Source organism: Podarcis raffonei, chromosome 8 (genome assembly GCF_027172205.1).
Source record: "Podarcis raffonei isolate rPodRaf1 chromosome 8, rPodRaf1.pri, whole genome shotgun sequence".
Classification (NCBI taxonomy): domain Eukaryota; kingdom Metazoa; phylum Chordata; class Lepidosauria; order Squamata; family Lacertidae; genus Podarcis; species Podarcis raffonei.
In genome coordinates, this window is record NC_070609.1 from 70,230,788 (window position 1) to 70,489,470 (window position 258,683).

Sequence of the window (258,683 nt, forward strand, 5' to 3'; positions counted from 1 at the left end):
ACGTGAAGCACCACTTTAGCTAATGGGGACTCCCGCTGCTGCCGCGCTGCCGGAGCACAATTTCTGTTCTCATCCTGAAGCAAAGTTCTTAACCTGAAGCACTATTTCTGGGTTAGTGGAGTCTGTAACCTGAAGCGTATGTAACCTGAAGCGTATGTAACCCGAGGTACCACTGTATTAGGGAAAATTGCATACAAAAAATGTGTGTTGTAGGGATAAAGGTAAAGGTACCCTTGACCGTTAGGTCCTTTCGCGGACGACTCTGGGGTTGCGCGCTCATCTCGCTCTATAGATAATGCACATAAAAACGCTGCTGAATTTTCATGAGACTGCAAACTGATGTGGAAATGTGAAGAACTGGCCTGAATACTATGGAGTGGGAAAACTGAGAGAAACTGAAATGGACAGATTTGTTCATCTCTACACATGGTTCTAATAAGAGAAAAGAATGCTAATTGAAGGGAAATGAAATTGATCACAAGGCATTGGAGTGAAAATGCACCTTCCACTCTCTCCTTCTGACAAAAGGTGCTTTCTGCAGCTGTAAGAGAAGCAGAAAGTCAACAGGTGCAGGGGGAAAGAAGGCTGTATCTCTGCGTTGTATCTGTTGAATTTCTTCCCTGCCATGCACCTTTTATAGCACCTCTGCTGAGTGTGGTAGTACGAAGATGATGAGTGACCCAAGCTTGAGATGTTGGTATGTCAGACTCACTGGCCTCCCTTACATTGTGCAGGGTACAACTGTTAGTTGTCTTCCGTGTTACTGAGGTCCGGTTGGGCATTTAGTGTCACCACGAATTCTGTACTATGCAACACTCTTTCGCCAGAGATTCAGCAGGTATCATTCCTTTTGACTTTGGAGACAGTTTGTTTTCTATTCCAATAGGCTTAAGAAGTTGTTAACGATTTTCCTGAGAAGCCAGTCATTTTAATGATTGCTCTGTATAGCTTTTATTTTATTTTTTAAATGATAGTGTACATTGACCTGATGTTTTGTGAGAGGGCGGTATATAAATACATTTATAAGCAAACAGACATCTGGAGGACCACAGGTTCTAGGGCTGCCTTATGTCCAGATTTTCCCAGACATTACCGGGATTTCAGTGGCAGATTGAATTGACCGGGTGCCCTGGTTTTTACTTTTTGAAATATGGCAACCCTACAGCTTCCATGTTCCTGACATAGCGCAAACCTGTTAGGTTCCAAGAAGGAGATTCCAGCCCCTTTGCTCCTCTCCTGCTCCTCTTAGCTCAGCACAGTAGCTAAGACAAGGGTTATCTTAGTCCAACTTACTTGCCCGCTGCTCCTCTTGCTTGCTCATTTCAAATCCCAACCCCTGATCACCATTCTTGCTTGCCCTGCCACCACAAACCCCAGCTTGCTCACCTACCACCCCATCATCCACCTGCCTGTTTTAGATTCTCCCCTCACCCTGGAGCATGTACAGGCCATCACCAGTGTGACAATAAAGGTAAAGGGACCCCTGACCATTAGGTCCAGTCATGGCCGACTCTGGGGTTGCGGCGCTCATCTCGCTTTATTGGCTGAGGGAGCCGGCGTACAGCTTCTGAGTCATGTGGCCAGCATGACTAAGCAGCTTCTGGTGTACCAGAGCAGCGCACGGAAACGCCATTTACCTTCCCGCTGGAGTGGTACCTATTTATCTACTTGCACTTTGACATGCTTTTGAACTGCTAGGTTGGCAGGAGCAGAGACCGAGCAACGGGAGCTCGCCACGTTGCAGGGATTCGAACCGCCAACCTTCTGATGGGCAAGTCCTAGGCTCTGTGGTTTAACCCACAGTGCCACCCACGTCAGTGTGACAATGGACTAGTGTAAATAGATATCACACATACACACACTTCTATATGTACATAGGAAGATGCTGCCCTTATCAAGTTAGATCATTGCTCCATGTAACTCAGTATTTATTATCCACACTGATTGACAGAAGCTCTCCAGGGTTTCAGACAGGGGACAATTCCCAGTTTTATATGCAGGTGCTGAGAGCTGAACCTGGAACCTTGAGCCACTGAGGTGCTGTACCCCTAACCTATGGTCCTTTCCCGTGCACATTTATAAGGCACACCTAGAATTAATTTTGAACGCACACTTAACATCCACACTTAGAAAAAATTACTGTAACATAAATTTAAATAGAAACACAGTACATCTCAACGTGTACCCATTTTCGAGATGGGGCATGTAATCCCAAAACCTGAGAGATGAGAACATGCACAGCCTTGCTCCCTTTGCTGAATAGCAAATGCCACATGTAAAATGCAAAGCCGTGCCATTCTGCCTTTATTCTCTGCAATGAAATGTATGGTTTTTGCCATTTAAAACGCCATTTAAAACACACACAAACCGACAACTCCGTTCTTTGCCAAGGAAAAAGAGAAGGCAGCTGTCCCCATGATAAACTGTGGTACTCCTGCAAGTACAGTACATCTGCAGCAAAACAAAACAAGAAATGTTTGCTTTGCCAATTTATTTCCAGAGTTAGGAAGTTTTGCTGCTTAACTGTTTCTTTCCCACCACGGACCCCAAGAAGCCTTGCTACTAAAGGCACAGCGCAGGAGGTGGGCCAATGCCTTGAGTACCAGCAGATGAAACCCAAAGCCCCTTTTGCCCCGCCTCTGCTTTCCCTGCACCCCCAGGGGATATTCCAGGCAGCCAGGAAGGAAGGGAGTGTATGTTCCAAAGAGGCAGCAGAGTGCAAAGTGGTTTGCAACTGACTGCCGAAGAGAGACTGTGCCAGAGCCTTTCGCCGGCTGGGCTTCTCCTTGGCTGCGGCCCAGTTGGGAACATGGAGCTGAGAGAGCTCCAAGGCCAGGGACAAGTTCATCTTCCCACAGTCCCTGTCGCTTTCAAAGGTCAAGGCTCTGTGCATTGAAATAGGCATTAGTGGCTGATTGTTTTCCCCCTACTTCCTTTGCAATTTTGTTTGCCTGTTCCTCTGAGGGTCTGTTTCCTCCTTAGGGCAGAAGAACATTAGCACAGTGTGGCGGTCAGAGAGTTGGAATCCAGGGTTCTAATCTCCACTCAGCCATAAAGTCCAGTCACCAGCTCTCATTTTATCCTACCTCAACAGTGTTGTTGTGATATTAATATGCAGATGTCTGTTTATATCAGACAGAACCAAAGACAGGCACAACCAACTACTTCTAGTCTTGTCTCCATCCTCCTCCCTACTGTGCTCTACAGAGACAACACTGGGACTAAGACAGTTCCACCACCCCAGTACAGGTTGCAAGTAAATATGTAGGTTGGTGGGGATTGGCTAGGAGCACACTGAGCTTTGTGAGGCAGTGCCCCATTTGCTCCAATGGCCCAGCCTCCACTGAAGGGCCATGGCTCAGTAGTCTGCTTTGCTATGGAGAACTGCTGCCAGTCAGTGCATGTAGTACTGAACTAGATGGATCAATGGTCCTATTCAGTACAAGGCAGCTTCCTTTGACACCACATTGAGCTCTGTGGAGAATAAAGGGTTCTTGTTGTTTTTTAATGTTATGCTCACCACATGGCTGATGCTGCAAATGGCACCCATACATCCAGTAATGGTAAAATAACCACACACACACACACACACACACACACACACACACACACTGCATGTGGAGAGCCAGTGTGGTGTAGTGCTTAAGAGCAGTGGACTCGTAATCTGGCGAACCGGGTTCAATTCCCTGCTCCTCCACATGCAGCTGCTGGGTGACTTTGGGCTCGTCACACGTCTCTGAAGTCTCTCAGCCTCACTCACCTCACAGAGTGTTTCTTGTGGGGGAGGAAGGGAAAGGAGATTGGCCGCTTTGAGACTCCTAAGGGGAGTGAAAGGCGGGATATCAAGTCCAAACTCCTCCTCTTCTTATGTGTAACAGGAAGGAGCCCAAACCAGTTCCAAGTTGGGGGGGGCAGGCCAAGCATTTCTCTGTGCCTCCTCCTCCATTGGTGGGAAGCACAACTCAGAGCAACACTAAGCATGTGAGTCCAGCTGCCATTTTTATTTCCCATAATGCCTGCAGTGTGCTGTTGCTCAGGAGCATTGTGGGAAATAAAAATGGCATCTGAACTATTTCGTTGTGTAGTGTCATTGCTAGGCACATTCAGGCCACATTTCTTCTGAAGGGAGCAGCAGCTGGGCTGCTGAGCAAAGCCAAGCTACCACTTAGCTTCTTTTCTTTACTTTTTAAAGAAAAAACCTCAATTACTCTGTTGAAATGTAAGTACACTCCCACCTAAAAGTGCTATGACACACACATACTCCATCTATCTATCTATCATCTATCTATCATCTATCTATCTATCTATATCTATATCTATCTATCTATCTATCATCTATTTATCTATCATCTATCTATCATCTATCTATCATCTATCTATCTATCTATCTATCTATCTATCATCTATCTATCATCTATCTTTAGGTGGAGTTTTTACACACTGCTCTCCCCAAAGTGTCAAGAAAAGTTGAGTTTAATCATTTGATCCAACACTTGTTGAATGTGCTTCGGTTATCACAGGCTGAGTCCCAGTAAGGCAGGTGTGGGGAGTCTCTAGCCCAGGGGCCAGATATGGCCCTAGAAGCCTCTCCCAGTAAAAGCACAAAATGCTCACCAGCCCTGCCTCAAGTGCTTTTACCTGGACAGAATCTATCCTTCCACTGTGATGATAATTCTTGCTTGCTTTAACTAAAATTAAAATCGAACTGAATGAAAAATCACCCAAATTCTCGCTGCAGAAGGAACTTAATTCACATTCAGTTCACCTGGAAATTACAGGAGCTACATTCAGGTATAACCCAGATATTTTTTAATTAATCCTGTGGATTAGTTAAAATCTTAATTAGTTCATTCCGAGCACTGAAAGAAAGGAATAATGGATGCTCAATTGATTCGCAAAGGAAGCTTAGGACTGAGAGGCTCAGATGAGAGGAATCTGTATTCCAAACGGAGTCTTTGCCTGGGAAGGAATGGGGTGATAGTTGTAGGTGATCCATGAAAAGACCTACTCTGCTCAAGGCAGTAGCAAAAATCTATCTCCATCACACCACCTTACCTCCTTTCCCACTACCATTAGTTGAAAAGCAGACTGTTGAATTGGTGTGAGTCGTGCGACGATGCAGGAATGTTGGTGCATGTCTGTGAGTCCATGACACTGGCTAACTTGAGAGATAAGTTGAGCAAGCAAGCTATTTATTTTTTTTTAGCTAGGGGTTTCCTTTGCACTCCAAATATCTCTCCTTCCGATTTTATCCCACCACCTGTTCTGGTGACACTTGCATTTTGTCATCTGCACGGACCTAGGAAGGCTCAGAATCCGAGCCAGATGGCTTGGGATCAAATATGCATGGAAACTCTTCCTGGTCCTGCTTTATGCCTGGAAGCAGAGCGTTTATCTGTGTCCGCTTCATGATACTAATTAAATACACAGATATCCTACACAGACCCTCCCTCTCACTTCCTAAAATATTGGAGGAAGGGAGAACCAAATATAGGACCCTATATTTTGTCTCTGCATCTAAATAAGTCAATGGATGTCCCAATTGTTCAATTACCCCTCCCTTTCCTTAGACATCCAGCAATCTTTCAGGTGGAAGGTGGTCCTGGCAATGGCTGCGTGGATTGTGTGCAGTGGCGCTGAGCACTTGCAAGCCAAGCAGCAATTCTGCCGTCCCCCAAGCCCAGGGCCAAGAGGGCAAATGAGAGATTAGCAAGTGCTAGCATGCAAATTCATTTCCTATCTATAGGGATGGGTGGTTCTCATTTCTACAATCTTAAATTCAGTTCTCCACATTTCCACAACAGTTTGCGATTTGTTTATTTTTAAAAAGTCCATGTTCATCAGCATATTAGTGCGAACTTCTCCTAAAATATGCATCTTTTGTGTGTGATATTTTGCCAAATATAAACATTTTTGCACATTTTTTTCAGAAATATGTACGGTTTTATGAACACTATACCTAGTTTGTGCAGTTTTGTATGAATTTCTTGGCTGTAGAAATGTACTGCAAAATTTTGAGAAGTGCAAATTTTGAAGGATAGCTGTGTTTCAGGTCACATATTGTTTCGGAAACGATATGAATTAGGTTGGTTCACCTTTAAATGTGAACTGAATCAACACCCCACCCCCACATACAAACACATCCCTACATATATGTATAGGCCACCCTATAACAAAAGTTATCAGTACTGGCTACAGAATAAAAAGGAGCAAGGTAAACACCCACTATGGAAAGGTTAATACTAATAAGTACATTGATAGGGGGTTTGGCTAGATGATTGTGATGTCATTCACAATTCTCCATGGTTCTACTATTCTAACATGTCCAAGAATATGTGCATCTGGGACTTTAAATTCCTTCTGCCCCAATGGACATAAAAGCATTCAGGATAACACATAACGCCTATGTTTGCAGAAGTACAACATTAGGACTCAAAATCAACCCTACTGGGTTTTCCCAAACACTTAAATTTCTTTTATGTATAATGGTGACTAGTGATTTTAATTCCCTAATCAATAAGCTTTCTAAAAAAGCTGCTACATCATCTTTTCCTTAAACTCTTATGCCCACCCACACTTCTGTGTTCTGGGTGCCATCCTTTTTTATTGATGGAACAGACAGTTTGGATTTTTACGAGACCATGAGGCATCAGATGGCTTGAGGACTAAAGTGTGGCAAGTGTGGTGGTTAGAGCTGGGGGGGGGGCTTTTCAGCCCAGGGGCCACATGCTGTTCTGTGCCACCTTCTGTGGGCCACATGCCAGTGGTGGGCAAGGAAAAAAGAGGGCAAAACAAGGAAAGCAAATGTTATCTTTCTTCAGTAGGCCAATTTCTATACACATTCACACTCCCCATCTGTATCCTCCATCCAGGCAAGCAAGAGCCATTATCAGAGTTCAAGGACTCATTCCAGCCAGGCAAAACTACTTAAGGAGGGTGCAAACCAGAGTCAATGAGGAGTATGACCTGGAGAGAAGGTGTGGGCTTGAGGGCCAGCCTGACGAGAGCTATTTGGTGATGGGCCCAAGGTTCTCTAGCCCTGTGCTAGTGGTTAAGAGCGGTAGATTCATAATCTGGGGAACCGGGTTCGTGTCTCCGCTCCTCCACATGCAGCTGCTGGGTGACCTTGGGCTAGTCACACTTCTCTGAAGTCTCTCAGCCCCACTCACCTCACAGAGTGTTTGTTGTGGGGGAGGAAGGGAAAGGAGAATGTTAGCCGCTTTGAGACTCCTTCGAGTAGTGATAAAGCGGGATATCAAATCCAAACAAATAGGAGCCTGCTGGGTCAAGCCAATGGCCCATCTAGTCCAGGAAAGCGTTTCTGAGGTGATAGCAAGAGCAAACACCATTTCTGAACGCTTGTTGTTCCTTCTTGCAATTTTAACTGTGAGTCACGGGAAGGTGCAAGTCATGGGATATTAGGAAAATCCTTGCTTGATCTCCCATAGTGGGTTTTAAGTAAGCTCCCAAGGAGATAGCAAGGTTTGTGAGGGTAGCATGTGGCTCTAGAAGACAGATGTCAAAGACTTTCCATCCCAACGGCCAGAGTTGCTTCTGAGGCTTTGTGACTGAAGTCACTTCCCCTTCCCCTATGAAATATACTCAGAGTCGCAAAGTGATTTCATGCTCTTTATTCAGCTCATAGTGGTGAGGAGGAATGAATGAATGTCCCCTCAAAGTATCTGCTTTATATACATTATTTACACAATGGGCTGCACATGATTGGCTAATTCCGGAATTCTACTGTAAGCCAATCAGCTTGTGGATTCACTTCAATCTGGAGCATGATTGGGTGGTTCCTTCCAACCAATCATACTGCTGCATTGTTCTAGGACCAATCAGACTGCTGCATTCTGAATCCTATTGTTCTAGGACTAATCAGACTGCTGCCTTTTGGATCCTATTGTTCTAGGACCAATCAGACTGCTGCAGTTTGGAGCCTATTCAACTCAGTACATAACACCCCTCCCCTCTAAGTTCCCGTCCTGCCCGGGAGGTCGCATTCATAGTCCTCGAGGTACGCTGGCGGCCTACGTGTGCGTTGCGGCCTGGGGTGTTCCCTGGTCCGGGGTTCAGGTTCTGGCTCGTGTTCCAAGGATGCTGGCTGTGATGGGGCTGTCTGGTCTGGCGCAACCGGCTCGCTCAGTCGTGGTTCTGGTTCCGGTGTCCTTTCGGCCTCGCAGGTCCTCTCTGTATTTACTGATTCTGCCTCTCCTGCTGGCCCCTCGTGCTCTATGGGCCTCACTGCCCCTCTGTTCCCTTGGGACTCCTCTGACCTTTCCTCCTCCTGGTTTTCTCCCGGGAATCGTCGCCGTATCTGGTCGCAGTGGCGGCGCCAGCATTGCCCCCCATCTGTTAGCACCTCGTACGACACGGGGCCAGTGACCCTGGTGACTGTGGCGGGTACCCATGCTGGGCCTGCCCCAAAATTCTTTGCGTACACTGGGTCCTGGGCCTCGAAGGTCCGGGGGTTCCTGCCTTCCCCCACCACTACCTCATCCTGAGCTCTATCGGGGTGAAGGCGGTCCAATCTGATTGCAAGGCGCCGACCCATTAGTAGTTCAGCGGGGCTCCGGCCAGTTGTTGAGCTGGGGGTGCTGTGCTGTGCTAGAAGGAATGTGGCAAGGCGGTACTCCCAATCCCCTTGCGTCATGCGGCGAAGGGTGTCCTTGGTGGTCCGCACCATGCGTTCTGCTTGGCCATTGGTGGCAGGATGGAATGGCGCCGAACAGATGTGGCGGATGGCGTTTTGCGCTGTGAAGGTTTGGAATTCTCCTGACGTAAATGCAGTCCCGTTGTCTGAGACGAGAGTGTCAGGGAGCCCGTGGGTTGCAAACAGCCTGCGTAGTACCCGGATGGCTGCGGACGTAGAAGTGGACGGTACCAGTGCGACTTCCAGCCATTTGGTGTAGGAGTCCACCACTATGAAGAATGTTTTCCCCTGAAAGGGGCCAGCGAAGTCCACATGCAGGCGTGACCATGGTGCTCGGGCGGACTCCCAGGACTGGACTGGGGCCCTTGGGGGATCTGGGCGGGATTCTTGGCAGGCCTGGCAGTGTTTGACCCAGGCCTCTATCTCTCCGTCGATCCCCGGCCACCACACATAACTCCTGGCAAGGGCCTTCATTCTTACTACCCCTGGGTGTGTCTCGTGTAGGGCTGTGAGGACCCTTTTGCGGAGGGGCTGGGGAACCACGACCCTGCTTCCCCATAACAGGCACCCCTTGTGGGCCGACAGTTCGTGTTTGCGGGTTGTGTAGCCGGCGAATTCTGGCCCGGGGCTGCTGCTGGGCCATCCCCTCCACACCCAGTCCAGGACCCGGGAGATGACCCTATCTTTCTTGGAATGGTGTGCAACTTCTTGTGCCTGAATGGGGCGGTCGGGAAGCAGCTCCAGGCTCATAACCTCTTGTGCAGGTGCTGGGTCGGGGCCTGTTTCCGGTAGTGGTAGCCTGCTGAGGGCATCCGCATGGCCCATCGCCTTCCCCGGACGGTGAATCAGTGCATACTGGTAGCTGGCAAGGAAAATTGACCACCTGAGGACGCGAGGAGACAGCACTTGGGGGGTCTGCTTTTCAGGGGCAAATAAGCCAAGCAACGGCTTGTGGTCAGTCACCACGGTGAAGGGCCGCCCGTACAAGAAATCATGGAATTTTTTTACTCCCTTCACGATTGCCAGACCCTCCTTGTCGATTTGCGAGTAGTTCCGCTCGGTTGCGTTGAGTGTCTGGGAAAAGTATGCCACCGGTACCTCTCTTCCATCCGGGAGTTGGTGTCCCAGGACAGCGCCAATTCCATAGGGCGAGGCATCGCATGCTAGCACCACCGGCAGCCTCTCGTCGAAGTGTGCCAAGACCGAGTTTGAGACAAGCAAGTCCTTGACTGCCTGGAATGCGGCCTCCTGGCGCTGGCCCCACACCCAAGGGGCCCGCTTGTCCAGGAGTCTGTGTAGGGGCTCTGCTACCGCCGCCTTGTGGGGAAGGAAGGAATGGTAAAAGTTCAATAGTCCCAAGAAGGCCTGAAGTTCAGTCTTGTTCTTGGGCGCTGGGGCATCACAAATGGCCCGTACCTTGTCCCCAGTCGGGTGGACCCCTTCTGCGTCCACCATAAATCCCAGAAAGTCCACCTGAGGCACTCCTAGTAGACATTTTTCCCGCTTCACCTTGAGACCCGCCGTCTGGAAACGGTGCAGAACGGTGCGGAGGCGGTCCTCAAACTCCTCTGGTGTGGGCCCGGCAATCAACACATCATCGAAGAAGGGGGTGACGCCAGGAATCCCTTTAAGTAGAGAGTCCATTAGATTCTGGAATATGCCTGGTGCCACGCTGACACCGAATTGCAGCCGCTTTACCCTGAATGCTCCTCTGTGCGTCACAATCGTCTGTGCCTCTGCTGTGGCCTCATCTACTGGCAGCTGTTGATATGCTTGGGCCAAGTCCAGCTTGCCAAAAATTTTCGACCCAGCCAGGGTGGCAAGAACATGGCTGACCACTGGCACTGGGTATGCATGGGCCGTGAGGGCCTTGTTTATGGTACATTTGTAGTCTGCGCAGATGCGGACTGAACCATTAGGCTTGACGGGCGTGACGATTGGGGTTTCCCAGGGGGCATTAGGCACCGGCTCCAGCACTCCTTGCTCCACGAGCCGGTCCAATTCCTCGTCTATACGGGGTTTCAGGGCGAACGGGACCCGGCGGGCCTTGAGCCTGACCGGTCGTACTGCGGGGTCAAGCTGTAGAGCAATGGGGGGGCCCGTATACTGTCCCAATTTCCCATCGAAAACCCCCGGAAATTCCTTGCATATGGCGTCCACGTCCACTTGTAAGCTAGTGTGGTTCACCCCGGTGACGGCTAGCCCCAGTGGTCCAAACCATGCCAATCCCAGTAAGCTAATGTAGGGGCCCTTGACCACAAGCAAGTCCAGTTGCCGCGTCCGCCCTCGGTATTGCACCCTGAAGGTCCCCACCCCCATTGTGGGGACCTTACGTTTTTGGAAGTCCCGGAGGGTGAATGGGGCCGGCCTGAGTTTGGGACCCCCAGTAGGACACAGTTTCCTTAAGGTCCTTGCCGAGATTATGGATAGAGTTGAACCCGTGTCAAGCTCCATGCGGCATGGGGCCCCCTCTATCTGTACGTCAACATAAATTTTCTCTACGTTGGGGTGGGGCAACTGGTATACCTGGAAGTCCGTGAGCTCTGTCGAGTTGCCTTGGTGCGTTGGGCCCCGGGACCTGGGGCTCTTGGATTGGTCATCTGATGCCTGGCGTCGGGTGGGCCGAGCCCGACACACCCGGGCGATGTGTCCCAATTTTCTGCACTGCCTGCACTCTGCGTTGCGGAAACGGCAGGTCCTCCTCTCGTGACTTTCTCCACAGCTTGCGCAGCTCCCTCCTTCTCGTCGAGGCAGCTGTGGTATGTGGGCTGCTTGAGTGCGCTGCTGTACTCGGTGCACCTCCTCCCTGTCGGATCCTGAGTCGTCGGTGAGGTCTTCGTGGTGGACCCTCGGTTGGGACAGCTGGCTCGGCCGTGCCTCTTGCGTCGACCTCTCGGCAGCTTCCGTTGCCAGGGCCTCCTCCAGAGCGACCTGGAACGTTAGGTCCTTCTTAGCGTAGAGGCGTCGTTGCAGCTTCTCATCCTTCAGGCCACCGACGAGGCGGTCACGAAGCATGTTCTCCAGCTCTGAGAAGTTGCAGAACCGGGCGGCTTGGCGGAGAGAGGTCACAAACCCAGTTATGGTTTCCCCAGGGGCTTGCCGCTTTGCGTAGAAGGCATTTCGACGAGCCACCACTGAGGGCTGTGGCGAAAAGTGCCCCTTCAGCTGTTCCATTATTGTTTTGTATGGAACAGTAGCGACGTCTTCAGGCGCAAGGAGGGCCCGGGCGATTTCAAACGTCTCCTCTCCGCAGACGCTGAAGAATATCGCCCTCTTCTTGGCGTCTTCTTCGTCGGTGACCCCTTTGGCTTCTAGGAGGAAGGTGAAACGGGAGGCGTACGCTTCCCAGTCTCCCGATGCTGGGTTGAACGGCGAGAAGCTGTTGTCGGTTGCCATTCTGAGTTCCTTGTGTCCCGGAGCTGAAGCCTGGATACACGGTGCGAGGCAGCGGTGCGGCAGGTGGCGGTGCTGCGGTGCTGTGTGTGGCAGTCAGCTCAGCGGGATCCCACCTTCGTCGCCAGTGAAATATACTCAGAGTCGCAAAGTGATTTCATGCTCTTTATTCAGCTCATAGTGGTGAGGAGGAATGAATGAATGTCCCCTCAAAGTATCTGCTTTATATACATTATTTACACAATGGGCTGCACATGATTGGCTAATTCCGGAATTCTACTGTAAGCCAATCAGCTTGTGGATTCACTTCAATCTGGAGCATGATTGGGTGGTTCCTTCCAACCAATCATACTGCTGCATTGTTCTAGGACCAATCAGACTGCTGCAGTTTGGAGCCTATTCAACTCAGTACATAACACCCTACATCAGTTCTGCCTCTCATTTTATAACTTTGGTCTGCAAGTGGTTAGGGCTGCTTTGAACCACCCATAGCCTTTCATATTCATTGTGGGGCCCATTTTTTATTGTGCGTTCATGAAGATTTGTGCTCATGATGGTATTGGGGCAGTTCTGTGTACTTCTGCTTTCAGAGGTGCATTTAGGGCAGGGCAGCCTGTTCCCCTGAGAAGTGTAGTTTGTTAAGGGAGCTTGGAATTACCACTCTGTGAGAGGTAAACTATGGTTCCCAGGATTCTTCGGCAGGGTGGAAAGAACGTGCTTTAAATGTGTGTTGTGTACGCAACCTTTGACAGTTGGTGTCACCCAGGACTTGATTCCCCATTGTATAGCAATTTTCAAATCACTTTACTTCCTGCTCACATTACAGTGTTCTCTGTGCTCACCGCTGTCAGGGATTGAACTTGGGACCTTTCTGCCAGTTTCCACATGGGCTGTACCACTGAGCAATGTCTCCTCTCCATACCACATGCACCCTGTCAAATCAGTGGTCCATTCCATCCAGAACTGTTTATTATGATTGGTAGAGGCTTTCCAGTATGTCTGAGGCAGGGGCGCTCTCTACTGTAGTCTCTTTAGCTGGAGATGTCAAGTATTGGTCCTGGGACCTTTTGGGTGCAGAACACGTGCTTTGCTACCAAGCTATGGAAATAGAAATGAGGTTACACTATAAAATCAGAATTCAGTTCAAAATGCTTGCTGGATTATTATTATTATTATTATTTTTAATTTCAGTAGGCAATGGAAGTTCAAAAGACCTCAATCTAAGCTGTTAAGGGCCTTGCAAATTAATACAAGAACCGTGAACCTGGGTAGGATATGGGTTTCACCATCCTTTCCACAAACTTTCCAGGAGCTTCTTATTGAAATTATATAAAATTAACTCCTGTTTCTCCAGCTCTCTGTTGGCACCCAGGAAGGAAATGGCAGTAACAAATCAGATACATCGGCAGCACATTCCGAGCTGCCTCCCCTGCAAAACTCGTGTCTGCCTCCTTTTTAAATCCTAAAAGCAAAATGCACCAATCTTTAGAGGGACAGCAGAAGGGAGAGGGAGGAGTTGGTCGGTTGAAAGGAGAAATACATTTAATCCCTTTAATATTTTAAAATTTAATTATTTCCAAATTAGGTTAGCGAGTCCGACAAGAATCCTGCATCTAAAGTACGGAGCCCAGGGGCAGCTTTGGAAAATGAGACGAGAAATTAATATAAAAAAAGGAACCCTTTCGCTTCAAGGCAGCAGACTGGAACACTGGCATTCCATTACTCTGTCTGTCTGCTGAATTCATTTAGCATCTGTGGCTTAAATAGAATAGCTCTAAAGAGGCATGCTGCAGGCTGCGCTTGGCTTGCTGAGGCATTTCCCTCTGGAGGAATCAAACCGCATCAGAAAGAGGGTTGCAATTAAAATAATTCGGTTTCCTGATAAGATAGCAAGAGGGTCAGACCAAAGGCCTGTCTAGTCCAGCGTTCCTCTGTCCCAAGCAGTAGACATCCAGATGTCCCTGAGAAATCCACCAGCAGGATATAGCAATCAGTTTATTTGTTGCTCTTTTTTTGTGTGCCCTTCTAAGGAGCTCAGGATAGTGTACAACATGCTCTTCCTCCTCCCCATTTTATCCTCAGAACAGCAACCCTGTGAGGTAGATTAATCTGAGAGACCATGGTTGGCCCAACATCATGCCGTGAGTTTCATGATTGTGGATGGATTTGAACTCAGGTCTCCTCTGTCCACATCCAACACTCCCACCAATACTCCACTGGGAAACAGCCATCTGTTCCTGTTTGCTCAGAAAGGCATCCCACCCCTGAACACAAAATCTGGCCATTGATGGATATGACCTCCATTATTTATTGGGAGGGCTGCAACAAAATGTTGCAATTTGTCCATCTCTAAGTTGGGGGGGAAGTATTTGATGGTCAAAAGCAGCACTTTAAAATTCAGTGCAGAAATTGATTGGAAGTCAGAGATAGAACAGCATGGCTATAATGTGACCATAATGCCCAGTCCCAGTTAGTACTGTATTTTTCGCTCTATAAGATGCACATTTTCCCCTTCAAAAATTAAGGGGAAATGTGTGTGTGTCGTATGGAGCGAATGCAGGCTCCTTGGCTTCAGCGATAGCAACGCGAAGCCTCCGAAGCGCAGTGGAAGCGCTCCCGCCGCGCTCTGGAGGCTTCGCGTTGCTTTCGCTGAAGGGTAGGTGCCCCTTCAGCTAAGGCACAGCACCCCTTCAGCTAAGCAGGAGGAGAAATGGAAGGGGCTCCGTTTCTCCTGCCGCTTCGCTGAAGGGGCGCTGAGCAGAGAGGGGGAGAATTTTTTTTCTTGTTCTCCCCCTCTAAAACAAGGTGCGTCCTATGGTCCGGTGTGTCCTATAGAGTGAAAAATACGGTTTAGTATTGGCATTCTGCACTAAATGCAGTTTCCAAACAGTCTTCAAAGGAAGCCCCGCCTACAGTGAATTACAGTAGTCTAACTTGGAGTTTGCCATGGCATAGATATTTTAGCCCAGCCTATCTCTTGTCCAGATAGGGTTGCAGCTGGCAGACCAAGCAAAGCTTGGAAACAGCCACTGTGCTGTGGAACTGTGTCACTGTTATATAATCCAGTTAAAAGCAAGCATTCCAACACAGAAGAAGGCTGGGGGGTGTGTGCAACTGTAGGAAGGTTAAAGCAGAGGCAGCATTAATTTTGCAACAACAAGCAAATTTGCCTTGATTGCAGCACCCCACTGCTTTTTAGTCTGTGTTGGAGATTATCTTAAAATGTTACTCCTCTTCAGCCTGGCATAGGTTTTTGGGTGATTCTGGGCCATCAAAGCTTTACAGCAGTTTCGGTTGTGATTATTACATAGACTCTTATTCCTGCTACTTGATGCTAGACAGCCAGCTGGAAGGAAAGGCAGGGGGCGGGGAGGAGAAAGATTCATATTTAATTACAAATGTTTCACTTCTGGGCATTTTCAGCAACATCTGGAGAGCAGGAGGATGAAAGATAACCAGCAGCACCTCCCACCAAGATCAGTTGTGTCAAGCTTCCTGTTCTAATCTGGCTGCTATCCCAAGATTTATCAACAGATACTAGAAAAATACTGTGCGAGTGTAAGGTAGCGTAGGGAGCAGAGTTGTGATTTGCAATGGAGAATGGTGTTGATCTGAACATACCATTTTGCCTGTATTTTGAAATTAAGCAAATTCTCCACGTTTGAAATCCACGATTCAAAATTTCTAAACAGAAATCATGTGCATGTATAAGTTTGCAGCGTTAATTGATTTAAATCTATTATCTATCTATATGTCCATATCCCAGCCATAAAGTCCAATGTTTCAATATGATCAGCAATGTAAATACAACTTGGTGAGAGCGCTGGATTTCCCTACCAAGAAAGCAAAATCCACCACTGAGGGCGCATCAAAATGTATATTAATTTATGCCATTGTGGAAGCACACTTGCTGCATCATGTATAGATGTACCTACTCATCTCTAGGGTTTAGCTCAATAAAAATGTCTCTATCGCTTTGTAGCAGAAGCTGGATGCCCACAACACTGATTGGCTAGTGTCTGTTATGTCACTTGTCCTTTCTGTTGAGCCTAGCATGGGTGGGTAAGCAAGGGCATTTGGGCAGCACCAGTGATAATAGATTTGTCCTCTGTGTTTCTAATACGTTTACAGTATGTATTTTTATTGCTGTATTTTCTTCCTTGGCATAAATCTTAGTCTGGAGTAAGTCCTATTGAACAATGGTGTGACTTACTACTGAGTCAACATACAGAGAGTTGGCCTGTTAGTCAATTAATCACACAAGTTCGCCTATTTATTAGTCACTTAAGTTTGCATGTAAGAAAAAAGTGAGAGTTTTAAAAATAAAATAAAGCATACTTTGTTTTTGAGTTATGATGCACATATATGTCACCCTAAGCATCACCTTAGAAGTAGAGATTTCATTTTCTCACACTTTCTCATGAAAATTCATCAGTAGTTTAGTGGGCATTTTTCCTAATATGTATATTTTTGCTAGCAATTTCCCCTAAAATAATGCATTTCTGGTATTTTCATTTGTAAGTACAGTCATACTTCATGTTACGTTTGCTTCATGTTACGTTTTTTCAGGTTGCATCCCACGGCGACCCAGAAGTACCAGAAAGGGTTACTGCTGGGTTTCGCCGCTCTTGCATGGGCACAAGCGCCAAATTGCACCGTGCACCTGCGCAGATACAGCGCTTCAGGTTGCGGGCTTTTCATGTTGCGAACGGGCCTCTGGAATGGATCCCATTCGCAACCAAAGGTACCACTGTACACGTTCCCTTAATAAGGACATTTTGTACTCTTTTTCTCTTTCTTTTGCTTGAGGAACTGCATTGCAATAATTCAGAGAAGTGCAACTTTTGAAAGGTAGCTGTGTTTCATTTCTGCAGATTATTCTGAAAGAAGTGCGAAATAGATAGGATTGCACTAAAATGAGAACCGAATCAAATTTCTCCCCTTAACTCCAGAAAGCTTTTTTTCTTTTTTCTTTTCTAGAAAAAAGCAAAAAGAGATATCTGAACCTCTGGACAACACTTATTGGAAACCGCAGGTGGGGAGAGTTGTGCTTGTGGACTTCCCATAATGGGCATATGATTAGCAACCATGAGAATGTTTGCTTATTTATTATATTTGTTTGGCACCGTTTGCAAGATGTGTCAAAGTGACTTGCAAAATATTAAAATATAGAACTTACCCAGCATTCATTTAAAAGGCATAACCCAGAGTAAAACAGAGGAATAATAAAAGTGTTCATCTATCAACTATATTATTGTCTGCTAGCCACAAAAGGCTATCAATGGCTACTAGCCATGATTGCTATCCTCTACCTCCAGTTGCTGGAAGCCACAGGAGGGAAGGGTGCTCTTGTGCCTGGTTCCTGCTTGCGAGTTTTCCCCAGGCATCTGATTGGACACTGTGAGGACAGGAGGCTGGACTAGACAGGCCGCTGGCCTGATCCAACAGCCAAGCTTTACTTTCCTTTGCTTCCCTGAAATGCTGTCTTCACCATTAATGAACCTCTTCTTATAAAGCACCTCAAAGCAATTTCACATTGCAACATATATAAAACAATTGCAGGTATGAAAACAATTAAAACAACTGCCGGTACAAAAGCAGTTTCCATTTCAGCTGCGGATAGTAAATCTCTTAGAACGATTACCGAAAGAGGAAAGTCCTTCCTGGCCATGTCTACCTCATTGAACATCTGCTAGTGAGCATGTCTGGTTCTGTGTACAGGGCCTCACCACTGTAGGCACTTAATAAATGCACAATATAGTTTATATTACAGTTACTAGTTGCTGGGCATGATTCTTCCCTCTCGACAGACACCTTTTGTCCCCCGTGCTTGGTGGGCAGCTAAGCTGGAATTGATCCAATGCCTGTCCTGTCACACTCTTCTCCCCCCCCCACCTCAAACCCTGTTTTATTTCAAGATTCTCCGCTCTTTACACGAGGTTAGCTCACCTGTTCCGTGGCAGTCACAGATTCAGCAAGCAAGCGTGGGTGTGCCTATGAGGAAAATTAATGGGAACCAGTTAGGTTTAGCAGGGAACCAGAACAATTAGGAGGTGACCTCCAGGAGCAGAAAATTGTCTTCCTATCAGGTAAACAAGCTCAGTCTTTGTTGTAAGGAAAGTAAAACCATTGAAAAGGTGGGAGACCAGGAGAGCCTCCTGAGGCAATGGCAGCAATACCACAGATGATTTTTTTCTCTTAGAATGATAGCACGAACGGCCCCTTTCGTACCTCTAGCACCCTGGTTATGCCGGAGAACAGGTTTGGTTTACAATTTTACCTGAAGAACTATTTTAACATAGGTATTATAAGTGCAGGGAAGAAGGTGTTTTAAAAAATGGTGCCAGTATTCATATATTGGTGAAAGTGCTGTGGGTGCCAGCTCAAAATGTCTGCCATGGGCAGCAGAAATGGAGGTTCCAATTAATCAGTACCAGGAAATATTGTCCCCCCAAAATCCCTGGATACTGTATCCCTTTTACTAGAAAGGGGAAAAATAGATTACCGTATTTTTTCGTCCATAAGACGCCCACATGTATAAGATGCCCCCTATTTTGGGGGACTCCAGTTTAAGAAAATGGGGGAAGATCTATCCATGTATAAGACACCCCCAAATTTTGGACATTATTTTTTTGGGCGGGGACCTAGCCTTATACACGGAAAAATACGGTATATTAATCCAAGTTATAGTGTCTATTGGTCCTACTTTCCACAGGACTGTGCTCTTTTTGATGGGCTAATATTCCTCTTTTTGGTGGACAAACAATTAACTCTTGGAAGCTGTCGTCTACATAAGGGCACAACAGTACTCTTCCTAATTCACATCACCAGGAACTTGTATTCACAGGTTGACTGGCTCTGATACTGGAGAAAGAACAACGCCATTGTGGCTGGCAACCTCTGATAGCCTTACCTCCCACCTGCCCCGCCCCATGATTTTTTTTCTAATCCTCTTTTAATGCCACCCAAGTTGGTGGCAATCGCTAACTCTTTGCAGTGTGAATGCCATAGTTTAACTATGTGCTGTGTAAAGAATGACTTCATGTTTGGGAAAAAACAAAACAGGGAGAGTTGCAGGGTTCTTGAAATTGCCCATCAACAGTTAGCACCTGGGTAGCAGATTGAAAAGATGCAGTTAGCCTCGTTTCAGTAAACCATAGTTTAGATTAACCACATATGGGTAAACTCTGGTTAGTCAAAAAATAGAAATGAAAGCTTCCAATCTTATGGCCATGGTGGAGGAGAGGGTTGGGTGGAAGCACACAGTCCCATGGCTCATTCATGCAATGTTATTCTATAGATTTAGTTTTATGTTTGAACAAGACCTTATTAAGATATAACCATAAGAAAGCTGGGGAGGACTTGGCATAAAATTCTTAGGGTTCACCTTTGAAAGAAGCATTTGAAATTAGGTCAACCTAAAACCTGCCCTAGCAACTTTTTATCTTGTTATAACTGTCAAAGGAGTGGAGAACTTGTCTACTGATCTGATTCAGTCTAGCAGACCATGTTTTGCAAGAACAATTTTAATCAGCTTGAGATTTCTTGCAAAGCGTTTTGCCTTTGAGTTCAGTTCTCAGACCACTGCCTTAACTTCTAGTCGTGTGCAAGAAGAAAGGGGAGCACAGGGGAAGAAGAAGAAGAAGAAGAAGAAGAAGAAGAAGAAGAAGAAGAAGAAGAAGAAGAAGAAAGGGGAGACAAAACCGGGAGGTCAGATTTCAGAGAGAGTAAGGAGGAGTAAATTAAAATTGTGTGTCTCCATGTTCAAAGTTGAGGAGCTGGCATGACTTGTGAAGTGCCACTCTGAGGCACACTTGTTGTGCATGCAAAACTATGCATAGACATGCTGCGAAGCACCACATGTAAGCCGACACAGTTTTGGAAGGATCAGAAAGCTTTTCTTTCGCAGCTGTACATTTCATGGATCCAAGTGTTTCCCTATCTTGTTGTCATCTAACGAACCACAGGTGGTGGCAGACACTGGAAAAAACCGAAAATCCTTGCGCAGATGGTGGGAAAGGAAAGGAGGGAAACTGCAGACATTGTTTCCAGACTCTGAAAGGCAGGGGTGGAGACTCTGGCAGCTGCAGCCCATAACGTCAGAGGCTGTGCTGGATAGCTCAGGAAATGCTTAATTCTGCCTGAAGCCCAGAAACGTCTTTAGCTGGGGACAGCTTTAAAATGAAGCAGAGGCACGTCAGGAAGCAGGCCTAAGGCTGAGAGACAGCCAGCAGTTAAAATGCCTGCCAGCAAGCAGTGGAGTGCAAGTGGGGCACTGCCCCGCTGATCTCAGTCTAGTGACGGTGGGAGAAATTTTATTCGTTTTGTATTTAAAGGCAAGCCTACCTATTTTGCACTTTCCAGAACCAATATGAAATTTATTTACAAAATAAATAAACCTTTTGAAATTAATACCTCTCCAAATTTTGCAATGCAGTTCTTAGAAACACATGCAAAAGTGAATACACTGGGGCAGAGTGTGCATATAAATGCATTCATTAGTGAAGGTGACATACAGGAATGCTTTATATTGGGTGAAATTGTTTTGCAGAAGTGTGTCTATCGGGCAAAAATAGCATACAAAAAAAAGGCTACATTGAGATAAATTTGCCCCAAAATGCCAATGAATTTTTCTGACTTTTAAGGTGAGGAGCTGGTGTCAAAACAGAGAACTGAACTTAAGACCAGGGAAAATTAGAAGCGGAGATAAACAAAAATCAACAGATTTGCCTATCCCATCTTATGAGTAGCCCTGGCTGCCAGCCTCCACATCCATAGTCTCAGTGTTGCCCTTGTAGAACTCAGTGAGGAGGTGGGAGAGGAAACTAGAATTAGTTGGCTTTGTCTGTCGTTGGGTCTGGTGCCACCTACTGTTGGTCTTCCTGCCCCTTCCTGTCCCACAAGTTCTGGTGGGCACTGGGCACTAATTCTAGCAAGTGTTCCTCCCAACTGCCCAGAAGGGAATGTTCCCCACCCCTTGATTTTGCCTATATACTTATAAATTAGCACTTGCACATTTTTATGCAAACCTGCATCCTCTTCTGTCCTGGGGGGGGGGTATGTTCTTCCTTGATTTTCTTCTTTTTCAATGCTTAATCCAGAGTGGAGTCCCAAAGATGTTTGGATGGCATCTTGTACACCTCCGCCCAGCAACCAAGCTGGTCCCAAATGTATTGCTCTGCTTTTCTTTTTTGGACCACATCAGTGATGCCAAGATCCGAGAGTCTTGTCATCTGGGCAGCACAGGACCTCCACACACACTGCCCAGGCTTGCGCCCCAGAGAGGTCACTCCAGTGCTGCTAATGCACTAAAAACAATGCAGGAGGCAGCAGTTCTGAGTTACTAGTCTCTGCAGCCACAGCCGTTTGACTTCATCCGTAGAGGCACACTCCATTGTCTCTCAAGGCAGACGAATGCCAACAACGTTTCTCCTTTTTGTTGGTTTTTTTATATTTGTGCAAATCGCCTTGAACTTTTCTTCTAATGCAAAGGTAGTTAAGAATATATTCTTAACTACCTTTGCATTAGAATTTATATCTGTGATGTAAATAAGTACCACCACTGCAATCTGTATGGGTTTCTGTTTGCAACCTAGGAGACCTCTGAATTCCACCCTCTTCCAGACTGCAATCCCAGATGCGCTACAAGACCCCCAGCGGGTATCTCTGCTTCTGAAATATGGCACTCGGGAGACTCCGTAGCCCACAGTTCCTTCTCCTCAGCTTCACTCCAGTCATGCTATAACCTGAGTAAGTAGCTCTGCAGATGCTTACCAGATGCTAACGTCTCACTACACTTCAGCAGGTTCCCCGATAACAATACTAGGGTGTTACTATGGTGATAACAGATTCACTAGAGGGCTGAATTAATCGAGCAGCTTTGCCTATTAGGATCTGTATAGTTACCATAGTGTTCATTCAAACAAACGTTCCATCACACTCAGGTTGTCGTGTGTTTTTTTTATGACCAAACTGATCGTTTTACCACCGGGTTCCCCATCTCTTTGCGGACGGTTATTTTGCTGTCTAAGCAGGTCCTAATCAAATTAACCGATCTCTTCCTTTTCATTCTCCTGGGGTGGGGGGGTATAGCAGGGGAGGACTTTTCTGCTTTCCCCAGCCCCCAGTAATGATAGAAAACGTGATGGCTTTGCCATTGCAATGTTAAAATGGAAATGGGGAAAAAACAACTCATTCCACAATCCCCACCCCCAGTCTCCATCTGCTTTTTAGCTGAGTTGATTCAGTGGTTGGTTGTGACCCGCTGAAATTGGTAAAGGACATTGGGAGTTTCATGGGATTTGGAACTGCATGGGCTGAGGCTGGAACCTAGCCTGGCCAGCTAGGATTGTTTTGTTCCTAGGGATGGGCCATAACTAAGTGACAGAGTGCTTGCTTTGCATGCAGAAGGTCTCAGGCACTAGCAGAGGGTGTGGGAGGGCAGAGCCATGGTAAGTGGAGGTTGGTTCATCAGGGCAGAAGGGGCACTCCAGTCTGCCTTCAGCCAGATGCCAGCTCCATTGCCTTCTAACTTATAACCAATCTAGGAGGGTGGCAATGCCTGCCAGCTTCCTCCTCTTCAGAGCCAGTGTTACTGAGCAAAGAAGAGGATGAGGACAAAACTAACATTTGTCACTCTCTCTGTCCTTGCCTCTGATGCCAATGACAGTAGAGCTCCCTGCATCCCACCCTACCAATCTCAATGGCACAAGCTGCCACTGGCCATGGAAATGCCCTACCAACATCCCTGCAATGAGGCAGCAGGGTAGTGGTGGGACCACTTGCCACACAGACACAAAGTAGAGGTTTGAGCAAAGCAGAGATGTAGAAAAATTGAGAGGGGGAAAGTGGTTATTTTAAACAGTGGCAGAGGTTTGAGTAGACCTAGCAAGGGATAACATTGAGGGGGGAAATGTCAGCTTGAAACATGGTTTGAGCACAGTGAGAAGGGTGTTTCGAAAGGCTCTGCTTCGTTAGCTTCTGTGTTGTGCCCATCTCTGCTATTTCTTCTTGTTAAAATTGATTTTTTCTTAAAAGATGACCCCTCGGTGTACCTACTTTAATCAAAGCTCTGCTGTTGTTTAATAACACTATTTTCCTATCAGTGTTCCTCCACCCCCTCTTGACTCAAAGTTCTGCCATTGTTTAAAACAGCCACTTTTTTCTTTTCAGTGCATCTCCTTTCTCACTGTTCTCAAACTTCTCTCTCTTCCATTTCCTCAGCTGCTTCATGTGAAAAAGATAAAGAATGTGGGGTTCTCAAACATTCCATAGTACACTTCACACAATGCATTTCACTCCTGGTACCATGTGCTGTCTTCAACATGAAGTTCCAGATTCAGTAATTTAGTGTAGGTACTTTACTATGGTAACTTCGCTTCTCGCAGTGAGGGAACCGCCAGAAGGCCTTCGGCGCTGGACCTCAGTGTCTGGGCAGAATGATGCAGGTGGAGATGCTCCTTCAGGTATACTCGGCCGATGCCATTTAGGGCTTTAAAGGTCAGCACCAACACTTTGAATTGTGCAAAGGTCAACAACTTTGGTCGGCCCTCACGGCCCTTCATTTAATCAAATCTGGCCCTCTTTGGAAAAAAGTTTGGACACCATGGGTTAATGTGGGATGAGAGTGACTGGTGAGTGGAGGGAGAAGGGGTACAGCCCCTATTACTGCATATTTATTCATGCATATGAGATGTTTCCGCTTTGCCTATTGTTTATGTGTTTTGTAATTAAATAACCCCTTGGAAGTATGGTTTATAGTACCATGGGAAAGCAGCATACAAATAAATGGTGATGATGAAGAAAGCACCTTTAGCCATTATTCTTGTGAGGGCTTTGAGAGAAGGTCATCTTGCATATCCCCAAAAAAAAGCAATGTGTGCAGCAATATCTCATTTCCTTGCCAGTGCTTTCAGGAATGCTCACTGGTATGGTTGTCCATGAGGTTGTTGCATCAGCAAGCAACTGCTTGGGGTCAGCAGTGAAACTTTTTCTAAGCCCATCCACTTCACCAGAAAGCAGCAGATGATGGCCTATCAGCATTGGGGCTGTCATGGGCTTGCTAGGGCCCCCTGGGGCTGATGCCAGTCAGCACATCATCTTCTAATTTCTTCTTTTTTTATATAATGGGGTTGACTGTGTTTTACTCAGAGTAGGCTTGCTGAAATTAATGGGCCTAACTTAGTCATGTCCATTAATTTCAATGGGCTTACTCTGAGTAGGATTAACACTGGAAACAACCCATTAAAATTAATGGTTAGCTTAAGCCCATCAATTTCACTGGGTTTACGCTCAGTAGAACTTCTTTGGAGCTAACCCTTGTTATTCTTTTCTACAACACAACAGTAGCCATTCCCAGGTAAATGGGTTTACCATCAGAAGCAGAAACAGGTCCCGTTTGTATTCCTGCAGTGATGGTTGTGGTTTTATTTAAGTGAGTAAAATGCAGAACCGCACATGGTCAAAAGTATTCTTCATTTTTTTAATCAGGGCAAACTATTTCTTGCTCTAATGCTTCAGGAATGTGGAAGCAGTTGTAAAGCTAGGAACTGGCGTGCGTGAGTATGATGAGAAAATATTAATTGTGTGCTTCGCAACCGAAGTAATACACACAGCGTCTAAAGGGGGCTCCTGTAAGATCATGAAGCCCAGGGTCCAAAATTAACTGCTTAGGAAGGAGGCTCCATTATTGCTGCACAAATCCAGTGCTGCATGCTGTGAAGATGGCCTAACTTTTTATTTTTTAGGCAGGCACAGGAGTGTGAAATACTGAGGATCAGGGTGCCAATTTAACTGAATTACATGCCTTGCATGTAGACAAGACCTCTTGAATCTTGCAGTGTGGGAGCCTATTGAGTCTGATGGTGATGAGCTGTCGCTAGAACCTTAGGCTTCAGGTTTTATGATTCCACACACCCCCTGCTCTCCCTCCCTCCCCCCACCTCCCCAAACCCTCCCACCCCCTTCTGCAATAACCATAATCGTCCCCTAGCCGGATGTGTGTGATTCATTTCACCATACCCAGTCAGTGCTCGCTGGCAGACGCTTCATTGGTATTCAGAGCAGCGGCCCGTCTGTCGCTCCTCCATGTGCTCCAGGTCTGGGATCCTCAGGGAGCCATGCAGCTGTCAAATTGACTTCCATCATTCCCTCCCTGAGCCGAGAGACAAATTATCCAGCCAGCTGTCAGACGAGACTCTGTGATCGAACCTGCAATTTCTAAGTGATAAAAAAACCTAAAAAACCCACCCGAACACTCCACGTCCCCAAAACTAAGCCAGCAAGCACTTTGCGGGAGGGTGGTGGCACAAGGAGGAGGGAGGGAGGGAGGGAGGGTTCGGCAGGTGGCAGGAAGGAGGAGGGTGTTTTTATCCCAGTTTCTTATTCTTCAGAGGTTATTAGCTGGGGCTGTGTGATGTCTTTGCAAAAGAGGCGAACATAATGGTTTGGCAGGAGCCCCAGTTGACTCACAATTGCACGCTGGCAAGGAACTGCGGCTTCCTCAAGAGACACAGTGGCATTTCAACACTGCCCAACTGAGGCAGGAGTTTTAACAGTGCTCAACTGTGCTCGCAGGAAGGGAACCTTTTGGCCCCTCTAGATGGGTGGAGTTTTCGTTTTTGTGAGTTGTGGAGGCAATAGTAGCGCATTTGCGGCAGATTGATACTGGGCTGCCCTCCCTCTATTCTGCTGTATTAACTATCCTGCGGTGCTTTGCTGGTGTTATTGCACTATTGCAGCGTGGAGGGCACTACGAAAGCAGGTCAGCAACAAGCATACGGAAACCTCAGGTACGGGTTTTCAGGAGGACATTACAGTATGTTCACGGACTGGAGACTAATAGCAGCATGGCTAACCCCCAAACTTTTGGTAATTGCTAAAAGCATTGAAACCGGGATTGTGTATAACTCTCCCAATACCATAATGAGCACAAATCATGAATGAAAAATAAGAAGGATTTCTGGTGGAGGGGCCCTTATACCTTTATACCACTGATCCAAGTATGTCCTCTACATGATACGCATATTGGCGACACCTCGGCCCCACATGCACACTGTGCTTGAAAGAGCTCAATTATAAGCCCTGCAGAGCCATCGTGGCACGTGTCAGTGTGTCCATTTTAAAATACCAGCTGAAGCGAGGAGGCTGAGGAAGTGGGGAGGTTGGAGATTAGTCACAGGCTATTACACTCCAAGAGGCGATAAGGGCAGAGGAGGAATTACTGGACAGTCGTTCTCCACTTGAGGCGGCCTCCTGATGCACGTATCATTCCTCAGATCGTGTCTGCCTCTCTCCCCCCCCCCCCGCCTGCTTCTGTCCGGCCTTGTGTTTTGAGGCATTTGCTGTTATCTTAGCCATACAAAGTGATTGTTAGGGAAGCAGACATGAGTGGGATGTGTCCCAAACGCAGCAACAGCATTTCAACAGCCTTTTAAAAGCGAAGGAGCCATTTCTGTCTGGCACCTTCTGCGTACAAAGTTCTCATCCTACCTTGCAACTGCCCTTGAGACTGAGGGAACCGAGGCTGGCTGATGAAGAGCTGCTCAAGGCCATGATAATAAGGAAATATTTGCACCCACACCTTCTGGTTCAGATCCAACTAGATCACATCCACACTGTCCATATAAAACACATGGCTTCCATACGAGAACTCTGGGAACTGTAGTTTACTGCTCACAGTGCTACAATTCCCTGCACCCCTAAAATTATAGTTCCCAGGTTTCTTTTGAGGAAAGCCATGCGCTCCAAATTTGTGGTAGGGATTAGTTCTATGTCTCATAGAAATCTCTATGAAGTGAATTTGGTGGCAAGGGGTGGGGGAGAGATCATTCTAAAGTCAAGTCAAGTCAGTGTTGGTGTCACAAAGCCTGAGTTCAAATCCCTGCTCAGTTGTTGAAGTTCATTGAGCAACCTTCATAGAATCATAGAGTTGGAAGAGACCACAAGGGCCATCGAGTCCAACCCCCTGCCAAGCAGGAAACACCATCAGAGCACTCCTGACATATGGTTGTCAAGCCTCTGCTTAAAGACCTCCAAAGAAGGAGACTCCACCACACTCCTTGGCAGCAAATTCCACTGTCAAACAGCTCTTACTGTCAGGAAGTTCTTCCTAATGTTTAGGTGGAATCTTCTTTCTTATAGTTTGGATCTTGTAGTTTGGGCCAGGCAGTATGACCTACCCTACAGGGTTGTTGTGAGAGCAAAAGTATGGGAAGAAAGAAGCCAAGTATGCTGTCTTGAGCTCCATGGAGGAAAGGCAGGATATAGACATCTAAAATAAACAAATTTCAGGTGGTTTTTTTCTGCCTTTGCAAAACTTTTCTGAATGGCAGGAAGTAATTTCTGTACTTGGGAGGCGGGCTTGGAGTGTGGCAGAGAAGCTCTTTGCAGAGAAAAGGGCAAAGGAGATCTTGCAGGCAACCATATAGGCTGTTTCCCTAGAGACTGAACAAAAAGATGTGAAAGGCTGGATTATGTTTGAACCCCCGGCGTTCCCTTCTCACTCAGGTTTCCAAGGTCATTGGTAATGTTTCCAGGGTGCAGACTTCCACGTCTCCCATGAGAAGGAGAAAAGGGATCATCAGCTGGAACACTGGCGGCTGGCAACATTTTGATTTGGTAAGGTAATTTTTAACCTTGCTGTTTTCACCACAATAGGACATGGGCAGCACCTATTTAGGAAAGTGTGCCATTGCACATATTCAGAGTGCCATTGCCTCATCACTAAAAATATATACAGTTGTACCTCATTTTATTGCGCATTGTTTTATTGCGGTTCATAGGAAAAGGAAACCTGCCATGCCTCTGCTAGCCACGGGAGGGGAGCTAGCTAGAGCTGGACCTGGGTTTTTCCACTCCTGCCCCTGCAGGTCTGGCTTAATAGACTACAGTATAGTGTATAGATAACTTTTACATGCACTGGGAAACCAAAAGATGTGTGTGACTCGGTTTATTGCAATATTCGAAATGGTCTGGAACCGAATCCACAGTATCTACAAGGTATGCCTGTATGTATGTATGTATGTATGTATGTTGTGTGTGTGTGTTTATTATTCCCTACACACCTATGGATGAGGGAAGAGTTTCCATGCAAAAGGGCCGAAGTGCAATTTTCAGACAAGATTAACTCCATACCTCTTATTTAGAAATTAAGCCGTACCACAGGATGTCAGTTCTTGGATTCATGTAGTGTTTACACCTGCGTGCTTAGAACCAAAGTATGATTGCAATGTAGTTTAATGCTACCACATGGAGCTGTTCTTAATGCCTGAATCCTTCCATATTGGCTATAATGGCTTGACAAGATAGGCCTCGTAACAACAGATGGAGCAAGAGTCTTCCTACTTCAGGCTGACTTTCAGGCAGTCCGATCAGTCACGTGGTTTTCCTGCTAAGAGATACATGGGCAGTACCTCCTTACCATTGCTATTCTTTTGGATTAGGATTGGCTGAGTGGTGCATAGAGGAGATTAACAGAAACGCCTCTATAAATTCAAGGTAGTATAAAATGTGTGTGTTGCAGGAAAGAGTGTGTGGCTCTGATGTTTCGAGGATGTTGTTGTTCTTGTTTAATTGCTTGACAATTCCAATGTAAGGGTTGTGCCCCAGTAGCTCCAATGAACCAGCCTCCCTTGAGCTGGAGCCTTCATATGCACAAACTCACCCAAACAACTATGCTTGAAGCCTTAAATAGGGTTAGGTAAAGGTAAAGGGACCCCTAACCATTAGGTCCAGTCGTGGCCGACTCTGGGGTTGCAGCACTCATCTCGCTTTACTGGCTGAGGGAGCCGGCATACAGCTTCCGGGTCATGTGGCCAGCAGGACTAAGCCGCTTCTGGTGAACCAGAGCAGCACACGGAAACACCGTTTACCTTCCCGCTGGAGCAGTACCTATTTATCTACTTGCACTTTGACGTTCTTTCGAACTGCTAGGTTGGCAGGAGCAGGGACCGAACAGCGGGAGCTCACCCCGTCGCGGGGATTCGAACCGCCGACCTTCTGATCGGCAAGTCCTAGGCTCTGTGGTTTAACCCACAGCGCCACCCGCGTCCCCTTAAATAGGGCTACCCGCTGCTGAATATGAGCAGGGTACTGACCTTGGCTGTGCATGCAGACCTAATCCGTCCACTCTGCTTGAAGTGCCTCCAAACGGGCCTGAAAAGATTGCTAAGATTTTCCTGTGATTTACACTCACAGCCCTTGCACTTGGCAACCGGATGGAAATCGAGATATCACACCCTACATCCTTCCGTTTTCAAGATCGGGCATGAACTAGGTCATTGCTGCAGCTTTGAATTTTGCAGCCTACGAGCACAAGCGACTTCCCAGAAATGACCCACGACTGGGAGCAGTAGGCTGGAGTAGCAACAATTTCCTCTCAGCATGAACCTGCCAGACCTAGCCTCCTCCCCCACTGCCACCACCGCCACCAAGCTTTCTCTAGCTCTTTTTATGAAAACTAGGTCAGGGCTTTGAACTGCAAAAGTCTCAGGGCTCCCTGTTTGTTTTATCACTGTCACCACCCAGCATAGCGGAACAACCTACCCGCCAGCCGCTTCCTCGTGGCTAGACAGAGCACACATGCCTTCGCTGCACACCTTAGAGATATAAATTAGAAACAGCTTTGCACAGAAAACAGCTCTCCTGTTTGGAGATTGTGTGAAGCAAGGGAGAATCTAATGACCCAGTGATGCTGCAGCAAAGCTCTTCTGCCCATGGAGAGTTTCTTGAAAGCAATGAGGGGATAACAGGCTATGTGAGATATAGCTATATCTATACAAGGGCGCCAGCTTCTGGGGGCCGGGCCCTTTTGGGCCCCGTGAATATTTTGGGGGTGGGGGCTAGGGCCCCCCATGTCCAAAGAGTGTGGAGGTGAAGCACAGAGCTGAGTGTGGTGAGAAACTCAAGTGGACGACTCCTTCTTTTCCTCTTCCTGCCACAGAGGGGAAGGAGGATTGAAGCAGCCTCCCACCATTGAAGCCACACACTCGTGTTCAGCCCCATCCCCAGTTCCTCCTGACATCATGCATGCGCCAGTTGGCCACCCTCACAGATGGGCACGACTGGCCGAAGGTCACTCAGTGAGCTTCATGTCCAAATGGGGATTTGAACCCTGGTCCTCAAGATCCCAGTCCAACAATCTAACCACTACACCACACTGGCTCTCAGCAATGGTGGTTGTGATTATTATGGTTGTGGTGATTTAGTGGCAATTTTATGCTAGGTAGGGCTCCAAGCGGTGCAGGGATAGAACTGCTAGCACATTTGCAAAGCTAAGCAGGGTCCGGTACGGTTTCAAATTGGATGGGGGACTGTGTGTTGAGATCCCTGCATTGCAGGTGGTTGGATTAGATGACCCTCAGGGCCCCTTCCAACTCTACAATTCTACAATTCTAAGGGCTGGACTTTTGGTGTGGTGCTTTGCCTTTCCATTCTTTACTCTGCTGGACTATAGATTTATATGTCTTTTATGCTTTTAACACTAGATGCTTTTTAGTAGGCTTGGCATGGAGGGGTCCCTGCTGGACCAAAAGAGGGAGATATTAAAGGTTGCAAACAATATAAAGGTACATGCAGCAGGGCTGGGGAATCTTTTCATGGAGGATAAAGTTGTCAATGGCTACTAGCCATGTTGACTATGTCCTACCTTCACTGTCAGAGGCCGTATGCTCCTGAATGACCAGTTGATGGAAACCACAGGAGGGGAGAGTCCTCTTGTGCTCAGGCCCTGCTTCCCATTGGGACATCTAGTTGATCACTGTGAGAGCAGGATGTTGGACTAGGTGGGCCATTGGCCTGATCCAGCAATCTGTTCTTATGTTCTTATTTACTTGGGAGGAGTTGTTGTTGGCATTTGTCTGTCTTGGGAGACAATGGAGGAGTGTGACTTTCGGGGGTGAAATCAAACCACTGAAGAGTTACAGCGCCTGCTGTGGCTGTAGAGACTGATACGGGACAGACACGTTTTGCTGAAGTTGGGGCAAATGAAGATGTCCAATTTTGCTGCTACTGGTGAACCATGGTGTTTCTTCTCTCTGCGCGCCTCCTAGCAGTCATTCCTCCTCTGGCCACTGCTATGGATACACAACCTGACAGTCTCCAGGCACTGCGGTCATCTGCAAGAGATTGATGTTGCCAGCCTTCATGTCTCGTTTGCAGACATCTTTGTAATGCAGAGTTGGGCTGCCAATGGGCCTGGTGCTTGAAGCCAGCTCCCCATAGAGTACGTCTTTGGGCAACCTGCCATATTCCATTCTGTGGACATGACCAAACCAGGGTAGATGTTGCTGAGACAGGACTACAAACATGCTGGGAATGTGGACTTGGAAGAGCACATTTTGTTCGAGACTCTGCCCCGCGATGTACAAGGGGCGCCTCTGCTCTCAGCATTCTTCCTGCAGCTGACACAGTGCAAAAATTATGTCGACTGTTGACCTCTCAGCTCTAAAGCCACATTGTGTCAGCAGGTGAATGTAATCTGTTGAGAACTACACGGCCAAAGGCTTTCCACAGAATACTGAGCAGGGAAATTCCACGGTAGCTGTTATAATCATGATGGTCACCTTTGTTCTCATAGAGGGTCACAATGTTGGGGTCTTACATGTCTTGTGGTGTTGATCCTTTTTCCAACACTGCAAGAGAAGGCCATGGAGGTGCATCTTGAGAGAGGAATTGAAGCCAGCTTTCCGTACTCCTGTTGAAGTTCTGTCCTGTCCTGGGGCTTTACCACATGCCTGAGAGTAGATGGCGTTTTTCAGCCCATCAAGGGAGGGAGGGACGTTCAGCTCTTCCAAGACAGGCAGAGTCTGGATGCTGTCAATCGCTGTGCCAGAGACCATGTTCTCCCACGAGTACAGTGGTGTGCCCATCATCTGCTTGCTGCAGTCTGTGATGATCTCTCCTGACAAGGTTTTCAACAGTGTCGTTTTCCTGACTGTTGGTCCAAAGGCCTCCTTCATGCCTTTGTACATTTTCTGAATGTTGCCACTGTCAGCAGTGAGTTGAATGCTCCAACACAGATTTAGCCAGTAGTCACTGGAGCATCACCTGCTGGGCATCACCCCTTGCCTTTGTCAGTGCAGCAAGCGTCTTTTCACAGAGCACGCGCTTGTAGTTCACAAGAGCCTCGCACTTTGCAGCGATAACAAGCTCCACGTCCTTTATGCCAGCATCCAACTAGTTGGGGATCTGTTGCTCTCTTTTGCCATAGGAGGACATAGCTGTGATATGGTTTCAGCTTGATTCAGTGCAGGGCAGTTCAGTAGAGTTTGTTTGACGGAATCAGAGAACTGTCCACAAAGTTCAGGTATGACTGTTGAGGCAGTGTTAATTTCAAGCCACACATTCTGTTTTGTGCTGTGAGCCCTCTGTGGATGGAGATGGATCTTGCTCACCTTCAGGGAATGATCCATGTTGAAGTTGGCACTGTGCCGGTCGCCTGCTGATAGTCAAGGCCAGTTGGTACCAGTGGCCTGACCTTGTGAGTAAGCCACTGAACTCAGTGGACTTCTGTTCTGAATCATCCTGGCCTGTGATTTATCTGTTATTGTTCTCCAATTGAAAACCCATTCACGCAATTGCAAACTGTTTGAATAGCATCACATTTAGTTTTGACCTGAGGTTAAGATCTTATGAAACAGCAACAGATAAACCTGCACGGTATCTTCTAGGGCCAATTCATAGTCCCAGAACACTTTGTCAGACTTAAATGTTTTTAAAACAATGCCTGCGATGCAGCAAATTGTAGAGTCTGCTCTGCAGAGCTGCTATGGACATGAGTAAATTAAGACTTCCGTAAGCTTGAGTCAATAGCCATTCAATACCTACCTATCAAGTTATAAACTGGTTTATTACTCATTGATTTTCCTCCCCCACCCCTCTCCCAAGTGTGAATTATACCACTTTTAGGCCAAGAATTAATTAAGGGAGCTCGTTTTTTCTTAGAACGATGTTACTGAAACAAATGTATTGGAAGAGGCAGAGAGAATGTGTGATAAACACATTGCAAAGGTCTACATTTTATGAGCTGCTTTGCCTAAAATAGATGTAGATTTTTAGAAATAACTATTTCTAGATAGATAGATTGATAGATAGCACTCACTTTTTAAGAGGGGCAAAAGCTATTACTTAGCTTGAATCACGGCATGATTAGATTTCACCAAGGGTCATGACCTTTGGTGGGATCATGAACAGGATTCAGTGGGTCACAGCCCATTTTGCTAAATGAGAGAGGGGAGTTAAAAATTAACTGAGAAACATTTTGAAGAGGATGTATTGCATCCAGAATTTTGGGGGGCTGTAAGATGGAAACACTTTGCCATTTCCACACAGATAGGTTCCCCTCCTCTATCTATAGATACTACAGGTGTGCCATGGATCACACAAATATTTTTCTAGAAAAAGAAGTGCAGGAACTCACCATGAGAGCCTCCCTTGTTCTCTTATAATGGCCATGGCGCCCACCTGAGAGGTGCTGAAACTGAGTTCCAGTGGGGGGGGGAGCCCTGGTTCTCACCCTCCCAGTTTTAACCCCCACAACAACCCTGTGAAGTAGGTTAGGCTGAGAGTCATTGACTGACTCAAGGTCACTCAGTCACCTTAATGGCCATGGGGATTTGAACCCTGGTCTTCCAGGTCCTAGTCTAGGCATAGGCAAACTCAGCCCTCCAGATGTTTGGGGACTACAACTCCCATGATCCCTAGCTAACAGGACCAGTGGTCAGGGATGATGGGAGTTGTAGTCCCAAAACATCTGGAGGGCTGAGTTTGCCTATGCCTGTCCTAGTCCAACACTCTAACCACTACACCACAATGGCTCTCAATGACAGTGGTTGTAATGATTACTGTTGCAGTGATTTAATGGCTGTATAATGCTTGGTAAGAGCTGCAGCTATACTTTTGGTGTGGTGCTCTGTCTTTCCATTCTATATGCTGCTGGATTGTAGATATGTATGCATGTGTTTTTTATGTTACAGTGGTACCTCGGGTTACATACGCTTCAGGTGAAATACGCTTCAGGTTACAGACTCCGCTAACCCAGAAATAGTGCTTCAGGTTAAGAACTTTGCTTCATGATTAGAACAGAAATCGTGCTCCAGCGGCGCGGCAGCAGCAGGAGGCCCCATTAGTGGTGCTTCAGGTTAAGAACAGTTTCAGGTTAAGAACGAACCTCTGGAACGAATTAAGTACTTAACCCAAGGTACCACTGTAATAAGCATGTTTAGTAAGCTGGCGTGGGGGTCCCTGTTGGATCAAAAGTAGGATATATTGAAAGTTGCAAACCAAATAAAGGTATTTGCATCAGGGCTGGGGAATCTTTTTCATGGGGAATAAGGCTACTAATCCTGATGGCTGTGTCCTACCTCCACTGTCGGAGGCAGGTTGCTCCTGAGTATCAGTTTCTAGAAACCACAAGAGGGGAGAATGACTGTTGCACTCAGAGCTAGCTTGTGAGTTTTCCAGAGGCACCTGAGATGCTAGGCTACATGGGCCCTTGGCCAGTCCAGCAGGACTCCTCTCATGGTATCTGTGGCCTTCCTGATGTTGTTAGACTCCAAGTTCCATCAGCCTCAACCAGTGTGATTAGTGGTCAGGGATACTGGGAACTACAGTCCAGCACTATCTGGGTTAACACACCCCTGTGTTCTGCTCTCTTGGTATCTCTCTTAAACCACCCCCCCCTTTTAATAGTGTGTTTAGCATTTAGAAGGATCAAAATGCCTCTCTTTACATAACGCTGCAGCTGCATTACGTAAAACAATTTGATGTCATCGCTTCCATAGCCAAACAGAATAATCATCTTCCTAAGAAAATGCCAGAGAACATTGGTCTCTCTCCCTTTCCTTTCTGTTTCCTTGATCCTCCATGGCTTGGCTAGCATCGAATATTATTCCTTCTCTTCCCACACTCTCTTAACTTGCTACCATACAGCTCTTTGCACAGACCCCTTTTGGAGCTGCACCTTATGCCTGGAATCTATTCATTCTTTCCTGGCAACGACTGCTTGGCAGAGAGTGCCATTCATTACAACTTGGGTTTGTCTGCGGTTGAGCTTTTTTTCCAAACTTGTTTGAAAAAGCAGACTTGTTTGGTGGCCTTTGGTCCTTCTGAGTGACAGGGAAGGAACTGAGGTGGCGGGATCAAAATGACCCTAAGCTAGGTCTGAATGCACACATGGGGGGAAACTGTAACCCAGTGGTAGAGCATCTGTCTTGAATGCACAAGGTCTTAGGTTAACACAGGGCAGGGAATGTCCCTTGCCTGATACGCCGTGTCTGGAACCTGGAAAGTCACTGCCAATCAGAGTAGTTCAGTTGTATTCAGCCTTTTCAAACCCGGGCCCACCTTTAACCCAAACATGCATTTGGGGACCCACTTCGTGGTTTTCTACCATGTATTTGTACCATGGTAATGGTGCTGTCAGGGACGTGGGTGGTGCTGTGGGTTAAACCACAGAGCCTAGGACTTGCCGATCAGAAGGTTGGCGGTTCGAATCCCCACGACAGGGTGAGCTCCCGTTGCTCAGTCCCTGCTCCCGCCAACCTAGCAATTCGAAAGCACGTCAAAGTGCAAGTAGATAAATAGGTACCGCTCCGGCGGGAAGGTAAACGACGTTTCCATGCGCTGCTCTGGTTCGCCAGAAGTGGCTTAGTCATGCTGGCCACATGACCCGGAAGCTGTACGCCGGCTCCCTCAGCCAATAAAGCGAGATGAGCGCCGCAACCCCGGAGTCGATCACGACTGGACCTAATGGTCAGGGGTCCCTTTACCTTAATGGTGCTGTCATGACCCACCTTGGGTTAGGCTAAGACACAGTAGTGGGTCCTGACCCACCTATTGAAGAACAGTGAAGAATATATTATATTATGCTTACTCCCAGCATCTGCACCTAAGGTGGTTGACCCACTTTGCCTAATGGTAGGGCCCAACCATGGAGGATTGATGGAAAGATGCCAAGTATTATCTGACTATCACTGTGCAGATAAGCCAGGTGTAATCAGTGTGCTTGACAGCCGTGTAGAGATGACTGAGGCAAAGCAGAAACTGAAGCACATTGCATTGCTAAAAGAGTGACTGCTGATCCTGAAGTCATAGCTGTCTGCATGCTGCTGGCTGATCAGCTGCTGGGCTGGAGGAGAACCTGAAGGCATTCACACAGACCTGACCAGCTTTGCCCTGGCAGCTGAATGCGTTGTGACTTTTAGGAGACAGGATATGACCCACCTGGGGGAGTGCAGAGTGGAGCGGAAACAGCGAGAAGCAAAACAGTACTACCAGAGTGAAGAAAGCGAAAGCTCCCTTGATTTTATTTTAAATTTATTATTATTTTTTATTGTTTTTTTATTTTAAAAAAACAGCTAGGGCGGCAATGGAAGATGGGAGCGAGCTTGCTTTCCGTTGCACTGGACAGTTTCAAATTGCAAGAAAGGAGTTCCAACTAAGCATAAGGAAGAAATCTCTGGTGGGAAGAGCTGTTTGACAGTGGAATGGACTAGGTCAGAAGCTGGTGGACTCTCCTTCCTTGGAGGTTTTTAAGCAGAGGTTAGATGGCCATATGTTAGGGTTTCCTTAGCTGTGGTTCCTGGATTGCAGGGGTTTGGACTAAATGACTCTTTGGAGTCCCTTCCAACTGTACAATTCTATGATAAAATCTGTAGGACAGCATTTAGAATGAGCTAAAACTATTTGGATAACAGTAAAAATCAATAGGAGCACAACACTTTTTAAAAAGAGAGAAAGAGAGAGACCTTAAATAAGCAAGTCTTTTCTACCTACTGTAAGGCCCCAAAAGTTGGGGACACATCTGCACGTCACCCTGCCCCAGGAGAGAATTGCCTTTATTTGAATTGGCTTTAAAAGGCAGGCAGGCAGCAACTCTGTGTACAAGACAGAAGTTGAAAGAGACGGGGAAGGAGACAGAGAGGGAACAAGAATGCTGAATTAATGACAGGGCTTACAGCTGGTTCAGTTTCCCCCTTTCTCAACTGGAGTTTCTTCAGGCAAACACGAGGCCTCTCGCTGAGGAATATTTGGCAGAAATCAAGCTATACTCATGCCAGCTCCCCCCCCCTTTTATTTTCAAGGAAACTTCCTTCTCTTGCTCTCCTTTAATTCCTCACCACCAACCATCCACAGGACTTTGCAAGTGGCAGTGTTTAAAACAGAAAGATTTGCAAGGAGCTATCAATCATGGTGCTCTCAGGATATATCTCCTGGCGAAATTTTGCTGGGGCTTTCATAAATCAACATAGCTGGAATATTTGTGGCTGTCCCTGTGAGATTTATGCAGGTGGGAGATTAGAACCAGTCTGTTGTGTGTGTGTGTGTGTGTGTGTGTGTGTTGTTGTTGTTGTTGTTGTTGGTTGCTGAGGAAGTGGGGTGAGCATGAAGAGAAGTCTAGCGATAGAGGTGGGTGCAAGGCTGGTGTGCAGAAAGGGAAAGGATTTATAATAATATCAAAGGGTATTTAGAGATTTCAGAGAAGAGTAATTAGAGGGGAAAGTGTGTGCTTGTTCGCCTCTTTAATTTGGAGTCAGAGACTCTCATTTAGATGTGTCATTTGCAAATGAGTTTGCTGAGAAAGAAGCCTTGAAAGCATTTATCAAAGCTGTTGCTTATGCTGGGTTTCCCCTCCACTAATGAGTCCCTCTTTTCAAATTACCTCTACAGGTACAATGAAATTTATACAGGGTGCATTAAAACTCACGTTGGCTGTAATTTCCATGGACTTAATGCACAAAAACCCCAGTGGATGGAGGTGACTTGATGCCCATACACCCATGATTCGATGGGCTGTATCCAACTAAGCTTAACTCACAGTAGACCCATTGAAATTAATGGCCCTAACTTTGCTGTGGGCATTATCCAGTATGGGCTTATCCACTCTTCCTCTTGTCCCACTTCTCCCTGCACCTCCCCCTGGGGAAACTGCTCTTTAGCTCTCAGTCAGGCAATTTGGGTTTTTGCTGGGTTGACATTTCCTCTGATTTAGAGCTAAAGAGGGGCAACAGCCACTCTCCCCACTTGTGCTTCCCAGCAGCTGATACTCAGAGTCTCCAACAATGGAGATAGAACACAGTCGTCGTGAGTTGCAGCCACTGGCAGCCCTATCCTCTATGAAATGAATTTCCATGACTGGTGCATGCAGAAAAACTGGATCCGAATGAGCCGTTTGTAAAAAATAAAGCCCCCTAGAAGGGGCAATGCTGCTGCAGAGCACCTCATATATATGGGAAATGTTTATTCACAGAACCCTAATTAATAGTAGCCCTAAAGCGAGCAAGGGAGGCATTTGCTTTTTCAGTATAGCCATCCCTGTAATACGATTGCAACTCGTTTCTCCTTGCACAGTTAACAGCCGAGGCAGACCTGTGAGCCTCTGTGCTGCTAAGCTTTTACAGCCCAAGGCAAAAGCCACGGCTAAGCCACATGGAGGTCACTGCAGCAGCTGCCCTCCTGCCTCCTTATTAATGAGATCAACGCTGCTCCTGAGCTCAACCTGGGGTTGGTAGGTATCTGGGGAGCCTGTAAATTTCTGGCAGCCAATAAAATGCAGTTTGGTATGCTCACAACTTTAGATGAGGGGAGGAGAAAGGGGAACCTCCAAACTCGCCCAGCAAAGCCATCCAAGCCACAGGTTGCGGCTCAGTTCCTCTTTTGTTTGCAAGTTCAGGGAGGAACTGAAATTATAAATTATTTGGGGAGGGGGTGTTTCTCCCAAGGTTCAGGGCAGACCTTCGCAACCCCACATTTGTTAAGGAAATGCAACTGCAGGGGCTGGTGGTGGGGCATCTGTAGAAACATAGATAGCTGCCTCACACCTAGTCGGACTTGCTTGTCCATCTAGCTCAGTATTGTCTACACTGACTGGCAGTGACTCTCCAGGGTTTTAGATGGGGATGTCTCCTACCTGGAGATGCTGGGGATTGAACTTGGGACCTTTTGCATGGAAAGCAAGTGCTCTGAGCTATGCTATCTCCCTGTAAAGGTAAAGGGACCCCTGGCCATTAGGTCCAGTCGTGGATAACTCTGGGGTTGCGGCGCTCATCTCGCTTGATTGGCCGAGGGAGCCGGCGTACAGCTTCCAGGTCATGTGGCCAGCATGACTAAACTGCTTCTGGTGAACCAGAGCAGTGCACGGAAATGCCGTTTACCTTCCCACTGGAGCGGTACCTATTTATCTACTTGCACTTTGATGTGCTTTCGAACTGCTAGGTTGGCAGGAGCAGTGACCGAGCAACAAGAGCTCACCCCGTTGTGGGGATTCAAACCGCCAACCTTCTGATCGGCAAGCCCTAGGCTCTGTGGTTTAACCCACAGCGCTACCCGCATCCCATGTCTCCCCATAAGGAAGCATAAAGGTGCTTAACCTTTTTCATGCGACTACTTTCCTGGTTTTTGGCTGCCTCTTGAGATATTGTCACCAAACTTGGTATGAGGCTTCTCAATGCATGGGCAGTGGCCCTTGTTGCCATTTGAACACTGGGCACCATTTTGAATCTTAAGTGGTAGACCAGAGTGTGACTTGGCCTGCTTTTTGGTGTGACAGAGCCAAACTTGCAAATTATACTACCCATTTAAAAATCACAATATTTCTAAAAATTCCTGGGCCCTCCCTCCCAATAAGCTTTAATTCATTGCTATGTAAAAGCAAGGCCAGTTTGGGTTGAGGCACCAAGATGTGGTCCTTTTTCGCATTAGAATCTGATCTGAATGGAGAAGGGGAAGCTTTCAAGCCATCAAAGGAGAACATGAATCACAAGCTATACCCCTAATGATAAGGGATAGTTTGACAGTCCCTACAGAGAGCTAGAAACAGAGGGCGGAAATAAAGAAAGGAGAAAAACCGTACTTGATCTACACCAGCAAATATTGAATCCTTTGTTGTAACGATTCAGAGTAGGTTGTCACCTGTTATCAGAGCTGCTTCGTGAAAAGTATATCCACTGTAGTCCAAAGAGGCTAATGCAAAGTGGCAACGACACTCTTGGTTAGGTCAAGCTTTCATACACAATTACATTTTCGATTCCTCTTTGCCGGGTCCATAAAGTTGGTTTGGAGGGAGGCATTATTTGCTGAAAAGGAGAGTGGACGCCCCACCCCTACTTCATTTTGCCTTTCAGTTCTTTTCTGTTCAGCAGCTATGACTCTGGAGCTCATAGATATTAGGGTTAGTTTAAGAAATGGTATTGGAGGCCCTTGCACTTGAATCGCACCTGTGGCAAGAGCAGGTGTGGACATGGGGTCTTAGCAACAGAGCAGAGGGATGTGCCCATGAGTCTAGACAGCTCAGTAGTATCTACTGAGTGGCAGCAGCTCTCTAGGATCTCAAGAGAGTTTCCTAAATCTATCTGGAGATGCTCTGATACTGAAACACGGATCTTCTCAATAGGAATACAGGAAGCTGCCTTATACCAAATCACACAATCAGTCCATTTAGCCCAGTGCTGTCTACACTGACTGGCAGTGGCTTTCCAAGACAGGAATCTTTCCAAGTTTTGTATAGAGTTGCCAACTGCACCTTCAGAATGCAAGACAGATGCTTTCCACTGAGCTGACAGAGCAAAATTAAGCTTTTCTCGCATTCCGATATCTTCACATACATTATCTCTGTAATCCTGACAACAAACTTATAGGGGATGCCATCTTTATCACCACCCCCATAATTGGTGTGTGTCAAGGGCTGGTGGCTTACCAGTGGCCAAGACATGGTTTGAACAGAGCTCTTTCTGGCTTACAGTTTATTATCAGAACTATCTCACAGTACTAGTCTCAGTTACTACTATTACAGTGTTTGTGAGATTACAGTAGTATACTATAGTTTACCATAGTATAGCATAGCATAGATTAGCATAGTTAATGGCCCTGAATGGTTGGTAGTTCCATGGAAGCTAATGATTAGGAGATGGTCTCTTGATCACTGGGGATCTCTCAGGGTTTCAGAATGAGATGCCCAGCAGAGCTTTAAGATAGTAATACATGGAGGGGGCAGAGAGACAGGACAAGGAGCAGTTGGCATCTGGGACATTAACAAGACAAGAAACATAAAAACCAAATTGCTCTGAAAACACAGAAGAAAAATTAAACACACACACATACAAATAACCACAAAAGCAATCATCTTCTTTCTGAGAATGAATTCTATTCTGTACATCTCTACCCCGAAGCAAGCCCTATTAAGTTCTCCCAAGTAAATGTGGATAGGATTGCAGCTGAGTTAGAAATCGTTGTTGGATCCAGTAGAGTTCTTTTTAAAAAATTGATCAATCATATTTTAACTGAACAATCAACCATATTTAAGTTTCCAGATTGCCCCAGATCACTTTTTGCTCTTTTAACGAAAGCATTGAACTTAAAAATTTAGCCAACAATTTGGCTGCCTCTCACTGCAGAAAAAAAAGACTGAAGAAATGACTCAGAGATTTCTTCTTCCATTCCTGATTACAGTAATATACCAAAAGGAAGAGCAAGCAAGCACTGCCCTCAGATTTCATCCTCAGTGATTAAAAATTGCCACCACTAATTAAAATTGGCCCCAACCGTCAAGGAAAGCTTTAGTTGATTAATCTACCGGTTAAAACTTGCAGCTCTCTAAATCGCACAATTAAAAAGAAAAGAAAAAAGAAATTCTTTTATATATATATATATAAAAGCAAGCGGTACAGCCAAGCAGGCATCTTTATTACCATTTGCAATGCTTTTATTTCACCTTATTTTATTAGGAACTTCTGCCATTGCAATGGCTTCTCTCCCCTCATGGGCTTGCACCTAAGCTCAAGCCCAGCCTGATCACTCTCCATAAACCTGAAATAAACCGTGAAAGGAGGGAAGCAGCAAAACGTATTAACTCCTGACCCTTAACAAGAAGACTTGTCAATTGTATAGCAACATGGGGCTTGTCGCGGCCAGTCAGGGAGCACGGATAGGCTGCCTGATTAATTGGCTGGTCTCAGACGGGTGGATGTGTCCCCTGGCAATTAGCAGGTAGGCTGGATAAACTCCAGGAGAACAGTGTCCTGTGACAAGTATTTTTTAAAAGAAAGAAACCCCCGCCCAGAAAAATAAAAATAAAGCATGAGGATCTGAACCCTCTGAAAACAGCCTCAGTTTTACCTTTTGTAGTTCTCTCCTCAATCATTGCAGCAAATTTGTGTCTGTACAAAACTTACTCAGAGAGTCTGAGCCAATCTGCACATTAAGAAAAAGCATATGGTACTGCCCTCTTGGGAGTGTACCACTTTTGAATGCTGATGGGGGGAGCTCACATTTAAACACTGCCCCGCTTAAAGAAAACCTTCCTGGTACAATGGGAGGGTGGGACGCGGGTGGCGCTGTGGGTTAAACCACAGAGCCTGGGACTTGCCGATCAGAAGGTTGGCGGTTCGAATCTCTGCAATGGGGTGAGCTCCCGTTGCTCGGTCCCTGCTCCTGCCAACCTAGCAGTTCGAAAGCACGTCAAAGTGCAAGTAGATAAATAGCGGTATACAATGCTATACCGCTCCAGCAGGAAGGTAAATGGCATTTTCGTGCGCTGCTCTGGTTCACCAGAAGCAGCTTAGTCATGCTGGCCACATGACCTGGAAGCTGTACGCCGGATCCCTTGGCCAATAAAGCGAGATGAGCACCGCAACCCCAGAGTCATCCGCGACTGGACCTAATGGTCAGGGGTCCCTTTACGTTTACCTTACCATGGGGGGGGGGAGTTCAGTCTGGCAGAGAGAAAACTAGACTCCAGTCCTTTTGCCCAGTGAAGGAACAGGGTGTTGTCAAAGGAAGGATTTGTTCAATTATACAATGCACCACATTTGTTTTTCAAAATGCTAGAGTCCCAAGAAGACTGCACCACATCCCCCCTCCTCCAAATATGTAGGTCTGCTTTGAGATGCACTCCCTGAGCTTATCATGTTTCCACATGCCCAGGGGCTGTGGACATGCATTTTCAAGAGTTCTGAAACACCTCTGAATTCCTTGTCTGGGCAAATGGCCTTGGCTAAGGTAGCAAACCTGTGATTGTTTAAACAAATCCTTACTAGGTGTTACAGAGCATCACCAGTCCAAAGCGCATGCCATGAAACTCTTGCCAGTGTAGAAATAGTGCAACTGCAATCAGTTTGCTATTCTCACGGGAACTGATAATAAATAGTTCAGTGGTAGAGTATCTGCTTTTCCCAGTTCCATTCCCTGACATCTCCAGGAAGGACTGAACTAGACCACTGTCTTAAGACCCTAGAGAATCACTACAAGTCATTGTAAACAGTATTGAACCACATGGATTAATCTTGCGTGTAAAGCATCTTCTTCTGTTCTAGCAAAAAAATAAAAATAGGCACATGAGCAGTTAATTCCATCCTTACTGCAAAGCACACCTGGACTTCAAAACAGATGATTGGATGCTTTTGTGTGCCCACCTTACCCTTTTGGCAGGAAGCAAAGAATGAAAGAATATTAGCAGAATGCTTTGTTTTAAATACGCAAGACAATAACCCTTAATCGCCTTGCCATAGTTTGGGGTTTTGAATTTTGCGAAAAGTACAGCACTTTTTTACATATATTTTAAAAAAAGCCACACCACCCCCAGTTATTACTTTCTGTTTGAAATGATATTTTGATTCTTACAAAATAGGCATTCCAAAATAACCTGCTGTCTTGATGGAGGGGTGGAGAAATCACAAATGCCCCAGTGACATAATACCTTTATTAGTCACAGTTTCCTGAGCAAGCTTTGGAGTTCTTCAGAAGACTTCCTCAGGCAAAATTTGAACAAAGCCAAAGAATGTAAGTGTGTGTGTGTGTGTGTGTGTGTGTGTGTGAGAGAGAGAGAGAGAGAGAGAGAGAGAGCGCTCATGCTAGTGGAAAGGGAATGGTGTTTGCAGTTCTTGAGGTAGTGTGTAGGAGGAGTCCTACAGACATAGAATTAAATTAGGTCGCTTCTAGATCCGGAGATGGCGGGGGAATTGGATTCAGTTCACAGTTAAAGGCAAATCTACCTGAATCACACTTTCTGGAACAATATGTGAACAGCAAAACAGCCATATTTCAAAATGCCAATTTCCCCGAATTTTGCAATGCAGTTCTCTAGCTGAGTCATGCATACACAAACGCATATACTAGGGTCAAGTGTGCATTTAAAAAATACGTATATTAATGAAAATGATGCATTATATTAGGGAATATTGCTCTGCAAAAATGTGTATAAGCAAAATTGCATAAAAACGGGCACTAAAAAGCTGGTGAATGTTTTAAGTAGGGCTGCCGTACACCCAGAATTTCCCAGACACAGCTGGGATTCATCTGCCAAAAATAGCATCCAGGTGGAATTTTCAAAAAGCAGCCAAAATGTCTGGGGAAATACAGGTGTATGGCAACCCATGTTAAAAGTGTAGTTCGGATTCTCTTGTGCCCAGATTTTCACTTTATGAAATATGGCAACCCTATGTGTAAGTGGACTTTTAAATAATAATAAAAATTGCAAGCTGATGTAGAAATGTGAGTTTAAGATTGTGGGGGAATGGGAAACAGAGAGAAACTGAAATTGACTTATTTGCCCATTCCTAGCTGTATGTGACAGCGGCTACTGTAGGGTGCATTTGTGTCCCATTTTGCAGAGGACCATCCTCTATTTGCAGTCATCCTCACTTTGAAAGGCTGATCTGGGTGGAATGTAAAGGTGACTGGGGAGGAGTCAATGTTAATGGTCCCCTGTGACTTGGATGCACGACTCATATCCACCAGGAGTCGTGTGTTCAGTATTTTATGAAACTCCCTTCCAGTTAAGGACAGACAAGCTCCCTGCCTGTTGAACTTCCACCACCTACTAAAGACTTTTTTCCCTAATTCCAGCAGGGTTCAAAATTTAATTTTACGTGTATAGCTATAACTCATTTTTAATTTAATTGCATCAAGTCTCCTGCACACTGTTGAGGCTGCATTCAAACAGCACTTCATTCCGTTTCCACTATGTTTCCCGAACTGTTAATTTCCCCATTATATTTGAGCTTTCACTGGATGTAAAAAGCCACTTCTGGAAGTACAGCGGAATATAGAGCACTCGTTTCCATATAATCTGCAAATTGATTTTTTTCCCCCTGGAAGCCAATGACACAGAAATGATTGCTAAACTTGCTCTATAGAAGAGGCTTTTCACATCATGTGGAAGCTCAAATACAACGAGTTAGGAAAAAGTCATAAAAACAGAATAATACGGCCATGTGAATGCAGCATTAGACTAATTGCAACCACGTGGTCTACAAATCCTCAAAATAAATGAATGAAACCATACTTTCCTGCTGGATCTTGTATTTTGTTCAGGTCAAGGAGGAGAGAGCAAGCCTTCCGGCATCCAGGATGCAGCTTTGAAAACGTGTTAGTCAGGAGCCCCTGGATTCCAGCAAGGCATCACCACCAGGGCTTCTGCCTGTGAAGAAAGACAAGCCAAGGGCCCAGAGCAACTTCTTCAATTGCAGGAAGCTGATTGTGTGAGATACACCACCCTCCTCCGATCTGGATCATGTCAGTTGATTCTTGTTTGGAGCTAGAGGAGCCAGCAGTGAAGCTGTTCGAGAGAGATGTGGAGAGCCCCCAAGGGAATACTTTTGAAAAGAACTGGGGAAATAGTTTCCCCAGCCACCAGACTGTGCCTTTTTTGGGGGGACATATCTATGAATAGAGACTGTCACAAAATCGGGCAGATCCACACGATGCATTTAAAGCAGATTCAACACACTTTTAAAGCACATGACTCCCCCCCCCCAAAGAAACTTAGGAGCTGTCGTTTGTTCAGGGTGCTGAGAATGGTAGCTCTGTGAGGCCTAAACTGCAGTTCCTCTGATTCTTTGATGGGAGTACAGTGGTACCTCGGGTTAAGTACTTAATTCGTTCCAGAGGTCCGTTCTTAACCTGAAACTGTTCTTAACCTGAAGCACCACTTTAGCTAATGGGGCCTCCTGCTGCTGCCGCTGTGCCGCTGGAGCACGATTTCTGTTCTCATCCTGAAGCAAAGTTCTTAACCTGAAGCACTATTTCTGGGTTAGCGGAGTCTGTAACCTGAAACGTATGTAACCCAAGGTACCACTGTAATGTGCTTTAAAAGTGTGTTGAATCTGCTTTAAATGCATAGTGTGGAAGTCTGCCAGTGAATTTAGGGAGATAACGTCCAGCATCCTCATGGAACTACACACCCAAGCATTGGGAATATAGGGAGCTGTCTTATAGCAAGTCAGACTATTGGTCCATCCGGCTCAGTATTGTCTACACTGGCTGGCAGCAACTCTCCAGGATTTTGGATCACTCCCTGCCCTACTTGGTACTTTTACAAGGTAATCCTGAAAATCAGGTTATCCTGAATATATGAAATTTATGGCCTAGATATTAAAACTAGTGTTTATCTGCTTATACAATCAAGTTGAAATTATATGTTCTTTTATTTGCATTTTTTTTAAAAAAATGTTATTTTAAAGGCACTAGTTCACCAAAAAATGCCTTCAAAGCAGTGTGTAAAACATAAATGAGATATAATCTCCATATGCCAGCCTCAGGCCCTCTGGATGTTTTGAGCTACAACTCCCATGTGCTGGCTAGGGCTGATGAGAGCTATAGTCGAAAACATATGGAGGGCACCATGTTGGAAAAGCCTGCAGTATAGAAATAAAAATGTGGCAGAGGGAAGGGAACCCAGAACATCTATCTATCCAAGGCAGAACCTCTATCTATCCAAGAACAACAGCAATAAATTTTTCAGGGAAGTATACTGAATATTCACATATATATTCAGCTGTCTTTGAAGGCAGGTCTATCAAACTGGGGGGAAAGTTTCCTTTACGCTGTGTCCAGGGTCACCCCCCCCCCCCGTCCTCACTTGTTGCCAAATGCCACTTCAAAGAAGATAAGCCACAACAAGATATTCAATCATTTCAAAAGAAAAAAAGATCTCAATCTCACACACACATACACATACTTTAAAGAAACTCTTAAGACTCTCAAATTCTCCTCAAAGCCAACAACTGCAGGCACACCATACATTTAAAGTGTGTGCATGCACACAAAGCACCAAATCCTGGGAATTGCAGTTTACCACTTCACGTGGTTACATTTCCCTGCACCCTTAGCAAACTACAGTTCCCAGAGTTCTTCAGCAGGGAAGACGTGCTTTAAATGAGCTTTATGCATATGGTGTGTGTGCAAGACAAAACCAGCTTTTCTCCTTAGATGTTTGTGCTGGTGCTGTTCTGAAAGACCCACCCTCCTTTCCCCTGCTCCCCCCTCAAAAATACACTTTTATCTCTGAAGCCCCATGTCCCTTTTCTCCACGGACAAATTGCTGCTTGTTGCCGCTCAGATAACCAGCATCCATTCCCTGACGCCCTTCTCCTGCGAGTCGTCCAAGTCGCTGATAATTGGCATGGAAGTCCGGGCAGGCGGCGTGGCCTCCGGACTTCAGCTCCCTTGACCTAAGTCAAGTGGCTGTTATTTAGTTCAGCAGCAGCAAACCTGTTTGGAAAGCGTGGCACTACAGAAAACCCAAGAGCGTACGAGAGAGCACTCATGGTCGTTGAGAGTTTGTCTGCTGAGTTAAGAGAGCTATGTGGCAAGCACCACTTAGGAAAAGCCGGTTGAGTATGATGTGTATATAGCTTTAAGAGGCCCAGCAAGTGTTACTTACTTACTTATTTATTCAGGTGATTTATATCCCACTTCAAGCTTCAAATAAGTCTCTAAGCTAGGAACCGGGAACCTTTGGAAAATGAAACCCCAACCCGCCCAAGATGTTGCTGAGCTACATCTCCCATCAACCCCACCTAGCATGGCTAAGGATGATGGGAGTTGTAGTCCGACAACATCCTGGAGGGTCAAAGGTTCTCAATACCTGCACGAAGTGGTTTACAACACCCTAAACACACACACACACACACACAGAGAGAGAGAGAGAGAGAGAGAGAGAGAGAGAGAGAGAGAGACCGCTATAATAAAAATTCCACATTTCAGAATGGCCTAGAACAAACAGCAGACAAACCATCTGACTGAGCTGGCCCCAGGTGCAACCACTTTCCCTAATTCCCTCTCCACTGCCTCAAGCAAAATGCAGCAGAAAAGAATGTTCTGGTTGACCCAGGTGAAATCACTCACCTCAAATTTCCTTTTGCTCGCAGGCTTGGACCAAGGCCTCTTCCTCTCTCTTTCGGCAGAGGCCTTGGGACTGGTGGTACGGTGTCATGCCGCTCCTCAGAAGCAAGTGTCTCCTCAGGGGATTCTGTTGTGCAGTGACCTGGATCTCCTCTGACTCGCCTGAAGAGCAGAATGCCAGGCTGGACTGTGAAGCTGAATAGGTAAGCTTAACCCACCTTGCTGAAGGGACACTTGTAGGAAGGGGATAGGACTGGTTCCATATTCCCCAACATCTCACGGGTGAAAATAGGGGCACTTGAGGAGTTGTTCTAACTAACACCCCTCTGCTCACATTGGTGGTCTATGCCCAGAGCCCATGCACACTCCAAGGTTATACAGTGGTACCTCCAGTTGCGGATAGGATCAGTTCCGGAGCTCCGGTTGGATCCCAAGTTTTCCGCAACCGGAGGGACTGCTTCTGTACATGTGCACATGGCGAAACCCAGAAAAATACTTCCGGGTTTGCCTCGTACATATCCTGAACAATACGTAACCGGAGGTGAACATAAGTAGAGGTACCACTGTACCACTGTACAGTGGTACCTCGGGTTAAGTACTTAATTCATTCTGGAGGTCCGTTCTTAACCTGAAACTGTTCTTAACCTGAAGCACCACTTTATCTAATGGGGGCTCCTGCTGCCGCCATGCCGCCGCCACACGATTTCTGTTCTCATCCTGAAGCAAAGTTCTTAACCTGAAGCACTATTTCTGGGTTAGCGGAGTCTGTAACCTGAAGTGTATGTAACCTGAAGCTTATGTAACCTGAGGTACCACTGTATGTTGTTGAAGGACCTCCATTAGCTGTTGGTATTCATTTACCCTGACTTTCACCATTTCCACTCTATTTATATATCCTTTGTGTCCACATGTTTTTATTTTAGATGAATTCCTTTCTCCTTCCCCTTTATAGGGGAAGTTTTCAGACTTGCATAAGGGGAGCTCTGCTGGATTAGGCCAATGGCCCGTCCACTGCAGCATCCTGTTCTCATGGTCCACCAGAAGCCTCTGAGAAGCCCTGCAAGCAGGACACGGGTGCAGCTGCACTCTCCCTGCTTGTGATGCTCAACAGCTGGGCATACAGAGGCATACTGCCTCTGACAGCGGAGGGAGAACGTAGCCATCGTGGCTAGTAGCCACTTTACCTCCATGCATTTGTCCCTTTTGCAGCCATCCAAGTTGGTAGCCCTCACTGCCTCTTGTGGGAACAAATTTCATGGTTTAACTATAGCGCTGAGTGAGGAAGTAAAGGTAAAGGGACCCCTGACCTAATGGTCCAGTTGTGGCCGACTCTGGGGCTGCGGCACTCATCTCGCTTTATTGGCCAAGGGAGCCAGTGTACAGCTTCCGGGTCATGTGGCCAGCATGACTAAGCCGCTTCTGGTGAACCAGAGCAGCGCATGGAAATGCCGTTTACCTTCCCGCTGGAGCGGTACCTATTTATCTACTTGCACTTTTACGTGCTTTCAAACTGCTAGGTTGGCAGGAGCAGTGGCGTAGCGTGGGGGGTGCAGCGGGGGCCGGCCGCACCAGGCGCAACATCTGGGGGTTAGGGTTAGGGGGTGCAAATCCACGGGTTAGGGGGCGCAAATCCACGGGTTAGGGGGCGCAAATTACTTGCCTTGCCCCGGGTGCTGACAACCCACGCTACGCCACTGGGCAGGAGCAGGGACTGAGCAACGGGAGCTCACCCCATCACGGGGATTCGAACCGCCGACCTTCTGATCGGCAAGTCCTAGGCTCTGTGGTTTAACCCACAGCGCCACACGCGTTCCATGAGGAAGTACTTTATTGTATATGTCCTGAACCTTCCAGCAGTTTGCTTCTTTGGGTACCCCTGGGGCCTGGTATTCTGAGCAGGGAAAAGCTTATCCCTATCCACTTTCCCCACACTCTGCATAAATTTATAAGCCTCTGCTGTGTCCCTTCCAGACTTGCCTTTTTTCCAAAACCAGTAAGCTCCAAATGTTGTAACCTTTCCTCGTTGGGGTGTTGCTCCAGCCCCCTGTTTGTTCTCCTTGCCCTTTTCTGAACCTTTTCCACCTGCAGTTTCTTTGCTGATGTGCCCTGAGCCTGCAACTTACACACTTCTAATTTGTGTGCATTCTGCTTTATGTGCTGGGGGAGGGGAATTAAAAAGGGGGCTTTAAGGGGCAGGTTTCCAGGGGGAAAGACTTTAGCAATCCCACCTGCCATACGTGATTTTAGGCAAGATCCATGGAACGTAACACCCATGTAAATTGCAGGCAAAAAATATTCTGAACAATTCTTAGCACCCCTAACAAGCTTGCAGTTCATAGGTTTCCTGGGGGAAGTTGTGTACTTTAGCTGCGCATTATATGTACTTTAAATGTCCAGTGTAGATCCACCCACAGTGACCAGAATTGGAATGCTCTTAGGCCCCATGTTAGACAGGTACCTGGGATAATATTGCAGTCCTAGGAGCAGCAAAACGTGTGTTGTTTGAGGGAGGGGGAACTTGCCTTCTCCCCCAAATTTATTTCCCTAATGCCAGACAAGACCAAGTTAGCTATGGAATGGAGAGAAAAAAATTACCAAACCGGCAACTCGCAAACCAGCTTTCCTAGCCCCACATCAATTTTCCTTTCTTGCACCTCTCCCATTTATACAAGGCATATTTATGTTTCGCTTTGGCTTTGGGTCTTTAGAGGGCCTGGAGTTGACCCTTGTGCTCACTGCAGACATCCCTGTGTCACGCTGCCAATTAACACCAAAGGAATCCTTTTAGCACAAACAGGAGGTCACCTCTTCCCTTTTCTGGCAGCCCCTCCTGATTGACATGTGTCTAGCAGGGCCTCCTATAACAAGTCTTCCAACCTGCCTTCCCACCAAGGTGACAGACGTTTTGACCTCCCTGATTTAAGGAAGAGATGCTGGGGGAAGCGAAAGAGTTTATAGTGGGCTTTCTCTCTTCTAACAACTAGTTGAAGGAGATGAAGGCTACTGGATCAGGCTGAGCTTTGCTGCTAGGTCAGGCCAAAGGCCCATCTGGTCCAGCATTCTGCTCTCACAGTGACCAACCAAATGCCCATGGGAAACCTTCAATCAAGACGTCAGCACAACAGCACTTTCTCCACCTGCAATTCCCAACAACTAGTATACAAAGGCATACAGTGGTACCTCGGGTTACAGATGCTTGAGGTTACAGACTCCGCTAACCCAGAAATAGTACCTCGGGTTAAGAACTTTACCTCAGGATGAGAACAGAAATCACGCGGGGCAGCGCAGCAGCAGCGGCAGGCCCCATTAGCTAAAGTGGTGCTTCAGGTTAAGAATAGTTTCAGGTTAAGAACGGACCTCCGGAACGAATTAAGTTCTTAACCCGAGGTACCACTGTACTGCCTCCCAACAGTGGAAGTGGAACGTGGCCAGAGTAGCTTGTGGCCACAGATAGCTTTATCTTCCATGATCTAAATCTTTTAAAGCCATCCATGTTGTTGGCCAGCACTACATCATGTAGGAGCAAATTCTATAGTTTATGCGCTGTGTGAAGAGCTTTCATTTGCCTGTCTGACATTCAGCTTCGCTGAGTTCAAGTCTTACGAGATGGGGTGGAAAAACTTTTCTCTCTCTGCTTTCTCCACATCACGCATAATTTCGTACACCTCCACCACCCCTCCCCCTTACTTGCCTCCCCCCACCCAATCTAAAAAGCCCCAAATATTGTAACTTCTTCTCATAGGGAAGTTGCTCCATCCCCCCCTAACCATGACCCCACCCATACTATTAGAAGTAATCTTATGGGCTGGGACAATGCCACAGAAAAACTGGGAGGCCAGATAAGGAGTCCACCAGGGGCCCTTGACACTATATAGAAATTTCGCTATCCTTTTGGTAATGATAAAGGAGAAAACAGCGAAGCAAGTGGGTCTATTTTGGGAAGTCACTGCTTGTCTCCTTGGCGAGGTTTCTTTGTTTGGCTCGTTAATAATATCTCAAGGTTGCCTTTTTGAAACAGAAACGTTCACGAGGTATTTTGCAAAATAAAAACACAAACCAACCCCTAAATATGTTATCACTATAAAATTAGAGCTGAGGATTAGAGGCAGTGGTTTGCATAAGGCAGTCATCATCAACCTGGTGCCCTCCAGACGTTTTGGACTACAGTTCCCATCAGCCCCAGACAGCACAGAACAGCACCTTCTCTCCCAAGTCTGCATTAGCTTGTCCTTGGCCCATTACAACATCTGCACAATTCCCAAATAGGGAGCCAAGCCTAATGACTACAGCAGCACCGGTGGCGTTGAGGGGCCCAAGTGGTGTTGGGAAGGGCTGTCTGCACTGAGGGCCATCTTCCTGGGGTCTGTCTGCATTGTCTAGGATGTTGGGCAAGGGTCTTTTCCAGCACTACCTGAAGCTGTTGGAGGTCGAACCTTGGCCTTACTTCCTACAAAGTATGTGCTATATCCCTGAGCAGTGCCTGTTCACAAAGCTAGGTTGTGGGGACAGTCTGTTTGGTGATGAAATGCAGCACTTTGTACATGCTCAGGGAGCAGCCTTCTGCGTTACCCAAATAATACTTCTGTACTAAAGGGGTGTGTTTAAATTAGGATGGCTGGCGCTATCCGTGCGAGAGATAGGCCTTTTTTTTGCATTCCCGCAACTCACCTGAATTTTCATCCACTTCTGAGACATGGGCAAAGCTGAAAGCCTTGCAGGGACTGTGTAAAGGGGGGAGAGACGCAAAATTCACTGCCGCATGCTGTTCATTTCTACAGAGGCACTTTCCCGCAAGCTAGTGTGTACCTAAGTGGTGACTCATAACGACAAAGTTGGAAGAAATGTGGATTTCAGTGGGAAGAGCATCTCTGGTAAGCTGCCATTGAAGCATACAGAGCCTGTGCCCACTTGGCGGGGGTCACTGTATCCCAAGCCGTTGCTTTGTTTTGAAGATCCGGAGAGCTGGACTCACTCTTCCTTCCTTTCCTCCCAGCAACACGCATGACAAATTGCAAGTCTCCTTTGCGCAGAGGAGAAAAGCTCTTTCCGACTGATTCACCTCTCCCGCTGTGCAGAGTCCAAGGCAAAGGATTCTGTTGGTTTTATTAAAAATGGCGGGGGAGGAAGAGTCAATTTGGCATCTGGGATCTGTGCTATCAAACCTTGTGCTGAGCTTGTTAAGCATGGGGGAGAGAGAGAAGACGGAGAAGGGATCGGAGAGCCATATTTTCAAATAACTGAAGGGCTGCCACATGGAAGATGGAGCAAGCTTGTTTTCTGCTCCTCCAGAGGGTAGGACCCAAGCCAAGGAATTCATATTGCAAGGAAGGAGATTCTGAATAAACATAAGGAAGAACTTCTCAATGGGAGGAACCGTTTGACAGTGGAACAAGATATCTTGGAATGTGGTGGACTCTCCTCCATTGGAGGTTTTTAAACAGCACTGGATGGCTGTCAGGGATTCTTTAGCCGTAATTCCTGCATCAGACAGTGTCTACTAGATGTCCCTTGGGGGTCCCTTCCAACTATACAATTCTATGCTCTTGGGGCCCCAGTCTAGATATCCTTTATGTTATGCCTTCATGATGATTTGTGCTGATGGTGGTATTGGGTTGGTTGTACAGAACCCCCTCTTTCAAAGCTTTTTGCACCTGCAAAAGGTTTGGGGTGGACGTACTTCTTCATTTCCAGTCTGATGAAATCTTGTAACTGATTACGCCACAAATGTTCTGGTGGTGATTGTCCCATTTTTGCTGCGCTATAGGCAATCACTTAAAATGCCTATTTTACAGGTGTGGAAGACTGAGGTCAAGAGATAAACAAACAGCAGGAGCTAATTTATTTTACTTGCCATTGTTATACCTTTGGGAGTAGGAAACTCTCAACATTCTTTTGCAAATCACCTACCACGGACCTACCAGGAATTTAAGCGGGAGGTGTTTGGAAGAATACTGGGTGACTGGATCCTTTCATCTCAAGGGCTCAGGGGAGTCTTTTGCATAGTACCCAGCCTGCTGCAGTGAAACTGCTGGGATGATTTAAGTGCCGTTGCTTTTATTGGCCAGTTTACAATTTGATAAATTCCTGGATCATCGGCAGAGCTGGGGGAGCCGGTAGTTTAGTTTTCTTGGCAGGGTTCTGCCTCCCATGTGTTTTGGTTCGCACCTATGCAAGATTTACCATTATTTCTCTCTAAATCTTAGCATGTTTGCTGGAGGAGCCAGTGTGTCATAAAGGTGTCTGCTAAACAGATGTTAGGTTCTCTGGAACTGCTAGGGAAGCCGTCTTTTATCCCGAGAAAATAGCTGAGATAAACAGGACTATCTGTAGGCAGCTTCAGCAAGTGCAGAAGTGGAGTCTAGGGTTGGAAGGCACAACCCCCCACTTCCCCACCACCACCCCAAACAACTGGCCGATCAAATATTGTAAGTGAACCACAGTGTGGTGCAGCAGTTGGAGTGTTTGACTAGGACCTGGGAGACGGGGGTTCAAATCCCACCCTCGACAATGAAGCTTCCCAGGTGACTTTGGGTAGGTCGCTATCTCTTACACCAGTGATGGCTAAACTTGGCCCTCCAGCTGTTTTGGGACTACAACTCCTGTCATCCCTAGCTAACAGGACCAGTGGTCAGGGATGATGGGAATTGTAGTCCCAAAACTGCTGGAGGGCCGAGTTTGGCCATCACTGTCTTACACTAACCTGACTCACAGGCTTGTTGAAATGATAGAATTGGGGGGATAGAATTTGCTCCAATTGGACGCTAAAGAGCAGGCCCTCCCCCGAGGGGTAGCAATGGGACAAAAGGAAATCCATGTTAACCAAGTAGACCCATTGAAATTCATGGCTGTTGGTGCCATTGGGTCTTCTCTGAGTAGAACTCATTGGGCCACAACCAACAATACTTGAACCATGTGAATATGTAAGATACTTACCATGTTGGAAGCACAGAGACTGCATTACAGCATATTTAGGTGCCTCTGTTAAACATTTATGAAATTCCTTTCTTGCAGAGAATTTAGCCTCCAAACATAAATGTGATCATCATCAGCACAGTGGCAGTGACTTCTGGGGAGGTGGGCAGCGGTGGGCAGAGTTCAGTGCTTTCAATCCTTTGTCCTGCGGCAACCCATCTACCATCTACCCCATAGCACTGTGTTGAGGACATTGTAAATCTTTCCTGGCCCCAAATAATGTCTCCTGATCTTTCACCTACAGTAGATTAAAAATAGCCCGAGAGTGACAGCTTTGGGTAATTTTATTTTACTTTTTAATCCATCAAATATTGCAGATAATCAACCATACAGGGAAGGTGTGTGGAGAGGGGAGGAGGAAAAGAGAGGAGAGGAAGGAAATGAAAAGGGAGGAAAGCATACAAGAGAAAGACCCAAAATTGAATGGTGTTTTGATGCTAATTTAGCTTTTCCCTGGAGTGTGCCCACTTTCTTGGGGAGAACATAAGAAAAGCCTTGCTCCATCAGGTCGAGGCAGGATCTGAGTGCAATGGCAATTCTCCCCAATTGTGACTCCTAGCAGAGGCAGTTTTAGGGAACCGTGACCCATTTGGTCGCCCTGGGCGCAGAGCCTTGGAGGCTCCGCAAGGGGATGCCACAACTATTATTTAGAATGGGGTGCAAGAGGTGGGGGTGCCAAATTTTGGCATCGCTACAATTCAAGACCGTGAGGTCCACCACTGCTCCCAGCAACTGATGTTCAGAGTCATACGTATGGTGGAGGTAGAATGAAGGCATCATGGCTAGAAGCCATTAAAAGCTTTATCCTCCATTAATTTTGTCTAATCTCACTTTTAAAGCCATAGAAGTTGGTGGTTGCCATGACCTCTTCTGGGAGGCTAATTTCATAGTGTTGACAATGCACTATGTTGAAGAAAAGAGATTCTGACTAAACTTCAGGAAGAACTTTCTGACAGTGAGAGCTGTTTGACAGTAGAACGGAACTCCCTCGGGAGATGGCCTGCTCTCCATCACTGGAGGTTTTTAAAACAGAAGCTGGCTGGCCGTCTGTCATATAGGATCTAGTTGAGATTCTTGCTTTGCAGGGGGTTGGTCTAGATGGCCCTTAGGGTCCCCCCAGCTCTACAGTTCTGCGAATCTGTCCAACATTCAGCTTCATCCAATGTCCATGGGTTCTAATATTATGAGAGAGGGGCAAAAACTTCTACTTCTCCCACACCAGGCACCTTCTGAAACCCACCACTCAGCCATGAAGCTCACTGGTTGACCTTGTGCCAGTCACTGTCCTTCAGCCTAACCTACCTCACAGGGTTGTGGGGGGGGGAGAGCAGTGTTTGTCTCCTCCTACATAAAGGTAAGAGGACCCCTGACCATTAGGTCCAGTCATGGCCGACTCTGGGGTTGCAGCGCTCATCTCGCTTTATTGGCTGAGGGAGCCGGCGTACAGCTTCCAAGTCATGTGGCCAGCATAACTAAGCCACTTCTGGCGAACCAGAGTAGCACACGGAAATGCCGTTTACCTTCCTGCCGGAGTGGTACCTATTTATCTATTTGCACTTCGACATGCTTTTGAACTGCTGGGTTGGCAGGAGCAGAGACGGAACAACGGGAGCTCACCCCGTCGCAGGGATTCGAACCGCCAACCTTCTGACTGGCAAGTCCTAGGCTCTGTGGTTTAACCCACAGCGCCACCTGCGTCCCTTTCCTCCTACTTAAAGGTAAAGGGACCCCTGACCATTAGGTCCAGTCGTGGCCGACTCTGGGGTTGCGGCGCTCATCTCTATAGGCCGAGGGAGTCGGCGTACAACTTCTGGGTCATGTGGCCAGCATGACTAAGCCGCTTATGGCGAACCAGAGCAGCGCACGGAAACACCGTTTACCTTCCCGCCGGAGCGGTACCTATTTATCTACTTGCACTTTGACGTGCTTTCGAACTGCTAGGTAGCTCATGCTGCAACTGTAGGAGAATTGCTCCATCCCTTTCATCGTTTTGGTTTCCCTTCTCTGAACCTTTTCCCAGGTCTATAATATCTTTTTTTGAGGTGAGAATGAAAAGCAGCGTCCCACAAAATTTACTAGTCTGCCCCCCCCCAAATGCTGACCTCAGAGGAAGTGCCAAACACTTGGATGGGGAATCCTCAAGTCCCCTTCCCAGGCCACACTCAACACTGGCCCTACTTCACATCCTGAGTCTTTTTGTCTGGCTAGAGCACCTCCTTGAACTCTGACCATGCTTCTTGCTTGCCCTGGATGGACAAGGCAGAGCCTCAATGGAGCATAAAGAGCTGTGCGTGAAACTAGGAGGTTGCTCAGAAGGCAATTCAGCCCTCAGGATTAAAAAATGTTCCCCGCCCTGTCCCTACCATTCTGCTCTGACTGTTATCACATCATTATCACATTATCATTATCGTATTTTTTTTATTTTGTATTCTGAGCCAGCCTCAATGCTGTGAATCAGTTGATTGGGCTGCCGAGGGGGAGTGTGTTAAACAAACCAAGGCTGAGGTGGCGAAATCCAGCTGATAGGTCTTGGTGACTACGTGTATTTATGGCCCACTTAGGGGAATTGCTGTCTATAAAACAGGACGCTCCCTGGCTTGATCCCGGTGTCAACAGTACTAAAGGCCACAATCTTGTGTGCCAGTCACCTCCTTCCGGTAGTCGGGAACACCTCGGGAGAGAGAGGCGTGCAGAGCACAGCCAGTCTCTGTAAACGGCAGGCAACTGGGCTGTAATTCAAGGAGCCGGCAAACAGGGAGGTGTCAGATGGTTTAAGGCACTGGCTTAATGGTGCCGTTTGTGCCCCACCTTGTCAACATAACCTCTTAACAGGTGTGGTGCAAAATTCCCAGCTCCTGAAAGACACCATACAGGGCTTATCTAGCTAATGGGGGAACTCTGCAGCAACGTCCGATTAAAATCTACCTTTTTTTTTTGCTCATATGAAATCTCCTGAAAAGCCTGCCTCTTCCCAAGTGCAAGTCATTGAGAATTAGCATGACAGTCAGGTAATCTTATAGTATGCCTAAGCCAATCCCATAAAGATTCCACTGGGGTGTACGTCATCCAGATGGGCTTTATTATATCTGTCCTCCCCACCCCTTCACATTGACAGTGCCTTTAGAACTAGATTATTCACATTAACTATGACAGCCCTTGATTTTTATTTTACTTTTACTGGGGTGGGGGGTGTTGGTACGCCTTCCTATCACCTTCAGCAAGTTTTATCTCTTTGCTGCAGATGTTCTCAGATGAATTTTGCTTAATATTCAGGGAAGTTGGGGGGGGAGCAGATGGTTCGCTGGAGTTAGAAAGACGCATATGTACCACTGAGGTGGTGGTATCTGGGTTTAAGCAAATAAATAAATAAATAAAAATTAAAGAGTAGTGGTGGTGGTGGGATTTAAATGAGCAAGTATATTCAAAACAAAGAGGGAAATCTCCAAGCACAAATCATTTGTAGACTCATAGAACTGCAGAGTTGGAAGGGGCCACAATGATCTTCTAGTCCAACCCCATGCAATGCAGGAATCTTTTGCCCAACGTGAGACTCAAACCCACAACCCTGAGATTAAGATGTATGTGTGTTTGATTGAATCCAACCAAGGCCTACTCACAGCAGACCCTCTGAAATTAATGGACCTCATTTTGATTTGCCTATTCACTTCAATAGGTTTACTCTAAGTAGACCTACACTGGACACAATCCTTTGATTATTTTTTTCCTGAGCTTTGGCTGTGGCAGAGTCATGAACCAGTTTGTTTCTCCAATGGACTTACGTTGCAAGTGTGGGTTTCCCTTCCATCTACCTTCACAAGAGCAACCATGGACCAAGCTCATCCAATGAGCTGGGAAACAGAGCACCTAAAAAGTATGAGGGCCTAAGGATAATGGCCTAATGGTTAATCCAGCCCTGTGTTTCTGCTCAGGTTGTACGTACACTGATTTCCCAGTTACTTCTGTAAATATTTCCAACATATTGGGGACGGTTGCCCACATAATCAGATGACGTTTTCAAAAATGGACTCACACTATTTTACATCCTAACACAGCTCTGCACTAATTTAGGGGTGATCTGGTCTAATCTCTTGCTCAATGCAGACCTGGCCCAACTGTGTATTGAAAAAAAACATAGTCTTTATTGTGCATTGTTTCTTACTCAAAAGTGCAGACTTCTCTACTACAGTCTTCTATTCAGAAACTATCCAATATTAGTTCTACTCAGGGAATGCCCATTGAAATGAATGGGCATGACCAACTTGGATCCACTATTTTGAATGGATCTACTTTGCATATAACTTAGCTAGCTATAACTCCTTATGCTCTGTGCAGGACAACTGGGGAATATGTAATTTGCCTGTTGGGAACTGAAAATCATGCATACCCACAGCCGGGTTAATTTTTGCAAGTCATATGCCACACATCTGTGCCCCTTTAATATCCTGCTCCTGAGTCAAATCCAAAAGAGAGCAGTCTCCTACATTTCCAGAAGGGTGCTGAGCCACTCAGCTGCAAACATGATGAGCACCCAAGTTACTTGTACATGTATTTTAAATATTTCCACATGGCCTTTTCACTAGAACATTGTCAGAGCTGCTTGTGACCAAATTTTAGACATAGGTTTAAAATATCAGATTAAGAAGAAACCAATTAAGAATGTGCAGGGAAAAGACAGGTGAGAACGTAAGAATAGCCAAAGGCCCATCTAGTCCAGCATCCCTTTCTCACTGTGGCCAGCCATGGAAAGCTCTCCAGCATCACCTGAGTGCGACAGCAGTCTGCCCACCTGTGATTCCTAGCAACTGCCTTTTAGAGGCTTCCTTCCTCTAGCAATGGAGGGCAAATGCAGCCATCATGGTTAGTAAAGGTAAAGGGACCCCTGACCATTAGGTCCAGTCGTGACCGACTCTGGGGTTGCGGTGCTCATCTCGCTTTATTGGCTGAGGGAGCCGGCGTTTGTCCGCAGACAGCTTCCGGGTCATGTGGCCAGCATGACTAAGCCGCTTCTGGCGAACCAGAGCAGTGCACGGAAACACCGTTTACCTTCCCACCGGAGCGGTACCTATTTATCTACTTGCACTTTGATGTGCTTTCGAACTGCTAGGTTGGCAGGAGCAGGGACCAAGCAACGGGAGCTCACCCCGTTGCGGGGATTCGAACCGCTGATCTTCTGATCAGCAAGTCCTAGGCTCTGTGGTTTAACCCACAGCGCCACCCTTATCATGGTTAGTAAGCAATGATAATAGCCTTATCCTCCATGAATTAGCGCTATGCTTTTTTAAAGACATCCAAGTTGGTGGCCATGTACTACAAACCTGTTTATACTCAGGAGTCTTTTTTTGGCTTGGGCATTGCTACTGAAAAGGGAAATGTTCCATATTCACAGATTTGACAAAAGCAGCAGCCTTTCCTTCCAGCAATTCATGGTAGCTTGAAATGTAATAAACAAAAGCTGTCTTGTGCTCAGGAGAAACCAGCAACTTTCCTTCAAGAATCTGGGGGGTGGGGTGGCGCAGAAAAATGTACTGAAATTGACATGCAATCCTTAACATATGAGTGAATAATTGACAGGAAGTCAGGCAGTTGTTAACCAATTAAAGAATCTTAATTGATTGACAGGCCTAATATTTTCCCTTGTCGATGATGCAGAAGAGTGGAGCCTTTTCTGCTATTTTCACAACCACTGCTTTCATGAGTTAAGGTGTGAGAGTGGAGAGACGACATTTATCCTCTTTGGAGCCCTAGAACCAGGCATGCAGTGGGGGGAACCTGTCCCCTTTCAAAATGCATTGACGAACACAAACTCCCTTCACCCCCAGTCAGCATGGCCAATAGCAACGATGGGTGTTGTAGTCCAACATCTGGAGGCCCACAGACTCCTACCTCTGCCCTGGAGGGTGTGATGTATCTGGTGGACATAGGAACCCATTCAAAAACCTTTTGGAGCCTCAATCCTGGGCTGGAACATTTTGTGCCAGTAGTGGAAGGCTGGTTTTGCCTTCATTGCCCAAACTGAAGATGTGCTGGCTTGGACGGATGGAGGTTGTGATTCAGGGTATCAGTGGAGGGTGCCAGCTTTGGGGATGCTGACCTTTTTGGTCCAGTGAAAACACTGGGGATTTTGAGGGGTGCATGGGCACCCATCGCAAAATGGCGAATGCTGTGGGTTGTGCACCATGCCACAGAATGGCTGTCACGTATCAAGGAACTTAAAAAGAGAAGGGGGTGCAAAATGGCACAAGCATGCCCCCCTGGCGCCCCACAATCAATAGAAATGCTTGATCATCTGACTTCTACCATGCTCACCCATAGAGAGAAGAGTTTTGGAACCCTCTTCTGTTCAGAATGGAAGGGAGTTGGGTGTCCATTTCTGGTATCCAATGAAATGCATGTCTGTTTAAGGGGTAGGAGAGGCCAAGCCAGTGCAAACAGCAACTGAGCAGGAAGAGCAAACAGTTACCTTGTGAACTGGGGTGGGTTGGGGTTTGATGGGATATTTACAAACTCCCTTAGTGGGCATCATAGGAGGTAATGGTAGGTGCACTGGCAGCTTTGGGTGCTGGGTTTGCAACCCTCTGGCGTACAGTGGTACCTCTGGTTAAAAACTTAATTTGTTCTGGAGGTCCGTTCTTAACCTGAGGTACCACTTTAGCTAATGGGGCCTCCCGCTGCCACCGCGTGATTTCTGTTCTCATCCTGGGGCAAAGTTCTTAACCCGAGCTACTGTTTCTGGGTTAGCGGAGTGTGTAACCTGAAGTGTCTGTAACCCGAGATGTTTATAACCCAAGGTACCACTGTATATAGAATTAATGTGGATATAGCATTCCCAGCATCTTAAACAGGCATACAATATTGTGAGGTGGCAATTGTATTGTGCACACTGTCTCCCTGTCTCTTTTCCTCTTTCACAAGAATCGCTTTTACGCTTCACCACTATTCATGGTAGCCACAGTCACTGCTAAAGAAGTTCCATTTTAACTACGGAAGCAGGATCGCATTTTTAACTTACATTTTGTCCTGGGATGTTTTTTCTTTCTTTTAGGTTGCACTTTTAATCTTATTTTTAGTGACCATTTTGTCACCTTGTGGACTTTTGTGGACAGGTGGGATATAATCATGATTATAGTCCTTTATTTCCTCCATAAGAATAAATGAAACCTATTCATTTCTGTGGGCGATGGTGAACCCAACATAACAAATTTTCAGGGGTGTCCTGGATTGCACCCCTGGATTTGCTGTGTTGGCCACATCACTTTGCCCCTGGTTTTGTTATAAGGAGCATATTCCGAGCTGCCTTATACCAGATCGGATAACTGGTCTCCATGACGCAATTCTGTCCAAATCTGCTCAGAAGTTAGTCCCATTAAGTTCAATAGGGCTTACTCCCAGATCCGCGCATGTACTAGAGGTTTGCTTACCTCATTAAGGCAGCACCTTCAGAGTTTCACGCAGGTCTGCTTTTGAGCCCTGCTGAGTTCTTTTACCTGGGGATGCCAAGTACTGAACTTCAGGCAAAACCTGGGCTCTATGGTCCCCCCTTGTTGGATTTCATAGATCTATAGTTCTATCTACAAGAAAGATCTAGATAGGTGCTAAAAATCCATTTCACAGATCTGTGGGTCAAGGCATTGCATCTTGGCTAACTTAAAATGGTGAGAGCTAAGCTTGGCTTCCACTTGGGTACCACTTCTTGCTCCTGAAAAGTATCTGGGGCTCCTGTGGGGAGGACAGTGAAAGGTGGCGTAACTGGATTGGGCTGGTAAAGCCCCTCAAGACCCTCAGCTTGTGCCTCACTTTGCCAGCTGCTGGTGCTGAGCCTGTTCACTGTACAGCACGAGATTGTGGTGGAATCTTTGACTTTTAAGATCCTGACAGGGAGACTGATGGGTCTGTTTAAACAGTATAATCAGAAGCCCATCATTGGGCTAAAAGCAGCCAGGGTTTGTTGAGAGAGGCAGCAGCTGAAGTTGGGGACTTCCAGTGCGGCCCTTCAGCTTTGTTTCTGCCCAATTAATAAGGGAGATACTACTGTATGCTCTTGTTCATTGATTTTTATTCTTATTTAATGATGATTTTGCTGCGTTTTTGTCCGCTAACTGCTAGTAACAATGTGATTGGTGGGACCACTTTTGAATGGAGGCTAAGCTCAGCTCCCGCCCATGAAGACTTCCTACTATTTTAAGCCAACCAAAACGTAATGCTCCAGCCCATAGATATAGATCTATATTCTAGGCATGACTCTAGATCCAGGCGGTAGGACATTGTTCAGGAGTCTTTGGTGAAGAAATTAGGTGTGCTATAGTAGCATTTTGGACTGATGCTACAGAGCCCAGAAAGAGATATGGAAGAGAACTAGAGAGAAATGGCTCTACCCAGGAAGATCAGGAATAGTCCAGCATGAATATTGTCATACTGTACACCAGGGATGGGGAAGCTGTGGCCCTCCAGATGTTGTGGGACTCCAGCTCCCATCATCCCCAGCAAGCATGGCAGCAGCTTCCTGAGCCATGTTTTGCTCTTTGGAAAGGGTGGCAGGCTGCAAACAGCGGCTTCATGAGTTTGCTGTGAATGTTTACTCAGAAGTATGTCCCATAGGAGCTGCGGGCGGGTAATTGCGGCCAAGTAAGCATGCATTGGCATGCAGCATGAGTTGCTGCTTTTACTCTCTTAAAGAAAAGCAGGCACCTTCATGAAAGGATCATTCTGGTGCTAAGGATGAGAAACCTTTCTTCACCACCGGTAAGGGCCATGGCTTGGTGGTAGAGTATCTGCTTTGCATACAGAAGATCCCAGGCAGATATGGAAAAGACTCCCTGCCTGAAACCCTGGTGAGCTGCTTCCAATCAGTGTGGACAATACTGAGCTTAGATGGACCTATGTAGATGGACTCAGTAAATGGCAGCTTCGTATGTTCTTCCTGTCTTGCAAGCAAGAAATTTAGATCTTGATGGCAGCTGGGTTGCTTCCAAGTTTCTAATTTCACCTTCATCTCAGCATAGAAAAGAAGGGGGAGAGTAAGAAAAGAAACAGGCTGAACTCAGTAAGCATCTGCCATTTAACATCAAGTTTCCACTTTGCTTTCGAAAGATATAACTTGATGGGTAGGGGGAAGCAAAAGAGAGACAGCATTCGTGGCATTGTACATGAGCATGATTGTCAGCTGAATAAAAACTACAAAGTAGTAAACAATGGCTGGAAAGACCTGCCAGAGGAAGGGTTTGGTCCTTGGTCATGAAAGTTGAAGCATGCACTAATGTGGTTGTGTTGAGCAAGGTGCTGGAATCTGGGAGGGTAAGAATCAGTTCCAGTGAAAGTAAGAATCAGTTCCAGTGAAATGCTGGTTTCCCTTTCTGCAGGATATACTCCACGCAAAAAGCAGCAGGCCATCCAGGCAGACCACATCTGATTTTTTAAAATGTGTAAGCTATTATGTATTGTGCAAAGTGGCTTCACTTGCATGGCTTGCTTAAATTATTTTATCGTAGTTCTTAAGGTTGGGCTCCACAATGGAGGAGAAGAGAGATTTTCATCTGTTGCTGTCCTACAATGTATAAAAGCAGCTGATGGCTAGTTTAGGTCCAACCTGCCCCAGCCCCTCTGTAATATTTATAGAAGAGATCTAGTGGTAGATCACACACTTTGTATGCAGAAGGTTTTGGGGTTAATCCCCAGCATCTCTAGGTTGGCTGAGAATGACCCCATCTATCATAGGAGTGTACAGTTAGAAGGGACCATGAGGATAATGTCGTCCAACTCCCTGCTATGCAGGAATCTTTTGCTCATCATGGGGATTGAACCCATGACCCTCATGGTCTACCAACAGCTATCAAAACCTGAAAGAACCATTACCAGTTAATCAGTGTAGACAGTCCTAAGCTAGATGGACTCAAGGGTCTGACTCTGTATAAGCAGCTTTTTGAGAGGTCTGTAACTCAAGGCAGAGCATGCGCTAAGAGATATTGGGACTGAAGTGATAGAGAACCCGAGGCAAAGAAAGTTGACTAATGTTCAGCTGCAGCCTTAATGGTTTAATTTTTTTTCTATAGAAAAACCTGTATTTTCCATGGTACTGATGGGTCATTACTTTTTTAATCTTCTGAGATATATTTGGCTCAGTCACTGTTACTGAAATGGGAACCATTCCATATTCCGAGGCTCGGTGGCACTCACAGCCTTTCCTTGCAACAGCTCATGGCAACTTAGAACGTAATAAACAAAAGCTGTCTCCTGCTTAGGAGAAACTGTCAGCTTTCCTTCAAAGATCCTTAAAAAAAACAAAAAACCATTGACACCATGCAAATCCATACTTGTGACTGAGTATTTTACAAAGTCAGGTAGCTATCTTGGAGAATGTCTGCTAGTCAAATACTGGACTAGATGGGTAAATAGTCTGACTCTGTAATAGAGACACTCCTATGTACTTACTTACATTAGAGTTGATGCCCTTAAAAGAGGAATAATTCATGGAGGATAAGACAGTCAATAGGGACGTGGGTGGCGCTGTGGGTTAAACCACAGAGCCTAGGGCTTGCCAATTAGAAGGTCGGTGGTTCGAATCCCCGTGACGGGGTGAGCTCCCGTTGCTCAATCCCTGCTCCTGCCAACCTAGCAGTTTGAAAGCACGTCAAAGTGCAAGTAGATAAATAGGTACCACTCTGGCAGGAAGGTAAACGACATTTCCGTGCGCTGCTCTGGTTCGCCAGAAGCGGCTTAGTCATGCTGGCCACATGACCTGGAAGCTGTACGCCGGCTCCCTCGGCCAATAAAGCCAGATGAGCACCGCAACCCCAGAGTCATCCGCAACTGGACCTAATGGTCAGGGGTCCCTTTACCTTTAAGACAGTCAATGGCTACAATGGCTCTGTTCTGCCTCCACAATCAGAGGCAGTGCTACCAGTTGCTTGAAACCACAAGTGAGGAGAGAGGCTGTGGCATTTGGGTCCTGCTTTTGGGGCTTCCCAAGGCATCTGACTGGCCACTCTTGAGAACAGGGTGCTGGACTAATTGGGCTTTTGGCATTACTCAGCAGACTCTTACGTTCTTCTGAGTGTTGTGGTAGCATGCTGGGGGACAAACCTGGGGGGACTGATCAAACCCATTGGTGGGCCACCAGAGATGGTGGTGGTTTTTGTCGCTGGGCATAGGTTTCACAGGTCTGTTAGCGGACTCCCCCCACCATTCCTCAGCAACCCGTGAGGTTTGTCACACCACCAAATGGCTGAAACATATGTTTCTATGCTCTTCCTTTCTAGCTGCAATTCCCTTTTTAATCTCTCAAATATTAGGAAAGGTGTGGGGTTGTTTTTAGCAGTAGCTATTTCTGGCAAACGGTACAGATTTTTCCCCCAAGCATTTAATAACATAATCGGCCCACCTTCTTTAAAACTGTAAATTGGCATACAGTTGCTTCCAACATTCGGTTTCTTAAAAGGATGAAAGGATATGTCCCGCTGGAGGAGACGAGTGCTAAGTTATTAGATTTATACCTTGCACCATCTTCCAGAGGAGCCCAGGTCCCAGGAAGGCATGTCCATGGTTAGAGGATAGGGCTAGAATGTAAATTAGGAGATAAGACCATATCAGGGCTGGTAACATTAGTGTGCACCATTGTCAATTCCTCGAATCTCTTGGCCCAACTCCTCATTACTGTCTTTTCACCTGCCCGAGTGAGCCAGCAGTGAAAGAAGCAAGGAATGGTGATAACAGCTGCTTAGGAATGCTAATGATTAATTGGTATATAAATACCTTAAGCAAGTAACTTCCATCCCTTGACTTTTACTTCTGGGAGGTGTGGACTGTGCTCAAAGAGAGAAGCAAGTGAATCGGCACAAGGAAGAGTGTAAGGAGAGGTCATGCCCCAGTGCTGGTGCCCATTGGGAAGGGGGGTAGAGAAGGAGAGATAAAACAGTAGGTGGAGACAGAGCCAGCTAACTCTAGTTTTGTCCCCAATCTTTTTCCCTGCTGAGCTCTGCAAGGGGTACACTTGACACTAAGGAGAAGGGTTGATATGCTGTGCCGCCCCCTAGAAAGCAGGCAGAGGGGACTGGTTGAGGTTGGTGGGTCAGTGCGCAAGGTGCCCAAGGTGCTCAAGACCTGGAACCAGCAGAGGAACCAACTCAATGGCAGAGCACATTCTGTGTGTGCAGAACACCCCATTTGTTACTTAAGCTCATGTGATTTTAGAGCTGTTGCTTTGAACCATAGTTTCGGAAGCAACAGTTCTTCATTGGTTCTTCTTCTTGTCCTCTTCGAGTATTGTGTCCAGTTCTGGGATCTGCACTTTAAAGGACATGCACAGACTGAAAAAGGGGTTTGGTTGAGCATGAGAAACGTCTTGGCTGCAATTGCTGTTTGATCATGGAAGTTTTTGGGGGTTTTTTGCACATTTCCAGAAAAATGTGCATTTAAAAATGGCACCATGTTTAATCCCTGGCCTTTTTAGTTGAGTCTCAGGTAGCAGGGCCAAGAAGTAAGCACAAGTGTATACCCTGGAGGAAACAGTTTCTCGAGGGATACTCTTCCACTCATGAAGAATGCTTAGGACTTTAGGACTGGGACTGGTTGGATTATCTCTTAGTGCAAGGCAACCTTTGGTCAACCTGGTAACCCCCCGCCAATGTTTTGAACTACAACTCCCACCAGCCTCATCCAGCCCAGGGAAGTGGGCAAAAATATCTGAAAGGTGCTAGGATGGGGAAGGCTAGAACACAGCCACCTCTGCAGTGTCAACTGCTCTTTGGTGGAAATATGTTGCATTCTGGGCCTTTTGCTATTAAAGATGCCTTCCGTGGACAACACTTGCATTCCCTGTCTCCTTACCCTCCCCACCCAAAGCCATGATGATGGGTGGGAGTGGATGCCCAACATCTGGACGGCAGCCTGTTGAACCACCCTGCTTTACTTTACCAGAAAAATCACATGATGAATCCCATCTCCTGGAGGGTACCACTTAAGAAGGCACACACATCTGTATACAGGAGTGAGTGGAAGGTGTGGGGACTCTTTTTTAAAAAGGAGGTGCGGGTGTGGGCCTGCAATACCCAGTCCAATTGGAGCAGTTGAGGTCAGGGGTGCTTATCTCATGAAGAGCTATTCATAGTCTCATAAAACAATTTTATAAAACAGTTTTAATTTTTTTCTGCAGTATTGCACCAATTAATTGGGGCATGTTTGTTCATGCTACTCAGGAGTAGTAAAAGAACATATCTTTAGTGTGTGTGGACTTATTTTTTTCTGCACAAACAATTTTATTTTTGATAATGCGCCTATACACTGTACATTCAGTCACTGTGGTATATATAAGCATAGCTATTTTCATACATAATCTGATAAAGTCCTTTATTTTACAATATTATCTGTTTCCAGGTTGGAAAAGGGTTGGAGGGGGAGGGGGGATTTGAAAAGGACTATCAAGTTACACAGAGAAATAGATAAATACCCCACGCTTTTTTTTCCTTTTTGTAAATCAGGCATTTATAAACAAGAAAGCATATTTAATTACATAAAATAGTTCTAGAATAGGAGAGTAAGTCATAAAATAGTTAGCAGCAGCAGCAGCTGGGGGACAGGGAAGTAACAAAAAAATGCTGTAAAGATTTCGTCTGTTAATAAACTTGCGCCATTATCCCCTCAAAAACTTGCTCCTTAGTACTCTTCCTTGCTTTAAAAGACCTCTCTATAACACAGAGACTGCTTGGGGATGTAAGGGGAAGAAATGTCAATTTTCTTTGCTTTTACTAATAAAACAGTTCACAATGAATGACAAAAATATGCAAATAATGGGAAGGAAGTTGAACTGACACTGATTTTTTTTTTATAAGAAAAAAAAGTTTCTTTCTTTATGGTTGTTTTTTCCCCTAACAAATTTCCTTGGTTTTAAAAACACAACTCTTAAAACAAGACAACTAAGTAAGAAAAAGATTTTGAAAAAGTAAACACCACCATATACACGTATTATACAACTGCAAAATGAAAAAAAAAGTATTTACAAATTAAATTTTTTTTTTACATTGGCTAGTTCTGTTGGAAAAAAGCAAGATTATTATTCTGTTAGCCTGTTTCATAGATATAAATGTCTTATTGCTGTTGGTATTCTTCACCTGCCCTCCCCCCCTTCGTTAAAGTCTTATTTGAATATCTTTTATAAAAAAGTGAATTAAACTGAATATACAATTACCTAGATTATATATATCTATATATCTATATATATTTGATGTATTTGGAGAACTGACAGCCGATGTAATAAAACACTTCTTCTCCCCTTTTTGGAGAAAACATCTTAAAGGAAACGGAATTACAATTTGCGAATTCTGTTCCAGTAAAAGGATCATAGCTATAACTAGCTTAAGTTAGCAAAACAAGAGCATTATATTCTACAGAATTGATAATGCAGTTTCTCTTTCCTGACCAGCCCCTCTGCACACTTTGGAGTAGGGGGTCTGCTGTGAACAAAAAAATGTTGCATAGGCAGCTGTTTTCCCATTCACTTCAATGGGTTGTGCCCAACTTTCCATTTGGAAGAACCCATTAAAATTGATGGACCTCTGTTCTGATGTAACACTGGATATAAACCAATGTCAGAGACATGCATGTTCCATGCATACATTGGTTATCATGGGTCCGGGGTAGGGGGGAGCCCAGAACTCTCATGCGTTGATTGGGAGCCTCTAGTTTGGATTGCTTTTTGTTTTAATTACCTTAACTTTGTGTTTTCTACATCTAGCTCTCCTCAAACCTTGGCTACTGATCTGGAATACTAGTGACCATGCTGCAGTGTTCAGAATATATATTTATACACAGTGGGCTAGGAACTTCTCCAAGGTAAGCCCCATTTGTTGCAATGAAGCTTGAGCAGAAATTATTCTTGGTAGGTTGTATTTGTTAACTGATGGCAAGAGCTTGAGGTGGGAAACGTCCCAAACAGCTGTGAAATGGCTGAATTTTCTGTTACCCCTTTATTGTCTGACTTGGAAATCCCTTAAACAGGACTTTAGACACATGGCTGAAAAGATTAAGAGCAAAGATGCTATCGAATCCCCATGGATGCACATGCTTCCTTCAGATGTTGGATACAGACTTGAGCTATAATCCAACTAACCTAGGGTTAAGTCCTACTGAACTTAATAGGACTCACTTCTGAGTAGACATGCACAGGATTGCACCATATTTAGTGAACTAAGTCCCAACTGAAATCCAAATGACGTGTGTCATGGCTTAAATCTGGATCTGACAAAGGTGTCTTTAAAAAATGATTCTTCACTCACCTAATGAGATTTTGTTGTTTTGCCTCTATCTGCCTTATGTCACAAAGATTCTCCCCCCCGCCCCGTTTCAACACTTACTAGACAGTCTAATCTTAAAACACTAGCAGATAGATGTTTCAAGACTGATCGGTATGTGGGCACAGCTGTACAAATTGCAATTATTTCATCAAGGGTTTCAGGAAAAATCAGACCAGGATCAAGGTGTTAGAAACACAGCATTTGTTGGTATTAATACTTGACACCTTTATACTAAAACAGGCATACACTTAAGTAGTTTTATGTGCATACCTACATAAGATAAAGTGTGAATGTAAGAAACACAATTTTAAAGCTGCTTATAGTGTTATAAGCATACATTTCACAGGGAGTTATGGATGGTTGCAGCTTCTTGTGGAGTATATAATTCGGCAGCAAAGTTGAGCTTCGCTTTGCATAGTATGTGGAACGTCCCTTAAATCAGCAGGATTGCAGGCCCCATGCCCTGTTACAGAGAAGGATGCAAGAGTGAAATTCTGGTGGACAGATGCAGTTTAAATCACGGGACCTTTCCTTCCTTCTGTTTTAAGCTATTGCAGAAGACTACACATAGTTCCGTGTGGTTGGTGCTGATTATCTTTTTCCTCTTTGATAAATTCAGCTCCTTTTCACTTGGTGGGCTGGGAGTAAAAAGACAAGCTTGCACTGAAGTTGTATGCCCATATAAAAAAGATGAGACATGATGCAAACTTCAGCATTTTGCATTTGGTTTAGTACTACGATTGGAAGTGGTAGCAGAGACTTCTGAAGAATGAGCACGTGCCCAGGCTGTGGGTTCCCAGTGCCTTTGCTGTTGGTTTTGACAGGGAGAGCTGCTGTAGCCTAGCCTCAAGGTTTGGAACATTTACACTCATGAAGAGGGAAAGGGGGCAATGGCTGTGCTGTGGCGCAGTGGGCTTCTCTGAATCTGTGCAAATGTTTCAATGAATCTGGCAATGGTTTTTAGGGTTTGTACCTTTCACGCTGACCTGCTGGTCAACGCACCAATTTCACTTCCTAGAGGATTATAGGGAATGTCCTAGAATGTGCCCCTAAGTTTGCTAGCAAGACCAGCTGCGCCTCTGTCAGTAAGTGTGTGTCATAAAACATGGGTTGTGGCTGTCGTGGTTTAAGGCCCCTCTGTTTGTCCTTGGGACTACAGCTCCCATCATCCCTGGCCATAGGCCATGCAGGCTGGAGTCAATGGCAGCTGAAGTACAACAGCTGGAGGGCCTCATGTTCCCCATCCCTGGCATAGAGGAAGATCAGTATTGGAAGGCAAGCTGCTTTCACAGAAACTGGTTTGTCATTATCATCTTGTAGAATGACCCCTGTATTCCCAGAATTAGGGTTTGTAACACCTCTCCCTGCTGAAAGGAGGGGTGGCTGGCCAGGTGGGTAGAGGGACAAGCAGTGAGCAGCAGCTTGTCCCAAGAGTGAAGCTGAATCGCCAAGTGTAGGTTTGAGCCACTGAAGACAGCTGTGCATCAAAACTACGCAATTTTGTTGCCTCTTGAAGGAAATAACTGCAAACTTAACAAAAAAGCATTATAGATCTTGGAAATTTATACGACTGAGAACAAAACGAAACAAAAAAAAAAGTTATGCACCTTTACGTTAAGACAATGATAATGCCCGTTAATTAATATATATGTATGGCAAAGATTTTAATTCCATGCATATGGTTTTTTTTAATAACTGCAGAAAAAACATACAAAGCAAAAAAATTATTTTTAAATCCCCATATTAAAAAAATAACTGCATAAACACAATCAATATTCCGTTTGCATTGCACTTTAAGATGGGAGAGCAGATTCCACTCATTGGATACGAGGATGGGCAAGACCTCAAACGCAGACAACTTCGTATCATGCAAATTAGTCCGTATATATCTGTTACTTTCTTGCTCCCCATATTTCAATTCTAAGTCACCTGATTTTTCTAATATAGCTTCCTTTTAAATTTTTTTCCTGTAGCAACCCCTACCCCCACCCCCACTAAAATGTACTTTACTTCCTCCTTTTTCAATGTTCATGCTTACAATGGCTATTAGAATGGATAATAACAGCTTTATTTTTAATACAACTTTTATTCCCCCCCTAGTGTACTGTAAAGTCAATACTTTAATTTTAGGACAGACAGCCGCATTTTGGTTACAGGAAAAGGATTGAATTCCAGAGTTCCCTTCAGTATTTCAGAACGCAAATTGGAGGAGAGAGAATCTGTGAATTTGGGATGGCTTTTCCCCCCAGTTAAGGATTTTAGTAAACTGTCGCCCTTAGTAAACGGTTTGCTCACCATTCCTGTGAAATGATTGTAAAAATAAAATAAAACGAATACGAAAGACTTTGAATCAATACCTCTGTATTGGCAGGGAAGAACGAATCAAAATATTGCTCACTCCTGCACTGGGGCGGTTTAGCCAGGACCAGCCGCCATAGCCCTGTCGCTGATAGGATGGCATCCCTGAAATCCATGTTGGAATGCTTGTGTGACACGGATCTCAAGCAACCATGAATCAAGAAACACGTGACCTGCTTGATTGCCAGAGAGCAAAGGTAGGGAATCTGAGCCTATGCTGCTTATATTGACACCGAGCTCTAAGAATTGCAGTTCCGTAACATTTCCTACCTGCCTTATTCTCAAAAGAGAGGGGGTAGGTCCTGGAGAAGTGTAGAGTTATAAACTGTTCCTTGCAGATTTGATTGCTAACACAGTGGACAGTTGGTTAAATCATAAGGGGAGCAATAAAGGTGGAGGAAATAATAACGAAAACTGTAGTTCTTAAAAAAATAATGCTTTTCAAGAGGAAAACAAAATCCAGTGGGTACTAAGTGTTGGCCCCAAATCAGGTAGAAGAAGCAAAACTCCCACTGGGGATAGGATTTTTGCCCTGAGTGTGTTTACTTGCTGCATATTTCAATATTCAGTGGGAAGGGAAGGAATTGCGGCACAGATCCCAATATTAAAGTATTTGTCACATTAAAAACAAAAGACCAAAAAACCCCTAAAGAATAAGAAATGTAGGCTTATTCACAGCAGCAAAAGTCCTCTTTTTTGTCTCTTTAATACAATGTTGAGCACTCTCTGTGGGCCACACTGAAATCCTTACACGTGATCCTGGGCAAGTCAATAAAATACTGAAATTTCTGGGGTGATGATAAAATGGGGACGAGTTCTCTGGGAAAACGGAAGGGTTTCCAAGCAGACATGCCACTCTCTGTTTTTTCCCACTTATCTTTCACAAGCAACTTCATGTTTCAGCCGACTTTTGTCTTGTGTTTTCTCTGTGTTTCTTGCTCTCTTTATATATTCTTCTATCCGTTTCTCATAATTGAAGTGCTCTGGCGTTGAAGTGAGTCTTTAAAACACATCAGTTAATAACAGACATATATTTATATATAAAAAAAGTTATGGCGTGATTTACAAACACTGAATTTTAATAAGGCTGGGTTCGTTTAGGATATAGTTCCACTCCTACACCCCACTGAAACATACAAACTACCCCCCTTCCCCTCCACTGACTTTCCTCTTCTTGGTTCAAGCATGGGGAAAACAAAGATTTTAAACTAGGAAAAAAAACCTAAATTTGAAATTCACATAGAAATCCCCTGGATTGAAACGGTCATGGCTTATTATTGGGCTTTTTCTGACAAGCTTCTCTAAGGAAGAACCCAACATCTGTAACAATTTGTCATTACAAATCAGGCATTGAAAGTATTTTCTCCCCTCCCTGTTTATATATATATATATATATTTTAAAAAATCTTGTTAATGGTTATAATACCATGTCTTCATGACTCAATTGTTTTGTGTTCTTAAATAGCTTATAACAAAAGGGTTTTGTTTTTTTCTTGATTCCAAAGTGTTCCCAGAAAGCAGCCCTCGTTGCTTGTCTTTGATTTCACATGGATGCTGCTCGCCAGACGGTATAATTTTTTTAATAATTTTTTTTTGCTGCGGACTCAAAAAGTAGTTTAGGTTATAAACACTCTTCATGTTATAGGCACAGGAAGATGTTGTGCTATATGGATTGAAAAAAGAGGTGGAATTCAGTGCTTCTGTTATAAAGAGTAACATTTGCCCTCCAATGAATAACAAAGTCCATGTTTACCAGCACACGCCAGGGCGCGGACCCTCGCCCCTGCGCCTCTCCCACACACTCTCTCCCTCACTGTGCATATTATTTTATTTTATTGTCAGTCTGGCCTACAAATTAGACCCCATGTCATTACGTTCTTCAGCGCTGGCCTAGTTGTCCATATCTTTCATTGTGTGTTCACTGCCGGGCAGATCACTCTGTTTAGGCCACAGTTGCTCCTGAAGTTCCTTGACAACCTTTTCCAAGTGTTCCCGTGCTTCCCTCTCACGCAACAGATCAGCACGCAGCTGTTCTCTGTCCGCCTCTGCATGCTGGAGCTTCACCTGCAGGTCTTCAATCTAGAATGAATGAATGGATAGTAAACTAGAGATACCTGGCTCAGTTCAAGGCATTAGAACTGACATAAGCAGTGGTACCCCGGGTTAAGAACTTAATTCATTCTGGAGGTCTGTTCTTAACCTGAAGAGGTACCACTTTAGCTAATGGGGCCTCCCGCTGCCACCGTGCGATTTCTGTTCTCATCCTGAAACAAGTTCTTAACCCGAAGTACTATTTCTGGGTTAGCGGAGTCTTTTAACCTGAAGCGCCTGTAACCCGAGGTACCACTGTAGAACCTTTGGTGGCTCGGGACCAAAGTCCCTAAAACCAACTATCTTGGACCCTAAAAGCCACATGCCAGTAGATATGTGGGGTCAGCGGCAAGCATGGTGTAAAAGTAGGGCTGCTGAAGGGAATTGGGTTCCAAGAGACCAGATTGGGAGGTCTGCAATCAGTCCAAACCTGGAGATCCCCACTCTTGAGTTACAGATAATACAGCAACACAGTCCAAGAGCTGCAACCTATCCGTTTTTAGATCAAATGCTAAACTATGTACATAATCTATACAGGAAGGAAAAGGAGGTCACTGAATGCTTGTCCCACCATGTTTCCAGGATAGCCAACACAGTGTCCTCCAGATGCTGCTAAGCCAGCTGCACTGTGGCAAGAGACCTGAACCTTTCTCTCTGCTTACCATCTCTGCATCTTCCCCCACCACTCAAAACAACACTTCTGCAGTCTTGGGCCTCTTCCAAGTCATTCAGCTCTGGCCACCTCCCCTCTAATACTTCAAAGGATGAGCAAAAACGTGGCAACGTGATTACTTCAGAAATGAATATGCCAGACCTAAATCCTGACAAATGAGGGGGGGGGGGAGTTGCAGGGAAATGGCAAGGATGTAGCTGTGCACTAATTCCTTTTGACTGCTTTGAAAAATCACAGGTCTTCATTCCTTCCTTCCTCCCACCTACCTCCAACCTAATCTAGACTTGAACATCCCTGATGCTATTTCTTAAGACTGAGACGATGAGCAGAATTAGAAGCCGGGGAGACAGAAGGCAAGCACGTCTAACACAGACATCCCACGTCAACATGGCGAATGGGAGGTAAGACAGAAAAGGCTTCTGGCAAGATTATTAACAGAAAAAACCCCAAAATTCACCCACACAAACTTCAATCCTTTCCTCCCTTGAGAGAGAGAAAAAATCCAGATGTCAAGAAGCAAAAGCAACCCTCTGGAGCAGAGCAAGTTGGAACAAACGGGTGAACCTTCAAAGCCTAATTAGATGAATGTGGGTTTTTTTTTTTTAAAAAAAAAGGCTTCAAACTTTGTGGAGCCCCACCCACCCCCACAACACTTCAGCTAAAGTGGAAGTTGACACCCAGCACATGAAGCTCTGAATCAGATTATGTTTAGTCTGGGCATCGCTTATCAGCGAGACGTCCCGTGATGCGAGGAGAAGGAAATTTGCATCATTTCCTGCTTCTCTGCCCTTGTAAATTTGGCAAGCCTCACAAAAGGGACCGCTCCCCTTCCTGTTAATGAGAGGAGGAGGAAAAGTAACATTTAACAGGGCTTTTGTTCAGAAGTTGGCTTCTTTTTTTCTTTAAAGGAGTTCTTTAACAATTTTTTTGGTGTACAGAATGACAACACTTTAAACTCTCTTCACAGAAAAGCCCACATGTTGCTATTACATATGAATTGATTTTGCAAAGCATGTCCTGACTTCCCAACCTTACCTGGAGATGCCAGGAATTGAGCCTGGGACCTTCTGCACACAAAACAGGTGATCCCCACTAAGCCTGGGCAATGTATCAATACATTGCCCAGGACCGGTATGAGAGCTAGAGTGCGATGGCTGCTTCACCCAGTGGTATATTGCGAGTCAAACCACTGTCACTCCTGAGTCACTCTGCTATCAGTGCCCAGTGTGAGAAACAAGCTGCAGCTGGGTGCTGGAGGCAGAGGGACTCAGGAGCAGCAGTTTCACTCGCAATATACTGCTGGGTGAAACCACCATTGCATTATGGTCCTCATCCTGCTAAGGGAGGAACAGCTGATGTAGTTTGTCCCGTGGCTGCCCGCACTTCATTTAAATTTCTCCGCTGATAGTGCACAGTGGCCTGCCCCTCAGCAGAGAAATCTAATGGACTCCCCAGCTCACCTGCTGCAGGGCGCAAGCCAAAGACAGGGTGGGGGCTCTGTTAGGCTTATCTGTTGAGGAGCAGGCAGCCTGGCAGCCCCTCCTCCCACACACATGCAAAGGGACAGGCTTCTCAGCTGATCAAGCTCCCCACCCCTTTGGCTTGTACATGGCAGGTGGGTTATCTCCCAGAAGCAAGTGCTGAGGTTGCTTGATGCTGCCACCAGGCCCAATGCTCAGCAAGGCACGGATGGGGTGGCTTGCACTCTGCACCTTGCAGAGCGATGCCAAGGTTGCAGAGGAAGTCCCTCCACTCCTGGCATTGAGTGGCAGCAGCAAGCAGCCCTGGCTCAGACAGGTTTAAACATTGCGATCTATTGCCGGTTTGCGATGTTTGCCTGGTGATACATCTCAGTGTTGAAAAGCAGACACTGCCCAGCCCTATTACCTATAGCAGAGCTTTCCACACTGTGTGTCACGTGAATGCTCCCCAAGCTCCTCCAGGGGCTAGTTTAACCTCTGGTTTGCTAGTAAAACTGAAGTGCTATGTTGTGAAATGATGCATGTCTAAAAAGTGTCACCAACATGAAAAGTTTGGAAAGCTCTGCCCTATGGTGAGAAACCAAAGACTGCTTTGAGGCCAAAATGGCATCCTTTGAAGTATCTTGCAAAGCCTTTCTGAATATTTAGCCACAAGAAAAGCTCCTGCAAAGTTTTGGCCAAGAGCCTAGAGCTCTGTGAGGAGACTCTCAAAGGACCTGTCCTCACCTGGGCGGAGTATTTGGCTCTCAGCCTGCCTGCTTCACACCCCTTGTCGCACACCCGGACTTGTCTGGCTTGCTCCAGTTCCCGCTTTAGCCGTATCCGTGATTCGTTGGCCTCCTTCATTTTCTTTTCGTTCTCAGCTCGGAGACGCTCGATCTCCTTCCTTAAGTTGCGCTTGGCTTCTGTTGCCTCTCTTAGCTTTTCCTTCTTCGCCACACGTAGGAACTCAAGCTCCTGGAACAAGATGGAGGCATGGCTTACTTGATAAACACAGCCTTAAAAGTGGTTAGAGGTGACATGGGGAGTAAGAAATATATAACTGGGCAAGAGCTTTAACATTTCAGAGGTGGTTGGAGGGCAGGTTAGAAAGGAACATTGGACTTTAAGCACGGTGTGCCTGCTATTGGCAAGAACCACATAGATGTGTTCACCAGTTCCTAGCCAATGGAAAATGAAGATATCTTATTCAGTAGCATGGAATGCCATAAGTGTTTATATGCAGTAAGGAAGAACGAATACATCACAGAATTCTGGAAGAATCTCGACTCTTTTCAGACAGTTCTAGAACATATTACAGGCAAGCACTTATGGACATTCTGATGTTAAGATTTGAGTTAGGTTGTCAGTATTGGATCTGTATATGATTTGTATATTTCCTTTTATGTTTGTTAAGCTAATGGTCTTGTCTATTGATTATTTTAAGTGCTGAGCCTCCAATGGGAGGGACGTTGTGTCCTGGTTGGTGGGGGGAGACATTTCTCTACAACAGGGCTTCTTGAACTATCTGATGTGACGGACTGGCAATTATTTTTTTCTCTAGGGTGCCAAGGACCGGTACCATATCTGAAGCATCTCACCCAACCTGGGCTGTGGTGGAGTCACCATGAATCAGCAGCTAATGGCTCACAGACCAGTACTGGTCCATGGTACACCACTTTGAGTAGCACTGCTCAACAAGACCTTGCCATTGAGACAGAAGAAGAATCCTGCTGCACCAGGCCAAAGGCCCATCTAGTCCAGAATCCTTTTACTCAGTGGCCAAACCAGAAGCGGTTCCTAAGCACAATAGCATTCTCCCCTCCTGCAGAATCCAGCAAATGGTATTCAGAGGGAGAACAGAGCCAGTGGAAAAGCAGAGGTCAGAGTTAGGTGATTAATCCAAATGGAGACGTTTTTCATATTTATGTGGTCCAGCATCAGATATTTTAGGCACATGGATAACCAGGTGCTTGGGGTCCTCTCAACTTCTTTATGGTTTACGCATTACGCATTTATTTTAAAGTTTTCTCTCTTTTATTGGGAGAGCGGAGGGGACAGCTTCCATTCATTCTTTGCTTATATTATGACTGATTAGTGTTAAAAGGGAGACCAGTGTTGCATATCTCTTCCCCTCCCCTCCCCTCTCCTTCCTATTTCCAGATGCAGTCCTTCCTTTGTTAAGTAACATACTGCATCGGGGTCATGGGAAATCTCTCTCGTCTGACAACCTTATTTCCTAAGCCAGAACTTGTTATCCTAGCCTGTGCTGTTTCCCAGCCATTCTGCATGAAAAGCCTTTGCCCTCTCCACAACAGAATTAATGGAATTTGGGGACAAATACTAGGCTCTTAAGTTCACCGTACTCTTCTGCTCAGTTTAGGCACTGTTAAAAGTTTTGCTTGGCTGAGCAGCTGCCACTTGCTCTGCATTCTCTGACTGCTCTCAAGGAACAGGCTCAAGGTCCTTCAGAGAGAACCAGAAAGCCCAGGAGCAGCAAGCAGACTACCACCCCACGGATCCTCCTTTACACCATGAATGGGTCCCATGAAACATAAGGCCCCAGAGCACAATCTAGGTTTTCTGTGGCTCTGTTCAGCTGTAATATTAAGCCATAAACCACACATGTGGAACCTCAAACTTTGCATGCACTTGCAAGCTGTCTGGGTGTTTCTAGTTTGCTGTTCTTTTAAAAAAAAAAATAAACCAACCCGTTCTTGCTTCAAAAGTATTGTTTTTACTTGTTTGGAAATGTATTTTTAACTGCAACTTAACCATGATGGCTATGTTCTACCTCCACTGCTAGGAATCACAGGTGAGGAGAGGAGTGCTGTTATGTTCAGGTCCTGCCTTTGGGCTCCCTGTAATAGGTGTGAGAACAGAGAGCTGGATCAGATGGGACGACCTTAAATCCATCAGGGCTGCTCTTACGTACTTACTTTCAGAACCAGAAGGATGTTTCAGATAGGGAGAGAGGGTTGTATCCACTGTTAGTCATACCCAGAACATATCACTTGAAATTAATGTGCATGACTAATTTGAATGAGGCCACATCCACACTATATTTTAAAAGCACTATTACATCACTTTATCAGTCATGGCTTAAAGCATCATGAGAACAACAGTTAGGTGTGCTAAGAGTTGGTAGGAGACCCATCCTCCCCTCACAGAGCTCAACATCTCAAAGGGGTTTGACAATCAATCCCTCTTCCCACGGAACTCTAATAATTGCAGCTCTGTGGGGAGTAGGGTGTCTCATAACAACCCACACCCTCTTAATAAACTACAGTTCCCAGCATCCTTTGGGGGGGGGGAAGCCATGACTTAGTACTTGCCTGTGTAGTGGGGATAGAGGTGGGTGGGGATGCAAGCCACTCATTTTGCCTTATGATGCTTCCATACGGCCTTACCTGGTGTAGGCTGCGTTTGGCCTGCAAGGCAGCATTCAGTTTTTCTTCCTGCTTCACTCTCATCTTTACAACTTCGTGGAGGAATTTCTCTTTGGCTTCTTTTGTGTCCAGGCCACTGTCCAGGGCCTGCCTGAGGTGCTCCAGCTCAGCCTCCAAACCGCTGGTGCCACTCTGGGGCTCGGCGTGACTGGCGACTTCAAAGACGTTGCTAGTAGTGGGCGGGGCTTGCATGCTGGGCGAGCTCATGTCCTTGGCTGAGCTCGAAGAAGCGAAGGATGGGGAGGAGAGTGAGGACAGAGAGGAGGTGACTGAGGAGGAGAAAAGAAACACAAAGGCGGCAGTCCGCCGACAAAAAGAACATTAGAAAGCTAAAAATCACCTGTGTGTCTGGCTTGCAGAAAGGACATACATAGAACCCAATATACATTGTACCCAATCAGACCATTGGTCTATCTAGTAAGGTAATAGCTACACTGACTGGCAATGGCTACCCAGGGTTTAAGTCAGGGGTCTCTAACCACTGAGCTGCTTTCCTTTTCTTAAAGCAAAACAGGGACAAGATAAACTTAGAATCATAAAATCATAGAATTGGAACGTACCCCATATGGGTCATCTAGTATAACCCCCAGCCATGCAGGAATCGCATCGGTTCCCCATCCTTCCATCCCTCCCCATGGCAATGTTCCCAAGGAAAACAACCAGGGAAGAATTAGAAGAAAATAAGAAATGAAGTAGCATGGGGTAACTCACACTTACATTCTTCTCGAGTCTCTACTTCGATTTCTGCTTCAGACTCCTTTTCTTCTTCTGCAGCAGGAACAGCGGCAGGAGCGGTGGCGACAGCAGCGGTTGGCGTAGGTTCGGGAATGGTTGGGTTTTCGGCGACATGTTTCCTTTTCCTTGGTTGGGAGGGGCTGTTCAACGGCTCACTGCTCCGAGTTGCTGCTGGGGCACATGGGGGGTTGCTTACGATCTTTGGCTGAGGCGGGGGTGGTGCAAGGGCCACATTGGGGGCCACGGCATTCTCAAAACTTTTGTATGAATACACACTGCAGAGGGGTTGTAGGGGGGTTGGAAGGGAGAAAAAAAGAAGTAACACCTTCAGTGATGGAACACACACTACTACATTTGCAGGCTCAGGAGACATCTGCATGCATGGGTTTTTATACAACTCATCATCAATGCTGTGAACCAGGTACAGCAGGGACAGGAAAAATGCAGTTCTTTAGATGTTTGGGGGCTACAACTCCCATCAGCCTCACCCAGCACAGCCATGGCCAGGGATGGTGGGAACTGAAGTATAGCAGCATCTGGAGGGCCACAGGTTGCCTATCACTGGTTTGTGCCATTAATTTCCCATACCTTTAACACAATCATATTCTAGGAGGCTAGCAGAAAGAAATAATGTTGTGTCCAACTAGGTCCTGTTCAGAATACACCCACTGAAATTAATTGTTCCACGTTAGTCATGACCATTAACTTCAGACAGTCTACTCTGAGTAGGACTAATGCTAGATACAACTCATAATTGCAATATGTAAACATTTACCGGGGCAAATCAGCAGCCTTTTCTGTGCTACAAAATGCAAATTAACAAGGGGCCTGAACCAGCGTATGATATAAATTGCTTGTGAGCAAATGACGCTGATCCTATGAATGTTTACTCTGGCATTCAGTCCTACTTTCTTCAGCAGTACAAAAATATTTTTGCAAGTGCCAAAAAACTATACAGGGAAGGTGCCTGCCCAATATCAATGGGTAGGGAGCCGCAAATTGCCGCCACATCACCAAATCAATTACTTGCTACTCCTACTCTCGAGTAAACCCGCTGAAGTTAATGGACAGGACTAACTTGGGTCCATTAATTTCAAAGGGTGTAGAGTCTTGAGTAGAACATAGGTAGACACAACCGCTTACAAATGTGGAATGGACATTACGTGTCACTTGTAAAAGGAAGCTCCGCAATGAGATTACAGCCTTAACTGGCTTAAGATGACCTGGGACTCAGGTTATTATGCCACTCTTTCTGCTTCCTCACCTGTCTCTGATCAAAGCAGGGATGTGGTTAGGGAGGTCTTTTTCGTTTGCTGAAACGGCGGGGGACCAGGGCCGGAAGGCAGAGAGGCGCTGTCGTGGATGCATGCAACCAATACTCTGCTGGAGCCAAAAAGGAAACAAAGAGGAAACAGTGAGATACACACAATTACATGTTTGTGAGCTGTAAATCTGGTATAAGCTGCTGGGGAGGGGGGGGGCGGAGGCTTGAAGATCCATAGGGAATAGGCGGCATTATAAGTCCATGTGAAAAAGAAAAGGCCTAGCCAACAAAGTCATACACAGGGTAAACCCGCTGAAATTAATGGGCCTATGTTTGTTGTGTCCATTAACTTCAATGGGTCTACTCAAAGTAGGACTAGCAGTGGATGCAACTCAATGAGTCTAGTACAGTCTTAAATTTCATTCTGTTGCTGGTTTTAATTTTCCACTCTTAAATTGCCCTTAAAACCGAAAACAATTCAAGTACAGTGGTACCTCAGGTTACAGTGCTTCAGGTTACAGACTTCGCTAACCCAGAAATAGTACCTTGGGTTAAGAACTTTGCTTCAGGATGAGAACAGAAATTGTGCAGCGGCGTCGTGGCAGGCCCCATTAGCTAAAGTGGTGCTTCAAGTTAAGAACTGTTTCATGTTAAGGGCCTCCAGAATGAATTAAGTTCTTAACCCGAGGTACCACTGTATCAGTGTTTAGATGTACCAATGGTCTTACTTGACAGCTTCCTATATTCCTAGTTTATTAGATCATTCTAATTTTTTAAAATGTGATGTATGCATATATTCTGCAGCCACCTTTTTGTGGCAAAAGATTCTTATTGCAACCTTATCCTAGTTAGAAGAGAAATATCTACAAAAGTAACTCCTCTACGGTTGTTCGTTTTAAATACCAGTAGATCTAAAACTAAAATAGAGGGTCCAAAAGAGAAATTGACCATGAATGAAGCAAAATAAAAAATGCAGAAGAGGAATTTGTCTTTAAACTCAATGGGTTTTACCCAACAAAGTCCTACTGCCTGAAATTAATGGTTAATCATGTCTTATTAATTTCAGTAAGTCTATTCTGAGTAGGGCTAACAGGATGCAGCCCATTGTACAGGTGTTTTTCTTTGGAAACAGCACCTAATTAATGTATGGTGTCCTTGATGAAATCTTTTGGGGGCCCTTTCTCTTTACCGTCGTGTTGGAACTGCTCATATGTGGTTTCTTCACCACCACCCCAAGTAGAGTAAAATAAACGAGATTTTTAAACCAAATTTCTGGACTATGGATGTAGGAAACGAAGGAAGCTGCCTTTAGTGTCTAGGCTGACTGACAGTGGCTCTTCATGGTCTCATGTGCAGAAAGGGTTTCCTAACCACCTGCTAACTTTTTCTTTTAGCTGGAGATTGAATTTGAGGCTTTCTACACACAAAACCCCCTTCATGGATCACTGCCTTTTTGTGGCAAAGGGGCTTGAATAACTCAGAGAAGCTATGAGCTATGCTGTGCAGGGCCACCCAAGACGGACAGGTCATAGCTGAGAGTTTAGACTAAATGTGATCTACCTGGAGAAGGAACTGGCAATCCACTCCAGTATTTTGCCAAGAAAACTCCATGGACATAAAAAAGGAGAAGCTTTGAGTAGAAAGTGTGCATTTCCGAGGCACGCTCTGGTTCATGGGCTCACAGAGAGTCGAACACGACTAAGATGACTAGACACAACGACACACAAAACAGGCTCTACCTATGACCAGTCCCCTAAAACTCACCTTGCTGGATGAATTGGACAAGGACCGTAACCAACTAGACTGTTTCTCTTTGTCACCAATTATTGGAGACTGCAAGGAGTCATCTATTTTGGGTTTCTTGGGAGCAGGAGGATCAGACGGTACCTGAAAAGAAGAAAGAAAAGATTTACTGGCTTGAATTTGTATTCCTGTCATTTTCCATTGCATTTTTAGATATTAAACATAGTTCAAACCACCACTAGTTGAACAGGAATACACCCACATGGGGACCATTATCTGAAGAGCAAGGAAGCGTCTGTTCTAATCTATCCTACGAGCTCACAACATTATCTCACAGGATGCATTGTTACAGGTACTGTGACCAGGACCATTCTTTCCTTGTGGACTCCAGGTCACGGGTGAACTATAGGTAGCACACAAAAATTGTACATTGCTGTGTGAGTCCATTAGAAAACACCCTAAAGGCAAGCTACAGTTATACCTTTATCAGAACCAACAAAAATGTCACAGAACAACTGAGGGCATGTGTTCAAGCTCACAGAGGCATATCTACATACATTAAACCATGGTTTAGTGTTATATAACGGAACACATACAGTCTTTCAATAATAATAATAATAATAATAATAATAATAATTTATTATTTGTACCCCGCCCATCTGGCTGGGTTTCCCCAGCCACTCTGGGCGGCTTCCATAGAAACCAAAAATACACTAAAATATCACAGATTAAAAACTTCCCTGAACAGGGCTGCCTTAAGATGTCTTCTGAATGTCAGGTAGTTATTTATCGCTTTGACATCTGATGGGAGGGCGTTCCACAGGGCAGGCGCCACTACCGAGAAGGCCCTCTGCCTGGTTCCCTGTAGCTTTGCTTCTCGCAATGAGGGAACCGCCAGAAGGCCCTCGGCGCTGGACCTCAGCATCCGGGCAGAACGATGGGGGTGGAGACGCTCCTTCAGGTATACTGGGCCGAGGCCGTTTAGGGCTTTAAAGGTCAACACCAGCACTTTGAATTGTGCTCGGAAACGTACTGGGAGCCAATGTAGGTCTTTCAAGACCGGTGTTATATGGTCTCGGCGGCCGCCCCCAGTCACCAGTCTAGCTGCCACATTCTGGATTAGTTGTAGTTTCCGAGTCACCTTCAAAGGTAGCCCCACGTAGAGCGCATTGCAGTAGTCCAAGCGGGAGATAACCAGAGCATGCACCACTCTGGCGAGACAGTCCGCGGGCAGGTAGGGTCTCAGCCTGCGTACCAGGTGGAGTTGGTAGACAGCTGCCCTGGACACAGAATTGACCTGCGCCTCCATGGACAGCTGTGAGTCCAAAATGACTCCCAGGCTGCGCACCTGGTCCTTCAGGGGCACAGTTACCCTATTCAGGACCAGGGAGTCCTCCACACCAGCCCGCCCCCTGTCCCCCAAAAACAGTACTTCTGTCTTGTCAGGATTCAACCTCAATCCATTAGCCGCCATCCATCCTCCAACTGCCTCCAGGCACTCACACAGGACCTTCACCGCCTTCACTGGTTCTGATTTGAAAGAGAGGTAGAGCTGGGTATCATCTGCATATTGATGGACACCCAGTCCAAACCCCCTGATGATCTCTCCCAGTGGCTTCATATAGATGTTAAAAAGCATGGGGGAGAGGACGGAACCCTGAGGCACCCCGCAAGTGAGGGCCCAGGGGTCTGAACACTCATCCCCCACCACCACTTTCTGAACACGGCCCAGGAGGAAGGAGCAAAACCACTGCATAACAGTGCCCCCAGCTCCCAGCCCCTCTAGACGGTCCAGAAGGATGTTATGGTCGATTGTATCAAAGGCCGCTGAGAGATCCAGCAGAACCAGGAAACAACTCTCACCTTTGTCCCTAGCTCGCCGGAGATCATCAACCAGCGCGACCAAGGCAGTTTCAGTCCCATGATGAGGCCTGAATCCTGATTGGAAGGGATCCAAATGGTCCGCATCCTCCAGGCGTGCCTGGAGTTGTTCAGCAACCACGCGCTCAATCACCTTGCCCAAGAATGGAAGATTTGAGACTGGGCGATAGTTGGCCATACTGGCCGGGTCTAAAGATGGTTTTTTAAGAAGCGGTTTAATGACCGCCTCTTTCAGCGGATCTGGGAATGTTCCCTCACAGAGGGAAGCATTCACCACCCCGCAGAGCCCATCGCCCAGCCCTTCCCGGCTTGCTTTTATTAGCCAGGATGGGCAAGGATCAAGGAGACAGGTGGTTGGTTTCACGCGTCCAAGCAGCCTGTCCACATCCTCGGGGGTAACGGATTGAAATTGATTCCATGCAACTTGACCAGACAGAGCTCTAGCACTCTCCCGCCCCAGCCCTGCTCCCACGGTGGTGTCTAGCTCCTTCCGAATATGAGTGATTTTATCTGCAAAAAACTTTGCAAAATCGTTGCAGGAGATCTTGGGGTCTTTACAAGGCCCCGGTGGTAAAGGTGGTTCCGTTAAATTGCGAACCACCTGAAAGAGTCTCCTGCTACTATTTTCTGCAGATGCAATAGAGGCGGTGAAGAAAGTCTTCTTCGCCGTCGCTATCGCCACTTGGTAGGCTCGAAGTTGAGCTCTAACCTGTGTCCGGTCAGATTCGGAGTGAGTTTTTTGCCACCGACGCTCTAGCCGTCTCAGCGATTGTTTCATCGCCCTCAGCTCCGAAGAAAACCACGGGGCTGTCCGGGCTCCATGCAATCGGAGAGGGCGCTTCGGAGCCAGACAGTCGATAGCCCTGGTTAACTCCGCATTCCAGCGGGCCACCAGGGAATCAGCTGAAAGGCCATCAACATGGGATAAAGCATCCCCTACCACTCTCTGGAAACCATCTGGATCCATTAAGTGGCGGGGGCGGACCATCCGAATTGGTCCCACCTCCCTGCAGAGGGGAAGGGTCGCGGAGAAGTCCAGTTGCACCAGGAAGTGATCTGACCATGGCACTTCTTTTGTTTCACTTTTACTTAGTGTCAGATCACCCACGTCACTAGAGGTGAACACCAGGTCTAAGGCATGTCCATGACTATGAGTTGGGCCAAACTTATTCAGGGACAGCCCCATGGAGGCCATGCTTTCCACGAAGTCCCGAGCGGCCCCTTGTAAGGTCGTGTCGGCATGGATGTTAAAATCCCCTAGGACAACCAAACTAGGTGTCTCCAGGAGAAAATCCGCCACGACCTGAAGCAGCTCAGACAGGGAATCCTTGGTGCAGCGGGGAGGTCGGTACACCAAAAGGAATCCTGTACTGCCCCTATTGCCCAACTTCCAGAACATGCACTCAGAAAACTGGATCTTCCCAGTAGGACGCCTGGTGCAAGCTAGTGACTTCCTAAAAATCACTGCAACCCCCCCTCCCCGCCCACATGACCTGGGTTGCTGTGCGTAAGAGAAACCTGGTGGGCAAGCAGCGGCAAGGACAGGCCCATCTGCTTCCTCCAACCAGGTCTCTGTCACACATGCCAGGTCAAATCCTCCATCCACAATCAGGTCGTGGATGGCAGTGGTTTTATTCATCATTGACCTGGCATTACACAGCAACACCTTCAGGTCATGTAGGTTTCCCCTGTTGATTCCAGTATCCATCCGGTCAAGGCCAGACCCGGAGGCAGGGATAGTCTTCAGACAACGACTAAACCTGCCTCCTCGGTAATGACATGGTCTGGTCTTTCAACAGTTTTTTGTTTGTTTTTTAACCATCCTGGGTGTTTTCAACTTCTATAAGTGATTCCTGTCCACCCAGATTTGGGAAAACACTTTAAAATTCATTTCTAGCTATGTTTCCTGGGGAAGGGGTTCAGTACCACTTGACAGAAAACTGACTGGTTTCCCCAAAGCTCTGTGACTGATCTATGTAGTCCTCCAAACTTTAGAACTGCTTTTTAAAAAAGCTAGAGGTGAGAAACAAAATTTCTAGTATATGTTAAAAGACAAACCATTTTAAAAACATATTCTTAAAGAAACCAAGCCTATGAAATCAAAGCATTCAACACTACCTGTCTTTTCCCCACTCACCCCCAAATCAAATTTGCCTGCTACCTTGTTTTCTAATTGTATGCAGAAAGGTGAGTTTTTAAAGCTGTGGTTTTGAATTGGAAAGATTATTTTAGATGAGAACAGGGCAGACTTTGTTATTCTGTTTGCAGTGGTTGTTATGCTGATGACTTCACTGCGCCGCAGCTGCAGGCAGATTCTGGTGGCCTGTTGCCAAGATCTGCTTTGCCTTTTCCACAAGTTGCTCTGCTCGGCCTATAAATCACCCGCAAGCATAAGCAAGCCCTTTTGGCCGCCTGGAACCCTTTTCTCTCCAGGGACACCAGAAGATAAATTCCAAGGGCCCCAATGTGGCTTTGGCAAACAGATTGGTACCTACTGGTTGAACTGGGGCTCTGAAAAAAGCCAGAAAGCCAGCCAGTACAAACAAGATCACTGGGTAGGAGAGGGTGGGTTGAATGACCTCATCGTAATTGCTCTCTCCCCCTACCCTTCAAGGCAGGGAGGGAAGTGTCAATTCCATTTCAAGACCATGCAGTTTCTTCTCATGAAGGGATATGACTGAACATGGAGACAAAGAGACCTATGCTGATAATGATGAGCCACCCAGAGCCCCACAGGTGTGTGCCGGGATGCTATTCTTTTTTCTAAGTGTACTTTCCGGCTCCCAATATGAGCACACAAAGTGGTAGCCCTGTGTGCAGAGTTAACCCTAACCCTCCCCGCTACCGCCATGCCAATTGCCAAATGTGGGAGGATTTGCAAAGTCCATCCTTTCCAAAACTTTATTTCTTTAAAAAAAAACTGATTTGTTTTTGGGCTACCTCAAGAGTGGCAAGGGAACTTTCTGAATCTGTGGATAAGTCAGCATGACTGGAGCAATAATAGTAATAATATTGGTGAAGGGGGAGAAAACTTCCTTCTACTTTTGCAGTTTCTGCCTGTGCAAGAAATAGTGACAGCATCTGAATGATATTTGGCAAGCACTGACAGATCCCAGCCCTGTCCACTGGGGCTGCAAAGTCAGGCTGGGAGGGGACCTGGAATGAGAGGCGGACACAGCAGGTGCTTCAACTCAGTACAGAGATGTGTTTCTTTCTTGCCCATTCCCCCCCTCACTTTTCCCCTCCACCCTCTGCTCATCTGCAGAAAGAGTATTTTGTGCAGACTCGAGACAATCAATTGGGATGGTTAAGAGTGTGTGTGTTTGTGCTGGGGGGTGGGGGTGGGGCAGGAGCCCTGGCACAACAAGCTGAGTGAAGTTTTAAAAGCACGCAGCTGTAAGAAATAGCTAGTACAAAGTGAGGCAACCTAAATAGATTTGCCGAAAGGGGGATGTAGTGGGGAGAATGATAAATATATTATCTTACAAAACACAAACTCAGTCCCTTGCTTTTCCACCATCCCTCTGATCAAGGCAGAAAAAAGAGAAATAGACCTGTCTGTCAATACTATGTTATAAGAGCGTCAGTCTCTTTGCAGCACGCATCTCTCATGGGAACTTTGGAAGCTGCCATTCTCACATGGAGTCAAGCCATTGTTCCATCTAGCTCGCTCAACACGGTCTACTCCGAATGGTAGCAGCTCTCCAGAGCTTCAAGCAGGGGGCATTCCCATCCTCCACCTCCAGATGCCAGAGATTGAACCTGGGACCTTCTGTGTGCAAGGCAAGTGCTCTGCTGCTAAGGCACACAGCTTTTTCTCCCAGCTTATGCCACACAGTGTTAGAAAATTACCAGGTGTCATGAGTGTTTTGCAACTGGAGAGGGTCCAATTGCAATTACATCTCTGGTTGCCAGGCTGGCGACTGACATCTCCATCTGGCTGGCCCCCCTAGCTTTCTTAAGCAGGTAAGCAGAAGAGCTTATTTACTGCATTTATGTCCTACCTTTTTCTCTAAGGAGTACATGGTTCACCCCCTCCCATCTCAGTTAATCCCTATGTTGCCCAGTGAGCTTCATGACTGAGTGGGGATTTGAACCTGATCTCCCAGGTTCTAGTCAGACACTCTAACCACTACACCACACTGCCTTTCTAGAGTATTTCTGCTATGGGGCGGGTATATAAATTAAGGAGGTAAATAAATATGGGGAAAGCAAAATGTCGCTTAGAGAAGGATCTGAAATATTTTCTTGAAGTCTGAATTTGTATTCTAGATTATTTGATTTGATATTTTAATGTGTTGTAAACAACATATTTGTAATGTGTTATAAACCATATTTTTCTTTAAAATATAAAGCAATATAGAAATAAAATTAATGATAATAATAATAAATTCATTGTTTTTAAAAAGTGCTTAGACATTCCATTGTGGCAACTGTAACCTAGGTTTGTATTACAAAAGCCACCACCATGAGTCTAGTCTTGTGAGGCTGAAAGCTGTCCAGTAGTCACATGGACTGCATCAACAAATCTCCACTCTGACAGTTTTGGTTTGCAAAACCAAACTTTCTTGAGTGATGCATCTGCACTGCCTGCACACTCCTATGAATGGTGGTCTAGAAATACAGTGAATGAGTCGGCCTGGTCAATTATTTCTGTGCTGTCCTGGACAGCAACCAAGCATACCTATTCATATCAGGATTGGGGAGTAAAGGAGAAGATTGGAAGATAATAACAGCAACTTCTGTTCAGCTTTTCTTTCATGGCTGTGGAAGAATCTGACATCAAGAGATCGCAACCTTGACCTTGGTCATCAAAATAGTTTTGACTAATGCTTTACTCACTGCATCATAATGACTAGCAAATCTGTGATGGCACAAAGCTTTTGTGGACTAGAGCCCCTTTCACCAGATGCATTTTCCTGTCAATCACATTATCAAAGCCAACGGACAAGTGCATTCTCCATATTTCCAAAGGACAATGGCAGAGTTCAGTGTTGCTGCAAAGTTGCTGCAATGAAAGCCCTTTACGGTACTTCCTAAAGCACTGCAATTACCTGGGAAGAGTTTACTGCAGGGCCAGCTACACAGTCCCATCATGTGTTAAATGTGCTTGTCTGGGTTCCAAAGAAACATGCAGCACCGTATGCTCAAGGGGGTTTGTTTTGGACTTGCTTTTCAAGAATAGAAGCCCCATTTTGCCACATGCCAGACTTCTTCTGAAACCAAGAACACTATCAAAAGCAATCTGTAGAAATTGGGTGTTCAGGGAGCTCAGTGTGTGTGTGTGTGTGTGTGTGTGAGAGAGAGAGAGAGAGAGAGAGAGAGAGAGAGAGAAATCTCTCTCTCTGTGTGTGTGTGTGTGTGTGTGTGTGTGTGTGTGAAATCAACAACCCACTGAGCATGCCTAAGCCTTTGAGTGCACAGGGAAGTAGCTTTTTGGATCCCAGCCAATGCGTTTTGAGAAAGAAACAAGTTGGAAGCCAGATATTTCACCTATGATTCCAAAAGGTGCTTCTTGAAATTTTGGTCCCATCCATCTGAAGGTCATTCCCCATTAATCAGACTAATTTTGGCACTGGCCAAATAGGATCATGCTTGATGTGTCTGGCCAAATTTGCTAGCTCGGCACAGCACAACACTGCAGTAGCAAAGCCGAGCAAGGTTGGTGGGAATAGATTTTTCACCCTCTGCTTCTCAGAACAGCCCCTCCTCCTTCAGGCCAAGCAATAATAATAAAAGCAGCAGGCTAAGTGATAACAGAGCTGGCATGAGCACCTGCTAGTTTCTTTTCAGATGAATGCACCAGCAAAAATTTCAGCACCCAGCAGAAGTGATTTTTCAAGCTTAAGGCGTTCGACAGTGTTATAGCTATCTCCCGAAATTCCCAAATGCCCAAGCATCAAACTATGACACGTTCACATACCAAGAGGCTTCCATTTAACAAATCAGCCTAAACAATCTGTACAGAAATACAAATGCAGCCAAACTCTGGGTCTATTGCAAGCCAATTCTACCCCATCCCTGAACTAATTTTCACATCATCTTGTGGAATGGTATTTTCCTGCATCTTGTGGAATGGTATTTTCTTACTCCTGGTTTTCCACTCCTTTCATCTATAACCATGCTGAACTTTGGGAACCTATTTTATATACCACTGTGGGTTGTTTTCCTTGGGACTGCATGATTCGTAACAAAATGAATATACTAACAACACTGTGAAAGGGATGCTAGTTTGTATGAAGTTTTTGCCTGTGTGGCAGCTTCCTTGTGTGAAAGCATTCTGGCTGGCACTTGAACAAAGCAGCTCATCTTTAAACTAATTTAGAACAATTTCAGCTTGTTTTGAGCTGGATGTCTATAGACACTCCAGAACTAGGAGCATTTCCTGTACTAGTTGAATCACACACACACACACACACACACACACACACACGGAAAAGAAGCTCAATGAAAACACTACTGAGGCCAAGAAGATGGTTTCTGTTTGTGGTTTCCTTGAAGCCCCAAACCGCACAAGAAAACTGGGGAAAGTTTCCAGCTAATGTGGCCTGTTCTCAAGGGAATTATCCCATTATTTTCTGAAGCTGAAAATTTCTGTTGGGCATTTAATTAAAGTTCCTGCACTTCCCAGCAAGCTGCAACAAACTTTGTGGCTGGCCAAGATGCTTTAAGGTCAACAGGTGTGCTGGATGACCTGCTGAATCATCCTCTAATGCTGAAATTCAGCTTTTTTGACCCAGAACTATTCCCCATATCCAATATGGGGGGTGCATCTTAATTTAAGTGAATATATTGTGATTCTATCATTTCTCAATGACCATAAATAATGCCCTTACGCATCAAACTGAAGTCTCTTATACACACCCTTGCCTCGTTGTCCTGCTTCCTTACTCCAACGATTTCCCAATGATTCAAAGAGTTGTGGGCACATGAATGCAATTGATCTACTGCTGCTAATGTCACAACAACATTCCTGCCTGCCTACAAAGAACAACCTTTCTGTGTTTTAAGTTACTGAAGTTCCTATGGGACATTAGAGGGGTTCTTTCCCAGGTGAGAAAGTTATAGCTGTTCAAAGATCTTCTGACTTTCCCTCTCTCTCAGCTTCCAGATAATACCTCTCCTTCCCATATTGGTGAAACAGCCCAAAAGGTGATGGAATAAATATGCACAGATGCTAGATAGGTAAGGCTCCATTTCTAACTGGCACCATTCCAAGGGTGATATATCCTCTTGTGGCTCCAGAGTGGTTTCCAATCCATGGAAGCATAAAGTAATTACTCTGCAAGCATTCACACTAATCACAGTTTCTGTAGTTGATGTCTGGCTGAGAATATAGACTCCCCAGTGTGAAAGTGACTCTTGCAAGCTGGCAGAAAAGTGTGTGGAGGGAGGGAGGGAGGCTACACTTGTGGCTTTGAAAACATCTGACGAACTAGGAGCAGGTGCAAGGGACCCATATGCATGAGGTCTCCTTGGCTCAATTTTTCCATAGCAACCAGGCTGTTAAAGAAAAGAGCAGAGCACACATACCCCATATACTTCCCATCCAATCTTTACACAGAGATTGGACTTGAGTCTGGGTGCTGGACAATGAAGGTGAATGGAGCTGCCCCACCAATCTTAGTGCGCGCACACACACCCTGCCACCCAGCTGCCACCTGTCTGTCTTTTAACTTACAACCAGTCTATGAGGATGCCACTGGCTGTCACCTTCCTCTTTCTTAGTCTCAATGTTGCCTTTTCAGGGGGAAGGATGGGGGGCACAACTAGAATTAGTTGGCTCTGCCTGTCATTGGTTCTGGCTCCACCTACTGTTGGCCTCTCTGCCTTCCAACCCTAGCAACCTTGATAGGCAGCAGCCACCATCAGCGCCAGGGATTCACAGCCTAGCTCAGCAACATCACAGTCATCTCAACCACAGTTGAGGAACAAAAATGCCCTAAATTCACAAAGTTATTGTGAAGATACTGCCCCCTCCAATGCATCCCATCCCATCACTACCAGGGAGCAACTTAAACGCTGTTGCTATAGATCAAATATGAGAGGTGCTTCCCCACCACTACTCCACCCCCTATACTACAAACTCTTGCAAATATTCAGTCCTTATAATTTCTGGAGATGTCATGAAAATAAATGAAAATGTCACTTGATAACAAATGCATTGCGGGGGGTTTTTGAGCTTGATATGCAACACCACAGAATACAAAAGATGCAACGATGGTGCCCGCAAGAAATAATGATGGCCACCAAGGTAATTAGGCAGATTCACGGTGGATAAGGCTACTTATTATTACCCACAATGACTGTGTTGTATCTCTACTGCTAGAGACAGCACGCCTCTGAATACCAGTTGCCCAGAACAACAAATGGAGAAGAGTTATGTTGTGCTGAGGTCCTGCTTGCAGGCTTCCCATAAGTGCCAGGTTGGTCACTGCAAGAACAGGATGCGGGAGAAGGTGGGCCTTTGGCCTGATCCAGCAACTAGGAACTGCTTACGTTCCACATCCTTATGTTAAAATGCTCCTAAATATAAATCAAAATAATTCCCAAATATTTTCAAAACACACTCAGGAGACCTGAATCATCATTTTTGGATTACTTGAAGATGAGAGCACTGCCGAACATGCACAAGAACGTGCACAAACAACTTACAAAAGTAATTAAGACTCATGCAATTATAATGCCGTAGGTGGTAGTCCCCTTCCCCCTCCTTTTATCTTTTCATAGTTTGTGCAGAGAGACAAGATCCGTTCTAACCATGAGTAAGGGTGGAGCTTCCTGTCTTGGCAACTACTTGATAGCTGTTTGTTAAACAAAATGAAGCAGATTTCTCAGAGAGAGAGAGAGAACCACAAGACCCAATGCCGGTCTGATACTGGTTTCCAGAAACCTCAAAGCTAGATTACATGAGAGAGTCAAAGGAACCCCGGAGACGCTAACTGATTTTCTTCCTGAGTAAACAGGTATTGTGCAAGACAAGGCCTGAGACACAGCTTGATTGTGCAGTGCAGAAAAGGTAATTGAGGGACACATAGAGACTTGGTGTATATGGGGGGGGGGATATGAATGAACGTGCCTTTTTTACCAGCCCTTCTGGACAATCTTATGGGGACCACATACCAGTGATGGGTGGATCCAGATGCAAAAGAGGACGAAACAAAATTTTTACCTCTTACACAGTAGGGCAGTTTCTACACACACCTCTATCCTCCATTCAGACAACCAAGAGGCATTACCGTCCCAGACACCTCAGATAGACAGAATACTCAGGAGCATATAAAATAGGATGTGGCCTGGAGAGAGTCCTTTGGCCCCAGGGCTTGAGGTTCCCCACCCCTGGTTTAGGGGCATAGGAATTATACATTGGGAAGAGAGAGATACTATTTCCGCAGCCCCTGTAAATGTATTGAATCAATGCATCTCAGTTGGTCAGAACACCCAGCTGCAAAGATTCAATTTTTCTTGTGTACCAATGGACATTTATTTATTTATTTATCATGGCACACATGATTCTTTTCCCCATTTTATTCTCACAAGGGTCATGTGGGGTAGGTTAGGTGGAGAGTGTGAATGACTGGCAAACACTCATTCAGCAGGAGCTTCATGGCAGAGTATTTGAACCCGGATCTCCCTGGTCCTTGTCCAAGCACATGCACCATTTGCACCTCGCTGGCTATTAAAATGAAGAAAGAGCACCCCCAGAACAATGCTCCAATCAGTGGGACTACAGAACTTGTCAGCCCCAGGTCATGTTTCACTCTCCAAAAGCTACCAAATTGCTGACAGACATGTTTCTGATCTGTACAAAATAAAGAACAATTCCCTTCATGTTTCTTCTCCTTCCAGGGAGTGATCGCTTTAGTTATTTAACCCCTGGCGCCTCCAGTTTTTTAAAAAAATTAATAATCAGGTAGTAGATGATGTGAAAGAGCAGCTGCCCTTAACCCCCATTGTATCCCAACTCCCATCAACCCCAGTCAGCAAGTAAGGGTGGCTGCCCTGAAGAACTACTACCAGTCAGAGTAGACCATAATACTCTGACCTGGTATAAGGTAACTTCCAATGTTCTTATCTGTAAGCGCATACAAGACCAGTACTGGTGGTGGTTGGAGACCATTCTTAACGCTACTTCTTTCACTTGTGGACCTTTGCTGGTAGATATAGAGTCCAGGAGTTAGTTCTACTAATAACTTTTTTATGGAGCAACCCTGCTGATGACTACCTGAACCAAAACTCATTGTGTTAATGATACCTGGAAAGGGAAGACTGAAAACTAGAGAAAGGCACGCAAAGCCACACACTTCCAGAACCTGCAGCTTCACATTGCTTTGTGAAATTGATGACCCTGTTGCCTGGCAGAGTAGATGAGGCAGAGGAGACACTTCCGACTCGCACGCTGATTCACAGTGACCTAAGAAGAGTTACTGAAACTCAGGTGGCGCGATAAAATGGCAACAATCAGGGTGCAAGCACAGATCATAAAATGAGAAGCTAAAAGGCAAAGAGGCGTCAAAGTGTGCCGGTGTTAGAGGGCTCTATGGGATATAAAAGCAGCAGAAGTATTTCTTCTAAATTCAATGAATTATGTCGAGGGTGGGGAGACTGCAACCCTCCAGATATAGAGAGATGGATAGACAGATATTTGCATTAGTGACTAGCCTCTGCAATTTGGGGGTAAGGTACAAACACGTATGAACACAACTTACCAGACTCAAAACACCAGCCATTACAAAGTATAAACAGAAGAATGCAACAATGCACATAATAAAATAATATTAGCAAACTCGTTTATAATTTAAACAATTTAAAACTATCATGGCCTCTATTTTAAAGGCAGCTGCTAGAAGTTTTAATGTCTTTGTTGTCCTTGATCTTCGTCTGTATAGTGGAAAATCTAATAATAATCAGCCGAACTTCCTGAAAATATATTATATTCTGGGAGTTGTTGGAATCCAACTTTGATCAGCTCCAGCAAGCATGGGCAATGGTCAGGGATGATGGGAGTTGTAGTCCAGCAACATCTGGAGGGCCAGATGTCAGGTGAGGAGAACCTTTGGCCCTCCAGATGTTGCTTAACTCCCATCTTCCCTGACCATTGGTCATGCTGTTGTAGTTCGGTAACATCTTAAGGGCCAAAAGTTCCCTTCACCTGCATTATGTTGGTAACTGCATTGCACATCATGAATGCAAATCAGTGGCTGTGTGGGGAGTAGAACTTTAATGCAACCTTCCCCAACCTAGTGCTGCTCTCTCATCACTGGCCATGCTAGCTGGGGCTGAAGGGAGATGGGAGTCCAACAACATAGGTAGGGAAATCCCTGTCCTAGGCACTATTACTGAAAATACCCTGTCCTAAGTCAAATGAACTTTGATGGCTGCCAGATACAGAGCAACAAAGATACAAGCAAAATTATATAAAATAATAAACCTACTTAAGTTCTATCTTCTTGGCTTGTCTGGAAGTAGCCAAAATTTAGGCATATTATGAAGTATCAGTGTGTAAGAAGCTGAGACTTACTCTAACAAATGTGTATGGGGATATATATTCTGTGGGCTGCTTTAAAAAAATATTTAGTCTGGTACAGACTGACAGGCATAAACAAGATGGCTCGGTTTAAGCCCAGAAGCATTGCAGAAGGAAGATTTAATTGCATTCTGACTGTATATATTTAAAGAAAGAAAAAGCTACCTCTGTCTAAACAATCCATTCTAGGTAATGCTTAACTTCAGTCTAGGAGTATTTTATTTTATTTTTTAAACTAGGTTTTGTGGTTCAGGTGGCAGGGATCCAGACTCCTAGAGCAAAGGCATCTCTGTCTCGTGTCTCCCAAGTGGAAATATTTCACTCTGTCATTTTGAGATGCCTATTTGCTTTCCAGGTCCTGCTCTCCCCAATGTTGTCTTCTGGCTGCCACTTTGTCGCTCCACAACGGACCCATGGGGAAATGTCGTGCAAGCCGCAATCTGGGGGAACTTCAGGGGGGAAATGGGGTTTGAAACATGGCTTTGCAAAAAATAGCCAAATGTTCCTTGAAGAGAGCCAGTGGGCTAAGAATACTGCACACAGTTGTGGCCCATCTTTCCCCACATGAAATCTGGAGCGGGGAAAGGGAAAAGTTCGGGAAACAGCTTGGGGGAGACTGAAAAGATTAGGAAACTCCAGTATGGCCAAGTTCTAAGATCAAGAAGGAAGCAGAGAAGCGGTACATAGAATTGTGTAATGATAAAAGTTTAAAGAGGTATCTGCCCTCAAGTCTTTACTCCTACACCACTGCTTGAATTGCAGAACATATTACCAGCAGTGTTGCCATCAGTTAAAGGGATCAGATAGACGGTAAGCCAACAGTGCTAAGCTACAAGAATCAAAAGCCTGGCATTTGTAGGACAGACCAAAGCTCAGAGGTAGAGCTTCTGCTTTGCATTCAAAAGGTTTGATCTCAAGACATTACCAGGTAGGGCTGGGAGAGTTTACTATCTTGAAACCCTAGAGAGCTGCTGCCATTTAGTGTTGACAATATTGAGCTAGACAGGCCAATCATCTGACTTGGTTCCTATGTTCTATGCTGGTTCAATGCAACTTCCTGAATTCCATCTCTGGCCAACTGTTCTCAACAGATGGCCAGTGTTTGGTGGTAGAAGGGAGAAAGAGGTCCTGAGCAGTGCTAGTTCCTGAAGAGGCTCTGTCTGACTCTCGCTCTCTCTCCCTTTCAGACCCCCTAATCTCGTTTCCCTTGTAGAATACCCTCTGTGAAGTATGCACAATGAAGCAGAATTCAAATGCTTTCCTGTGGGAGGGAAAAAAAATCACAGCTGTGGTTCCGAATTCCCAAACCTGGAGCTTTATAGTTGCACCCAAACATTTTGTTTCTTTTCCTTTGCAAAGATCTGGCTGGGTTTCAGTGTGGTGCAACTTAAACTGACAATAGAAGAATTGCACATATTATATATATAAATGACAAATGAGCCTATTGCTACTTAACAGTTTGTACCTCCTGCTATCCCTTTAGCAAAACAACAAGAACAACGAAACAGGTCCTACAAGCTTGGCTCAAAATAACAAAATGCCTTTTATTTTTTCTGGTTTTCCCTCTTCAGAATGTGCTATATGTGATTTGAGCTATTCTTAAAAAGGTTATGGCATTACCAATAATAAAGAGAACTTCACATTTTCTGGCACACTCCTGTGGTGCTATCTGTGTCACTATTGGCAAAAAAAAAAAAAAAAAAATTCAACAGACACGTTTGAGAAGCTATAGCAAGCAATGAGTTCAGCTTATGAATTTCTGCCCACTGCCCAGCAGTTTAAAGGCCCAAACCTTTCAGACAATGTCAACAAACCTAGTGGTGGGCAGTTCTGGGAGAAGAGAACCAGCTGTTCCTCTGCAGGGCTGCAGAATACGGTGCAATCACAACTAATGAAATGAGATTCCCAGCAACTGGTTTTAAGAGGCATACTGCCTCCCAACAGAGATTTCATTTAGGGCAAGACCAGATTTTTCAAAGGTTGTCTGAACCAGTCCCAGAAATGGCTGAATGTAGCAAGGAGCAACAGTATAAGAAGCTGAGCCATGGCAAACTCAGATGAGAAAGCAAAACCCAGAAATAAACTAATAATAATATTTATTTCATTAATGGTGACTTCATTGTCATTTTTAAAGAACCATTAATAGCTTGCATGCTCCTCCATCTGCTGAATTTTATTTTAAGGCCTAAAAAAGTTCACCTGTGAAACAGATCACATGGCAGCAGCCTGCAGTATGCTGGGTGTTGACGCTTTCTTCAAGGCCATGGTTAATATATAGTATCTGCAAACGGGGGCTATTTTCCAGCCTGCTAAGACTGCTGTGTGTTAGTTAGGGCTGAGACCTTTGTTTCTGACAGAATTACCGTACCTTTAAACAATGAACAATAGGAAGAAACTCAAAATGCACTGCTATTGCACCCTTCAAATTTCTGGCTGTCACTCCAAAGGACAACAATTCAATTTTTGATCTATATGCTGTATGTCTGTCTCTAATACAGTGGCTCCCAAACTCAACACTACCACCACCATGGGCCACTTGAACATTGCTGAGGGCTGCTCCCCCCTCAGCAATTCTTAAAGTTGGGGTGTGGGTGGCTTACCACTTATCCCTGATTCCACTATTATGAATCAGTGCCCCCTTCCCCCCAAGTTCTTTTCCCTCACAGGTGTTCCAAACATAGGTAAACACACCTTTGGGGCACCTTCTCAAAAAAGGGGGCAATTGAAGCACAGGCATGGAATGGGCCATGCACACACACACACACACACACACACACACACACACGGCCCCTGCACTACTATGTTCGAAATCTCTGCTCAAAAGAAGCTGATTTTCTGAAATGGCACCAGAGAACCAAACTGCTACCCATCTTTGTGCATAACAAGTAAGCTTACTGCGTACAAATAAATAAACATGATCTTCTCCAATTGCCACCTTTAAACAAAATTGTGCAAGGGTTATAATTTTAACTTTTCGTTTCTCTTATGCTTCAGATACATCTTCACAATGGGAAAACCGCAACTTTGGAACTTTGGTGTGTTGCTCTATCTATATATTAAGCAGAAGTCAGATTTGGTTTACAGTTCCGAGAAGCTGAATGCCAGACATAAACAGCTTTTCTCCTTGATGTTACTCCCAGACACCCACAGGATTGACCAAGCTAAATAATTCCGGAGAGGATTTGCGGGAATTAAACCCACCCAGCCCACTCAGATCCGACAGCATCCTTGCTCACAACAGCATGATAAACACACAGCTCATTCTGGGATAGATGGGCAGCTGGGAGCCAGCATAACATAAATGAGAAATGAGTTTCTCCCAGTCCTACCTGGAGATAACTGGGGTTTGAACCTGGGAACTTTTGCATGCAAAGTAGATGTTCCACCACTGAGCTACAATCCACCTGGCAGTGTGGAGTGCAACTGTTCAGTCATGCTCTCTTCCAGTATATTCCACCCCTGCCCTCTTTGCAAAATACTCTAGCCCCCTTCCCCTACAGTTCCTTTCCCTGTGGTCAGTCAAGAGTTTAGGGCCATTGAGGAGGCTCAGTTCTCATTGGGATGCTTGGGGTGTGTCTCCCCCTTATTTTGTTGAACTTCTGCATAACTTTCGGTTACCCCAAGCCTTCTGCCTCTTCCCCCTTGTATCTGGAAGGTGATATCCTTGACTTCTTAAGGACCAGCACTTAAAAGACTTGAGGTCCCCATTATTAATTTTATGTATTTCTTAACTTCCAGAAATACAGAACCATCAACTTGTTGGTTGCGGTTCAAGGAAGTCCCAGGTACAATCCCCAGCATCTCTCTTCCTCCCCTCTTCTTGTGATCCTGACCAGTGTCAAAATATGGACAGTGCAGTACAGTGGTTAGCGTGCCAGACTAGAGCCATGAAAACCTTGATTCAAATCCTCACTTAGTCATGATATGCACTGGGGGACCTTGGGCCAGTAACTCTCTCTTTCATGTCAAAAGGTTGTTGAGCTATGTCTGTGGAAGGTGATAAATAATAAGATGCACGTTCTTTGGGGCAAGGACTTATCTACCTTTGCACATGTGACTCTGCAAAATGCCATATGCAGGTATTGTGCTACAGAAAACAACAGTGTTACAACAACAACAGAAATCTGCTGTCTTGCTTGTCATTGAAGTTTGTCCCTTCTCATTTGGCAAAGTCTTTTGCCCTCCCTGCAGAAACTATAATCTATGCTGTTTGGGGAGGGGGAGGATGAATCTTTGTCTCTAATTGTTCCGGTTCCCCCTCTATCCTTTCAAACAAACAAACAAACAAACTTCTATCCAACACAGCTAAATGCTGGAGAACAGCCAGTCACTGCAACTACTTGGAAGGAGGTCAAAGGTACCAAGGCAAAAAAATGCCCCCATTTCCTCTGGCAATTTTCTTTGGCAAATGTTGTGTGGGAACTGCTTGAACGGGACGGATGATGGTGAAGTTTTTGTGGGGCAGGGGAACAAGGGGGGAAAAACGGAGACTGAGATATTAGCAAGTATGTGCTTAGAGTTATGAAGAATCTAGGAGAAATCCTCAAGCAAAAACCCAAACCAAACCCCTGAAACAAATCCTTTGCACAAATGCTTGCATCCCATGGATTCCACCCCAACACACACTTGTTTTCACATTCTGTTCAACTGCATCTCTATCTCCTGCCTTTCCTTAACTGTATAGGATGCTGTTCTCACCTTGTCCCAAAGAATTAGAACAGGACAGGCAAGGACACAGCCAGAGTGTTTGAAAAGGCTCTAGACCAAGTCATGGCATATGACCTGCATGCAGAAGATCCTTGGTTCAGTTTCGACCATCTAAAGGTAGGACACGGGGGGTAGGGTGCTCTGCTTGAAACCCTGGAGAAGCATAGCCAGGACCCAAGTTCCTCCACAAGTTGTCATTGCACACTATGCCAACGTGAGCACTGTTATCCTGAGCTCACCAGTAAAAAAAGTAATAATCCGAAAGGCCTCTTGCTCCTGTATGAGACCACCTGCGTATTGAGACCTCTGGAGGAGGTCTTGAGCTCCGCCCTCTCCTGTTGGAAATGAGGCTGGTAGGCAAAATACAACACAGCAGAAACCAAAGAGGGAGAGGGAGAAAGAAGAGGCAGGAATTAAGAGAGGAGCAATGTGTGAGTGCTTCAGTTCCACGTATCTACTTAGGCGTAGTTACAGGCCAAGTCAGAGGCTCATGTCAAAGGCACACATCTTTTCCTATCCTCCTTCCAGGTGAGTAAGATGCATTTATCAAAGTTCAATGACACATTCAATGACACATTCCAGCTGGGCAAAAACATTCAGGAAGGGTGAGAAACAGGGAAAGTGAGGGGTGTGGCCTGGGGAGAGTGCCACGGGCCAAATAGAAGCCTGGAGAGCCACATCAGGCTCCTGAGCCTGAGATTCCCCAACTCTGCTTGAATTGCCGTATTTTTTGCTCTATAAGACTCACTTTTTCCCTCCTAAAAAGTAAGGGGAAATGTGTGTGCGTCTTATGGAGCGAATGCAGGCTGCACAGCTATCCCAAAAGCCAGAACAGCAAGAGGGATCACTGCTTTCACTGCGCAGCAATCCCTCTTGCTGTTCTGGCTTCTGAGATTCAGAATATTTTTTTTCTTGTTTTCCTCCTCCAAAAACTAGGTGCGTCCTGTGGTCTGGTGCGTCTTATAGAGCGAAAAATACGGTATTTTTTGGGAGCCAGTAGAAAAACAGCACATTGCTTTTAACCGATTTCAGTACTGCATTTTCTATTGTTGCAACCCATCCTGGGACCTTAAGGTGAAAATACAATACTGAAATCAGTTAAAAGCAATGTGCAAATCTTTATTTAACAACAGCAAAATGCAACACTATGTTTTATCCTCATACAATCAGCAACACAGCTTCAATTCTGCATCGTAATTTATTGAAAATAAATTAGAATACTCAGCGAAGTTACTAAACCTCAGTTAATTGTCTGCAAAAAATATACCATAGCCTTTTAAACTGCTGAACTTGGATCAGGTTTGATCCATGAATAGCTAATTGAGTAAAATTTTAATTACCTCCTTCTGAGTTCTTGTACTCCAAACTCTGGATGGTTTCTGTAAGATGGTTATTCTCGGAAACCTAAAAAGCACACAGACCAAGGCACTTTGCTCTAATTTGGGGGTGGGAGTGAAAAAGCACACACACACACCCCAGGCTGAGAACTTCCTGTCTTGAATCCTTATCTCTGAAGCACCAGGTCCCTCCTGTCTTACAAGTAAACTTAAAAATTGCTACACATCCAACTCCCACCAGCTGAGAATCTCATTTTAATTTCAAAACCAAGATAAAAAGGGAAAATATTCCCCTTTGTGGCTCTCAGCAACACCAGCTCAAGCAAGAGGGCTGTCTTTGTCCTCAGATAACCATGAACCTCCTAATGAATTTCAGTCTGCAAAACTTCAGAATGTCATCAGGGCACTTTGCCACCACCTTTCTCCTTTTGCCACGTCATTGTGGTTGCTGCTTTCACAATTATCATTACATTTATGTCGTTGTCGTCCCCCTCTCAACAAGCTTGTAGTGGCACATATGGTCTTCCCACCCACTGGCCCTGCCATTTTATCCTTCCAACAAACTTGTAAAGGTAGGCTAGTCCAGGAGGTGGTAAAAGAATAAGGCCAGAAATATCCGAGAAAAGTTATTGATTGCTTTAGCACAGGGCTGAGGGATTTCAGGCCAATAGCCACATTTCCTTCAGGGCAATATTCCGAGCACCGGATGCTAGCAGTGGCTGAGGCCAGAGGCTAAGCAGCTAATATAAAGGTTATCTTTGCACAGGAGGAAAGTTTCTACCTACACACACATCTCTAATCCTCCATTATGGTAAACAAGAAGCATTATCAGAGTTCAAGGGCACATCCCAGCCAGGCAAAAATACTCCTGGTGTGCAGCAGAGCCAGTGAGGTGTGTGGCCTGGGGAAGACAGTGGGGTCGTGGCTTGGGAGAGACTTGAGGACCAGACAGAGAGCCCTGCAGGATCATATTTGGTCCCCCAGGCCTGAAGATCTCCTCCTCTGCTTTATCACTTTTCCTTTCCATCCGCTTACCCCACATTGCAATCACCAAGGGTGGGGAGGGTGGCACCAAAAAAAAAGTCCTCTTGAATATATTCCTAATTAATCCCAAAGACTAAACAGGGCAGCAAGTTTATTGCAAACTTATCTTGTTGTTGCAAAAACAATGAGGTAAAAATACCAAAAGTAACCTTAAAGCACCAATGATTTTGCTGTTTGATTTGAACCTAGTGTGTCAGTTCAGTTTTAAACTGGCAAATAGAGAACTAAAATGCAGGAAAGGGATGACGACGATGGAGAGATAAAGGGATAGCTAAACCTAGTGCTACCAATGCTGCAATAGAGGGCTGGTTCTCTGTTTAAACCTAATTCCCGAAGACGAATGATTATGTAATATTCTGCCTTTGGAAAAGCAGCAACAAATTCAGAACATTTGTATTTCAGCAAAAATAAAGCAAAATTAAATCACTGAAAGGGACAGGCAGGCAGAGAGAGTCTGAAGATATGAACCAAATGTCTCAGAAACCAGAAGTGAAATGTAAAATTTGGGGTAATGGCCTGGCTCCCAGGCATTTGATTCCTGGGATTGGCAGTGACACACACAACATTTGGTAAAGGGAGGGATCCAGTGAGGGACACAATGTTCCACAGGAAAACCCGAACTTGACAAAAGCAGCACACCCAAGGGAGGAACTATAGCCAAATCAGCTGGACCTCTTTTATTAGTTACGAAAATAGCAAGCTATTCCGCAAATGCATGTCCAGTTCACACACATGCGAAGTATTTCACATACTATGGTCTGAAGACACAAAAAATATTGGGAGTTCCACAGTGGCTCACCATGAGGGGGGAAATGGTGAGGCAATCTGTTCTATTGGCAATGTTTTGCAGCCAAAACACCATGAGGGAGGCATCATGCCCCTAGGTTTATAGAAGTGCAAAAAATGTTGGGGGTGGAACGCTAAGGAGGCAAAAACAATTAACCCCAAATAACCAAATGAGGAGTCTCCTCATCTTTGGTTTCCAGCAACTGGTATTCATGGAGACAGAGCACAGATATTGTCGCTAGCTGCCACTGACAGTTGATGGATTAACAATATTCATTTCAAAGAATCTTTGCAGACAAGACCTTCCTAATGGACTGTGGTAATCATTACAGTTCAATCAGAATTACATAGGAGTGAAGTGGTACCTAGAAGGTTTGATGCACCAGTTCTGAATTCTGTACACCACACTGCTTTCACATAGAAGACTGTTTAAAGAGCCTTAAAAGATAAGCAGAACAGGGAGAACCCTTTGCATTGTCAACTCAATTATGATAGATCGAGATGCCTGATTCCCATTATGTCCTAATGGAAGAACTGCAAGTGGGGAATCTCCACACACAGAAGAGAAGGCTGTCTCTGTGCACCCTAATGCATCTTTCTAGAATTTGTCTTCCGAATAATATCAACGTCTTCCATGCTCGGGAAACCTGAAAGTGTAGGCTGAAGGAAATCAGAGTTGCTTAAATACCAGGACTCAGGTAGAGAAATGGATTTAAGGCAAATTTGAGGGACAGAGAGCCTTCTGCCTGCTGTTTGGGGAAGGGGGAAAATCATGTTAGCATCCATTGAGAATTAAAAACATCTGCTTTCTCAACTACTCTGTGAGGCATCACCAGACAAATGCTTTTTTTGCTGCCAATATTGAGTGGGGAGGGGAGAGGGAGCTGCTCCAGAAAAGAAAGAGACAGACAGACCCAAGTACGAGAGTCATTGTAGAAGATTATTTTTATTCTAAAGCATGGACTTCAGGGTTTGTCAAACCCACTTGTGCTTGTTCTGTGTGGTTTGTTTTTTTTACTAGAACCCAGGATTTATCATCTATCCTGGGATAGCTCACTTTGTAAAATGAGACTCTTAATCTCCAAGTTGTGGGTTTGACCCCCACATTGGGCAAAAAATTCATGTATTGCAAGAGCTTGGACTAGGTGGCCCTCAGAGTCCCTTCCAACTCTACAATTCTATATGATTATATGACCAGCATCAGGTGCTAAATAATAAAATTATTATAATTAAAGAACCAGGCACCAATGAAAACATTTTAAGTCTAAGAATTTATTGGCAGTGCTGACACTGACCTTAGCTTACACAGAAGTCTGTTCCTGGTAAGCATTATTCATCTTAGCACCTTTTTTATGTGAGGAAAGCCATTTTAGCTGTTGCTACTGTTAAGCAATGGGGGGAAGCGAGTGGCGCTGTGGTCTAAAGCACAGAGCCCAGGGCTTGCCGATCAGAAGGTCGGTGGTTCGAATCCCCGCGACGGGGTGAGCTCCCGTTGCTCAGTCTCTGCTCCTGCCAACCTAGCAGTTCAAAAGCACGTCAAAGTGCAAGTAGATAAATAGGTACCACTCTAGCGGGAAGGTAAATGGTGTTTCTGTGCGCTGCTCTGGTTCACCAGAAGCCGCTTAGTCATGCTGGCCACATGACCCGGAAGTTGTACACTGGCTCCCTCGGCCAATAAAGCGAGATGAGCGCTGTAACCCCAGTCTCGTCCGTGACGGGACCTATCGGTCAGGGGGTACCTTTACCTTTACTTTTTTACTGTTAAGCAACTGGGAGCCAGAAACCCATGAAGATCTACTCCAAATCATCCAGAGATCCACCAGTAAACAGATCCTGATCTACCTTCCACCCACAAATTCACAAGGCCCTCGTATCCTGTGAGTAATGATATTGTTTCCGAAGCTTCCTCAGAGCTCCAGGGATAAAGCCAGTCAGCCAATTACTGTCTTATATGTCCAAAGCCTCTTGCGCTGCCTTTAGGAATAAGCATCATGTGCTCTATGCACAAGCCATCACGTTCAGGAGGGAGGGCTGTACGCTGCGGAGGGGAGGGAAAACAGTGTTTGTTCATCCACTACAAGGTTCAGTGCATTTTATTCAATAAACTTTTGCCAAAAATAAAATATCACAGTGGGTAGATTATAAATGATGACTTGCACTAAACATCACTTTACGAGGGAGATTTCTCAGCAAGGTGCAATGCTGTTGCTTCAGTATGCTGTTCCTGCCTTATACCAGGTGAAATTATTGGGAGTTGCTCGTTAAACATGGCTGCTTTCTGATCCATCTCGCCAGACAACAGTGGTTCCCCACCCATACTACATGTAAAGCACATGCTCTTTCCCACTAGCTATAGCAAATCAGGCAGCAGCAGAGGGGAGATGGGAATTCAAGGCCATTCCAGCTGCTCATCTTACTGTACCAAATTTGGCTCCTTCTCACCATGAATGCTTTTTCATTCCAACTGGTCATTATAAAAACTCTCTAATGAAGAACTAGTGCCTGTTTGCTTTGCTCCTCCTCCTGACCAATTCCTTTCCTCTTGTGTTGTGTTTTTTAGACAGTAAGCTTGAGGGCCATGATAACTGTAAGGCACTCTGTTTTGTTTTTTTTTAAGATATTTATTAGGTTTTTACAAAATGAAAAAAGAAAAAAGAAAACATACAAATAAAAAACAATTCCATCTTTCCATCACATTCTTTCATTTGCTTGATTCCCGGACCTCCTCAAACCTCCCTTTTTGTATTCCAGTTTAATTTGTTAGTTCAGCAAATCCTTCCCCTCTTTACTTATCCTAATCTTTAATCTTAAAATAATGTAACATTAGATTTTTGTATATTAATAGTCCAATTTTTTCATACTCCTTATAGCATTATAGCTAAAAACCACATAACTTTTCATCCAACATCATTCTAACATTCATTAATTTTACAATATTTCTGTAAATAGTCTTTAAATTTCTTCCAATCTTCTTCCACCGACTCTTCTGCCGGTCATTTCTGCCAATTCCATGTAGTCCATCACCTTCATCTGCCATTCTTCCAGGGTGGGTAGATCTTGAGTCTTCCAATACTTTGCGATAAGTATTCTTGCTGCTGTTGTAGCATACATAAAGAAAGTTCTATCCTTCTTTGGCACCAATTGGCCGACAATGCCCAGGAGAAAGGCCTCTGGTTTCTTCAGGAAGGTATATTTAAATACCTTTTTCATTTCATTATATATCATCTCCCAGAAAACCTTAATCCTTGGGCACGTCCACCAAAGGTGAAAGAATGTACAGTGGTACCTCGCAAGACGAAATTAATTCGTTCCACGAGTTTTTTCTTCTTGCGAGTTTTTCGTCTTGCGAAGCACGGTTTCCCATAGGAATGCATTGAAAATCAATCAATGCGTTCCTATGGAAACCGCCTTCAGACCAGGTCCGGGGACAGTCTGTCCCCCGACCTCTTCTGAAGGCTGGGGGGGGGAGACAAGGGCTTTTCTTCCCACCGCCAGCCTTCAGAAGGCTGTTCTGAAGGCTGGCGGTGGGAAGAAAAGCCCTTCTCCCCACCTCCCGCCCCGCAAGCTCCGGGGACAGGAGGGCTTTGCTGTCGACCGCCAGCATTTTAAAAGCCCCCGGGACAGCGGAGACTTCTCAGCTGTCCCGGGGTGATTTTAAAATGCTGGCGGGTGGCAGCGAAGCCTCCGCTGCCGACCCCCAGCATTTTAAAATGGCTTCGCTGCCGCCCACCAGCATTTTAAGATCGCCCCGGGACAACGGAGAACAATAAAGCCGCATGCTCCTACTCAATGAAATGTATACGTTTTCACTTCAAGGAGGTGTCATTTTAATAATAAATAATATAAATGCAAAAAAGGACATGTCTGATGAGATGGATGTAGTGGCAGCAGCAGCAGCAGGGGAGGCTAGAGGTAGAAACTGGGCCACAGCTTTCAGCTCTTGTGTAACATGATGGATATTAAGCCTAAAGGGGGAGAACTGGGTGAGTGCTATTTCAATGCAGCGTGACTGAGCAGCCACATGGATTCTGTCTGCTACAGCTCTATTAATAGGATAAAACTTAGACCAGAGAGAGGGGAGGGCTGGCTGGCTGTACACACTGCTTGCCTCAAGAGGGAACAGCACTTTCAGAATGGACCCAGCTCTCATTTCCGGAACAAGCATTTGGGGATGCTCCACACCAGCACAGTCAAAACAAATTGTGACACAAATACACCCACATGCGTTCTCCTACAACAACATGGGATAGGGTATAGCATAGGGCAGGAATGAACCTGTACTCACTAGACGGTCGGGGGGGATGTGTATTACCTATACAGTATATATTTTGGAAATTTGTTTGTTCTCTTAAAATATTGTAACCAAAGTTTGCATGATGGTTCCCAAGATCAAAGGTTTTTGTCTATGGCCACGTCCTTGCCATATATTTAAAGCACTATTATGTCACCTTAACCAGTCGTGGTTTCCCCCAAAGAATCCTGGGAATGGTAGTTTGCTAAGGGTGCTGAAAGTTGTTAGAAGACCCCTATTCCCCTCACAGCGCTACAATTCCCAAAGTTCCCTGGGAAGAGGGGTTGATTGCTAAACCAGTTTGCTTGGGGTGGGGAGTCATAACTGTTTAAGTAGTTTATGTGGTTTAAGGATATGGTGCAGATGTGGTTTGTGTTTGAATATACCGTAATTGAACGCCAGTTTGAATCAAGATACTGTACTGAACTAAACCTGTGATGAGGAGGCCTGCTGTCTGTGTGTGTAGGGAGAGCGAGCACACGCTACATTTGCATATCTCTCTCTCTCTCTCTCTCTCTCTCTCACACACACACACACACACACAGAGACAATCTTTCAGGACAAACTTGAGAGGTTAAAGCAGAGAAAGAAAATGGTCCCACTTAACCCAAAGATTGCTAAAGCTGCTGGTATTCCTTCAACCACATCCAAGACTTATTCTTCACAAGGAACCTGGCCCAATCTAGGGCTCAGCCCTGTGAAAGGCCATTTTTACTTCTCCCTGGGGCCTCCTCCTTTCGCCTCTTCCTCCATCCACCCCATCTCATGCCACAATCTCTCTCACACCTTACAATGGGTTTGTTATTTTCTTATTTTAATCAGTTCATAGCTCCTTACTCCTATAAAGATGGTTGAGCAAATAAATAAAATTTCTCAGGCTCTGCTTTGTAGGTAAAAGGAGTGAGACTTCTGTTTGGTTCCCCCTCCCCAATTTGGTGGTCACCTTGTTGACATGAATAGACTGTCTGTTCCTAGGCTTCCTCAAGTGGCTGAAGCTTTTTATGATGGAAACCAGATTCCACTTGACCTCGTAGAGCCGTATGAAGTTTCCACCATAACCCTTAATTATAAGCTTTATTTGGGCTCCAATGTAGGAGCGCGATTTAGGCTGGTTTGTTGGTTGGGGGGTGGGTGGGCTCCCTCATGTTTCAGATCACAACCAATTGTTGCTTTGCAGCAATTTAATCCCCAATGCAACCAAAAGCAAGACTTTGAAGTGTGCAGTGGCTCTTCAAACCACAATCTGAAATGTGGTTTCCAGCTCTAAAGGTAGGCTTCAGAGTCAGCTGCTGCCATGTCTTGCCCTAGCTTGTGCTAGGAATAGTTGCTTCTGGTTTACTGTGATTGCTAATCTTTCCCTGGCAATATTCTGTGTCCTCTACAGCAGGGATGGGAAACCTGTGGCCCTCTAGATCTCATTGGGTTCCAACTCCAGCCAGCATAGCCAATGGTCAGGAAAAATACCCACCTCCACCTCCAGCTGCGACATAGTTGTACACAGCAGAAGCACTCAGAGTCTCTGCCATTCCTTCCAGTTCCAACCTTGAGAAGGAAGTTGCAGCTTGTCCTTTTCACGCTGCACTTCTGACGTACTTGGAATTGGGGATGAGATGTAGGGGTCCATCCCGATGTGCTTCACTTTGAGGCAAAGTCCGAGGCAAAACCTCTGTCCTTTGGAGTATGGTTTTGGCCACTGAAAGATTTACTGCTTTAATAGTATTAGTAGTTGTGCTGTTTTATGTGGCTTGTTTATTGCACATTTTAATTATGGGTGTTTATTTTAATGTTTTGATGGAATTACTTTATTGTGTACTTTTATTGCTTATTTTAATTATGAGTATTTTTTAAATTAGTTTTATACTTGTAAACTGCTTAGAAACCACCTGCTTAGAAACTACCCGGGCAACCAAGTGGTATGTATATGAAAGGAAGAAGAAGAGCAGAAAGGGGCTAACAAATTTTGTGTAACCCAATGATAATCCATACCTGATTATAACCTCTCTCTCTTTCTTCTTTTAAAAGGTAGACTCTAACCTGGATACTGCACCAGATCTGATTAATTTGTAAACTGTAAGCAGCACAGTATTTGTAAATGTTACAGCCTTGGGATTTAGTGTGCTGGGTGGTTTTTGCTTCTTTAAAAAATTTCCTGAACTTCACAGGGATCTATAGACAGGGCTGTGGTGTAAAAATCTCAAAAATTAAATTGTGTATGTGTGTACATGGGGTTTTTATACTCTCTCTGTTGCCTGAATTTGGGGGCTTATGTTTGTTAATGATGCAGCAATTGAGGGAATATGGAACTTGTTCCAAGCAGCTTTAGATGCTCTAGAAATCTTGGTAGTGACAATGTTTAAAAGTAGCACAGCCTTACCCCTATCATAACGAGGTTTCTCCTCTCAACCCTTCCAAACTATCTCATTCAATTCCTGCAAAGTTTACTCAAATCCAACTTTGATTGCATTGCATACTACAAACTGGTGTCCAGATCGTCTTAGAACCCACCTTTAAAAAAAACATTAAAAGTTTGGAGACCTAATTTGTGTGGAAGCAAACTTTCAAAACACATACGCATATAGAAGCAATGTGTTGTAGCCAACTAAGTCCTATTCAAAGTAAACCCGCTGAAGTTCATGGACCTAAATTAGTCATGTCTGTTGTTTTCAATGGGTCTGAGTAGGATTAGCAAACCAGACCAGGGTCTGCAAAAGCATTAGCTTTCACTGACCAGCTAAACATTAGCTTTCACTGACCAGGATGGGAAACTGAAAACCAGTTCCCTTCTATCAGCTTGATAGCTGCTTCCATTTGAAGTTCCAAAACCACTAGACCTCTCTCCACCAACTTGCTGCCTCCAAGTTTGAGAAGGCTTTGGGCAAAGTGCCCTCTGATGGCTTCCCTCCTCTACTAGTAGCCCTCTTCCCCAAATGATAGGCCCTGGCACGCATACCTGGTACTGCTGGCAGTGGCAGTAAGTGTTGAGCAGCTGGGCATTTTAATTTTGACAATGCGCTTGATGTAATGTTGCTCCAGAATATTGTGGAAAATTGAAATAGCAGATTGTCCTTGCAGTGCTAGGCTTGGTCTTTAAACAAAATAATAATAAAAGAGCCATTAAGGCAAACTGTGGTGGTGGGCCCTGTCAGAGTGCAGAGGCCCTAGTAACTGCCCAGGGATGCCTGGTGCCACCACCAGACCCGCGCCATTCAAAAGCCCATTGTGACTAATAGATATTGGCATACCAAATCTAAGTTCTGCAAAGGTGCCTCACAAAAGGCAGCCCCTGTCCTCTGCAACACCAGATCTCTCTAAAACAGAAAACAGCATCCAGAAAGTGGCCATATGACATCAAGAGAAGCAGCTCAGGCAGAAATGAGTTGAAAGCTAAGACTATAAGAGCTGAGAGGGCTGTGAATGAGGATATTTTGTAGAGGAAAGAAAATACCAACCACTATATTCATGCTTAATTTGTATTTTATAAACTATCCCTCACTTCTTCCTTGTACATTCCTTTGTGGGAAGTGCTGTATCAAATGAATGTTTACTGCATTTGCTACAGCTGAGGAATAATGTGTGTCTCATAAATCACATAAGACTGAGGAATCCAATGACTCCAATAACTTTCACATAATCTGTAATTTGAACAATGCATTTAATTCTAAAGTAGGGAGTTTTTGTACAGAGCCTTCTAGGGCTGCAGCAGGTAGATCATGTTTAGGATCCTGCTGCACCAAGTTGGAATGGACATCATAGGTCATTTAGACTTTAATCCTATTTAGAAGTGGCCAACATGGTGCCTTCTAGATGTTTTGGACTACAACTCCCACCACCGTTGACCATTAGCCATTCTGATTAAGGCTGATGGGAATCGTAGTCCACAACATCTTGGGGGCACTATATTGGCTATCCCTGCTTTAATCCTAAAAGCTCTTACCTGGGAGTAAGTACAAATGAGACCTGCTTCTGAGTAGACATGCATAGGGCAGTTATATTATTAAAACAGTAAAAGTCCAGAATTTAAGGGTACATCTAGATGACAGATTTAGCATAGAAATGGCTGAATGGGGCATGTCCCCATGAAAATCAGCTAACTCGCTATCACGCCTTCCTAAACTCCTAATTTTATTGTACCATTAATTGAAGACAAAATGTCTGTGTGTTTTATTTAGGCATGTCTATATCACCCAAACAACTGTGCTCTCTGCGTAGCTTACAATTTAAAAGTCAATGAAATACAAATGCAATTCGACAGTACTAAAGGCTATCAATATATACAAGCAACACCAGCACAAAATTAATAAAAAGTAGCACTGAACCATATAACAGCATAAGATCAATAAGTAGCGCTGGGGGGTGGGGGTGGAAATCACACAAACAAAAGGAAGACAAAACTGTTCCAAGACCTAAATGTATAGAATTAAAAAGCTTGGGAGAAGAGAAGCATCTTCTTCACCTGACAGCAAAAAAGCTTCCAGCATGGACACCAAGTGAGCCACACTGGGGAAAGCATTCTGTAAGTGCAGCACCATCACCCTGAAGGCCCTCTAACTGGGGAGGCTGAGGATTGGATCTTTCTCCATGCAAAACATTTGCTCTACTTCCACTGAGCTAAAGAAGCGCTAATTAGAATGGAGCCTCATGGATTACACTGCCCAAATAGTTTCCTGCCAAGTCAATACAGACCAACCAGTGCTAGCCAGACCGCTCTGGGCTGCAGGGATGGAAATGCCAAACCACAGGTCATATGCTGCAGTTAAAACTGTGTGGCAGAAGCATTCTTAAACAATATCTGACAAACTCTACTTTAAATCCTCCTGAGATGTAGATCCTGCATTTTGCTGAGACCAAAAAAAAAAAAAAAAGTTCTACCACTCAGCAATTCTGCCCACAAGGAACCTTTATCTTTCTTCCTTGCTGAACTCATTTTCTTCTCATTTTCTTTTTAGAAAACTTTATTTTTCTCCCTCTTCTTTATGAAAGCATTTCTAAATGTACAGAATATCTGGGGGGAAATTCTTAGATATACAAAACTTTTTATCACAACCCCTAGCATTCACCATACACACACATTACTATTGCTTCCTTAAAACGGAGCCCTACCATTTATCGGTCCTATCTCATTAAATCTCCCCACCCTTGACAAGCCTCTCTAGTTTGTTTCCATTCTTTCTAAAACAAGCTAACAAAAAAATCTAAACTACCAACCAAAACAGGACAGGCACTGTACCTGATATGCAACTTAGAGGTGCCCTCACCTTTGTACTGGTAACTATCATATTGCTATAGGAAATTTTATTTATCTATTTTCCATTTTCTGCCTTGTTCCCATGGGGCTGGGAGATTTTTGCTTCTTGAAACTTTGCAAACTTTGCAAACATGGCTGGTCTGTGCCTCCTCCAAGTTCCGCTACGCATCTTTGAAATGAAAAAGTGTGCAGATGCAAAACACCAAGATGAAACAGATGTTGGAAAGCAAGTTCTCTGCATGTGATTTAAAAGCTTCGCACTAGTTGGTCCAAGTAAGGTTAGCTGCTCATTTACAGTATGATGCCCAGCATCTTCTAAGTCAGTGTTCTTCAACTTTGGGTCCCCAGATGAGGGTGGACTACAACTCCCATGGCCCTTGACAATTGAGGCTAAAACGTTTGTGGATGATGGGATTTGTAGTCCCACATCTGGGGACACAAGGTTAAAGAACAATGTTTATGCAGCACTTTTGATAACTCAAAAGGGGGGGGTTAAACTTCAAGCTCAGCATGCAACTCCAAGCAAAGGAGGCTGTCCTCAACTCACCCTCTAGCGACCAACTAATCAAGCACATTTGATAGGGAACACCAGGCACCAGGAAGAGTTTTCAGCACCGCAGGGTGAGATGAGGTGAGGGCAGCCTGTTCACTTGCCTGGCTTTTCTGCTCTTAACTCTGGATTTCCCTGCAATAGTTGCTGGCGGTACTGGATTACCAAGCATTCTACCCACTCTCTCTCTCTCTGCTGTTGTTGTCCCCCTTGTTTGTTTGAGGTTTCCTTTCAATTGTAAGAAAGGCATAAAAGAACCACTTATAAAGCTGGGGAGCATAAAAGCCATCATGGAGAGTCAGGAGGAGGAGGTGAGGGACAGGACAGACTCTCCAGGGTTATTTGCAAGTCGCCAGCCACTGAAAGGACTTATTACTCCCCAAGCAGCAAAAAAATAAAAAAAAAAAATAAAAAATTGCAAAGCAGACTAGGTGAAAAACAGGGAAGCCAGGTTGATTCTTCCTCCTTGCATTGTACAAAGATACAGTGGTGCCTCGCAAGACGAAATTAATTCGTTCCGCAAGTTTTTTCTTCTTGCGAGTTTTTCGTCTTGCGAAGCATGGTTTCCCATAGGAATGCATTGAAAATCAATCAATGCGTTCCTATGGAGACCGTCCGGGGACACAGGGGAAGTGTCGCGCGCCTTCCCCTCTGTCTCCGGACCTGTTTTAAAGCAAGGGACAGCGGGGAGAAGATTGCTTCTCCCCGTTGCCTGCCCCGCAATCTCCGGGGACAGAGGGGAAGGCGCGCACGCCTTCCCCTCTGTCCCCGGACCTGTTTTAAAGCAAGGGAAAGGGCAGCGGGGAGAATCGCTTCTCCCCGTTGCCGCCCCTTGGTTCAAAAGGGGTCCGGGGGGAGAGGGGAAGGCGCACGCGCCTTTCCCTCTGTCCCCTCTTTTGAAGCAAGGGGCGGAGGGGAGAAGATCGCTTCTCCCCGTTGCCGCCCCTTGGTTCAAAAGGGGTCTGGGGACAGAGGGGAAGGCGTGCGCGCCTTCCCCTCTGTCCCCGGAGATTGCGGGGCTGGCAACGGGGAGAAGCGATCTTCTCCCCGCCGCCCCTTGCTTCAAAAGAGGTCCGGGGACAGCGGGGAAGACGTGCTGCGCTTCCCCGTTATCCCCGGAGCTTGCGGGGCAAGCTTCGTTTTGCGAAGCAAGCCCATAGGGAAATGCGTCTTGCGAAGCGGCTAAGAAAACGAAAAACTCCTTCGTCTAGCGAGTTTTTCGTCTTCCGAGGCGTTCGTCTTGCGGGGTACCACTGTAGAGTGATTGAGAATTGTTTAACCTGGTGGATAAGGCAATGGGGCTGAAACACAGCAGCATTAGCAGCATGGTGGGGATGAAGTTAAGCTCTTGAGTTAAGCTCTTTCCTTGCTTGCAGAGTCTCTTAGCTGTGCATAGCTGCTGAAAAGGTCTTAGTATATTCAAGTAAGACTTCACCAAAGATGGGGATGGGGTTATCCCAGAACAGTCATGGCTCCAGACAGAATTAGAAATGACAGTCCACTGGACTGATGCAACAGTCCTAGGAAGCGTCTAGTGTTCTTATTTTTTTTTGGGGGGGGTTGACTTTTCCATCTCAGAGTCCACTGCATTCAGTGGCTGACACAGAACCTGTGCAGGAATAGCCCCTACCACTGTCAGAACCTTGTCCTTAGGACATGGTGCAGGGAGATGTGGCCCTCCTGATGGGCAACTGTTTGGGAAGATGGGATTTGTAGTTCAGCAATATCGGTGAGGGCTGCAGCCCCACCCATTGTATTGAATATATTGGGGAACACTTAGCATTCTCACCAAAGTACACACCCTGCTACAGTCTTCTTTGTCACAATGACAGCTAAGCATAAGCATGATCGCAGCTGGGACGTCCGGCCCCAACGCGTGAGGCTCCAACACAAGTGAGAGGAATAGAGAGGAGTAAAGAAAACCTAATTGACTCAGTGGGAAGCAGTAAATTCCAGCTGTCGAGTTGCAAGGATGGGTCCTGGGTAACATTTTAGGAGTTGGGATTTTGAAACAAGAGGGAGAAATCCTGCGCATTTGAAATGAGAAAAATGAGGAATATGGTATCTCACAAAGTGCCAGACGATAATGCTTTGGCTGCATTCTAAGCTTCTCTCTCTCTTTGGGCAAAGGGGACTCAGAATAAAGGGGGGGAGAGAGAGTGGTCACTATGTCCAGCCTTATGGGCATCAATAAAGCAAAGGGGTGGGAGAGAGTTCAAATGTAATGCTGATTTCCAATTCCCTTTGTTTGCCAGCAGGCATGACCGCCCCATGGGCTGCATACCAAATCAGGGTTAGGACAACGAAAGGAATGGAAGAACAGCCAAGATCAGAAAGGGTTGTATGCAGTTTTGTATTCATGTGACCTGTTTTGGATTTTAAAAAAAATCATCTTATTAAGTGTGTCAAAAGGATTTGATGTCATGTTGGTTGTTTCTATGAGGCTTGCAATGTGACTGGATAATGCCCAGTGGTTCCACAGTCTGACAACATGATGGGAAAACAAACCACTGCAGTTATAAATCAGTATAATCCTGCTTAGAGCAACAATAAAAAATCTAGGTGTGCTTTTGTGGGTGCCTATGATAAACTAGAGTGGCATACTAGTTTGACATTAACAAATCCTGTTCTGTTGACATGATGTGTCAGCAACTTGCAGTCTCTTTGAGCCATATATTCCAACCTTTTGAGTTACCAGTGAAAAGCCAATAGGGGCACCTGGAGAGAGCAGCAGCCAAGGTAATGGGATTTACTGGCTAACCATTTTGGGAAGGTTCTTGGTCCATCACCTCTCCTAACTGTCCTCCCATCCCTGTCCACTAATTCTAGATGAATAGTTTGCAATGCTATTGTTAGTGGAGGTTTTAAAATCCATTTGGTTATACTCAAGGGTAGACAAACTGCACAGCTGATGAACTTAACTTTGTTGTCTTCATTACCTTCTCTGGGTCTACTGTGAGTAGGAGTAGCCTTGCATATAACTCATACTTTAAGGCCTTCAGTTTCCTAGCTCACTGAGTGACTCGAGACAGGGTTGTTGTTGCTTTTGTTGTTGTTGTTGTGAAGACAGGGAGATAGATACAACCCAATAAGTATAATAGTGATATACTCATGGCCAATAAGTTAAATGGGTCTACTCTGAGTAGGACTAGCACTTGATGAACCGATTGGTTTTCTTCTAATTCCATATGTATAATTAACACTTCTAATTGTTCAAAAAGTAGCAGTTTGAGGTATATCACTCCTCTCCCCATTATAAATTTAAAACTATCATTACTCTTTCATTCATTCTATTTCTGAAAAGTTTTTAAAAGGATATATACTAATTTTTTCCCCATATGAATTGTCCCAACCTATTGAGGCAATGGGCTATCCACTGAATTGCACACAGAGAGAAAGGTACACTATTTATGAAAAAGCCCTAAAAGGTAATTTGACTGGAGAACAACACTTAATAGAATTTAGTTCATAAGGATCTCTGGTTAAAGGACTGTAATGAGAAGCTGCAGAAGGAGGCATTATGGAGAAATAGATTTTAGCTCCAGGGGAGGGGGGGAAATGGGATCAGGTGGATAGAAACCAATTAAAGGATCAAAGGCCTCCTGACATGAGGAGGGTTGTGCACACAGGAAGTCATGAGCCAAGGCAAAATGAAGGGCGACTGTCCTTAAAAATATATTACCAGATACAAGAGCTAGAAAAGCACTGTAACATTAGGGAAGTTGTGATTATATCTGGTATAAAGAGTTGGGCCTTGGTTTAATGGGAATACAAAGAAGGGATGAAAAAAATCCTTTGACATACACACCCTTCTAATTTCTGGTAATGGGGGACTCACAGAATGAAGTCCCCTTTCCAATCTCAATGGACCACCAATATTATATTGACGTAAGTGGCCCAGTATCATTTGGAAGTAAGCTAGATCCAAACTATTTAAGCCTCAAAGGGTGACTTGTAGCGCTTCAGATGGGGTTCAGGAATTAAGTAATGTATTTTTTAATCTTTGTTGGAAGCCGCCCAGAGTGGCAGGGGAAACCCAGCCAGATGGGCAGGGTACAAATAATAAATTTTCATCATCATCATCATCACTATTATTATTGGTACCCAGTGGTGATCAAGTATTATTGGCAAAATGTGCTTCAAAACTGGTTGGACAGCATGTGACAATAACTGCTGAAGTATTAGGAACCAGGACCTTCACCCCCCCCCAAATATATGCAGGCAAGCTTAACAATAAGCACTCCAAGACATATATTGCGGCAAGAAAAATATGTATTCTGTGATGCTATTGAAATTATGCACATACACATTTGGAATAGGGTTTTTTCCCTGCTTTAGTCAGTGTTCAGAAGTTACAGAGTTGTACAAGAGACTGAAGACCTTATTCATCTAGTCTGGCTTCTAAGATTTCAGCAGCATTGTCACATGCTGTTAAGCAGGTTTAGAGTAAATTCATCAATAATACTTGATTTTTGAAGGTCCCAAGTTTGATCCCTGGCATTTCCAGGTGGGCTAGAATGCCCCTTGACTGAAACCCTATAGAGTGCCACAACCAGTCTGTGTACTGATGAAACACAAGTCTCAGTCAGTATAAAGCAGCTTCCCATGTCTTGAAGGTCATGGCTTAGGGGTTAGTGCATCTGCTTTGCATGCAGAAGGCTCCATGTTCAATCCCTGACATCTCTAGATAAGACTAGGAAAGACCTCCTTGGACAGCTGCCGTCAGCCGGTGCTCAGAGCAATGCTGCGCTAAATAGACCAGTGGTTCTGACTCAGCATAAGGTAGCTTCCTATACACGGGTGCTGAAACGAAGCCGAAGCACGGTCCACTCTTGTGCACAGAACCCCACTGGTAATATTCCAGAGAGGTCCTGTGAATAAAAAGCCCCTGACGCCTGACCCAATCTAGGTTGAAAGAAAAAGAGCAAATTCACCACTGGGGAACAAAAATATCTATTGTAGATCTGTACTCATTTTGGCATTGCAAAAGAATAAATACTGCTACCACTATTAATAATGATAATACTGGCATATAGAGGCGAGGTTTTAATCTCTCCCCCTACCCTGGTCCTCCTTAACAACGTAACCGGTTTCCAAGCAGATGGGAACCTTAACCAATAAAAAATGGGCACCATTAACTGGAATGGGGAGAAAGGGAGAGGGAAGGGGGGGAGAGGGCAGATTTGACAATGGGAAGGTTTGTTATCCTTTCTGCTACAAGGGAATGGGGGGTGGGGAGTAGCAGCAAAACAGTGCTGCGAAGCCAGGCCCTGAATACTTTTTGCCTCAGCTGTTTGGTGTGGCAGGTGTCCTGAAGCCCTCATTCAGGAGAGCACACCAAGAGGTCAGGGGAGTCACGGTTATTCGACATGGAGCACGGAAACAATAGCTCGCCAAGGGGGCCCTTAGCCCCCTTTTCCATCCCCCCTGCTCTTTTGTTAGCTGTCGCCATCCCAGAATGGCTGCTGCTACCCTGAGTCTGTGCTGGGAAGGCTTTCCTCCCACAACCAAGTAGTTTATAAAAAGATAGCCCTGCCCCCTTTTCCTCCCCTCTGGTTTCATTGTCAAATCCTGGTATGCATGTCACTGAGCGTTCTCTGGGTTGACAAGGGCGGCTGCTGGGAGCCTTGTGTTTTCTAGGCCAGAATAACTGACCTCGACCCCAGGACTGGCTTTTGGGACAGAGTTTTCTTTGCACTGCCCTTTGTCAGTTCCCCCTTGGGTGGATGGGGAGGGAGAGAAAGGGCTCCAGAACTCCCACTCTCCCCGCAGTTGCTTTGCACCCATGCACTGTGCAATAGCTTTTCACCCTTCAATTCCCAGTCTACCCCACCCCTCAGAAATTTCTGTGTATCTCAGAAAAACTTAGCAGTTCTTACGCCTATGAGATGAGGAAAAAACCACCCCACTTCCTAGGCTATTCATTTGTGTTTGTTCCTGTTTTTATTATGTTTTTTTATGTTGTATTTTTATGTTACCAACTGCCCTGAGATCTATGGGTGAAGGGCTGTGCACAAATTTAATAAACAACAACAACAGGCTGGAAAAGGTTTCCCACCCTGCTTCATATTATTAGCAGAACCCAAATGAAGCAAATGGCTCCAAAGTCTTGAGAATTTTAACTTTTGACGGTCAGGGAGACAAGAGAGGAAGGAGGGGGAAAGGAGAGGGCAAACACACACACTCTACACACCCTACTTTCTTCAACCAGCCCAAGGCTCCTAACAAAGTAACTTAAATAACTAAAGCACTACAGTAGCAGAGAAACGTCTTTGCCACTCAAAACATCTAGAGAGAATACCCAAATCACCATCAAAGAATTATTTAACCACAGCAGTTAAAAGCATTTTTTAAAAATGTAGAACCAAAGGAAGAGTAATGGCTGAAAAGCCTTCCTAAAAGGTCCAGTTGTGAGCATACGATGGAAGGGTCATTAGAGATTGAGAAGATATAGGGTTGTAGCCACTGCTAATCCAATCAGAGTAGACCCACTGAAATTAATAGACATGACTAGCTTGGGTCCCTTGGATAGATTCTATGATTCTATACATGAAGTGGACCTTATCCATCAATCTAACTACAGATACAAGCAAACAGACATGTTGAGTGGCTCTCTGGATTTCTAAGTACTCTCCACAGCCACACAATGAGAATTAATTTTAAGTGGATGACTTTGGTGCAGTAGTTGTTAGCTGTTTGCCTAAGGCAAGACATCTCCATGGTAGTTTGGGACATAACATGCACCCAGAGGCCTGAAGCAGCTGGTGCTCCTTGCAGAAGGTTTATGTACTACCTGTAGTGTCCCTTTCAAACATTATGATGTTCTCCTGTAAACTTCTATTCAGTACAAACAGGTAGTTCTAGCTGATACCATCTGCTTGCTCTCTCTCACTTTTTCCCTACCATAAAATATGGGGCATCTGGGGTGGAGGGGATGAAGAGGCTAGGATGCACGCCGTCAGAATCCACGTAACTGGATTGTGCTTTAATCGCTGTAAAGAGACCCACAACATCTTCAAAAGAAGATTGGAGAGTAATAAGAGGGCAGATGGATTGAAAATGGATTAAAACCTTCATTTGATCAACCTGCCAAACCAACCCTCTCCTTCCTGCTCTCCAACTCCCACACTGGCTCACAGAAACTTGCTTCGTCAACACCAGGGTAAAAGAAAGAAACCAACAATGCCACACCTCAAACATACAACCCTTTTGTTTTTTTAAAAAACACACTCTTATCTGCATGGAAGAAAACACGCAATCACCTTTCATGTTTCACCTACAGTAGCCTTCATAGTCCCTACCCTGCAGAACTTATAAGAACTATGCGAGGGTGAAGGCATTTGTTAGAAATTGAGAGCAGCTTCTCTTGACAACATTGGAGATTCAAGAGGGACAAATCTGACATTTGGGTAACAAGGGTGACAATAGTCCAGTCGCTCAAAAAGCCCTCACATTTGGCCAAAAGCACCAACCTCCAACCTAAACCATACCCAACCTGGGTTGTGGACTCCAACCCACCAAATACCTTCTGCTAATGGAGCCTCCCACTGCTGCTACGCCGCTGGAGCACAATTTCTGTTCTCATCCTGAAGCAAAGTTCTTAACCCGAGGTACTATTTCTGGGTTAGCGGAGTCTGTAACCTGAAGCGTATGTAACCCGAGGTACCACTGTATAGGAAGCAGCTTTATCCCAAATCCACCAACCTCAGTATTGTCTACACTGACTAGCAGCAGCTCTCTAGGATTTCAGACAGGTTTCTCTCCCAGCCCTACCTGGAGATGCTGGGGACTGAACCTGGGGTCTTCTGCACACAAAGTATGTGCTCTAAGACCTAGCCACACCCCTTTTCCAAACCAGTAAGCCACATATTCATTCTGGGTTGTATCCAACTGTAAGTTTTATTATTTATTTATTGCATTTATATCCCACCTTTTTTCAAAGGAGCTCAGGGTGGTATATATGGTTTCTCCCTCCTAATTCAACCCCCCCCACAACAACCCTATGAGGAGGGTTAGGCTGAGAGCCAGTGACCCAAGGTCATCCAGCAAGCTTCATGTCAGAGTGGGAATTTGGACCCTGTTGGTCTCCTAGTTCAACACTCCAACCACTACACCACACTGGATCGCAGAATACAGCCAATGTTCAATTAAGAGATTTGTTAGTAATAGCCGCTATTTTCAATGAGTGTATTCTGAGTACGGCTACCTATGTCACAAGTTTGTGTTTTCCTCACTCCCCTGCATGACATACTTGATCTCCTGCTTCTGTGTGTAACATGAGAGTCATAGTATGATCTTGGATCATACTTTACAGCTGGCCTGGGCCATCAAGATATGCCCATTTGGAAATGTGAGGTTAGGCATGCCCTTTCCACAACAGAAGGTAGTAAAAATGTTATTTACTGCATTCAGAAACCTCAAAGCCCCATGGGAGGCTGGGGGGAGGGGGGAGAGAGAGAGAGAGAGAGAGAGAGAGAGAGAGAGAGAGAGAGAGAGGAGGAAAATGCTAACATGTGCAAACATAAGAGCAGTCCTGCAAGATCAGGTTGAAAGAACCATCTAGACCAGCATCCTCTTTTCATAGTGACCAACCAGACACCTGAAGGAAGCCCCAAAGTAGGAACAGAGAGAGTTCAATAGCAACTCTCCTCCACTTTGATTCTCAGCAACTGGAATGCAGAGGCATATTGCCTCCAACAGTGGAGAGAGAACATAGCCACTGGGCCCAGTAGTCATTGAAAGATTTATCCTCCATGAATTGCCTAATCCTCTTTTAAGGATGTCCAAACTGGATACATCAAAATAGTCCAGCACCCTATTCTCACAGTGGTCATCTGGGTTGCCCTGAGAAGCCTGAAAGCAAGACATGAGTGCAACAGCAACTGGTATTCAGAGACTTGTTGCCTCAGACACTACACTCATCGTGGCTAGTAGCCACTGATAGCAATATCATCCATGAACAGCTTAATCTTCCACAAAGGATGATGGTGTGAAGCTGATACAAAAAAAGGCTGGAAGTTATGAAGGCTGAAGTGTGGCATGGAGGCAAGGGGGGGAATAACACAGTGGTCAATGCTGTCCTGTTAAAGTCCTCAAGACCTGTCTTCACATCTGGCTCTAGCTTCATAGCGCTGCTCAGGACCTGGTCCTTGGGGTGGCTTTCCAGTTCCATGACTGTGAGCTGTTTTTTCCTTTCCTTTCCTTTCCTTCCTTCCTTTCTTCCTTTCTTTCATGCTTTAAAAAGCAAAACAAAATGCTGTTTTCAAGGTACCTCCGCCTTTAATGCAGAATATGTCAAGTTACACTGGCTGAGGGGAACAATGAACAAAGATGCCTCTCGTACAAACACTCTTTCATGACATGTTTTCCGCGAGGACAGACGTGAAGTATTTTCCAGTCTGGGAGAGAATTAGCAAACAATACAGGATTTCTTGCCCCGTATAAAGCACAGGCCCAGAGCTCTCGTCTCGTGGCTACTTCAGACGGGACATTTTCTCTTACCTTCCACAATAATGCCCTTACATACCTCTAAGCCTGTCTGCATACTTCTCCTAAACCATACCACCAACAAGAGAGAGGAAAAGAAGCAGACTCTTTGGAGAACCTAATGTGTCTTGGTGTGTGACATAAGCTGCAATCTCCGCCCATACCTATTTGCATGGCAAGCAACCAACAAACCACATACTAAGGAAAGCGAGAAATATTGCAGTGCTTAGTAGACCCGGACACATGCTCCAGTTATGCCCAGATTGGACTCCTGATGCCATCTTTAAAGGCTGACTTTAAATATGTTCTGGAAATTGCAATTGGTCCAAAATACAGTCACCACATTATCATATACATTATCGCTTTGAGTAAAATGTTTTGTTGGGAAGTAAGGTGTAAATAAATAAACACACACAGTGGTCAGCAACAACCTGCACAAATACTCAGGACACATTCCCAACATTTGGTTGGTATTTTGCTGTTACGTAAGCAAGAGAAGCATCATGTGTGAAACAATAGCCAAAATGCTCACTTCAAAATATGATGCTTCACACAACTTCAACAAGCCTACGACAAGGTAACACCACACATGAAAGGGAATTAGGAGTAATATGTACGATGATGCAAAGGAACAAATTGCAAGCACCCAGCATTGGAAGAGCCATCATTTTCTAAGGTATGAGGGGTTTCATAATATATGACAACCCCAATTTAAGGAGCAAGGTCTGTACCCCTTCCCACACTGCCAGGATTCAACCCTACCAACAACCCTACATTAAGGAGTCCAATTGGGCTCTGTTGCACATCATTACTTAGCCAAATGGTTGAACTTGCCCAGATACAGTTTGCTAGATAGCTTTCTTGTCAAGGACAGGATTCTATAACCAGCCAGGGACGTTTCTGGATCACTTTGACAACTCATAGCTGTGATCTTTCCCCATCCAGAGAAATTACTGATGGCCTTAACAAAGAATGGATATCATCTTCCAGCTGTTTGACTGCTCTGCCCTCTCCATCCTTTCCCTGTAGGTGCTGAGCAACGGGGTGGTGGTGGCAGGGAGAGTGCCTGCAAGCTGTGTCTCCTGCACACAAATACATCATTCATACACAAACCTTGGCCATATTTCCCTTGCCCTGGAAAGGATTCTAAAAAGTCTGTCTCCAGGAGAGAAACAGGGCACCAATAAATTCTGTAATGTCAAAGTGCTGCTAATGTAGCACTGAGGTTGTGGCTTTTCCTTGTCCTCTACTTCCACTTTCCCTGATGTCAAATCACATTAAACTAACAATCAATTTCTCTGTCTGGTTCTCTCTCCCTCCTCCCGCCCTTCTTCTCCCCTGCCCTCTCCCTGAATTACATTTGAGTCCAGGAAAGACTGGCCTACAGCCAGGGATTCATCAATAGTCCGGCTCCATCACAGCTGGCAGAGAATCTTGGTGACATAATGCTTCTCTCTCAGTCTCCTCCACCCACACCTCTTTCCTTTTCACTGGCAATTCTCACACCTGATTTTCATGTGCTGTGTCCAATGCTAGTCCTACTCAGTGCAGACCCACTGAAGTTAATGGACATGACTAACTTAGGATTCATGAATGAGATCTGCAATGAGAGAATCTTGCTTAGTGATGTGAGGTGAGAATATTCTCTGCTAGAAAATTCTCTGGAGAATATTCTCCACAAACTGTAAATTCTGTGTTGTCTACACAGCTGCTTTAAATGTACACACCTCATTAATAGAGAATATTCTTGAGAATATTCTCCAAAAGATTAGTCTAGAGAATTTAACATAACTAATCTTGCTGCACAGCTCTGGGGTGGAATGTTACATATATTTACTTATTGCATCTATGTCCTCTCCCTGCTTTTCCCCAAGGACATCGTGGTAGCATACATGTTCTCCACATTACCCGTGCAACCACCATGTGAGGTAGGTTAGGTTGAGAGACAGCGGCTGGCTCAAGGTCTCCCAGCAAGTTAGCCCAACTACACTATGGGGAGCCACTTAGTTCTGATTATATATGAAAATACAGCACTGTTGGTTCCATAAGGAATAAATAAAAGTTATTTTTTAAATTAAAAACAAAAAAGAGGCACTCCACAGCTTTTGACTATGAAGTCTAAGTCAAATAAACTTAAGAGTGACAGGGAGGATGCATTGCTGAAAAGGAAAAGAAAAAAGAAAAAATCCCCACTATGTCTCTGGGGAAGAGGATGGAAAGTTGTTGTGGTTCAGAAAGAATTTAAAAAAACACACACACACACCCATAAAGGCATCATGATGACAGAAGAGGGTGACGAAGAGGTCACCTCCTTTCAACAATGCTCTTCCCCTCACCACCACCCTCCCTTCATTTGAAGGGGAACACTTGGCCATGTCCATCGATGGAGTTCAACTGAAGGTAACTGAGCTGACAGGGCCCATAAACAGTCGGCAGGGAAAGGGGGCAGGGGCAGACTTTTCATCTTTGCACCACCAGCAATGACCACGGATTATTTCTACAAAAGCAAGTCCTATATAGGAAGGGAACACTGGAATGTGTCAACACAAAGGGAACCCTTTTGGTTAGAGCTGGACTATCTTTCTCCCAAGCAAATACGGTCAAAGAGGTTGTTCCTCTCTCTCCTTACACTATTTAGCAAGGAACACACAAAGGTGTGGGAAAGGAAAGGCGTGTTTTTCAGTAACGAACTGGGTGATTAATCCTGATCGGCACCCGGCCTTTAAAATTACTTTTCAGCAGCTAGTGGTAGGTGGCCAAATTATACCTTTCCATCACATTGGGTGCCTGCTGTACATCTCTTCTGCACATTTTCTCTTCGAATTCAGAAAAAGGACTCAGAACAATTATACCAAAGTACTGAGTAATTCCACCTACTTTTTTGGGTGGGGGGTGAGGGAAGAGAAAATGGCATGAAATCACTCCTTCCTAGCATGGCATTGAAATGATTCAGGGAGAAATAATGAGTTTCCAAAATGTACATTAAGTAAGAGTGCATATTTTTATTTTTTTTTAAAAGAGGGTTTTTAAGTGATGGATTATTTAGATTTGTCGTCTCTCCCCCCCCCCCCAAATTACTACATGAGATTACCAATGTTCTTGTTCAGCAGAGTTTTGTATGAGCCAGTTCATATCTTCATGAACTTCAGTCAGGGTGGACACAACCTGCAGCTTAATTTCATGTGGCCTTTAGCCTAATTTCTAAAGCCCCTCTGCAAAGTGATCAGTTCAGACATTTTGCAAGAGTGATTTGTCTTTCTCCCTCACTCATCCGCCACAAGCCTGGGGAGAGAAAAGAGGTGGGGGGGGGAGAGGTGGACCCACCCAATTTTGCTGACATGTGATCCCTGACAGATTATCCCACCACCACCATAGGGAGCACAGGCCTTGATAGAAAAAGAAAGCCCCCCCTTCTTGCCACTAGCTTTCCATCCCTCTGAGCTCAATCTACACCAGTGGTCGGAAAAAGAGGACTAGGTGAATGGAGGTCCCTGCTCCTTCCTCCTTGATATCATTATCATCACTGCTCACATGCTTGGAGAAGACAGGCAACTACAAAGTAAGGAGAAATAGAAGTCCAGACAGGGGTAGGTTGGAGTCAGCAGTGGATCACCAATGGGTGTGGGTATCCAATAAGGACATACAAAGAACATGCTGGATCACTTCAAAGGCCCATCTAATCCAGCATGCTGCTCTCACAGCAGCCCACCAGATGCCTTTGGGAAGCCTGTAAACAGTTCCTCAGTGTAATAGCACTCGCCAAGCTGCCTTATACCGTCAAGACCATTGCTCCATCTAGTTGTCTATCCTCAGTAGTAGTCTAAGACAGGGGTGGGGATCCTTAAGGCCCTCCAGATGTAGTTGGACTCCAGATCCCATCAGCCCCAGCCAGCATGATCAATCATCAGGGATGATGGGAGTGGCATTCCAACAACATCTGGAGGACTATGAGTGCCTCACCCCTGTTCTAGGGTTTCAGGCTGCGATCTTTCCCAGTCCTAACTGGGCAATGTCAGCCCTTCCCCATATCAGGTTGAGTTATATATCATTATTGTATTTTATCCTCACAATAATCCAATGAGTCATGCCAAACCGGAACAGCGCTTAGCACGAACTTATCAAAAGCTGTTTCATGGCTGACTGGAATTTGAACCCATGTTCATACCCAACAAGGGGATCAGAATAGCACGTAACTACCAACACATTTCCCCCCGTAGCCCAGAGAGACTTAAATTAGCAGACTTGGCAATGGTTTAAAATCTAAAGGCAGGTTGACCATTAAAATAGGGGGGAATTGTTAAAGATTTGATTTATCTTTATATTTTTACTTCCATGGTGAGGGTGGGACAGAGTGGAGAAGAAGAGCCACCATCTGGGGTTCTCTGACTCAGGAACCAAACTATCTTGGGTCATCTCTGCTAAAAGGAATTTCTCCCTTTAAAAAAACAACACCACCACCTTCTAATTCTCCTGTATTTGCTCTCTACAGAAATGCAGATGTGTGGTAGAGGAACTACAGTTGTTTCCTAAAGCCGGTAAATCTGTAGGAAACATTCCAAGAGCATGACTTGTCAGGTTTTGGGGGTGGAGTGTGCAATGAGTGAGTAATGGGTCTGTGGCTCTGTGCCTATCATCGCAACAGATCAATACATGAGAAAGTAAACTTCTCAATCCTGAATTAAGAGGAAATGTTGTAGGGCAGCAGGGGTGAAGCTTCAACAATTACCTTCCCCCTCCCAAACATACGAAACTACAGGAAGTTGTGGTTGCTATACTTGGAACATATATTTTCTGGAAATCTGAGTTAATTAAATTAAAATAAATGCTTTGTTTACTGAATAAAGAATTGGTGTGGGCGTGAGACTGTATTTACAAACTCCTTCATTAGTGCTGGTTTTTGCATTTCTGAAACTTCTGTGAATTTTCAAGAAGTCAACAAAATGGTGTCTTCCTTTAGAGCAGGTGTGGTGAACCTGTGCTCCTGACGTTGTAACTTCCACATCTTAACAGCCCCAGGCAGCCCTGTCAAGGACATGGGTAGGCAAACTAAGGCCCGGGGGCCGGATCCGGCCCAATCGCCTTCTAAATCCGGCCCCCAGATTAAAACTGCAGAGTGGAAGGAAATGAAGGCCTTTTTCTGTCTCCCCACTTCCAGCTACACTCTGAAGACTGGAAAAGAGACCCTCTTAAGAATATTAGGGGGTGGGGAAGGGAAGGACTAGACCATGTGAAAAATGAACTTAATACTTTAGCAGCAGTCCATTCAGTTCATTCATAGCTTTGTATTCTTGCTATTAAAAAAGCACACCTAGAAATTCTGTTGTTGCGCCCATAACCTAGGTTTAAGGTGCCATTTAGCTCCTAGCTTTCATATCTCAGTTTCTAAAGCTGCTTGGGTGTAAGGCAGCTTCCTATGTTTCTACCATATGCCCCTGGCAAACCCACAATTATAATGTATGCTTTGTGTGCTGGGTTAGGTGTGCTAAATCGTAAGTGGTGCATGGGGTGTTAGGGGACGGGTAGTATCTCTAGTGGGAGACACATGTTCCTTCTGCAGTAGTTTGTCCACCTTTGGTCTCCACCCTGCACTCAGCTCTCACCTGTGACTTCAACCCTGGTGGTGCAGCACTCCATTGTCTCTGAAGACAGACAGATGCCAACAACCTGCATTAGAACGATGTCACTGCTCAGAAGAGCTATGCCACTTTACAATGGACATTGTTATTGTCAGTCACTGAGATTATGCACAGAAAAGGGGGTTGCTTTTGGTGGGACACTGCAGTCCTAATGGCCACCCATTCCCATGCTTAATGACATGCTCTTCAGAAATGAAGGCTGGCATTAGTTGTGCCTGGGCAGGCCAAGTCTCCACACTAGAATTAAGCCTTTCATTTGCTCAACTTGTCTCCATCTCCCTTTCATACAATAGCTTCATGGTTCAACGCAGCTTGATGAATTATACATTACAGCTCAATCACAATGAAATATGCTGCATAAGAACCAGAGTAAAAGCAGGAGGAGGAAGAAGAAAAGTGGGTGGGGAAGAAGGAATAAAGTGAATATAAGGTGTGAAGGAGACAGCTCAGAAAGAGGAAAATAAAATAGGGAGAAACACAGAATAAGTTCAGAGGAATTAGAGAGCATTACGAAATGAAACATAGCTTGGAATGAAAGAAAAAGTTTAAACAAGTCCAAGTTTTACACAAAGTTGTTTTAAAGGAGGATTAGACTAATACAAGGAGGACAAGACTGCAACACTACTTAATTTTCAAGTGAGCCCCATTTAATTCAGTACTATGTGGACATTCTTAGTATAGCGCAGCACATCTATCAAGAGACTGAGTTATGACAAATTCCCTGGTTTTAAATTTGATTTTGTCATGAATTCTCTAGGTCACTAGGGAAGCCCCCCCCACAGTAAGTCAGCGTCCCTTGCCTGCCATCTGCAATATATAATACAGCTGTTTTGCCTTACAGCAGGGGTAGTCAATGTGGTGCCCTACAGATGTTGTGGTCTGCAACTCCACATCATTCCAGTGCATCAGCCATGCTGGGAGAGTTTCATAGTAGTCCACAGATCTGGTGGGTTCCATGTTGACTACCCCCCGTGGTAGTAGTTAAGAATATAGGAAGCTATCCTACACATCAGATCATTGGCCCATCTAGCTCAGTATTGGTTCCACTGATTGGCAGTGGCTCCTCAAGGTTTCAGACAGAGAGCATCTCCTTGCCCAACATGGAGATGCCATGGATTGAAGAGACCTTTTGCATGGAAAGTGGGTGCTCAAAGTTACAACCAGATGACCCACGTGAATTCTGGTAAGCTGCTGCCAAGCAACATAAATATTGCCGTAGATGTGGCAATGGTCTGACTATGTCCAGCTAAAACATTTCCCTAGGCTTTAAAAAAATATTTTGAGATCTTTGTTGAGGGTCCCCCCCCCCAACTTTAAATGCAGCTTTGAGGCCTCTAGAGGTTTGTTACTAGTTTAGCTAGTTTGATTATTTTGTACAGTATACTGCTTTTACTACATTTTTGCCAGCAGTCTGCAGATATGATCATGTTGAAGGTACAGAATATAAATGGTATAAATACCAGGGCGGGGAAAAGGCTGTGGCCTTCCAGATGTTGCTGGCCTACAACTGCCATCATCCCTGGCTATGGCTGATAGGAAGTGAAGTCCAACAAGATCTCAAGGACAGTCTATTTTCCACATTGCATGTTATGTTCTTAAGGTGAACACGCAAGTGGTTTTGCATCTACAGCATGAACAGTCAGTCAAGAACATAAGAGTAATTAGTAAATAGTAATGAGAAGCACACCCCATTTCTAAAGGAATGTAAATTTTATAAACTATTCTTTAAACAGGCAAAATGGAGAGTGCCACTATTTTTCCAAAATAAGTAGCTTTGCAAAAAAGACAAACATTTATTTTGTAAGCCACAAAGGGTTTGCACCTACAGAAGTATTTAAAAGCTGTATTTTCCATTTAGTTTATCCATTAATTCAGCTAAATATGCCAAATGTTCTAACAGGGTTTTTTTGGAAGGGGAGGACAATTCCCTAAGAACCACTTAAGTCTTATTTATAAATTCAGAATGCCGCACACATCTCCCATGCTAGTAATTGTGCAGAGAAGCAAACTTTGACTCAGTTCCTCTACTTTCAAAACACACATACTTTACATGAGGGAAAGGGTTTTTTAAAATTTCTTTTAAGTTTTTGGAAAGCATCCAGTCTATAATCCCAAGGACTTCCAAGGAATGTGCTGTGATATGTATTAAGAAAGCCCACTAGACCCTTTGCCTCTCTAGGCAACAGTTTAGAACCTTCCTTGCTCTCCATATAATGGGCTAGCTTTTCTGCAAACTTGCTTGTTATTACTTAAACATTGCTCTTTAGTTTTGTCTATTGGCAAAGTACTGTTTCTTGACAGTAACAGCCCCCACACTTTGCCACAAAGCACTACAAAACGTAAATGCAACAGAGAACCCACACCTTAGAATACTTGTCATTACTGCTATGACAAATGTAATGTTTGTGAAGTGGCAGAAGGGGAGAAATCTGCCTTTGCTGCTACTAGCAAAATATCCAGTATGCTCCTCTCCAAAAAATACTTGAAGTCACTCCTTCCTTCAGACATTTCTGTTTCACCAATAGCCTTTTCAAGGTGAGGGCTTGAAAGCCCTTTGAAATTAAAGCAGTGAGCTAAAGATGAATCTGTTAGACAAAACAAAAATCATTATGGCTAAGAAGAATACATCAAAAGTACCTCCATGAAATCCAGTGTCAAAACAGGCAAAGCTGACACTTATAAAGCTGGCTGTCTCTCTTGTCCCTTTTGCACATGGTATTCCAATAAATAAAAAAAGCAACCTATCAGAATGCTCTCCTACAACTGCAAGGATTTAACACATAAAATATTTGAGCAATGGTACTTAGCTCTTTGTAACATCTGGAAACCAATACATCTTTCTATTAATCCTGTTTTACATACAAGGAAACAGAGGTTGATAGCAATGAGTCAGCTTGATCAAACATCACTGCTCAAGTTCACAGGGCTGGCTGGCGTCAGAGCCAAGGGAACAAGCTTCGAAAACAATATTTTATAATGTACAAACATCACGGACTAGCCATTAGCCCGCTTTCTCTAGACTAACTGCTGCCTGCAGCAACATCTTAAGTCCTTGAAAAGAGGGACAAAATAAACTAAGCTTTCCAGCCCAAACATCCAGCATGATTTTAGACTAAATTGTTGATTGTTCCAAAAATGGTTCAAGGAGGGGGTACAGACAGGATCAGTGGAGAAACAGCCTTGAGACCAAAGCCAGATGATAAATCCAGCTTTCAGCATCAAGAAAAACAAAGGAGAATCGTTAAACACAGGGGCATTCACACAGATTGGTGCAAAATGTTGAGATTTTGACAGCACAGCAGAACTGATCCACACATTTCTGATCGGTTTCAACAGCCTTGCAGAGCTCTGAAATACAATTGCAGCTTTTTCAAATTTACATTCTTTGAAGAGCATACAGAATCAGAGAACTATATAGTTGGACGGAACCATGAAGGTCATCTAGTTCAACCCCTTGCAATGTGGGAATCTTTTGCCCAGCATGGGGCTCAAACCCACGACTTTGAGATTAGTAAGTCTCATGTTCTGCCAACTGAGCTAGCCCGTCAAATCAGTTCACCCCCATTCATTTCCCTCAGTCCAGAAAGGCTAAATTTGGAAGCCTAAGGCTTGCAAATTACAAATTATTACTTCAGCAGTTCAAGCGGCTCGGAATGAGAGCTTATATAGGAGAGCTGAACTCCAACCCTTCCTGGCCGTCAGCCAGACCCTGATCTAGGCAAGTTCTTACATGCACCTCCCAAGTAACCTCCCATATAGCTATCTAGCTGGCCACTTTACTGACAGCATTGAAGCTTCTGCTTGGCTCTGTTCCTGTAGCCCTGAGGGTGATTTGGGGGGCGGCGGGTATGTCTGAAGGACAAAGAGGTGACTGGATCTGGTGGCTCCTCAGAACTACTGATACGTGTAAACTATTCTGAGGGTACAGTTGCAGCAACTCTCTCCTTCTTCCTGCAGTTGCCCTGATGCAAAGCAATTAGCAATGCTTACACTTCTACCTGGTGATTGAACTGGCTGCAAATACATGACCAGTTGTATCCACAGTTCTCTAGTCTAACTTGAACCACAGTTTTTGTCCTTGAAGCCAAAAAGAGAATATATCGCTCTTTTTAACTGGTAAAAGGGGGTGACCCAGGGGCCTCTTTTCTCTCCCCTTTCTTCCTTTTGTTTATTTGTGCCATATTTAATTACTGGGCATGGGCAAAGTGCCTTGGCTCCTGTCCTCCGACTTCCAGTTCTATAAAGCACACAGAGCAAAGCACCCTGAACTTACTCCATCCTCCTTTAAAACCTCACCCCATCCTCCTTTAAATCATGCCTCTGAAGCAAAGACTGTATCATTAGGCACGAAACAGCTGATGTTATTTATTTCTAAATACAGCGTATATTTAGTACCTTCAAGGTTGCACAACTATGACCTTTGTAACCGCGCCGACTTACTGTCTAACTCCTGCCCTCCCTCACCCTTTCCCTCCTTTTGTTTATCTCAGTTATTGAGTCATGTCTGAGAAGAGAATGTGCTCACTTGGTATTTTGGAATAGTGGCTCCCATGCTGTACTTAGAAGTCGTCCTTCCTTTATCTGCACAACAGCGTTTAAAATGGACCAGGGGACAGTTGCTGCTAAGAGCCTTGTTTCTTTTCTTCTTTGGAGCAAACCTGGCAGGTGCTGGTGGGAGCTGGAGTCCAAGGGCATCTGGAGGGCCACAGTCCCCCCATGCCCTTTGTCCAGGCGATCAAAGAGGCTACTACTTGCCACTTAATACACAAATTTCTAGGAAGCCATTCTGGAGAGACGGTGGAGCAGTTATGCACAGCTGATAAAGCGGTTTCTGTGTGTTCTTCAAAGTGGGAGGAGCTTGTTTCTGAGATTAGTCCAGCTCATGCTTGTACTAATTGGCTTTCATCGTGGTCGGGTCGTGGAAAACCAGTTGTGTTTGCCCCTTTCTGAATCACTAGCAATGACAGTGCTTTCCCTGTACCCTCCCCAAAAAGCACAAGCTTTTCGCTAGTACATGCAACCACTTCACGGCACAAAAGTAAACAAACCAGGAAGTTTAAAAAACCCCACACCCATTTCTGGGGAAAAACATGGTTATCACCTTAGGTGCAAGCCAAGATACAGTTAACTTATCTGATGGTGGTTTAAGTTATTTGAAGGTGGTCTCATGTTGGGCCAAAGATTCCTGCATTACAGGGGGTTGGATTAATGACCCTTCTGGTCCCTTCCAACTCTATGATTCTATGATCCTGGCTTGTGACAAAGCTGGTAACTATAGTTTCCCAGGCTGGATGGAATGGAGAATTATAGGTTGCATCCAACTAAGTTTTACTCAAGACTAGACCCATTGACCTAAATTAATCACATCCATTAATTTCAATGGGTCTGCTCTGTACAGGACAAGAATCGGATACAACCCTATTAGAGGTTTCTAATCACAGTGCATATCTATCAAACTGAGATCTGATCATCCAAACTGGCTCACTATGTTCTTTCCTTGAAGCAACTTAATTTATTTGGAGGTTTATGGTAATTAAACTGCTGTATCTAGACTACAAGTACTATACCTGCCACTTGCCTTTGTGGCAAACGCTTAGGACCACTGGCCACATGTGTGTATATAAATCACCCCAAAGGTTGCATCCACAGACTTTCATCCTAATTTTAGGTCTCTGGGTGATGTAAGTTCCTTGGAGGCTCAAAAAGCACATGCAAAAACATCAAAGCTTGCATTATCCCAGGAAGCATGCATAATCAGGAGACCACACAGACACGTCCACATTAATATTGCTGTTTGATTTAAATGAAAGAAAGAAAATCATGTGCATATTAGCATTCACTTGGACAATGTACTAGCAAAGTAGTTGTGCTATTTTTGGCCAAAAAGCACTAGATACCCACCACTTTTAACAACGTGATACCAAACATATAAAGATTTCATTGGAACCCTGCTTCTAAGAACTCAAGAGCCTGGCTTTGTGGATTCCATTTTGACACCAACCGGATTCCTCCTATTATATCCAGTGGGTTGGAGTGTAAGCCTTGAGTAATAGCAATTAAAAAAAATAAAATAAAGGAGAGAGTCCTTGCTTCATAAAGTTCCTAGAAAGGCAATATGTCCCCAAAGACAATAAGAAGACCTTTCACTGTCAGACGCAGCACTTTCAACATGGGCATATTTTAGGTTAAGAAAAACCAGTAAGCTAACTCATTAGGCTTTACCATAACCTTTACAAGGGCAATGTAACAAATTATCCTTGCTTGCTTACATATGTGTGAATATTTTGAAATGACTTACAAAATGGAGCACATTAGAGGGGGAAAGTGCTGCTATGTGTGTGTCAATAAACTGAATTTGCAGAGCTAGTAAACATGCCCCCCCCCAAAAAAAATTTGTTTGGCACTCCAAGTCATATCAGCCTTAGCCAGCATGCCCCAATGATGAGAGGGGGAGATTTCCACCTCTACTCTCTCAGAAGTGCTATAATTTCTTCACATTACCCCCCCCCCCTTTGCTCAACAGGTACTGGGCAGCGAAAAGGCCCCCAAATCCAGTAGAAATCACTGCCTCTAGGTTGCAGATTAGCCACCCCGTCTATATATTCTATTAAATGTCTCCATGAAAGACCACTGAGCAGAGCTGTTCAAGAAGAGGTTTAGGAAAGTAGTGACAGGGGATCACTATCTGACAAAGAAAAGGAGCTACCACAAGGGTGGAATCTATCACAAAAAGGCACAAACACACCCTTCACAAGGTGCATAATTTATTTAGAAACAGGTGGCTGGAACAGCAAGTATGTTCTGGAAGCATCTGAAACAAAACAAAAATCTACAACTCCTCTAATTCTCCAGCCTACTTTGTCCCCACCTTCACTTTCACTGTGGCTGAGAATGCTGATGTGTGTGTCTTTTGAAAGTTAACATTTAACAGCCATTTCAGGTCTACTGAATTCCAAGAAATAAAAATAAACTCTTGTACTGTTTAACTGCCAACTGAGGCCACTGTTTACTAAAGGGAGCTGAGAATAATTTTTAGGGTGGAAATGGTCCAGAAGATACATTGCCTTGCAACGCCCACCAGCCCCAAATTCCACCCCACTTTCCCCAACGTACCTATTGAAGGAGTCAGTCCATGGTTCCCACATCTGAAATTTTCTATTCCCGGGTAATTTATCACTATATAAAATGGTGTATCTACATTGGTCAAGCAGTCTTTCAAGCCCCCAGATATACATTATCTGTTAAAAGCTGGATGTGAAAAACTCGCCAATCCATTCATTTGACTCTATTCATGACCATCACAGGCCAGATAGTCACTTGTGGGTGGAAAACCCACTAGCAAAAAACTGCTACTTATCCTGACCATGTGGTTATCTTCTGAAGATGTCATACAATTTATAATCCCCAAGGGAAACTCCCCCATGAAATAGGTTAATTAGGACTGATAATTAAGTTTGATTCTATTCATCTGGACTTGAACTATGACAATAGTTTCTTGTCCCATAAGAGGTAATTACTGTGAATGACCATTAGGCTCATTTTGCATACATTCAAACTTTAATTGAATCCAGACTGCAACTCTTTTTTCTGCATTTTATTTCCACCTGACGTCACTGTTTACACTCCCACCTCTAAATCCATGTGTATGTTTACCTGTCTACCAAAGGTAACCCTTAATGCATCTAGTCCAAGAAACATTCTGCCATTCAACACACACACACAATTAGTCTCTAATGTGCAATAAAAGTATTTGCTTTTATACGATGAACAGGTGAGGATTTCTTTAAAAGAAATTCTGAGCCTACAGCCATTTTGTGGGGAAACAGAACATTTCACACAATGATTTGAAATTCATACACTTAATTCTAACCAAAACTTGCATCTGTGTTCAAATTTCATGATCACTGTAGCAAATCTCAAAAGATGTCAAGAGTGGGTTGAAATGGTTTTTAAATACGTGTTTGTTTATTTATTTATTTATCTGTACTGTGAAATCACTTTGAGATGCTTCACGGAAAGTAATTCATAAATGAAATAAAATTCACAACTATTAATAATAATTCATTGCTCCTGCTAATGTTATTATTATTATTTCAGCTGCCTCTAAAGGGCATGTGTTAGCTCTTCTACCACTCCAGCACTCATGGTCCTTGTCTTATATGTAGCAATGTATTTGAAACGGTGCAACTTTGCATGCTGCATCTGAAATGTACAGCAATAGGAAGATGAGGTCTCAAACAAACAAACACACTGAAGAAGCTTTGAGAGGGAAGAGATTTACTAAATGTTGCCATGAAACAGCATTTACAATACTTTAAGATAGCACACTTAGACTGTGAAATTAGTCAAATAAGTATGAAACAGGCTAGATTTGATCGCTATGACAGAACAGAATCAGCCCCCAGGCCTTCTATCTGGCCCCTGAAATTCTGTTCAGGCCACAACCCTTGCCTGTCCCAGTCCGCATCCAACATGCAGTGCTTTGCCTAGTTGGGGTATATGCTCACATTTTTTAGTGACTTTTGTGCTGGGAATATACAGTGGTACCTCGGGTTACATACGCTTCAGGTTATATACACTTCAGGTTACAGACTCTGCTAACCCAGAAATAATACCTCGGGCTAAGAACTTTGCTTCAGGATGAGAACAGAAATTGTGCTCTGGCGGCACGGCAGCAGCAGGTGGCCCCATTAGCTAAAGTGGTGCTTCAGGTTAAGAACAGTTTCAGGTTAAGAACAGACCTCCAGAACAAATTAAGTACTTAACCCGAGGTACCACTGTAACCTAATATACAAAGGCAAAAGTCACATCTGGTGCTCTGGCCCCTTCGACTCTGGCTCCACCCACCACTGACATATTGCCCCCACCCCCAGGTTCCCCATCATAGAATGCAGCCCCCTTGGGCTGAATGGGGTTCCTTGCCCCTAATGTACAAGATACATGAACTACTGGTTTTTCTCTGAAAACAAAGAAAGAGACTTTGAAGGACACTACATGCTAAATGCAAGCTGAAGAAGCAAATATATTTGGATTGCTTCAGGCAATGAGAAGAGATGCCTTCATTTTATGAGGCCCATGGGATTTTCTTTTCAAAGCATTTTTACATCTATGTTATTGGTATTTTCTACTACGGGACAGAACAGTGCAGGTGAAAGTGAACAGCTCAGTCAGGAGCTGCCCTTGTGCCCTTACAGAAATTGGACATTTAACTTTCAAAAGACATATCAGCTCTGACTTTTGCCCTGTGTATAGAATTTGAGTGTACCCACTGTGGTCTGACTTCAGGGACAGCAGGTAAAAATATTCTTGCCAGAATAGAATGGCATTCCTTCATGCTGGACTTGGAGAACAATTAAAAGGAAATAATTTATTACAGACTTCTGGTGGCTTATTCTTTTTCTAATGAGCATAATATTATTGAACGTTCCTTAGGTAGGATTTAGAGCAGGGACTTTTTAAAAGTTGCCACAATAGTCATACTGCACCTGTGCTTTCTTTTGTACAACCAGAACATCTGGCTAGGGAAGAAAACTGTTCTTCAAACAGAGTCTACCACATCAATAGAGGACCACTGATCAGAAAAGAGAGGTGAAAACCATCAAGGGGAATGGAGTGATGTGGAAAAGTTACAACATTTGAAGCTTTTTAGTTCAGAGAAAAGGTGACTAAGAGGAAACATGATAGAGGTGTATAAAATTATGCATGGTTTGGAGGAAGTGGGCAAAGAGAAGTCCCTCCCTCCAATAACACTAGACTTCAGGGTCATCTAAGAAGCCAGATGTTGGAAGATTCAGGGCATACAAAAGGGAGGACGGCTTTACACAGCACATAGTTAAACTGTGGAAGGTATAGCGATGGCCACCAACTTGCTTGGCTTTAAAAGTGCATTTGACAAATTAATGGAAAAGAAAGCTATCAATGACTAATAGCCACGGTGGATGTGGGGAGAGTGTTCATGTGTTCAGGTCCTGCTTTCTGACTTCCCATTAGGGCATCTGGTTGGCGACTATGAAAACAGGATTCTGGGCTCGATGGGCCTTCTTATGATCTTATGTTCTTACTAACATCTTAATCATGGCCTTGTTATCTTGGATGCCCAAGATTTTAAAGCCTCTCTGTTTGTTTTAAAGCCTCTCTGTCTGGCTCTCAGAATTTTCCCCAGGTCACACCCACCACAAGCCCTGCTCCTACACCAAGTGTTTTTTGCCTTGGTAGAATATATCCTTGAACTCTGATCATGCCTCTTGCTTGTCTGGGTGGAGGATAAAGAGGGATGTGTGAGTGTGAGTAGAAACTGGCCTACAATTTAACGGATAAATTTTACATCCATTGCTCTGCCCACTTTTGTATACGGCTTCTTCCACTAATGGTATGTGGCCCTCAGAAGGGTGTCCCAGTAGGAATGTAGCCCTCAGACTAAAGAGGCATTAACAGAGTTCAGGGGCACATTCTGGCCATGTAAAAACTCTTAAAGTGCGTATGAAATAGGGCTAATGAATAGTGTGGCCTGGGGAGAGAACCAAGAGGCAGATGGGGAGACCTGAAAGGGCCACCTCCCACCCCCCACCTCTACCTAGTGGCACATGGGTTAATGATTTTTCCATGGGAAGTGAATTTAAAAATGAGGGAAATCCCTCGTAAGAAGAAACAAGTGAAAAGACTGCAGTGCAAATCTCACTACCTTCCTACAGAAAAGTTTTGCTCTTTTCTCTTCCTCTTCCTCTCTTTTTAATCCATTTCCAGTTTCACTAGAGCAAGGAAAAAACATAAAATGGCCTTAACCACAGAATTTTCCCTGGTTTCTGCCCAAGAAAGCCATAACAAGGTCACAAGCTGTAGGCTCAATTTAAAGGGGGGGAGGGGGAACCAGAGGAAGTGAGCACTTCAGCCAACATTTTGGAATTATAATGAAGCCTAATATCTGGCAACATATCTGGTTTAGGGTTTAGTTCCAGTTCTGTTACACTCTTCTTTTTTACAAAGGTTCTGAAAAGTTTCAGGAATAAAATCCTGGCTTTCACTGGAATAGCTTCAAGTTTGGAGTTGTGAGCAAAACAAGGGCGTGGAGAGCTGAACTCCTGTTGGATAGCTGCCCAAAGGCACAAGAGGGAGGGGGGATGGCAAATTCTACAAACCAACAGAACTTGCAAAGAATTGAATAGACACATTTTGAAGATAAGAAGTTTTAACAGCTGCAGCAAGATACCGTTTTTCAAGCTGAGATTGTCAATCCTAAAAGAGTGGGATGGAAGGAGAAAAGGAGAAAGTTTGTAATCTCAAGATTCTTGCAAGAAACCTTTCCCTTTTTCACCACAGCCAATCACAAACGAACAACCACACCCTAGGCCAATCCCAACCTCTCTCACCACCAAAGGAATACAAGCTAATAGCAAAGAGAACCTGCACAAGCGACTCTGACACAATACCCCACACATACATTAAGCAAAATAGAAACATCGCCACCCGACCCCATCACCATCCTCCCCTTTCCCCCTTTTCTTCCTAATGTAACACTAATGTCTCAACAAATGAAACTCATCTGTAGAAAATGTAACTTGAAAAAAAAGACATTGCACATACTTTTGTAAACCAAGAAATCTTTAATAAAAATACGTTTAAAAAGAAGAAGAAAAGAAACCTTTCCCTTTTAGATTATGCATACTGCTAACTCTCCAGGGTCTGCAAATATAGTTCACCAACCGGACCCTGTCCGGGCTCCTCTGTTGTAAGAGAGACACAGAGAGAAAACTTACAGTTTCACCAGCTGTGTGCGTCCCTACCCACCATCACAGTGGTGCTATGGAGGAGGAAGCTACCTCTTGTGGAATTTCTCCTTTGAGTTTTGTTTTGTTTTTAAAAAAACACACCTTCTAAATTACTTTCAGCATCTGGACTGGGCAACTCTATCTGCAAGGGTGTGGGAGAGAGAAAAGACAGGGAAATGCTTTTCCCTTCAATTGAAGAAGAAGGAATCCACATTTGGGCTGTAGAGTACAGTGGGATCATATTTCTCCACCCCCCTTTTTTCTGCCTTCATTAAAAAAAAAAAATCTTCTAGGCCTGGCTGACTTATGTTTTCTCTGCTCCATAGAAACCGACAAAACAGCAAACCTTTGCCAGTCTCCAGCTCCACAAACACTGAAGAGGGAAGGGGGGGAGAGGGAGAAAAAGTACAGAGAAGGATCTAGAATGTGGCAAAAAGCCTGGAGGTGCTGAGCCACTTGGTTTTCTCATCAAGAGACAATTAAGGTAGAGGCACAACCCCCCACCCACCTCCCCAAAGTGCTGGGGGATTGGGAGTGGGGAGGAGATTTACAGAAAACCAAAAGAGCTACGATTAACACAGAAGCATTCCACCATGACTGACCAAAAACCATATGGGTTTATCCTTGCTTGGTCCCCCACTCCCTGCACCACCTTCCTTTCTGTGAACGTTGTACCCCTTTGCTTCCAAAAGCCTTTCGCAAAGAGAGCAAACTATCCAAAATACAAGGCACACAGAAACATGTGGAAACAGGCAGGGAGAGGGCAAGAGAAGCTGCAGCTGAGGTTAAGACTCATAGCCATGCCATAGCATCTGGGCAGAGATCACTTCCCTAACCACCCAGATATTAGCACTACTCTCAAATGCCCAGTTATAGTGTTCAGTGTCATTCTGCGATGACCCCTGTGGTTTTGCACTATTTCTCTTTTATTTGTTGCATTTATGATACATCGCATTACATTCTTCCAAGGAGCTCTTCCCTGCTACCCTCTAATTTATCCTCACAATTGTGCTGCAAAATAGGTTAGGCTTCAAGGCGGAGTGGGAGATCTGAACCCTGGTTTGGAGTCCAACTCTGAAACTATCAGAACACGAAAGACAGGTTAAGTTATTCTGGTCTTCCCGATTTTCCAGCGCTCTAACTCAGTGTTGGGGGAAGAGAGAAAAGCACGCTAAGAAAAACAAGGTCAGGGCTGCCAAGATATTATTCCCTTCTTTGTTCACTGAAGTCTGAGAACCATTAGTGCTTTTCGGAGACAGCAGATGGGAAGGGAAGCAAAGGATAGGTCCCTCTGGGCAGATGGTACGTGCCACTGCTTGTCTGAGGCTTAGAATATTCTTCTTTCACTCTCATCAGGGTTCTAATGCCCAGATTCTGAGAAGCCGGGGTTGATGTGATCAAGAAAAGGTAGGGAAAAAGTAAAACCCCTGCCTGTGACTGAGTTACAAGGCTTTTCTTTTTTCCTTCCCTGAGCTACATGCTCAAAAAATCCACAATCATCCAAGCATACAGTTAACTGACACAATTAGCACTCTGCATAGCTCAGCGAGAAGTGCCCCTGCTCTGCATCTCAGGTTCAATCCCTAGCACCTGCAGAAGCGATCAGAAAGATCCTTCTCTTACTGAGATCCCTGAGAGCTGCTGCCTGTCAGAATAGACCATACTAGGCTAGATGGGCAGCTTTACACCAAATCAGATGCTGTTCCACGATATGAGTATCTGGATCAGTGCTCAGATACATTCTATAGTTGGATGAGTCCTGGGGTAGTCCATCCCACAACAGGGCCAAACACAACTGCAAGCATAGAGGCAACTTTTGCTTTCTCCATACAGTGGTACCTCGGGTTACAGACACTTCAGGTTACAGACTCCGCTAACCCAGAAATAGTACCTCGGGTTAAGAACTTTGCTTCAGGATGATAACAGAAATTGCGCGGCGGCAGGGGGAGGCCCCATTAGCTAAAGTGGTACCTCAGGTTAAGAACAGTTTCAGGTTAAGAACGGACCTCCAGAACAAATTAAGTTCTTAACCCGAGGTACCACTGTATTCTTTTCAGCAATGAAAAGAACCCGTAGTTAGCTAAAAACAGAAAAGGAAGGTCATGAACTGCTGTTTAAGGAATCTTCTTTCCCTTTATGCTGGATTTTTCTGAACTGGGTGGCACGGAAACTGGAGGAGGCACGATTGTTTTCAGCAAAACAGAATAAAAAACTCCCTACTATGAATTGAAAAGGGACAGATTTTGCCACCAGAATTTTCTAATGCCCCTTACTCTGTGAACTATACCACAGAGGTATGGCCCTTTGAGGAAGACCTTTTGGGAGTAACTGTACTTTAATGGCTATGGTGGTTCCCCTTTTACTTGCAGAGTTGGTTCCAGAAAATAGGACCATGAAAGTCTCATGGAAGTTATGTTGTGAAGCGCTACGGGGTACCACACTGTCCTCTAAGCTGTTTAACATCCATATATCTAGCCAGGTATAAGGTCGATTCCCATGTTAGGTAGCTTGATCTATACATTCACAACCCTCAGGTTCTGCCATCTTTCCATTTGAACTGAGCAAGGATTCTGCGAAACATGACTGTTTGCATGCTTCGTACTCCCAGTATTCATATTCATTGTGTCACTTAAGGAGACTTGGTTCAATGTAACCTTTTGTAAGCGAGTACTCAGCACGGCTTCTTTTAGATGCCCTCTCAAGGAAATGGTATTGTCAAAAAGGTAACAACTGTGGAAGATGATAGCTTGTTACTCAAAAAGGGATGCTGATGGCTGGCTGGCAAGACAGCCTGATAGGTAGGTATATAGATTAGATGGCCTCCTATTTTTAAGGAAAACAAGGCCCATTTCTTAATCAACTTTGATAATACTTGAAAACTTTCTAAAATAAAACTAGGCTCAGAAAATAAATCTGCATATAATCATCAGGCCTCTCTGCTTCTTCCACTCCCTCTTCCCAAAACATTTTTTAAATGGCCCAAATTCAAGTAGAGGATGCTTGGCTGTTCCTAGACTGAACGATGTGCCATTTTTCATTTGAAACTGGTACAGTTTTCCACAGATCTAATAATTTACTCCCTTTACCATTTCCCTTCCTTCTGGTGGATATGTACATACAGGGAGTTGAAAAGCAAGCTGACAAGGTGGGAGACCTTCCCTTCTCCCCGCCCCCACAAAGGCAAATATTTCTGAATTAAATTGTAGTGAGGGAAGGAATCGTCTACTGTACACCCAAATTCCTCAGCATGCATAAGAGAACGTATTCTGAATGTGTAGGTGACCATTATCATAGTAAATCATTACTGCAACTTGCCTAAATAAATCTTTCCAGGCTTTGTCATCACTGAGCGATTCCACCCAGACCTGGTTGTGCACCCGCCCCTCATTTATCAAGACAAAATTGCTTTTCAGATACCGCTATTCACAGATATCGGTTCATAAATTCTCCAAGGTTAGTCTAAGAGTTCATTTGCACAGAGGTTTTGCAGGGGGTCAGATAACCCCTGCATTCCACACGTGCCAAGATCTTTAACCTGTGTTGGTACCATCTCTTGCCTCTTTCCACCCTGCCCTACACTAAATTCATGGGTGTGTGGGTTTAAAAGAATAGATTATTGCACCCTGCTAGACCCATCCTAGCTTGGGCTGGTGTTAAAATCTCAAAAAGAACCTGTGGTGTTATAGACAGCACCACTAGGGACCTTAGGAAATAAACACAGATTTCACTGAACTTGGTATAGCCACATTCAGAAGGTCGGCGGTTCGAATCTGCGTGACAGTGGTGAGCTCCCATTGCTCTGTCCCAGTTTCTGCCAGCCTAGCAGTTCGAAAGCACACTAATGCAAGTAGATAAATAGGTACCGCTGTGGCAGGAAGGTAAACAGTGTTTCCGTGTGCTCTGGCTTCTGTCATGGTGTTCTGTTGCGCCAGAAGCAGTTTAGTCATGCAGGCCACATGACCCGGAAAGCTGTCTGTGGACAAATGCCGGCTCCCTCGGCCTGAAGCGAGATGAGCGCCGCACCCCATAGTCGCCTTTGACTGGAATTAACCATCCAGGGTTACTTTTTCCAAATATACATGTGGCATTCATTCTGACATGTGGCATTCCTTTTGCATTTCTATACCATTACAAAATTATCTGGATTACTAATATAGCTTAGTTTCAGTAATTAATAAGTGAGCAAGTTAAAGGTAAGAGGTTGTACATTGGGGGTGTAAAAGTCACACCTGAAAGTCATGCCTGTGGTCTTAGATTACCATTAAAGTAAAGCTCAGTTTCTCCTATGTAAAATGGGCACAAGAACCCACCTCACAAAGTAGCTGCAATGAGGGATATAGATAGGTGGTGTACTTTGACAGTGATCTTGAAGAGATAATTATGAAACTGTAAAAATGAGATACAAAGTTCCACAGACATTCCACCTTGTTGTGATTATCAGATTAGATAATGAAATAGTCTAGACGGAACTGACTAGGATATACTTCTAGTAGTTTTAAAGTCACTATGACCCATTGGGGTTAGAAGAAAAGACAAAAAATTCATTGTAAAAGTATTTTGGTAATGGGCATTTAAAGAGAAACAAAAAGAGGTAATCAAGAAGAGAATCTGTTGCACACACACAAAAAAATTACAGGTCCTAAGCCCTCTCAAATTTCCCTGGTGAGGCTGAAACAACATTACCCAGGTGGAAAAGTGCCATAGCTCAGCAATAGAGCATGCTTCACATGCAGAAGGTCCCAAGTTCAATCCCTGTCATCTCCAGGTAGGGCCAGGAGAGACCCCTTCATGGAACCTTGGCATGCAGACAATACTGAGCTAGACAGATTCAGTATAAGGCAGCTTCCTATGTCTTAAGGGAAGGGTCATAGCTCAGTGGTTAGAGCACCCACTTTGCATGCAGAAGGTCCTAGGTTTAATCCCTGGCATCTCCGGGTGGTGCTGGGAATATCTACTGAGTCTGAAACCCTGGAGAGCTGCTCCTAGTGTAGACAATATAGAGCTAGATAGACCAGTGGCATGACTCTACATAAGGCGGCTTCCTATATTGCTGGTTGGCATTTACCAAGCAGTCTGGAGAACCCAGAGAAAGAGCAGAAATGTTTGTCCCGAATGTTTTAGGTGGTGACATTCCCAACTGTTATTTGCCTAGTATTTATTTATGGCTTTGCCCAAAACAAAATGAAACCTCAATTATCAACTCAAGGGTGTCATGAATTGCCCAAACCAACAAAATTTGGTTATGTTGTCACAGTCTGCACCTGAAAGCTAAAACTGAGCCGCCTTCCTTGAAAACTGGCACATTCCTCACTGAAACAACTCTAGTGTAGGTAGGAAATCCATAATTCAGTGGCAGAGTCTGCATGCAAATAGTGTCATGTTCATTCTCTAGAACCTCAAGTACAGCTGGAAGGACTCCTGGAGAGCCACTGTCCAGTCAGTGTAGACCTGGAGTGGCTAACATCTCACACTGGGGCTATCCTGGAAACAGTAATTTTTGTCACTATCAATTACAATTATTATTTTTAAATCCATCATAAGCAGTTGCCTTGAACAACTCGGCATGTGTTGCAAAAGCCTAGCCACTCTCAAGAGTCCCCTAGTAGCCAAGGGTAAATTCTTGCAAGATTGCATCTCATTAGCTTCCAACAACAAAAGGTATGAACGCCACTCAGTAACTCATAGAGATGGGTTACTTCTTTTACCAATGTAATGTGGGAACAGTTCTAATCACCTAAACCACTATCCCCAAATTGGGACATTGTCCCAGTCTCCCCCAGAAGAATTGCACTTTGGGTAGAATATGCTTTGATGCCCAACTGAAACACGTGCAGATACAAGTGAGGGGATGCTGAATTAGGCAGCTACTAGATGGTAAATGCTCAAATTGATGCATCAACTATTTGGATCAGTGCTTGCTATCATTCATTCCTTAAGTCACTGTAGAACTGTAGTAACCAATGTACTTCAGGAAACCTCAAGACAGAATGGCATGGGACTCCATTAGGAAGCCATTAAAAAGTTATAAGGATTGACAGTCAGGTGGAGGCACTGTGCTTTCTGCCTCCTGTCCTCTCCTTAACCCCTATTCTTGGCCTTTGCTTCAGAGATAAATATCTTGCACAAACAAAATTACCTTTGATTGCACCAGCAGCTGAACTTCTCCAAGAAGTTCCCACTACAGGGAGTGGCGTTGCCTTGCCACACAGACATAAACAAAGGAGAGCAGACGTGAAAAACAAGTTTTAATTAAAGCCACTTCTGCATAATCAATTTTCCCTTTCTTACACATTACACATTTCTAATATACGTCTGAAGAAGCATCTGGCACAGTCACAGATTACACAATAAAGGGTAGTGAAAGAAAGCAGGTGGAACAACCTGCTTCTGTGAATCTGTCCTTTTAATATACTGGCTAAAGGTTAACTTCAGGATTCAGTAACAAGAAGCCAATTTGTTTGTAAAATCAGCAAGAAAGCAGGAGATGAACAGTCAATAGCACCGACGTTTACTCCCTCCCCGTAGCTATTTGAGTCATCTGACAGAAGTGTGTTCAGGTGTTATGCCTGAAAAAGGAAATATCAACCTATGTTGGGGCCAAGTTCAAGGTTTTGGTACTAACAAATAAAGCCCTATACAACTCAGGACCAGGTTACCTGAGAGACCACCTTATCCCTTATATACCCAGAAGGTCATTGTGTTATGCGGGAGAGTTTCTCTTTCAAGTCCAAAAGTATCAGAAGCTCACTCCGCAGTAATTTAGAGCACTGTCTTCAGTGTGGTTGCCCCTGTTTGGTGCAACAGCATGACAGGCACCCACTTATCTGCACTTCTGCAAACAACTGAAGACTTTTTTGTTTGTAAAAGTTTTCCAGCTGGTTGTCTTAGGTGTTCACTTTGTATTGTTTTTAAAAATATATATTCAGTTGTTTTTAAAGCTATTTTTGGATGTTTTTAATACCTTTGTAAATCATTTTGAGATGTATAAAAGGTGATCAAATAATAACATCATCATGTGTTGAGCAGGGAAGGTCTGTGTTCATTTGAATATGTGTAGAGGCCTCTGTGGTATGAAGAAACCTGTTTCATCAGGGTTACCAATTGCAGAGAGGCTTCTACTCGCATTCAAGTGAATGATGATAATCCCCTTTCAGTCTCCTTGCTGAGAATGAGAAGGTCAACATCAGAGAAGTCAGAGCTGGTAAATACGGCCACAATGCCCCAACACTAGATGATATTTCCTGTTTGGGCATAATGTCTGGACAGTGTTTATTGTGAAAAGGTTATTTTAAAGGGGTGAAAAGATTTCAGAAATGGAACTCCAATGTAACCCTGAACTCAAGAGTGAAGTACTCTTTAAAAATTAAATTAAATTAAAAAGTTAGGAAATCCTGTAATGCAATAGGTCAAATCATTATTTTTTAAAACTTGTCCAGGGAGGGGAAAATTTAAAATATTTTAAAGCAGAAAACGTAAAACCATATCTACTTGTCCCCTATGCATATATTTTAAGATTAAAAATTTTGCTTAAGTGTTTATGTAAAAACACTTAAAAATCTCTAAATTTCCTCGTTTCACACTATGTACATTTTCAACTTGTCCACCTTTTAATACTCAATGTCTAAATTCTGCTTTATGTGAACACTTTACACACCGAGTGATCACTAATTTCCTTATGTAACATTGATACAGACACAGTTCAGAGTAACTGGATAATTTCTTCCTTGTTTATCCACATAGTTCACCCCCACCCCCAAAAGGGGCACCTTCCTAAAAAAAATATACCCACTTGCCTGCTACCTTGATGAAAATGTTTGGAGACTGCAACAGAAGCAATCAGATGAAATGAAAGTGGGGGGGGGGGGAGAGAGAGGACAGAATAAGCTCTCTCTGATTTATATTAAAACAGCACACCAAGCCATGTTTCTCAGCACAGAACGAAAAACTGGGTTGCAACAGAATGAGATTCCTACTCTTGATTTATTTATTTATATATTTATTTATTCATTCATGTGTACACTCATTTTCTGCCTGTACCAATACTCCACGTGTAAGAAAGACGCCCCTTCTGAATTCCTGTGTGCTATTTGCAGGCAAGGTCACTGTGCAGTGGAAGAGCATGACAAAAAAGCCAGCCAGGTTCCCCCCTCCCCTCCCCTCCAGCCAAGCTTCAGGAAGGGGAGGGTGGAGAGCTGAGCTCAGGAGCTCCATTAGAAGTTTCTACAGTCTAGCCAGGAGGCTGAGAGCCCAGACTGTGGCTGTTCTGTCCTCTGAGCGCACTCCCTCCACCTCCTCCCTCGCCATCACCCTCCCCCACCCATCTCCCTCAGTCTGCCTGGCCTGTCTGACGCCTCCTGTAGCTGAGCTGACTCATTTTGCAGACATTCTTAAAGTCACAGGAAGACATTTATCTAGAAAAGGCGCGTGCACATGGCAAAAACCTGCACTCTGCTGCATTTTTTTTTAATTCGGCATGTGTGGTTTTCCTCAAGTATCTACTGAGAAAGGCAAACACCACATATCAGACCTTCCCCACTCCCTTTTAATCCTATACGCTGTTTAAAAAACCCACTTATAAATCAGTAACTAGGGTTGTAAACAACTAAGTCCTACTCAGAGTAGATCAATTAAAAATAATGAGCCTAAGCTTGCCATGTCCATTAATTTCAATGAGTACTACTCTGAATATGACTATGCAGCCCCTCTTCTCACACTCACTCACTACTATAGCCACTGGAAGTAGCCTGAGTGTTGCCACCTGTCATTAAATAATTTCCTAGCAGTGAACGCACATCCATCCGTGAAAGGGATAGTCATAGGAGCCTGTTGCAGCAACAAGAGAGCCTTGGGGCACCAACAAATGTCTTATGCATTAGATTTCACAGACTAGAGTCCACTTCAGTAGATGCTAGAAGAGGACTCAAGTCTACAAAAAGTACTGCCCAAATAAATCTGTTAGGGTCCCTTTAGATTTTTTTTTGGGGGGGGGCTTATTCTCCAAAATGTCACTGACACAATAATTATACATTAGCAATGGATTTATAATGGATTTTCATTATGCTTTATTAGTTGTTCAGCAATGCTTGCCCCCAGTGTCACAGCATTATTGCCACCCAGAAGGGCCCTTCTGCAGTACAGAGAGAAACCAGGGCAGAAACAAACAACAAAAACCCTGGAACATATGCAGTTTGAAAAGTTACAGGATTTCAGCAGGAAGTTACAGGACATGAAGTGATTGGATACAAAGTACATCCGCCCTGAAACTTCTGCAGACACAAAACAGTATTCAAAATGGGGATCATGTCTAATCAAACCAATACCATCATGATGAGAACAAGTCATTATGAATGCACAATAAAAAGGGATGTCTGCAGGGGCCCTTACTCTTCGAAGGTGCCCTTGTTATTCTGACAGATCAAGTGGTTTCCCTACATTTGCCAGCCAACATCCCTGAATCATAAAAACGATCCTAAATTCAACCTTGCAGGACACCTGGCAGTTTAAACACAAGCACAGTTGCATTTCTAAAGGCAGCAAGGAGTTTGTTTTGACAGTGGCCTAATTCCCACGTCACTATAAACCAGGCATGTCCAAAATCCATTTCGGGGGCCTAATCCGGCCTGCCGGTCGGTTTAATCCGGCCCCTGTGGCAGTTTATTTCCTGGGGTAAAATCCTAAAAAGATCTCAACAACTTCAATCCCCCCGAAAAGCTCAACAACTTTGGTTGGCCCTTTGGTTGGCCCTTCACTTCATCCAATCTGGCCCTCTTTGAAAACAGTTTGGACACCACTGCTATAAACTGTAGTTAATGGTTTACTGTGAACAAACCAATCTGGGCTGTTTTGTTTCTCCCTGCTAACAAACAATGGGGGAAATCCAGCTAAACTGAATGGTGGGAGACTCAGGGTAGAAAAGAGGAAGTACTTCCACACACTGCATCATTAAAGCATGGAATTTGCTAGAGAAAACGTAGTGATGTCCACCGACTTGAATGGCTATTAGGCAATTTAACAGGGAATAAGGCTATCCATGGCTACTAGCCAAGATTGTGTGTGCTACCTCCACTGTCAGAGGCAGTATGCCTCTGAATGCCAGTTGCTAAGAGTCACAAGTAGGGAGAGCGATGTCACACTCAGGTCCTGTTTGAAGGCTTCTACTGGGGAATCTGATTGGCCACTGTGACAGCAGAATGCTGGATTACATGGGCTTTTGGCCTGATCCATGCTGGACTAGATGGTTCAAAAACAAAAACAGAGGCTAGGTACATTACACATCCTCCCAAATATTTATGTGACTAGAGAGATGATGTACAAATCAAATCCCCTAAACCTACGGGTGAAACTGCAACAGACACGCCATGTATAAAAATGCCAGCAGCTGCTTGAGAAGAGGACGTCAACTCCATAATTATCCACAACGGATCCTCGCCTTTACATCTGCAGCCCAGATGTGAAAATTAATCTTAGAAGCACAAGGAGGCTGGAGTTGGTGTTTTGTGAAGGGGGGTTGGGGGGTTGGGGAGAGACCAGCCAAGCAAAAGGTATCTGATTTTACACTGGTGTCACAAGGCCAGGATCTCACCCAAAAGTTAAGGTCATGTCTCATCCCGTTTTAATTTTAGAGACCCAGCCCTACTCAGCTTGCAGGCAAAAAACAAAAACCCAGCAAACGCAGGAGCCAGTGCACAAAGTCAACCTAAAGATGCTTGTTACATACCAACTGGAGGAAGTGATTAAAAATTAATGCAAGCTCAGAGAGATAGAGAAACCTGAAAGGGTGCTGCCCATAAGGCAACATTTCCAACCCATCTCTTATCATTCATATTTATTCTCCCTCCCTCTCCCCCCCCCCCCACTTCCTCCTCTCCTGCTTCTTATACTGTAATACCATTCTCTTGGGAAAGGGCAGAGGAATGATCACCAGGTTCTCTAAATTCACTTCTACTTTACCTCCCTCCTCCACAATGAAACAGCTACAGGCAAAAAACAAAAACAAAACAGACACAGAGATAGAGAAGGAGGAGAAGAAGGAGAAGAAGGTGTTCTACATTTCCTTCCGGGGTCAGAGAGACTCAGCTGTGGGTGGCATTTGAAACCTCACTTTTTAACAATTCTCCTCTCCCCAACCATATGGGGGTGGGTGGCCCATCCTAAGTGCTGTTCATTCTCACTTTCCCCACCACCACCTTTTCACATTAGTATTTGAAATACATCATTAAGCAACCTTGAAAAGAACTCTACACAGTCTCCTTTCTCAAGGTTCCCTTCTATGACCAGGCAGCTGTGGTACGCACAGCAAAATGTACACTCAGCGGGTAAGCTGAAAAGGCCTTGTATGGCTTTGAACAAATTAAAAAGAGAGAAGGAGTGCAGTGCCTATTTAATTTTTTTTTAAAGGTAGCTAATTCTATGGTAATAAAACACTCACATGTGACTAGCTCTCTGTGGTCTAGGTATTTTAACTGACTAGCAACAAGATTTCCAGCATTAGCGGCTAGAAAAAACGCACAACCCTCTTACACTTTTTTGCTATTCCTATCTAACATTCTTTCCCTGCATCTTAGGCTGTGGCAGACCAAAGATTCTGTGGAACCTATAATATGTGCATGTATTGTTCTTCATACTAACTCAGAAAAGAGCAGGGTGAATTCAAGTCAACATTTATTGAGGTGATCAGCACAATATTTTGTTTATTCACAGAGAAAGTAAAAGTTTATTTTATTCATAACACAAAAGTTATTACACATTATTTAAAAGAAAAAGAAACACACACAAAACCTTCCCTCAAGCCTTTTTCCACCCTCACCCCAGGCTAGCAGTTTTATCACAAGGGGTCATTTCACAGGACTGTTTTAACATGTGAATACCCAAAGGAAAATGCTCCCTGCTTCTACTTCAAAGATGATCATGTGAAATGGCCCTCAATTTGTTCTGGGGTTGACAGAGTGACTTGAGCCTATTTTTTTCTATAAAGCTGCCTTGGGGTCATTTTAAGCGGAAAAAATAATTATTTGTGGTTAATCATGAACACTACAAACCCTACACTCTGTCTGTCCACAACACACTGTCCACAAATGCATGTGAATCTTGGAACATCAGCATTATTTATGGAAAAAGAAAGGGGGAAAAGGGGGGGGTTGTTTCTTAAAATACTGGCACTTTGGGATTCTATGTTTCTTGCCTTCTCTACCCTCCCAAGAGACCTTGTTTTTTAAGCCCATCATCCATTACGGTCATTTCACTAACGAGTCAAAGCCGCTTCTGTTCATCCTGTAGAAAGGTCCTGACCTGTGACCCTTGCCCCCTCCTTGAATCCCTCCAACCAAGCCTACTGTGCCTTGGCCCCTGTTTCAGGGACTGCAATTTTTTATGGGTCTGCATACACTAGTGGGTGATAAAACTTCTTCGATAGCTGTGCTTGCTCTATTGTCAATGAAGAAGATTCTGGGTGCCAGGCTCAGTTTGCTAATTGGATACACACACAGAGGGAGAGGCGTTCTGGGGTCTTCTTCTTGGAAAGGATGATGATTCCAGGGGTTTTTAACATGCTGCATAAGAGATTAACAATATTACTGGGACGTTAAAATTTAAAGGGCTGTGTTTTGCTCTATTTTACTTGGGGGGGGGGTTCTCAGTGGCATATTAATTGTTCTGTCACAGTGCCTACTTGTATTGATGATTCACAGACAGATATCCTACCTCCATGAGTACTGTAACAGTTGGAATGGTCCGTTCAAGCTAAGCAGTGGTCCACAGAACTCTCCTCTATGACAAACTCCTCCCTTGACCTAAAGATGCATCATATCAGAGGTTCCACCACAGATTGTCATCTCTGTCCCCGAGGACTTGACAACGTGGAGCAGAAATCAGGTTCCATATCTATGTGATATGTAAGACCCTTTGTGGGGCTGAGGTCTTGGCACTTAGTGCAGTAATTTAGTCCTAAAAACCTCACCACGTTTTCAAAGATTTGCATGTTTTGCTAAATTAGAATCCCACTATCTGCAATTTACCAGTGGGCCCTGGACAATGGGAACATGTGTGCACTAGGGTCATCCAAACATATGGTGCTGCAACACTAGAAGGAGAAGTTGTCACGTTCCATGCAGCAGTAGCTTAACAATTTGCACTCCCTGTCCTTATTTGAGTTGGCATCGTATTGATGCAAGTGCAGAAATAAAAGAACAGGTTTCCTTGACATTTATACATCACTGTCACTGTCCAGACACCTTGAAGAAAAAGGGTTATACCAGAAGGGAGCTGCAAGATTGCAGGCTGTGGTGATAAATTACATAACTTGCAACAGAAAAGAAACTTTGGATCCATTTTAAACATTACTTCCTCCCACTTCTCCTTTGAGATTATCTTTGCAGAAAATCACGTGCACTACTTGGTGTCTGAAGTGTGGCTCAAGAGGGTGAGGGTGGGTGTTGGTGGTGGGTTCTTCATTACAAAATACATAAATTGGGAAGTAGAATTTGCACACTTACCTTCCCAACTTGTGTATTACATGCACACACAAAACCTGCACTTCAAACACCTCATAAAATTCAGACCATTCATAAGTTATTCAAACATTTGAATGGGTCGAGGAATAAAACTAAGCACTCGCCTTTATTTTATTTTAATTGTGCCTGATATCCCTAGCAGAAGTGCATTACCAACCAAAGTAAGATTAGCATTTAAAAAAAAACTGGTTACCATGACAACAGAGCATAACTACGTTTTAGGGGGTGCAACTTGTAAGCATGTGGCAGGCACATTTTGGAGGGCTGGTGGTACAAATAAGTGAGTGGTAAGTTCATGCAAGCTTCTCTATGACATTTACAATTGCATGGCCCTTCCCCACAAAAAGTGGGCGGTCACTAAGAGAGAAATAAAAGGGTCCACAGTAGGTAAATGGATCTTTTCCACAAGCGGTATCTTAGGTGACTGCTTTGGGAGCATCGTAAACTTGGGAACGTCAGGCACCACTTACAATTCCTCTTACCTAGTTTCTTACCCTGGCCCTTGGTTTTGCTAATCAAACCCTGAACAACCTTTCAGAATTCAGGCGTGTATACGGGTGGAGGGGTAGGGAATCTGTTAGTGAATGTCCATCCAAGGAAGATGATGTTGACCTGCCCCCACAACCCAGCCTCTTCCTTCCCATACTTGTCAGATCGCACACTGTAGTTCAGGGGTCAGCAACCTAAGGCCCATGGGCCGGAAGCAGTCCACGGAGGTCGTTTGACTGGCCCACAAGCCGCCCCAGAATCGAGTTGCCCACTCATTTGCTGTGCTGTGCTAAACCACTGCAGTGCGGTACAGGAACTCACTTCCATGGTGCCAGAAATCACGTCTGCGCACGCGGGTGCGCACACTCACATGCAATCCGGCCCACGGAGGGATCTCCGCGGGACCGATCCAGCCCAGGCAAGATAAACCTTAATGACCCCTGTTGTAGTTGCAATGGGGATTTTGCCTCCCACTAAAGTGCCCACCCCATTGAGTGATTATCACTGTGCCAATTGGTGCACTGCTCTTTTCCGCCACATTTCTGAGTCTCCAGTTCCCTGAAACTGTTCCCTGAGACTGTGGTGTCAGAATGCACATACTTTATAACTAGCACTGATTTAGCTACATCAATGCAAAATGCCTCGCACAAAGAGCTTTCGCTATCTATCTACCATTCTGCTGGTGTAAATAAATGAAATAACTATTCAAAACAGTCACATTTGACTAAATTAGTCTGAACACACCTTCCAGTTAAAACATGAGCCAGGCTTAATTATTTATTATCCACTGTAGAACACCACTTAATTATTTTATTCCACTTCAGAAGCCTGTGTAATATTCATTTATTCTCAAGGATTTTATTAACCAAGCGATTTCCTCATCCTTTTTTTTTTTTTTTAAGAGCACAAGTGTGTGGGAAATTTATTCTGCTCTTTCTGTTGTGGGACATTAATGCACAAACTGGATTGCAGCATAGTAAGGCAGTTCAGAGTTCATTCTTATCTTCAACATCACTTGCCTCTTTCACACATTCCAAAGGAGTCCTTATGCTTAAGAGGACTGTAAAGAGCACTCCAGCCTGTAACTTTAACCCTTGAACAAGCTTTCAAAGACCTCCTTCTGACTGATAAGCAGCTATTTCTTCATTAGCAAAAACAGGCTTTACTGGGAAGCAATCTCCTCATCTCATTTAATCGTTTATACACTTCTCCCATCCCTTTACCAAACTGACAAATAGCTAGTTCTCCTCAGCCACATCTGCAGCCACTGTGTAGACCTGCCAGATGTTGACAAACCACAATATCCAGCTCTGATCCAAAGATTTCCATAATAAACGGCCTTATAACAGGATTCATTCATTCATCTAGTCCAGAATTATCTGCTCTGACTGACAGTGAGAGTGATGTTTCCCATCACTTGAATGTATCTTGATCCTTCTAAGATCACGGTTGAGGAACCTGTGGCCCTCCAGATGTTGCTGCACTACAATGTGGACCTGAATTAAAACTTCTGACAGGTCCGCAACACAAAAATAAGCATAATAAAACTGATGCCCATCATTCATATAATAATACTTGAAAACTTAATAATATAGTTTGAGCCCTTCTGATCTCCTCACAACAAGAACAATGGAACATTGAAAATAACACTTTTAAAAATAATAATGGCTGGGATCTGATGCAGGGCATCCCCAAAAGCAGCAAAGGGGTGACAGCACAGCCAACTAAAATGTCACAATGCTTACAGGGGGATCTAACTGCCCAAGCGACATCGAGAACAGGAAAGTCTGTCACTCTGAAAGCCTGAAGGACACAGTAATCTGTGTAAAGGGTGTGAGATTTTATGCAAAAGGTGCCAGATCTGATACTAGGAGACAGGTGTGAAAAACAGCTTCATGTGGGCTGGCTATTTAACCGCTCATTCATGCTATTTCTCTCATGGTGGTGAACACTGTTATTTTGTCCCTATGCTCCAACACAGGCAACAGGGAGCCTGTGTTCCTCCAGTTGTTTCTGAGCTACAATACCCATCATCCATGACCACTTACAATGATGGATACTGCTGATAGGAGTTTGGAGTCCTCAACAATATCTAGAGGGCCAGAGGTTCCCCTTCACGTCTGCTTCACAGAGCACAAATGGATATGTCCCTCCCCTAAAATGCAACACAAGGGAAACAGCACTAGTAGGGCTGCAGGTTCCCCATCCCTGACCGAACAAGTAATATTATGGAAAGGAGTATCTGGGCACCTAACATGGATTTTGGAGTACAGTATTTTGCATAACTATCTTGCTTATGAAAGGCCACTCTCACACAAACGTATCCTGAAGCCACAATCTCTCTTAACTCTCTCATCTGAAATATTTATCGCCCAATTCCAGATGTGTGGTGCACCTCCCCAATTTTATTCTGTTTACTTATTACGTTTGTATGTCACACTATAAGCACCATGAATGGGTTACAATAAATAATTTTGTATGTGTGGGTGGGTGTAAAATTTCAATTATCATTTTCAATGGCCAAAGGGAGCAGTAAGGAATGATGAGTATTTACCCTTGTTTCATTGATCTCCAAATGCTTGATTCTGTCTTGTCAGTTACAGTCACAGTCAGAGACAGAGACATAGCAGGGTGCTTGTGCTATCATTCCAGTATGACCACCAGTATTTTAAACATTCACACCATTGCAAACACTGAAAGTTTTCCCACAAGGGTCAGCTGGTTATAATCTTGGGGCAGCTTCACAAAAATAGGGTGTCATGCTGGTGTTACCTCAGTGCAAATATTTAGAACTGGAGGCCAAACTAAATTATCTCTAGCAATATATATTTCGGCCAAAGAGTATATATCTGCTATAATGTGCCACACCATTTAAAAAAATATTTGGTCAGAGTAACGGTGTGGGGGGGAATTGTTTTGGAAACTGCATAACAAACTGCACCTCACCCCACTACAAACACACATGCACTCGAACAATATGCAACTGGCCTATTTGAAAGATACTTGACTGACTTTACTATTTAAAAAAGAAGCAGCAAGGCATATTGAAGATTTGCTCACAAGAAACCAGAACAAAGTGACAACAAGGGGCAAAATATATTATATTGCTGTGGCATTCAGATGCCTTAGTGAGCATTTGATTTTTAGTGCATATCCATAAGGAAGCAGCAGTACTGGCAAAGCTGCCAGTTAGTCCCTCTTGAGATGTCACACCATCCTCATCTACCACTTAGCAAAACTGCTCAAGCACATCCTTCAAAGGTCACTCAGAGGCTGAAATACATTATTCCAAATCAAGAAGTGGGACACATTCATCAAAGAGGTAGCAGTGAAATTAACACAGCAGACGCTGAGTAAGGAGTACCGCATTACTTACCTGTACAACATTCGGCGCAGGAAGAGACAGGTGGCACCACGACCAGATGGAGATGAAGGGGGAGAGAAGAGAAAAGAGAGATAGAGATGTTGAGTTATCCAAACTGTCCAGGACTTAACAACAAAAGCAGCACAAATGCCATAGGTATGTGGTTGTATACAATATCAGTTCTACTCAGAGCAAACCCACTGAAAACCATCCATTAAAATTAATAGGCATTACTTAGGTCCATTAATTTTAGTGGGTCTACTCTAAGTAAGGCTAACATTGGATACAACCCACAGAATCCTACCTGTTTATTGGCACTCAGTTAAATGGAGTTAAAGATCAATACACATGTGTGCATGGCATCTACTTGCACACCAAAGTTATTCTGTGAATTTTCCTTTCAGAAGTTCACCTGAAATGCACGCTGTGTTTTTAAAAAATAAACTCCTTGAATTTAAAAAAGCAGTTTAGGGAATTAGCATAAGGCTGCTCAAACTTTTCCTTTCAGTAGTCTCTTGTATCAAACACACAAACGATGAACTCTGGATCATGGCTAGAACTCATATTATGAAACACAAATAAATATGTATTTTATATACTGGTCAAACTTATTTGGAATAAGCAACATTTTTATTTGCTAAAAAATGCAAAGTCTGCTTTTTGAGGGATTTTTTCCACAAAGCTGCTTACAACCACCAATTAAGAAACCCCAACTCTGCCTAATAATAAAATATGAAAAATACAAAGTACAGTGGTACCTCTGGTTAAGAACTTAATTCGTTCTGGAGGTCTGTTCTTAACCTGAAACTGTTCTTAACCTGAGGTACCACTTTAGCTAATGGGGCCTCCCACTGCCGCCGTGCGATTTCTGTTCTCATCCTGAAGCAAAGTTCTTAACCTGAGGTACTATTTCTGGGTTAGCAGAGTCTGTAACCCGAAGCGTCTGTAACCCGAGGTACCACTGTACAGTATAGTTTCAATACATAGTGTAGAAAAACCATGGTTTTGCATCATACTGCCATTTTCTCTGTTTTTGTCAATCTCCTGACTTTTAATCATAAATGGCATGACTCCCTTTTCCTTTTTTCTCACACACGCATAAAATCTCAATCTCATTTAATTCCAGAAGTGCAGTCATTTCAGTTTGAAATGACAATAACAATGGGAGCTCTTGCAGCACCTGTAAAAACAACAAATTTGTTGCAGCACAAGGTACTACAGCCCACTGACAACGTGGGAGTTGACTCACAAAAGACTAAGCAAAAGAAAGAGTGCACCAGTCATTATGGTGCCATAACCTCTTTCAGGGCACCCCCATGGATCATTTAAAATAAATTTTGGCTATGTGTTTTTCTTAGAATTCATAACCATTGTGGTTCCATTTTAATCGTGACTGCCCTTCTGCACAAAGCTGAGAGCTTCCCCACTGCACTTGTCGGCTCTGTTAGGACCCAGCAGGCTACTGATGGTGTGAAGCAGGCCAAAAATACATTTCAATACTTAAACTTTATGCAGATTTAAAAATACGTAATAATAATATGTGCACACACCCCAAACTGAGTCGCTGCAGTTTGACCTACATTTTAAAATCAAATCTGCTTTAATGTTGCTTCTGTCCTGTTCTTATTATATTTGAAAGAGAAGCAGCTTATAGTGAAGGACCCCATTTTGGGGAGGTTTGGCTAGATAGGAGACAAAATCCTTTCTTCCCTTGGTGCCCTCCTTCACTCCCCTTTGTTTTATTAGAGGCAAGAGACTTTTAAAATCCCACAACAATAGGTTTCAGGAGATGTGCACCTCCCTCTTTCTTTTCTTTTAAAGTGTGTGTGGGGGGGGGGTGTCTTCTTAGTTGTCAAGCACTTAAGCAAACAAGCCACTCTCTCTTAAGTAACCAGCAAACGTGTTTAAGGTTGGGGAGTTATTTATACTCTCTGTCCAGCCGCTGAAGAAATAAAGGGATCTTGAGAAAGACACCAGAGAGTGTTGTAAAAGAGAGAGAAAACACACAGTGCCCATCCCTGACCTGTCTGATACCTCGCCAAGAGCTGCTGATGGTAATGAAATGCCAAGTCATGAGAAGGCAACGGAAAGTAATAAAAGCAGGTAGGGGAGGGCATGCAAAGGCTATGACCTTTTGAACTCTGGGGGTGTTTTACAATGGCGGGCAGGATGAGAGCATTTGATGGGCAGAAGGGACGTTTTGAGTGATAGAAGCACCCTGCGGAATAGATGGAAAAGTGTAGTGCTCAAGCAAGGATTCTGGATTTTTTCCCCACCCCCTTTCCTTCTTTTTGAGGTTTCTGGGACATGCGTCAAGGGATGAACACTTTGTTCTCTGCTGAAAGGCTATCTCAGGGACTCTGTCGTGAGCAACTGGACTCTGGCTAAAAACTGGTATCATTTCAATCTGTACTCATGTGAAATGGGACCTAACTCCACTGGATAAGCTATACCCCCTCCTTCCCTGGATCTTAATTTATACTCCTTAACAGTCTGCACAGGGAATGGGTTGAAAGCACATTCTGCTTTTTAATTCCAGTCAACATGTCCCCCCCACCACACACACACACACACACACACAGAGAGAGAGAGAGAGAGTTAGTTTATGTATTTCTTATGCATGCTTATCACACACAAGCTACTTTATAAGCATGTTATTTCACACTGAGGTATTTTAAAATGCACCCCTAATGCGGTACAATTCCAGCAGCAAATCAAGCAATGATTCTGGTGTTGACGGTCCCACATTTCAAAAACTACTGTAAGATCTCGTGGCATAATAAATGCAACGTTCCTCTACTCACATTATTTTTCTTTGCAGCATTAGAAAGCATACATTACCCACAACTCACAACGTAGCTCAATGGTAGTGTCAGCTTTGTATGCATAAGGTGTGTGGTTCAAATTCCAGCATATTCAGGAAGAGCTGGGAATGTCCCCTGCCTAAAACTCTGGAGAGCAGCTACCAATCATTCCAGACAATACTGAGCTAGATGGACCAGTGGCTTGACTAATTATAAGGCAGCTTCCTATGTACCTATGGCTTCTGCCTTATCTCAGCTCCCAAGTTTTATTGTAAACTAAAAGTTGAGGGATGTAAGAAAGCAAGAGCATGAAGAAATGCATCTACATGTGGATCATGTGGCAGCCACTAAAGATTCATACCAGTTCATATTGGGGAGAAGGATTAGGCAAAATTGAGTTTGGGTGCCACAATGATATCATTTAATTAGCTAGGTTTTGGAAGAGCTCCGTCATACTGTGGAGACCAGTCATATCCATGCTTCGAAACAAAGCAGTCCTGGAAACCCTATGCTTTCATCTTATTATCAGCACTGATAACACTAGGCATAAATGAATTAATCCCTCTGTGGCAAGACAGTGGTACTGAGAAATGAGAAGGTATCACACTTTCAAGGTTTTATTAACAACATAATAAGGAGTAAAGGGAGGTGCAACACTTAGCCTTCTGGCTATAGAACAATTTAGTTATATGTATCACAGGAGAGGGGATGATTTGGTTTTTGACCAATTCAAACCATCAATAGCCTGTTGTCTTGCAAAGGAATAAGGGGAGAAGTTTTGAATAACAGCAGCCTTCAAGCCCAACATCAGAAAGGAATCAGGAAGTCACCTGGCTTGGTTTTGAAAAATAAAGAGAATGTGCAATGTTGTGAAGAGCAGGAATCAGCTTCTCTTTTTCTTGTGAGGAAGAACCATCAGTGGGTCTTTTGGCCCAGATCAGTCAAATGGAGCCATGCACTTTGAATATCAATGGGGCTGTTAAATAACCCTGAGAGAAGCAGGGCTCAGCCCAGTTGTCATGCATGGGGTGCTGGGAAAAATAACCCCAGTAGGCATCTTTACTTCCTCTTTATGTTTTAAAGAGAAAGGGAACCCACTGGATGAGACATAGATGCTCACAGTTTTTAAGGGTGCAACTATAATATAGTGCTTCTTCACCACAAATGCCACTGACAGACTGTAATCTTTGAGAAGAATCTTACTGCCTACTGTAGCCACATTGGCCACATTGTGTGTGTGTGTGTGTGTGTGTGTGTGTGTGTGTGTGTGTGTGTGTGTTTAAGGAAGTCAGTAGACTAATCTATTTTTATAAAATGTATTTTATTTAATTTTATCTATATAACCCAAATTACAAAACAGAACTTCATGAGACAAACACATGCAAACTAGGTGAAAAAAGATAAAGGTAAAGTACCCCTGGATGGTTAAGTCCAGTCAAAGGTGACTATGGGGTACAGCGCTCATATCACTTCAGGCCAAGGGAGCTGGTGTTTGTCCACAGACAGCTTTCCAGGTTATGTGGCCAGCATGACTAAACCACTTCTGGTGCAACGGGACACCGTGTTGAGTACCAGAGTGCAAGGAAACGCTGTTTACCTTCCCGACACAATGGTACCTCTTTATCTGCAGCCCTGAAACACTAAGGGAGCAAATCTTTGTTGAAAATGGTGAGACTTGCAACCAAGTATACAAAGGATTATGCAGCAAGTCTCAAAAGCAAATTCCCATGCAGCATTGAAGATGCAGGTGGGCTCTTGGAAACCTGGATCCTGGCCATTCCAAATCCACACACACACACACACACACACACACACACACCCTCATCGCAAAGTCCATCTACTGTCTTTGAAGCAGATCTGTCTGCTCATGCACCTTCTGGCAGTTTTCCCAGGAAGAAGCTTAAAATGGAGCTGAACTAATAAGTGAGAGGGGGTGGTGGAAGTGGAATGGGTGGGAGAACTGAGCCTGAAAGGGGGGAATGTATGCCTATTGGGGGCAAATGGTTGAAAGATTTAGAGGGAGAGGAAATAAAATTCACCACAAGAAGGTGAACCAGGGACTGGCATCATCAGGCATCTACTGGAGCCCACAGCTAACCCCCTACCTGCCCTCCGGAGGCTCCTAAATCCTCCTTGCCTGTTCGCCTGCCCTTTCCAAGTGAGCAAGTAGTGACTGGGTTCGAAGAAGCAGCTGCTGCTTGACTTGCCTCCTCCTCCTAAGCACTAGGGCACTTTAGACCAATAGCAGTGAGAATAACAAAGTGACGCTACTCAGGAACACCCTCCCCCCTTTGAAGGCATATTGTTCCCCGTTTTTAACCTGCCTTCATTTGATTTTCCTCTGTTGTTTGTGATGGGACTGTAGACAGTGAGCACACTGGGTGAGGGATGTTTCAAAAGCAGGCAATGGTGAAACTGTGGCCCTGCAGATATTAAAGGTAAAGGTAAAGGTACCCCTGCCCGTACGGGCCAGTCTTGACAGACTCTGGGGTTGTGCGCCCATCTCACTTAAGAGGCCAGGGGCCAGCGCTGTCCGGAGACACTTCCGGGTCACGTGGCCAGCGTGACAAAGCTGCATCTGGCGAGCCAGCGCAGCACACGGAAACGCCGTTTACCTTCCCGCTGGTAAGCGGTCCCTATTTATCTACTTGCACCCGGGGGTGCTTTCGAACTGCTAGGTTGGCAGGCGCTGGGACCGAGCAGCGGGAGCGCACCCCGCCGCGGGGATTCGAACCGCCGACCTTTCGATCGGCAAGCCCTAGGCGCTGAGGCTTTTACCCACAGCGCCACCCGCGTCCCTTCTGCAGATATTAGCTGCTAGCAAAGATTGCTATGTTCTGCTTCCACTGTTAGACAGCAAATGCCTCTGAATACCAGTTGCTGGGAATCACAAGCTGGGAGAATGCTGTTGCACTAAGATCCTGCTTGCAGGTTTCCCATAGGCATCTGGTTGGCCACTGTGAGAATTGAGTGCTGGACTAGATGGGCCTTTAACCTGATCTACCAGAGCTCATATGGTTGGCCACTGTGAGAACAGGATGTAGGAGAATATCAGGTTTTGGCCTGTTCTTATGCTTCCTTGTCTGCCTGACTCCTTAGCAAGTGTGTGTATGTGCTTTGTAACCACAGGCCAGAGAATTTCAGTACACATATCTTCTTGTACCAAATCTAGGCCGCACCTACGCTCCCTACCCAACCATGCCCTCTTTTGGAACACAGGCAGAGGCAGGTACACCTGGAAGGCTGAGCTATCTTGCTTGTTCCTTCTCCACCTAGGCTCACCTGGATCTGAAGAGCCAGAACATGCACCTGAAAGAGCCAGGGCAGCTGGAACCTGGAGAAAACATTTCCCACAACTCTGGCCCTGAGAAGTGAAACCACAAAAGGGAGTTTTCACGGTGCTTCTAATTAAAACAGCGTCCAGAGGGCCTCTTGCCAACTGGGTTTGATGCATTGGCGTTCCCTCCACCTTGCCAAACCCATGCAAATGCACTTTACGCCGTGACCTAAGAGGAACTCACTTCTGCAAGCAAAGGAGCTGCCAAGCTTGAAAGTCCCGACTGCACAGCAGAGGAGCAACATGCTTCAGGGTGGAAGCAGAACTGCACCAGTGAAGTTGAAAAGAGGAAGTAGCCATTTGGGAGGACAGAAGGATACTGCTGGATAGGAAGTGGCCTCTTGGACAAGAACAAGGCATGTTGTGACTGCAGGTCTACACAGATTAAGGCACAGCTTCTTTTTTTGTGGTTTCCGATAGACAGTTGCGACTGACACAATGCTAAAAAAGCTTAGCCAGCCAGCCTTCTTCCTTTTCCTGCCATACAAGCTTTGATGTCTCTTGCTAAGATTCTGCAGTGGTGTGAGAAACGCCCTTTACTTTAAAAAGAAAAGAAAGCAGCTGAAAGAGCAAAATATTTATCTCTAGGCTTAAGGAACTGATAATGTAAGCACACAAGCTAGTTCTCCCAAAATTTCTACCTTGGCTCTCACTGAAGCGGGGGGGGGGGGGGGAGCAGCAGGGAGTATCTGCACTACAAACCTGTTTAAGTTTATACTCATTTAGGAAACTATCATGGCTTCCTCCATAATTCTAAATGAATCACTATTTTGTGCAGGCCTGGTTTGGACGTAATGCAAAGCCATAGTATGTCATTAAGGGGATAAGCCAAAGTCATAATGAAAACCAGCTTAGAACTGTGAATTTTTCAGAGCGGGTTCAAAAAGTTCTGGTCCATGTTCCCAAACTATGTTTTAAAAAAAACACCAACCCCACAGCAAAACAAGCTATGGGCTAGATCCAGCTAAGATAATCTCAGAATGGACCCACTGAAATTAATGGACCTAAGTATGTCCTTAGCATCAGTGTGTCTAACTCTGAGGGAGACAAACATTGACTATATCCCACTATATATAGTAGCTACTTTCTCTCCTTTTTGTGGGGAGATAGGCCAAGGTGGTCTTATAAAATGGTCAATAAGAAAATCCCACTGAGTTATAGCAAATGAAGTTCTATTCAGAGTAGACTCACTGAAATTAATGGGCATAAGTTACTCATGAACATTAATTCTATGTGTCTTCTCAGAGTAGGACTAACCGTAGGTCCACCCTACTGAGTACAATGGGACAATACCAGGATATAGGTTGGCAGTCCTAGTGTCTTTACTTTTTTCTCTTTAAAAAGACAAAGGAACATAGAAAGCTCCTTTCTACACAGTCAGACCCTTGGTCCATATCATTCAGTATTACGACAGACAGAAGCACTCTGGGGTTTCAAACAGGAGCCCTTTCCCAGCCCTACCACGGGATGTCAGGGACTGAACCTGGGACCTTCTTGCAAAGCAGATGATCTACCACTAAACTACAGTCCTTCCCTTAAACAAGCAAACCCAGTTTCTTTCTAGTCCCCTTGATGTAGAGTTTACTAAGTATTTATGGGTCCTGTTCCCATTTAGCTGATGAAGTTATTTTCTCCAAGACAGCACAAGATGATGATGATGATGATGATGATGATGATGATGATGATGATGCAGTTAAAGAAAAGGATCAGAGATAGTAAAAAGAAAAGATGGCAACCCTTTCTTGGTGGGAGAATTAGTCTGGAAGAATGGCAACAGTTGCAATTTCTAAGAAGCTTACATTTGTTTTGATTTTTAAAATATTGTACATTGTGTTTCCTCACATCCCACCCCTTCCAGTAAAATAACCAGAACTATCAAAAACGGTATGGGATTTTTAAAAGTTTAATTCAGTCAAAGACTAAAGTGGCTTCCACCTTTCATCCAGTACAGCTATAGCTCACACCCTTGGAGACTAGGAACTTGAGCTGCAGATGTGTTACATATATGACCTTCTGAGACCCCCCCCCACCTCTCTATTATAATGCAGGGAGCATAAACTGGCTCTTTTAATAAAGATTGCTTGGCAACGGGGTATTTGTGTAATACAAACATTTCAACATAAAAAGCCAAGGTAGCTCTCTGGGCGTTTATGACAGAGCTCTGCGGTAATGCAGACCAGATGTGCAGTGCTGCATTCCAGAATGGAACTGTTACACTGGAGATGCAGCATCTGCAAAGGAAAACAGTTTACCAAATACATATTGCCAATATACCTGGGTTTGACTGCATGTTGCAACTGCAATAAAATAATCACACCTTGAGCCTCGTTATTTTATTCCAGCTTTACACGTTATCTTTGCCTGAGAAGCTGGTTTGTCCTTACACTAATGTAAAAGGGGTGAGGGAGAACAATTCCCCTGAATAGGGCATTTAAAAAAACCCAAAACAATACGTAACTGAAGCATGAAAACAGACTGGCTGTAATATGGGGAAATGAAGAAGGCGGGTGAGTGTGGCACAGTGGTAGAGCATCTGCTTTGCACGCAGGAGGTCCCAGGTTCAATCCAGGTAGGGCTGAATGAGACCTCTTTCTGAAAAAACATGAAGAACTGCTGCTAGTCACTGTAAACAATGCTGAGCTAGGCAGACCAATGTTTTTGTTGAGTATAAGGCAGCTTCCTGCATTCCCAAAAAGTTGTTTTGCAGAAGGGTTGGACAGAATGTCACTCTTGTCAATTCACACATCCAGCACAGAATCTGACACAAAGTACAGAATTTTTGATTCCCTGAAATATTCAGAATGTTCCTATCTGCCAGCTGGTGTTTCCCCCTTGTAGCTGTTGGGGTCCCAATGCCAAGTTTACTCCTGGGCACTCACCTTGTGTCTACACATTTGAGAAAAATGGCTGCCTTGACTGGGAGGCAACCAGCAGCTGTTCAGAGGGATGGGAGCAGTGGGAGGGAAAGTGGCTTGGGAGAGCTGGATATAGAGGCCTGCTGGCTGAATTTGGCCCTTGCAGGATGCAAGACAAGGATCCAAAATGGTAACAAAGAGAATTATCAAAATGGCAAAATCTATAAAATCCCAACCCTCCTCACACCTTGCAATATTCTAAGAAGCCAGTACAGTGGTACCTTGGGTTACATACGCTTCAGGTTACAGACTCCGCTAACCCAGAAATAGTACCTCGGGTTAAGAACTTTGCTTCAGGATGAGAACAGAAATCGTGCGGCGGTGGCGCGGCAGCAGCAGGAGGCCCCGTTAGCTAAAGTGGTGCTTCAGGTTAAGAACAGTTTCAGGTTAAGAACGGACCTCTGGAACAAATTAAGTACATAACCAGAGGTACCACTGTAGTGCAATTGTTGAGTCTCTGACGGACAGCTTTGCGCAGGTAGTTTATTAAACTGTTAAGATGCGAGAGAAATGCTGCATTCTGATATTAAGGAGTATTATAGGGCAGAGAATATTCTGACTGAATCCATAAATCCACTGGAAGGGGTTGAAGTGGAAGCCTCACAAAGGCGGCCATATTCTTCAAACCTGGCTTACAGGAAACATTGCTGTGGAGGGGAGGTGAACAGTCTTTTATACATTTGTGGCTGCACACAAAACAGGGAGGGACAGTCCATAGACAATAAGGATAAAGGGCAAACTTGCCAGCTTATTGTTTTTGGATGATGCCTTCACCAGTTTGGCTAACCAGAGCATTCTAAAATGTTCAGGCTACATTTGAAATTTGTCTGTTCTCCCAACTACTTCTAACAATCAGATCTTTCCTGACCCCAGCCTCCATCTTTGTGGGAAGGAAGGAAAAGCACAAGGAGTGGCTGCCTTAGAGAAGTCAGATTCGCCTGCATTCTTTTGCCCCCTTATTGCAGTTCCTATCTTGCAGGCTGGGTGGGAAAAGTTTGTCCACAGAGGTGGGGGGGGGGGGAGAGAGAGAATATATCTGGACAGTGCGAACTTTTGACCCTCAGTGCAGACACCCCAGCTAGCAAAGGGAAAATGAGTTCTAAAAAAGGTGTCTGCTTAAGGGGTGGGATCTTAAGACAACTGTCTGCAGCTTGTTCCCTTGCCATTCCTCCTCTTTAAAATGTGTATTGCCGGTTTTATGATTGCCAGATGGCGGACCCTAGCCAACTGCAAGCCTTCTATCATCCTTGCTGACCGTCTGACCCCCACATAAAGCCAGGAACTTGCGGCCTTCTCTTCTTCCCACCAAGCCACCCATTCCCAACCTGGTACACAAAGCCTTCCAAATAAGGCAGCCACCACCTTGGGTTTTTAATCCAACAACAGTGTGCCAATCTGATTAGAAATCTCCAGTTGAGAGATTTCACATCCAAGCTTGGAAGCAAACAATAATGATTCTTATTCATTGGTAACAGTCTTGAAGTAGTATATGCAAAAATGCAAGGATTCTAAACTCCAGCATCTCCAGGCAGAGCTAGAAAAGGCCCCATCTGGAACCACTGACAGTCCATGCAGATCAGCTTTTCTCAACCTGGTACCCTCCAGATATTTTGGATTATAATTCCAGTCATGACTGTTGGCCATGCTGGCTGGGGCTGCTAGGAGCTTTAGTTCAATATCTGGAGGGCACCACTTTTGGGAAGGCTGGTATATTATTTATGTATTAGAATTACTTCTTCCATTAAAGGCAATCCCAAAGCAGTTTGCAACAATAAAAATACATACTAAAAATAATTAACAGAGAAAACAAATCACAGCTAATTGGGCAGATAATGATATAGACCTATAGTCTGATTTGATATATTAAGGTAGCATTCCAAAAGACAGGACTATACTTTGAAAATATGGATCTCACTTACAACAGCCTAACACCGAAGAGTCTTCGTATTCAGTAAGCATGCAAATTGGTCCTCTAATTTTCCTTAAAAGCCTAAAAAAAATCCTGATCAAAATTATGAACTTACTGCCTGAAGAGGAAAACATAGAATAAACAGCTCTAAATTAATCTGCATGTGCAAGTGTGCAAAAGCAAAGTAACTTTACTGACAATAACATAATAGGCCATGATACAATAAGGTCCCATATATTCTGCTATTTTTTAAAGCACTGCACTAGGGAGCTGCCTTATACTGAGTCAGACCATTGGTCCATGTAGTTTAGTATTGTCTGCTGAGACTGGCAGCAGCTCTCCAGGGTTTCAGGCAGAGGGCATACCCAGCATTACTTGGAGATGCTGGGGACTGAACCTGGGGACAGAAGGACATAAGAAGAGCCTGCTGAATCAGGCCAGTGTCCCATCTAGTCTAGCATCGTGTTCTCACAATGGACAACCATATGCCTGTGGGAAACTTGCAAGTGAGACCCAAGCACAAGAACACTCTCCTCCTGCAATTTCCAGCAGCTTGTATTCAGAAGCATTACTGCCTCCAACTGTGGAGGCAGAACATAGCCAGTAGCCATGAATTTGTCCAACTCTCTTTTAAAGTCATCCAGGTCAGTGACCATCACTTCCTCCTATGGGAGCAAGTTCCATAGTTTAACTATGTGCTGTGTGAGGAAATACTTCATCTGTCCAGAGTCTTCCAACATTCAGCTGCATTGGGTTCCCATGAGTTCTAGGGAACTTGCAAATGATGTGACCACTGAGTTACAGACTGTTCCTAAGAAGAAACCCTGAAAGACTCCTTCAGCAGAAAAGCAAAAATTGCTCCAAAACCAAACCTCAGAACGAACTGCTCAAATAAACCCAGTCCAAAAAAACCTATTCCTCCCTCTTAAAAAAATATCCCCTAAAGCCTTCCACAATGTGGATTCTTTCTGCAGGAAATGTGAAGCCTTTTGTATGCGTCATCCCAGTTCAGGAAACAAGCAAACCTCTAACCATCCAGCTACAATTCCTTTCTCTTGAGTATGTCTGACTCAGGGCTATGTCAGCTATCTAATTCATTTTTATTTATTTTTTGCTATATTTTAGTTCTCTTTTTTCTTGTGGCCATTGTATAGCAACCCCTCTCCAAAGCTCATCATCTCATTACCTTAGAATTCTCCCACCTCCCCCCCCCATCACCTCTCTTCCCCACCCAGGAAGACCTCCCCCAGCACCAACCACACTGATGATTTACAGCATGCTTGATTGTAGGCCTCCCCTTTCTTCCTCCTCACACAAACATACCAACAAGCCATAAAGTTTAGTCTGCCCCCCTATGGGGTAGGGGGGAAGAGGTCGATGTTGTTGTTTACAATCCAAACTGGCCTCAGCTTCTGTCTTGAATAGTGATCAAGAAGGGTAGTTACACCCAATTGCTCTGAGTGGTACCTAATTAACCCATTCCTTGCCTTTTTAATAAGGGGGGGGTGAGAAGGATAACAACAAAGAAATAACCACCCAGACTTGACACAGACTACTGGAGGCAGGGGAGTGGAGAGCTGAGACAGCTAAGATGAAGACAATTTAAACCCATGTCTTCTTCTTAGCACGTAAATATGACACTAGGACAGCTGGGAGTTGGTTGATGTATTTCAGTATTGGGATTTTCTATGTCTCCCCTTTGCTTTCCCCGTATCACCTGAGCAACTTGCATCGAGTTTCGTGCAACTCCCACTGAGAGGGAAAGGGGGCCTGCCAGCTTCTCTCCAAATACAGTGGTGCCCCGCAAGACGAATGCCTCGCTAAACGAAAAACCCACAAGACGAAAGGGTTTTCCGATTTTTAGCAGCTTCGCAAGACGAAAGCCCATAGGGAAATCTTCCCCGCTGTCCCCGGACCTGGTCCTATGGGAAACCGTGCTTCGCAAGAAGAAGAAACTTGCGGAACGAATTAATTTCGTCTTGCGAGGCACCACTGTACTCGACATGCACAAATGCTCAGCTCATTGCGTCCACTGAGCTTCCTATATCTCAAAGCAGCACTGGATCAATCATGTGACTGTCTAGCAATGAAGGACACATCTGCGCACCTTTTTCTTTGAAAGGCTTCCAAAACCGTGTTACACTTGGACAGAGGTGCTGTAATGCATGCTGTGTGTCCCTGGCAGTGCCCTGCCACAGAAAGATTTTGATCAGGTTATCAGCATGGAGGAATGCTGTCCCAAATGTCAGGCTTTTCCGCTACCAAACTCTACTCTGTGTGTACACATCCCTCACACATCATGAGCAGGGGAAAACCCCCACATTACAGTCTTTAGCGCTATCTCTCAGCAAAGCAAAACAAACAAAGACCAGTTACAGATAGGTAGCCGTGTTGGTCTGCCATAGTCAAAACAAAAAAATTTTTTCCTTCCAGTAGCACCCTAAAGACCAACTAAGTTAGTTCTTGGTATGAGCTTTCGTGTGCATGCACACTTCTTCAGATACCACGTATCTGAAGAAGTGTGCATGCACACGAAAGCTCATACCAAGAACTAACTTAGTTGGTCTTTAAGGTGCTACTGGAAGGGAAAAATTTTTTTGTTTAAACAAAGACCATTTCTTCTACTGTGGAAATATCCCCAAGCATCTTCAGAACACTACATTTGCTTGCATTATTCAGAAACATGAATTGCTTACAATCAAATGATTACACATGCTTGTAAACAGTCCCTTTAGTTGATCACCCTTGGCCAGTTAGGAACACAGGAAACTGTCTTATATTAAATCAGACCATTGGTCCATCTAGTAAAGTCTTCACAAACTGGCAGCACCAGGGTTTCAGGCAGATGCCCTATGACTGTGCTACGGCCCCTTCCCCTGTTAGAATTACCACCAGGTGACAAGGGAGGGAGGCATTACTGAAGTTGGTTCTTTTTCAGCATAAATGGGGTTAACTCCACACCATAATTTCTGTTTTGTTGTTGTGTTTGTTTGTTGCTGGAGGTTTTTTCTTGTTTTTTATCTCATCTTTCTTGTTTTTTATCCCATCTAACATCTGGACAACAGAAGGGCTTGCTATATCCTGCTTTATTGACTATGCTTATGTAATTCAGGTCCTTGCACTAAATGAAAACCACATGAACATATCAAAACAGTGCCAGAGAGTCTGATACTCTTCAAAATCCTTATTAAAAACACTCACAGGAAGTTATTTACTGATTTTAACATGCAGGTTGGCCTATAAATAAGTTAACACCAGAGAAGGGGAAAACAGTGACTTTTGTTAATTAAAGCTATGCAGGAGAATTTTTTGGGAGGGTGGTGGGATAAAATCTCCAATACATTTTATTATGGCGCCTGCCAGATTCATTTTCATTATTAGCCACAGCCAATATTTTGCTTTCAAACAGCATTTTGCCCTTTCGCCCTTTCAGTTGCTGCTCAAGAAAACTAAACTACCTAATGATGGCTGGGTGGGAGATGTAGGTTCCTTGCCAACTCTTACTTATTTTACAACAAGCCTAACAATTGCCTGCTTACCTTAGTCAGTAACTTATTTTGCCAGAAGGCCATTTTTAAGGAGGAGGCAAAGACAGGTCTGCAAGTCCCAGGAGCAGGGTTCCCAGTTCCTCCTACAGCCTTCTGTTGCCTCTGGAATGGCAAAAGAATGAAGAATGGACACGCCATGCACTTCCTAAGGGACATATTTTGGGCCAAGTTCAATTGTTTTGTGATCCCCAGAACTACTATTTTATATTCAAAACAAAAGTTCCACTAGATCATCCTGAACATAACAAGACTTTACACAGAATAGCACAACAGGGAACATGTTCTTGTCTTTTAAGTCAAGGTTTCAAAAAGGCAACTTCATTGAAGGCATTTGGTGCATGTGTGTCGCTACATTCTGTGATGCTTTAAACACACACAAGTGCGCGCACACACATTTGGGAGGTTAACAAACCCTAAAGACAACAAAAGAAACATTGTGTGTCTTTATTTTGCTAACAAATTTAATTACATCCTTTTATCTCTCTCTCTCGCTTTCTCCCTTCCCTAAAACAGGTTGCCTAGTGGCTGCCAGATTTTCTAATTATGTTCCTCTCACTTCCACCTACCTGCTCTTTTCATTTTCAGCCGCAGCATTGTCTCAACATTGCCCCTTAATATAAAACACAACACACACACACACACACACACAAAACCCCAACTTTTGCTCAAGACTGCCTTAACAGCAGAGCCTCACTGCATAGGCCTCTTACAGTCTTTGCAAACCAGTGATTCATTTTTTTTAACCCTCATTAGGACCTCAGCTGTAAGTATTTTGTGAATCCCACATGTGGCTGCAAGTGCTAATAATAAGCTTGGAAAAACAGAAAAAACTAGGACTGTGAAGGTTTGCCCAATGTCTGGGTTAAAAATTGCACCTTCAGGATTAGATTGCATGATCTGATTGCACTGACACACCAGGATGCATAGTACTGTAGTTCCTAAATCAGGCCTGGGAAACCCAGGCCAAATTGCACCCTCTAGCCCTGTCTATCTGGCCCTTGAGACTCTTCCCAGGCCATAAAAAGGTAAAGGGACCCCTGACCATTAGGTCCAGTCGTGACCGACTTTGGGGTTGCGGCGCTCATCTCGCTTTATTGGCCGAGGGAGCTGGCATACAGCTTCTGGGTCATGTGGCCAGCATGACTAAGCCACTTCTGGCGAACCAGAGCAGCACACGGAAACGCCGTTAACCTTCCCGCTGAAGGGTACCTAATGTAAAAAGGTAACATCTATGTTTTGTTGCTCTGCTTACTATTGACTCTGGCCTTGCTTAACCACTGCCATATGGCCCCTAGGAGGGAATGTGATCCTAGGGCCACAAACGCCTCACCCCACAGCAACTTAGAACACAATGGTTATTAGAAAAAGAGAAAGAGAGCACTAATGGAGCTTGATCATGTTGCAACTTATTGCTTACATTTTCCCAAATAGCACCATTAGTTTATGGAGAATGTCAAGAAGCAATAGGACCTCAAGGGGTTGGCAGACATTATGGGCCACTGATTCCAAACCTATGCAGTAAGAAAACTCTTGTCACTGTCCAACAGACAGTAATGAGCAAGATGCACCAATGGTCTAACTTAGAATAAGACTCAGTTTTCTATGCTTGTGTATCATGCTGCTCCATATACACTTGTAAGCTTTCTCCACACACTTTAGTTTAATTATGACATTCCTCCTTTCTCTCTCCCCATCCCCAAACTCTTACAAACAAGGGATTGTAAAGAATATAAAATTAAACAACTTTTATTTTTTAAGCCAAGCAGTGCAAATGGGAAACAATGGGGCAAGATCTCAACATGGGTGAGGTTTGAATGAAGAATGAGAGTTATGAAAGGCCACTCACTGGGTAAGCCTTAGGCAAGAGACTCTTGCCTTTCAAACCTTAACCAACTTGGCAGAGAAGTTGTGAGGATAAAATGAAAACTGTAACACCCTATATATCAGCCTTCGTCAACACGGTGCCCTCCATGTTTTAGACTACAGTGGGTGTGCTGGCTGGGGCTGATGGGAACTGCTTGTAGTCCAAAACATCTGGAGGGCCCCAGGTTGGGAAGTGCTGGCATACATGTGTATATAGTGGGAAAACTATAGAAATTATTGATGACAGTAAGTACTCTACAGTCTATTTTTTTCTTCTAGTCTGAAGACATTTTTGTCCTATGATCCATAACTTACGCCTATATAAGCAGCTCCACAATGAAATTTGCTCTGGGTATTTTGCAAATCATCTGGACTTTAATCTTTCTCCTCTTACATCAGGAATATCTTTTTAAAAACACACACAGAGAGAGAGATGTCAAGTAATCAAAGTTGGCTACAAAATGTTATTATCATTGGAGATTGCAGAAGTGTAAGAATGCAGCAGGATCGTGCATCCATTTTCTGCAATGAGAATGAGACACTTGCCCATTACTGCAATGAGACAGTCTGACACATTTATCAGGTTCAATGATGTTATGTTTTGGCTGCCTAAGAAGGCCAGTCCAAGGTCTACTGTCCGTAGTTCTGTAATGCTGCATTACAGAAACCACTTTTTGATTTATTTATTTTTTAAGTCAACCCCAAGTTTCAGATTTTGAGACAAATCGGCTTCAATACTGCTCTTTCTCCCCAAGCACGTGTCTGTACACCCAGCATTTCAAAAAGACACACTGACAGACAGGTGAGCTCAACTAGAAAGCATCCTCTGTACACCTGTTAACTGGGATCTCTGAAGTGGCATGTGCAACAGCTATTTTTATACCTGCACATTAACTCTGTATGAGACTGAGCATATGGGACAGGGCTGGGGGCTTGAGGGGGAGGTGCGACTAATTTTGTAGTGCAAAGCATGCATGCAAAGAGTGTGTGTGCACACACAGTCACTCAAAAAGGAGCCTAGAGAAATTCAGTCCCTCAATTTGCAACCTCAAAATACAAAGTGTTGCCCTAAGAAAATTATTTTCTCTCTCTCTCTCTCTCACACACACACACACACACACACACACACACACACACAATCTAGACTGCATAAATCATACTAAATTTGCATAACATGTCCTGGAATTAAAACAAAAGCAATAAAAAGGCAAATTTGTTTAAACCACATAAATCTGAAATGACTTTGCAATGAACTGGAGATATCCGGGGGGGGGGGGGGATGAGTAATGTGTTTGCAAAAGACATGGAACTGGGATTACAGATAGGAAAGCTGGATTCTCCTTCCTTAAATTTTATTCTCAGATGGGACTGAATGTTATTCTGTGACCTCAGGGATGCCTTGTCTGGTGATGGCCACTAGGTTAAGGAGTTGTGAAAGGGGTGGGGTGTTAAATAAATGCATGAATGGTGAATCTATCAATGACTGTTAGCCATGATGGCTATATGGAACCTCTGCGTTCAGAGGCATTCTATCACTTGTTGCTGAGGAGCAACAATAGGAAGAGGATCTGCCTTCATGCCCTGCTTGCAGGCTTCCCAGATGCATGTGGTTGGCCACGGTGGGAAACAGGATGCTGTTAGACCAGCTGGAGTATTAATCCAATCCAGCAAGGCTCTTCTTATGTTCTTATGCCTCTCCCTTGGAGAGTCGCAAGGCAAGTGTCCATCTAAAGAAACATCCGGGAGGTGACGGGCTGCCAAAGTGGATACATGACTAATGCTTCAACTAAAGTTGGAAGTTTAGCAGTTGGACAGACACCAGGGACAGTGCCCAAGTAAAGAAAGAAATTGCTGGCCATTCCCAGGACTCAGGTTGCCTATTCACATAGGTGTTGACTCACAAGAGTGAGGGTGGAAAGAATGACACCTTGCCACATCCTGGAAAGAAAACTCACGAGAGGCAGCATTTTACTTTCCCTGTAACATTACAAAGGACCATTTTTAGACCTGCCCAAAAGCAGCACTTCACATCAGTGGGCTGCTCCTACAGGGTGCTTGCAACTGGAAAGCACTCTCTGCAGCACCCACCTCCTGATGGTCACTTGGGAAAGCAAGCAAATCCATTTTGTCCCTGGTGCACCTGCTGAGCACCTAATGCAAGAGTTTACGCTCTGCTATGCAAAGGACCAAACCACTCTGAGCAAATAATTCCTTGCAGTATGTCACCTTAAGCCCCAAAGACTAACACTCATAATCATGTACCGGTAAATCTTTCTGGAGTTCCCTTAATGTAAGGGCCTAGATGATCCTTTGGGAAGTCTGCAAGCAGGACCTGAGTATAACAGCCACTCTCTCCACTTGTGATTCAGCAACTTGTTTTCAGATACATGCTGCCTCCAACTATGGATTGAGACCATAGCTGCCATGGCTAGTAATCACTGCCTTTAAGGGCAAGCTACTGAGGAACCTGTCTGGATTCTGAGAAGGAGTCATTACTGCTGTTTGAACTTCCCTCTTGGCAGTTTTTTGAAGTAGCAATACAGTGGTACCTCTGGTTGCGGACGGGATCCATTCTGGAGCTCCGGTCGGATCCCGAGGTTTTCACAACCGGAGGCGCCTGTTCTGCACATGCGCGCGGCGTGGTAGAGCGCTTCTGTGCATGTGGCAAAACCCGGAAAAATACTTCCAGCTTTGCCACGTGTGTATCCCAATGGATACTTCACCAGAGGTGCTCGTAAGTAGAGGTACCACTGTAACATGTTTACCTTTTAGATTGATCTGTGGATTAGGAGCCCATTTAATCAGAAGCATCTATTGTATATTACAGACATGGTAAGGGTATAGTACAAACCCCCTTCAATTTAAGAATTAATGTTCAGGCATCAAAGAAGTCCCTCAGTATGTAAATGGACTTCCGTTGCCAACAAGTAAAGTTATCTCTAGACTTCAACAAAATCCTGCACACCCAGCTGCAACTGTTCTCTCATTCCCAAGGAGGGAACAAGCCTCCTGTTAATTGTTCCCTATGCTAATCGCTAAAGCAGTTTATCTTTAATGATATTCCCCCCACTTCCTGTCTGCTTTCTAAAGTTAGCAGTCACCAATCTGGAGCTAATCTGGAACAGGTGACAAATTCAGCGTGCATCAGACATGAGAGAAACTACTGATGGTGGCAGAAGTCCATTTTGGGGTCTAAAATTTGAGACGTGTGTGCATCAGCCAAAAAACAAAGGAAATATGTATCTCATCTCAAACATACTGTTTATACCTATATGCAGATTTAAACTGATTGATAATATCATAGGTGGGTAACCTGAAGCCTCAGGTGGACTTTTGTACCAGCACAGGGCTGCTGCCTGAGGGAATGTGGCCATCAACAGAAAAATAGGAGCCCAGCCCTGGATTAAATCAACTAGCCAGCTACAGACACTCCCAGACAACTTGCTTATTGAGAATTTATCCTGATTTGGACATTAGTTTTTGGCTTTTTAATTAACGTTCAATCTGATTTGTCCACAGGGCGGCTAGACAATGCTGCATCAAAGCAAGTGATATCCCACACTTCCAAAGGCATTTCCCCCAGCACCTTTCTTGTTGCAAGAAGTCCGATATTTGGGGGAAGTGGGCTTGTTGTGCATCAACTATAATTGTGCAACCTGAACTGGCTGGCATGTGACTGAATCCCACCTGAAAAGCAGCGACAGCCTGGAAGAATCTTAAAACTAAAATGATAAATCCATTGCAAGTTCTTTAAACCCTTTAAATCAACCAAGAAGGTGCAACACTGCTCTTGAAATACAGAGCAAGAAAAGGTGCCCCCACCCAGAAAGAACAGCATTTTAACACACACACTGTTTGCTGTCTGAGAGGGCTGAGGAGCCAAAGAAAGCAGTCTTGCTACAAGCCACTGCGAGGCTATAATGCTGAGTACATGTCACCCAGGCCTATCTGCTTGGAAAGGGAATATAAAGCAAATTTCTCCAGACAGCATCAAGAGAGGAGACACAAGATGTCAAGCAGGTCAGCAAAGCTGCCCGAGATGAACCTTCCCCTGCTTCAGAAGCAGTTACGTAAGACTTGTACAGGACAAGAGTGAGGATGTTCTCACATGAACTAAACGAAAATTAGGTTCTTCTATGTGAATTGTTCAGCATGAGGTGCCTCATATGAAGGGAGACTTTATTTGCCTGAAATGACTGTATTCCATTGGAAACATAGGAAGCTGCCTTATTATGCAATTATAATTATGCAAGGTTTGGAGACGGGGACAGAGAGAAGTTTTTCTCCCTCTCTCATAAGACTTACAGCTGAATTTTGGAAGATCCAGAACAGATAGAAGAAAGGATTTCACACAGTGCATAGTAAAACTATGGAATTTGCTTCTACGAGATGTAGTGGTGACAACCAGCTTGAGTTGCTCTAAAAGATGATCATACAAATTCATGGAGAAGGTTATTGATGGATACTAGGCACAATGGCTGTGTTCTGTCTTCATTGCTGGAGGCAGTACTTCTCTAAATGCCAGCTGATGGGGATCACAAGTAGGAAGAGCACTGATATGCTCAAGATCTGCCTGTGGTATCCTAGAAGCATCTGCTTGGCCGCTATGAGAACAGAGTACTGGACTAGATGGGCATTTCGCCTGATCAAGTACCTAGGCTCTTCTTACATTCTTATGAGTAACAGAGGGCTCTTGCTTTCATGCCCTGCCCGTTGCCCACTGCGAGAACAGGGTGATGGAATAGCAGGGCCTTTAACCTGATCCAGCAGCACTCTCCTTATGTTCTTACCAGTCAGACTATCTATTCATCTAGCTCAGTATAATCTACACTCCAGTATTTTCCAAACTTGTGTCTTCAGAAGTTTGCAGAATACAGTTCCCATCATCTCTTACCACTGGTCTTGCTAGCTATGGATGATGGGAGTTGTAGTCCAAAAACAGAAGGAGACCCAAGTTTGAGAAACACTGATGTACTCCGTAAGGGCTTTCATCACTTGCTGCTTCATTCTGCTGCTGCACAACCTCCATAATTTCAGTGGAGCTTTTACTGGGCTCCTGCCACCAGCTCAGCTGAAATGGTTTGAGACTGTATCCTTTGTGGACTGTGCAGAGCTGTTTAAACAACAACAACAACCACCACCACCACCAGGAAAGCTCAAATGCAGAGTGCCATACTGTGAATAAATCCCACCCCTCTAAAAATTTGTTCATTGCTACCCCAAACATCAAACCCCTATACTCTGAACTGGGCACACAATGTTTCCATCCAAGCTTGACCTTAATTGCAAGCTACTCCCAGAAGATGCAGGGGCACAGATGTGGAGAAATGCCTTTTTAAGGATTTCAGCTGAGAGACAGAGCTGTTCTGTGAGTAATTAAATTAATGGTTTAGCCTCCGACACACAACTGCAGCTGAATGTGATGCTTTAAGGCTCTGATCCCACTGGGTTCTGACCTTGCAATATTCCATAGCAGGGAAGCGTGGGGGAGGGAAGGAGAGAGAGAGAGAGAGAGAGAGAGAGAGAGAGAGAGAGAGAGAGAGAGAAATAGCCTATCCTATCTTGTTTGCAGACCTATCTCTGTAGGCAAGGTCAGAAAAAACCCTCTACCCTTTTAGAATTCTTAAAAAGAGAAAGCAACTAATATTAGTCCACTGAAGTTTATTGCCATAGTTATGATTATTTATTTCATTTATGAATCCCTTCCTGACACATTCCAAAGTGTTTTACAATACTTATGCTCTATCTGTCTAAAGGGAAGACATTTTCCCATGTGCTCTCTCACACACACACCCTTCAACCTCATTTCCATCTGGCTAATGCGGTATTAATACCGAAACCTCCAGCTGCATCTCCAGCGCAGCAGTGCCTTGAACATTTTGTTCTGGGAGAGATGAACGCTTAGAGGCTCCCGTTTCCCAACTCAAATCAAAAGGCGCGGTGCATGTTTAAAAAGCAAGCCCTGAACAAAAAGCAGGGGCCTTTGTACTCAGGCAGTCAGGCTGGATGTGGCAACTGGCCCCAGGAAAGAGAATGGGTAACAGTTGCAACCCCTTCCCATTTTTTATATATGCTTTAGTGCCTCTTAAAAAACAACCAGTCTTTTCTTGATACCTGTGCACAGACAGAGGCACATAAGATGCTGCCTTAAAACCAGGTCAGATTAATGGCCCATCTAGCCTGCAACTGTGAACCCTGGCTGGCAACTGCTCTCCAAGGTCTCAGATATTAAGAGGTATTTCCCTGTCCCTGACACAACTCTTAAATTGAAATAGCTCTTCCTCCAAGGCTCTTGAACTATTCCCAGAAAAGCTTCCTGCAAAATTGTGCAGAAAACAAGTGTGGGGAAGCTTTTGCATTCAAAGGGCCGCTTTCCCATCTGGGCAATCTACCAGGGGCCACATACCAGCAGTGGGTGGAGCCAGAGGCAACAAAAGGCTAGGCAATAAACATAGAATTTATCTTTGTGCAGTAGCTTTTTATACACATTTGCACACCACTCACTCTCTAGGCAAGCAAGAAGCATTATCAGAGTTCAAGGATACATTCCAGTCAGGGGAAAGCACTCAAGGAAGGCGCGGCCTAGGAAGAGTCACAAGGCCAGATAAAAGTGCCTGGAGAACTGCATAGAGAGCCTTGGGGTTTCCCCTCCCTGCATAGAGAGCATAAATCTTTCAAGGGTACCTTCCATACAGAGTGAGGCACTTTCAAAAAAAACTTTGTCTCGTCACCAGAAAGCTACAGATGGGGGTCTTCCTAAAAAAAGCCTGGTTTTAACTTTTTGAAATATGGCAACCATACCAATGCAAACAAATGTGTCATATACACAGCTTAATACTATGAAACTAATACTATCAAACAAATGGCTGCACTCATTCATTATGTGCTCCCTCACTTGCATAGGAGGAAATCAGGGGTGGGAGAGACTGAATGCCAACTGGCACAGAGCAGTAGGGTTAATACTGATGATCAAGGGGGACATTGGCTGTGGGCATTCCCAGTTAACAGGAATAACTTCATAGCTCTTATGGGACGTACTGAGATGTGCATTCTTTTAATTAAGGCTTCAGTGAAAGTCCATTCAGGAAACACGAAACTCTGGAGGAAGTAGGGAAAATCTCTCTTACAGTGTGTTCTGGAACATATTATTCACACACAAGAAAAAGCAACATATTAAAACAGTGTATTCCCACAAAACCCCTAAACGCATGAGCAAGGATGAAATAATGTCAACGTGGCACAGAAGCAAAAGGAAGCAAACAAACAAACAAATAAATGGTGCAATGCACTCTAGAACGAGCAGTGTGCGTAAAAATAAATAAATAAAAATCTTAGGGTAAGAATTTCCCTGCTGGATCAGAGCAAGAAGCCTACCTAGTTCAGCATTCTGCTTATCCCAATGCCCAAGCTGGTTTTACTGGATGTCTTTACATTCTAGCATGTAAAGAAGAAGTGAATAACTTTTCTGTGGACGTTTCTCCACACCATGCCTAATTTTATAAACCTTGATCACACTTCGCTAACCTTTCTCTTAAGCTGAAAAGATCACCTCATCTCCTAACATACTCAAACCATCACTGTGTTCTTCAGGAGAGGGCATCTGGCAGATACCATCCTATCAGGAGGTCTGTTCTGCACAATGTTGGAATCGGGCCTTTATTAGTTTATTATTAGGTTTATACCCTATTTTTCATTTCAAGGTATTGCACCCAATTCCCCCCCCCCAATTTTGCCCTATCAAGATCCCTGCAAAGTAGATTAGTCTAAGAGATGGTGGCTGACCCAAGGTCGCTCAACAAGCTTCACAGCTTAATAGAGATTTGAACTCTAGTCTCCCAGGTCCTAGTCCAACACTCTGACCACTGTATTACATTGTGGAAGCAGCTATCATTTGAAACTTTCTATTAGGAACTGCCTATTATCATTTGGAACTGCCTATTAGACAGGCACCTTCTCTGTTGCCTTTTCAAGTACCTGCTAAAGACATTTCTCTTCCAATAAGCCTTCTAAAATCTTTATTCCAGTTGGTATTTGTCTTGGATTTGAATTGATTTTGGTCACTTGCACGCTATACATTGAAAGCACATTACTTTCCCCTGAATAATCCTCAAAACTTAGTTTGTTAAGGGTGCTGGGAACTGTAACTGCATTTCCCATAAATCTTGAGCAGGGAGCCATGTGCTTTAAATGTATGGCATGGACGTGACCTATTTGTATGTGCTGTTGTTGCTTTACACTGTTTTTATATTTATATTTTTAATTGCTTTTATACATGCAATTGTTTTCATGTATTCAGCCATTCTATATATATTATTGTATTGAAAATCTCTTCAGAATCCTCACAGGAAATGATTTATAAATGAAATACATATATACTGTTACTATTACTGTTACTATTAAAAAATCTTGGGCTGACAACCACAAATGCATGAAATGGCAAACTCTAATACAAAGCTCAGGTGGAAGTACATCTGAGGCTTCTAATTCAAGGACCACAAATAGACCTAGTCAAAATTAGCCAAATGAAATAGATTTTATTCAGGGAACCACAAGGAAGGTCAGAGAAGACGGAACTGAAGAGAGAATCCTGGCTTTCTGTTCAACACAAGGTAATTGTAAAGCTGACAATCCCCAAATTGAGTTTTTGCTTCTCAAGAACATAGGAAGCTACCTTATACCAGAGCAGACTGTGGGCTGTATCCAAAGGTAGTGCTACTGAGAACTGACCCATTGAAATTAATGAGCCTGTGTTAGTAGTAGGACTACCACCAGATACAACTGTGTTTGCCTATTTAGTCCAGTAGTGATGGGGGACAGTGGTACTGCTCCAGGGTCTCAGACAAGAGAATATTCTCCATCAGTACGCTACCCGATATTTTAACTGGAAATGCCAAGGATTGAATTTCAGCACTTTCTGTACACAAAGCATATGCATCACCACTAGGCAGTTTGGCAATATACCGTGATACTGAAAAAACAAGCCGCATTGGCCTCTGCCTGCGAGGCGGCTGGTGAAACTGCTCCAGCTCTTCCCTTGGGAACTGAAGCTGTTTCACTCAGGCGCTCACACAGCTCCAGCACTCCTGCCGCTCGCATGTGAGCAGGCACAGCATCAGGGCTCCTTTAACTGCTCACTGTGGGGAGCACCAACTGCACTTCCCTCAGCTGAGCAGTTTCACAGAGCCCCACTACAACCACCGGCTCACAGGAGCCAGCGCCAGGCTGGGGGCTCCTTTAACCGTTTGGATCAGGTAAGGGCAGCTGCACACTCCTCAAGCAAGCAGTTTAAAGGTGCAGGGGGGGGTGAACAAGCTGTATCGGTGCCTCGCTTATACAGCTTGTTTCTCCCTCTGCATCATATGAGAGCAGAGTGCGACAGCGGTTTCACTCAGCGATATATCGCTGGTGAAACTGCCATCACACCTGAGTCCCTCTGCTAGCCGCGCTGCTGGAGGATGCTGCTAGCAGAGCGGCTCAGGAGCAGTGGAAGTTTCACCAGCGATAAGCTGCTGAGTGAAACCAACATCGTGGTCTGCTCCTCATACTGGTCCTGGGTGATATATTGATATATCGCTCAGGCCTAATCACCACTGAGCTGCATTCTTTCTCCTTAACCCAGGTGTTTGGAGCTGTTGGTCCTCTGGATGTAGCTGAACTACAACTCCCATAATCCCTGGCCATGCTAGCTGGAGCTGATGAGAGGTGCAGTTCAGCAACATCTGGAGGGTCAAAGGTTGTCCCACACACATGCCCTACTGATATTAATGTGCTTGAGATGACTGTGCACATGATGCCTAAAAATTTCCATATAACAGCGAATGCCGTAATCAGAAGAAAAATTCCAGAACATACTTTCATGTAAGGTATTTAGAGTAAGAGGGTGCCACTGCAATATGCCCTTCAAAGGGCATAGCTAAAGAGGAGGAGGGAGCTTGCATTCCACACCACCTGAAACCTACAATGAAGGACAACCCCCTACAACACCCTTGTCTTTCATCTGGGAAAGTAAAAACTGCTTGCGCTGCGCTAAAAGCATGAATAAAGCCCACACTGCCTATATCTGGAGTTTTCTATTCTATTCCATTCTATGTTGCCTCCTTTTTTTGTTTCTGCAACAGCTTTGCCCATCTGCGAGACAGTGCTTTCCCCCTCGCCTTGCTGGAGACAGCTGACCCAGTTCCAAGTTGTGCTGACCCACTTCTCTCATGTCAGGAGAGCAGCTATTGTAGCTCTTTCAAAGAAGGGTTGGCCAATATCCCTACTGAACATTCCAATCCAACAGAAAAGTACTTCTCACTCTCTGCAAGTGATATTTTCATATGGATGCAATCTTGGAGGCAAAGACGTCATGAAAACAGTTTCGTAACACATGCATAGAAATGTAGCCTTTGCCCCCTGCAAAATGTGCACGACACATGTTTTTAACTTATCACGGAACAGCAGCTTCAAAACCTCACAGGGATCACAAACAGTATTCCACAGGAAAGAGGGGTCACACCCTATCTCCAGGGAAAGACACCCAAATAGCTCAGTGGCAGAGCACCTGCTTAGCATTCAGAAGGCCCCAGGTTCAATCCCAGGCATCTCCAGTTAAAACGGATCTTAGGAAAGAGCCTCCCCCTCCCCCACATTGCCTGAGACCTTGGAGCTATTCCCAGTGATGTAAAGGGCTGGGCTTAGGGACCAATGGTAAAAATGGCAGTGATAAAACTGCACTTAATAACATGCACACACACAGAAGCCCTATATGCACTATGCAGTTCAAACAGTTATCTTGCCACTTTGAACAGTCATGACTTCCCCTAAAGAATTATGGGAAATGTTGTTTGTTAGGGGGTGCTGAGAGTTGTTAGGAGACCCCTATTCCCCTCACACAGCTGTAACTCTGAGTAGCTTAACAATCAATCCCTCTTTCCAAGGATCTCTGAGGACTGTGGGTCTGTTGACAGGAAAAGGGGCCTCCTAACAACTCTCAGCGCCTTTAAGCATCAAGCAAAATATTGCTTTAACCACAAAAACACTATGGATAAAAAAGCAATGCAAAAATGCAAAACTCCACAAAACAGCATCATTAGTAACTAATCAAAGGAACCGTGAGAGGAACTGCACCCACACTTCACCCACACTCTCCACCCACCTACCCTAACACAGTAACCTCTGCCAAATGTATCCTTTGCAACCCTCCGCATCCAAGCCTCACTCTCATGCATCCCCACTAGCCATACAGGTAACCAATCCGCAGTCAATCATTTATAAAAAGCAAGTGTATGGTCTATAAACCTAGCAATAAAAACAAGGCTCACAATACCAGCATAAGCCACTTGGTATAGAGCCAGATTTCACTCATGGAGAGGGAGATCCAAACCTGATTGTTTATTGCTGCACCACTCCCTCCCAGCCTCAGTTCCCTGCTTGTAACCTCTCAACAGTAGCTGGGGCACAGGTACTAAAGGTCTGTTGCAAAAGCAGCAGATGTGGCTGTTCACAGTCACCTAGGACTGGAGCTGCACAAATTATCCATTCAAGCCCACTTAAGAACTTGTGTGCAGAGGAGCATCATAGTACCCTCCCTCTCTTTGGCTCTTCTCTACATGTCAGAGCAGCATTTATTTAATAGCTTGCCCACACAAGACAGGCTGCTCCCCTTTCTTCCTCCTGCCACCCAATAAATACTGTCTTCTGGAGCATTTTAGCTGTAGATTACATTGAAATTGCTACAGTGGTGACTGGGTGCCTATTAGGGCTGGTAGGGTGGAAGGCAGGTAGACCCATCTGTAGACAGGGCAAATAATTCTAGTACTGTCCCCATCTTTTTCCTTGCTGAGCTCTACAAGGGGAAACACTGGGACTGAGGAGGAGGATTGGGAAATGACAGGCAGTGCCACCGTACAAATGCAGGCACCAGGCAGGCAGGCAAACAGGCTGGATAAGGGTGGACTAAAGCTGGTGGGGCTGTGCCAGCCTCCTTAGCATAGCTGTTACCCCATCTCTGCAATCTGTGTTATCAGGGGTAGGGCCTACAGTGGACAATAGGTAAGAGGCCCTGAAGCACTGAGGTGGTCTTTGCTGTATTCCCCCACTCTAATCTAATTTCCACTCTAAGTTCCACCCGGTATTATGTAATGCAATAATGTCACAGCACACCATGGCTATTTTAAAAAGTCACCACTAGCTAACATGAAAATGTGTTTGGGTTTTTTTTTGTTCTTTTTGGAGTAGCAAGCTTCTGTCCCTTGAAAGGCCAGAAAGAAAAGCCCCACAACACAACACACAAATACCCTACACAAATGTCATCAGTTCTCAAACCCAATGTGCATACATACGTACACACACAAAATTTGGGGAGGGGGGCATGAGAAAGAAAAAATAGAGTTAAAATATGCAAGGGGGCACCGTGAAAGGCCAATCCTTTTGTGCTTTTAAATAAGCAGGACAGCATCTGCTTATTCTCCTGAAAAGGATCACCCCAGTGTGGTCACATGATCCTCAGATGACCATGGTCACGTCAGGGGTGGAAAAAACAGCCACACAAAGGGGCATGCCAAACAAAAACAAAGAAAAGTGCCTGAACTTTGTAATGAAGAAGGGATTTGGTCAGCAGCTCCCAGACCCAAAAAGAAAAGCACGCCAGACCTTTCCTTTTTGTATCACCAATGCTGCTTTCGCTCTGTAGGTTTTGCGGGGGGGGGGGGAGTGTGTGAAAATGTGATTGTCATCTAAGCGACAAAGATTTGCCCCATCACCCACCACCACCTCCATTCATTTTCATGCTTTGACATGCAACAGTACTGCTGTAAGTAAAATTAATTATACTCGCCCTGGAGAAAGTTTTCAATTCTTCAAAAAAATAATAATCATTCATGTATGTGTAATTCGGCATGATTCAACAAAGTAGGCATGTTAGACTGATGCAGATCCTGTACCCTCTTTTTTCCAAGTTACAATCACCCAGTGAAGAAGACACACATACATTGTCAATGCTGCATGTATAGATAATTTTGCAAAGAGAATACTCAATATGCATACTTTCCAAGTTACCGTATACTGGAGAAAGTAAATAGATCAAAAGGACTGCCATATGGGAGACTACCCCTGTAGAGAGGACAATGTATGATAGCTCCTCTGTATGCTGCCTGTTTTTGCACATTCTCCATTAATTCACATGAATTCCTATGTCCATGAATGTCAAACATTTATTAGCAAATGCTTTTTTAAAAAGGACAATGTACAACTCGATAAACACTTTGCTCCTATACATGTAAACCATACAAACAAATTATAGCACGGGCATGCATACAGTCAGCACTGAGTCACCAATAAAAATTAAGAATCACCTCTAAGCAGTAAAGCAACAAAATATTTACAAAGGGTAGGGCAAGTGATTTACTTTTGATAATTAAAGTGCATGTGAGCAGCGGGGTGCACATGTAGCATTGTTCTCTAGTAACTTATGTAGATTTAAATACACAAGAAACAAACCCTAGACAGTACAAAGAAAACAAATGTGAAAGTAGTTCATTTTGGAAGTGAGATATACATATTCACATGCCTGTGGTCCACATGTGACATAGCTAGCCAGACACAGCTGAGAGAAACCACTGTGAAACCAGCAAAAGGGCTTATGCACTCTGCCCACCGGTATCCTTGCTTTGGTGTGGTTCCCCTAAGAGCACAAAGCAACAGAAGGCTAAAGTGAAAAGCAAGAATCCCAGGGCTTCTCAATACTCTTGCCCAACAAACTGTAAAGTCTCTAAGCTAAATATATCAAAGCTAACCCTGCTTCTCCCCTAGTCTCATTCTCCATTCCATGAAAGCTATGACATTCTGCTCCGCATTTATTTGATTGTATTTTTATTTTATTTTTGAAAGTAGTTTATTTTCCAGTGCCATGACAGAGTGGCGCCTTGGAGACAGTCTTTGCCTTGTGCAAAGCAGTTTGTGTGTCTGTTTTCAGTTCTTCTAGCCAATCTGTCTCTCGTCATGACACACACACACACATTTTGAAAGTGCAACTAAAAGTACTAACATTCACTTCTCTGGGGATGACCCATAGTTCAAGCATATTATCTGTATTCCAATGGTCCCAGATTCAAGGCCTGCTGTCATCCCAAAAGGTGATGGGATGGGTAAATGCCTGTAGCTGAGTCCGTAGAGAGCTACTGTCAGTACAAGGAGGCAATACTTACAAATTTAGACAAATAGTTTGATATGATAAAAAGTAGCTTCCTACATTTTCACCTTTGTTGGAAGCTCTCCACAGTGTGTACTTCCAAGTGGCACTAACGGCTGGGGTAGCCAATTCTTCTTCTTCTTCTTTGGCGATTACTGATAGCCAAGTAAGAGTGCCTTCCATGAACACAGTCTTAATAGTGAGTCCAACTGTGGAGGTCAAATCTGGATCCACACGTCCTTCCACAGTGGAGACATAAGTTTCCGGGCGGGAGTTGATCATGGTCAGGGTTTGCCAAGCATGCTTTCCTCTTAGCTCATTTCTCCCTTTCGTCCAGAGTTTTGAGCATCTTCGAAGTCCATGACACCTTTGGTAAAGGCTGTTCTCCAACTGGAACGCTTGCAGGCCAGTGTTTCTCAACTGTCAGTGTTTATACTACATTTTTAAAGATTTGCCTCTTTTGTTGACCACCTGCATTATGCTTTCCATTTTTAAGTTTGGAATAGAGTAGTTGCTTTGGAAGACAATAATCAGGCATCCGAACAACATGACCAGTCCAACAAAGTTGATGTTGAGGAATCATTGCTTTGACACTGGTGATCTTTGCTTCTTCCAGTACACTGTCTTCCCACGTGATATGTATAATTTTTTGGAGACACCGCTGATGAAATATTTCAAGGAGTTGGAGACAGTGTTTATAAGTGGTCCATGTTTCACAAGCGTACAGTAAAGTTGGTAGTACAATAACTTTGGAAACAAGCATTTTGGTTTCCCTGCAAATGTCCTGGTCCTCAAACACTCTGTACTTCAATCAGGAGAAAGCTGCACTCGCCAAGCTCAGGCGATGCTAGATTTTGGCATAAATGTCTGCCCACGTGGAAAGGTATCTTCCCTGGTAGGAGAAGTGATCAACACTTTCCAACGTTACACCACTGAGTTGGATTAGTGGCGCTGCAGAGGGGTTGGTTTTGAGCTTGTTGGTGCAGCACTTTGGTTTTTTGATGTTGAGCAATAGGCCAAGCATTTCGTAGGCTTCTGCAAAGATACTTAGGATGGTTTGGAGGACATCCTCTGAGTGTGCACACACTACGTTGTCATCAGCATATTGAAGCTCTATGACAGAAATTATGGTAACCTTACTCTTTCCTTTCAGCCAACTCAAGTTAAAGAGCTTTCCATCTGTTTGATATATGATTTCTACCCTGGTGGGGAGTTTCCCTATGACAATATGCAATGTAACCTATATGGTGCCCTTCACATGTTGTTTGACTACAATTCCCATCAGCCTCAGGAATCTGACTTATACATAGCTAGTCCATCCATTAAGCTCAATATTGTCCACAATGACTGGCAGCACTTCACCAGGGTTTCATACACGACATCTTTCCCTTGTCTTACCTGGATATGCTTGGCTACCTGTACCCAAAAGAGTACAATCCCACACAGAAAGGGAAGACTATCATACTGCTATTGGATGGGCCAACAAGATTCTACAAATGATATATTGATTTAAAAGTATTGCAAGGTGAAGGCTGAGAAAGAGGGTTGGGGTCATTGTCTGCTTCTCTCTCCTCTCTCTCTTTGCAGCAAGATCCATGCTACACCAAAATTTCAAACTTTTTAAGAGCATATGTTTGGGGAAGGGGCGGGTTCAAACTTTGTTATGAGAGAACCCTGGAGATACTTGGAAGCTTATCAAGAATTCTTCACTGATGAGATCGTTAACAGCAGACAAAATTCCAAGAAAAGCGGCTGGTCCACCACTATCAATCTTCCCTTGGAATGTGCAGCTTGGTACATTCAGGGTCAATGTGAGGTTCAACAGGTCCGGCCAGCATTCTGTGTGTGTGTGTGTGTGTGTGTGTGTGTGTGTGTGTACAGGGCGGGGGGCATGCACATCCTTAAATCATGCCCCTGGAGTCCTCTGCAATTTGAAGGGGGTGCATCACACGACCAATGGTTATAGAAATATTCCCCTAAAAAGGTTGAAACCTTGGAAAGAAAAACAAAACAGATACAACTGACAATGTAAAAAGTAAATCAATGGATGATCAAAACATGAGAAATGAACTGAGACATACTGCGTCAGAAGCATGTCTCTCATGATCACATACAGTGTGTGTGTGTGTGTGTGTGTGTGTTTGTGATGTTTTCAATTTCTAAAAAATTTTCCGCACTGTTTGTTTGCAAGCCATCATTTCGCAAAGCAAATATTATTTCATCTTTAAAATAACCATTTTAGGCTTCAGCCACATATTAGAATGGTATCACAACCATGTGGCTTTTCACATATAATTCAGGATCAGAGTTTTCACTCCCCACTCCAGATTTCAAGGCGGAGATTGATAAATGGGCTGAGCCATGCCATGATCCTGCCCAGACCTGCATGTTAGCAGTAGGAATTCTTTTGTTTCAGCACAAACATGTCCCTTATAATACAAACCCAGAGCAAAACATTAAGGTGGGGATGAAATTCATGCCAGATATAAATTTTAAAAAATACAGGGAAGGAAATATTACCCCTGTGTTAGAATGAGTAGAAATGAGTTGCCTCTGAAGAGTCATGCCTGCTCTTGGAACGCATCACTGTGGCAAATCACCCAGGAGATATATGCCTAAAGACTTAAGATTTGCTTGCTGTTACTCCGCTGAGGCAAGAATGGACTTGATCTCCAAAACTTCCACAGATGTTTCACCCAGGAGGTGAAGGCCTTCATGTCTTTTGCTTCTTGTGTTTTCTGTTATATGCCACTCTTCCTTACTGCCTGGATTATCACCTATTCTGGGCCTTAGCACACAGACAAAACATACCTTCAACAGGATAAGCTTTTTCCATTATTAAGATGCAATCATGGAGAAAGCTTGATCCACTAAATTTCCTCCAGTAACACACAGAGTTATGCAAACAAGCACATAAAGACACTCAAGCAACCCTAGCTGTAATCCATTAGTTGTCACGCAAAGGTGACAGACCAGTTCTGGTGTTTCAAGCAGACCTCCATAACCACCATTGTCTCCCGGTCTCTGGTGATTTTTTTGTTGCCTAGGTTCTGTGGTGTGATATATATATATATATATGGAAACATAAGAAAGAAAAAAGAAACATAGCTCACATTCACAGTAAGTATAATATGTCAACCCTAATTTAAATGTATGATTCTTGCAACTTGTGGCTTGTCTTATGTACAATTTCAATCTGAAAATAAAACCCTTTGACAAAACCAAAGTTATGAGTTCCAGTTCCTCATTGGCCAGGGAAAGCCAGAACGGCATATTGGCTTGAATACTGAAGGTATAATGTAGCTACTGTGGCTAGTAGTATCCCTTTGGCTGAATATGGAATTCAGTTAATGTTCCTGGAGAATACTCATCAGTGACAGTGTTGTTATTATTTACACAGCACAGTCGAAAGGGCCTGCAATCTAGGACAGAACATTTGCCATCCTTGTGTTGCTAAACTACAACTCCCATCAACCTTAGCAAGTATGGCCAGTGGCAAGGGGTGGTGAGCATTGTAGTTCAGCAATGTTTAGCTGGCCAATGGTTCCCCACATCTAGGGAATGGGAGAAAAACAGAGGCAGGGGTAAACAGGATAAATATATATAACAAATTGACTTAGAATTAATTACTGAACATTACAAGGCCCTAGTGCTCAAGTGAATGAGCCAAGTTGCCTTTTGTACTCAAGTAACCTTGCTTACTCTATTGCCAAGGCCCTGCAATGTACATTTGTTAGAAATCAGAAAACGGTGGCTTTCTTTCCTCCCCACCTTTTAATTTAAAAAAGGCTGATAATATGCAAATAAAAATGCTGAAAGACTGGGACACATGAAAACAGGCAGAATGTTCAATATGTTCTACAACTCTGTAGGATTTAAGTCCATCATCCTCAAGGGTCCCCCCCCCCACACACATTGGGTTACTTGGGGCTTTCAAAACAATTCCAACGGCTAACAATTTTAGCAGAAGCCCACCAACCCAGGAAATACTTTCCATTTGGAAACACTCCAATTTTAGCAGTACTACCCCAACAGTGCACTTCTCATTGGAAGCATAATATTTTTATGTAGTGGGGTTTTGTTTTTTAAGAGCTCCATAGCTTCCCTTGTTCTCAGTACAAAGCATCTCAGAGGTATATGAACCCTTCTATGGTTTGAGCAACATAAGATTAGCAAAAGGAAAAGGGGAGGGGGTAACAATGTCCATTTTAAATCCCCTTACCAGCTGACAATCAAGATGACAACTACAGAGTGAAGAGCCTGGCAACCCAAGCAAAGATTCCATCAATATTCTTGTGGGGCCAGGAAAGGGGGGAGGAGAAAGAGAGAGGTCCCTCCTCCCCTTTGTCAAGAATGAGATGTGTAACCAGACCTCACACTCCTCTCAGTCTACTACTCCCACCACCACCTCATTAATATTCAGCAGTTTGAAACAATGCTTGAAACAAAGACTGGTAACCCCTGTTCCCAGGGATTTCAATAATCCTCCAAAATATGGTTGGCCTCCTTGCTCCAATCAAGTGGAACTGGAAAGCAAAGACGGACTCTCTACTCTTTAGCTTGACAAACCCAGGCTGCTGAAAAGCAAGACTTTGCCTCTCAATGGATCATCAAAGTCCTTGTGGCATATGAGCTATTGCAGCTGGGTGGGCATCCTGCATGAAAATGTTTCCAGAGATTCAGATCTGGACCTTCGCCAACTGCTGCCTATCCTGACTAGTTTTGTAGTTTTGACACAAGGTTAACTGCCAGGCATAGCTGATCAGAGCAAAAGCAATTTCTGCATGTCAAAGCCTCTAGCTGTTCACCTGATTCCCCCCATAGACTCCCCACAAGAACAAATGCAGTTCAAAAACTGGTAGAATTTTTAAAATATGATTAGACTAGGTGCAACCCAAAGATAAAATTCCAGGTCTCTTAGAAAGCTTATCCACTTCCCTAGATAATTTCGCCCTCTCATTGACAATCACATACTATTTAGCACCTCTCACCACACACACAGACCAACCACACCCAGGGATCATCTTGCAGTGCTGAAACATGATTGCCTCTGGGGTGCAGGTGCAACAATCCACATTCAATTTTCCTATGGTTATTGGCAACAGTAGAAACCCACTTAATGCAAGCCTGGGCCATTTGTTCTTCAAAAGAAAACCAGATAAGAACATAAAGCAGCCAATTGTGCACTGCAGCAGAATGCAATCACACAAGAAAACAACGATCATTTTCCGTGTGAAAAGGATATTGGGGAAAGTCTGCACAGCAGCTATGCTCACAGTGAAATGCTCACTGTGGTTATGTGGTCCTTAGATCTGCTAAGTAACCTTACCAGTGGTCGCATCTATTTTACTCCACAAATTCTGCCTTATTTCTTAGAAGGTGGGAAAGCTAGAGTGGGGGTGTCACACACACACACACAGGCGCATGTGTGAAGGTCACACACATATTTTTAAAAAACCAACAATAAAAGCAGGCATGAGAAAAGAGGACAAAGCCCCCTGTCCCCTTTCACCTCACACTGTTGTTTACCATCTGGACTTCTGAAAAGACAGTGATGGGTGGCTAGATGATGACTTTAGAAAGAGTGAACTATTTTATTTTCTTGTTATTTGGTCTGCCGAGGTTGTGTGTCAATGCCTTTCACAAAAGCACAACACCCCGAAGAGCTAGCAACAGAAGGGAACTGCCTCAACCAACTCCCCCTGAAATCCTATAAATGGATGCACCAGCACCCTGGTGCCTATCCTGCTCACAGTAAATAATTACTTTCCCTTGTTTTCATTTTGGTTCATATTAAAATCGTGGGGAGAGCTGCATACCAGTTCTGGGATCATTCCTAATCTTATACACAGTCCCCATTTGTTTCAATAGGGTTTCTACACTATTCTTTCTCACTATTCTTCAGTGGGTATTTTCCAAACTTTACATGACTTTACACCCTTTTTTAAATCCACTTCTTCTCCTTTTATCATATCCAAATTTTATTAACGTTATATTTAGGGGGCAAATATCATTGGAACAGAGCATTTCAGTCCACTGTTCACATAATGACAGAGGCATGATAATTGGTTTGGGGTGTTTTTTATTTTATTTTTTGCTTTTGTTTGCTGAAATTCAGAAAGAAGTCTCAAATTTAAAGAGCATGAGAGGACAAGTTTCTTTATTTGTTCCCCTGAAAACAAGAGCTAACAATGCTTGCATTTTGTAAAGTTAAACTGAAAGTGAGATATTGGCAATTTCATTTTTTAAAAAAACAGCTTCTACTTTCAGACATCTTGACTTCCAGTTTGTGTCTGGTCTCCATTTCCTCACAGAATCTCATAAATCCCCCTGAAAACAGAAACGGCTCCTGAAAGTCACTGTTAACTTGAAATCTCATGACATTTTAAACTGCTCTCATGATTTCCCAGGTTGAGAATGACTCACCATTCCTGAGAGCTAGCGGCTGCAAAAACACTGAGAGATTTAATAAGGCAGGGTTTGAAGATGAACCTTTTTCACTTCCCTTTCATTACTATGCAGCCTTCTTGAGTACAGGCTCTTTCCCCACTATGTAGAACAGGAGTAGGGGCACCCATGGCCCTCCAATTGTTACCGGGCTGCAACGCTCATTATCCCTGGGAGATGAAGGCCAACAACACCAGGAGATATACAGGTAACTCACCCCAGATTTAGAGCTATTGTAAACCTTTTAAACAGTATCCCTTAGTCAAATGACATGATGGGATATTGAATGCAAACATGTCATTCTCTTGGCCAGACTGTCTGTCTGCTGAGTCGAGGGTTTCCAGCAATGCTGCTGCTGCAGACACTGCTGCGCATTTAGCTAAATTATTTAAAATCCATAGCTGTGCAACCATGGTGGGAGGCTGCCAGCAGAACTAATGCAGAAGGCTCATCTTTATCCTTTCCCCCTCCCTCCTTTTAAGCCATGTGTTCCCTTGAGTGCAAGGCTTGTAGAAGCCCACTCTTCTCAGACTTAAAAGCTTTTTTAAGAAGTATGGAATGCCCACCCTGCAGAGTGAAAACTTAATGGAGGTTAGCATATGGTGTGTAGGGGAAAATAAATGTTAAATTTCCAGTTATGGCAACAAAAGTTGAGGAGAAAATGGACTCTATTTAAAGCAAGGGCGGGAAAACCCTCCCCCTAGGAAGGGCTATCAGTCCATGGGGATTGAGGGACACCCGTAACAACACACAACACCAGAGACAAAAATGGGTAGAATTTTCAGCATTGTGGGATTCTCTCTGTCTGCCACCTTGAAGCCCATCCCCGCAGGCAGCATAGAATTAGGTAAAGGTTCCTTAGCACTGCATTTGGGAAGGCTTCAAGTAGTACAAGATGCACAGCAGGAACTACAAAATATTTACAGTTCTTGCTCCATAGCTATTTCCCACACATCACAGAGACTCAGCTGCGACCAAAAGAAACTGGGATACTTTCACCAGAAAACATACACTTTAACTGGGGAAGCAACTGACATTTCCAGTTCAGTGGTAGCAATATGTTATTCTGTGCCACATATTGGGCATAGACATGGGTTCATATCTGTAGCTATGGATTGATTGATTGATTGATTGGATTGATACCCCCCCCTCCCCCCCCAAGGAGTCCTATAGTTAGGGCAAGACTGCCCCATCAACAGCAAAGTGCAGTAACATTGGGAAAGTATCTCAGAACAACTAATACTGCAGAATGGTGCATGGACCATTCAGTATAAATTCACTATTTATGCACTATTACTGTGTCAATGACATGTTGTAGATTACACTTGCAGGCGGGGGGGAATGCTACAAGCCTGAAGCTGCCGTTAATACGTGATATTATTGGCTTTAGATTTGCTTGTACTGTTCTGCTGAGTGGGCTCTTTACATTTTTTAAGTTTAAAAAATTCAGTTTCATCCTTCCTCCAGCTCCATCCACCCCCCATTTTCTCCCACTCACCCCACTTTTGTTTCTTGGGTTCAAATGAGGTTAATGCTTGTTACAGTCAGTAAAATAGAGCCAAGCTAGTAACAACAATAGAGAATATTTGGCAGCTCACTAACACACACAGAGCACCCATTTTTCAAACACACACACACACACACACACACACAAACAATATTGGCATCATGGGAATCGTAGCCGACAAGGCGTGGATGAAAAGAAAAGAGGAGTGTGGGACCATCTGCTGCCTGGAGCTCGGGTGAGGGAGGGTCACACAATTAAACCTGTCCTCTGACACATTTAAACAACACAGACTGTATTTACATGGTCCAGCCCACCCCCACCCCCAAAGCAAGGAAAGAAAAGATACACACCAATCTCCCCCCGCAACAAATCTAACACACAAAGGGCACCAACACCAGGAGCAAAAGGAATTGGTGTACAGCACGATTTCATTGCTTTATTACATCTTTTTTTTTAAAAAAAGGAAAGGAAAATAAAAGTTTGGCAAAAGCAGTTTTTCCATGTAGCAGTTTATTCAAGGCATTTTGAGCTCAGCTGTGATAAAAGTCCAGCTTGATGGGGATTTGGAGGGGAGGTAAAAACATTATCTTTCATCACTTTCCAAAATTAGCTGCTTCAAATCATATGTTTTTTCCCTGGGCTCAAAGACCCCATGGAAGATGTCACACAACAGTTCTCACTGCCCCAGAATAGCAAAAGAAATATCTAGACTATTCCTCGAAGTTATTTGTAAAAGGGATGTATAAAACTCCATCCATACACTCTCTCTCTCTCTCTCTCTGTGATATTTAATATACTGTGTTTTTTACTGTCAGTGGATTTGATCTCTGGTGACTGAGAATATGTGAGTGAAAATTGTGGTTATGTTTTAAATAACTACTTAAGAGTAACAGTTTATATAATACTGTTTTGTAATTTTCAAAAAATCTATAAATACTATGAACGCTTGGGTTGCAAATGTTGATCCGTGCAGGAGGCACATTCGCAACCCGCAGCGCTATGTCTGTGCACGCGCGGGTCGCAATTTGGCGCATCTGCGCATGCATGAGCACCGAAATCCGGAAGTAACCCATTCCGGTACTTCTGGGTTTGGCGCAGTGCGCAACCCAAAAATGTGCAACATGAAGCGTCTGTAACCCGAGGTATGACTGTAAGCAGGCACGTGAGGGAATGGGGAGAAAGAATTGCTCTAGCGCCTATCCCTGAGAGGCGACTCCATTTATATGTTTCTAAAGGGTTTCAGGGCTAGGTTATTCCACATTTTTCCTTGGCATATTTATTTCATTTCCCATATACTTGCAAACCTCTATGAAATTGCATCCTTCCAGATGTATCTTATTCCATTCATGACACACACAAGAAGCGAGGGGGTGGAGGAAATCAAACCCTACAAAAAAAAACTACAAAGTGACAGCCAGCAAGATGGAATACGTATCATACACAACAATTTTTTTAAAAATTGTTACACAAACCTTAAAAATTCTTGTAACACATTTCATCGTCACAAAAATCCAAGATCAGATTTGTCTGGACTCTAAATACAATGTTACACTTATCACTCCAAATACAGCAATCATTAATAGTTAAAAACATGGATTGTTTCATAACTTATAACCAACTAAACACATTTTAACCATATGCAGTGGTTCTAATAAGCCCTAAATCAGGGGTAAGATTGCTTTCTGAGTGCCTGAGGTGAGCTACCACCCTTCTCCTTGTTGGCAGGAATGAGCAAGACCCACCCATCCCACCCTCCAAGTTGTGCTGGGCCCTGAGCTTAGTGTAATGTCAGAAGACCCTGTCAGAGGGAGGAGGGCAGATCATGGAGAATTGTTTTTTTTTGGGGGGGGGGTTGCCTGGCTACCAAGACTAGTTTCAAGATTTGTTGACCTATTCATATAGTACTGTGTCATGAATGCACAAGTATACAAATTATACATAAGCCATGTTCCTGCAATTACAACTGCACCAATTTCCACTGAATTGCTCTAGATTTACTCCTGTGCAAATGAAACAAAACAGCAAGCCCAGCCAGCTTCACATAAATGAGCTGCAAATTATGCCTAAGTAGGGCTGCCAGATGTCCCCCTCATTTTCAGAGACATCCCTTAATTCAAACGGTGTCCCCTTACTCAAGTTAGGGTCATACTGAACAGGGCTGTGCATCACTTCTAGTAAACGTAGTTTTAAAAAAAGTAAATATTAAACTTTCCATAGAAGGAAAGTTGTCAGTTTACAAAACTAGCAAGCACCTTTCCAAATCCACAGGTTTGATAAATCAGCTGCTTTCAAACTAAGCCAATACCCAAATTCAGAGGAACAATTTGTGTGCCTACTGCCAGTTTAATCATCAATAAATGCACACAGATTTAACTGACTTTTCCCAAGAGGTGGAAAGTGGGAAGAAGGAGCACAGATAAACCCCCTTCTCTGCTCTTCTGCTCCTGTTTTCAACCCTAAAGCAAAGTAAAACAGATGGGGTATGAAGTCCTTCCACAAGACAGGGTGGGGTGAACTTGCAGCCTTGTTGTTGTTTTTAATGGGAAAAGCAACTGAGCCTTAACTACAACAAAGCTGCTGGGGACCAGTTTAATGAACACTTGAACTTCAAATGATCTGATTAAGGCATCTTGTAATCTGGGCAAATGAGGGCCTAGAATGTTAGCTGAAAAATTCAACAGCAGTGAAGACAAGTGGAACAAGCAATAAAAACTACTCTACACAATGCATAAGAACATTTCCTAATGCAGGGATAGCCAACTTGTTGCCCTCCAGGTGTCTGCCAGAAAGTACATGATGGGACTTGGGAGCCCCACAATACTAGGAAGGCAACACATTGGCTACCCCCATCCTATTGAGCCCCTATCAATAACAGCACCATAAAGGAGGGTATTGGAAGTGGGGGCTGTTTTAGAGGTTGCGGCGATGGCTACTGTAGACACAGGTTTTTCTGAGGAGGTTCCCAAATTATTGAACTTACTCCCAAACCATATGTGCCTATTGCCTTTTTTTTGCTGGGAAGGAGGCATCTTTTAGGTGACGGGTGAAGTCTATGGTGCTTCCTCATGCCTCTAATGGCTTTCAATAGTACTTGAGATTCAATTTAAATTATATTTTTGCTATCTTGATGGTGGCTTTTAATTGCTGGCTCTATCAGTTTGTTGGCTGTTTTAATTTGCCATTATTAATGTATTTTTGTTTTATATTTTGAGCCCCCTGGATACCATCTGGCAAAAGGCAGGATAGAAAAGACTGGAAAAGCAAACTATTGGTTACTGAGTCAACCTATTAAATAAGTAGATAACACATACATTTCTTAAAGGTGCTCAGTTGTATTCCTGAAGGTCCATATGGGGTTTTGAAGAAAAGGTGGATTTTAGGGGAACTCTTTTGTTGAAGGATTGAGGATTGGACAATACAATGTTTTTCTAACTCTACAAGTCTTCCAGTTAGTACTACTATAAATAACCAATTTTGTCCACCTTGGGATTGCAGTTTTGGGGGAAGAAGGGGCAACAAAAGATCAGCACTACTGCAAATTTCTGTTAAGTGGAATGGAAAACCAGTCACCCAGCCAGCTTACAATACAGCAAGATACACTGAACGTCAGCACTGCAGACACCTGGCTAGAATGAGTGAAATCTATGCAATTCTATAGTTGTTACAGAACTATAGAAAAGGCGGGGCGGGGGAGGACCTGATACACCAAAGCTCAATTAATTCTAGAAAGAAAATGAAAGCAATATTTTAATTAGAGGTAATTAAGAGGCATAATTTACCTCTTCTGCACAGTTTGCAAAAGAGCTTTATGAATGAAGAAACAGAAGCATGAGGGTCAAATGTACAGAGTGAGACTCACGAGAATTAACAATGTTACTGAAAAAACCTCACAGTTTTGATAGTTGGGGGGGCTTCACAAATTTACAACAAAACTGTCAAGCAATTAAGGCAAGACACTTTGCACACGAACTTAAACTGCTAATTAAAAAACCCTTGCTTAATTGACTACATTTGCATATCATTCAACTCAAAGGATAAATGATTTCGGCAAGACACTCTCTCACTTCTCTTAAGATAAAGCAAGCCTACAGGTAAAACAAACAGGAGGTACCAAGCAACAGGAGGAGCTTCCGAGAACGGAAGGTGTTGGCTCCTGTATATTAATAAACTGTTCTTCAACAGCATCAACAATCTCCTTTGTGTTTTCTGGGAATAACTCCTTCAGAATAATTTTGCAAAGCCAAATGTGGAGCATCACATCACAAAGACTTGCTAAATGGTTTGTACACCCACCTGGGCATGTACTTTTTACTGTCCAACTCCTTCACCATAAACTGATTCAATTATCCTCCAGCAAGAGAATACCCCCCAAAAAAAATACTTTTCTTTCTTTTGCATGCCCAGAACTATGTTCCAGAGTGCAAGGACAACTAAACAGGGGAGAGAGGACAGCAAAATTGACCATTTCAGTGCTACCCCCCCAAAAAAAAACCCCAATGACATTTTTTCACCTTCCTCAAAAGGAAGGTTTAAAATTGGGTTATCTTGCTGTATCCTTGCAACAATCCGGTGAGGTGGACCAGGCAAGAGGAGCTTGCTTCCCCAAGTCCAATATTCTATTCACTCTGGCTGTTGCAACAAATATGGGTGGTTCATTCAGGCAAATGGTGTTTGAAATGCAAGTGACAGCTGGCTCCCCTTCCAACAAGTCAGAGACAGTCATGCTGCGTAGATACAACAGTGGAAATAGCCTAGATGCCGCCATTGCTTTCTGAAACACTAGCACCTACCCATTTTGCACACTTTTCTCAGCCTACAGGGAATGGTCATAGCTCAATGCCAGAGCATTCATCTTGTGAGCAAGGAGGTATCAGTTTCAATCCCTGGCATCTCCCATTGGCAGTCAGTTTTAACAATACTGAGCTAGGCGAACCAATGGTCTGACTTGGTGTAAGGCACATTCCTATGTTCCTACTGTGCTGGAAACCTGATTCAGAACCCACAGGCAGGCATACAATGGAGGAAAACGCAAGGTTCCTACTGGCCATCAGTGAGAAATGGTTGCACCACCACCTCTATTCCACAAAAGGATTTAAAATACCTCATTGCTAACTCTGCTGTTGCACAAATGGCATCTAATCTTCTCAGTCAGAGCAAAGGAATGGCAAGAGGCACATAAAAGGTCTGAGATTGCATCTCAAGGCTTGATTCAGACACCACTCCAATGTAAATCAAGAGCAGAATCGTTTGAAGTTGATGGTGTTACGCCATCCTAAAACCAACACTCTCAAGATTGGGGTTAGGGTCTATGCCTTCCAATCTTCCAGAGAAATGAGTTAGGTGTTTGTTTAATGAGTTATGCCCTTTCATCTCCCAGCAGGCATTAACATGCCTTTTTTTCTCTTTGCTCTGGTTTTCCAGCTCTGGTTTTCCAGAAAACTGCCTTGTTAATGGACTGGTTGTGGGCAGCGCTAATGGGTAAAAAACAAAAACAAAATCTGATTCTCACTTGCTGTAGTCTGTGTACAAAGCAGGATGTCCCCTTTGCTACTGCATGCCTGCTGGTTTGCTCTCCCTTGCTTGCTGACTGCCTCCTCTCCTCCCTATCTCCTATCAATCCAAGTGGGACCTTGCTTCCTCCCTGTCACACAAGAAGCTCATTCAGCAAAAGGGAAGTCCCAGGATGCATTGAGGCTGTGCAGAGTCTGGAAGGGGAAAGGGGAGGGGAGGCAAAGTTTAAGACTGCATCCAAATGAAGGGGGGGAAACACCGATCTGGTAATGGCAACCTCACAGTTCAGAGAAGGCATTGTTCAGTGCCAACCTTCTATAAACAGATGAGGAGTGTGGTAGGGCGGGGGGAGTTTTCCCAAGAAAGCAAATTCTGGTTTCCAATTGACCACAAAATATTTAGCAGCAACCTTTCCAAATGGTGATTGGTGCCAAAACATAAATAGGCCCCTTGAGGGTCTTCCATTATAATTAACAGAGCAAATTTGGCAACCAGTTATACATTGTGGTAAGGTCTTTGCAGGAATCCAATGCAGGGAATTTTCACCCAATGGGGCCTCGCTGCAAAACACTCTGGAGAAGTTCTAAATCTCTCCCACTTTGGGGGATTTAACACAAACACACACATTTCTCCCAGAGGCTGGGAAGTAGATCATTTTACCACTACTCTTCTTCCTTGCTTTGTGACATCACTATGGTCACTGTGGCAACTAATTGTGATGTCACAGAGGATTATGATTTCAGAGGAGTGAGACTAGGGAGAGTCTAAATAACCACAGGTCTCTTCTGAGTAAGAAAGGAGCTGTTTTCATGCAAATCTGACAAACGAATACAGGCACACAAATAGAAGGGGCTCTTTTCAAGGTCTTTGACTGACAAGTGTAAGCTATCCCCAAAGAGCCAATATATTTTACACACAGCCAAATGTATGAATCTGGCATCCTCATATACATAGTGCAGCTGGGTGAGAGGCCCCAAATCCCCAGATGCTTCATGTGGAAACAACACCTCTCCTTGTGTGAAAAGACTTTTTCCCCCTCATCCAGATTAACAGTTCTGTTTAGTTCCATTCATGGATTCTCAGCTACTCAAGTGGGGTTGCTCAGCTCTGCATTATGCAATGCAGAACTGGCATGTCGGTTTACTAATGCATATTTTAGGTTATCACTGATCCTAAGCCTATTTAGACTTCATAGGGAAAAGACTAGTGGGCAAGGGGACAGAGAGTGTGAAGGAGGTTTCCAGTTTAAATATTAAAACAGATTCCACGATATTTATTGACGTTGCCTTACAAGAATACTGAAAATGTAGTATGTGCCATTGTGATAAGATACTCAACAGAAACAACAACAGTGGCTTATTAGAAATAATGGTTTGCTAGATTCTGTTTTCTCAATTTCTAATTTCCATACACAAACATAACTACGCACAAAATTCCATGTGTAAGAGCCTACACGGTTGCAACAAACCATGGTTTATGTGACTAAAAAAACTACATTTGGGGTGTGAGTGCAAAAATGCTATGAACACTTATAAATGCTTAATATGTTATTCTCAATTCCTTTAATTTCCTGTCACACTTTTAATCCACTCAAACAAAGAAGAGAAATGGAACAATTTAAAAATGAATTAAGGTTCAAGTTATGAAGCAAAGATTTTTTTAAAATGCAGAGATTCCTTCAGTTAACCTTCTTTGTGTAGTATCACATTTCAGTTGTTTCTGTTCTGTCAAAAGCCCCAAGCATGCACTCATGGGTAAAATTATACAGCAGAAAGGACAGTTGCGGGTTTTATTCAACTAAATCCTACTCAGAGTAGATCTATTGAAATTACTAGGCCTAAATTAGTAATATCCATTAATTTCAACGGGTTTATTCTGAGTAAGACTTGCACTAGATAAAACCATGTAATCTTTATTTCTGGACCTTGTGCATGCTGCTGAGCCTGCAACACTATAAAGACCTCTTGCATATTTTCAAGTAAGAGTTGCTGTAGTGTTTTGAGACAGGAGCCTTACACACTGTAGGCATCAGGAAAAGAATGTGGATCAAGAATGCAGGGGATAAGAGTCCCTTTTCTGTTAATGAACAACATTTCTTAGAAATGCTTCATTTAAGTGAAAATACATTCATTTCATAGAAGCATAGAACTGTAGTGTTGGAAGGGGACCCCAAGAGTCATCTAGTCAAACCCCCATACACACACTATTTCAGATGAGTATTCCTTCCAGTAGGTCCTCCTACACACTGCTCTACAACACATATATGCAGATAGACAATTTGTAAATACTGGTAACTAGAAGTGAATAACATGGTATTCATCTGGTGCCAAAAAGATAACAAAGTTGGCACCAGCTAAGCATATATGGGAAGCAGGTTCAACAAGAGAAAATCTCCAATCCTGAATCCTTGTCTGCTTCACATCATAAGGTAGGGAGTGCCTCAGAATGTCTGCTTGGTGTTGGCCTCCTTTTTGTAGAGAAACCCATGTGGCAACCAACTTTTCAGCAAAGTTCTTTCTATTATCCCAGGTCTTTGAATATCTTATTAACATGTTAGTGTTACCTTGACGTCAACTGATGTTAGTCTCTACTCAGTTTGATGTCAATTAAGTTTGTTTTAGCATATGTGTGTGCGTCTTCTAGGTTTTTGTATGTTAAAAAACTGCTTGTATTTGCTGCTTGGCTTGTTTATTATTCTGAACTGTTTGTGTTCTGACATTTTTCTTTCCACTCTTGTTTTATATCACTTGTACATAATCTAGAGGCTGATTACATAAGGCAACGGATAAATGTAGTGAATACTCTTAATACCCCCACAGAAAGAAGAGAATATTATCAGTATCCCCAAACCTCTCCCATTTGCCAATATCCCTTTCCCCACTGGCCATGATGATGATACTGTGCACACATTTGTAAATAGCCATAAGGGTAACATAGCAGTGAGACAGGAACAATGTTCCTATGAGACACACCCATCACCTTCCCACTCAAGGCAGGAAGTGGGTTGACTCCCCTCACAACTCAACTGTATTGCTCTAGAGGCTAGGGTTTCAAGCTGAGGTCCTTCTCAGAGACTGCCTGAATGGAGGCAGAAAACCCCATACCTCAAACTTTGTGGTTCAACCGCATCAGTACAGACTCTCAATAAAAAAAGGACCCGCTTGGGATGTGGTGACTGAGACGTAATGATGGCACGTTCTTGGAACTGGAAATGACTTACAGAGAAGGAAATAAAAATCTAGACTTCCTATTAAAACCAATCCACACTAATATATGAAAAAATAGGGTTCACAATAAATTCTCAAAGCAGTATAATACTTCTGATGTTGAATGTATTATTATGATAGACTCCTAATTCCTAGACCTATTAATTAAGAGTTTACCTCCAGGTTATAAAAAAGGTGAAGAAAATGCCATAAAGTATCTTGCCTTGTTTAAATCACAAAATTGAATGATCCAGATTTCAAATAGAGGCATAGGTGAAGTAATATATTTCAGTACCTATTTTACCCTACATGAGGTGCAGCTGAAGATTTTCAATCCACACAGGAACAATTACCAAAGCTTTGGAGCACACTGAACTAGCCAACAGCTTTAAAAATGCTTCTTAAAAATAACCTATATCACTGAGTGCCAAGTTTTATGTCTGAAAAAACTAACAGCCACCTATGTACCAGGTATGAGGGTTCTCTAGAGATGTTGCTGGACTACAACTCCATTCAACTCTGACGACTGACCATACTGGCTAGGGCTGATGGAAGTTGGAATCCTATCACATGTGGAAGGCTGCAGGTTCCCAATCACTGGTTTAGGTACAAATATATTTAAGCATGCTCCCATGAGCTTACAGTCCCATGGCAAATGGCCAGCTGGCACCCATACCTTACAGAAGCAGTGTGTGCTTACAAATACTATACTCTGTGGGGCAAACATCATACGGGGGTTGGCCATCTCCTTTGTTCCTTGCTTGTGAGCTTCCCAAAAACAGCAAGCCAGCTACTCTAGAAACAGGATGCTGGGAAAGATGGGCATTTGGTCTGATCCAGCAGGACAGTCCTTATGTTAGCACAAGGATCATAAAGAGGAGAGCCTCATAGCAATTAGCATAGTGTGGACATCTGATTTCTTTGCCATCTTGTATAATCACATATTTAGAGAGCGGGGAGGGGGGAGAGACTTGAAACACAGCTCAATACTTTGTATGCATCCAGGAGTTTGTTTCCACCCATCATCCTCTGAACAGATCCCTGTGCCATATCACAAACAGCTTTTGAAACTCCCCTGAATTTCAAAAGCAGGTTGCCATATGGCATGGGGGTGGAAGGGATACTGTTGAAAAGTTCAAAATTTTAGACACAGTTCTTTGGATCCTGGCCAACAACTTTAAAAGCCGACATAATCCAATATTGAAGAAAAAACTTGTTTCCATCCTTGTTTCTAATTTTTAGAAGAATGCTCCTAGGCAAATGTTGCGCAAAAGTCAGCAAACAAGAGCTCCCTGAAGTGGCTGAACCTTATTTCAAAGTCAGGGATTCTTTATGTCAAGATTATGTCAACACTTTTCTGAAACTAGCTGTTCTGTGTGCTTTTGCGCATTCAGCCACCAAAATTCAGCCAGAGAAAAGAAGATACTGAGTTGTAACCAATGCTAGTCCTACTCAGAGTAGATCCACTGAAATTAATGGGTATTATTAACTCAGTTTCATTCATTTAAAAGGGTGAATAATAGCTAGGTACAACCCATTGCGCCTTGTATTTAAAAAAAAACTATTCTGGTAAAAGAGGATATTAAACAGGAATGAATGTTCAAATGTTAGGTATCAATGCAAATACAAAGTAAAAATTCCTCCCTATTCTTTCATATGTCCAGTTAAAGATTTAAAATAATAAACTGCTTGCAAAGCAAGCTCCACAAAATGTAGCAAAGCTGCTTAAAATATATTTCATTTTAAAGCTTGAATAATTTAACAATGGGGGAAATCCACCTTAAACTTATGCAAGCCTTTTGGAGAGTGAGGATGAGGTTACAGTTTGTGCAACCATTTCAGTGAAGAGAGAGGAAGGAAAAGAGTCCAGAGATCAAAATCAGGAGGCTGGTCTGACACCTCCCTGGGCAGAGCACAGCATTAATAAACCACACAGAAAAATTAATGGGGTATGCTTGAGTTGAAAGACAACAGGCACTTCTGGGGCTCAGATGGGGCTCGCTTCAAGAGCAGCTAACCTGTCATTGAATCTGGAAGGATTGCTCTCCTGAACCCATCAGCATATACTGGAGCCTCTGTTATACTTAACCCAGACTTCCTAACACTTGATATCCTGTCTGCTATTTCAATGCCCTTACTCAACTGTTTCAGACAGACATTACACAAACTGGCTGGTGGAAAAGGGGTTGGGAAACCAAGCAGCAATCTGAGTCTATGACCTTATTCTTTTAACATGATACCACTAACTTAAGCAGAGGTTGGGGGGAGGGGGAGGTATGGAAAGGCACAAAGATTACTCTTTTCACTACTCAGGCCTGATCTTGCCTAGTCAGGCAATGCCACTGGAATCCACATCAAGATGCCACCCATTTCTTGCATTAGTAGCAAGAAACTGCGCTTACTATTATGTGCTGGTGCTTGAATCTTATTAGTCACAAAAATACATATTAACCACTGAGGGTTTTGCTAGACACGTTTGGAAAATAATCCGCCACTCTGAACATTTCTTCTGTAAAGAAAATGGGTCATGGATGTGGGGTGGGGAATTCACTGGGCACTGTTGTAGTTTCGTTGTGTTGTGCTGTGTTCTAATATGAACAAAAATGTTTCATTAAATGCTCAGCTGCTGCCCAATTAAATAAATTTTAATTGAATGTACACGTTTTAGCTGATTAATCTATTGATTGAACCTGCGTATCGGAAAAAAAACACTAGGTTGTATCGCATCCATTCACAGAAGGAAATTGCACTGACAGAAGGAGGCCTTCCATTCATTGGACACATGACTGAATGCAAATACCATTCTTCCTTTCTTTTTACAGAAGACACACGCACCTCAGTGCAAGCATCATCTTAGAAGAGGAATTCCCATCTTTCATTTAGAAAAAGTTATAGTCCGCTTAATCACAAAACTCTAAGAGGTGTGCATAACAAAATTATCGATAAAACACAGCTAACATCCACAGAACTTTTAAAAATACACAAAGCATTAATAAAACACAGATAAAAAAAACACTAAAATAAACATAAGTAAGTAAATTATGTGTCTAGATTTGCTTGCTGAAATGGGGGGGGGGGGGACCACAAAGTTTTCAGCAGGCATTCTAAACAATACAGTGAGGGTGCCTGCCACTCTCCTGGGAAGCTGCCTTATATTAAATCAGTCCCATGGTTCCATCTAGCGCAGTACAGTAGGTCCAAAACTTCTGCAGAGGTTACATTCTGGGGACCCTCACACAAAGGCAAAATTGTGCAAAGTCAGGAAGACTCCTGGAACTGCTCCCTCCATGCAATCATTCCTGCCTGTTCAACACCAGCATGCTGAGGGAGCAAGATCTCAGGAGCCTCTCATGGCCTTCCAGAGCCCTCATGTAACCTTCGTATAGGCCAATAAGCAAGGTGGAGAGCTTAAAATGCTCCTGCCATGCCAAGTTTTCCTGCAGTTTTAAAGCCCTCTCCCTTGCTTTCTGGGCTCTAGGAAGGTCACATGAGGGCTCTGGAAGCTCTTTTGAGATCTCACACAGCTCCTTTTCCCCAGTCTCTCATCCTCTTTCTGTTTGTTTTTCGCCAAAGCATGCAAGGTTGCAATTGCGTAAGTAAGTTGCACAGAAGTTTGGGGCATACTGTACTGTCTACAACGACTGGCAGCAGCTCTCTAGGATTTCAGGCTTGGGGCTCCCCCTGCACTACATGGAAATGAGCCTGGGATCTTTTGCAAGAAAAGCATGTGCGTACAGTCCTTCCACAAACAGCCTAGATATTGACCTTATAATACTTTTAATTTGTAGAATGTACATCCTATCTTCCCAGTTAAAGCAGTTTATAAACTTTACTTAGAGTAAATGCCCCTCTTATAAATACACTGGATTCTTTATCCTTCCCTGTACTCTTAAATATTTGTCATGAAACCTAGAGCGGGGGGGGGGGGGGAGACACAGCATGCCTCCAGTATGCAAAGAAAAGTTGCCCTTCATGGTTTCCCCCACCCCACCTCATGTAAAAACAGTCTCCTCCACCCCCATCCCAAATCAGCAGTGTATTAATGTTGGTCCTATTATTTTCCAGGCTCCTTGCAAACTGAAGACCATTGTGTGAAAAGTTGCCTGAGGCAGCAGAATGGAATGCAAATCTTACCTGTACAAAGATGGAAATGTTTTCTCCTCAGGTTTGGAAATATATATATTAAAATGCCTTCCTTTCCCCCCATGAGAAAAATGTGGAGAAAGGAACATAAGCAATTAAATTTTACACAGGCCTTACTTAGCGTTGCAAGGTCCCCCCATACATTAAAAAAAAAATTACAGCCAAGCATACGTATTAAGAAATTGCTTTTACTAATTGACAGGCAAATTGATTTATGTTCTAAGTCTACTCTGCTAAAATAAATTAATGTTATTAATTGGCGGCAGGAGTGAAGAAGGTTCATGAACCATACCAGATTGGAACCATGACCAACACATGCTTCCTAACTTTGTGGGTGACCAAAGGCTTCACCACAGAACTGAACAGAATTTTTTTTTAAGCAACAGGCTGGCTTATATTGCATGCTGCCCAGTCACTCCTGCTTCCTATCTCCTCCAGCCAATACATGCCAACAAGCCACCAGCCAGGTGCCTGCAGGCATACATAGAGCATGTACTCCAGGGCCAACCAAGGTCCCAAATTGAGTCCACTTTCACACTACATGCTCAGCCAAACTATGGCTTGGCACATACACACAATGGCTCCCAAGGAGATCTCAGCTGCTTTGCTCCTCCCCAGGGTTTTTTGGGGTCATCGCAGGATGATAGTATAAAGCCAAGAATTGGTTTAGTGTGTCACCTGAGTCCACATTCAATGGTTACAGGTAATGGTTAAGGAGGAGGGACCCTAAACACAATCCTGATTTTGGAGACAAGTCTAGCACAGCTGCTGTCCCACAATGACCTAAAAAGCCTAGGGAGGAGCACAATCCTTCACATTCACACCTGCACAATTAGACATCTACACAAAGGCCTGGTTTGCAGAAGACAAAGAAAATTGGAGGGGGGAACATGCTGTGTGGAGGTGTGTAACCATCTCTTCTTTAAGGCATGCAGCAGTTCCAAGGTTGCAGTGGTGGAGAGTCGTTTCCCCTGGAGGGCACAAGCCTCCCCTGAGGCTTTTTGCTGCTGCCGCCACCACAAATTCCCAGCTGGCTGGATTGCAACCACTACAAAATGCAAAAAGCCTCAATGGTCTCACAAGATCACTCCAAAAGCTGCATTACCTCAGCATGAATAGGTTTCCGCTCTTTGATCTCTTGCTGCTACACCTTTCACTGGCTTGGGAGGGATTGTTATTATTATTATTATGAAACAGAAGCAGGAACTTTTGCTGTGTTTGTTTGCATATGACAATCCAGAACATTCATCCTGCCTCAGGGAACACCAGGCCTGAGGGAATGCTGCTGCATAGAAAGGTGTGTATCTGCTTATTTCCTCTTTTCTTCCCTTAATCTGACAGCTACTTCAGACACAGTTTTTCCCCCCAAAAGTATTCAGGATGAAAGCGCAAGATGAAAACTGGCAAGAGTTTTCCAATGACTGTACACAGGAAAATAATCAGGTGTGTGACTTCCAGGCATTACATTTTACCTGTTTCCCCTCCTCTCCAACATCCATGTAGGAAAAATACAATGCATGAAAGGAACAACCTTGATTTTATATAGTTTTACTGAACATGCACATTGTGGAAAATGTGAACAGAGAAAGCTTCCTCACACTCGGTGTAGCTCAGGATTGTCTGCACTGACTGGCAGTGACTCAGTCTAGGTTTTCAGACAGGGAATTTCTCCCAACCAGAGATTGAACCTGGGACCTTTGGCATGCAAAGCAGATGCTCTCCCCTTGAGCTATGGCCATTCCTACATGGCCAGTGGTAAGGGATGATGGGATGATACAGCCAAACAATATCTAGAGGGTACATTAAAGACTGCAATTCCATAGCACAAACAGAGATTTCCAGGGATTGAACCTAGGACCTTTTGCACGCAGAACATGTGTTATACTTCTAAGCCATGGCTCCTCAAACTGAATGTCAAATTATTTGTAGTGTTCCAAATGGCAACCCAGATCAAATGACAGGACCCCAGGACTACATGGCCCACGAACCAACAAGGCCCCTTCTAAGCAGCATGTTTCCTCACCACAGTGACATAGCATACAGGAGAGGAGACATGTATCAAACAGACTGTGATTGGAACAACATGGGCAGGAGGGGGAAGAGACTGGTGAAACTCATTCTTGAACAAAATCATTTTCACATATACAGTTGACCAGGATGCAGGAACCAGTTAGAAGATGAGGAAAGACTAGAGACTTGGGGAGTGGGACAGGGAGGAGGGAAAGCTCAACAATGAATGTGTTGGAGGGGGCGGGGGAGAAGGTAAAAGAACAAAGTCCAAAAGGTGATGTGGCTTAGGGGATTTGAAGAACTCCACAAAGGAATGATTAAGCCCTAGGAATGCAAATAAATAACATGCTAGGAGAAACCAAACTCAAGGTGGGAGGTACCAAAAGAAGCTGAAACACACACACACCCTTTTCCCCTCCTGGGGTTGCTGCATGGGTGGAATAGTCCCAAGTGTTACTGAACTCAGAACTATGCCAATATGTGAGCACAATAATTGTCTTGCAGCAGACAATTTCACCAAACTCCAGTATTTTCTTAGGCAGGCAAATGCATCTGGGAGGCTTGCAAAGGAAAGAGTCATCCTGTGTTATTGGAGAAAGGCCATAGCTCAATGGTATGTAGAAGAGTCCAAGTTCAATCCCCAGTATCTCCATGTGGGGCTGAGAAAGACCTCTTGCCTAAACCCTGAAGAGCCACTGCCAGTCAGTGTAGACAATACTGAGCTAGATGGGTTGTTTGATGCAGTTCAAACCAGCTTCCTATGTTCTCAGTATCTGAGGAGTCAGAGGTGTATTGCCTCTGCTTATGGAGGGAGAATATCACTGGGCTTCAAATTACAGCCCAACATCAACTTTTGCATATGAAGGCAGAATCCAGCAGCAGGAGAAAAATGCATCTCACAGACCCACCACAGAAAGCTTTCAGCAACTCACCAAAGAGACATCAGGTACATTAGGCTCAGTGGAGTATTCACAAGGTGTAGGTCCATGGCATTTACAGGCACACCTGATAAAAGATCTCATCTGAACCCCTGGAGAGCCAGTGTCAACCAGTCCTGAGCTAAATGCATCAGTGGTCTGACTCAGTATAAGAGCAGTGATGGCTAGTATCTACTGTGATGGGTAGGAATGAATCCAGAGAGCCCAGACAGTAGGTAGGGTTAGGGCTAATGGAAGGGTTAACTAATTCTGATTTTGTCCCTATCCTCTTCCCTGCTGAATTCTGCAGGGGTGATACTGAGGAGGAGGAAGCTGGCACCCACTGAACTTGCTTTAGATTGTAAGGAGGAGGCTGGCTGAGGGCAGAATGTGCTTGGTGAGGCAGCTGCAGCTTCCGCTGGGTATAAGGCAGATGTGTTTTTTATCTTACAGTCCACTTTGGGGAACTATTCTCCAAAGCTTACTGCAGGAGAGCCACATAAAGTCATCCTACTACCAACCAACTCCCACAAACCCAGGGGGGCGGGGTAGGATCACCCCTACCTCTTTGTATTCAAACAATCCACATTGTCCCCATCCAACAGCTGGGACACACTCCCAAGAAGGATCATCATCATTATTATGCAGGGCACACAAGGCAAAAACCCACAGAGGCCCACGATTTGCAGACAGCTGTGAGCAAAAGACACACACACAGAGCTTAAGGATGAGATGCAGATAGAACTTAAATATAGTAAATGCAAACAGCCAAACACAAGATTGGTTAGGTTTCCACCACCATTTCCTCCCTAGGCAACCTCAATTTTATTTCAATGTTATTTGCCTCTGGCCACAGTCTACCAACCCTGCAGCTCTGTGTGTGTTTGTATGTGGTTATTGTTTTGCTCCCAGCATGGCTATCTGCTACAGCACAAAACATGCAATAACCCTTTGGCTATGTCTGATGGAAAAATGAATGGGAGAGAAGCAGCTTTTTGTTGGGATGCCAGACAGGTGACCTACCTGCTAGCAAAGTCTTCTCAAGAGCAAAAACACAAGTTCTTCTAGCCATAGTTAAAAGTCTTGAAACAACTCACCATGGGAAGGGAGGTGAAATAATATTTCAACTCCATCCCATTCTTGGGGCACAGGCAGAGATATATGCATATCCTGGCTTTCTTCCCACCACAGCTGCTTCACAACTGAGGAAAAGCAAAGGCTGCCCATTTCAATCTGATGGGGAAACAGTATTTCAAGCAATGTATTATGGTTAGCACTGAGACCAAGGTTTTAATTTGGTCTCAAGCTTCACACCAACCCTGGACTAATTTGCTGGATGCCTTAAAAAAAAAGTAGTGGGCCAGATACACACGATACACACACACACACACACACACCCTTGAAGTTACTGAGAATTTCTATGCTAGTTTCTGATTTCTTTCATAAATCAATTCATTATTCTCTTTCATATATCCGAAAGTCATTCAGAAACACAATCGAAATGGTAACTGAAAACCATAAAAATGGAAGTCCATTACAATGGGGGGGGGGGCTAAATATGTACAAGCAGCTATGACTAATATGACACTATAAATAAAGTTGTGCAAGAACACTCAAGAGTTTGGGCACAGAAATATTATTTCTTTGTGCTGCCCAGAATGGAAAGAGATGTTGGTTGCCTTCAAAAAGATGCATATTTTTTAAAAAATGGGCCCCTGCATTCTCAGTGCACCTCCACTTTCCATTCATATGCCCCAAACAGCCACTTTTAGCATATGATTAGCTGAAGACAGACAAGCCATTAGCAGCACATAATAAATAATGTGGGTCTTTAGACCTACAATAGCTCTTATGCTGAATCTGTGGAGGAGGAGGGGAACTAAGGAGAAAACAAGAACTACTTCCTTCACTTTGAAAGGGGAAATAGCCAAGTAGACAGGAATGGAAAGATATCCCAAAGCCTGGTGGGTTTCTGTTGTTGTTGTTGTTGTTGTTGTTGTTGTTGTTGTTGTTGTTTGTATGCACATTCAGCCTGTTTCCCAAAAGGAGAAGCTGCACATGCCTTTATCTCCAGATGTGTGTGGGTGCTTGAACATTCTCTCCAAAATAGGTGTGTGGGAGTTTAAAGGGGAGCGGGAAGGGGAAGAAGTCTGAACTGAACATTCCCTTAATAAGTATTAAATGAGTCTCCTTTGATACCCTATAATTTCCCATGACTATCAAAAAAAGTCTGTGCAGTTAAGGAGTTAACTAGACCTTTCTCCTTTGCTGCACCTTGCATTCTTTTGAATAGTCAGATGTCTTGTCTGACCCTGGGCATTTTTTTCAAGCTACCCCATAGCATAAGTACCCCCACTGACCAGGACTGATGCCAACACAAGGTCTCCCCTCCCAACTTTCTCACCCAGTCACCAACTTTGAGAAGTCTGGAAATTGAATACTGCTGCAGATTAAAGAGTACCTAGCTGTCTGGCTGGGCAGACTCCGCAATTGCCTATCATACTTTAAAAGCTTGCTGCAGCAGTTGTCCCAGGACACATCCATTTCCTTAGTGTAAATATAACTCATACACAAACTAGCATCAGGAGAGAAAAGGGGTGGAGGGGGGACTAGATCAACACTGCACAGAGCACCAAAAATACACTATGTAGTCTGCACACATATATCAACAGCATCTGCAAGTACCCTGGATTGGAACATCCTGGGATCAGTGGTGGCTGGTGCCCATTGTGACTGGAAGGGAGGAAGGCATGGAGCCCAAACAGTAGATGCGGTCAGAGCCAATGACAGGGAGAGCCAACTAATTTTAGTTTTGTCCCCATCATCTTGGCTGCTGAGTTCTGCAAGGGTAACAATGACTGGAGGAGGAATCTGACAGGCAGTGCCACCCCCTGGACTAGTTGTAAATTAGAAAGCAGGCAGGTGGGGGCTGGCTGAGGACAGACTGAGGTTGGTGGGGAGGTGCCTCATTTGCCCTAATGGACCTGCCTCCACTGTCTGGAATCTATCTGGTTGTGTGTTTGTTTATCCTGCCAATGCAATACATTTAGAAGCTTTTCAGCTCTCGTTTCCGTCACTACATTTGTCAAGTTTTGAGATTAATCCTAAGGATAGAAGCCAGTGATTTCTGCCTGTAGATAATCAATTCATTCATTCATTCAATTCATCTTTCCTTGCCCTATTTGTAGCACCACATATACCTATTTGAGTTTGTTAAGATGCAAAACCCAAGGGCAGAATATGGTAGGCCACCTTTTGTGTCCTGTTTAAACAGGTGCATAAAATGTACAGTTTTTAAGTTTGCAACAAGAAAAGTGAACAGAATAATGGTAAATGTGTGGACTCCCCCCCCCCAAAAAAAGACAGATCTGTTAAAAGGATTTTTAAACAAATCCAATTTTGCTGCTATAGTTAAAGTCCAGTAGAGAGCCCTGCTAGTCTACAGAAGTAAATATACCCCAAAATAAGAAAGACCAAAGGGTAAATTTCAAAAGAAAAAGCCAGCTCCCTTGAGACTGTTTGAAAAGAAAAAAGGATAAAACAGCCCAATGTGATTCACCTTAAGAACCTATCAGCACAATCCTATTTCTATTCCTAAATAAGTCTGACAGAGTTCTTTATTCTCTAGAAGTACAATCCTAAGCATCCTTTTCTGATTACTAAGTCCCACTGGATTCAATAGGACTCACTTCTGAGTCTGCACACCTAGGACCATGCTTCACCAAAGTTTGCATGCATGGTATAAGCATCCTTGAGGTGAATGCAGCAGGTTTTTTCAGCTGCTCTCTCTCACACATTACTCCTTTCAGAAAGAGTTATGTGGGACTCTTACAGCTAGATGCACATTTACCTAGGAAGTAGCCCAGTCGAACACAATGAGGCTTATTTCCCAGTGAGCATGCAGTGCCTTCTCACTACATAGCTCCCAATCCCTGAGAGAACAAGGTCTATTTAAAACAGTTATCGCCTGAACCACAGACTGGTGGGAGTCCAATAAGAGATTATATATGATCCCTTCCGGGATCCTACTACATGGTTCAGGCAATAGCCACTTAAAGTGGCTATCTGTGGGACTGTGTAAAATATGCAGCCAATTCTATCTGCATTTTTATTCAGAAGTAGGTCTCACTGGGTACGCATAATAGATGCTAGAGATGCACCAAGTATCTAGCTGCAGAGTTTGTACAGTTGCAACCCTTACCCTTGCCACCGAAGTTCACACACCATTTTTCTTTCTTTTTAAGCAATCTCGACAGAGTTTTTAAGAGCCCAATTCTTTAGCGACCCCATCCCCAAATTTAAGCGCCGATCCCCCAAAACCAAATCCAAGAGGACTCACCCTGGGTGCTTTCCTCTTGTATCGGTTGCTGTAGTCGAACTTCTCCTTCATCTCATCCAAGCACTGGCCCAGTCTGGCTTTCTCTTCTTTGCCGGAGTAATCCTGGCTGAGGAGGATGTAGGCTCGCCAGTTGGCCGAGTCGAAGCCCCAGTGGCAAGTCCGGTTCTCCAGGGACTTGTGCGAGTGGATGACAAACTTGTGCGGCGGGTACATGAGCCGGCAATCGAGGCACTGGATGCACGCCGCGCCAGGGCTGCTATACAGCTCCGGCACCAGGAGCCCCTTACATTTCCCGAAACATTCGTGGTATACCTTGAAGCTCCGCTCGGTCAGCTCCAGCTCGAGCGCGGCCCCGTGGTGGCTCCCGGAGAACTCCTTCTTGCAGCGCCCCGGCGGGTAGGCGCCTCCGTAGAGCAAGGCGTTGCAAAGCCTCTCGGCGTCCGTCTTAGTGATGAGCCCGCAGGAGGGCGCCGAGAAGGGCAGGATGCCCATGACTTTGAGGATCTCCAGCTGGTCCGCCGTGCAGCGGGAGCAGTAGATGTGGAGCTCGTCGCACACTGCGTTGATCTGCTGCAGCGAGAAGTCGCGCAGGACGGAGTTGAGGATCTGCGGCAGGCAGAGGCGCTTCTCGCCGCCCACCACGAAGCACGAGATGGTCTCGCCCTCCAGGACGGTCTCGCAGTGTTCGGTCGAGCGGTCTGAGGGCATGAAGAAGGGCCCCGGCATCACCGGCGGCGGCTGGATCGGCGGCAAGTGGAGCACAGGCTCCGCCGAGGAGGACGTCGAGGACGAGGACTCCTTGCCGTTCTCCCGCTTGTACAGCAGCTCCTGCGCCCAGCGCGCAGAGAAGGCGGCTGGACCACCCAGCGAGTTCATGGAGCTCAGATGAAACTGTTCCAAGGTCTTCTGCAGGCCGGGATGAGGCTGGAAGCTGCTCCTTACAGTCTCCATTTTAGGTTATTTTGTGGTGGTCTCCCGCCTTTTTATTCCTTTTTTAAAAAAATAACAATAAGAAAATAATAACTCCTCCTTTCTAGGTTTTTCACCAAAGGCAATGCAAAAAACTAAACCGAACCTCGCTTAAAATCTTTTCCAGGCTTCTGTTTTTCTTTTCCTTTAGAGGCGAGAAACGCCGCTCTTCTTAAATTTGTTGTTGTCCATTGAAGACGGCGAAGGAGAGAGGGAAGCCACTCAAGAATCTCATATTATTCGCCCCCCCCCCAAAAAAAAGAAAAACACGTTTCCTCCCGGTGGGTTACTTTTGGTCCGCTTTTCCAAACACCCCCTCGGTAAGTTTGGGGTTCTTAGTTGTTGTTCTAAATACACTGGAGCAAAAGAAGAGCCAATCCAGGGGGAAAATATTTATATCTTCGGGGAGGGGGAGAGGAAAAAGTTATAAAAAGAAAAAGCGCACTGCCTTCTCAAAGAGTAGCTTGCCCTCCCACCTCCATTCAAGCCAGCAGTCTTCAGTTCACACAAACACACACGAGGCTCACACAAAACCGACCGATCAACCTCCCTCCCTCCCCCCCTCAAAAAAATTGCTAATAAATCTGTAGCAACAACGTGGAAAGGGGTCTGAAGAGAGTCAATAGCACCAGAGGGTCTTGAAAGATGTCCAAATAGCAGCGGCGTCGGCGTCTGGCGTCGGGGAAGTCAGCTCCTTTCTGTCCATGTCCACCAAAAAAATGTTTTTTAAAAGGAAAATAATAATGTGCGTGTGTGTGTATTTTTATATAGAAGGTCGATCTCCGGAAGCGGGATGATGTAGTGTGAGGCAAAGCAAAAAAAATTTTTTAAAAAAAATTAAACCCCCCCTTCCAAAATTCTGAGGCGGCTGCTACTGTAGCGAGGCGTCTCCTTCCTTCTTCGCCCCCTCTTGTTCTCTCTGCTACTCGTGGTCCCTTGAAACTGCGGGTGGGGGTGGGAAGAGAAGATTTCCTTTCTTTTAAAGAGTTGCTTCGTTCTTTCTTTTTCTCTCTGGCTGGCTTTGCTTTCCGCCTCTTCTCCTTTTCAATGTGGGAGCCGCGGCAGCTCACATCCTCCCAACTCCACGCTCCAGCCCAGACTGAGGGTGTTTCAGAGCTGAGCTAATGCAGGCAGGCAAGGCTGGCTGGCTGGCTGTGCACTCCTCCCCCTCCGCGCCCCCCCCCCCCACCTCACTGTTTGTTGGTGTCTGCCTCAGCTCTTGAATCCCAGCCAAGAATGTGACCAACTCCCCAGGCTGAGCTCTTCCAGGAACAGGCGCCGCCTCCCTCCGGCTCTGTTCTCATCCTCCTCCACCTCCTCCTCCTCCTCCGAGCCGCTCTGCAAAAAGGCAAGCGAGACATAACACGCCTGCGCGCGCGCGCGCACACACACACACACACACCGGGAAACAGAAGAAGGCGCGGGCGGGGGGCAGGCAGCCCAGAGCTGCGATGGGGAGGGTAAAGTGTTGGGTTCATAGACCTCGAGGCTGCGAGAAAGAGACGTGCGGTAGGGCGGCTCTGTGAATGAATTTGCGCTTGCTTCTCCTCTCCCTAGTTGTTGTTTTTGTGGGGGGTGGAACGGTTGTATGGTGGGGGTGGGGGGCTGGAGCCGGTGGACAAAGTTTCATACAAGAGAATGAGAAAGCACTTAGGCTGTGGGTCTGATGAGAAACAACAGACTGAAGTTAAGTGGGTCAGGGTCTGGTCATTGCTCCTGGGGGTCGCTTATTAATTTACTGTATTATACCTCACATTTTTCTCTAAGGAGCTGAAGGTGACATACATGCAGTGGCATAGCGTGGGGGGTGCAGGGGGGGCTGGCCGCACCGGGCGCAACATCTGGGGTTAGGGCAAATCCATGGGTTAGGGGGCGCAAATCCACGGGTTAGGGGGCGCAAATTACTTGCCTTGCCCCGGGTGCTGACAACCCACGCTACGCCACTGCATACATGTGTCTCCTCTTCCTCATTTAATCCCCACAACTCTATGAGGCACGTTACGCGGAAAGGCAGTAACCAGCCCAAGGTCACCCAGTGAGCTTCATGATATAGTGGGGTGATTTGAACCCTGCTCTCCCAGGTCCTAGTCTGACCACTGCACCACATCGGTCTCACTTGGGTTCCAGGAGGCACAAACGTGAGAAAATAAAAGCTGAATTTGCATAACACCGTGTGAGTGCCCTTCCACACATATTTTTTCCCTGCAAAGAAAGCAACAACTGTATGCCCGCTATAATTAAGCGCATATATGTGTAATCAGGTATCTGTGGAAAGAACTCCAGGGGTCACCAGCGTGGTGCCCGTGGGCACAATACTACCCTTGAAGTCTTTGCTAGTGTCCACATAGCCTCTGAGCCCCAACACTCACTGCCTCCTTGATCATAAGGTAGTAGGGTTGCTATCTTTTAATAAGTTAATAGAGCTGAAGGGGGAAGTTGGAAGAGTAACACTCCTCCCTACTTCCTCTTTTAGTTTTATGTACTTTTCAAGGTTCAGATTAATTCAGTTGTATCTGACCTTTACTCAATTTTTTTTTGGAAAAGCAAAGTGTGTGCATGGACCTTCTCCTTTTCCATCTCACCGTAGTTGTGTTAAATCTGTTGGGTTGTATACAGCATTAGTCCTATTCAAAGTAGAGGCATTAACAGTAACATGACTCACAGGTCCATTAATTTGAATGGGTTCACTGAGTAGGACTTAGCTGGATACCATTCTTTGGATTTTCTGGAGTAAGCTGCTTGTGCAAGTTTTTGGCAGGTAACTATAAACAACTGGATTATCATATAAATGTACAGCTGTACATACAGACAACATTTTAAAATATTGATAGTTATCTAGCACACTAAATACTTCCACCCACAATAAGATGTGTATGTGTATGCAAAATGTGCAATAATAAAAAAGGATCCAATATATTATGGTTTACAGTGTTCAGCATTTTCAGCCAGAGGCAGTGGAATTTGCAGTGTATGGGATTGGGAAGGCTAACCCTTCCCTCCTGGCCCTAAAATAGTCTCCTGCATTGCAATCTGGCTTGGAAAAAATATGTGCCCACCCTACCGCTTAATCTGTGCTACTGGCACTGTTACAGGTGTCACAAAATATACCTAAAAACAGTGGTACCTTGGTTCTCGGACTTAATCCCTTCCTGCATTCAATCGAAAGCCGCAGAAGCCGCATAGGACGTTCGGCTTCCGAAAATAGCCTACCATAGATTCCAGAGTATAAGACAACTTTTTAACCCCAGAAAATCCTCTAAAAAGTTGGGGGTCATCTTATACACTGAGTATAGGTTCGCTGGGTAGCGGCAGTGGGCGGCAGGCTCCGCGCTGGGAGGAATCCACCCAGCGATGCTAGGCCGGCTTCGCTGGGCAGCTTCCTCCTGGTGCGGAGCAGAGCCTGCCGTCCACTGCTGCTGCGGTGGCAGCTTCGCTGGGCAGCAGCAGTGGGCGGCAGGCTCCACTCTGCACTGGGAGGAAGCTGCCCAGTAAAGCTGGCTCAGCATCGCTGGGCAGCTTCCTCCTGGCGTGGAGCCTGCCGCCCACTGTCGCTGCCCAGCAAAGTTGCCGCATATAAGACATGGCGTATAAGTCGACCCCCCAAATTGGCAGCTGCCAATTTGGGGGGTCGTCTTATACGCCCAGTCGCCTAATACTCCAGAGTTTTAAACTCTTTTTATTGATTATTATATTTCTTCTATACTGCTTTTATTATAACCAAGTGGCACATAAATATTGTTAGATAAAGACGTAAATAATACTGCTGTAGTACAATAGTAGAATACATAATATGTAATTGTCTCTAACTAATAAACACTTTAGCGTTGTGCTACAATTTAATATGTCATTTACTTAGCCCATGTTTGCTTTTTAATTTATATTCTTTGGTTTTAATACGCTTTAAAAATGAATGAAAACTATTCTAAAAAAAGGAAAGGTATAAAAAAGACCCCTGCAGTTGGAAAAAAAGTTAGGTAAAACATTTGGAGGCAAAATTTCAGGGAAGGTTAGGTTAGTAAATTGAACATCTTTCTAAGATAATACAGTAAAGCCCCTTCCCAATATTCTATATTGTGCTTCAGACATTCATTTATTCTCAAATTGGTGTGCATGACAGTGATAGGAAAGATTGCCCCCTCCTGGTGTGGGTCTCAGATTGTGAGTTTGTATTCTCCATAATGTAACTTTCGAATACTCCAGCATTTAACATATTTCTTCCACTTTGTTCTGAGAAACAAAATTCAATTACTTCAAAACTTATTTTACAGCAGAAACAATTAAAAAACAAATATTTTTAAATGTATCTAGTTGAATTTGTACCTTTGCTCAGTTCACATCCAGGATAAAGTCTCCACACTCTGTCTTTTTCACTAGCCTTCAAAATCAAGGAACCTTGAAACACCAGTATCAGTATGGCAAAATACTGCCAAACTTGCCCCTGGATAAACTTCATTGGATGAGCCTGTGAGAGCCTATACAGACCTCTACTTCGCCAGATAGGAACGGATCCACAACTCAAAACTAGCTTTTGTAACTTCATTTAAACTTGCTTTTGAACATCTGACACAGCCAAAGAATGATCCAAAGAATTGCAATTCCAGTACTTCCACTACAGAGGCTGAATATTGATCCCAAAACATTTCCCCCCCTTTTACTGCTTCAACCCTAAGAGTCATATCTTTGGTCCACCTTGCTCTGCATGGTCTAAACTGATGTTCTAGGGTAGGGGTCAGCAAACTTTTTCAGCAGGGGTCCACTGTCCCTCAGACTTTGTGGGGGCCTGGACTATATTTTGGAGAAAGAAAAAAGATGTAAGAGCACCATGAGCCCCGGTGGCTGCTTAACTGCGTCTTGTGAGCGGCAGAGGCTGGCGGCGGGACGATGAGCGGCGCATGAAAGGGCTCCAGAGAGAAGCTGCTTAAAATGGCGGCCGCTCGAGCGCTGCTGCTGCTGGCACCAACAAAGCCCAGCCCCCTTCCTCCTCTAGGCAGCGCGGGGAGAAGCCAGGAGGAGGGAGGAGGTGCCGTCACCGCCGTGGGAGGGAGAGGGAGGGAGAGGGAAAGAACGTGCACGCTGGCGATCCACGTGGTCATTCCCAGACCGTCCGCGGGCTGGATCCAGAAGGCAATTGGGCCTGATCTGGTCTGCAGAGCTTAGTTTGTCGACCCATGTTCTAGGGTTTCAGACAGGAGTCTTCCACTAGCTTTAAATGATGATGCCAGTGACTAAACCTTCTGCATGTGCTCAAGGATGCCAACAGGATTTCCTGGGCCTGGTACACTGTATGTGAATTGGGGGCCCTGCACTTCCACCACTGACAATCTATTGGCTATCTACTTACACATTTTAACATAGACGGTCCTACTTCATAGGACACTTGGATCGCACAGTGAGTTCATCAAACCCCTCATGCTCTGACTCCTGTTCTCTCCAAGGGCCCATGTGGCACAGATTCTATACTTTCAGAAGAGTGGTTTCCGGTAATAAATAGGCCATGTATATGTTTCTTCAAATTACCCCTTGAGGTACATACATGTGGGATACAAACATGGGTGGCTGTGACACCCACTGGGACTTGTAAGGCAGAAGGCAGGGTGCCCGACAGTAGACGGAGCCAAAGCCGAGGTTGGGCAGGGCTGACTAATTCTAGGTTGTCCCCCATCCTCCTTGCTGAGTTATACAAGGGCAACGCAGTGACTACAGAGGTGGAAGCTGACAGCAAGGGCTCCCCTCCTGGCTGGTTGCAAGTTGGAAGGCAGGCAGATGGGAGCTGGCTGAGGGCAGACTGAAGGTGGGGGGGGGGTAGTGCCCCACTTGCCCTAATGGGGAAAATTGACTAGCCTCTAGTGGATACAACATCACACCTACACAATCCATGGCGTTTTACTTAATGGCTGGATGTGCCAACCTCTGCTGAGAAGAAAGCAATGCATTTCTTTTTAGGAAACTGAACAACAGGAAATGAATTGTCAAGAATCCGAATCCTTACTGCCTCCCCTTCTTTTCCTTTTGTTAATTCATTTCCCCCCCTCTTGGGTTCAACAGTGTGGAAGGGGGAAAGGCAGTGGAGGAAAATATTAGAGGAAGGGCCCTAGCACCATAGTGTAGTTATTCCTGCCCTCCCACCCTCGCTTTTTTACTTAAAGGCCAATCACTTCTGGAACACAAATGCTCTAGTAAACTTCTGAACTGTTGAACCCTGTGGTTGGTGGGTGGCTGCTTGATCTCTGCCTGCCAGCTACAGTCCATCCACAGTTTCCAAAAGGCCCAGAACAAAAACAACAACAAAACAACAAAACACATGCAGACACCCACAAAATGTTTACTCTTTCCCTATTTTACAAGGCAGCAGTTAGTTTCTGTCTTTCTCATTTCCCATCCCACATCTGGTTTATTTGGAGGGGGAAACTGCACACGCTATGCTGGAGAGTTTGCCACCCATTGCTGCTTCCATGTCCCCAACAGGGGGAACAGACCTCTGTGTGTGTGTGTGTGTGTGTGTGTGTGTGTGTGTGTGTATGTGTGTGTGTGTAGGCTGTGTCTTGCACAGAAAATGTTTGTGTGCATGCGAGTGGAGGGAGAGAGGAAATATGCTCCCAACATCAGACCCTCTGCTACTATCGGTTGTTCAGGGTGAATGGTTGACAAGATGATTGGGCTACTTCTGGTGATTACTCTGCAAAACATTTTGGAGAGGGAAGAACTTAGGAGAAATCAGAGGGAAAGTAAGTAGATTAACCATGGGATATAGTGGCATGTTGCTTGGCTAAAACTCTAGAAGATTTCCCCTTAACAGTTATTCTCACGGTCACTGAGGAACATTTTAACCCATGGAGTCATATTTATGTGACTTCTTTGAAAGAGGAGCGTTAAGAGTCTAATCCTATGCTTTACTCAGATGTAGGTCCCAGTATGATCAAAGCTGCTTGCTTCCACGTAGCTGTGCGTAGGAATGCAATCCTATATCCACTTATCTGGGAGTTAAGTCATTGAATTCAGTGGGGCTTACTTCTGAGAAGACATGTATAAAATATTGCCAACTAAAATGTCAGAAGGTGGTTTCTCTGGAATGCTGCTCTAACAGCAGCTGTAAGAAATTGTAGCTAGTCACTCACATAGCATATCCCTTTTCAGCACTTCTGCACAATATTACTCACTTGCCCGCCCTCTGTAGCACCTGGCTTTTCCTATTGTACCAGTGGCGCCCCCCCCCAGATGTTGTTAGACTCCAACTCTCAGCAACCCCAGCCAGCATGGCCAATGGTTGATGGGAAGGTCATAAGTTAGCCACCCCTGTTCTAAAAGCAGCAATAAATGATGCCTGAAAGACTGACTTCTTCCGTACAGGCCCTCTTGGGTTTTAAGATTAACAGAGAGGGTCCTTTGGGCAGTTTCACCACCTTCAGAAGTTTGGGGTGGTAGCAGTGGTCTGAGACAGGGCATTCACTGTGTCACCTCCTAAGTTGTGTGAAATATACTCAGAGTTGCAAAGTGATTTCATGCTCTTTATTCAGCTCATAGTGGTGAGGAGGAATGAATGAAAGTCCCCTCAAAGTATCTGCTTTATATACATTATTTACACAATGGGCTGCACATGATTGGCTAATTCCGGAATTCTACTGTAAGCCAATCAGGTTGTGGATTCACTTCTATCTGGAGCATAATTGGGTGGTTCCTGCCAACCAATCATACTGCTGCATTGTTCTAGGACCAATCAGACTGCTGCATTCTGAATCCTATTGTTCTAGGACCAATCAGACTGCTGCCTTTTGGATCCTATTGTTCTAGGACCAATCAGACTGCTGCAGTTTGGAGCCTATTCAACTCAGTACATAACATTGTGGAATTTCTTTCTCACAAAAGTGTGTCTGGCATTTTCATTATACAGCTTTTGTCCTATACTTAAGGCACACCTCTTTGTCCTGGCCTTCGACACCATGAGTCCTTGAGGACCTACTTATTCTCCTCCATTAGAAGAAGCCAGGTGCTGCTCAAGGGAGAGTGAATGAAACAGGTGGTGGTGGTGGTGTGCAATGCTGTTGAAAGGAGTATTTGCAAGGAGTGCTTGCAAGATTCAATTTCTCAAAGTAGCTGCTACAGCCACCTCGAGGCTTCTGAACAGGTGCTTTGTTGGTTTGCAGGCTTTTTATCTGATCTGGCAAGATTTGAGTTCCCAGCTCATCTACTTAACCACTGCACTATATACCGACTTAGAAATTGAGCAAGGACAGCCTCGTGTTGGAAAGAAGGACAGTGTTTGCCCTCTCCTAGGATCTCTAGCCAGTTGGGGTGGTGGAGAGTCCTAACTAGAATTCTGGACCATGTCACAAAATTTATGGTCCAGATCAAGATGAATGAGGATGGTAGGTAGACTCTATTGCTGTGACTCCACATGCACCTTTTCAATCTATGTTTTCAAAATGCATGAATACGGGAGGGTGGAGGGACAACATAATGACTAGCTAAAAGCTCAACAACTTTTGTGTCCGGATATTCACTTTTTGAAATATGGCAACCCTAGTCATGTCACAGCTGTAGATTTTCACATATATTTAAAGGGGTGAAATGTAAAAGTGGGGGGAAACCTAAAACAGACCTATTAGGACTGAATATGCTCAGAGAACATAGAATTCTGAGTATCAGCAAAGGAAAAATTAAATGGCGTTTTCTGGAAGACAGACGTGGCTGCCTGGAGCACTGAACAGGAGTGCTCCACCATGCAATGTTTTGTTGCTTTCCCTATTTGTAGTATTTTGGCATAGTTTTTAGGCTGATGGCATCCTTCATTTTTATTTTATTTGCTAGCTCTTGTTCATGTTGGTATCCTGATGTCTTTCTGTGTCCTTAATGACTTAATTATCATATTATCAATTATGTTGCTTTGAATTTTGTCAAGTAGCTCACCATCCCTGGGATTTCAGTGGAAGCTGGTCTATTACAAAGTAGGACATTGCCCCACCAGCCTCACTCTGCCCTCATCCAGCCCAAACCCGCCTGCTATCTAATTTATTAGGGGGGCTCTGCTTGTCATTGGCTCTGGCTGCACCTACTGGTTGTCTCTGCGCTTTCTGCTCTACCAGTCCCAAATGGCACCAGCCACCACTGGATAATTTCTAGCTTCTTCTTGGAGGTTGATACCTTTTTTTGTTTTATTGCTTCTGTGCTTAAGTTTGGCCTGCTGGTTCTAATTCCTCCTCTTTCTAGGTTATGTCCAAACTTGCTCACTTTGTCCAATCAGCATTTGTACAGTATTCTGTTGGTGTTCAGCTTCAGGATGTTCTCCCTATTGCTCGTCAATTAGGTTTTTGTTGTGCTGCTCTCTGGAAATTCCAAGTACTAGAATATTGCCAATGATCTCTTCAGTGCTCCGTAAGATTCCATGAATTTATTTGAAAGAACTCCAATGCAGATGATATGCCAAAGGGCAGTCTACTAAATCTCAATTTTCCATATGACATGTTAAAGAGGGAGAGTTTTCATCTGCTTTCATCCAGTTTGATCTGCTAGACTGGGCATTCACAGCACTAAATACACTTGTGAATGATGTCATTGAATGTGGGCAGACTGTAATGTTTTTTTGCATGCTTCCTCTCTTCAGGTCTTGGGAATTCATGTTCATCAATATAACACCAGCAGATTTATTTTTATAGTTCACCCACTGAGTCTGGAAGTTCTGTAGCTCAGTGGTAGAAGATCCCAGATTCAATCTTTGACATCTCCAAGTAAAGCTGGAAAAGACCTTTGTATAAAACCCCGGGGAGCTGCTGCCACTCGGTGTTAACAATACTGTGCCAGATGAACCAATGGTCTGGTGCAGTAAAAGACAGTTTCCTGTAACCTTACTTATTTTGAGGCTTCATTCCATTTTTTAATTCATGCACAGCTGCTCCATGTAATAAACTTTCTTCTTTACCTTTGGTTTAATCATCAGCTATAATTGTCATGGCACATATACAACTGACACTATATTCACAACTGGCTTGGTGTTGGCAGCATCAAATGCCTTCAACCATGTCAGGAAATTCCCATTTGATACTCTGTTCAGTGATGTGCTTAGTTGGTTGATTCACTGTCATTAAGATTTTTATTACGTTTAGCGACCATAGCTACGACCTTTGGCCCCAATATTAACATAATCAGTATGTTGACCATGGAGATCTGAAAGCTAGCATCATTCCCTGTACCGGCCTTTAATACTCAGTATTCCTATTTCCCTGAGAGGTTCTCATATCCTTCTTGTTTTGTTGATATAACACACATTAGTTTGTCTCCTGGATATTCTCTTCGATTCTCTCTCAGGGATACACTTTACTTCTGCTCCAGGGTCAATCTTAAATTTTACTGTAGTTTTTTTCAAGTGCAACTTACAACTGCCAGGAGCAACACCTCAACACCTTCCACATCCACTGTGTTAAGAAGATTTTGAGCATTACATGGCAGGACAGTCTCAAACAAAGTCGTGCCCTCCCAAACCCACATTCCCAGCATGTTCACACTCCTGTCTCAGCAATAACTACATTGGCTTGCTTATGTCCACTGAATGGAAGATGACAGGATCCCTGAAGGACGTGGTCTACAGGGAGCTGGCTTCAAGGCACCAGGCCCATTGGTAGTCCAACTCTGCGTTCAATATCTCCAAAGACATGAAGGCTGGCAACATCAACCCCGCCGTGTGGAAATCACTTTCAGACAACCGCAGTGCTTGGAGGAGGGCAAAGAGAAGAAAAGCCATGTAGCAGCACAACAAGAAGCCTTCATCTGCCCCAACTGCAACAAATCATGCCTCTCCCATAACAGGCACTGTAAACTTCCAATGGTTTGACTTCACCCCCAAAGGTGTACTCCTCCATTGTCTCCCGAGACAGATGGATGTCAACAAAACCCAAAACAATGACCTCATGTAAACAGTGACAATCAGAGGTAGTATGCTCCTGAATACCAGTTGCTGGGGACCATAGGAAGGAAGAGTACTCTTGTGCTCAGGTCATACTTGCAGACTTCCCATAGGCATCTGTTTGGCCACCATGAGAATAGGATGCTGGGCTAAATGAGCCATTGGCTGATCCAACAGGCTCTTCTTATATGTGAAGGCATCATAGAATTAAGTTATAACCCACAGACTAGCATTGACAGGAGTACCTAACAAACTTTGCTTTTGTCCATGTTACTCCAAGCCAAGCAAACTGGTATTTTACCTTCTCCACTTTCTAACCCCACCCCACCCCCTCTTCCTGGTCAGCATAAAACCCCCAGGGCTTGTTGTGGACCCACACTGCTCTCCTACTAATGAATGCAACCTGTTCTGATGAATGTGAGGTTTATTTGTGAAGTCAGTAGGCTGACATTTCACATTTCTCGCCATAAATCTGTGCAACACTTTATTTTAATTATGAGGACATTTCTAACTTTTATTGTTTCTGGCAGAGGCATGAAAAATGAGCTCATTCATTAAATAAAGTATGCGAACAATTTCTTTGGGGTAAATAGTGCACCCTCCACAATTTTATAAATGAAAATGGGCGCATGCTGGTGTACCCCTGTTCTCACATGGCCTGATCGTTTTCCCAAACCCAACCTAAATATGACAAAACATTGCAAAAGCTCTCCTCCACCTGCTTTATGCTGCACTTACTCTGAAGTAGCCTGTCATACAATGGCTTCAGAAACAGAGTTTTTAAAATTTGCCATAATAGTTTCCTTTTCTTTTAAGGGCAGCATTTAAATTTCACAATGGATCCATTGTACTTAATAACTGCTGCTCAAGTATATCAGCAATGTTTACTATTTGGATAGGTTCCTGTGGTAGTTGATGTGTGTCTGAAATGGAAGGAAAGGTTAACAGTATGTGGGAATTCTAAGGGCATGTATGATGATCTACACCAGGCATGAGGAACCCTTTCCAGTCTGAGCACGATATTCCCTATTGGGTGGCCTTCCAAAAGCCACATGCCAGTGGTGGGTGAGCCCAAAGGCAAAAGTGTATCAGACCTAGGAAACCAGGGTTCAACTCCCTACTTAGCCATGAAGCCCACTGGGTGACCTTGGGGCCAGTGTCACTCTCTTTCAACCTAGCTTACCACACAGGGTTGTCATGAGGATCCTTGGAGGAAATGTGGGGTATAAATGTAACGATTAAACAAAATCAATAAATAAAAAATGGGCAGGACAACAAATGTAGATTTTACTTTTACTAGGGCTAGTTTCTACATCTGGGGTAGCCAATGGGGTTTTCTCCAGTTACCATTGGGACTACAACTCCCACCATCCCTAACTTTGGGGCTTGTTGCCAGTGTTTAAGGACACATTCCAGCCAGGGGGGGACAGGACCTTAAGGAGGATGCAACAGGAAGGCTGTGGCCTGGGGAGAGTCCCAAGGGCCAGGCAGAGAGGGCTAGAGGGGCACATGTTGGAAAATTGTTTGCAATGCATTTGGATACTTCTTAATATACCATAACCAAATTATGCAGAATGATTTCTGATATCAAGGATCAGGTTTTCATCTACGTTTGAATACAACTGGAGACCGTTTTGAATCAAGATGGCAGACCGAACCTTTCAGAACTGCACTATTTTAGCCAATGATTTCAAAACTGCATATATATATTTTGTTTCTTTCTTAGAATTCCCGAGAAACAGCAGGTATAAATCTGCTAGTCTGTTTATAATTTACTATATTTCTCTAGTCATCAAACAACACGTGATCTCTGAGGAGCTTACAATACTGAAATAACAGAACATTAAAATACAATGCCAACACAATAAAAAGTATTATTGTTAATGCTGCCAGTGCCATCCTGTCTACAAGCCTAAACTGATGGCAGACGGTGGAAAGGGAGGAGCTGTGAACTTGAATCTAGCCTCCTGCTGCAAGGCCAGCCCCCTTTCCTTACTTTAGCGCCCAGAGATCAACCCACACAGCTTAGTGTGTGCCAGTCAGGGAAGAGGTGTACCACATAAATTGTGCCAACAGTGTAAATAGCTGCAGACAACGCAAGTGAGTAATGTTAAATCAAATGTAAAGTTAGCCTGAAGCAGAGGAGGATCTGGAGCTGGGACAAGCTTGGATCTAGTCGTTTGTTTACAATATTTATATACTGCTTTTTGAATGCTTGGTTATTATTATTATTAATATTTATTGAATTTATATACCTGGAGGTCTCAGGGCAGTTCACAAAACAAAATCAAAATATAAAACCACAAAATATATAATAAAAATAAAAACAACAACCCAATAACCTCAATAATCTCCTTTCTTCTAACTTGAAGCCATTGGTTCAGGTCCTACCCTCCAGAGCATGAGAAAATAAGCTTGCTCCATTTTCCATCTGACAGTGAGTCCTTTAGATATTTGAAGATGGCAATCATAGCTCCTCTTAATCTCCTCTTATCCAGGCTAAACATAACCAGCTCCCTCAACCACTCCTCATAAGGCTTGATTTCCAGACCCTTGACCATACTAGTTGCCCTCTTCTGCACATGTTCCAGCTTGTCAATATCCTTCTTAAATTGTGGTGGCCAGAATTCGACACAGTACTCCAGGTGGGGTCTGACCAAGGTGGAATAGAGCAGTACAATTACTTCCCTTGATCGGGACACTATACTTCTGTTGAGGCATCTTAGAATAACAATAGCTTTTTTTGCTGAAGCATCACAGTTTACTCATGTTAAGCTTGTAGTTTACTAAGATGAACTTAGTGTCAAGATATACTAAGTCCACAGAATACCTGTGGTCCAACAAGCTTGTAACTATATAAAAAAAAATTGAGACTCCTTATTTTTGAGAAACCCTCCCCTCTCATATATATTTTTACTAAGAGCAACCAGAAGGCACCCTGATCCTGATCAGGATTATGACATTGGCTGGGGATAATCATTCCTCCCACACTATTTTCTTGCTGAAATTCTCTCCTATAGCTGCTATTAGCAGTTAAGAGGGCAAATGCTATCTATTGAGAGGAGATTTTCATCAAGAAAATGGTGTAGAGGAGAAAAGGTTAAATCCCCTTACATACACCATGGCCCCAATCCAAATCAGGCCAGCCTACATCTCCTGCCAGTAAAAAAAAAAAAAGGGGGGGGGAGAAAATCAAAATCACAGGATTCAAAGTTTCACGTAGTTTGAATCACTACGTGAATCACAGGATTCAAAGTTTCACATGTAGTTTGACCCTAAGCATGCCGTCTTATTGAACTATGCCTTTCTTGTTCATAGAGCTAGGGCCCCATTGGGAATATTGGCCTCTGGCCTAACCAAAGTTTAATGGAAACAGCTTCCTAATTGAAAATCCCATGCAGATATCACTTTGGCATGTTTAATGACTCACACACCATGTTTTTACAGAAGGCGGGGGAACCCTTAGCAAAAGTTTAAAAATGGATATTTTTTATAAAACACCCATGATATGTGGCCATCTGTTCCCCCCCCCCATGTGTGTGTGTGTGATGTTAGCATAGATGGCTTGCATTCATGCGGTATTTCTTTATGAGGCGTGAACCTGTAGGCTGAAAGTTACAGCCAGGTCTAGCACCAGTGGTCAGCCAGGTTGGGCACTAGCCAGGGGCCCCTGGACTCAGAAGGGACACCTCGCTGGCCTGACCTGCTGCCTGCTCAGTCACTGCCCCCAAGCCCCTTCTGGCAGCAATCTCATTCACAGAAATAGTTGTCTAGTCACAGACCTCCACCATCCTCCTGCTACCTCACCTGATGCCTGGTCTCTGAGAAAGAAGCAAGGGGGCCTTATTTTTAGGCATTTTGAATGAAGTGGCTAGGAAAATGCCTGCACTGCTTCTACAGTTTCCCATAGCGGCTTGAAGAAATGCCTTCTGCATGCAATGTTGTTTTTTTTTTAATATCTCCACTGTGTTAGGAGGTAGTGAAGGTGCCAGCACTGTTGTTGCTATTGCAAAAGTGTTGTGTGTGTTTTTAAGTAAGAGATGGGCACAGGGGAGGGTAGAAAGAATGGGGACAATTGGGAGGAAGAGGAGGGGGATGGTGGCACTGCTGCCACAGAGAGAAGGATAGTAGTAGGGCTCCAGTGGCAGCCAAGGTTATCAGCTGGACCAAGCCAAAGGCTCCTTTGAAGTCCGGCGCCATCCCAGGATAGGGATGTGTGAATCAGTCAATTTCAGTTTTTCTAAATTTCTCATTTTTCCAGTCTCCAGTTTTCCACATTCCCACATCAGTTTTGCAATTAACAAACAAACAAAAATAGTTTGGGGCACAGGAAGTGGCTTTAAGCCTTAAAAGAATAATGACAACTTGAACAGGTTCCAAGGTGATTTTGAGGGACAAAATGCATATTCCTTTGCTCTTTTATCAGGAACCAAGTCACCAGCCATTTGAACAGAAGCTGTGCAGCAATAATTGCACACATTCCCATGATTTTATTGGAGAAATGAGAAAATACAATGTGCAGCAACCTCAAGTCCAGCCCTGACCCAAAGCCGGGCACCAACTCCTCAGAGTTGCCAACCCTGAATCATAGAATTGGAAGGGATCCCAAGGGTCATCTAGCCCAACCCCTGCAATGCAGGAATATCAACACGTGGTCCTCCCATCCACTTTGAAACCAGACCAGCCCTCAGACTGGATTCCAGTCTGAGTACCCACAGAAAGGCCCCAGTTGAGTCAAAGGTAGAGATCAAGACACCCTCTGCCCCATCTTTCAAGAGCGCAGGCACCTAAAAGTGCAAGTCATAGTTCCACAGCAAAGTGCACACCTGAAGGCTAAAAGTTGTCATGAGTAAGGGAACTCCTTGTAATGAATTTATCTCAGAACACCTTTAAACACTGGCAGCTGAGGTTGAGCTAGGCTAGGAGGCTAGGCTGTATCAGCCCTTACATGGAGGTAAGCTGTTAGTGATTGGCAGGTGTTTCATTCCGTCCATTAAAAACATTAGAAGAGTGTGCTGGATCAGGCTAATGGCCAGTCCAGCCCATCATCCTGTTTTCACAGTGGTCAACCGGATACCTGCGGGAAACCCACAAGCAGGACCTGCACACAAAAGCATTGTCCATCCTGCAGTTTCCAGCAACTGGTATTCAGAAGCATTACTGCCTTCAGCCACAGAGTCAGAGTGTAGCCATCATGGCTAGTAGCTATTGATAGTGTTGACATCCATGAGTTTGTCCAATTCTCTTTCAAAACCGTCCAAGTTGGAGGCCATCACTGCCTCCTATGGAAGCAAGTTCTACATTTTGATGATGTGTTGTATGAAGAAGTACTTTCTTTTATCCGTCTTGAATCTTCCAACATTCAGCTTCACTGGATATCCATGTTCTAGTTATGAGAGAAGGAGAAAAACATTCCCCTGTCCACTTTCTCTACGCCATGCATAATTTTATAAGCTTTTATCATTTCATCTCCTACTCGCCTTTTATCTAGAAGTCCCAAATGCTGCAACCTTTCCTTACAGGTAAGTCACTCCAGCCTCTTGATCATTTTGGTTGTTCTATTCTGAACCTCTTCCAACACTAAAATATACTTTTCAAGGTGATGAGACCAGACCTGTGCATTGCTGTTGGTGGCCAAACATTCCTGATCCTCTTAGTGCTTCTGAAGAAAGGGAAGCAAAGCTGAAGTTGCAACGTCTCTGGGCATGGTTTGACCTGTAACATCATGTTCCCAGTCAGTACGAAAAATAAACAGAGCAACTATCGGAATAAGTCTCTCTTGGCCTCAAGGCAATCTCTTTTGATAAAGGGATGTGAGCATTTAGTTCATGGGTAGGCAAACTAAGGCCCGGGGGCTGGATCTAGTCTAATCACCTTCTAAACCTGGCCTGCAGACGGTCCGGGAATCTGCGTGTTTTTACATGAGTAGAATGTGTGCTTTTATTTAAAATGCATCTCTGGGTTATTTGTGGGGCCTGCCTGGTGTTTTTACATGAGTAGAATATGTGCTTTTATTTAAAATGCATCTCTGGGTTATTTGTGGGGCATAGGAATTTGTTCTTTTTTTACCTTCCAAAATATAGTCCGGCCCCCCACAAGGTCTGAGGGACAGCAGACCAGCCCCCTGCTGAAAAAGTTTGCTGACCCCTGTCTATGGCTAACTCTGCAAATACTTTTATTTTGCCAAAGGATAGTATACTGTGTTTGCTAAGAAGGTAGGTGCTCTAGAGGGCCACTTTGCTACAAAGGGAGAGATTGCCTGGGACCTTACAAGGAGGAGATGCTGCCTAAGTATGTGTTCTCTCAGACATCTTGTGGGAACTGCCCTTTGCTTTACTGGTAGGAACATGAATATATGTGGTTTTTAATAGCTTCTGAAATGTTAAGCTTTTGTTGTATTGAATTCTTATAATAGGTATTTGAATTTGTGTGCCATTCTCTGGGAGATGCCTTGGTGGGAAAAACAGCCAACCCCCTTAAGTCTCCTTGTAGAAAGTTATGCTGCCACAATTCCCTCTCAACTTTTTTGCCTCAAGATGGCAATTGAAAGTGCTCTATATTCCCTCTGCGTAGGACAGGAATTTTCAAAAGAGGTCTTTCAGAAAAGGTAAGTTTTGCCTTTCCTCCAAGAAGTCACTAGAATCAGAGAAGTTGCAAACCTCATTGGGAGTCATTCCACAGCTTCAGAGGCATTGCTTGCAAAGTTCCTGTTGCTTTCTAATGTGTTATGTCACTTGGTGTAGGAGAGAATGGGAGGACGACTTCCCATACCCCCAATGCCGAACTATGGAGAGTGTCTCTGAATCCACACCCTATTTTTAAAGCACATGACGTCCCCCAAAGAATCCTGGGAACTGTAGTTTAGACCTCACAGAGCTATAATACCCAGCACCCTTAACAAACTACTGTTCCCAGGATTCTGTGAGGGAAGTGATGTGCTTTAAATGAATCATGTGCACATTTGGCCTCAGGTTGGCTACAGTGATAATAGGATACTGGACTAGATGCTCCTTTGGCCTGATCTAGCAATCAGGCTCTTCCTATGTTATTCTGATCCACATGAGTAAGAAGACGGAAAACAAACCCACGTAAACATCAGGCATGATAACCTAAATAAAATGACTAAATGAGCCAGCCACATAGGTTTTTTTTTAACAAAACCTGAATACTTAAAAATAACACTGAGAGCCAGTGTGGTGTAGTGGTTAAGAGCGGTAGACTCGTAATCTGGGGAACCGGGTTCGTGTCTCCGCTCCTCCACATGCAGCTGCTGGGTGACCTTGGGCTAGTCACACTTCTTTGAAGTCTCTCAGCCCCACTCACCTCACAGAGTGTTTGTTGTGGGGGAGGAAGGGAAAGGAGAATGTTAGCTGCTTTGAGACTCCTTCGGGTAGTGATAAAGTGGGCTATCAAATCCAAACTACTACTACTACTACTACTACTACTACTTCTTCTACTTCTTCTTCTTCTTCTTCTTCTTCTTCTTCTTCTTCTTCTTCTTCCTCTTCTTCTGTTCAGAACACTCTGCTCCCTGCCACATTATTATCTGAATGCCCATAAGGTTCAAATGGCTTCCTTTCTAAAAATGGGGTAATGCCTAAACCCTGTTCAGAGGGATTTTCTCCCTGAAAAGGAGCTGCCTGGGGGGAGCAGAGAAATGAGGCTTGCATACACTTTTAAACAAAATAGGAACATCCAGTGTTCATATGACTTCAAAGCATTGCTTTAATGTGCGCTGTAAACTTGGTGCCCTTCTACCTTGCCAAAACTCTGTGATCCGGCTCTGGCTTTCAGGTCTGTCTAAACAAACACACACTGAAAACACAGCATAAACTTTCACCAGCTGGACCTCTCCGGGGCTGACATTTGGTCATGACCATCGCCTCTCAATAGCTCCCCCCCTTCACCTTCCACCAGAGACGGGTGCCAAGCATGTTCTAATTTCCATGTGTAATGTTTTACTTGGAAAGGATCAGTGACAACTGCAGGGAAGAAGTTAACAACCAGCTTCAATTGCTTGGAGTATGCCAGTACTGGGGGCGAGGGTGGGAGGATGGGAGAATGGAGAGAGCAGAGGAGAATCATACTAGAAGACCAAGCAAACTGAGGAGCACGAAGGGGTGATATTATAGACAATCACATAAATGCAGGGTCAAAAAGGGGCAATGTTTGCTGTGCTTTGAGGACCAAACAATCTTGTGTGCCCCCACCCAGTCAAAGCGAAGGCAGTTCCAGACTGTCCTTGTTTTCAGGCGGAATTCAATCGCATACCAGCAAATTCAGGTTGCATAAAAACATAGCTAATTTAGGGAAAGGAATGGAGCCTCAGTGGTAGAGTATCTGCTTTGCATGCAGAAGTTCTCTGGTTCAGTCCCCAGCATCCTCAGTTAAGTCTGTGAATGTGTCTGAAATTAGTCAGTGTAGCCAGTACTGAGCTAGATGGACCAATAGTCTGACAGCTTACTATGTTCCTCCATTTTGGAGCACTTATGGAACAAATCTGCTTCCCCAAAACTGCCTGTCAATCTTTTTTTTTTCATAGAGGTGGTGGAAAAATGCATGCGATGCGAAAGTGTAGGATAAAGATTGCTTGATGTTTAATAAATAGTCTGCATCGTCTAACCTTCTTGCAAACTTTGAGCAGACAAATCAGGATGATTGTTCAACAAACAGGTTGTCTAGAAGCAACCAGATTGCAGAAAAGAATGTATACAGAAAGTCAATGTGTAACAAAGCAAGCCAAAGCCACTTACTGTAGATAGATGTCAAATATACAGGACCTAATGACACACACAAACCCAAATGCAAAAGTACCCACTAGAGTAACTAGCCACTCTGACTAGGCAAAACACATTTTCAATTCAAATTAGGCAATTAATATCCAAAACAAAAGAATGAGATTAAATACTTGTAATATTTTTTGGTCTGGTGAAGACACTACAAAGGAATCTCATTTATTTTGCATACTGAATATATTGCTTGTACACCTTTTGTACAGGGAAAGCTGGCACAACTGCACTGAACACATAACAAAAAACCAGCTCTCGCCCTGCAATAAGAGTATTCACTATATGTAATTCAAAGTGTAGCATTCCCTTATAATAACTTTATCACTTCAAAATGTTGGTTAATTAGTAAGCCCAGTTACCTCTTCTTTTGCCTTCTCATGTGATGCTCAAAATCTCCTCAAAACTCACAATCAGAGTATGCTGTCAACTGATGTTGTTTCTCTCTCTTTTCCCATTATAATTGCAAAAATCTAAAAATAAATTTAAAAATAAATTAAAAGAATTAAAAACAATCTGAGTATCACTTTTGCGTCTGCTTTGTCAGGATACAGGAGAGTTGCTGTTGCTTTCGAAATTGTGCTTAAATGAGCAGACAGTGGTTTAGTATAAAATTCAAAACATGGTGATGCATCATATGAATTTGGAATCGAATTAGGAGAAAGCAGATGTGCAAGAGAGCATGTCAATTCGCCCAGCAGTTTCCTTGTCACAGATTCATACAAAAAAGTGGGTTTGATGTTTCCTGTTCTCACACTTACCTAATTATTGATATTTATTGTTAAAGAAACTAAAGCAGAAATACCACCATACCACCCACTTTCTAAGAATATTAATGGTCTTTCTCAAAAACCCATTCTTTGTTGAAACATTTCTACCTATAATTTTCTTTTTTTGCTCATATTTTAAATTATTTTTACATTAAGGCACACTATAACAAAGTGTACTATAAACATAACAAACAAGAGTATTCTTTGCTCTCTCATGTGCTCTCCCTGGCTTTCAGCAACAACTATAATATATTCCCCAGTTGTTTGTGAGAATGTGGAGCAAAGGACATCCACTTAAAATAAATTTACAGCACCAGCCCAGGATTGCACTCCCTACCCCCACAAGGATTAGATCAGATTCCAAGTCATTCCCAAAGCAGGTCATATATACCAAGCATTTTACTGTCTCTCAGAAATCTACTTCTCCGTTGACCCAGCAGCAGTAACACTGACATTACTTCATTTTCAGGAATCATTTGGAAGACTGCCATTATTTATTTATTTTTTGTATTTGTTGTTCTGCAGTTTCTAGGTGGTTCATTAAGAGCTATGAATTCAGTATCTTCTAGGGTTGCCGTTTGACTAATCAATATCAACCAAACGACAAACACAAACCTTTGACCATTCAGTATTTAAAAGCTTTAAAAGAAGAAGAAAAAGAATAGTAACAAAAGGAAAGCCATGCCCTCAGTTTGCAGCTAAAGGGGAAACAGCTCTTTTGGCAAAGTAAATGACTCGCCTATTTTCAGTGCTTTTGTTTCATATTTCTATAATATATGTTTCTCCACAGGCTTCTGATTAATATTTATTTGAAGTACAGGCTTGTGTCGGCTACACTGGTTGCATACACACCATACACTTAAAGCACATTTAAAATAAGTTTCCCCTACCAAAGTATATTGGGAGCATTGGTTTGTTAAGGTGATGGGAATTATAGCTCTGTGAGGGGTAAACTACTGTCCCAAGCATTATTTTAGAGAAGACATGGTGCCGGGGGACGTGCTTTAAATGTATAGGTGTGTAAGCAGCCCCAGTCTCTTAGCTATACCTTTTTCAAACATTTCCTCTCTGTGTGGTATTTACTTTATATACTTATTTTGGTGACCCCAAAGGGATCGCCTTCTGTTCTTCTCCTACATAATGAAACAGATGTGTTGCCAGTTGTTATGAGAGCTTATTTGTATATGTTCTATTTTGAGCTCAAAATCTAAGCCACGAGGGACCAGAGATTACCTAAACTTTGCCTCAAGGAGCAATCTTTAAATGATTCCATAAAAGGAGGTACTTGGCTCCCAAAAAATCATTGCTTTAACATTTCCCCCCTTCAGTGTGTGTGTGTGTGTGTGTGTGTGTGTGTGTGTGTGTGTGTAAACACATTCACAAACGTATATATGTTGTGTGTGTCATATCTACACACAGATATACAGTTCTGAGGTTGCCACTGCCAAATTTAAAATAAGATTGGGAGATGTTTTCATAAAGCAAAATTTGCCTTAGCTGACAAACATTTTTTAAAATAATATTTATTTTTGCATTAAAAATATTGCATTGTTTATATACTTGTACTTTCATAACAAATTCCCATCTCCCCCCTTTCCCCAATATATTCCATGTGTACATGTCTGTTTCCAAAAAAGATAAGTAAAAGTGAAGGTCATGTGCTGGAGTTTGGATAGTTGTGACTGTTGAGCATTCTTATCTATTCTGATCCGAACAAGTTGTTTCAGAGAGAGCCATGAGTTGCTGGTGTTCTCATTGTTATACTGTCTCTTCTGATGTACTAAATAAACCTGTATCACATTTCCTCAAAATAATCTCTGGCTCCCATGTTTTTAGAGCTTTACTTTGCATTGGTATCTTTTCCATGCGGGAGCTATGCCATACTTAACAAACTTAATATGCACACCTTGCTATTTTATGATTAAGTAAGACCAGGAATAGACACAATTGGCCCTCCAGATGTTTTGGGACTACAGCTCCCATCATCCCTGACCACTGGACCCTGTTAGCTAGGGAGGATGGGAGTTGTATTCTCAAAACATCTGGAGGGCCGAGTTTGCCTATGCCTGAGTAAAACCATTATTGCAGATGCTGCCTGTCAGATCTTAACAGTTATTCTGCAAAGGAGGGTTTTTGTTCGCCTAAGTCACAACCAAATTACACTGCCATCAGTGGTGCCATCAGGGCACCTTGGGGCTGGACCAAAGGAACCTCATACACAGCAGAGCTGGCTTGCCACATGTTGCAGTAGGTAAAATAATACACATACCACGTTAAGAGTGGGACCTGCTCCCCCCCCATCAAGCCTGTTAAAACCACACTCTGAACTGCACCACATCCTGACATCTTGGACGGACATAACAGTTTGCTTACCCAATGCCCTGGCAGAAATAACACTGTTCTAGTGGCCAGTTTGCTTGGGACTGAAGAAACAAGCGGGAAAGAACACTCAGATCCCATTTAATGACCAAAGGAACAAAAACCGCCAACTGTTATTCAAGCAAGAACCCCAGCACACGAAGATCAACCTTACCTGAGCTGGGTATCATGGTCAGCACTTTGTTATGGCCTTGAATAACTGACTTCACCTTCGCTTCTGTGTCTTGTCTTTACTTTGTAAGCCTGGTGGCATATCCTGCTTTCCTCTTTTCTATTCATGTGAGCAGCTTTGGGTGATGATAATTGTCTGAAAAGTAGTAAACAAATAAAATACAGGAATACTTCACATTTGCAGCACAGACACCAAGATAAATTTATAGGGATATATACATGTAATTGCCTGGTTTAAGGCTATTTGGTGATTGTAAGTGCCTGCCAATTATTCAATGTTTATAGTTAACAATTAACTTATTTTGATTCTGTTGTAAAGTGAAGCACAGTTACTATTCATTCTGGTTGGCTAAAATGTCACAAGCCTTCTAATTTCCTATGGGCCATAATAAAACAAGTTCTTATGCATAGCACCTTTTGCATTTTCAAAATGCTTCAAATAATTATCTTGGTAATGCTGTAATCAGGGCTATTAAAAACACAAATCAGTGTTATTAGAAACAAAACCCAAGGAAACAGATAGCAAATTAACAAGAGAAACAGAGGGGGGAAAGAGAAACATCAAAATGTCAGGTCAAAGGCTGGAATAAGGATGTTTTCAGGTGGTGGTAAAATTTCATCAAGGAGTATGCTAAGTGGATCTTCTGGGGTGTGGAGTTTCAAAAATTAGGTGCCACAACTGAGAAAGCCCTCTTGCATGATCTTGCATGGAAATGGGATATGCATAAAGAGGACAGTACCTTAGTGGATGAATCTGCTGATATGAGAAGAGAAGAGGTGGACAGACAGATGGTAGATTGAGTTTTACAAGTAGATCTAGTATTATCTGCAATAGATTAGAAAGAATTGATTTCTAATTGTTCAGCAATGGCAAAAATGAAAAAAAGCTTATTTTTTACTTCTAAATTAGAAAATTCATAGCCTGGAGCCACTCAGTTATATCTGCAAGTTTTCCCTGTTTATACCACATGGGGTCCAGTAGACAGTTGGCTCCATCAACTCCTCAGCCACCATTTTGCACCTGGTTCTAGTTGGTGGACCTCAGAGATTAACTTGTTTTGATTATGTTGTAATCAAGAGTCAGTTAGTATTTGTGCTAGTTGGCTAAAATCTAACAAGTCTTCTAATATCCTATGGGCCATAATAAAATAAGTACTTATGCATAACACCTTTTACATTTTCAAAATGCTTAGAATGGTGGGGGGGGGGGACAAAACAAAACATGCTTAGAATAATTATCTTAGCAATCAACACAAAAAACCCCCCAACCAGTGTTATTAAGAAGGCAAATCACAATAAAGTAAGGAACTAAGTAGAGCCAAAAGTCTGAAGTCTGCCCCCTTCTGCTTTAAGCTTCTCGCTCCCAACCTTAGGATTATTAAAGTGATAACCAGCACTTTGACCCATGCTCAGAAACTGACCATCAGGAAGTGCAACTGATATAAAAGAGAAGCCCCATTCTCCGGAAAGCTGGCATGAGTGAGATGCTGCATTATATACTAGCTGTAGCTTCCAGATGGTTTGCAGAAGCAACCTCATGTAACGCATGCTACAGTAGTCTAGTGTCTGTATAATGAAGACATGTCTGATCAAGTACTAGGCCCATCTTCCTCCCAAACCTGGGCAGCTGGTACACCATCCACTGCTGAGCAAAATCACTCCTCAGCACAGCTACCATATGGGAACCTAGCAGCAAAGCCAAGTCCAGGCCTGGGGAAACTCCTTAAATGCTCTCACTGTTCATGCAAAGGGTTACAGTTTAGTAAGCATTACTATCCCCACCTGGGAGAACTAAAGCACTGAGAGACAGTGACTGGCCTACAGCCACCTAGTGAGTTAGTTCCTGGCAAAGGAAAATTTCAAACCCAGAACTAACACTAGGGTTGGGTTGCACATCTTTGTGTAAGGAGAGTGCGGGTGGGCGGGAAGTGTTGGCGTTTTTGAGGTTTTGCACGTAGCATTTGGGTAGATATCTAATAATTTATTTGGATCTAATCACACACTTTGATAAAACATTCTGCAGCGATAAATACAGACATTGTTGACAATAATACACACCCACAGATTCTAAAAATAAACCAAAAATTTCCCCTCCTCCCTATTTCCTTTGTCTGTTTTCTTCTAAACTGCTGGAACTGTTCATTCATTTTTTTAATGCCTTTTTAATCTCTGAGGTCTAGTTACTCTAGAGCACTGATCTTCAACTGATGGGTCAGGACCTCAAACTTGGTTGCAAGCCAAATTTAAGTGGGTCACACCAGAGAGGCATAACCATCCTTCTTCTTTAACAGGATTTTTTTTTAAAGGGGAAAGATGGTTAAGTAGAAAGAACAGGAGCGGTTGGAGAGAGACAAGGAAAAAGTGAGAGGGAAGAGGAAAAAACAGAGACATAAGGCAGAAAACAGGATTGCATATAACTGGCTGAGGTTAGCAGATGAAGACTGCAATCTGAAGGAGCCTGGAGACCATGCTCAGGAAAGGTTTAAAGAGTTGCGTCTGTTAGTCTGCAGAAGAGTTGGTTAAGAGATGATACAATAGGCATTTTCAAACATTTGAAGGGGTGTCAGATGATGGAGCAAATTTGTTTTCTGTTGCTCCAGAGACAGGACACAAACCAATGGGTTTAAAATTACAAGAAAATGATTTGGAATACCGCAAATTTAAGAAATTCTTGGCAATCTAAGCTGCTTGATAGTGGAACAGACTGTCTGTGGGGCCCCTCCAGATACCCTTTTTGTTATGAATTCACAATTGTGCTCATGGCAGAGTTGGTGTGGCTATATGTGATCCTGCTTTCAACTGTTGGAACCTGCAAAATTTTTGGGACTGACATACTGCTTCACTTCCATTCAATGTATGCCCTGGACCTTCTTGCTTAAATCCTGTAACTTTCCAAACCACAAATGTTCCAGTTTATTTTTGTCCCAATTTTGTTGCACTATAGTGTAAGAGTGCACTGCAATTTGTGAAGGATATTGACAAGCTGGAACATGTACAGAGGAGGACGACCAAGATGATCAAGGGTTTGGAAACCAAGCCTTATGAGGAACAGTTGAGGGAATTGGGTATGTTTAGCCTGGAAAAGAGGGGACTGAGAGGATATATGCTAGCCATCTTCAAATATCTAAAGGGCTGTCACATGAAAGATGGAGCAAGCTTGTTTTCTCCTGCTCTGGAGGGTAGGACTCAAACCAATGGTTTTAAGTTAAAAGAAAGGAGATCTCGACTAAAAACCAGAAAGAACTTACTGACAGTAAGAGCTGTTTGACAGTGGAACGGACTCCCTCAGGAGGTTGTGGACTCTCCTTCCATGGAGGTTTTTAAACAGAGGTTGCATGGCCATTGTCATGGATGTTTTAGTTGAGATTCCTGCAATACAGGGGGGGTTGGACTAGATGACCCTGGGGTCCCTTCCAACTCTACAATTCTGTGAACCTATGATTCTATCAGGGATACTGTAACAGTGGATTTCCTGCCTTGGCCAGGGATTGAACTAGATGACCAACTCTATGATTCTATTATTGATCTTTAGGGTTTAATTATCAGAAGCAGACTAAATTACAACAGAGTAAGTAAGCATCATACAAAGTTGCTTGTTCTGTATATCCTTTTCAAATAATACTTCTCTTGTTGGCAAATTTTGGTTAGCTTTCTTCAGAATTGCATGAAAATATATAGCATTGTGCAGGGTACATGCAGCACTGATAAAATTCCTATCAGCATGGGATGGATCAAATACTACTACCATGTGAAAAAAAATGCCAGAGAGAAAGACACACAATCTCAAGTGACCAGAGTTTCTCAATCCAAAGCTGGCAAGTCTGAATTGCTGACTATCTCCAGTCCATGAGAAAGACACCATCAGATGATTTATGAGGGTGGTATTTATCACTAACATATGTGAAATACATTAGGCTACTATTCTAACAGGTGGAAGGTAAAAGGCTGCATGTGGTTAAGTGGGTTCTTGTATTTAGGAACATCATCCCAGTGCCAAGGCACGTCTCCCAGACTGTGTTTTGTTTGCCGTCATCCATCGATAAAGTTTGATAGTCAGGAGGCATCAGCAAGTGGGGGAAGAGAGCATTACAGACTATGTCATTCTATGCTTTGAAAAGTAAAAACAGTGTGCTGAAAGTGAGACAGCAAATATGCAAAGGGGTAAATTTATGCCCTTCAAAAGCACTCATGAGAACTGAATTCAATGTTAAAGTCAGCAGAAGGCATGTGAAAACATGCACTTAGGCTGCACCATCTGTACAACTGGCTTATATACAGCTGAGGAACAGTAGCTTATGATTCTTTCGGTATTTCTATGATCAACAACCAAATACTAACCCTTTTTACTCAGAAGTAAAATTCTTAATTCCGTGCAAGCAAATTGCATCAAAAACTGTATGGGTGATCCACTGGAACACCATGGTTTCATGTGAAACAAATCATTCCACGAGTTGCTCATAGCAGCAGGTGGTAAAGAAATATCCCTTATAAGTTATGGGATACTTGGATTTTAAAAAAAACAAAACTTTGCTATAAAGAAGTGTGGAATTAGTGTGGCAAAGCCCATGCAACATTTCACAATCTGTCCATGTCAGCATTCCACTCAAATTTTCCATGCAGAAGCTTAGAAAACGAAAGCTTCTCAGCTAGCTAAAACCAATTTTTTAGGCTGCAGTTCTATACACATTTGCCAAGGAGTAAGCCTATGTAGTAACGCGGGTGGCGCTGTGGGTAAAACCTCAGCGCCTAGGACTTGCCGATCGTATGGTCGGTGGTTCGAATCCCCCGCGGCGGGGTGCGCTCCCGTTGCTCGGTCCCAGCGCCTGCCAACCTAGCAGTTCAAAAGCACCATCGGGTGCAAGTAGATAAATAGGGACCGCTTACTAGCGGGAAGGTAAACGGCGTTTCCGTGTGTGGCTCTAGCTCGCTAGAGCAGCTTCGTCACGCTGGCCACGTGACCCGGAAGTGTCTGCGGACAGCGCTGGCTCCCGGCCTATAGAGTGAGATGAGCGCACAACCCTAGAGTCTGTCAAGACTGGCCCGTACGGGCAGGGGTACCTTTACCTTTTTTTAAGCCTATGTAGTAATGGCCTATGTAGCATGTATCACTAAACTATGGTTTGGTGATACATGTCTGAACTGGAATGAGCCCCAGCAAGACTTCAGCTGGCACATTGCCCCTTCCCCTCTCCCTGCACTGCTTAGAGGAGGACACTGACAGCATTTAGTTTCACTTCCATAGAATCCTGGCTTCTTCTTAAGCTATTTTGAAACTGACCAGAGTTTGAAACTGACCTCTGGTTCCTACACAGCAAGGAGCCAAGATTCTGTACAAGAAAAATGAAATTCCACTGAATTCTTCTTCCTGGCTACATAGGAGAAGGAGAACACAGGCACTTGAGAGCCAGATTAGATGGATGATACATTAGCTAAGTATCTGTGAATATTAATGTGCAGGTTTTTTTGTTTTGTTTTTTTACACAAATTGCAGTGTGCCCCTCACCCCATTCCAGATCGCAGCATGAGGGATGGGACACTTTATGCCTTTACCATCACCCTAACTGTGGCCCCACTCTCCATAAGTATTAAAAAAACCCCACAAAGTTCCCTGAAACATACATAGAAAAGGCACTGGTATACAGATGAGTTTGTCTTCAAAGTCGGTAATAGTTAAGGTCACTCCTCATTAGGATACTCTTCAAGAATAGCGAACATGTAGCCCTCCAAATGTTGATAGACTACAACTCCCATTAGCCTTGACTATTAGCCATGCTGACTTGGGCTAATGGGAGATAATGTTCCATGACATACAAGGGTCACATGTTCCCCCATTACGGCTGTACCTGAAACTCATTGGCCATTAAGGGTATACATCAACAGCAAAGGCAGCCATTTTAAATTCAAAGAACTGCTATCCTACCAGTACCTTATTCCAGCTGTAGAATTATATAAGTACTTCAATGGTGCCTAACCAGGTGTCCTCTCCAGTAACAAAGTCAGGAGTACATGCAGATTTGAAATATGGTAATATAGCCCTGTGCAAAACAGTAACTTCGCTGACCTAAACTTCTATCTGCAATCCTGTGCACACTTACTTTGAAGTAAATCCTATTTCACTCAGCAGTTCTTTATTTTGAAAAACTATGAATAATATTGGCCTACAGGTTGCACGCCCTAGTCTTTAAAAAGTCAACATTTTCTTGCATAAGAACAATGGAACAGGTTAAATAAACTGAGATCTATCACTATGGCTGCAGTACTATGTACTCTTGCTTCTGAGTAAAGATGCATATAATTAGGATGTATATAATCACCTCTTTCTGACTCAAAGAATGAATCTCTCTATAAAGCAGTTAGCACAAGAATCTGTGTATGTTATCTAGCCTATCTTGGAGGACTCCTGTTAGCAGCTGGCAGAAGTCGACACCAACTCTGTTCTGCAATTAAAATAAACTCCCTAGGACTCTCTCAGTAGACCATACAAGAGCCTACGGTGCATGTATAATGCCATATCAGCCTTAGTGGAAAGACAAGAACAAAGAACCATAGCAATTCCCACTGATAAATCTAGAAGCACAGCTGAATAATGAACTCTTCCCCCAACTCCCACCCCAAGTGTCTAACATTTCCTCCAAAATCCCCACTTCCCCTGTCTTTCCCCAATGTTTCAGCAGTGGTACCCCTATCCCCATTAAGTTCTCTAATTCTTCCCAAATGCAGTGAGCTCTTATTTAATGCCACAGCTGTTGGGGAGGAAATCACAAATAGCAGAAGGTGGATTAGTTGATAATGTACCAGTTCTTCCTCAGCAAATGCTGACACCTGTGTTTCACATGCTGCCTTTTCTGGCCCTCCCTCCTCGTCTACCAATGAAGTATGCATATAGTATGTTTGGTGCTTGATTTATATCATTGGATTTATTGTCTATATGAATGTCTAAAGAGAACTAGAATTTGTTCCAACAACTGCTCCCTTTCTAGCTCTCATCCCTCAAGCTAGCATCTTTGTTACATACTTACAAGGGTGCATAAGTTATAACTACAGACTAATCGTATTTTTAAAAGATTAAAGCCAAGAACTGCAGACATCAGAGGTAGTAAGCAGTGGTATCAGCAATTATTATACAATTTTTTTTAGTCTCTAGAATTGTTGGCTTTCAGGTAACGTGCTTTCCATGGCTTGGGACTATGGCATTTAGCCAATGTTAATCCTTCTAAGTGTAGACCCGTTAAAATAAATGGGCACGTATAACTTAAGCACATTAATTTTAATGGGTCTACTCTGAGTATTACTTAGTTGGCTACAACCCTATCACACAAAACATGACATATCCTTGCATTACATTTGAGTTATGTTGCTTATTTCTTTAAGAAGGGATATTGAGAAAGACAGGCAGAGATGCTGTTAATAGCAAGGAATCCCACTCAGTATTTACACATTTGCTTGGCAATAGAGTGTTAAATATGTGATAAACGGAATGTCAATTGTTTCAATCTGATTTTTATTATTATTTATTTACATTATTTATATTTCACCATACTTGGTCACAAAGTGGTTTATATAATCAATAAAACAATCGATCACTCAAAATAATACAGTATTTAAAGCAAACAAAAACCACAGGTCAAAATGTAAGCTCTATAGTCACCCACTATCTGCATTTATCCAGAAACTGGAAACGTTTTTGTTCACTCAAGTTTTCCCAGCTGAAAGGTCTGTGCCACAGGTGTTTATTTAGTATTGTTTTTAAATTTATTTGCTGATATGCAACTGGTGGGTTATTGTTGTTTTTTGCATTTTGTAAATAGCCTTGTGACATAGGTGTGGAAAGCAATACCACAAATTATGCAAACTACAACTTACTTAAAATGCCTGCTGAAATGGAAATATATTTGTCAAGTACCTGAAGTTTAAAAGGAAGGGGGGCCTGACTGATCTCAGCCAGGAGGTGGTTCCACGCAACATTTTTAAAATAAATAAAAAGACGTGGGTGGGGTAGGGTGAGCTGAGATTCATCTGTGCCAAAGCCCACAGTGGCGAACTGGGCTTTTATGGGTTCAAATGATCTAATCCTTGCTTTAAAAATGAACTCTCCACCATAGGCATATGAGTTTTGCAAGTTAGCTATAGCCAAATAAGAATGCCATTAAAAGTCTAAGATTTTAGAATTGCAATTTAAATTGAAATGATATGTAAGAATTTTAAAAACAAAATTAACCATAGAGTTTCACAAGTGTAGCGGAGAAGACACACTCTTTCCGGGCCCATTTTACTTTTCTGAGCTTCTGATATGACAACCAAGTTCATGACCTTTTGAAAAATTATATCCAACAACTTACTGAGAGCTGATATTGATAAAAAGAGTTAAGATGTAGAAACATATTGGAATATATATATAAAATACTTAATGTGTTTGTGGACCATAACAAATTAAGCAACACATTTGGACATGTCTCTTGCAATAAGCTTAACATTTTCTTCTACAAAAAAATTGCTACCTCATTTCCTGATGTTAGGACTTCTTTTATCCTTTTACTTTCGTGTCATGTGTAGACTTGAAGTTTTGTTACTCTTTTTCTACCTGGAAACGGAGGAGAAATAATTGTTTACAAATGCAGACTCACACAGTAGGAATAAAGCAAGCATTCATCTTTCAGTTTCACAATCTTTACAAAATGATTTTTCCAGTATGATTTCTGCTACACTGCATCTGAGAACTGTTCAACATATAGGCAGAAACAGCAATGAGCAATTGCTCTTCCCCTTGTAAAACTGTCACAAAATTAGTGTAGCCATGTACTCTTTGAAGGGTGTCATGTCCAAGTCTAGTTTAAAGATATGAAAGAACCCAAAGGGAAAGAAGGGGCACTGAGGTTGCCCATCAACAGTCAGCATACTTTAGTAGTCTCACAGGTCGTATTATGTTCTAGGTATTGTATTTCCATTCAAATTGTACTGTAGTAATTATTTCTAATATTGCATCTATACCTATAAATTAGCATGTGCAAATTTTAAGCATGTATTTGTTCTCTTTTTGGGTAATGCATAAAATACTACAAAACAAATACATGCAGTGCAGGTAAACCCATGTGTGCTATACATGCATATGACGATACACATATTGTTGATGTCTGTCTGTCTCAAGAGACGATGGAGTATGCCTCTGGGAGTGAAGCCAAACCACTGGAGAATCACAGCGCCTACTGTGGCTGCAGAGATGAGTAATTTGTAACTACTACATCTCACGTTGTTTTTGCTGCATTAGCAGCACCAAAGTGACCTCTCTGGGGCGCAAGCCTGGGTAGGGTGTATGAAGGTTCTGGGCTGCCAGGATGACTTTGTTAATGTGGTCCAAAGGAAAGGAAAGCAATACGTTTGGAACCAGCTTGGCTGCAGTTGCCAGAAGGAGGCCTACAAGGCCCCATCCAACTGTCTTAGGGACTGCACTCTGGATTTGTGTAGGGCTTACTCCTTAGCTGTTATGTACTGAGTTGAATAGGATCCAAACTGCAGCAGTCTGATTGGTCCTAGAACAATAGGATTCAGAATGCAGCAGTCTGATTGGTCCTAGAACAATGCAGCAGTATGATTGGTTGGCAGGAACCACCCAATCATGCTCCAGATATAAGTGAATCCACAACCTGATTGGCTTACAGTAGAATTCCAGAATGAGTCAATCATGTGCAGCCCATTGTATAAATAATGTATATAAAGCAGATACTTTGAGGGGACATCCTCACCACTATGAGCTGAATAAAGAGCATGAAATCACTTTGCGACTCTGAGTATATTTCATTAGCCTTTATTTCTCCCAAATATGTCCCACAAGGCAGCGGGTACAGATTTTTTCCTTGGGATTTACTCCCAAAGCCTTTCTCACAAATGAGTATCCCACAAGACAGTCGAGGTTTAGGATCAGTTTTTTCCACATACACATAAACGTGAAATAAATATTAGTTCCCCAAAATTAAATCCATTTACTAAATTGTTAATAGAATACTGTACTCTCAAAAAGTATTTTTAATAATTTGGTGCCACCAAGTGGTAAATAACTACATTCCAGCTTGAAGACAGTACTGTAAAAAAAAGTACGAACTAGGAGGAAAACACTTTTCATTTTTGTTTTTACAGCTGCAGTTTTGAGGCAATGAAGCAATTATTTCCTGCTGCTGGACTTTTCCTTTTATGCTTTCTTAATGTTCATGCCATGTGTAGACTTGGTTAGGGTGACATTCATGAAGAGCAATCTACAAACTGTTTCTCAAACTCAACGCAAAATCTGCAAATCAAATTTAAAGGTTTGTCTAGCTGTATGAAAACATTAGTCAAGCTGATCTCATTGATTCACCACTTCAGATATTAACTGAAACATGAAAAAAGATGGAAACCCCTTAAAATATAGTCTGCCCAGAGACTCAGATCTGTAAAAATGTTTAAAGTTCTTAAATTTTCTCAAGCAGCCTTTTCCTCCATCTGTGCAGAAACTCCCTTTCTTGAGACATTCCCACCCAAACGCTTGCTAAAGTAAATGAACTGTACCTAAGTCCTTTGAAGAGCAGACCCAGTAAATTCAGTGGACCCAAGTGAGTCATGACCATTATTTTCAATGGCTTGTATCCCATTCTAGTCCTACTCAGAGCAGCTCTGAGTTAATTGAAGTTCCGAGAAAGGAATTTCCAACTAAACATCAGGAAGAACTTTCTGCTGTTCCACTAGGGAGTGGAATCCCTCGGAAGGTGGTGGACGCTTCCTCCTTGGTGGTTTTTAAGCAGAGGTTGGACGGCCATCGGTCAGGGATGCTTTAGTTGCGATTCCTCCATTGCAGGGGGTTGGGCTAGATGACCCTCAGGGTCCCTTCTGACTCTACGACTTCGGTTCATCTGTTTCAACAGGATTACTCTTGAGAAGGACTTACTGGAGACGACCCAATGTGCTTACTCTGAGCAGGGCTGAACACGGAACACAACCCCAAGGCAGGTTTCAGGCTTGAAACCTATCCTTTATGACACTCTCCTTAAGGAGCAAAACAAGGGCATACTTCAGAGTAAACAGGGCTGTGCTGTATCAGGTTTAAGCAGCTTTGGCCTACTAAAATCCACTCCTGCCAGGCACCAGTTTGTTTGATTTTCCTCCCAAGTTTAGCAAGGCAGTAATGGAGGTGGGGGGGGGCGGGAAGAAATAAGAGGGGGGCAAAAGGGGCAGAGTATATTTCGAAGTGGGCGAATTGTGACCCACATGTCAAGATCTCTGAAATAAAAAGTACACAGTATGACAGGAACCCAGCAATTGGGGCGGGGAACGCTCCTTTTTTTGGGGGGGAGCCTTGCCCTCCATAGGATGACGAGAATTTTTTTAAAGGGGCTGGAGTAATTCAGGGAAGTTTTTAACGTGTGATATTTTACTGTATTTTTGGTTTTTATGGAAGCCGCCCAGAGTGGCTGGGGAGGCCCAGCCAGATGGGCGGGGTATAAATAATAAATTATTATTATAATTATTATAAATATATATTTTTTAAAAAGCACACATCCCGCCATTTTCTCGGTCGCATTGGGAGCAGGGCGGTCCGTTGGCCACCAGCTGGGGCTGCTGAGCGAGCGAGCTCTCCCCTCAGAAAATCCCTTCCCGCCTTTTCGGAAGGAGGCGGCCCGTAATTCCTCCCCACGGGGATTTTTTGGTGGGGGGGTGGGGGAAGGAGACCAAGCTATGGCTGACGAAGAGCGGGCTGAACACGGGGGCAGCAGCCGGGGAGGAAAGCTCAGCCTCAAGCGCAAGAGGCGGCAGCCACACCAGCAGCAGGAGGAAGAAGAAGAGGCGGAAGGCCGCCCCTCGGCCATTCCTCGCCGAGCACCGTGAGTCCGGGTTAGGATTCCTTCAGACACGCAGCGGGAGGGTGGGGAGTCTGCGTGCGAATGCGCAGGCGCCCGCCGCGAGGCCTAGGAACGCGCCGGGGGGGGGGGGTGCGCGCGCGCGCGCAGGTGGATGAGTGCGGAATGATTGGATCGCTCCATGAGTGTGCGCGCGCGAGAGATGCATATGCTTCAAGTTAACTGGGATGAGGCGAGTTGCAACAAGGCATGACCAGTGGTGGATTTGTTGTTGTTGTTGTTTAGTCGTTTAGTCGTGTCCGACTCTTCGTGACCCCATGGACCAGAGCACGCCAGGCACCTCTGTCCTCCACTATAGCTAAACAAGCTATAGTTTAGGGTGCTCACCCTCTCTTGGAGGCCCCCCAAAAAATTAAAGGAAAAACACTGGATGTACATTTCCAAAATACAAGCTAAAAAACAAATAAAATAAAACGTACATACAGCAACAGTGTTTTGTGCTGTGTAGGCTCCTATGATGTAAGTAATAGGCCCCGCTTGCTCCCTAAAATATCACAGGTTTGCTCATTTCTATATATAGGGTGCCTACGTTCTGCACAGACTGGTTGGAACAATTACTTTGATAAAATACATATTTTGTTATGTGCAAATAGGCAAATAACCTATTAGGTCCATAAATTACCATATTGTTGTTGTTTAGTCGTGTCCGACTCTTCGTGACCCCATGGACCAGAACACGCCAGAAACTCCTGTCTTCCACTGCCTCCCGCAGTTTGGTCAAACTCATGCTGGTAGCTTCGAGAACACTGTCCAACCATCTCGTCCTCTGTCGTCCCCTTCTCCTTCTGCCCTCCATCTTTCCCAACATCAGGGTCTTTTCCAGGGAGTCTTCTCTTCTCAAGTATTGGAGCCTCAGCTTCAGGATCTGTCCTTCCAGTGAGCATTCAGGGCTGATTTCCTTTAGAATGGAGAGGTTTGATCTTCTTGCAATCCATGGGACTCTCAAGAGTCTCCTCCAGCACCATAATTCAAAAGCATAAATTCTTCGGCGATCAGCCTTCTTTATGGTCCAGCTGTCACTTCCATACATCACTACTAGGAAAACCATAGCTCTAATTATACGGACCTTTGTCGGCAAGGTGATGTCTCTGCTTTTTAAGATGCTGTCTAGGTTTGTCATTGCTTTTCTCCCAAGAAGCAGGCATCTTTTAATTTTGTGGCTGCTGTCACCATCTGCAGTGATCATGGAGCCCAAGAAAGTAAAATCTCTCACTGCCCCCATTTCTTCCACTTCTATTTGCCAGGAGGTGATGGGACCAGTGGCCATCTCCTTACCATATAGCATACAGTATATCCAACACGAAAAACCGCGACAATTTGTTGTTGACAAAGGACAGCTGGACATATAAAGGGCCCCATTACCTTCAGTAGCTTAGGGCCTCATCAAACCTAAATCCGGCCCTGCATGAGCCCCTTGAATCATTCAATAGAACAAAATAGGTTAAACCAATAAACATGTTACAGCAGTAAAGGCACAAAAAAACCTCTCCTTTTAAGATTTGTATTATGGGAGTGTTTAGGTGATTGAGCGTAAAGAGGAATTAGATGTGCATTAGAAGGGGGGGCAAAGCCTCAGGGTTTTGTTAGGAGGATGATGAGGGCTGTTCTCATATAACTTGTATATTGTATTAATATTAATACATGACCTATTAAAAATCCTCAGAAGTTTTGTTTTGCTGTCAACGCAGACCAGTTAACAGAACGTTGTAATAAATGCTCGAAACTTACCTAAGAATTGGTCATGTGCAAGGGGTGTGTAGCTGAACAATCTGAGAGGTCATTGTGTACGAGAGGTGAGGAGTGTCCATAGAGTGTATATGTTAAGTGCCTCAGGTTTTTATGATTAGGATTAAGTAGAGCAAGACTTGTCATCACTAGAGGCTAATTAATTTGATATTATTATTTACAATTGTAAGTTAAATAACATAAGCCACACGTTTAGGCTTTGGTTATATTGCATAGTACTACAGCAGTTGCCTATACAGTGGTACCTCAGGTTAAGTACAGTGGTGCCCCGCACGAGTTCCACGAGTTTTTTCTTCTTGCGAGTTTTTTGTCTTGCGAAGCACGGTTTCCCATAGGAATGCATTGAAAATCAATTAATGCATTCCTATGGAGACCGCCTCTTCTGAAGGCAGGCCGGGGGAGAACGGCAAGCTCCGGGGACAGAGGTGAAGGGGCAGCGCTCCTTCACCTCTTTCCTCGAACCTCTTCTGTAGGCAGGCCGGGGGAGAACGGCTTTTCTTCCCACCGCCAGCCTTCAGAAGACTGTTCTGAAGGCTGGCGGTGGGAAGAAAAGCCCTTCTCCCCCCACCGGACTTCAAAAGAGCTGCAGGAAGTCCGGCGGGGGTCCAAGGGATTCCCTCACCGCCGCCCACGTTTAAAAGCACTCTGGGGAAAGCAGCGAAGCCGTGCTTTGCTGCGTTCCCCGGAGTGCTTTTAAAGGCGGGCGGCTGGGAGGGAATCCCTTGGACCCCCGCCGGACTTCAAAAGAGCTTCGGGAAGTCCGGCGGGGGTCCAAGGGATTCCCTCCCAGCCCGCCCCGCTCCGCTGAAGTTTAGAGGGAGCCTGTGGGGAAAAACTCAAAAAAAATTCGTTTTGCGAGAAAGGCCCATAGGAAAATTTGTCTTGCGAAGCGGCTAAAAAATCAGAAAACCCTTTCATCTTGCACGTTTTTCGTTTAGCGAGGCATTCGTCTTGCGGGGTACCACTGTACTTAATTCGTTCCGGAGGTCCATACTTAACCTGAAACTGTTCTTAACTTGAAGCACCACTTTAGCTAATGGGGCCTCCTGCTGCTGCTGCGCCACCAGAGCCCGATTTCTGTTCTCATCCTGAAGCAAAGTTCTGAAGTACTATTTCTGGGTTAGCGGAGTCTGTAACCTGAAGCGTATGTAACCTGAGGTACCACTGTATCTGTCTCCTGTTTCATTTTTAGACCAAAGGACCTGATGTTTGCAAATAGTGGCCACTTAGTGGTTGTTGTTTTTTGAAGAGTTTACTGTTACAGTTGTGGATTTTTTCAATCTGGAGCACCTTAAAAGGGAGCCTTCTCTGTTTGTCTTTCGTACTGGTTTCAGTGTGCAGTTACCAAGATTGCCTCGCAAATGTAGGATTCTCAACAATTCCACTCCAAGCTTGCAAGTGGCTTGAGCTGCACTGGGCTGGTTCTGACAAGATGTAACAGTAGAGAAATGATGCTATTCATGAGTTTTATGTTTTGTAGTACATTTTCCGGCAGCTCTTGCTGGTTTGAAGAGCAAGGCTTAAGCGGTGCTGAAATCGCATGGATAACATTACTCAAGTCTGTGGAGCCACATCTGCATCGCTTGAGTTTAGAAAAAGTAGTCAACCTTCCCAAGTTTCTTACAAAGGTAAAACGTGTTTTGAATTATTATTAACCATTAAGATACTTATTGACCAATAAGATACTATCTCAAGATTAAAAACAAGTCCTCATCTTCATTCACTTTAAAGGGAGAGTAACATGCAATGGAAAAATAATTGAAAATAAGGTTGAAGGTAGAGAAGCTCCCCACTGCCCTAATTTGCTTTTTATAATGCCTTCAAGAATGTGATACAATGGAAGGAACCCTCTCAGTTGATGCTGGCTGTGATACACTGAGCCTGTCAGAGTCATCAGTAAAACCTGCCAGAAAGGCAAACTTCTTGCATTTAGCCTTGAACTTTAGGAGGATAAAGTTGGACAAGAGGCTGTACTTCATACGTCATCATTTTATTTGTACCCTGCTTTTTTTTCTCCAGGAGGAAGCCCAAATTGGCTGACGCTAACAGAAATGACAATAATAGGAGGGGAAATGCAAACAATATGAAACATGGATTGACAATTCAGTTAATCAGTACAAAATCCACAAAATGTATAGCAGTGGGATAATAAAATAACTCTGGGCCACAAACTCATACTCCCAGTCTAGCAACAAATATATAAAATCATTTTGATTACTGTTTATTAAATTTATTTGTCACTTTCTTACCAAGGTAACTCAAAGTGCCTTACAATATATAAACAAACACACACATTATAACCGGCATAAAACAAAGACATATCTAAAAGGCAATTCTATTTTTAGAAAGCTGGATTCCCTAAGTGGGTAATCACCACTGAAAAGGCCTGTTGTTGTGTTGCCACCCACTGGACCTCTCATGGAGGCAGCACATGAAACAAGGCCATATATGACAAATTGCAGGATCTGCTTCATATGGAGAGAGGCAGTTGGCATCTCAAGCCACATTTGGATGTAATAAAAAGCAGCTACAAGCATAGCAGTAATAGCACAGCATAAAAAGGCCACCATATCCCACAACTGCCCATGCCGAAATCCTGCATATTTGTATTAAGTTTTAATGGGCATTGTGTAATAATACATTTGATGTGGG

The 258,683-nt window shown here is 44.1% G+C and overlaps 1 protein-coding gene and 2 long non-coding RNA genes across 6 annotated transcripts; 2 read left to right on the forward strand and 1 right to left on the reverse strand.

Moving 5' to 3' along the window:
• The first annotated feature begins 16,640 nt into the window (after positions 1 to 16,640).
• Positions 16,641 to 48,360, forward strand: LOC128419693 (uncharacterized). The gene is made up of 3 exons (XR_008331898.1): positions 16,641 to 16,790; positions 21,643 to 21,796; positions 48,190 to 48,360. It is a non-coding gene; the product is annotated as an uncharacterized LOC128419693 (long non-coding RNA).
• Positions 48,361 to 68,456: 20,096 nt separating this feature from the next.
• Positions 68,457 to 220,588, reverse strand: SKI (SKI proto-oncogene). 4 transcript variants are annotated; one of them, XM_053400668.1, is made up of 7 exons: positions 218,432 to 220,588; positions 84,211 to 84,333; positions 82,447 to 82,562; positions 81,159 to 81,457; positions 80,409 to 80,716; positions 77,746 to 77,976; positions 68,457 to 74,853 (listed from the first exon to the last, which is right to left on the reverse strand). In XM_053400668.1, exons 1-7 carry the CDS (start codon positions 219,380 to 219,382, stop codon positions 74,665 to 74,667), a joined length of 2,217 nt encoding a protein of 738 aa, XP_053256643.1. In that variant the 5' UTR covers positions 219,383 to 220,588; the 3' UTR covers positions 68,457 to 74,664. The 4 variants fall into 4 exon arrangements, with proteins under 4 accessions (XP_053256643.1, XP_053256645.1, XP_053256644.1 ...); XM_053400670.1 differs by having other exon boundaries at positions 81,165 to 81,457; positions 218,432 to 220,587; XM_053400669.1 differs by having other exon boundaries at positions 81,165 to 81,457; positions 82,447 to 82,565; positions 218,432 to 220,585.
• Positions 75,452 to 78,994, forward strand: LOC128419696 (uncharacterized). Its single transcript, XR_008331902.1, has 2 exons — positions 75,452 to 75,939; positions 78,563 to 78,994. It is a non-coding gene; the product is annotated as an uncharacterized LOC128419696 (long non-coding RNA).
• Positions 220,589 to 258,683: the final 38,095 nt, after the last annotated feature.

Excerpts from the sequence above, each read along its gene's own strand:
- SKI (XM_053400667.1), bottom strand. The coding sequence starts at position 219,382 with ATGGAGACTGTAAGGAGCAGCTTCCAGCCTCATCCCGGCCTGCAGAAG. Across the intron at positions 82,566-84,210 it reads TGTCCAATTCATCCAGCAAG|CAGAGTATTGGTTGCATGCA; the intron begins GTGAGTTTTAGG and ends TTTTGGCTCCAG. Across the intron at positions 74,854-77,745 it reads GAGCCAAATACTCCGCCCAG|ATTGAAGACCTGCAGGTGAA; the intron begins GTGAGGACAGGT and ends CATTCATTCTAG.